Here is a 223,967-nt window from a genome sequence, read left to right as displayed (position 1 = left end):
GAGGGCCGGGGGCGGAAGCACGTGAGGGAAAAGACACCAAGGAAGCAGGGCCCTGGGCGGGGCAGGCCCACAAGGGCAGCTGTGTGCACACCTGTGATGGGACTGCCTGGCTGAGGCCCTCCCAGCGGCCCCCCAGTCCGCGGGGCCTGGGGGAGGACCAAGGGGCAGGAGCCCTCCCACCTCCAAACCCTAAGAGCCAAGGCAGGGAGAGGGCTGGGATGATAGCTCACCTTGTTGGCGGCGTCTGGGTCCTGGGAGGGCAGGGGAGTGGGGACGGAGGTCAGCAGTAGCGCCCGTTCCCCACCCCCTGGACCAGGCTTCCCCCAGCCAGCAAACAGGTGAGGTGGCAGATCACGGCCACACAGCCAAGTCCAGCAGTCTTGGCTTTCAGGGCGCCCGCCATCCAGGTTTCCCTCCATCTCACTAGGGTCCTTCTCCACCAGTATCCAGTATCAGGGCCTCTGGTGCCATCTGCACCCCCAAGGATGTCCACGTCTGTGTCCAGTGCGCCCTCTCTCCTGCCTTTCAGACCTGTAGGTCCCACTGCCCGTGTGGCACCTGGGGGATGTCCACACGGATCCCGTCGAGCACCAGGCCTGCTGCCCGGGCCCTCAGCACCTCCAGCCCAATGCTCGCTCAGACCCCAGCTGGGGACCCACTCTCTCAGCCTTGGGATCTGCCCTCTCAGCCCACATCCCATCCATGGACAAACCCTACCGGACTCACACAGGAACAGCCCCCCTCCCCCCCATCACTGCAAAGCCACCTTTGTGCACTGCCTGTTAGTTAAGATAGTTATCTGCGGTCTAGTCTCCAGGGGTTTTAACAATGTCAGATCACCTCCCAGCGGCTTCCCGTTTCCCTCGGTGTAAATCCCAAAGAGCCCGCGATGCCTATGCGCTGCCCGCCTGCCTCTCCCCTCCACCTCCTAGCTGGTCCCTGCCTTTGCCTCTGAGGCTCCCTCTGCCCACAGTTCTCTCCAGAGACATCCCCACAGCTCCTCCCACCCTGTTCCAGGATTCTGGTCGGAACCACCTGTATGAGATAGCGCCTCTATCCCTCTCGTCCTGCCGCCCCGTTCTCAGGGGGAGCGCGGCTGGCAGACTAGATGCAGAGTTGTCTGTTGAAGCGCTGAAGGACGGTGTTTGGCATGTGTAGGAGCTCACGTATCTGCTGAAAACTTGAATCAAAGACAGAGGAGGCCAGGGACAGACAGGAGAGCCTGCCAGTGAGCTAAATCGTCATCCTTGGAGTATGTTAATCACAAGAAACTGCCTGAAAGTGGTCAATAACCAGACAGGAGTACTGAACCAGGTGTCACTTTGGCAAACCTGCTGGCAGGTGTAGTCCTGGAGCCAGTGAGGCCACTGCTGGCTCTGCCTTGTGAGAGGAAGTGCGGGCATGAGTGTGCTGTGCGCAGGCCCAACGTGCATATGTGTGCTGTGCACACAAGACAGCCATCCTGTCCCTAGACGTCTCCTCTGGGGGCCTCCAGGGACACAGCCGAGGATACGCATGCTGCATGGGTTTTGGCAGCAGGGTGTTGCAAGTAACCTAGAAGCCTGTCATCGAGGGTGAGGCAACTAAGCCCCTGCCCCAAAGGGACAGGACAGACTGGAAGGTCACACACAAGAGATGTGGCAGTTAGAGAGAAATGGCAGCCGATGCCATTTATGCAACTCCACCCCCAGCATCACGCAAGGTACACCCACAACAGACACACCAGGGTGGCCCGTCTGGGGCGGGGAGCTGCCTGGATAGGCCTTGCTGAAGGTGCTGCATGAACAGATGAGAATTATGTGCCACGGACGAAAGAGCAGCTTGTGCATTTTAGGTCCAAAACTGAAAAGGAAAAAACACTTGCTTTTTCCTTTAGGTAGAGGGACTGGGAAGAGGGGGGAGATGGCAGAGGAGCTGCGACCTGGTTTATAAGCCTTTCCACACGTTGATTTTTATAAGTGACATGCATGCATTTCTTCGATTAAACAGCATTAAACAGAAAAGCAGAAACTTGTCACTTGAAACACATAAGCATTTTAATAGTTTATGCCATTTATGTAAATAGTTATTGCAAGCTTACCTCATGTTTCCAGAGAAAAAAAACAATGCTCCGGAAGATGAAAACTGAGAAGTGACCTGTTATGATGGTGTCTGTAGCTCTCCAAAGTTTACAAGTGATTGGAATTAGGTTTTTCCAGACTGCCTGCAACCAGAGCAACAGCTGGGGTCTCAATACCCTGCATGCCTGTTCCCGGCACTAAGTCTGAAGACTCCACCGAGATTTCCATTCTCTTGGCCACCTCTGCCTCTGGACTGCTTGTTCTCTGCAGAGTTTCAGCAGACCTGCACGAACAAGCCCCAGGCATCCCACAGAAGAGGTGACATCACTCACAGCTGTCCTCGGCCCCAAACGCCAGCCCCACACGCCGGCCCCACATGCACGCACGGCAGCCTGCCCTAGGAAGTCCTCCCTTTAAGACAAATTCCTGTGCCATCTGTAACCTGTTTCTCTCCCTCATTATGGGTCTTCAATTTGGGGCAGGAGAGGGTATTTCCAGGTCAGAAGAAGGAGATGGTTCTGGAAAATCACCGCAGTCTCGGCAGAGTTTCAGATTTAGCAACGTGCCAAGAGTAATTTTATTCCTCCCTAGAGGAAATCATACAAAACTATGTGCAAACTTTAAATTTGTCACCTTCAAAGGAGTAATAAGCCATAAAAGTATATGTAAATTTCTGGCAGATAAATTGTAATTATTTTTCATACTTAAGAACTTTTTTCAAAATTCTATGCCAGTAGTTGCCACAAGCTCATTACGCGTCAACAGCTGCTAACGTTCTCTTAAGAGTTCACGTCTACAGCTCAAGAAAGGCGGGCACTGACAGAGGCTCTGGAAGTGTGACGCTGGGCAGCCAGGACCAGCCCAGAGCCACGGCCCCCACTCTGCTAACCTGCCCTGTGGACCCCACACTGTTCGGCTTGGACCGCCGGCCGACCGTCAACAGAAGCTGAGTGTGATCTGAACTCCTGGCCTCAATTTCACTGTTTGTCCAAAAAGGAACACGGTTTGCCTTACGTAATGCAAAAGCTGCATTCATATGAACGTAAAAAGCTCCCTGACGTGAGGTTATTAACAATCAGTTAACACCTATGGCTTATGCTTAAGAAAGCCATCGCATTTCATGACGTGACTTGAACTGGTCACCTTGTTCAAGCAACCACACCCACTCACTTTCATCAGAACAGGGGCCCCGGAGCTGCCGGTGTGGCCGCAGGCTCGGCCCCACACTTGCCAGTCTGCGCAGGATGTCCCAAGTGAGACACGCTGGTTTGTGAGGGTCCACAAGGAGAGGAATGCAGAGTCACTTGTGAAGACGTCTTACACTCTGTGGATATGCTGGGCAAAGTAAAATAAATTTTATTCCAGCCACCTACACTTCTGAGTGGCTACTGGATAGTGCAGAAGTTCCTAGGGGTCAGCGCTGCTTTAGCGGACAGCGCTGTTCTGACCTCCTTCATCAGAAGGATGTGCGCTCAGGGTCACAGAGGCTGCGTGGCGGCAGCCCGAGGTGTCTGCCTCCCTACAGCACGCCCCACGCTGGGCCGCGCGGGCTGCACGGCGAGGAGACGGGGCTCTGTGGTCAGGCGCGCGGCTCGGTCGAGGCGTCAGTGATGAAGCCAGGATGGGGATGGTGACAACAGGGCACAGCACTGACGGGCACGTGGACGGCAGGTCTCCGCACATCTCCAGCCCCGCGGGCAGGCGCGCTCCTGACCGGCTTCAGGCGGGCTCCCAGCGCCCCTCGTGGCCGGGCCGTCGGGGGCCTTGGGCCCCTTGCTGTCTCTGCAGTGACCCTATGTCCACACACTCTCCCGTCCTTGGAAATGGGCCCGGTCCACACTGTGGGCTTCCCCGGTCAAATGGCTCCGGTTCTCTCTAACAGCAGCCAGCGGGATCCACGCCGATGGTCTCCCCGCCACCTCCCGTGGAAGCCCCGCCGTGGTGTCTCTGGACGCACCAGGAGCTCAGCCCGCAGAAGAGGCCGCGCGGGACGGGGAGGGACTGTGAGATGCCCGTCCTGGCGCCTGGTCCCGGGAAGGCCTCACCCCCGTGGGCCTCACGGCGGCAGCCCCGCTCCCTCATCTCGAGTCCCCGTGGCAGACTGGACTCGCGTCTTTTGTTGACACAGGAGGAGGGGGTCCTTTCTGAGAGGAGAGACCCACATGGACTGTTCAGAGGGGAGTGAAGAGACTGCAGCTCCCAGTTCTGAGCCGTCACGTTAACATTCTTAAAGGTCTATGAAACAACGGCAAGAATGAGCAGGAACCACCGCAAACTCCCAGGAGACACGGGTTCATTTACAATGAAACTCCCGAAGAGCGAGAGGGTTTTGGCCAGTTTCCACGTGTGTCAGTATTTTTCAATCATGCTAATCGCGATACTTCAGAACAGATAGCAGGGCAAGCAACAGACGCCCCGCCGCCCCGCGCACGCCGCTCTCCCTGCCGCGGACACGCCGTCCTCCGCTCAGCTCACACGGCCGACCCCGCGGCGGGGCCCGTCCCCGTGGAGGAGGAAACTGCTGGGAGGCCGGACGTTTTCTGGGCTGTGCAGTCGGCCTAGTGTCTTCAGGCCTCTCCTCTCTGTTGTTAGATCACTTACTGTTTTATACTGTCTTTAAAAACCCTGTAAAGTTGGAACCATTGTCGCTCATTTAGGCTTAGGCCATCTGCACCGGGATTCTCCATAAAGAATAAAACACCAGCGGCACCAGGGCAGGAAGGAGTGAGGGTTAACCCACAGAAGGCGTGAAGACACTGCCATCGACCCGGGAGGCACCAACACGGGTTCTCGCTTAAAAGGAGAACCACTGAACCCGCCTGTCTGGTTGGCGCCATCCCCGGGATCGCCGACCCCACTCTGACCTCAGCTGGGCCCCCCAGGCCCCGACATCCCACCTCCAACATCAGCCACCACCGACCTGGTCATCAAACCCAAAACCCAGGGCCGGCAACCACAGGTACGCGGTCCCCGCCAGCCCAGCCGACACGTGGGCTCTGCCTCCTCCCCCGGAGGCGGCCCGAGCTACCCTGGGGCGGGGCTGCTTCACACCCTTCTCAGACGGGCAGGAAGCCCGCGCGGTTTAACGGCCCCGACCCGCTCTCGGGCTCCCGTCTACCCGCAGGAGTCGTCGCTCCCCGAGGCAGCACGCTTCTCACGAACTCCACCATCTCCAGCATTTAAACTGGGCCCTGCCAGCAGCCTTCCGAGTGCCCTGCACATCTCTGCGTACAAATCCCGTTACTACGTTTACGAAAACGAGCTGGGTTTTTCTGTCTCCTGAGATCTGCCACGGGAGGCTCGGGCTGTTAGGGACTGGCGCAGAGCAGACACATTTGTTGAGTAAGTTTTACAAGAAATGGGCTTTTATAGCCCAACTTCAAGTCGAACATGTATCTCCTGGGGCCACAGACTTCCCTGAACACACTGGACAAACACTGGAATGGAAACAGTCACTTTTCATACAGGTTTCCTTCTGCAAGTCAGTCCGTCTGAATGTTGCTGGGGCTCAACGTGACCCCGAATGTGTAACTAAGTCTCTGAAATCAGCTTTCCGTGCACAAAGCATAGAGGAAACCACGGTCCAGTGGCCATGCTGGAAAGCTGCCCAGCGCTTGCTGCCGCTTACGGTGACCCAGGCGCCAGATCCCGGTGGGGCAGTCGTCACTGCCATTAGAAGCCCCAGAACCGAGGGCCTGGAGATGAAACTCAATCAGTATCAACACAGCCTCAAGTTTTTGTCCTCCCAAACTTTAAGTGCCTTTTTGGGCATTAAAATATCCTAGCAGTGAACACTTACAGTTCTAGTATGCTCCCCTCTGGCTCTGCAAGGTCTCCCCGCGTCTCTACAACCCTGACAGACTCTGTACCCCGTGGAAGTCCTTCTGAAACCCCCAGCCCTGGCCTGGCCCGACAGTCCTGCTGAGAGGCCCCGTGGGATGCAGTGGCCGTGAGGACGGAGGGCCAGGCCATGTTGCAGAGCCTGCACTGCCGGGCCCGCCCCCACCACGCCCGACATGCTTAGGTCATCACACTCCTGCCACCAGCCACCGCGGGGGCCTCACGCTCAAATCCACCTCGAGCGTCTGGTTTACAGGGGGAGGCAATGCAGCGACGGTGTAGCCCAGAAGCAGCCTCAACACCCCCAGGACGGCTGAGGCACAAAGTGGTCCTGAAAGCCTGGGATGTGCACGTGAGCCGCCGCCAAAGGGGCCCGAGGCCCACGGGTGAGTCTGTGCGGTTGGACAGGCGCCCCGCGGCCTGCAGACGCTGCCTGACACAGAAAGGGCACTCGGCGGGGGTGAACGAGGTGTGGGGAGGGGGCGGGCAGGGGGCTGGTTTTACAGATACCGCCTTTGTCAGCACCAGGAAAACTGTGCCAAGATGCTTAAATACATACAAAGTTTATTAAAAATAGGCTGCAAATGAAGTACAGTAGAAATGGCAAACTACAGCAGTCTGGTGTTTTCTCCATACAACACGGTGACGAGAAGCACTTTTACACATATTCACATTTGCTCTAACCGTGTGGGGCCAAGCCCACACGTTTACGGGCTCACAGCCACACACACGAGTATCCCTGCGTGGAAACATTTACACGTGTCTGCGCGCCCCGTGTGCCTGTCGTTCTCCACGCGTCAGCAGGACAGTGGCTCCCCTGCACTGCTTCCTGCAGGGGAGCGTGGGCTCGGTGCGCCGGCGCTCGGGGCCGCTGCGCCAGCGCGGGGTGGGGGGCAAGTGCGCGGGCCCTTCGTAAACGCCAGACCCGCTCCACCTCTCCCTCGCCAAGGGCAGCGGTGGAAGCACGCTCCCGAAGAAGCACCTGGCAGACGGGAAGCGTGTGTGCCCGCGTTTTAGTGCGCTGTCACACGCCTCTCATTACCGTGGCGCCCGAGGCCGGAGAGCCTCTCCCTCTTCTGCCTGAAGTGTGCACGCTCCCCTCACACGCACGCTTGAGAGAGAAGAACACGGTGCAGAAAAGTCACCTGGACCCACAGCAGGGCTTGTCACATAGAAAATCTGCTCATAATCACAAAGGAAGTTAGCATTTTAACATCACATGATACATAATAAAGTGAGGTCCGTCTCCCCGACACCAGCCACGTACTCACAGCTGAAGAAGTGACAGCGGTAACTAATCATTCAACACATGGAAATTAAATAACTCTACTAGAAAGTGAAAAACGGCCTGGACTGCAGACGAGCGCTTCTTACAGTGTTTCAGTTACAGACCCCAGTGCAGCGGGGCCCCTCCCGTCCCCGATGGCAGACGATGGAGATCCCCCTCAAATTCTACGCTGCTGAGCGACAGCTGTGCTCAAGCGTCACCCACTAACCTCTCAGGTCTTTTTGTTCCTGTTCACACCAGCGCTGTTCAGTTAACGGTATCCTCTTTTATAGATCCCCTGGAATAGCTGAAATATTTAATTAACTTTCTATCTTAACTGTCATCTTCAAAATCACCAACGGTTTATTGGCATAATAATAATATCCAGTATTTATAAAAATAAAATTTTCTAAGCTTAAATCTTGAAAATCTTCTTCTTGGAGAAAAATTTTTAAATCAAATACTTAAGAGTTGATCCGGAGGGCTGTACCTGTAAGGAACGGGATGGAACGTCTCACTTCTGGGAAGCGTCAGTCTAAGCTGCTTCCCGACTGTGCAGATGAGCCGGGAGGGCCACCACATGCCAGCTCCAGACCACTCCACAGAAGCTGCACGTCCTCACGTGGTCCCCCTGGAGATAAAGCCTCTCCTGCAGGACTGTCTGCGGTCACTACCGAGCAGTGCCAGCCACAGTCTGGGGAGCCCAGGCTGGCCTCCGTTTGACAGCTAAAATAAGGCTTTTGAAAAAGAACAGAAGGAGAACTTCTTTGTGCTCTCTGCGGGAGACCGGGAGAAGGAACACCTCATCACACCGCCCTTCTTTCTGTCTCCTTTCAAACCCAGACTCAAAAAAAGAAACTAACAAGAAAGCTATCTTCACGAGAGTCCGATAATTAAGAAAGCAGACAGTGTCTAAATTGTAGAAATGACAGTCTCCTGGTAAAATACAACAGAACATCTTGGAACTGGAAGGCGTGCAGGAGCTATTGGAGCCTGGGAGCGTGCCCCTGCCCAGGGCCCCGCGAGGGCAGGGGAGGCGCCCCTTCCCCGGGGCCCCCCACCGAGGGCAGGTGGAGGCGCCCCTCCCCTGGGGCCCCCACGAGGGCAGGCAGACGCAGGTCTCCCCTCTTCACTTTGTGCTCAGCTCGTTCTCCAGTTCTGTTAACTTGCGAGAGGCCTTGACTCGATTGGAGACGTCCTGACCTTGAGAAAACAGGCGCTGGCGCTCTCTGAAGGTCAGGTTTTCAGGGGCTCCAGGACCCCCAGGCAAGTCTGTGTCTTGGCTGCATGAAGAGGGAAACACAGACTATTACTGTTCGAGATGGAAGCAGTCAGCCTGTCAGCAATTAGGTCAGTTTGCATAATGGGCAACTAAGTACAATTCTCTAAGGGAGAGACTCCTTCTTTGTTAAGTTTTGCCATAATCCTCCCATAGTTAAAATTGTTGGGGCTGCATTTAAACTCATGGTAAAAAAGGGCAAAATGTTCCCCTTACTAAAATGTTAACTCTCTCCAGTCGTACCCAACTCTCAAAGAGCTAATAACTTCAATTTTAGTGAGCAGATAATTCTTAGTAGTTAACTAAACAGTGTTTCAATGAACCCGTGTGTGCGAGAGGCAGCCATCCATACACCAGGGCTACACGAGCCCCAGAAGGTGCCAAGGAGTCTGCTGGTTAGTTCCATGTCACTGACGTCACGCCCGTTTGGGCAACAGCAGCTCTGCCTAAAACCTAGGCAAGGACTTTCAGGGACGACCCTGGGCCAGTGTGCTGTCTGACAGCACCAGGGTTGGCCCCAGGTGGCCGAGCAGGACATCGGACATTGTCCTAGACTTCTCCGCCTCCTTCAGTGAAGCGAACAGCAGCATGTGCAGCTTGCTCTGAAGTTCTGACCAGAAAGCCTGGCGCCTACGCACTCCCTGAGACAGAACCGGATCAGCAACACAAAGAGCCTATGTGCTCAGAGGCGCGGACAACGAGGAGCACCTCCGCTGACAGAGAAGTCTCTGAGATTTCAGTCCAGCTCACAAAAGGTGGTGCGAGAAAAGGAAAAAGCCATCAACCAGGAGGCAGGTACTCGTCCAGCACGACTTCAGCACTTAAGTACCTTTTAGACAGTTTCTCCCTCGGCTCCCGACAGACGTCATGGGCCCCGATCACTGTTCCCGAAGATCCCATGTAAGAGTCTGGTCCTTTCCCATAAAAGAAAAAGTCCAGGTTAAAGTGCTGCATTATTCCCAAGATGCTACTCATGATGAGGGTGCAGTGCTCAGAGGGGAGGAAGACATCTCTAAGTTCTGGTCCATCGGCTGGACACTGGGCCCTGAGTGGCCTGAGCAATCCAATCGCTACCCTCATAGGTGCTGAGTAACCGGCCTTTATTATTAGAGAGGAAACAGCACAGGTCTTAGTAATAGCCAGAAAGTTCAAATCAGATAAAATGTGCAATTATCATGAATTCAGAACAAAATCCACAGGAGCCTGACCTAAATGGGGAGATAGCAAAATCTTTCAGACACCGCTGACACTGAAAATTTTCTTACACAATCACTGAGAGCAAATGTAATCCAAAGATTCAGAAATAATCTTCCTCTTTTCAGGGCAGCTATGGAATTTTCTTCCCCAAAAATAAATGGCCATGATTATTAAAACAAAACTTTTGAAGAAAATGAGCTACTAAAACCCTGTGGTGTTTGATACTAATGCTGCAGATATACAAGATCACTGACAGAATGAAAAGGAGACGGAAGCAGCACCGTGACCGTCGGACCCTTGGCCTTACAGCCTGGCGCCACCTGTGACCTGCCAGCACCTGCGCGTGAGCTACAGGGCCAGGCTGGCAACAGCACCATATGCCCATCTCCTGCAGGAGCTGTTGCAGATGAAAAGATGATGCAGGCAAAAAGCTTCAAATGCATCCAAATAAGGTAACAATGCTACTAATGACACACGATTTAGGCCGCAGTGCATTAAACCAGCACTGACGTGCTTCTGTTAACCGTGACATCAGTGAGAAATTTCACACTTGGAAAAACCTTTTGCTTCTGAAAACACAGGCCAGGGTAGTAAGTGCTCAAAATCCTCGGCAAACACGGACAGTGCTGTGCATTGGATTAAACAGGCCACAAAACTAACACAATATTCAACATCAAATTATCCTTTTCAGACAAGTCGCATAAAAATGAGTTTCATGTTTCTCTCCTATTTAAAAGGACCTAGGGTGCAGCAGGCGTGCTGGTGCACTTGAGACAGCTGGGTCCCTTCCAAACAGCCCCTCTGGGCACTGCCTCTGTCCTCGTGACCTAGATGTAACCACCGCACAGGAAGTCCTCCACAGCAAAGACTCAAAAGATTAAACAGAAACACACCTCTAACTTCAAGGAAATCCGTTCTGGGCCTTTGGGTAAATTATGTGCAGAGTGGAAAATGTTCAATTTTAACTCATTTTTTCCTTCATTTTATTTAAAAAAATGTTGTGTTGTATCTTTTGAGCTTTAAGAATACTTGCTTCTTCCCACTGGTAAAGACCAAGTCTTGAAAATTTTCAGAATTTTTAATCAGAACACCACATACTTTCAGCTGACTGTACATGAAGTCACACTACACACTTCCCAGGTAATTATCAAGGAACTTCAGTGAGAAGCACCTGCGGTTGCTGCCCTGGTGGGACCCCGCAGCAGCCGCCCCAGTCGCCCCAGTCATGCCTACTCTGTCTGCTCCCTGCGGCCCCAGGGGAAGGAGCAAGCCCCGTCTGCAGACGCAGCGAGACCAGAGCGCTCACACCAGAGGCAGGGGGGCACACAGCGAGGCAGTGAGATGGTGGGCGGGAAGGCAGAAGGCAGACAGCTCTGTACTTTACGAAGAGTCTTCAAGGAAGCAGGAGCAAGCAGGTGCAGGTGTAACCTGCTCCCGTGGGGTACTTTGGTGTGAAACAGAAGAAGGGTTAGTGATGTGCCTAGGAGCCCCAATGGTGAGGAGCAGCATCTCACTGGCGCGTCCCTCACCAAACCTCATGTTTACTGATGTCACAGCACTCACAGAACACCTAGAGTGCAGCCTGCAGTCTGATGCAAGGAGACATAGCGTCTTGCTTCAAAACTTACTGGTATCATATTAAAAGTCTTTAACGGTATCACATTCTAGTTATTTACAACAGGAATTTCACAAAAAGATTGACTTTTGGCTTCTGAGTGACTCACCATAAGTCGTTTCTATTAAAATTCCCAAGTGGATCAAGGCTCTGACTCAGGTGGCCATTTACGTGAGAGCCAGTCACCTGAGGCTGACTATTCAGCTGCCCTCTGACTCGGCACAAGGCCGCTGTGCTGCGCTACGCAGAATTCAGAAGACCCCTGTACTTGCTACAAATGACACTACTACGTTTGAGAATGTTTATTACCAGCATTCCAATCTTGTTTATGAGGTATGGTTATGTTTTAAATACAACTTTCAGTGCGGTCTCAGGAGCTGAGTACCGCGCGGGACAGCCCTGAGGCACACGGCCGCACCTGCAGTGACTGCAGGGGAGACCTCGAGGCAGAGGAAGCCGACTGGGTCCCACGGCCCGAGCCACACCGAGCCGAGGACACGGGGAGCAGGCAGGGACGAGGGCAAAGGGTCAGTTCACAGCGACCAGGCCCTGGCCCGGCCCGAGTGGGGTAGCCTGCGTGAAGAGCACCTCTGGCCCAGGCCAGTCCCGGCTACTCCAACCCAACCACCGTGAGAGGCAGGCGCCACCTCGGAAGGCAGTGCCCCGGCAGCAAATCCGTGACAGAAAGTTGTTAAACTCGTGTTAAATGACCGACACTTAACGCGGAACAATGACACTACTCAGAAGAAGAAATTTAACTTCAGACACCAAGATGCGTGGAAAGGGGACTTGTTCAACCACACGTGAGAATCATCTCAAGAGGCAGAGCATGAAGGCCTAGGCCAACAGTACTTCAGATAATCACGGGGAGCGCAGAAGGGCTGATTGAGGAAAGGGATTGCAGGAAAGATTCGACGTGATTGGAGCGCTGAGCTTACTGCCCACGAGCCGGAGGGGGAGGGGGACCACCGTGCCCAGAGCAGGGATCACGTGAAATCGAATTCCAAAGCAGTGCTGATCAAGGGGCCGCACTCCGAGGAGGGTGCGAGGGCCCGAGACTCCAATCAGAGGAGAGAGGGGGCTCGATCGGCAAGGCAGCTTTTTACCTCTACCTCTGGAGGGACGGTGGAAGCTCGGTTTTTTTGGAGGGGGCGGGGGCGGGCCTGCTCTGTGCGCAGTACTGTTGGCGCTGGCCGGGGGTGGCCGGAATGAGTTGGAGAGGAAGATGCCGTCGGAGGCCGGGCGCGGCTGTGGCCGCAGGGCGGCGGGGGTCAGGTCCCCGAGAGACTGCCTGGTGCTGGAGTGCTTGTCCTGACCTGCTAGGCCGTCCTCCTCCTCCTCCTCGTTGTAAGCCACGAGCTTGGCGGTGTACAGGGAGTCGGGGGAGAGGACCTGCGCCTGCAGGTAAGAGGCGGTGCGCTGGGGCGGGGGCGGAGGCGCGGGCCCCGGGGGCGCCTGCGGGAGCGGCTCGTAGCCCTGCGGGAGCGGGGGCCGGCCCAGGCCCGGCTCCTCGGGCTCCAGCAGCCGGCGCTCCGCCTCGTCGTGCTGTCTGCGCCTCTCGGCCTCCAGGCGGCTGTAATACCCTTCTTCCTGTCGCCTCTGTGGGCCGGAGAGACAAAAGCGCAAAGGTCAGAGGGCAGAGGGCGCCAGGGCCACCCCCACTGGCCTTCCCAGGTGGGAAAGGACAGCGACAGGGTCCTCGGGACGGGAGGGCGTCCGCGTAACAACTCCCGTGACAGCCGCAGCATGTCTCCCGAGGCGCCCGGGCCTCGGGAGAACGGTGGTCCCGGCGTGGGGCGAGGCGGGGGCGGACGCGTGCGCGCTGGGTCCCCACAGCACTCCACTAGCTTACCCCTCCCTCTCCCTCCGTTTCTGGCAGCCTGTTGACTTACCTGTTCCCCCCGGGGTCACAGATAAAACCAACCACAACTAGGCTACCCCTGGCTCTAGGGCCGGCCCCTCCGAAGAGCCGCTATCCCGCCAGCCGCAGAGCTGCTCCGCTTGGCCCAGGCGAGGGGGGCGTGGCCCCGCCCAGGCGAGGGGGGCGTGGCTAGGCCGACCGGCTTATTTCTAGCTACTCAGAGGGAAATTAATAGGAAACCAAAAGCTGTGAAGAACACGACTCATTTTCCCAAGGTGACAACTAACAGATATGCTTCCCCCAGTTCTTAATTTATATTTCAAATCTTAATAAACTCCCTGCCAGACAGAAAAGCGGAGAGCCAGGCATTAACAGCAATGACAAGATATTCAAGTATATTTTGACACATACCGTACAGTTTTTCTGACATACATCTGCACAAACTACAGTTGACAGTGTTCAAGTTAATTCAACATGAGAAAAGATAACAGCACAGTTTTGTTAAAGATTGACAGAGGTTTCAGAACACAAGAGAAAAGTCAGTCAGAAAGGGAACGAAAATCAAACAATAATCCGCCTTGACTAAGAATGTTTGCTGCAGAACGGAGTAAGAACGGAGTACAATGGATTTTAAATTCAGTCAACCGAAGATAACTTTTAGGGGCCCTGCTGCGTCAGGATTAAAGTCTAAAGTCCTTAGTCCCCATTTCAGCTTGCATGGTGCGCTTTCTCCCTGCCCCTCCACACGCACACACACGCAGTGAGGACAAGGGTCACAGCCCTGCCCTCTGCGGGAAGAAACCAGGAGTTAAGGCCAGCCTCAATCACGACCCTGGGCCCAATTTCTCATCTCATCTTCCTACTCTGTGTTGAGACATCCTGAAGGAAAACATTTTTATCTTATTTTCTACACAAAATAAGTGTCCTCTTACGGTGAGGAATGAAATCCGGAATGAGCTCGGTGGAGATGTCAGGAATCTCAGCACCACACGAGCAACAGCTGCTTGGGAACATTTTATAGGGAAAATAAAACAGCGTCCTTCAGTCACACTAAGAGCAGATACAGTTATGTGACTGGAGAGGACTTCATCCTACCCCACAAATGAATGATGCGTTTTCCTATGACAAAGCAAACCCATCAATTTTGGACATTCTGTATTAAAAATAGGTTATTCAGCTTCTTTTTATACTGAGCACTCAATTATAGAAGTGGTTACCAAAACACAGGCACATCTGACATTATCACGAATCGTGAGTGCGCACGTTAGAAAAAAAATCAAGTAACCCTAGTTTCCCCAAGTGGAGGGCACTGCCTGGCCTTGGCACATGCGCTCTGCTCCCTGGTGGCAGCCACTGCCCTCGCTGGGGCCCCACGGGGACATGGCAGCCCTGAGTGCCTGGCCTCGGGCGCACACCCGCGGGACGGCAGGAACACAGACACTGCAAGACCCAGCGCAGCGGCTCAAATTCTGGGAATCTGATCTCCTCAGACGGATCGTGACTTCGCAAGATGCAAGGGGAGCCTCACCCCGAAAGCCCCGGCTGCTTGAGAGCCTCAAAGCTGCTCAGATGCAACCGACAGCACGGTGGCAGGAAGGGCAAAGCTCTGTCAGCTGTGGACATCACCCATCTCAGCCCAGGCGCGTGTCCCTAAGTCCTTCACTCCACTCTCATTTACCTGCATCGTCACCTCGCTCTGCCCATGTGTGCCTGACCACCGTGGACCCCGGGAGGTCCTATCACAACCGAACGCTTACCCGAAGTTCTCATTTGCGCAGGTGGGGGTGGGGGGTGCTCTGAGTACGGCTCAATGGACTATTGAAGAAGGGGTAAAAGCTGAGTCTCCCCATCAGAAGCTGTGGCCTCCCAGAAGGGAGTGACAGAGAAGGTGGGCTTCTCCCACACGTCGTCCAGTGGCAGGCTACCCTCCCCCCACCAAGAGGCCCCACAGGGAGTGGCAGCTGCGGTCAGAGTCGGGAGGACAGCGCTTCTCAGATTAGTCAAATTTGCTGTCATTTTAAAACCAATGAAAAGGACTACTTGAGTCTTACAAACCCACAGACGGAAACTGAGCACCAAGTCAGAATATTCCTCAGGTTACATATGAAGTTCAAATGTCCTCATGTCGTGTTTTTCATTAATGTACCACTGACCCGGATGGCGTGATTTCTGGAAATGACCTACTTGAAACAACGTCAGCAGACTCCTCCTACGTTCCTGCTGCTTCCCGCAGCCCGAACTCAGCGCGAACACCTGGACAAGCGTCACCTGCACAGTGAGCGCGGGACCCCGCCCACAAGACCAGAGCGAGCACCGAGGCTGCGGCGGGGCAGGCTCCCGGTCCAGGCGTCCGGGGGCGAGACCCGCGGCCGGGCTCGGCAGGCAGTTCAGGACACAGGCAGGGGCCAGACCGGCTCACGTCGTGTCCGGGACAAGCGGGGGTGGGGGGCGGGCCCGGCCCTGCTCTGTCCGCGCGGCGCACGCGGACTCCTAGCCCTCCGCCCGCACCCGGGGGCGGCGCCCTCACAGGACCACGACCTTTTCCTCGGCGTCGCGCCTCAGCCGCTCCTCGTCCTGGCGCCGCCGCTCCTCCTCGTGCCGCGCCCGCTCCTCCGCCTCCCGCTGCCGCATCTCCTCCAGCTGCTGCTGCCGCCGCCGCTCCTCGTCCTGCAACTGACAGCGCGGCCGTCACGTGCGGCCGCGGGCACCGCGCAGCGCGCACACACACGCACACACAGCCGAGGACACCCGGGGCCCGGGGAGGGACGGGGACATGGGACGTCACAGCTCGACAGTTCCACAGGAAGTCACCTAAAGCTGCCACCGACGGCGGCTCAGAGCAGGAGGCGCTGGCCCTACATAGTCCCATGTCAGACAAACACGATTCCTTAACTTAACAGACCTGGGCAACCAGCCCCTGGAAGTGGACAGGGGGAGCCCGGTCTGTGGAACCACCAGACAGACCCACTCAACCACCCGCTCCTCCACCCTTGCTTTAGTTCCCACCACCAAGGTCCAGAAAAATGCTGCCACCCTTGTGGGGTGTGGCAGTGAACCCAGCCTCTCCGTGGGGGCGGGGAGCCTGGGGCTCTCGTGGCAGCACCAGATCCCGGGGACCAGCGGCTGCCTTTCCTCAGAGCTCAGCTTCTCGCCCTCCTTCCGCTCCGGCCCTTGGCAACTGTTCCCTCTGGATCCCACCTTGGACTGCAACAATTCCTTCCCAGCTCGGGGACATCTCCAGACTCTGAGTCACAGAATCCGAACCTGAAAGCTGGAAGGAACCTGATTCGAACTCCCTTCCACGCCAGCTCTGCCGAGGAATCTACTGCTCTGTGTGGACACCTTCGGTGTCAGGGGACCTACCGCCCCCTCCCAAGGCAGCGCGGTCAGCTTTCAGGTGACCACCAGTCAAGAGCCTTTCTGCTGCTCTGAACTCCTCACCTGATGGTTCGCTTCCTGTTTTTCATCGTTCAGGGCCTACCTTTTGGAACAATACAGAACACATAACGACACCCCAAACCCTAGGACGCGTCTTCTACCTGGAGGGGTTCTCAGCTCCCCCAGCTTCCTGCTCTCCCTTCTCCACGCACTACGGGGCCAAGCCCCCTGAGCGACCCGGAGTGAAGAGCGCCTGTGCCCAGAGCAGAGGTGGGCTCTTCCCTGTGGTGCCCGTGCGGCTCAGCTGAGAAAGGGCAACACTGGGCACCCTGCGCTACTAGTTCTCAGCACCTGCAGCACCGCACCGCCTGACAGCAACAGGCGGTGGCGCCACATTTCTACAACTAACACAGCCCTGAAGCCACCCAGGTCCGCCTCGCACCCCCGCAGGGCTCCCCGGCGTAACACCCCTCAAGGGTGCCTCAGTATCCACGGAATCGCCAGTCTACAAAGCACTCACAGCAAAAACAGAAAATGCTGAACTTCTCGACTTGAACCGTTTGAACGTATTTTTTAAAACAAAAACCTAACAACTTCACTCTTGCCTGGTTTCTGTGGAACAAAAACTGTGTCTGGTGGGAAAGTAACAAATGAACTTGGGTCATTAGGCTTTTTCACGTCAGCAAACAATAAAACATCCTAGAAAAAAATGAAAATTCCCTTCCCAAGAAGACAAATCAACTGCGCTCCCTCCTGAGAATACGGAGGTCTAGGCCCAGCAGGAGGTTAGGGTGAGTCGCTTTTGGGGCTTCTGTGGCAGGAGTAGAGGCTGACGACTAAGAATCAGGGACGCAGTCGGGGGCCCTGCTCTGTGAAAGCGCACAGAGGGCCGTCCTCCCGGAGGGACATACAGCCGACAGTGGACGGGCCTGTCAGGGATTCTGGAGTCATCAGCAAAAATTATGAGGAGTAACACCCAAATTAAAAAAATAGATAAATAAAACAGCAGCCGGCAATATTAAACATCTACAGGAAAGTAATTTATGGAGGAATGTAACACTGCATGAGTGCAGTAGGTTTTTCTGTGACCCAATAAAGCAAACTAAGTTCACAGTTACACTTTCCAAACCTAATGGAAAACAAGTTCTGAGCAGGAAGAACAGCATGCACTGAAATAGCCAATTCGTTCTTTTAAGTTAAATGGGTACGTAATTTTAAGAAATCAGAACAGTTACAATTCTCATCATTACAGCTATAGAATTCCACCTTACAAATCTATACACAAGCATTTTCTCTTAAAAACCTTCATTCTTCTAAATCTGGATGGTGGTAGGCAAGGAGCCATCTCCTCGTGCTCAGGTTACTGGTTACGATCTTTAAAGTCAGGCAGCTGAGCCAGCACTATTATAACTGAGGCAGTGTCTTCCCACTTTGATAACCTGTTTCATGTATTTTCATTTTTAAAACAGATTGTTTTGTTCTTCAAAAATATGCTGCTTTACTCAAAAAAAAAAAAAGCATTAACGAGAGAAAAGAGAATCTCTAAATTTACTCCAAGTACTAGCTCCAGATGGCACGCTGAGCTGTGTGGTCTGCCCACACCTCACAACCACTGAAGGGCACCGAGGTCAGCACTGCAGTGACTAGACGGTGACAGACTGTCTGTGCTGACCCTGAGGTTCAATGACAGGAGAGAGCTCCCTGTTTTACACCAAGGAGGGTAAGTTACTGCTCTTGAAGCCGTCTTGGGAGAGGTTCTACTCGGGGACACATCTGGATAGACACAATAATCATTCTTACAGAATAATCAAGACACCCCGGACCAAAGTTATTCACACCAAGTACTGCGCTGGGATTGCAAAAGCTGTGCGGTAACCTTGAACCAAGGTTCTGCTGCCCTGGGGCAGTCCACATTTCCAAGAAAGGTACTTTCAGATGTAACAGAAGAAAGTATGCTGAGATTTGTTCATATCTGTTTATATCTTTGTACCACAGAAATACACTAACTTGCATATTTAATTTATAACAGAAGTCCCACTAAGGGAGACAGGCAGCCTGCCTCACACCCCTGGGGCTGTCCCCGACATAAGCAGGTGAGCTCTGTGTTCCAGCCCCACGCGCAGCCATGCTGGTTTTACTGCGAGCCTTCCTGCTCCTAGAGGGACACTGCGGCTTCCTGCAGGTGGGCGCGGCCTGCCCCTCCACCGTGGTACTCCCGTCAGAGCATCTGCTGCCCAAGGCCCTGGAGGCACAGCTCTCACTCCGCTTCCCACGAATTCTCGCTTGAAGTTTTTATAAAGCTTTTAATTCAGCTGCTTCCTTGCCTGGGATGCCCAATTTCCACAGCCCCGCGTCAGGACCAGACAGGGAGGCCGTCTACGGGGTCACGGAAGACACCGCCTCACAGCTTTACCCAAAGGGGAGGGATTTTTCCCCTGAGATGTCAGGCCACCCGAGTCGGAAGACCAGCCAGCAAAATGGTCACAAGCCAAAGCTGAGCCAACGGGGAGATGACGAGGTCACATAAATTCCTACTTGAAAGACAGTTCATTCAGACAACAGTCTTGTGAGCAGCAGATGTTTCTGTGAGGGGCACTGAACCTGAACCCAGAGGATTCTGGTTGGAGTCTGGACTCTCACTGCCTGACTTGGAGGGGGTGTTTCTGAAATGCCAGGCGTGCTGTGCTCTCCTCGTCCACCCGCATCACAGGCTGTTAGGAAGAGAGGGTCACATGTGCTTACTTGGCCGGCCAGAGCAATGAAGGCATGGGCCCAGTCCCGCCCTGGGCAGAGGACCAGCCAGGTGAGCGTGAAAGGCTGGGGAGGGGGGGCGGCCCGGGGAGGCGCCCTGCAGGCTCCAGGAAGACTCAGAAGCGAGCGACTCGGCAGGAAATGATGGGGGCTCGGGCTGGGGTGGGTCTAGATGGTCAGGTTCTGAGAAAGATGGTAAATTTCTCCACAGAGAGAAAAAAGGGGTTTTGGTGACGAAGGTTTTAGACTGAGCAATGAAGAGTCAAGTGGACGGGGAAGGCTGGAGGTCGTGGGGTGGGGCTGGGGGCGCGTGGGAGTGTGAGGAGTCTCGTCCCACCCCGGGGGCCGGACCGACATGGGTGCCTGACACTGGGAGCCCAGAGGGACAGCCAGGGAGCCTCAGCGTCTCTGCAGCTCGCGGCTCTCACGTGGGAGGAGACCTGTCTCATTCATCCACTGTCACCAAAATTCGTGTGGCTGAGCCTAAGAAAACCCCTACAAAGTGCACAGGAGTGTCCTGAACACGTGGGCACTTGTGTGCACGGTCCCCCTCGTCTCAAGGACGAGCTGGCGCCCACCAGAGGAGCTTCCGGCCACAGAATCACGCATTCGGGCCTAACAAGAGCTCTGTGGTGATATTAGTGTTCACTGGAGAATTAGGCTATGAAATGCTGAAAATGTGCTGGTTAAGTCAGTGTTAACACTCAAAATAATTCTCTTTTAAAGAAAGAAAAGCTCTGAGCTATCCCTCTGAAATAATCTCAGCACCACCCCGTCCTTCCACGCCGGCGCACACCTGTCGCACAAGCCCACGTGCAAGAGCCCCTGGGGCCCCCCCCCGGGCCATGGCCCCCGGCCGGCTCCGGCGCACCCCGCACGCTGAGCAGGCACGCGGCAGAGGAAGACGTGGATGGAACTGACCGGTACTCCCAGCACCCACTGTGCGGACCACCTAGTACACACGGAAGTAGCGGGAGAAACAGATACTTCTTATCTCGGTCCCACATGGGAAAAACGTAAAGCTCGGGAAGCATGCCTTTGAGTCATCGGGGAGGGGAGATGTTTTCAAGAGAGGTTTCCCTTTGGCGTGACACTGCCAACATGCTATTTAAATTGAAAAAACAAACAAACAAACAAAAAAAGGAGGGCTGTTATTTGGTGAAAAGGCCATTAAAGTCAAACCTGGATTCAGGGATTTGTCTGAAGTATTGTCAGTCTGCAGACAGACTTGTATCATTTAAAAGCTGGCTAACAACACATGCTGATATGAAGTTGATACAAATGTACCAATGAGAACACGTGTCTGGCAGGTGACAGAGATACAGTAGTCAAGCATAAAGGGCACCAACCGACTGACCCAGTCTTCCCAATACTGACGTTAAACGTGCTACGTTTACAGCAGAATGCGACCTCAAGTACCTCAAGTATCTATCGGCAATGAACTAGGCTAAAATCAAGTGGTAGTATTAAAGGAAACAGAATAAATGTTTACTGGAAATCCCCTTTCTCTCCCAACAGAAAGTTGATCTTAGTTGTTATACCATGTCAGTACCAGGTGAACTGGGTTTCTAATAATGAATACTTAAAATGTGTTTTCAATTTAATAGGGATGAAACAGATTGCTCCTTGCAAAATTCCTCTCATCTGCTCGTGTATTTACGAGTATGTAAGAATATACAGTATGAATTTTACGACTAAAACTTGAGTAAAGGTCAAAACCATAGACAAACAGTAAGTAACAATTAAAATTAACAAAGAAAAGCAAAGAACAACTAAATCTAAACACATTCAAAGGCATGCTTCTAGAGTCAGGGAACCATGTATCCTGATCTAGGCCACCCCTAAGAACCAGATCTACTGACAACATAAAACCACCACCACCAAAAAAAAAAAAAAAAAAAAAAAAAAAAAAAAAATCAAGACAGAAAAAAAGGACCCAAGGGAAAGAAACAAGAACATACCAAATCTAGAACAGAGATTGCTGGCAGAGCAGTCTGCTGCAGGCAACAGAGGAGGAAAAAAGAAAGACTCAGTGTGAACAAAAGGGCAGTTTAGACCTGTATCCCGCCGCCAGCTTGTCTGCTGTTCTCATGCTTCACCTGTTTCGAAGGCAATCCAACGAGAAAAGTAAAGAGCCAAAGACTGATTTTCAGTCCTCAGAAACAGAAATGGCCTCGTGAGTTTCATCATTAAGACTCGCAGAAACTGAGAAAAGTGAACCCTCCCTTAGCTCTCTTATTCTAAGATACACATCTTAATACAATTAATGATAAATACACATATTTTAATTGAATTATCATAAAAAAATTTCCAAATATCATAATTCATACTAACAGGCTTTGAAATATTCAGTGTTTTAACCATTTGGAAAAACTGACAGACCTTCAGTAAAAATGTAGTCTTCAGAGAAAAGAATATTTATAGCAATAGTGCAGTGTGGTCGCTAACTTTCCCCTCTCGTTGGGATACAGTTATAACAATAAACATCAGTATGTCCACTCATTTACCACGAATGTCGGCTTCAGACTCAGAGCTAAGACTGCGGGAGGGCAGCTGTGGGCGAGACACGGCCACGGCCACGGCCTGGGGCCACCTGCGACGCGCCTGCTGGGATACTAGCAGAGTGGCGGGTCACTGCGCTCACCACGAGCGCACGGCAGCCACGTACAGCGCCGGACAGTGTGCTGGCCGCAGGGGCACAGCTCTGAGAGCTCTTACGCTGAAAGCAGTTATCTATCAAACAGCTGCTCCTTCCAACACAACAGTGCTGGTGGGAAGTGGTCGTTCTTGAGGAAGTGTGCAGCTGATGCCTTGGGCAATACTAACAAAACAATGTGACAGTGAACATTTAGCCCTTTAAGAAACTTGTGTGTGGTGACACTTCAGGAAAACAGTCACAAAGCAAAGTGAAAGGGGGTCACTGCTGGTTCTAGGCCTCACTGATAATGACCTAAGACTGAATTTCACCATGAGGTAGAAAGACTGAAGTGTCTGACGTGGCAGCTGCTGGTTTAGGTCTCTAGCACAGACCGCATCAAAGGTGGCGTCAGAAACAAACTCCAAGACAAAGAGGACATGCTCTCTGCTGTCTCTTCTCAGAATATTGTATTGTATTAAAAAAGAAAACCCACTAAATGGCCAGTAGCTCTTGCAAATTATTACTGATAAATGCTTCTCTGTCAACAGTTCTCTTGATAGGGTAACAAAAAATCTTAAATTTGGCATTTTAACAATCTACTGCATTCAACTAATATAAATTTTACTTTTCTTCTTGCATTTGAGACAAAAAGAAACTATTTTTGTAGTACGAAGAAATATGAATAAAATCCTGAGTTTTCAGTATGTCTGTACTATTGCTGTAACTAGTAATTTATAAATACTTGCTTCATCAACTGACCAACTCCTGCGGAGGCTCGATTTCCGGGAACGACAGCAGACCTTGCCCTGCCGGCCTGGACGGCCTCCTGCCCTACCACGGGCGCCGATAATCAAGACCAGGGGCCGCCCGCTGGCCGAGTGCAGCCGCCGGCCAGTCCGGGGTGGGGGGGGGTGGCGGCCGGCCCGTGTCAGCAGCAGAGCTGGGCAGCTGAGGGCCTGTACGTACGGCCCCAAGCGGGAGACAGTTACCATCTGGCCCTTTAAGGAAAGACTGCCAACCCCTGATCAGATTATGACCGGCCACGAGCTTGTTTCTCAAGTGCCAGTGAGGACAGAGACGGGTGTGAGCGGAACCACCTGAGCTGTGCGTGTGTCTCAGGAGCACCAGCCTCCCAGCTGCTTCCTCTAGAGGACGCGGCACGGGGACACGGGATGCCCCGCGCTGGGCCCGCCCCCCCGCACGCCCCCCACCCCCCGCCCCGCAGGGCGGCTGGGGCCCAGGCCGCGCCGGCTCCCCCTTTACCCTGGCTCTCCGCTCGGCCTCCAGGCGCTGCATGAGCAGCAGCGTGTCCACGTCGTCGTCCTCCTCCTCCTCGTCGTCCTCGTCCTTCTGCTTGGACTCCTGCAGCCGCTTCTGAAACTGCCACTCCAGCATGAGCTTGCGCAGCCGGTCGCTCTCCTCGGCCGAGCGCTCAGGCTTGGCCTGCAGCTCCCGGATCTCCTGGCTCAGCATGTCGACGATGTGCATCTGCTGCTGCTTCTCCAGCTTCTCCCGGGCGTCCCGCTTCCAGGGGTCAGGGGACAGGCTGTCCCCCGCCGACAGCTCCTCCTTGCTGATGGTGATGTACTGCAGGTCCCTGCGCTCGATGGTGCGCGGCTGCTGCTGCGGCTGCAGCTCGCGGATGACCGTCTCCGGGGGCCGCGGGAGGGCGGCGGGCCTCTCGGGCCGGGCGGGCGGCGCCGCCGTGGGGGACAGCGGCGCGGGGTTCAGCGCCTGGGCGCGCATCTGGCCCAGCCTCCGCTCCTGCTCGCGCCGCTTGCGCTCCCGCTCCTCCTCCAGGCGCGCCTTCTCCTTCTCGTACCAGCGCTGGTGCTCCTCCCGCTTCTTGCGCTCCGCGGCCGCCTGGACGGAAGGCGGTGCGACCTGGCCGGCAGGCGGGGGCGGCAGTGGCAGGTCCAGGGGGACCCCGTCCAACTCGGCGGGGAAGTGCGCGGGGGGCGGCGGGGGCGGCGGGGGCAGGTCTGTCCGCATGGGCGGGGGCTGCGCGGCCGCCGGGGTCTTCCAGCGCCCGGGACCACTCTTTGTGAGGGTGGAGGCGGGCGTGCCTGACTTGGAGGAGGGGTCCAGGTGCTCCTGGCTGGATGCACTGGAGCCCAGCGAGGAGCTGGGGTTCACCCACAGGTCGCTGTCGGACTTGCGGTCTGCGAGGGCCTCCATCCTGTGCGGCTCCAGGTGGTAAGTTGAGTCCTCCCGAAGCTCTTCCTGGGAGCGGGCCACACGCTGGAAGAGAACGGACAACGCTTACATGCCGCACGCAGCACAGGCACTAGCCCATAAACACTGCATCTCAGGAGAAGAACGACTCGGAAAACGGGGAAGCGAGCGTGCAGAACAGGCTGAGGCTGCCCATGCACGACGGCATGGGACGCCACCTTCCCAGAGGACGTCTCCATCTGTCAAGGGAAAGCCGAACTCTCCGCGTCACTGCAGAGACAGGCGCACAAGAACTCACGCACCCCATCTGCACTCAGCCCTGCACCAGACACGGGCCTGCCGTCCAAAGAGGACACATTTAGTCAAGGACGTGAACAGCGACAAGGATGACGTGTCTGCCGTGAAGTTCTAACCATTACTGAGGATGACTGTCGAATCCTAACCACGCGGCCCTCCCGCAACTCTGAGCTCCTCCAGTGACGACCGGTTCCTGGGGCCCTGAGACAGGACCGGCACCACGGTCTCCGCCAGGCTGAGAAAGGTAGGAACACCGGGTGTAAACCCGCTGGACATCGTCTTCTGTGTGTGACACAGGAACGAACACACGTTCCTCAAAGGGCTAGTCTGAAGTCTGAAAAACGGCACGTCTGAAAGTAGTTTAATATAATAGAAAATCACCAACTTTGGAGTCTCTGCCATTTTCCCTGCCTGGCTAATGAAGAGAAATTGACACCGCACACCTGAAAAATAATTTCCTTTTCCTTAAAATACAAACTGAGAACAAAAAAATGAAGAATCACTTGAAAAAACAGTAGCCTAACAGAAAAATGAAACATGTACTTCTAGCATTCCCTTACGGCTTTACTACGTGCACAGAAACATAGTTTTTCAACTGCTGGGCATTCAAGCTACAGCCCAAATAAAAGCATTACACATTTCCTGCTATCTGTAGAGCAGATACTTCTATAGTACAAACTTTGGAGACTCATGCCTTCAGATACACACCTGCTTACCTTCTCAGTCCAGTGACTCCTGAACCACCCCTCCGCCTTCCTTGAAGGCCTCATCTCACTGCTGGTGCCCACTCACTCCACCCCACCCTCCGTGAGCCCCGTCAAGTTCATGGTCGGTTTCACATCCACCTAAGTGACCCTTCAACATGCTGGCCCCGAGTCTCCCTGCCCCCTCTCCCAGTGACTATCCATGTGGTGAGGCAGAAGCAAACTGCACTTAGCACATCTGCGCTGCGTAACAACATCACTCCCATAAAAGAGAAACGGCGTGGGCGTCCGTGGCACGTGGGGACAGATCATCCTAAGGGCTAACAGTGCACCCGACGCCTGGACTTCCCGCAGGTCCCCCTTGCTGCCACTCACACCGTCTCCCAGGAAGGAGTCCCTTCTCCGCCTCCCACCCTCCCAGGCTCAGTCAGAACCATCTCCAGTCTAAGGTCTCTTCCCACCACTCTAATCCAAGGCGGGTTTTCTCCCAGAATTTGCTGTCTGGGACATGTACTTGTTACATACTCTAGACAGTACCCACTTGAAGCAAACATTTAATTTCTTTCCCTGATCTTCCAGTGTTAACTTTCCAAAAAGGGAACTGCATCTGATAATGTTCCCAGGTCAACTAGCCATGCTGACATTCCTTCTCTACCAACTTGGACAAAACCCTGGTTCCTTAGCTTCTCCCAGAAAGCCCTTCCACGTTGTCACCCTGCCTTTCCAGCCTGGAATCCTGCCACTTCCTCCCCCACCCAGTTCCTCCCCTAGAGCACAGGAGCCTCTGGCCCAAACATCCCTCTGCAAGCCTCACCCCAGGGTCAGAGAGCTGTTTTGTTTGGGCAGTTGCAGTGTACGTGGGAGCCCAGGCTGCACTAGCACTCGCACTGGGACTGAGAATGGGCTCCATTACCCTCCCCCAGCGAGGACACCGAGGGAGGGCTCCGCCACCCTCCCCTGGCGGGGACACCGAGGGCGGGCTCCGTTACCCTCCCCCGGCGGGGACACTGAGAGCTGGCTCTGCCACTGCCACCGATGGGGACCAGCACATCCTATGCTGTCCTTCAGTCTCGGCTCCTTTCCCACCCACACCTTCAGCTTCACATGCGGGGCCGCAGTCACCTCTGCGTCCCCAGGGCTCAGAACAGCTCCTGATAGGAACAAAGTGCAGCAGATGTGGTCCTGGTCCTCACGTCTCACTTCCGGAATCAGTGAACCCTGCCTTACTGACCATAATTGCACCTTAATGTGACCGACATCTCACTATCCAACACAAAGAGGACAAAGAACCCCTTTACACAGTATGCGTTCTGCCCCATCCCTTCTTTTCCTCAGGGAACCAGGAAAACCATGAAGGAAAGGAGGAGCTCTGTCTGTAGCGGCGCTGCTCTACAGGAAACACCAGAGTGTCTCAGAAGCCACTCAGCTCCTCCCCGCCCGTCGGGTCCCAGGGACGGCAGGGGACGCTCACCTGGATGGCGAGGCTGGAGTGATCACTGTCTGTGCGCACGTGCGGCTTCTCCTCGTAACTTGGCCACTGGTTCTGAGGAGGAGCCGCGCGGTCCTGGGACCTGGAGGCGGGGAAGGTGAAGTACTCCCTGGTGGACGTCTGCGTGGGGACGGGGTAGGCCTCCGGCCGGGGTGCAGGGGGCTCCTCCTGCAAGACGGGAAGGAGAAGCGAGCTTTCTGCAGTCTGTACAGTAGATTCACTTACTTTCCAATGATCTGTTTTAAAATATGTACGTTTAAAAACCATGTTCAAAATTAAAAGTGTGATCCTACACTGAGAATAATAAAAAACATTTTGTTTTGCCCAGTCTTACTAATTTAAAGCTAATTTACCTATTATATTAAAAAGAAAAAAACCCAAACACTCAGGAATCATAAACAATGCTAGCCACGAGAGGACATTTCACTAGACGACGTGGGCCTGACTCTGGGGGACCTGGGGGCTTGGGGCCGTGACACCCGCACTCATCTCGGACCTCAGCACAGAGGTTCCCAGTGGAGACGGATGTTATTTTGGCTGCTGTTCCAGGCGCATATGCACTTTTCCCGCCAGGACTGGGAGGCTGATCTGTTGGTAGGAGGCAGAAAAGAAAGTTTAATATTAAACACACCAACCCTAGAGTGCCTCCTCTCTCCAGCTGTGACCACGCCCGTCCCCAGGGAGCTCAAGGCGGGAGGGGAGGCCCAGACCCCTCTCACTTGCGACGTTGGGGCTGGAGCGGTGGTCAGCTCTGTTCTTCATCAGCCTGTCATCGCCAGGCAGCTTCTTTGGTTCGCTGTATTCCGCCCAAGGCAGCTGAGGGCTCTCAGGTGACCCGTTTTGAGCTGAATTATTATAGAGCTCAAAGCCTTCACTCTTTGGTCGGGGTTTACCTGATCCACGCCGATCTGAAACTGAAATCAAAATACATTCGAGATCTGTTCATTCGGTCAAGATTTCATCTTAAACACCCCGTTCAGTTTTGAAAGAAAGATGACTCTATAAACATTCAAAATTCCATAAGCAAGAATTTGTTTTTACCAGGAGAAATGAGGTGATTTCTACGTAAGAGTAAAGCCTTCCAAAAAATTTCGAAGTTTTCAAATAAAGCAACATTTAAGCGGCACCGATGAGAAAAGTCTCCTTCAGAGCTGATTTTCTCATAAGCTTACCTGTTCTAAGTAACAAGACTACTTTTGAAGTAGGATTTTTAACTGGAACATAAACACACTTCCTTCCCTTTGTAAAACGTGCATGGATTCTTTTACTCAGGGCTGTCGCCCTGCATGGCCATCATCCGATGTGACTACTCCTTTACTGTTTGGGTTTCCTTATCTTCTTCCTCGATGACCCTGATGTACCTAACAGTTTCCCTCACTGATTCCTAACTCATCATCCAGTCTGCTTCCTTTAAATGACTATAACCTGAGAAATCAGACAACCCATGTGTTAAGCACGATGTCATGAAAAAAGCACAGGAAGTGCCAGGCCAAGACCTGTCACACAGGGCCCGCTCTGCTGAGGCGCCCTTCTGCAGGTCTGCTTCCATGGGCAGCGGCCTGGCTCCCCGAGGCTTCTGCTGCCACTGCCAGCTGTGGCCTCCGGGTCCTCCCCACGCACGGGCCCACAGAGGAGAGCTGCCAGGCCGGACGCAGAGGTCACGCACACGGCCAGCTGAGTGAACACGAAGTGTGTAATGATCTAGAAGACACCTAAGTCATAACAGGTTTCCCCTGGTTTCTGAACTAATTCTTTGAAAAGCCCTACATGTGTATTGATCTTATCCTGAGATTTCTGATGTAGCTACAAAACCATAATTCCCACCAACAAACTATTCAAACAACTGAGCTTTTTACTTAAACTGTATGTAACAAGATGACCCCGTCCTAACTCTGCACATGCGAGACTGGCCCCTGCTCACACCCACATGCGAGAACAGTCCTTCAGGAGAGCGCTCTACCCGCCCTCTGAAGACCACACACCCCGTGTCTGCCTGTCGAAACTGAAACATCGCTCCTCGCCTTACTACTGACCGTGTGCAGACCGTCTGCGTTTCCCCGGGGTCTGTGCAGGTGAAGTCAGCGGCTCCTGGGGGAGCTGGCGAACCACCACACCTGGTTGTGGCTACAGCAGAGCGCGAGCTCGCTGTCCTGGGCATGCGCTCAGGTGTGCTCGCCCTCCTGCCCTTACCTGTACCACTGGGACAATGAAAACCACAGTGCCCGCTGCCCAGGATTTGTGGCACTAGAAGGGTCACGACGGGAAAGCTGCGCATATACGTGGTCAATATGTGTCTGCGCCCACGGGCAGCAGCCAACGGGGGACAGCGACCAGCTCCCCAGCCCGGCCCTTACTTCTCTGCATCATGGGCGACGGCTGGTTCAGCAGGGTGGCCAGGCCGTGATAAATGGCTCCTTGCTTTGCCACTTCCAGCGTCACCACGGAACTTGTCCTTGTCATCAGTTCTGCTGCCCTAGGAAGACAGTGTCACAACTGTAAGAGCAATGAGACGCTGGTGCCTCTCTGGGGGTACCTGGCCCAGGCCAGCGCTGCAGCCCGTGCTCAGGGCAGCAGCCGAGCACCCATGGCGGCCTCACCGCTAGTCTGGGTAAATCTCCGACCGCCAGCCAGAGTCCCTCCCTCTGAAAGTCAACTGCACACACACCTCCTTTCATCATATTGAGAACAGTAAGACTGTCCTCAGAAATTTCAGGAAGCACTAAGAGTCAAAGAAACACATTCAGACTAAAATATGTAATTTGCTAATAAATGAAATGCCATGTACAGCTTTTTAGTGTTGTTTGTAATCTTCTAATTCCAAAACTTAATGACAAATAGCCCTAAAAGTGCTAATATTAAGCTTTAAACAAACAAACAAATGATACCTTTCTTGAGAGAGTCCTACCAGACTCCGTCCATCCACACTGAGGAGCTGGTCGCCGGCAGCCAGCCGCCCGTCCTGGGCACCGCGGGGCAGGCGGGGCAGGCGGGGGAGGGGGGCGAGGGGGAGAGAAGCCAGTGAGAAAGATGCTCAGACTCGCTTTCACAACAAACTGAAAGCACCGTTCACGTCACTTGTCACATACATGACGCATTGAGTCTACGTCTTTAAAACGTATACCAACCACATCTGCAGCGCCTCCTTTCACAACGGACTTGACGTAGATCCCAAGCTTGTCTTGCCCAGCTCCCTAGACAAAAACAGGGGAGAAAAACTACACTGAAAAGAACAGTAAGAAATACAATACTCTGCAAAGTAAAACAAAAACAGAAACACAGAGGTCACTGTACTGAGTCCTCAGCCACAAGCACGAGCGAACAGGCCCACGGCAGGCACCGTCGGCCCCTCGGGGCCCAGCAGCCATCACGGCGCTCCTGCATCCCGGCCCTCGACGCCGCCCCGCACCTCTCCCTCTCCACGCGCAGAGCCCAAACTTCAAACAAGGAAAGGCTTCTTGTGGCCAACAAGAAGAGAGACTTAGCTACAGCCTATGCAGAAAATACTGCACCGAAGCAATTCAGGGATCGTGCTGTAGGCCTAAATAAACGCCGCAGCCACAGGCCCCAGCCCACACGGGTGCGCTGCGGCTTCACCGCACGCTGGCTCACGGAAGGGCGAGGGCTTCCGGGACAACCCAGGCGACACGTGCAGCTGCCTCACAGAGCCACCGGTTTCTATGAGGGCGTTACAACTCCACTATAAAAATCAAAATTTGCAGCTGTTGATAAAAACCACCAAAGGAAGCCTTCACATGTATGAAATCTCACTTGAACATTACTGCCAGTATTCTACAGCGGAGAACATATTTCTCAGCTCAGAACTTTAATACCTATGAAACTGTGTCACAAAAGCAAAAATGCAAGATGGTACTACAAAAAGTTACACAGATACAGTTCAACCAGTGACTGAACTGAAACACCTTTTCTGCAACACTCTGGGACTGCTAACCCTCCCCCAGAGACCCCTTCATCTCCCCCTGCAGTTAACAGTGCAGGTTCAAAGAGCACCGGCCGACCGCTGGCACACCGAGTCCCACCCTCTGATAGCCGCGGGAAAACCCAGCAGACGGCACGATTCCCCGAGGCTGACCCCATCTGTCACGTAGTCCCTCTGAGAACCATATACAGTGTCTCAATTCAACAAAACAAGTCCATTTCAAATTCCTGTGGTCACATTATCTGGGAGCTGATTTTATAAACGTTCTACACATGGTAAGTAAAATCAGTGTTCTTCTCTGCAGCTCCTGAGCCTCTGGCCTAGGTTTTCCGACTGTTCCCCTCAGCCCCCCTGTCTGTCTGTCTGTCTGTCCACCTGCATGTCCACAACCACCTCACCACCTCCCTGCAGCTCTGCTGCCCAGTCCCGGACCCCTGGCCAGACGCCCTCGTGACTCGCTCGGCACTTAAACACGACACAGCAGCCCAGGGCCCCACTCCCTGCCGGGGTCCCTCCACCACGTGCTGGCACAGCTGGTAAAGCTGGTACTTTTCTGTAAACTTGAAATTTCACACACACACACATACACAAAATATATATACACACACGTGTATAGACATATACACATATATACATAAAATCACTCAATAAATGGCATTTTATGTATCATTACATTTTACATAAATGAATTTTATGTATCATGTGGCAAAAAAAACAGTCAGTATACCTTCCACTTGACCTCATTTATACCAATACCAGGTTTCTTGAGCCTGGGGACCTGAGCTGCAACGCGGGAAATGATTCCCAGGACAGTCCCTACGGGCCCGTTTGTTAAATGGGGCGTTCCCTCCTACAGAACCTTTTACATGATTTCTTTGAATGATATTCCATATTTTCATGTAATCTGTGATGACCTGTTGAGTTCAGCTGTCTGAAAGACAGTTTCACTCAGCAGACAGTCACTGAATGCTCACATGCCCTAAGCCCTTTGGACCAGTGAGTGAGCAAAACAGACACCCCTTCCCCTCCACGGGGCTCATATTCTAGAGTAGTTTCCTTTTGGTCGCCCAATAATACTTCTGATCAAGGCATTGAAAATCCCTCTTTTTCTTTTTCTGCAATGCTAAACAATTATTTTGTTGTAGCTAGGCCAATTTTTTTTTTCAAAAGGGTCCTAAAAGTATCGTTACCTTTTCTTCTGTTTTCCATTTGACTGATATAAAAAGCAATGTTCACTAAACTTGGAATGCCAGTTGGTAGTGCATTACTTACTACATTTTCACAAGCATCATTTGTTGGTAATGCAATACTGTCCTTACAATTTAGATACTTTTAATAAGATAATCAATTACTACCATCTTTGACAAGAAAAATCTCTAGCAGTAATACTAATAATACAGCATTTTTTAGTAACACGGATGTAAATAAAACACCAAATACGTATTTGGATACTTTAAAACAATAAATCAAGCCCTCCTCCCCCAATTCTGGGATGCTTCATAAACTTACTAGTAATAAAGAAAAAAACCTCATTTACTTTTAAAAAATCTATTTATATAAACTGCAATAAGAAAACTTTAACCTTTTTAAAGTCACAAAACAGAGTAAGAATGAGAAAAATACTGTTTTGCTCCCAACTAATGAACCAAGAACCTACATGTGTGCACTTTGCTACGTGGCAGTCAGCTCCTGTTAGCGACAGTCTTCATTCCAGGACGCTGTCTGTGTTTCACGTTCACAATAAACTGCAGTTTCACTGCAGTATCACTTCCTGTTTTCAACCTCTTCATTTAGACCAGAAATTACACACTTGAGGGTAACCACTAGGCTCTCTTATTTCAGAACTGCTCTGAATTTTGGAAAACCAATACACAAGCTTAAATTCAGTAGATTCCATGTGAACTGCAAACAGTATTTAAATAAAACCTCAAATCCTGTAATATTTTTCAATAATTTATTATACATAACATGCAATGCAGAATTTTAAAAAATCTAGTTTAAACAGTCAAGAAACTCATCCTGAAATATAGATATTTGACAGCACCGTCACAATCACATCCTCAAACAGGCATTCGTTCACATTACACATTTCAGAAAGACTCTGGCACAATGAGGAATGTCTCTTCGTGACGGACCCGCTGGGCCCTCCCCGGCCGCTCAGACACCGCCCTTCCTGAAGCAGGCCTCCGGCAAAGCCCTCCTGACCCGCGCCCCGGCCGCCCGCCGCCTGCCTCCCGCTCGGGGTGCCCACCTCGACCCCTGCTGTGGTCCTGCCCTGTTTATGCTGCTCTCCACACAAAGCAAATTTGAGATGCAATGGGTCTGCCAAAACCCTGTTCTCACTTGACTCCGAGGCTCACCTGCCACCACCTGCCAGCCCACTCGCCTTCCCACGTCAGGCAGGGTGTAATCTCTGGCTCACTGAGGTTCCCATGGGATCCTCTTTGTTCCCTCAGGACTGGTGCAGACGGCTCCTCCCCACAACTCCCTCCCGGGGAGCATCCCCGAGTCCCTGCAGCTGGCCTCTACACCATGGTCACTCCTTTATTTATAACCTGCTGTGAGGAAATCCAGAATCTTCTGGAACCAGTACATTAGCAGGTTAGCTGCTGCCACATCCATTAAATGTAAGTTGGCAACACAGCACCGATAACATGGCAAAACCGGTGGTTTAGAAAGTTAGAAACCTCAGCATTCCTGAGTGTGACACCGAACGCACTGCTTCAGGCAGGGACACCAGCCCCCCGCTGTCGGGTCGTGGCAGAGAAAGCACAGCCATTCGGAAACCACAGATAATGTATCTCCATTTTCTCACAGGATGGGAGTCACGAAGTTACCATCACTTCTTTTCATTCTAAATAAGCTCAATTCGTAAGTACACCTCCTATCACAGCAGGCCTTCAGCCGAGAAGATGACTCAGAAGGACCACCGGCACCTACGCGGTCTACTTAAGGCTGGCCACAGACACCGACTTTAATGAAAAGTCATCGACAACGTGTCCTGAAATACGACTACTTTTAAAAAGACCCTTGGGGGTAAGGGGACACATCAGTAACCCGCCAAGAAGCAGGCGAACTCTGGCTGGCGTCTGAATCTTCCAAAAGGGGTCTAACCCTGCACTGACACTGACCTGGTGAGTATTCCCTGTTTCACAGATGGCTCTGCGTGCACGCCTGTCCCCATGTCCCCGTTCCCAGTCGCGCTCCCTTCCTGCAGACTGGCCGTCTCCGGGGAGACTCCCCTCCCTCTTTCCATGCCAGCTCCCTCCCACTTCTGCTATTTGAAATAAATCTCACCTAGACTTCACGTGTAGCTCGGGGCTGTAAACTGGCCATAAGAATTGTAAATGAAACTGCTGTACAGATCGACGACAGTTGCACCGGTAATTATTTCAGAAAAACAAAGTCACAGATGAGTGCACCTGGAGGTGAATGAGCTCTAAGGAGTTCTAACTATACACGTGTCAGATCAACACGGGTAGTTACTTTCAACCCCAAAGACCACAATCTTGGAGCGACTCTAGGGTGACCCAGTGCCTCAATCCCGCGGGGGCGGCGTGGCTGCAGCAGGTGCACAGAAGAGCCAGGACGCTCTGCTCCATCCCTGCCAAATGCCATCTGCACTGGGGACAGGCCAGCCATGTAAGGCACCAAGTCACAATCACTCCTTAACACTACGGGGCTCTCCTGCCACTGGCCCCGTTTCATTCAAATAAAAATAAGACTGTGATAGACTATGATAAAAAATGAGTGAAACAAAATTTATTCATTTCAGAAATATGAAACCACTTAACTTAAGCCTTATTTCTACACAACAATGCACAAACTAGCCTAGTAAGACTGAACTTAAAAAAACTTATTAAACGAATTCTTCTACGTTAAAAAATAAAAATGGGGTCTGGAAGTTAAAGCTTTTTGCTGCTCTGCATCAATGGGTCACATGTATCATTAAAAGAATGCAGAGATCAACTACACAGCACTGACCAATGCCAACTAGAGGGGCAGGGACAAAGTGCTCTTTGGACGCTGGTGCACTGACATGGGACACTCTAGCAGCACGCCGTGGCCCCAGAGCACTGGAGTGTGGGAGCCCGAACTGAAATGTGCAGTAAGCACGAAACATCCCTGACCTCAGAGACTCATATGGAAAAGAGAACCTAGAACATCTCATTCATGACTTGTGCTGCGACATGTTGAAATCACAACTTGGATATATTGCACACTATTAAAGTTAACTTGTTTCTTTTCGCCTTTTTAATGTAGTTAACAGAAAATTTAAAATTACCTATGTGGCCCATACATTCTATTTTCTACTGGACAGCACTGCTTTAAAACTGTAAGCTTTTCACAGTGTATCTGTTACTAGTAACCACAGAAACTAGCAATAAATCTAATTATGCAGATAACTGGGTAAAAGCAAGATCACACCATAATGTGTGTGCTAACAGCACATCCTGATTTCCAACCGTGAGAAGAGCAACCACAGTATAATAAATGAACATGTAAAGAATAAATAATTTTGAGAATTAATTGCCTAAAGGTACCTAAACTGGTATTTGAAAAGACATTATTGCATTTTTGGTCTGTTATTTATAAACATTAAAATTAAAAGAATAAGTATAAGCATTTGGAATTCATTTAACAAATCAAATTCCTTTTTAAAAACTGTCTTCTGGACAGCAGTTATATATTCCAACGGCATCAGGAACTATGAATTTCACAAGATACAATTCTGGAATTTAATTAAGTACTAGAAGTAAATGTTTCAATATCAAAGCCACATTTTCCCTCCAGGAGGCACTGAAGAGGGCAGTGCTGCTGTCTGGCACCTGTGCCCTTCAGCACGGTTTCCGAGGATGAGACAACAACAACTAGACACACGTTAGCCAGGCGGTGGGAGACACAGCAAGGAGCTCGGTGCTCAGTCCTTAAAAAAGCAACGAGAACGAAACAACAAAGGTCACTCCTGCGCTGTTAGCATTTCTTTACACACATCTTGAAGCTGCTTTCCTTTCCCTTAAAAGGCAGAGAAGAGGAGGGAAGGAGAAGGCAGAGGGAGAAGGGGGTGAAGACAAACTACGTCTGGAATTTACCTGCAGGACAGGTAGGAACAGAGGGAGTGGCGGAGCCGTCACAGAAAAGGTTCTCCTGACGAATGGCAGGCGGCAGAAACCACGCTGCAATCTCCCCAGAATTCAAAGAACACGCACTGATCAGGCAGTTGCTTTCTGTATCCGATGAGAAACGGCTACAAGTTCGGAAAGGCTGCTCCCAAGTGCCCCGTTTTCTCCGAATCTTCCAGGCACTTGGGAAAGACTGAAGTGCAGGTCTGTCACCTCTCGCTCAGAGACTCAATCAGAAGGAGCCCACACTCAAATTCCAGCAGCAAATTCTGAGTGCGTGTGGGTGTATGACATGATTAATGGCCTAAAAACATCATTAAAACACAATCCAAAAATAAAAAAAAAAACCTGGCAGCAGCCAGAGGCAGACACGCCAGCCGGAGCAGCATGAATCCGGCCATTGTCTGCTGCCGAGCTGCTCCGCCCTCCACCCCCTGCCCTGAGCTGCTTGACTGCTAGTCAGACAACTAGTTCTGATTCATTAACTACTGAAACTCAGACCAGTTTTAAAAACATAGTATGGCTCAGCTCTCAGCTCTCTCTTTTTGGTCAGAATTACCTTCACGCCGAAAGCGTCCGTTTTAAAACTGGTTCCTGATACCCTCTCCACCCCAGGCCCCGCTAGCGGGTGCCTGAGCTCAGCGCCCCCAGGCCCGGTGCTCCTACCAGCGCCCCCAGGGCCAGGGCCAGGGCCACCCCTCCGGTGCCGCAAGCCCAAGTACGGAACAAGGACACAAGCCACCTGTCCTCTCTCCATGGGGCCAACGAAGGAAACCAGACAGCTTCTTCACCGGGCCCTGCGGACGGCCGCCCTGAGACAGGTGTGCAAGGCGTGGCGTGTGGAGCGCGCTCCCCCAGCGAGGGCACCGCTCCGCGAGTCTCAGGGTGTCTGTGGCTCAAACGAGTGGGGGCAGGAAGGTGACCTCGGGGCGCCCACGCAGGGGTGCCGGGCGAGGCCGGGGTCTGGACCTCGGTGACGCCAGCCCCCTTCACTCAGGTGACTCTACAAACACCTTCGTTCCCCACACACACTACCACGTGGAAGGAGGGCCCGGCTTTAGCGCATTAACATTTACTGCTCCTGTTATTTTAATACCGTGGCTGAATTCACTCTTTCAGGCAGCCCAGGAAACCTGATTTAGGCCATTGTTATAAAATAGGTGAAACACTGTTCTTTCATGCAATTCACTATTAGAACAAAAATACAAAATACTGTTTGATGAGCACTGGCTACAGGGTACTCGGTCATTTCACACAACTTAAGGGAGAGTTATTTCTGGCATTTCCACAGGGGAAGCTCTGCAGTCACTCTGGGTACCTCGGAATTGATTTAAAAAGGAACTGAGAACTTCCTGACTTCATTCCTTTGACCAGGTCTTTCCCACGTGGCCCGTAAGGACAGTAAAGAGCACGAGAGGGGAGGTCTCAGATCTCCCAAAGGACTAAATTATACTTCATGTAAGGAACCTACTTTTCAAACAGTGAGAAGGTGGTTTATTAATAAACACTGTTTCACCCTCTCCTTTTTTAAGGCATGAGAATTTTATTTTAAGTTAACTAAATAAGATTTCAAAACAAACTCAGTATTCAATCAAAACACAAACTAAGGTTCAATTAACCAGTCACTTTAAAATAATGCAGTAAAAATCCTAAATTTTTTCAAATTGTCATTTTTATGTTCACTTTTAGAAAAAAACAGGTTTTGGAGAAAGCCTATGGTAAAAACCACGCCATGCGGCCAAAAGACAGCTGCACCGTGGACATGCTTGTATGTGCTCCCGGCAAACTACACAGCCGTGGTTACCACTGTCTCAAGCAATTTTTCACATTATACCCAGCAGGGCTAACTGAACGGGTTTCTTCCTTGTGTAAAAAGCACACAGGAGCCTCCTACTTTTATGAACCTTGAGAACCTGCAGGGCTGAGACAGAGCAGTCGACATAGGGGGAGGTAATTGCAAGCTCCATTAAGTGGTGGCTTCAGGAGCAAGTGAATTACCGGCAGGTCTCAACACGTCACAGCGCAAGAAAAGGCGTCCCTTGGAGCCCACAGCTGGAGTCTGCAGGTCACCCACCTCCACCACAGCACCCCGAGAACTCACCCCGGATCCCGCTCTTCCGACAACAGAGAACCACATTTTGAGCTCTAGGACCACATCAACTGCTCCAGCTGCAAAACGCAATGGTCTACGTCTCTCGGCTACGACAGCAAGGAGCACGGCTGGTCTGTCCAGACTCGGCCACCGCAGTCCCGAGGTGGGTGCTGCCACGCCGCAAGGCATCTGCCGTCGACTGACGGGAACCCAGGCAACATTCGGCTCTTGCGTAACCAGTCAGCTCGGGTTTTCCTCTACTTTGTACTTTATTAAACTTTAAAAAGAGCCAGAAAAATAAAAAGGAGGGAATTGTTTGTATTTTAAAACTCCAAATTAAACAGGAAGCACCGTGTTGTCCACTGGTGAGTAAGAGGCACGCTGAGCCTCCCCAGGAGCAGGGCTTTGCAAAGTGGACTGGACGCGGCTGCTCCAAGCCATCTGGATTTCATCAGACTGCACCGCAGTGTGGAAGGAAGGGGCGCTGGCGAGCTGAGCACCAGAACACTGCCCAGGCTCACAGCGGCGAGGCCACAGGCTAATCAGGAAGAAATGAGAAGGACTGAGCCAGATACAAAGGCCATAGCAGAAAAAGCAAAACCACACAGACACAAGTAAGTGTTTCGGGGGTGAAGCTCAGCCATGGAGGCCTGCGGGCCCCTCTGCAGGAAAACCCGCAGCACAGCGACGGGGAACGAGAGCCAAAGTGACTGGCAATGGGGCCCTGTGGTCACTGCAGTCCTGTGATCACTGGGGCCCGGGCCAAACCCCCCAGGCTCCTCTCCCCGTGGCCGTGTGGAGGGCAAGGAGGGGAAGCAGCCTGCTCCAGGCACCGCCACTAACACGCGGCAGGGCAGGGGTTGCCCGTGCTCAGGCCCTGGAGGACAGAGCAGCGTACGGAAGGGGAGACACCCTCATCCATGTCGGGGCAGACACCCATACACCCAGTTCCTCGAACCTCCAAGGCCAGTCTGTGCTGTCACCATGACTCACGCAGACCCCGGCTGACCTGGCAGTGGGTACAAATCAAACGACTTGTTTTCTGTTGCTGAACATTCTTTCCAAATACCAAAGATACTCCAAATGAACTGGAGAAAAACGGACTCCATCAAGCAATCAAATACACACACGAAGTAACGCTTCCATGTGCCCAGCTGCTGAAGACAGAACCAGGAAGGCACTGTCATATTTCTGCCCCCTACTTCACTGTATCCAACTCAGCAACCAGCCTGAAAGCTGTCATTCAACAGGTATGTCTTAGTACCTGAGATGCCCCAGACAGGCATCCTCAGCAGCAGACAGGATGAGCCAGGCCTGAGAGGGCGTCTGTCCCAAGAGAGTCACATTTGTCTCCATCCCCACCACTCCCTTCTTGGCTGCGCCACGAGGACCGCCCGTCTGGAAAACCGGGAGCAGCTTCCCTACTGGTCCCCCGTGTACTTCGGAGCCCTTCTGGCACCCCTCCACAAAGCAGGAAGAAGAAACTTTCAAGACTGCACTCTGATCACACGATGCCTTTATCTGAACTCCCCGATGGCTACTTGTGAAGCCCACAACTCCAGCAAGCCCTGGAGCTTTCCGTGTGTGTTTACTGGGCCCAGCCACACCCTTTCCCTGCGCACTGCCCTGCCAGCTCTCACGCCTGCGGAGCCACACACCTGCCCGGCAGACGTCTGTGCACCGTCTGGCCCCGCAGGGAAAGCCTGCACCCTGGCTCACCGGGTCTGGTCTTGCCTCCCCTCAGGCCGCCTCGACAGGCTCCCCGGCTCACTGCGCTCCGGCTGCGCCGGCAGCCTGTGCACTCGTGTGCCCCCGTCTGTGCCTATTCCCGCCGACACGGCCCGCCCTTCCCTCAGGAAGGCCGTCACTGATCTCTGCTCTGCCCTGGAGCTCAGATACTGGGTAAGTATCCCTGAATAAAGAATGACCCCTGATGTCATTCTCTCACTCTATTTTTTTGCCTTGTCCCTTGAGGGATCGAGGGTACATACTGGAGAAGCAGTTGCCTGGGATTTCAGATATTCTTGGCAGAAGAAAACGTCACTAGGTAAAGAATTACTTTCTCGGGAGCCAAACATGTGCTTGGTCTATTTTACAAGCAGATTCATTAACTCTCTTTGGACGAAGTCTGGTATCTCTTTCCAAAAATCTTTTCATATTACTTTTGTTCCAGTTCTTTTCTACGGAAGACGTCTGCAAAGACCAGAAAGAGCAGGGGGAAAATTCCTGACATGTCGAAGAGGATGCCCCCCAACCCCCGCTGAGAAAAGGGAGGTGCTGTCTGGTCCCCGGAAAGGAAGGGGCGGGCCCCAGCGTGTGAGTCTCACGGCGGGGGCTCTCTGCTTTGTGGTTCCGTGTAGATGTGCACTCAGCCATGCTCCCCATGTGGCTCTGGTGGGGAAGAAGCTCATCTTTGACTTGCAACTGTCTACACTCCCCAGTAAGCCCCAGATCCATAATGCTATATCCTAGTTAGAAATATTATTAACGCCTCTATTTTCCAGTTTTTTTTAAAACGAATCTTTTAAAATGTCTTAGTACAGGAAGCAAGGAAAAAAAAAAAACTAGAGACTGAAAGATCAAAAATGAACGTCACACCCTAACCTCACACGTGAGGCATGTCACATCCTCTCCCAGAATCATATCATCTTAACGATTAACCGCTACTTCAGTCTCCAGCACACTCAAACGCGAGGAAACCCATCTTTCGACTACCACGACCTTGAGACGGACCCCTGTGTGCCCCCAAGCGCTGTGAGGCTATACTTGCCTCTGACCACAGGTCACAAGCCCTTTTAGGACAGCAAGGATTCTGGGTCGTTTACATTCTTCTGACTTTCTTTTTTGATTTCACAGAGAGAACACTTTCCTTCTGACGCCTCAGGGTACGAAGGCAGATGCCCAGAGCACACGCTAGAGCTCAGAGGGGCTCCACGCCGCACAGCGGAGAAGCCATCAGTCGGGACGGGGTAGGCAGCCAGGCGCAGCCCCGGGAACCACAAACGAGAGGCCCGTCACAGGTGTGTGGCCGACAGCCTGGAGGTGGGCAGAGGCGGCGGGGAGCACTCGGTCAGCACTGGGTGGTGAGGACCAGGAGTCTGGCTCCCTTTGGGCCCAACTACCAACCCCAGGCAATGACAAGGCTCCGCCCGGCAGGCCTCCCAGGGGAGCAGAGCACCCTCAGCCCACCCGGGGCGCTACCGCCTGCGGCCAGCCATGCTCCTGCCCGGGCTGGGCACGGGGCTGCCCCTGCCAGCTCAGGGCTTTCTCCTCTTTGCTACCTGGCTATAAAAAGGCAGGAGACCTTGGCTCCAGGCTCCTCATGGCAGCAAGAGGACGTCCCCCTGCTCTTCACCTGATCCCCACCAGGGACCACTCCCAGGGAGGGTGGAATCTTGGGGCTGCCACACTACTGTTTTGTCTGCTGTCTGCACTCGCAGGCCAGGGGGTAAAGCTGGACTGTGACTTCCCGTCTGGCCCCTGTTCTAATTGCCCACTCACAGCTGGCCGCCTGGTGAGGCCAGGGGTCCACCTGAGGGGAGGGCAAGGGAGTGACCAAGCGCCAGGACACGGTGTCAGAGGGAAGGGGTCAGGTAGACCAGACCTACATTTACAGAAACAGGCAGCTTCATGCTGAAAGAGGTGAATAACCCTGCAGAGGAGGGTTTCACATCTCAGGTGAGAGAAGGACCTGAAATTAGATTTTACGCAACAGAAAACGTGGAGGTCGCCTCTTCCCTGTATGTTGAAGTGTGGGAGGGCACTTTTCATTCTAACACTGTTGACTCAGTAGGTGAGCAAAGAGAAGCCTGTCTGCGGGCGCTCTTTCCCATCCAGGCCCCCAGGATCTGAGCTGTGGGTCATCCAGTTACAACAGTCTGCAAACACGGCCCACGAGCAGCAGCCTTATCAGGGGGCGTCCCTGTGAATTCTGGACTGGGAGCTGGGTCAGAGGCCACACCCACCTCCAGGCCCATGGTGGGGGAGCCCACAGACGCAGTGCTTCAGAACCAGGCCACTGCGCCCCAGACAGCACCTGCCACGCAGGCGCTGGGAAGGCTTGGCTCCGCCCACTGACCCCTGACCGAAGCCCACCTCCCCAGTCCCAGAGCCCGTCATCCGACTACACACTGGCCCCACACGTGGCATCCTAACATCTCAGGTTCATCATGTTCCTCTTTTGTTCCAAACCCCCTCTCTGTGGTGTGACTCTCATAGTGCCAGTCACATCTTTAAAATCAATTAAGCACCTGTGTTCTCCCCTCTCCCCAGCAGAGGTCTGGGGTCACCCGAAACGCCAGTGGGGACTGGCTGTCACTTCCCCCACAGCCCACGGTGGCCCAGCTCCCCACTGGAGGGAGCCCCCGGAGACCAGAGCCAGCACGCTGCTCGGGAGCAGGAGCCCAGGCCCCGACGCACACGGAGCAGGGTGTCAGGGCCCATGCCTCCCACACGCAGGAGGCCGCCCAGCGGACAGCTTGGCCCTGACAGCTGCTGACTCCAGGCGTAAGGAATGCAGTGTGGCTGCTCTTACCCACCAGCTGCGTCCTACCTTTGCAGCAACAATGCTAAGGCCCATTCCATTTTGCTTTTTTAGGGTCACAGTGATTATTTCAGGTTCTTTCCTCAGAGGCTGAGCCTAAAGGACAAAGAGAAAAGTTTACTGTGCAGCTGACACAGAAGGGCTTCCACACCACTCGTATTCCCGTGGGGGTGGGGGAATGAAGGGGAGCGGGAAAGGAAACAGTAAAAAAAAAAACAAAAAAAAATGATACAGACGCTCTTCACGTGAACACTCACTCCCGACACCAGAGCCTGAAAGAGGAGTCGTCATAAACGCTGCTGAAGTGCTGTTAAGGAGCTTCACTTACAGAATAAAACTAAGCCTAATGCAACCGTCACGTGGAAAGACCTGGCCATAAAGACAGAGCTAAGTGTTCACTTTATTTCCTTTCAAAGCACGTTTCTAGGCGCCTTTAAAGAAGAAATTAAACTCATCTTGGCTGTGACAGAGTCGATCTCCACCCCCGTCTCTCACACAGCAAAATAAGGCAGAACAAGGCCCAGGCAGCGGTCCTAAGTGCTCCGCACCGTGCGCGCCCGCGGCGGGGCCACAGCCCCGAGTGCCCCAGGCACTGCCCCAGCAGACCCGTAGGCGAAGGAGGAAGTGGAATTATGCACTGACGTCTCGTGTGACAGACACGTCACACCTCGACCGAGAGTCAACAAAATCACGGAGGAGAACCACCGCCACGTACACACCGAGAGGATTACACACGCAGTGTGGAGGCGCAGTGCCCAGAAGTGGCAGGTACACACGTGGTCGGCTACTTTAGAACCAAAGTCTGTATGAGAATATTTCAAGCGAAATAAACAAGATTAGGTGACAAAACTTTTTAAAAAATCAAGACCTGAAACCTCCTGAAGGATACATGAAGAACTAGAAAGATTCCATCTAAGGTACTTGTTTTCCTATAAAATTTGGGAATTAAAAATTTTGCTATTACCTGGGAACTGACAAACAGCTAACCAGGTCAACACAAAGTACCGGCAGCAAGTTCACTGCAGCAGCAGCTAAACGTGCTCTCTACTTGGTGTGACAGCGATCATCAGCTAATTCAGTTTTCAGAGATAGATACAGTACCTGCTCAAATCTAAAGTCTGCTACTCAGCAAAAATAATGACTTTGAATTTGATATACAAAATATACATCACATTCTTTACTTATATTAAGTACTGCCACCTTACATACTCTAAGTTTTCTTAGAAATCAGGTTGAGTACAGGCACAGTTCTGGTGAATTCTACTTGGTAACCTCAATACTGCAAGAGTTTCTGAAGCTTCAGAAGAGCCATGGTTGTTTCTCACAGCCATGAATCTGCGAACCTCGGCCGAGGTGCACTGGTCCGCCTCGTGCCTTCAGGGCAGGCAGGCAGGTGACTGAACTGCCACACCCAGCCACACGCGACACCCTGACCCTCTGCACAGTAGGCGCTCAAGCGTGTGCTCACATCTGCCTGCTCCTCTGAACCCGTAAGTGGCTTGAGAGGTGGCAATGGCAATTATGTTGGAGGTAAAATTTAAGATAAATGAAACTGAACAAGAAAGTGCAAAAGTAAAAATTTCATTTGTTTGTGTTTTCTGGATGTCATGTGAAACAACTCTGATGTGGCGTCACCTTCTAAGACTCGGAAAATCATTCTTTCTTGTTAAAACTCTGTATGAAGCACGGCAGAATTTTCCTTAAAATCTATCAGGCTAGTAAATACTGAGATTGACCACTCTTTCAAAAAGATATAAAACATGTAGTAAATAATTTGATACTTATTTATGACAAGGCAGAACTAACTAGAAAAAAGAAAAAAAAATTTTTAACCTAGGAAAAATTTTCTGACAAAACCCATTAAGGCTATCATATCAGTATATTTTTAAAATAACGTATTATGGCCAGTGTAACCGTGGGTATAGTCTTTATTTTTAAAGCTATCATTGTTTATACACAAAACTGTATAGACATGAACTGAAAATAAAAAATATTTTCAGATCGTAGGACCCGCTTCTGTTTCTAGCCCAACCATCACCCCACAATACTTGCCAGCTCCGCGTTCTCGCGCACCAGGTGGCTCTCATGATCCGCTCCTTCAAAGTGCACGGTCCAAGTACCTGGGGAGCGCGGGTGAGGAATCAACCTGCAAAACCCTGGGGAGGAAATACGCAAGCTGTAAGGATGAGAAGCACGCCTCGTCGGGCCACTGATCTTCCCCAAGCGAAACCGCGTAAGGACCACCCGCTAACACCTGACGACGTTTTCCGTCCTCACTCGACCTCCACGCCCCGTGACAACCAAATTGTTCAGAAAGCTAAGGTCACATATTTGCTTTGGCCCAGTGGAATTTCAGCACCAAGGAGAAAAATGAAGGCAGTTTCCCATCTTCTTTGCTCCAAAGAGCCACTCCCCCTTCCATGAGAAATCACAGAGCTGCACCATGGCTGCTTCCCCGCTCATCGACTTCCTCTGCTCGACTCAGAGCTCCACGGTGGTAGCGAGTCTCCAATAAGAGGAGAGGAAGAGGGACCGGAGAACGACACGCACAGGGTGCCTCCCACACCTGCAGACATGGGGCTGCGTGCCTCACGGCCACGACGTTCTCTCACTCGTACAGCAATCCTGGGGTAAGACGGGCCTCGTCTCATTATCCTGTGTCCAAATCTTCTCGTAAGTCACACTCAAATTTCTTCCCAATAAAATTTAGAATCACCCTTCTATAAAATTTTAGAGTGTCTTTGACACCTTCACCGGGGACAGGTGACACCTTTACAAACTGAGCCCCGGCACTCTCATTCCATCAGACCGCACAGTGCTCCCAGACACCCTACAACAGGCCTCCTCCGGTTACACGGGTCCTCCGGGCCCTGGTCTCTACAGCGTGGCCTGACGCGCAGCACGGTGAGCAGACGGGCCTGGCCCTGGCGACCTGGGCCTGGTGCGCCCAGCAGAAAATCCCGTCTGCGCCAGGGCTGCCCCAGCAAGGGTCATTCCGGCTGTTGTTTTTGGACAATCGTGCGGTTGTTTGTGTAGAGGGCAAAGAAGACACACAGATATACTGGTTACAATTACATATAAGCTAATCTGACTCAGCTTTAGTCCTTTTTTTTTTAAAAAAAAAACCACTGCTTCAATGAACTATTACCTACAAGTTACTTCTCTCTCCCATTTTAGGGAATCTTAATTATCGTGGTTTTGAAATGTCAACAGTTGTAATTCATTTTCTTGTTTTTTCAAACGTCAAGTTCCACAATGTCTGGACCACGTGCAAGACGACGTGTGGCTCTCAGCCTAAGGAATGCGCCTCAGCTCAGGGATGAGTCTGTACTGGTTTTATGCACTTCTCTCTCAGACTTGTGTTGTACGAGAAACAGAAGGACTATGAACCGAGAGCACACAGTGGTTCTTTATTTGCCTTACAGAGAATTGAGTATGAAGAATTAAAAAGGCTGAGGTCATAAAAGAAAACACCCAGTTCTCTGTAAGTCTTCTAAAGGCACCTTTGTACAAGGCTCCATTATCATCTGAGAAGCATGAAACGACACGGGGGTGCCAAGGCCATGATGCAACAGCACACGTGTCCCACAGCCAGTCATCAAGGCACCCCGAGGGCAATCACGGAGGAAACACCAGCACCAAGCCAGGAGCCCACTGTTCCCCGCCTGGCCAGTGTCTACCCTACAGCGCCTACTGCAAACCCAGCAGCTGCACACACTCGACTTACACGTATTTGACAGAAGCTAGTAAATGAGCCTCCTGCAGACTAATTCACAAGGTCCTAAAAAGCAGCCTGGCCGAGCACGCGGCACGTGAAGGCCTGTCCCGTAGGATGCATGCTCCAGCTCGGAAGATGGACATGCACACACGTTCAAACGCGGCCACAGCACACCGTAAAAGAACATAAGAGCCACTCGTGGGGACGGTGGCTGAGGTTTTCCGGGCAAAGGGATGCCTGGCTGGAACTCAAGCGTGGAATTTTAGGCAGTAGGAAGAGGAACGAACATACAGAGTAACAACGTGGACCATAATGACACAGGTGACGGCGTGCCCGCCAGGTCGGTGTGCTCCAACCCCGCGGGTGATGGGGCGAGGTTCAGAGCCAGAGGGCAGGGACCAAGCCCAGATGTACAAGCTCCGAGGGCGGGGTGGTGGTGGGGGGCCGTGCCATGAGGACACCCGGGGGCAGACGTGAGAAGCGGTGCACGTGGCAGCCCACGGCAGCTGCTGCCTCGGGCCCATCACTCTGGTGGGCCGCAGGCTCTGCCAACAGGCACTCCTGGCTCAGGGACACCCTGCACCTGACTGCCGCCTGCCGCCCGCCCTCCTGCCCCCCTGCACCCCCGCCAGTCTCAGCATCAGAGCCCAACACAGGGCCCCTGTCCACTCCTGCCTGCCGCTCTCACCCCCCACGCGGCTGCTCTGAGAGCCGCACCCCTCCCTGCGCCCCGGAGGACAGCGCTGCGGCCGGCTCCGGGAGGGCTGCAGACGCACGTGACGGCTGCTGTACCAACGCCCATCAGCACAAGCAGCAGCCTCTGTGAAATGACTTTTTTAAAACTATCAAAACCTTTGAAGACATAAAAATCTATTGTGGTGAGTGAAATAATATTGAAGTAAAAAAATCACACTCACTAAACTTACGTACCTTTTGTTTTGCTTAAATTAACTCCCAAATTTTGGGTCTATTTTTCTGCTCATTTGTGTTCCACATTACAAACAACAGCAGGCTGGAACTGAAATTTGGTCTGATTAAAAGCTCATGCTTCAGCTGTAACTGTGGTACAGGCAGACCTCATTTTATTGCACTTTGCAAAAGTGGTGTTTGTTTGTTTGTTTTAATATAAATTAATGGAGCAAGTCTACACGTGCCATTTTTCTAACAGCACCTGCTCACTCTGTGTCTCTGTCACATTTTGGTAATTCTCGCTATATTTCAAACTTTTTCATTATCATCGCATCTATTAGGTGATCTGTGATATCTGATGACTATGACATGCTGAAGTCTCACGTGATGCATAGCGTTTTTTTTTTGATGGTTAGCATTTTTTAGCAATAAAGAATTTTTTAATGAAGGTATGTACTTTTTCCCGCAAACATAATGCTTTTGCACACATAACAGGCTACAGTATAGCGTAACCATAACTTATATGCACTGGGAAGCCAAAAAATTCATGGGACTTCGTGACTGCAACATTCACTTTACTGCAGAGGCCTGAAATCAAACCCACAATGTCTCTGAGGCATGCCTGATTGTCATCAACGTGCATCAGCAAGAGGATGCAGGTGGGTGTCACTAGGACGGGGAGATGAGCTGTACTGGTGTCAAGCACGCCGGAGCGGGGCCCGCATGTGCAGGCAAGCCCAGCATCCTCGCTCGGGCTGCAGTCCCTGGTGCTCAACCCACAGCCCGCGAGGTGGGCGCGGTCAACAGGTCCCTGCGCAAGTGAGAAGGCGGAGGTGACAGGGTGGGGTCAGAACGCAAGCCGTTTGGGGCCAAGCCTGTGCTGCCCTTAACTACTTTACTCTGGTGGCACCAATACAAAGGTAGAGTTCGGTTTGGAGGCTAAATCACGCAACGAGGATTGTAAAAAGACCGAGAATAGAGTTGCAGTAAAGGCCCCTCCTACCAGCGTAGGCACACTGTAACCGACCCTGGGAACAGGGCACATGCTCGCAGCAGGGCTGCAGGGCGGCCACCACGACCCCACGTCACCACAAAACAGCTCCTTCCGAGTCACCGCAACACCAGCTTTTCCAGAAGCACACACAGCGCTCCACAGAGTGGGCAGCCGTGTACGAACACAGAACTAGCAAGATGCTCACTTCAGTGCAGGTCACGATGCAGACTCCGGGTGTGGCAAACGCTAATTACCTCTCTGGCACAAAGGGTCCAAAAATTCTTGTAAGCCACTTGGGACGTTTCTGACGACATCGCAAGAATAGCCGTCCTCCGGCAAGAGGAAGGGCAGCTGCAGGTCAGGGTCCTCCTGCAGCCGCACCTCCCGCCCGTCGCTGCGCGCCAGCTCGTCGGCCGTGTTCTCGGCAACAGCCACCACGCTGTCCACCAGGTCCTGGGCGGGAAACGGGCGTAGAACGAAAGGGGTGCTGAGTGATGGTGCAGCTGACCGACAGGTCTTTTTAACAATGTTTGACTGCCCACGGTGTGGCCTCACACACACACACAGGGCCCCACAGGGAGAGTGACCCGATCAATGATTCAGTGACCGCCAGCGGAGTACATACTCTCCACACATGAACTAAAGATATTCATGATTCAGTTCAAAAAATGTGTAGTTTTAAACAGAAAGAAACTGTTCAATCACAAGATGAGTTTTTCCCTTTTCAAAAGTCATCAATTTTCCCTTGCACAGTTCTGCAACGTCCAGTTGCTATAACCCTATTTTCACAGTTAACGACACAGGGGAAAAGTTCACACAATGTTAAATATAAAAAAAATTAAGATAAAAATATCTATTCCCAGCTTATGCAGATGTAGTTTCTGCATTATGGGTTTATGAATGATTTTTGTTTAGAAACTCTTACGGTTCAATAATGTACACACAGTTCACAAACCCTAACGGCACAGTGGAATGGAGTGAACACACCAACTTGACCACCATCCGGTTCAGGGACGGAACGTCACACCCTCCAAGTCGCCCTCACTCCCCTCCCCTCGTCCCCGAAGTCACTGCTGCCCAGGCTTCCACCCCTAAGTCTGCCCGTGTGTCCCTGGAAGTCACAGACAGAAGCACGCTGTTCAGACCTGGTACTTGACTTCTCTTGTGCAGATCACATCGTAACACCCACCCAGCTGCTGTGTGGCCACGGCCTGCTCCTTCCATGGTGGTGTCAACATCCCTTCCTGTGACTGTGACATGGCCCGTGTGTATGCGGCATTGCTGGGGGAGCAGGTGGTGGTCTCCAGGTTTCAGCTACTTTGTACATGTCTTTGTTGGCATAAATTCAGTGGAGGAGACCAATCTATCCATCTGTTTAGGTTACCTCCCCATCTAATTCTCAGATGCCTGTATCAAGCTGATGGTAACTGTGATGGTGGGTTTACACAGCCTTTCTATAAACAGCCAGCAGACGCTGTGAACTGTGTTTCTCACCCCGTTCCTTCTGGGGGGAATGCCCAACTCTAGACTCTGCTCTGGAGGGGAATCTGGATTTACCAGTCAGACACCTCCGCACAGGCCTGGGAGGCAGCCCCTTGGGGAGACCCTGCAGCTGCTGCTGGCAGCACACTCGGCGACGTGACTCAGTACCCGGAACCTGTGGCGCAGGGCGGGCGGCCTAGGGCTGGGGCAGCAGCTTTCGGGCCTCAGGGCCTCAGGCCGGAGTGCTGCGCCCCTGAACTCAAGTGTCAGGGCAACTTCCCCACTTCCTCTCCCTGGCTTTCCGATGATTTTCCAAGCACTTGATTCCCCGAATTAGATCTCTTTCTACTTAAGATGCTGATGTCGCTTCTACTTCCTGCACTGAACCCTAGCACATACAGATACCAACAGCAAAACTGTCCTTGTACGATGATTAAATGAATTATCTTATTTAAAAAAGGAGGTAACAGAGTAGAGAAGTTTTCCTTTTTCTTTTTACCCAGCCCCCCTGTGCAAACACGGCCCATGCTGGGCGGAGACGCGGCGCCTCCCACTCACCGTGGGGACGAAGGGCTCGTCGGGCGCACAGTGGTAGTTCTGCAGCAAGGCCTGGAGCTGCAGGGAGTTCAGCTTGAAGCAGGTGCTGTTGATGCTGGGAATGTCGTCGGCTGCGTACTTGTCCATCGTGAGCAAGGTGGTGGCCTGTTTAAAGGAATAAGTGGCGTGAATGCCATGATCTAAAAGCATCTGACAAACACTCCCGCTCACTAACATCTGTAAAGCTGCAACAACTTGCTAATCTGATTCTGAAATGCAGGATGTTTTTAAGGAAATACACTCCATTAACATTAGCTATATACATTAAATTGAACTCAAAACATTGTCTAGTAAAGGCTTTCAGATGACCTCTTCATTTTACTAAGATACGTATGTGTAATGAGACTCAGTAATTTATGTTCACAAAGCATTTAAAAATGCTCAGAAACTTCAAACATTCACATAACCATTCGGATTTCCAATTACTGGGGTCTGAATAAGTTTCATTGTAATGACCTTTTTAGTAACCAGCTGACTCCATCAAGGCAAGAGGGTAGAAACCTCTTTCTACACTAAATCTCTTCAAGCGATTGAGAAAAAAATACAAAATTAAACACTACAGTAGCAAGAAAAAAACTGCCCCGGATCACGAGGCTGCAGACACTCGTTGCTCGCTGGCAGAGCGCCAGTCCCCAGGCCCGGGACACCCAGGGAGCCCCAGAGCTGGGGGAGCTGTCAGGGCAAGGCTGCTCTGCGGTCCCCGGTCCCTCTCTTCTTCCTCTGCTCCCCTTCGTGGGCTGACGGTTTTCCGGAGCCGGGGGCTCAGACTCCGCTCTCTGTCCGTGTGCCTCCACAGGCTTTGCTCTGTGCTCACCTGCCTTTGCGTGAGAGTTAATCACCACCCGCTTCTACAAGGGACTTAGCTTTCAGTATGGGGCTTTACAACGTACACCTTACTGAGCTCAAATTTAAAAACTCTTTAAAGTATTTACTGTACCGATTACCACCTGTTACAGGCTGCACTGCGTCCTCCCAACCCCACATGGTGAAGTGCTAGCCCTACAACCTCAGAATGTGACCTGACTTGGACACAGGCTCTTGACAGAAGGAATCAAGGACATTTGGACACTGACGTTCACCATGAACATGGAGGTGCAGACGGCGTGACGTGCCCACAAGCCCGGCAGCTGCCACCAGACGCTGAGGGGACCGACCCCCCCCCGCAACCCCTGGAGGAAGCAACCCGCCCGCACCCTGACTCAGACCTCTGGCCTCCAGAATGCAAGACCACAAATCTGTTGTTTTAACCATCAAATCTGTCGTGCTTTGTTCTAGCGTTCCAGGCAAACAAACCAACTGCTGCTTCATCGCTTGTGCGCACGGAGGCCCCAGAAGGAAGTGCCGACTCTGGCCCTCACCCAGGACGGAACCGGAGACAGTTACGGTGATGTCCGCGGGCAGAGGGGCAGCACGGCCGGGACCACGCACCTGCACGATCCTGCTGAGGTGGCAGTCGGCCGCCAGCTCCAGGCCCTGCTTCTCCGCCCAGGCCTCCACATGCCCCAGTTGCTGGCGGATAATGGCGCCCCAGTAGTGGGAGCACAGCCCCGACTCGGGGTCCGTCACCAGTCTGTTGAACAGCCACATGTTGATGAAGTGGAAGAGCTGCGAGAAGAGCTGGATGGTCAGCGCGGCGTTGACCCTGCAGCGCCGCAGCAGGGACATGGCTCCCGTGAGCGTGTGGAGGACGTCATCTGTGAGGGAGGACAGGGCACCCAGCATCATTGTGGGCTCGTCTCAGCTGGCAGCCAACCCGGCTACCATCTGCTCAGCCACTTTCAAAATACAACTCACTCTAGCAGGGAGCAGTGGCGCGGACTCGAGGCGCACACAGGTGGTAGCTAACCGTACCGCCCGAGGGTCACCCTCGCTGGCGTGCAGGGCAAGTGCTACAGCGTGACCCGCCAACGTGAGAACTACTCTTGAACAGAACGGGTGGTAGTTAAAATTCATTACTTTACAGAATGCCAAATCCAACAGGGACCACGTTTATTTTTAAAGTACCTCCCTCTCACAGACAGCAAACATTAAAATGAAGCCCAGCGAGGAGGAGGAGGGAAGGAGGGGTGAAGGGGCGGAAGCCAGCCCTAACCTATCTTCGGTCTCTGCAGGCCGCTCTCCTCAGGGTCATCCAGAAAGGCTGGCATGTAATTGTTCAGCTCCGACTGAAGGCAGTGAACCAGGTACCTGCAAACACGGGCACAGCTTTCACATTCTCAGCCTGACACCCCGCCGGCACCAGACACAACGGCACATTTGTACTGGCAGGGGTCACAATGTGTACTGCTCAGAAGTGTCTGCCATGTAAAAAATATACGTAAATAGTGTACTCTTAGGATTCTTGAAACACAGCTGGTTGATCAATTTTGCATACAGTTATTTACGCTTCTTGATATCCATCTCCAATTATCCTGGACAAAAACATTCAGTTTTGAAAATATAACGGGAAAACACATGACTGAAATCTTTATAGGACAGCATCATCTCCAAAACCTGTGCCTTACTTAAACGCCATCTGAACCAAGTGCGCTAGAACATCCTGGGCGTCCAACGTGACCCGACTAAGATCTCGGTCCTGCTTAATGAAGTTGAGCAGCTCAGACGCGTTGGCCATCCAGAAGGCAAGTGCCCCTGCAATATTCTTCTGTTTCTGTGGACAGAACATGTTTCAGTCAGCAACCAGAGGACAGCAAAAATCATAAAAATAAAAAGGAATGCTCTTGAAAAGCTGCTGAAGATAGACCAGTACCTTCCCATTTTCACCAAGGTATTTACCACAGATACCAGATATTTGCAAAGGAATTTGGGCACCTCCACAGCAATGGAAAGTAAGTAACCATTGCCACTTCTTAGGGTTCGTGTAGAGACACATGGTCCCCTGAACTACAATTTATGGAATCAGTGCAGAAAGGAGATGTCAAAAATACAATACCAAATTGAAGATTGTGCATTATCTGGTAATCTGTGAAGTGTACACACACGTATCCATGGTTACCCACAACCACCCTGATACCCACAGCCACTGGCTTGGACGCCAAGCAACTTGGTATCAAGCACTGATCTATCGCGCTATCTCCCGACCACATGTGCAGCCAGGCAACCTCAGATGAGATCCAGAGTAGGAACCAAGGATAAACAACAGGAGAGGAAACAGAACTTCTGTCGTTTCGTGTCCACACTGAAGTGCGTTAAGCAAAGTTATGAAATGCCGATAAAGGTTGCACAGTCAAACAAGGGTTTTAGTACTGCATGTTTCAGCTGCTGAATGGGTGTTATGAACCGCTCAGTCCATCGCTGCAGGGCTGTTTTGACATGGAAGCAGCATGAGAAACTCAGCTAAGCCAGCACAGCCAGGATGGGCTCCCGGCAGCAGGTCCTACCTGATCCACCTGGTCTACTTCCTGGGGAGAAACGGACGAGGGGAAACCAAGCAGAACAAGAGAAAGAAACTCGTAAACAATCATGACAGTTAAAAAAAACAAAACACTAACATGAAGTCACGACACGAAGGTGCGACACTGGGTTGCGCTACCCCCACATGACATGCTCACTCATGGTGCTGAAGCAGCTCCGCAAGTCTGTGACTTAAGGACCAGTTTCCTGTTCTTAACGTGACACGGTAACTAAGTGGACGCCTAGAGCTTATCCATAAAGAAGATGTTACAACAAACACGCGAATATACTGGTCTCCTTAAAGTCACTGGAGCCTGCTTTTACAAAGAAAGGACTTCTCAACACCTCTTAACGATGCTGTGTGTTTGGCGACTTAAAGGTACTTAAGGTGAGAATCTATTCCCCTGGATTAACAAGAATGAGCGCGATAGGAAAGACAAACAGCAACAATAAAAATAAGGAAATTAAAAAATGTGTTAAAAAGCGTACACCTATCCTAAGGAGGACTACATTGGTTTTTAAAGGGAGGTTTCTGCAAGCTGAAGAACTTTAACTGTGCCACGATTTTTTCTAAAAATCCAGATTCCTCCAACCACACACTGAACCCAAATCTGAAAGGCCTGTCTTGACGGTGGCGGTGGCGATCTCATGGCCCAGTGCAGTTCAGTGAGCAAAGTCCACCCAGAGCAGCTTGACGACGAGAGCTCTGTACTGAGATCAAGCTGAGGGGAGACAGACCCTGGCTCCGGGTGACAACAGAAAAGGAAACCCACATCTGCCCATAACATAATAAAAGAGGCACAAAGTGGTGCCCAAATAAAACACCTTTCCTTTCTATCTATTTCCTCACTTGGGTAAAAGAATCAGAACCCCCATCAAACTCATATGCTAACCACGCGAACAAACATTTCTTGGGAAATTTTGGTCTTTTAAAACAGTTAAAATTAAAAGATTAATTTACCTCAAGCTATGGTGACAAGAGAAAAACAACTAAACCATCTAATCATGTTACTAAACTAGAATTTCATAGTTGAGTAGTAAACAGTATTGACAGGTGATTCAGGAAAACTTTTTAAAACACCTGTAAATTTACTCTGAAGAATTTTAAAGATTAAATCTCCAAATTACCTACAAGTTCGGAAAAGTGTTATGCTAATTTTATCAAATACAGACAGTCCTAAAGAAAAGCAACCCATTCTAACGAGAGGATGTCCTTACTTTGTGAAATTTTCAGAACAGCTTTATAAAAGAATTTGACCCTGATTTTCATTGTGAGAAATGCCATGATGCCCATCATACCTCCACAAGCGCCATCAAAACCCAGACCGTTAACCACCAACATCTGAGCAGGCGCATTATAAAAGGGGTTTTATAACCACTAAAAAATTCTCAGGTGGTGGTGGTCAGGGACTGGGGGAGGGGCGACGGAGAGGAGCTGCTTACTGGGTGCAGGGCTTTACCCTGCAGTGATGGGGGCGCTGGTACAGGTGGAGCTCCGACAGGGCTGCTGCACAGCACTGCGAAGGCACTAAACGCCACGGGGTCAGTCACAGTCAAACGGCTGACTCTGAGTCACGTGAATTTCACCTCAACAAAGTATTATTTTCTAACCCTCAACAGCTTCTCACACCGACTGTGACTTCAGGGGCCTTTTTCGTGATCACTGTGACCATGCACAGTTTCTCTCCCTTATTCTAAACTTTACAGGAAAGACACAGAAGAAAGTTTACATTTCTTTTCAACTTCCAAAGCTACACAATTTTAAACACTACTTACATGACTTCTGTTTTAGAAAAAGTTCTTAAGAAAAAGTCAACATGTAGCCACATCTGAAACGTTATACTGACCTAACTGACTTAAAGGCCACAAGTACGGACACCGGGCCACGCGGCCACGGGCCAGGGCTCACCTGGATCACTCCTTCCATCATGCTCACCATCTTGTTGACGATGGCGATCACCTTGTGCGTGCGCTCTGCGGGGCTGACGTCAGGTCTGTACGGGCTGGACAGCACGTGCCGACACGCCATGTACAGCACGTACGTGGGTGACAACTTAAAGTGCACCGTTGAGCTGTTCGTGTAACTTATGATGGCGGATAAAAATGAATCCTCAGCTGTGAAAAGATTTTGGAAAAAAAAGGACAAAAAGCCCCACGAAAATCAGATGGAGAAAAACAGAGCAGGGAACAACTCACTAGAGCAAAGGCCTTTGAAACTACTCACAGCTTTCCCTGAATTCAATGCTTGCAGGCAGGGTCAGCTCAGGCCCAGCAGCATCCTGAGTTCTGAAAGAGGAAAGGTGCCACCTCCTCAGATCAGGTCTCAAAGCCAACACCACCCCGACAGCCAGTGCAGATTTCTGCAACCGTTTTGTAAATGTCCACAGAGTGTTTTCAAATAGTAAACAGCCCAATCACTCGTTTTCACGTGTAACCTATTCAAACATTTAGGTGAGTGTACGGGGAGTGATCACATCCCAGCTCCTCACAGAGGTCAGTTCCTTGAAGCACCTGCTTCTGTCATGAGAACAGATCTGACCACGTTTCTCTATTACTGATGAAGACTTTGTGTCAACTGTAGGGACAAGGCTGCCGGGCACCTGCTGCAGCGATGGCTCAAGTGACACTGAAAAGACACTGCGAGGAGACACGAGGAAAGTCTAAACCACGCTGAGCTTGAACCTGAGCTCTTACAACGAAGAAGAAAACTTCCCTAAGAGCCAGACACCGTCTTTCTCTCCCAACGAAGGTTAGACAGGCGATCCCCGAGGCCCGTCAGCTGCTCAGTGTCAGTCGTTCTCAACGCGCACAGTGAGGCGCGCCACAGGAGGGCCGCGCGGGCACTGCAGGTTCAGTCACACACTGGGGCCTATGGTAATTCCTTCCCAACAACAAGGATCCTCTTGCCCCACCCTCTACTCGGTGCACAAAAAGAGAAGCAGAAAACACAGTGGGAGGTAATTCAAACTATTGTAAACATCAAAAGTAAAAACAAAACTCTTCTTCTCATGTAATTATATGCTTCAAAGTTTATCACCCACTCTGATCTGTTAATTTGAATTTAACTCAACAACTTAGTTATAAAAATGCTCTTAGAAACAGAATATAATTTAAAAGCTCAATTGTTTTGGTATCTCTCTTATACTGCCGTGTTTATAGAATCTAACACTGCAGATAGGCAGTTACCCTCAATTTAATATCCGTAACATAAACCTGGATAAATTTAATAATTTCTATGCTTCATCACTTAAAATAACTATTAATAAAAATAAGGAATTTAAATTGTCATTGAAAATATTTAAAAATGTGTTAGTGGTAATTTAAAAATCATTCCCATCAAAGATATTTTTCCTTGATAAAAATCAGTGTTTAATCACTCATTTAAGCCACTTGGACTTTTAGGACTATTCCACTTCAGAACAGCTCATCCTAACACACTGCACGCGTGGGAGAGAGCGAAGCCTGAAAACAGGGAGAGTCACCTCCTTCCACCACTGTCTTAGAAGCAACAAAGCAAGACAGAATTATAGTCCAAATAAAACTTTAATAAGTCCTGGCAAAACAAAAGCATATGACCTTGCAAAAATCAATGAAATACATGCTCACAGGGATAAAATAACTTCTGACACACCATCAACCATCATGTGGCTATTCTGCTGACACACTACATTTACTTTCTAACTTACACTCTTACTAATTCTGTGCATCCTGAAAGCATGGTCCTCGCCATCTTCCTCTCCCCCACCTCGATCACTTGCTTACTGAGATGAGCGCAGGCTCAGCTCTGATGGACCACCACGCGCACCTCCTCATCACCTTGTAAATAAACGGAGGTGCAACTCACAGTGCTAGCCTACCATTCTGAACATCTTATTCTAGAATACATTATCAAAAACAAATATGGACAAAGTAGGCTATTTTATTATTATATCTAAAAAAGTTTCACACAGCCAACAAAATACTGAATAATAACCAAAAAGCCCAGAATAAAAACAAGGTAAAAATGTGAGATTCCCGTATGAATCTACAGACTTAATTACTGTGCTGAATGATATTAAAATCTTATGATGTGCAGTGCCCTCTGCTGCGAGACAGAGAATTTAAGACTCTGCCATGCACCTGTCACTGAGCTGGTAAGGCACCTGCCCCTGTGAATGTCTCAGTCAGTGGGCCTGCAAAAGGGAAGTCAGGGGACCTCCTCAAAAATCTGAACAGCACCCCAAGACAAGCGCTCCAGCCCCCACCGACCAGCGGGGCACACGACGCACACGACTGCCCCCGCTGCCGCCTCCCGAGCGGGGCCCCGGCGCCTGGCGGGCTGGCGCAGCGGCGCCCGGGCTTCACCGCTGGGCCTGGCGGACGGGCCGTGCTTTCCAACACTCACGTGAAGCTAGACATCTCAAGGAAGTGGAATGCTGACTTATTAAGGTGACATGTATTTAAAAATCTTAAGGAAAGGAAATAGAAAAAGGCCTACGTTCTCTGTTCAAAACAACCAGGCAAGAACAATGTCAGCAGAAGAAACGCCTCGTGGCCGCCTGTGCGCAGGGCCCGCGCCAGAGCCCAGGACACGGGAGGGGTCTTCAACACGCCACTTCCGCGTCACCTTTGGCTTTGTGTATTTTTAATCATGCGAACTGGGTAAAATGACTAGTCTAAACTAAACATAAAAATTACCAAGTATCACAAGCCCATAAAACCCCCCTTCTCCCGGTTTTGCAAAGCAGCACATTTAAAACAGAAACACGTGCCCCAGCAGGGTGACACCGTGGCAGACGAGTGAGTAACGGATACCCGTGCTGATGAAGCATTTTTCTTCAGTTCAGTAACATGAAAAGGAGACACTCTCAAAACCCCCGCTCGCGTTCCGAGCCTCCCCGGGCGCGGCCCACTGCCCCGTCACTTGGCGTGCGCTTGCGCTGCCCACCTGCTGTCCTGCCGGCGGTAGTCCTGCTGCTGCTCGACTCGGACCATCGGCTTCACCATCCCTCGCTCAGCGGTGCTGGTGGCAGACGGCACCCTGTCGCTGTCCAGCCTGGCGGTGCTCTGGGCACAGGGAAACACAAGGCGTTGAGAGACGACATGATAGACACCGGGCTGAACACTCCACGCCGCAGGGGCTGGGGAAGGTGTGCTACACGGCCGCCCGGCAGGGGCGGAGAGGGGGCCTCGGGGGAGGGGGGCGGGCAGTGCCTGGGACGTCACGGCCACAGCATATGCCCGCGAGCACGCTGTCCCTGAGAGAATGACAGGGCATACAGCCACTTTCCCTCTCAGAGAGCAAGCACCTGGCTCTGAGCCACAGACACACAGGGTCTTCAGGAAGGACACGGTAACAGGGGCTTCACTCCCCAGGTCCCCTAGGTCAGGACAGACCTGAGGGACAATGCGCACAGTCCCAAGAGTCAGGTCTCTTTTTACTTGTTAGTTTTAAGAAAGAATTCAAAATTCACTCATTTTAGCTCAAAACCTAGTGAAGAATTCAGTGGAGAAACTGGCTGATTTCTTGCCCTTAATCAACACAGGGAAAAACACCTGAATAGCAACCCTATCTAGCGCACTTAAGTCCCTCCGAATAGCGCACACTGCTAGCCAGCCTGAGGCAGACGGAGGGACGAATGGCCTGTATTAGGAAAATCAGACCAGAATCAGTAAATGCATGTAAAACTCCCACTGCAGCAGAAGAATTACTAAGGTCTCCTACTCCGCCCCTCACCGCAGACGCCGAGCGCGGAGCAGCACACAAACCCCCACCCGGCAACCGGAGCAGCGCAGCGCCCCCGCTTCCCGCAGCGCCCGCGAGCGGCCCGCACAGCTCGCCTCGGAAGCACGCTTTCCACGCGCTGTCAACGCCGTGTTTCCGTGCTGCGGGGCTGCGATGGCCGCGCTACGCCTGCCGTCCGTTCACCAGGCTCAGGAAACCAGTTTTCATTACTTTGTTTAAAATGTTCTTCAGCATGAAGTGTGAGAACTGTGCTCATTAATGTGCGTGCACAACAGTTCCTTCACTAAGACACACTTACAGACATAAAACTGCAGTGGATGGCAATGTTTAGACTGCGAAACCTGGTATAAATGAGTAACAGCAAGGCAATAGGTAAATACATTATGATGTATTTATAAACTAACAAAGTAATTTTAGCCGTTTTCAAATGACTTTTAAAACAAATTCTCACAAAACAACAGCTGAAGGAAGCAGGACAGAAAAGTGTGTGTGTATCTGTGTGTAAAAGAGGTTTATGATGTTAAATATATGAACACACACGCACAAAGAGCTCAGAAACGGATCTATCAAAACGCCACCAAAAGCCAGCCATAAATCAGAGATAGAGTATTTTCATTCTGAATAATTTTTCTCAATTTACCAAATTTCCTACATTGACTATGCATTTTTATAAGAAACGACATTCTTTATAAAGATGATTCTATTTGGTTCCCAGAGTACTTACTCGTTAAATTACTCAGTAGCCCTTCCCTGAGACGTCTGCGTGTCCGGCACTTCCCTAAGCACCACAAGCACCGCAGCGGCCACACAAGGAAGAGCCCCACCTCCGCGGAGCTCACCTTCTACAGTCAATCAACAAACCAGACACACGTCACATGGCATTTAGGGCTGCACCAAGAATTTAAAATGAGGTGTTGTACTAGTGCCGGGATGCTCAGGAAAGACTTCTTCAAGGAGCTGGAGTCAGAGGGGTTAGCCGTGTGAAAACCAGCAGAAAGGGCACCCTAGGACAGGCGAACCCACTCAGGCCTTCGGCGGGGGAGAGAGGAGGGTGGGTGTTCAGGGAACAGAAGCCAGCGTGGCTGGCATGCGGCCATGGGGCCGTGGCAGCACACACCTTGTGTAAGACCGTGAAGATGTGTGATGTCTGCGTGAGGGTGGTAATGAAGTCTAGTTTACACTTTTAAAGCTCCTGTCTGGCTGCAGGAGGAGAACAGTGGGCCGGGGAGGAGCGGGAGTGGGGATGCTACCCAGGAGGCTCGAAGGCACCCCTGCCATGTACCGACCGTGGCCTGAGCAGCCTCTCCCGGCGGAGAGACAAAGAAAGACGGCGCTGCGGGCCACGTCGGAGCAGAGCCAACAGGACGTGCCAACGGCTGGATGCAGAGGCTGTGACAGATTTCTGCAAGCGACACTGAGGATGGGGTATCTGGTCCTGAGATGGGGTTGCGTCAGGGAAAGAAGAGTGTTACACCTGACACGTGCTGGATGGTCCCAGGATGCCCAGCAAGCTCTGGAGTCTGAGAAGGCGGGGGGGGGGGGGGGGGGGGGAGACAGGAGTCACTAACATGGAGGCGCTGTGACTGAGGCACCGGCAACAGATCACCTGGGGACGTAACAGTAGAAGAGACGGCCTGAGGTCTGAGACCATGGCCCCATTTCAGACGTCAGGCAGAGGGGGAGGGGAGACACCCACCACGAAGGCTGAGGGGAATGAGCCCCGAGGTGAGAACAGCAGGAGACCCTGGGGGTGGAGGGAGGACGTGCACCCGGTGGGCCAGGGGCCCCGGGAGACAGACCATGCAGGGCCTGGCAGCCGGGCATCTGTGCCATGACAGGCCCAGTCCCTACGAACAGCAGGAGCCAACTGGGATCCGAGCGAGAAGACAGAGGGGAGGCAGTGGCCACGGCAACTGCAGATTATCTCTGCAAGAAGCCACGCCGGGACCAGCCGCTGAGGGACCAGCAGAGGCTGCAAAGGCAGGTCCCGGTGCTGCGAGACGGCCTGGCAGTCTCCGTGACCCGCTCACACGCTCTGGCCCCGAACCTGGCTGGGCCTGCGCTCCGCCTGCACCAGGGGGAGGAGGAGGAGTCAATGCCATGCCGGTTCCAGAGTCACGCCGTAACAAGGCCTGGACACTCCACACTTCCTGGGAGGCACCAAGACGTCTGGCTGCCCCCATGAAGAGAGACGAGGAAATGGAGGCCCGGCTGTCCCTACAACCCAGCACAGCCTGGCCAGCAGCTAACCCACTAGCCGAATGCAGCCCCATGAGTAACCACCAGCAAGACCAGCGAAGAGGCTGCCCAGGTGAGTCCAAACCACACTGCACAACTATAAAGAAACAAAGTGACTGTGCTTTTAGTCCACACAGTTTAGGGGTGGTCTGTCACTCAGCAACAGATAACCGAGGACAAGCCGAGGACAGAAGGAAACTGTGCGAGAGCGAAGGGCTAACCATGGAGGCGGGGCCCAGGCAGGTGAACTGAAGGGGAGTTGGCACCTAAGTCAAGGTCACAAGAGTGGGAATCCACTATCTCTGGAGGTCACCTGACCCAAAAGGCTGATCACATCAGGGACAAACCTATGACACACTGCTTGGAAGAGAAAGAAACTTCCCTGGCCTTAGAGGAAAAGACAGCCAGCTGTCTTTCATGCATCACTAAGAGAGAACACGAGAGGTCAGCACAGCCCACACGCAGGACCGCCAGAGTCTGCACCACAGTCTACGAGCCCACTGCTAGGCACTCATCGGTGACGGCCTATGATGTCAAGCAGACACAGTCCCGTCAGGTGACGGGCGGCCACCTACCTTGCTTGTCGGCAATGCCATTCCACTATGAACATCTCCTCCTACATCAAAGGTTGTCTCCTGAATAATTCTGTTGAGATAAAAAAGAGAAATACACACGACTAAGAACTCTCAAATGATAAGAGGTAGTCTCTTCTTAATAGCACAAAAGGAACAGTTAGCCAAAAATCCCAACTTTCGAAGACTGTCAAGAAATCACTGTCAGAATATGAACTCAGAATTAAAAAGTTATCGTAACTTTATGAACTCTTCTTACCAATGTATACTGAATATTCTCAAGATTGTATTTTTGAAAACTATACTTTAATAACAAAAAAATTCAAAGAAATAAAAGAAAAGAAAGCTGTTTCATCACAGAAGTCCCTCTGGGCGGCAAATGGCACATTAACAAAGTGCAGGTGGCCAAGGCGCCCGGAGGCCCGACCAACGGGGGAGAGCCCTGAACAGCCCCAGACACCAGCAGGTGAGATACTGCCTAAATCCCCTGGGCTTCTGCACAAGATAATCAAAAAGAATAAAAATCTCCCTTCTTATGATGTCTGAACAATAATACATCGTCTAATTTCAAAGCATTACAGTAACTTGAAACTTCTATTTAAGCCTAGTCTATAGAATGAAACCAAGACATGATACTGAAATTCAAAACAATTTTTCAAATTAGAAAAGCATTACTTCCTCTGCCCCATTACTACGAAAATAAAATCATCCTGTAATACAAACTAAAAGCATGCTTGACAAGAGTAACTTCTGAGAAAATAAAAGCTTGTACTAAATGCTACTATTGTCAGCACCCTGGACACGACCTCAAGCAATACATTACACAGTTTTCTGAAACTAAATACTCAATTCTCTCTGTCACCAAGATATTCAAAAACAGAAAATGCTCTGCTGGTTACCACTGGTTCGAATGGGAGACTCAGTTCAGAAACTCCGTCTCTGGTAAGGAAAACAAGAAACACGACAGGTCAGCTCCCTGTCGCCTGTCAAAGCTGTGCACACATTTGACCCGTGCCGTCCCCGGCTTCCTCGCACAGATGCTCAGGAACACAGCCGAAGCCATCCTGACTCCATCTGCAGGTACCACCCCACAGTAACAAATTCACTCAACACCACACAAGCCTCTTTATTTTTTTTAGCTAAAGCTACCAAAACTTTGAGTTTAACACGGGTCCATCATCTGCACCGCATCCTGGATGTGTGAACGATTACAGAGGGACTTTACTCAGGACTCTGGTGACACAACTGTGAGCGTAAGCAGCTCACCCCCAGAGCGTGACGGCACTTGGCGTGGGGGCACGGGGGGCAGGTGGGAGGACTGCACGGGCCATCGGCGCGTCGTCAGAAGTCCCTAACATCCCACGCTGGCTGTCTGTATCAAACGTGCCCCATGCCAGGATGCCACCACTGAGGCTCTGAAGACAGAGACCCTAAAATCTGCAGGTAGGAATACACGTCACGCATCCCCCGAGGAACCAGAATAAGAACAAATGAAGCCCAAAGTTACGAGAAGGAAGGAAATGACAAAGATGAGAGCGTAAATAAATGAAACAGAGACTACAAAGACAACAGGAAAGACCAATAAAACTGAGAACTGGTTCTTACGATAAGCAAAACAAACCTTCAGCTAGACTGACCGAGAAAGAAAAGAGAGGACTGAAATAAACAAAATTGGAAATGAAGGAGACATGACAACCAACACCAGAAATACAAAGGATCGTAACGCACTGTTACGAACAACTGTATGGAACTAACTGGACGGCCTCGAAGAAAGGGACAGACTCCTAGAAACATACGATCTTCTAAGCCTGCCATCATGAGGAAACAGGAAATTGAAAAGACCAATCACCAGCAAGGAGATTAAATCCAGTATCAAAAACCTCCCAACACATAGAAGTCCAGGACCCGATGGCTTCACCGGTGAACTCGACTGAACACTTAAAGGTTAACACCAATCCTCAACTCTCCTAAAAACAGAAGCAGGGGGACAGTTACAAGCTCATCTTACAGACCAGCACACCCTGATGCCAAAGCCGAACAAGGACACCACGAGGAAAGAAAATTACAAACCAACATTCCTGTTGAAAACAGATGCAAAAATCTCAACCAAGCGTTAGCAGACTCAATTTAACAACACCCTGGAAGATCATCACCACGACCAAGGGTGACCTGCTCCCGAGATGCACAGGGGTTCAACATGCACGTATCACTCACGCGGCACAGCACACTAACAAAAAGGAAGGTAAAATCACACCATCACCTCGACATACGCAGAGCAAGCTTCAACAAAATTCACACCCACGTATGATAAAAACTCTCAACGGCAGGTACAGAGGAACCACTCAACACAATAAAGGGCGTACTTGACAAACCCACACCTCACACATGCTCCACAGTGAAAACTGGAAGCATTTCCTTTAATATCAGGAACAAGACAAGGATCCCTGCTCTCACCACTTTTATCCAACAAAGCCAGAGCAATTAGGCAAGAAAAAGAGCTAAAGAGCATCCAAATTGAAAAGAAGTAAAATTGTCACTGTTTGCAGATGACATATTATATATAGAAAACCCTAAAGACTCCACCAAAATTAAGTTAGAAATAAACTAATTAGCTTGCAGGATTCAAGATCAATATACAAAAATGTGCTGTTTCTATACACTAGTAACAAAATGTCAGAGGTTAAGAAAACAGTCCCATTTACAACTGCATCAGCAAGAATAAAATCCTGAAAATGAGCTGAACCAAGGAGGTGAAAGAGCAGCACGCTGCGAACTCTGAGGCAGTGACCAAAAACCTTGCTGAGGACACAAGTCAAAGGAAGACAGCTGATGTTCTGTGCTCACGGACCGGAAGAATGAATATGAGCACGTCCACAAGGCACTCTGTCGAGTCAATGCAACTCCTGTCAAAACCCCAGCAGCATTTTTCACAGAAACAGAAAAGACAATCCTAGGATGTGTATGGAGCCACGAAAGACCCCAACAGTGGAAGCAACCTTGAGAAAGAACGAAGCTGGTGGCAGAACACTCCCTGATTTTAAGCTCTGTTACAAAGCTACAGCGATCAGAACAGAATGGTAATGGTATAAAAACACACACACAGGGCAATGGAACAGAACAGAGAGCACAGACAGAGACCCACGCTTACATGGCTGATAAATCTACGACAAAGGAGCCAAGAACGCACGACAAGGGGTGCGCAGCACGGTCTCTTCACTCAGCAGTGCCGGGAAAACTGGAAAGCCACACCAGGAGAATGAGACTGCAGCTTCCTACACCACACCCCAAATAAACTCAAAGTGATTCAATACTTGAACATAAGACCTGAGACCATCAACTCCTAGAAGAAGCCACAGGCAGTCAAGTTCCTTGGCACTAGTCTTGGTGATGAGCTTTTGGATCTGACAAAACAGCAAAGGCAAGAAAAGCAGAAATAAACAAATGCGACGACATCAAACTAAAAGCTCCTGTTCAGCAAAGGGAACCGGTAACAAAATGAAGCAGCACTGCATGGAGTGGGAGAAAATATTCGAAAATCATACATCTGCTAAAGGGTTAATATGCAAATTATATAAAGAACTCATACAACTCAATAGCAAAAAAAAAAAAATCTAATTAAAAAAGTGGGCAGAGGATTTGAGTAGACATTTTTCCAAAAACATACAGGTGACCAACAAGTACATGAAAAAATGCTCAACACCACTTACAAGGGAAATGCAGATCAAAGCCATAATGAGCTGTCACCTCACACCTGTTAGAATGGCTGCCATCAAAAGTCAAGAAATAACATCAGCCATATGATCCAGAAACCCCACTTCTGGGTACTTATCCAAAGAAAACAAGAACACTAACTCTGCACCCCCCACATTCACTGCACCACTGCTCGCAACTGCCAAGGTACAGAAACACCTAAGTGTCCACTGACAGAAGAATGGATAAAGAAAACATAGTGTGTGTGTTTGTGTGTACACATACCTACATACACACACAATGGAGTATTATTCAGTCATAAAAAAGAAGAGAATCTTGCCATTTGTGACAACATGGATGGACCTTGAGGGCATTATGCTCTGTGAAATAAGTCAGACAAAGACAAAGACCATATGATCTCACTTATATGTGCAATATGAAAACAACAACAAAAAAGCAAGCTCACACAGATACAGAGCGACAGTTACACCAAGGTGGGGGAAGGGGGGTAGTGTGGGGAGAGACATGAATCTAAAAGTACACATTTCCAGTAGTAAAATGATGAAGTTGGGGGAGGTGCTGTTCAGCACGGTGACTAGTCAGCAGTCCTAGACTACACACCTGAAAGCTGCTTAGAGAGTAAATCTTTAAAGTCCTCATCACAAGAAGAAAAGCTCTTGCAAGCATGTATGATAATGGATGTCAACTAGACTTACAATGACAACACATACAAGCACTGGATCATTATGCTGTACATCTAAACTAGGATCATGTTATAAACCAATCATGTCTCAACTAAGTTACACACACACACACGTGTGGGAAAAAATACCTAAATTGCCTATCTAGAAATTTGAGTAATAGTTTGACATCAGAACAACGTTAATGTTTATAAAATAAAAGAAACTCCTCTCCGACCTACGAACGCACACGTAAGTGCTGGTATATCCAACCACTGAGCAGTTTTCACCAGTTTTGCAGGAAACAGACATGAGTAAAATAAAAATTAAGTTTCACAGCACTACCCCTCAATGAGATGTTGGCCATATTCTGTACGATCTCTGCTTCTGGCCAGAGGTATGATTAGGACAGATACCCGCAGGCCTCCAAGGCAGGAACCATTCAGGGAAACAGACAAACAAACAAACAAAGCAGCCCAGTAGGAGTTGATGGTCTCACACTGAAAAACATCAGCGAACAAAACTGAAGGACTGGCTGTACTCGTGGGACAGAGATCGTCTGTGGAACCGTATTTACACACAGCAAGAGGGCTGGACAGCACCGTGCTCATCAACACCATCAAACAGACACGACACATAACTCAGATGTGAAGCACAAGTGCACGGAGGAGGCAGCGGTCACAGCACGGCTGGAGGGCGCCTGGGAGCACAGCAAACAAACAGCCGCGGGCGGTAACTCCTTGGCAAAACATCCCAGGAATCAGCACAGTGAGGATGTCAAGTAGGCAACCTGCACATCGTCAAGGCGTCTGGTGCTGCGAGGAAGACACGGGGTGAAGGAAAGCTGAGGATCAAATGGAAATCACTTGAGCGTGCCATCAGCTGAAGAAGACGGCCTGCAGAAAGGGAAGGGGGAGACGGCTGACGAATAAACACAACCTTAAGAAAGGAGTATGACAAAACTGGTCCTTCCAGACACAGAATGGAAATCTGAGTTTATCCCACATGCAGATTAAAGCTGGAAACAAGAGTCAGGAAGAAAGGGATTTTCTTAAGAGAAAGGCAGGTGCTTGTCTTCTCTGGGAAAGAAGAGGTGTGGTCGTTAGCTGAACCTCGGTGCTGCAGGTGAGGGGCCAGGGACAGGTCTCGGGCGGCCCACAACACGTCCAGAGTGCAATGAGCCCACGGGAACACGCAAGGGTGTCCACAGTGTTCACCCTGGAGAAGGACGTGCGGTCTAGCACTAGCACTAACTGCCTTTTACCCTTCGCCAGGATTCAAAATGGACAAAGAATGAAAAAAGAGGCAGAGCTCATCAGTGACCCACCAGCAACAATCAGGGAGCATCACAAGGCCGATAAATGGACAAAAGACCAACGTGAGCAAGTACAAAAACTCACACCTGACCCAAAGCACAAGCTCTGATCACTGAGCAAAGGCAGGTCACGGACACCACCACGCCGTCTGCATCTGTGCTTTAAACAGAGGAAAAGGTACAGCACCTATTTCCCAAGACCCATGGTCTATCCACCTGCAAAATGCGCAATAAAGTAACTAAGCGGTATATTCTAAAAAAAAAAAAAAAAAAAAACAACAAACTATTGCCAAAAATGAGGTCTTACTTCCTCCCCCACAAAGTTTTGCCAGATAGCAAGGATTTTTCATTTTCCAGGCCCACGCTGCAAGTCCTCAAAAAGGCACTAGGTGGAGCCAAAATATTCTGAATCCTTTAGAACTTAGTATGTTTCATAATTCGTAGTAAAAAAAATACACAACAAAAAATCTCAGTTATGTAAGGTTACAACACAGAACACCATAATTCTTCACAAAAGAACAAATTAAGTGTTATATTAAAGTATCAGCTGAAAAAACAAAATTTTAAAAAATTCAAAAATCAGACACGACTTCCAATTTTAAGACAAAGTCAATTACCTTTCTTCTCTCTGAAACCAGCCCCAGATCAGCAAGAGCCTGAACCACAAGCCACAACTTGTGAATGTTTAAAAATTAAAATAACAACCAAATAAACACATAATCTTTGCCTAATTCATGACACGCTAAGCAAGATCCAAACTCTCTAAATTCCTGCGGCTGAGGCACACTGCTCACCCAGGCTTATGTCTGGGGCCCTTCACCGCCAGGCCTCCATCCACAGACCTCTTCGCAAGCGCGTGGTCCTGGCTGGGGTCCACAAACTTGAAGACGTGTGATGTCCCAAACTGCACCTTCATCCCGCTCTGCAGCACGGTCGTCTCCGAGATGCGCTGCCCCTCCACATAGGTCTCGGCATCCATGCTTCTGGGCGTGACGGTGACAACTCCATCCATGTTCGTGAGGTCACAGTGATGGGGCTGAATTCCTGAACCAAACAACTGAAAATAAAAGAAAGTCAAAGGAATTCCCATCACCAACAACACAGTACTTAAAAACTGAATTTTAAGACCATGAGTTCCCCTTTTATGATAAATACTGCATAGTGAACTCTGGATTTTTGGTGCTTTAAGTGAATCTCCCCCTACCTGTAAAAATATAAGTAAGCACTGTCCAAATAACAGAACATGTGATTTTTAGCATCCAGTAACTTGATTTTAGGTTACTGTAACCCCGCATTAAAAAGCATATGGTCGTCTTGAACATTTATCAAATAGTTAATGGATAAAACTATGCAGGTCATTAGGGTCCCAAATTGCTATCTGCCTGCTTTGCTGCTGTGCTAAGAGGGAAGGGATGTTAGAACTGAAAATGATATTAACAGTCCGACCCCAGATTCCACAACCGAGGAATGAGCAAGCATGTGGGGAAGGTGTGGTCTGCCCGGCTGAGCCCCGTGAAGGGAGGAGCCCTGATGTCCTCGAGACCGTGTGAGCCTGTTTCCGGTGGTCCCCAGCGCCTGCACAGTGACTCACTGCCTGCCTGTGCCAGCCCCACTGACAGGCACTTTCACAAGGTCATCACCCTTCATCTCGAAGGAGAAAAGCAGTCTCAGGACTCTGGAGGTGGAGTGGGGACAGAAACTCATGCCCACTCCCCTCACACTGGACGAGGAAGAGGGACCAGAACAAATCAGGTTTGTGTGTGTGTGTGCTGGGTCTAAAGGCTGGGCCTTCACCACTCATCCCCGTGGCAACCCCCACGGCTGCCCACTGAGACGGAAGCAGCACAGGCGGAGCTCAGGCCGCGGCGGGAGCGCGCACCTGGATGCAGCTGTCATCCAGCTTCTCTGTCCCCACCTCGGTGACACTCAGCTGAAGGCGGTAGAGCTTTGGCTTATCTCTGGAGTCGGAACCGTCTGAGAGGAGAGAAGGAACAGAGCTTCACCGGGAAGGTCTAAGGCTCCCGTCGTGTTATTTGAAACAAACAAGCAAACAAAAGGTTATCTTTGAAACGACACTAGTTTTCCATTCTCAGGATTTCTTTTCAAAGAACTCCTCAAATTCATATCAGTTTAACTAAATGGATACAGAAAATTCAAGTTAAATCATAAACATATCAGCTCTGTTTAATATAATTTAGGGTACTAGCACTGTCATTCATACCAACGTTTTGTCACACACAAAAAACTTTCCTCCGCCACACAGTCCTGGATTTGTGTTAGTGACTCTACGGAGCAATTCTACTAGCAAACGAAGGTCATCAAACACATGTGGACGCTCCTTGCAGACCAGGCCGTGCCTGCCACGAACCCGGCACGCACAGGGCAGAGGCGCGTGCGGGCCGAGGGGCGCGGCGGGCTCGCCCGTGGAGGTGTCTAAACGCACAGCCTCACGGCTCACTCCAGGCGTCCTGGGCCAAGCCCCTAGGAACGAGGCCCAAGCACGTGTCCCCTGTGGGCCTGATGCCCCCCACTGGCTCTAAGCTCCTGCAGGAACCGCCGCTGCAGGGCTGAGGAGTGCACCCGGGCTGAAGGCAGAGCGCCTGGGCTGTATCCCTGTGTCACGCCCCACTCTGAGGACTGCTGAGACTCCCCAGCTCCCTGCGCAGGGACTTCTCTGCCGAGACCCCTGCCTGTTTACACCCAGACGTGCTCGTCCTCTCCGCACCTGCCGCACCTGTCTGAGCGAGAAGGACAGTAGCGGCAGGCTTACTCCGATCTCAGAGCTGTTCACCAGCGAGGAGACAGCCCCAGAACCAGCGCATCAGGACACGACCTCGGGGCCTGGCAGCCAGCCGCGCTGGGTCCAGGCCCTGCAGCTCCCGCCTCACCCACGCCTGAGGTGCCGGTTAAAACCTCAGTCCTTGGACCAGGAACGTGAGCACGGAGAGCTTCAGAGGTTAAACACCAGAGTGGACCCAGGGCCTGCGCTGCTAAAATGTTGGTGGTGTGGTCTGAACTCACAAAGGACGCCAGGAACGTGCAAGTTCCGCACAAGTGCGCTAACTGCAGAGTACACAAAATAACACGCCAATGACAAAAGTTTCCATTTCTGGAACACTTCAGACTTCTGAGAGACCTGGGTGAAGGCCAGATGAGGCTGAAGCAACATCAAGGAGACACCACGACCAACACACCCCGAGCCCGGCTCCGCGTGGGTCTGTGTGCGTCACAGGCCCGGGGACAGCCTGGCCGCACTGCGGCAGCCGAAGCGCTGCTTAAACAGCTTTCTTTCACCTCTGAGCACTGATCCAAAATGAGGCATCAGCCACCTGGGGCTCTCGCTGAACGTGGCAGGATCCCTCCCAGACCTGCTGGGCCCAGACCCCCGCGGAGCGCTCACCGTGCTGCCCGCTCTGAGCTCTGCAGGCGGCCCTAGCTGGCAGGCCTGGTCTCCACGGCCCCAAGAACTGCTTCATCTGAACTCCACTGGCCAGGTCTGACGATGGTGTCTACTACCTGCCCACCTCCCCCAGCTCTGCGCACACAGCTGGCTAGGTTTTTAAGACCATCTCCTTATACCTGGCACTCAGTACACTGTCTGGCCCACGATGTGCATTCAAGAAGATTTAATGTATTAACAGGGAACAATTACTAACTAAAAATGAAGAAGGCAAAACAACGCGACACAGTCACAGGACGACACAAGCGAATTATAAAGAAAGCAGAGGATGCGAATAAGTGGTCGGAACCAGTGTTTCAATTACAAAGTTCAAAAGACGGAACAACATGAGAAACATGCCTGTTTCGGGGTGAAAGGAAAATGCACACTAATTTTCTTCTGAATTTTGAATGCTCCTGGAGGGTACTGTGAGAGCTCACGAACGGACACTTACATACTTTTCTACATCAACATGCCCTTCCACAGATTTAGAAACACAAAAAGGGGACACAAACTCTCAGCCCCCTTCTCACCACCTCACTATGCGGAGCCTACAGCGGACGGGTGGGAAGTGAGCTTTCCCAGTCCCCCGTCCCTACTGCGTCACAGTAACCACAGACCACAGACACGGAGCCTCTGCAGGCACAGATGCTGAACACCCTGAGCGGCGGCCACGGGACGCAGCAGAGGAAAGGGCGTTCGGGGACGGTGGGGGAAACAGAGACGGAGTAATCAGCTTCTGATAACTTTCTCCTCGGAGGGTCCGTGTCCCCCTCCTTGTTAAAAGCAGCACAGGGCCCTCACAGGCAGCACCCCACAGGCAGGAACAAACACGCAAATTCTTCTCCTACTCCACAACCGGATTCCACAAATACGCCACTTCTGCCCAGAGCGCCTCCGAGAGCAGCGAGAATCCTCCGAGGCAACCCCGCCACACACGGCAGTCCCGCTGCCAGCAGTTTAGTCTTTTTAAAATTCTATCTTAGGAATATGCAGTACATTCATGTGGTTCAAAATTCCAAAGACAAGAAGGGTCCAGGGAAACGCCCCCGCCCCTTCCTGCCTGTCCGGCTCTCGGGAAGCAGGTCTCCAACACCCAATCACACGTATACAACCCAGCAACGCACACGCATGGTCCTCTTCCCCCCTTCCTTGCACAAGCGTCAGCACACTACTCAGGGCTACCTAGTGAAATACACAGCAGTCAGATCCCCAACCCCTGGGACAGACTGACACCAAAAAACTGGGGTTTCACCTGGAATCCAAGTTTACCTCGAATCCTACTTGCCAACGCGGTCGTCATCCCTGCCTTCCTGTTCACACTGCTCTGCACCTTGTTCGTCTGCTTGTTTTTGAGATGTGAAAGAAAGTGCTCTTTCACAGTCTAAATTTTAAGGAGAAATAGACCCTTCTGAACACAGCTGAGATGCTTCGAAAGGGAACTTTGTTATTTCCCTCCAACAAGGCCACACACCCAGCTCTGTCCCCTGGTGAGCCCCCGGGAGGCCAGCCGGACCCTGGGCTCCAGCGCCCTTTCGGCCACTTCACCTGGGGAGGGAGGCAGGGGCTCGCCATGTCCGGAAGCCGGCCAGGGCCTCCTCGTCCCAGGCGCCGCGCAGGACGCCAGGGCTTACCAGCGAGAAAGGGAGCGTGCACCCCCCCGCACAGGGCTCCCGGTTCAGGCCCCACACGACAGTTAGGACGCCGTCAGGACACTGAGCCTTGGGACGTGCTCTCACTGACTCTACTGAGGGGAGCCACCGCTCCTCAGATAGGACCGGTGTAGCAACCAAGAACACGGTGGTAAAGCTGATGACTCTACTATGTGTATTTTTGGTACATACCAGATAAAAAAGAAAACGCATTTTTCTATTGTTTCATGACTTCACAGTATAAAATTAACAAACACGTGGAAACATTAAAGAATCCTTTTCAAGAATAAAATAACAAGAGAAATACGTCTTAGACTCTATGCATTATATCAAAATAGGTAATAAATATCACTTGCTCCTATTTTTTAAAAAAAGAACACAAAACCAAAACTCCAAAGTTAACTGGTTAATAGCCAATGAAAACCTATATGATCAGCTTGGAGAAAATGCAACAAATTGGTATAAGATGCTAAACGGTGAGTAAATACACATGAGAAAGTGTTTGACTGTCACATTCAACAGGTAAAAAAACAGCATTTAAAATATAAAAACAGACAAAAAAGAAATATTTCTGTGTACTATTTAAGATGACAGACTGATGTACAAAATTTGAGAAACAAATTCCAGGTAGGAAAGTACAGCTTTGCTAAATAATAAGAAAAGAACTTCCATTAGGAGAACCCCAACGGACACCCCCAACCTGGTCATGGTGGAAGCTGGCTCCCTACAAAAAAAGATGACACACAGGACTGACGCCAAGCGGATGGTGGATTCTCTTCTCCTCTTCAGCCTCCAAGGACCACTGGGCCAGCCACCTGTGCCGTGGGCTGCTGCTCTCCACCGGCTGCGTGGCGGGGGACAAACCAGCACCTGTGTTCTTGGCCCGGTCTCTCCTGGTCTGACTCTCTCCCTGCCCCTGCTTCCTCCTCCCCCTTCTCGCCCCTACTTCCTAATTTTTGGGGGGCTGAAGGATAGGCAAACAGCTTTCTTCCTTATTTAGTTCAATTTCTCACTTAAGACTTGGCCTGAATAGCAGAACTGGACATTACTGCAAAATGAAATTAAACTGCTAAGAGAAATTTCTTCTATTAAATGAAATGAATTCTGGATATGGAGCAATTATCAGATACAGATAGAATGATGGTGCTTTACATTTCTGAAGGTAAGTTATTTATACCAATTCAAAACTAACACACAGAGCAAGCAGGCAGGTAACACCACTTTCCCAGGAGGCTGTTCGTGTGCTAGTCAAGAGAGTAGTATGAAGCGTAGCATTACCTTCGTGCGCGTGATAGTTGTAGTAGGCAAAGTGGCTCCTTCTCCCTGGGGCTGAAGCACATGCACAGGGCCCAGGTGAAGGCAGCACCGGCAGGACAGAGGCCGTGCAGAGCCCGTGGAAGAGGGAAGGAGCAGAGAGACAGGAGAGGGTGAGCTGCAGTGAGACCACTCTCAGAGGAGGAGCAGGACAGTTCAGCCCTCGGCCTTCAGAGCTGGGAGCTCCAGGCAGGGCGTGCTCTAGCATCCAGGGCGGACTGCTAAGGGAAAGGCTCAGACAACAGGTGAGTCACCAAGAGGCAGGAGAGCAATAGTCAGTAAGTCGTAGGGAAGACACCCACCCACTCCTTCCACTGACAGACACAGTGAAATCCAGAGCAAAGAGTAACGTGCCTTCTTACCCCCGTTCCTCCAAAACACAGGTGGAAGCACCCACCCACACCTCAAAAACCTCACAAACGACCACAGGACCTCACCCCACCTTGAGGACGCATGCATGGCTGACAGCGTGCCCACTGCAAGTACAGCTCTCATTCGTAACCAGTCAACATTTAAGAATGCTGGTTTCTTGCAAAGGGAAAGTCAGTCAGTTTCATCCAGCATGCTGACTGTGCTCAATTAACACAACAACAACTTGAGAAGACAGCATGACCTGGTGAAGAGAAGGGCTTTAGTGTGAGAAAGCCCTCGGGCCGGCAGGCGGGCTCGCCCCCTCAGAGATGGTGGCAGAGGGGAACCACAGGCCTCCGTGAAGGGCACGGCTCCCCTGGGGGCGGCCCGCGGCCCTCGGGAGGGAAGGCAGACCTAGGGTGCCACCAGCGCCTGTCACATCGCTCTCTGCATACCTCTCGGTGTGTGAACACACAGAGGCAGGAGCAAACTTTCCACCTTGTACCTACTGCGAAGTGGGAGGCAGCAGCTGGGAAAAGCTGACTAAGGCGGCCCAGCGCCACGAAGGAAGGCGCATGTCCAGGAGCATGTGGTGTCGCTGCGGCCAGTGTCTGGTGACAGCAGTACACGGCCAATGTGTGTCCAGGGTCCAGCACCCTCCTACTCCTACAAAAACGTCTGTGCACCTGGTTACCGAGGAGACCGCAAGTACGCAGAGAGCGCGTCTCACCAGGTCGGGGACTGGGCCACGCTGCTGGCGTTCTCCCCAGGGCCCAGGGCAGTGTCTGACCACAGTAAGCATCCAGTGAATGCCTGTCAAATAAACGTTCAGTGAATGCCTCTGCTACCCACTCAAATCAACTTGGTTCCACTATTCACTTGAAAATCAGTCTATGTCAGCTGCTACTGATCAGTTCTCTCTGGGCCAACACTCCTACCTTCAAAGATTTCTGTTTGGGAGAAAACAATCATTAGTCTCTAGTATGTAATGCGAAATTTTCAAGGACAGACCCAATGCCCAAAGATCCTAAAAAATTTAAAGTTCAAAAACAAATGCCATCTTGCAGGTGCCATTCACTGCCTCAGGTAACCAAGCTCCGATCCTCACATCACACACACACACACACACACACAATTCTCCAGACAGGTCTCCAAACCACAGGGAGGAACCAGAAGCTCAAATGTTCAGCCAGAGACTGAGAGACAAAGCAGCACTAACATTTCCCTCACAAAGAGCCAATCAATCAGAAAAAATCTTCAGACATATAATTAAGTGTAAAAACTACCTGCAGCACACGGCCGCTGACCGTAAGTCACAGAGCATCAGTCAGAACAGCACCGCCTTCCCTGCATGAGTGTAACACAACCCAGGGCCCCACCGAGACTGCCGGACCACAGGCACCACAGCGAACCATCACTTACCACCTTGCAAGTTACAGTAACTACTCAAGAATCAGAGGAGAGACACCTGAAACTAGCACTGTAAAATCAATTACATGTCAATTAAAAAAAAAAGAAAAGAATCGAAGAGGAGAACCACCTCTGCCCAAGGAACCGCAGGTTACCCACATAAGCAGCTCGGCTCTCAGCTAACTTTTCTACAATTATTAATTAAGCTTTATGTGAAAGCAGTGCTGGGTGGGAGGGGGCAATACCCTGTTTTCCACAGCACTTTATAACACAGGTCACATGCTACCGTTCTAACCAAGTAAGTAAGAGATGAAGCGGTTCAGCCGAATGACAAGCGAGAGCGTCACAGATCCACCAGTTACGTGCACACATAAAATGCGGACGACGTGTGTGTAAACCCTTCTCTAAGGATGTCAACCGCAGCTCTCGGCCTGACGCTAACTTTAACAACAGCTTTAGCCTAGGAGAGCTCAACAAACTAAGTACTCAGAGGACTAACGTGAAATTCTCCACTATAATTTTAAAACTAAACAAACCTCTCAGACACACAGCTGAATCTGAAGACACTCTTGACACCGTTCACACATTAGCAACAGTATGATGAGTGCACGCACGCCTGCCTCCTGTTCAATCGGCCCGCGGAGCGCGCACTGCAGTTTGCCGTTTTCAGTAGTTCACGTACTTGACAGGGCTATTTTGAGAAGAAAACTTAAAAGAGAATGAATCATTTAAATCTCTCCTTAAACTCCCTACATTCACTATTTAAAATGCTGTTTTTCAACATTCATTTCTGTCCACAGAAGTTTATTTTTATGCACGAATATACATATCCTATGACTTTAAGAGATTTTGGTTTTTAAATAAATACAATCTTATGACAGTTACTTTTCTTTTTTATAAATGGTCTGAAGACAGGTGGTCAGCCACAAAAAGACTACTTAAATAAAAGTCCCTAAGACGTGTAAACTGCAAAGCTGGCAGCGCACACGCACACGCACACGCACAGCAGTCCCTACCTGGGCTCAGCTCCACCAGGTAGGGCAGCTTCTCGGGAGGCAGTGCAGAGCCGTACCCAGAGCCGTCGGCTCGCTCCTTCCCCCGGGCCGGCTTCCCGTCCACGTGCTTCTTACTCTTCTTTGGGACGTAGTCCGGGGGCCGCCGCTTCAGCTGGAAGACTAGAAGCCCTAGAACAGCGACAGCCAGGCTCAGGCCAGGGGGGACGGCCAGCTGACCCGTAATCAACTATTCAAAGATTTATCAGGAAAGTGTAATTTAATAACATCTCCCAGGGAATAATCAAGCAGAAGCTTACGCAGGTTATCCTTTCACTCAGCAATCCTGATGTGCTCTGACAAATTGTAGCAAGCAACTTTCAAAGGCTATTTTAAATGAACGACTATCCAAGCACACTCACTACTCGCTTTAAAAACAACCCACTAGTTTAAGACTAAGTGAATGTCGCTATTGGTCAACAGCCCTACAATCAATAAACAGGTTCATACACACATAACAACACATGCACACACAGATACATGTGCACACACATTCTTAGTGAAACTGATTTTTATTTAATTCAATTGCATTAACTTAGAATTCAAAGTATTCTGACTTTTAATAAAGTTTAACTTTATACTGCTGAGAAAAAGTACTAAGCGAGTGTATGTTTAAAACTACCAATCTAGTGGAGAGGGCGTAACTGAGTGGTAGAGTGTATGCTTAGCATGCACAAGGTCCTGGGTTCAATCCCTAGTACTTCCACTTAAAAAAAAAAAACCTACCAATCTACACTTAAACATTGATAGGGTTAACAGGCAGGTAAGTCTCACGCCTTTATTAGCACAAAGGCCCTCTACCCAGCAGCTCAGGATGGGGCGCAAGAACTCGAACTGCATTTCATCAGAAACAGAGCTTTAAACCCTCGTTGCCTTGAAATCATTAGGCGAAATCATTTTAACAGCGAGAGCCTGGATTCATTACATGCAATAACTGAATTACTATTATTAGGGTGGAAGGTTATTTTCCCTGTTACAACAACTCTACAACACCGCCGGTCCATCTGGTCAGCACAGAAAGACCCCGCTGCTGACAGACTCCAGCCACCTCCCACTTCCTGACACGGCGCTCAAGTCAGCTTCCTCCGACACGGCACTCTCACTGCGACGGGACGGCCTGTCCCGGGTCTCCAACGAGACGCCCGGCGGAGTGTGGCCCTCGGGATGAGGGGACCACCCAGCAGCCCTCAAGAAAGTGCGGCGAAGAGCCATCGGAAGGCATCGCCGTTCACCCCCCACCCCTTCCCACGAGGCAGCCGACTAGCGTGCCGGATGGAAACCAACACTCCACGGAAGCGACTTCTTAACGGCTGAAACCACTTGTTACCTTTGTCACTCGGCCAGTCTCTGAAGATCTGCAAAGGACACTCGTCGTCGTCAAGGACAGTCTCTTTAGCACCCTTCTCATCAGAATGCTGGGCTCCAGGAGGCAGCGTGACCTACGAGGGAAAGACCTGTGACTGCCCTGAGAGACAAACGAGCGGGGACTTGAAAGGAAGGATTTATTGTTTTTGAGTAAATAAAAGTCACTGGAGAACTGAAGCAATTCTCACTGAAACCATCGACAAAAGTGAAGGAAAAGAGTTTCCAATAAAAAGCTTAGCCAGTTCACTGCACCATTTTTATTCACCTGCCTCTCTGGCCCCCTCAAAATACTAGCCTGAGTATGTTTTCCGACAAACTCTGTTTTGGAAGAACAGCATGCAATGGTTAACCTGTGAGTGATTTCTTAAGGAAAGGTAACCTCATTAACGCAGACCCCGATCTCTCAGTCCATAACCCACCTTTTGCAATCAAACAACTGTTTTTATAAGGTACTTTCACCTAATATAAAACCTTTTAGGATAACCATCACATAACAAACAGAGTAGCCCTCTTTTTCCTGTAGATAACCCAGTTCTGTGATTAAATTTTAATCAGATCATTTAGACGTATTACAAACAGCGCTCGCTACTCAGTCAACAAACGCTCTCAGACACGGCTCGCACAAGACTCACAAATTCCTAACATGCCTTGCGTTTTACACTATGTTTGTACAGCAGTCAAACCATTGTCTTCATCACTCGAGAAAGCCCCCAGCAGCCCAGAGACAAGAGCCAGTGAGCTGGCTTGGCATCCCAGACGCCCTGCTGACTGCCCGCCTTCACTCTCAGCACCAGCACCAGCCCAACACGGCTCCAGAGACCCTACGCCGAGCCCGTCACTGGCACCTCACCATTATTCCCAACCCAGTCGAGGTGGTAACATTACGTGAACAGACCTTACACCCAATTACAACACATGCTCACGTACCAAGACTCCTAATTAGACTCCCTGCTACTTCGACCTCTCCGTTTCCTGTTGCTCTGTCTGGTCCTCCCCTGTTGCGTCTGAAGACAATCTATGCTGATCATCAGATCTCTGATCTTCTCTCTCTCTCCTTTTCTTTCTGTCCCACACTTGGCAGGGCTCCTTAGCTTTATCTTTCATCCTTTCTACTGGCATTTTTCTCCTATCCCTTACTCACTTAGATTTTCAATGTTCAAGAGCTCTTTGAAAGTTTCTCCTTATGGCATCCTGGTCTTATTTCATGGATGTCCACCCCTCCTCTGAGTCTCTTGGTGTTTTGAACACTTCCATCTGCTTTCTGCACCGTCTCTTTTATCTCCAGGTTCTCTGATCTATTTGTGCTGGTCTGTCCTTCATTTTAAAGGCATTTCCAAACGTCTGTTGAGTCTGGGCTGTCCACTCACGTTCGACAGCAACTCACAAGAAAGCTAACAGTAAAGGCTGAACGTATGAGCAAGGATTGCTGTGCGCAGGCTCCGAGGGAGGCTCCTGGGCCAGCACCTCCAGGGCTCAGGTTCCACACAGAAGCCCCCTCTGGCAGGACTCCTTATACCCTAGCTGGCAATGCTCTGGGCGCAGCCTTCCGCTTCGTCCCGTCTGCGCGAAAGCCCTCGCTGCGCCTGTCGCCCCGCATCCAAGGCCTCCTCCCATCAGCAGCCTTCAGGTGCAGAGGGCGCGGCAGTCACGATGGGAAGGCACCTGCTGGGGCCAACCACTGCGTATGAACACTGCCGGCCCAGCCGCCGCCGAGCCCCCAGGGCTAGGGTGCAGGTGCCATCCACCGGCTGCTCTGGTCCAGCAGGTCAGAGCCCCTCCTTCACTTCTGCAAAGCTGCATTTACAACTCTTCTGCCCTCTCTTCTCTCATTCTCTGTTCTTGTGCATTTATACAGGGTTTTTTTATTCCTTTATTGCAATTTCAATGGGACAAAGACATCCATTTTCTCATTTATTTCTGAAATAATGAAAATTGGGCCATATTCATAAAATTACAGATCTACCAAGTAGTTCTCCCAACTGAATATAAATTCTTAGCTCTTCAGCAAAAAGGAAAAAGGCATAAAACTCAAGGAAGGCCTTTTACTTAATTTCATCTGTAGCAACGCTACAAAACACTGCTGAGAGCTTAGAGAAGACCACATACTCTGTTCACAGCCTGGAAGACTGAATATTGTTTGGATTCTGATTCACCTTCAGATTCGATGCAAACCTAGTCACAATTCTATCAAGTTTTATATAGAAATTGCTAAGCTGTTTCTAAAATTTATTTGTAAACACAACTAGTCTAGAATAACCAGAGCAATTCTTAAACATAAAAACAAAAAACAAAAACGGGACCTCACATGATTTTAAGGCTTACTATAAATCTGCAGTAATCAATACAGTTTGGTCATGGCAGAAAGATGTAAAGCATACAAATGAATGAAACAGAATGGATTCCAGAAACAGAACCAAACATACATACGGCCAACTGATTTCTGACAAAGGTGCCACCACACCCTGGGGGAAGAGAAAGCCTTTGTAACAAACGGTGCTACATCAGCTGGACTTTGGTGTGGAAAACAATGAACACTGATCCTAACCTCACACACATATCTTAAAACAGAACATACAGACCAATGTGTCAGACCTAATACTATAAACTATAATAAAATACAGGTGAAAGTATTTGAAACATTGGAGGAGGCAGATTCTTATATAGAATACTAACAGCATAGAATGCTAAAAAAAAAAAAGTTGGATTTCAACAAAATTAATAAATTTTTACTCTTTGAAAGATATCATTTTAAAAAATGAAAAACCAAACCAAGTCACAGACTGGAAAAAACTTTCACAACAGATGTGTCATACCTCGGGCTTGACCTACATGTGCAGGTCACGAGGGAAACTCAAACTTCTTCCACAGTCAGACAGTCCTCTACCCAGCGGTATGGCTGCCAGTTGCAGTAACTGAGCACATCGAGCGCAGGAGGCGGCAGGGCCACCAGAATACTCAGGTACCTCTGGGGGGATGACAGTGGTGACACCACTTTGGCAAATAGTTTGTTTGAAAGTTACACATACGCCTACTGTGGAATTGAGCCATTTACCCGAGCACTGAGTCAAGAAAAAGACGGGCTTTTATGGGAAGGCCCACACACGCGTGCTCAGAGCAGCTTTGCTGGAAGAGCCCCAAACTGAGAACTAGAACCAACACAAAGTCCATCAAGAGCTAAATGGACGGACCAACTGTGATTCACCAACGGAATGAACTACTGCTCGGCAACACAGAGGCGGCAGACACTGACACACAGCCGCGAAGAAGACTCCTGCAGTCACGACCTGAACAAAAGAGGCCAGGCACACGCTGAGTGCATACCACATGATGCTGTTCACACAAAAGTTCTAGGAGGTGCAGCTCATCCATAGGGACAGAACGCAGACTAGTGGTTGTCCGGGGAATGAAGATGAAGGGAGGGATGGGTTACAAGGAGGCACGAGGGACCTTCTGAGGATGAAGGAAATGTTGACATCAGCGTTGTGCTGATTCCTCAAAACTGATGGCACTGAACTCAGGCCCCATGTGGCACTCTGCCCTGAGCTCAACAATCGGTGGGGGAAGGACCAAAGCCAGTTGTCACACTTTCATCATTTAACAATCAATTGCTAAGATGAGAAAAAAGTATTTTTTTAAAAAATCTACTTTCAATGAGATTCTGACAGAGAAACACTGCTGTGAAGGAGTTGCTAACGTATTTGTGAGCTACCCCCTGATTCTACTTGGTGTTACCGAGTCAGTTCCTACCACGTGCCCAGCACGGAGGCCCAAGTCTCGCTGCGTTCCTTGAGCACTGCGGCCAAAGAGCGCCAGGGTCTCTGTCTCCAGGAAACTGGGGACGAGCACAGACCTGCCGCCCAAGTGCTGGCCGACAACAGACAGCAAAGCTAAACGCACTTCAAAGCTGAGTCGTTATGATGTGTCCTAGTAAAGACTGTAAGAAAAACAACATTAAAGCAGCTTTTACTAAAATAAAATTGTTACGCACGTACGCGAAATAAAAACTGGAAGGACACATATCAAAACGTTAATACTGCTTCCCCTTTGGGATTAGAACTCTAAGCGGTTCTCACCTTCTTCATTTCGCCTTTTTAAACTTCTCTTAGTCTGTAACAGGGACGGAGATTACTTTTGTAATAGAAGGGAGGACGTTGCTTTTTATAGACATTTAACACATGGTTGTGTGTGTGAGACTCTTAAGAGATGCAGCGCGGGGAGATCCGGCCTCGGTCTGACTGCGTGCGAGGAGCACCTCCCACTTACACGCAGACTTCCAGCGAGGGCGCCGCGGCGGGGCAGGGGGGACAGTTACCCGGGCGATGCAGTAGTCCTGGGGGCTCTCCCTCTCCAGACCATACTTCTCCAAGGCTTCCGCCACAGCGAAGTCCGCAGCGTCAGTAGTGGACAGCAGGATTGTCTTGTAGGGAATATTTGGCTTTAAACTATCTGCGTAAATCCTCAGCGTTCCACCTGGAAGAAACGTTTTGACATCTTTGAGCACAATGTTACTGTATTCTAATTACAGAGATCTGTGTAATAACTCGATTTTCACTTCCTGTTAGGTGACACACATTAGCAGTGACACGCTGATCCAGTGGCACTTTGCTACGGTGAACCCCCTGAGTGACAAGGCCGTCTCTGTCCTCTCCTCAAGCCCACAAGCCTGTGTAAGGACGGGCTGGTGTGCACCACGGGTGAGGGTGGGAACGCGAGGCACCCGAGAGCCTCCTGACAGCCCGCTCTCCCGCCGGCCGCCCTCTCCCTTCCTCACCACACGCGCTTACGTGCTCACTCACTCCCCCACTATCTCTACTTCCTGACATCAATCTGCAGCTTTAAAACTTTAAAAGCCAGAACAGCATTAAACTCACTAAATAACTCAGTTTTTAAAAACTGAGCTAGAAACCAGGACACTTCATGTGCCAGAGTCCAAGAGTGCTTCCTGCGACACCTGTCCCCAGAGCACTGGGCTGTTTCTATCTCAGGCACCGCAACCAGAACGTCACTTCCAGCTGTGAGCTCCTGCGGGAGGGAAAGTCGCCTCGAGCAGAGCAATCGGGGTGTCCTGACGTTTTCTTTCTTATTTGCATATTTCTTTTCAATTGGATCCTATATATGTGTTAAATTATTGTCATTTTTGGTGTCATATTTTGCTTTCTACTTACGATCTAAGATTTATAAGCTCTAAAATCTTAAGTCTAGATGGAGGACTACCTGGGGGAAGCCAGGCGAGGGTCCACACCCCCCACTGCTGTGACCTTGGGGAAGCTTCCTAACGTCCTTTTCTCGCCTGTAGGTAAAGAGCTAGATTAACGATCTGAGGCTCTCCTGAAGCAGATTCTGAATTTCTCTGACTCCTTGCCTCTTCTGAATTCTAATGCAGTTATTCTGGCTACTGAATATGTCTCACACCTCCTTTCAACAAGCCTGGCACATAGTGCATTATGACAACCTGATCATAATAAAATCACGCTGGTCTTTTAAGAATAATCAGCAAGTCCAGGCTGGCATCAGAATGCAGACCCCTGACACAGGCTAGGAGTCAGGCTGTCTACAAACCCTCACAGAATGAGAGCCCCCGTCCCAATGCTGAGGACACAGTGTTAACCAGTCAGTGTCTGTCAGCGTCCTAGCCTTCAAACAGCTAACATCATACTCAACGGTGGAAAGCTGAAAGGTTTTCCTCTAAAATCAAGAACAAGACTAGGGTGTCCACTCTCACCACTTCTATTTAACACAGTACCGAAAGTCCTAGCCACAGCAATCAGACAAGAAAAAGAAATAAGGTATCCAGATTGGAAGGGAAAAGGTAAAACTGTCACTATGTGCAAATGACATGATATTACACACAGAAAACCTTAAAGCCTCCACCAAAAAACTATTAGAACTAAGACATAAATTCAGTAGAGCTGCAGGATGCAATATCAATACACAGAAATCTGTTGCTTTACTATACACTAATAATGAACTATCAGAAAGAGAAAGAAAAAAAATCCCAGTTACAATTGCATCACAAAGAATAAAATACCTAGAAATAAACTTAACCAAGGAAGTGAAAGACCTATACTCTGAAAACACTGGTGGAAGAAACTGGAGATGATACAAAGAAATGGAAAGATATCCTGCGTCCTTGGACTGGAAGAGTTAATAGTTAAAATATCCATACCACTCAAAGCAATCTACAGATTTAACGCAATCCCTATCAAAAAATATCCGTAACATTTTTTACAGGACTAGAACAAATAATCTTAAATTTTATATGGAACACCAAAGACCCCAAATTGCCAAAACAATCTTGAGAAAAAAAGAAAAAAGTTGGAAGTATACTATACGCAGACTACACTACAAAGCCACAGTGATCAAAACAGCACCATACTGGCACCAAAGAAAGACACATAAATCAATGGAACAGAGTCAAAAACCTAGAAATAAACCTACACATCTGTGGTCAACCCGCGACACAGGAGGCAAGAATATAAAATGGAGAAAAGACAGTCTCTTCAGTAAGTGGTGCTGAGAAAACTGGGCAGCTACGTATCAAAGGATGAAATTAGAACATTCCCTCACGTCACATACAAAAATAAACTCAAAGTGGACTGAAGACCTAAATGTAAGACCTGAAACCATGAAACTCCTGCACAACATTCTTCGACATAAGCTGCAGCAATGTTTTTTGGATCCGTCTCTTAAGGCAACTGAAGCAAAAGCCAATGTAAATAAATGGGCCCTAATTACACTTAAAAGCTTTCACACAGCGAAGGAAATCATCAACAAACAAAAAGACAGCCTACTGAATGGGAGAAAATATTTGCAAATGATATGACTGATACGGGGTCGATACACAAAATATATAAACAGCTCATACAAGTCAATATCCGAAACAAACAAACAGACTAAAAAGGAGGCAGAAGGCGGAAGACATTCTTCCAAAGAAAATATACAGATGGCCAGTGGGCACGTGAAAAGATGCTCACCTTCGCTAACCATCAGAGGTACTCAGATCAAAACCACAATGAGATACCGCCTCACACCTGTCAAAACAGCCATCAGCAAGAAGTCTACAGACAACAAATGTTGGTAAGAGTGTGGAGAAAGGGGAACCCGTGTATGCTTTGCTTTGTCGAAATGTACACCGGTACAGCCACTATGGAAAACAGTACAGAGGCTCCTCAAAAACTAAAAACAGAACTACCATTTCATCCAGCAGTCCCACTCCTGGATATATATCCACCCCCCCAAAAAAATCTAAAACACTAATTCAAAAAGATACATGTACACCAGTGTTCACAGCAGCATTATCTACAATAGTCAAGATGTGGAAGCTACCCAAGAGTCCATCAACAGATGAATCGATAAAGAAGATGGGGTGGGGGTGTGTGTGTGTGTATGTGTGTGTGTGTGTATACAGACATGTACATACACATACTGTCTAAAACATTACTTGGTTTTAGTATAATGAGTGTTAAGGCATCCCCCCAAAAACAATAAATGGATAATACAGTCTAATTTAACAAAAGATTTTTAGTTTAAAAGCACAAAGCATAGTATTATCACACTAGAAATACACACCTCCCAATTCCCTAAGGAAGGAGAGGAAGAAGTGAAGCTAATATTTTTAAATTCCTACCATCGACTAAAAGCTGCAGCTCTAGAACTGAGGCAGGATTATGACCCTGTTCGGAAGATGAACACAGTGAGGCTCACGGGACACGAGGGTCTCAGCCCGGCTCCAGAGTCCCCGTCCCAGTGCTCTGCGGCTCCCAAGACTGTTTCCAAGAAAACTCAGGCAGAAGAAGGGCTGGCCCCTCAGGGGTTTTAGGGTCAATTACACTTGGAAGACATCACAAAGTAAATGTACTTCAATGTCAAAAATACTTCACAAAGTCCAGGGCTGAAGCTTGTTGCGAGTCACGCCATCTGATCAGCTGTGAAGTGAGTGACACGTCAGTGTGTCATCAGAACCTGGGGACCCAGCCCTCGGGCTAATGAGGCGGAAGCAACAGGCTCAGCTGCCACCCTCCGGACACTAACCCACGTACGACCACATTCTCCACCAACTTAACAGCTAAGCTAAGAGCTACAGTAAGTTACCAGGGTGTATTTTCTATGTTATTTATTAAAAACCAACAAAACACGTGAACTTGCTACATCTGACTGCCTTGGTATTAACCACAGCAACTATTTTGCCAACAACACCTCGTTTCTGAGGACTCCCTAGGAGTCTGTATAGAAAAATGTTCCTTCCAGCCCAACTATCCAGTTAACAGACAAGCTCTAGTCTTTGGGAGTCTGGTTGTTTCTCCTCTGAATTCTCTGGGTTTGGGGGTTTGTTTGTTTTTTTCCTGGTTTCCATGCCTACTCCAACAACGGCCTTTCCTAAAATTTCTCTACTACCTGTATCCTTCCCACCCCCAAATCTCCTCCAGGCCAGCGGTGCCCTCCGGAGAACAGAGCACTCCCGACAGTCTCCCCCGGCACGGCTGCCCGGCGCCTCCCAGGACACACACGGGGGCCCGTCTTCCACTGCTGGTGCCCCTTCACTCCACGTGCGCCCGTCCATGCAGCTCGGCACGGGGCAGCGCCCCAAACGCCCCCCTCCTCGGGGAACTCCGCGTGCTCCCAGCTCCCGGAAATTCTCCCTCTCGAACAGAGCCGCCCTCCTCCCTGCGGCCGCCGCCGCCCGAGCTCAGGGATGCGCGCCTCCCGGGGCACCGCGGTCCTGCTGCCCGCACGCCTGCTGCCCTGCCGTGCCCGCAAAGTTGCCCTCGACCCTGCTCCCACAGTGATCTCTCCAGATCTGGGGCTTGGGCTAAATTAAAAGCTTTCTAAATCCCTAGTTTAAAACCCTTCCGGCAGTTTATTAACAGATCATATCACCTATTTCCATCCAAGTACCCCCAATGGCAGAGGAAAATGAATATGGGTCTCTGGGGCCACAGCTTCAAGCGACATGCAAAAAGTTTCCTATTTTATCTAATGAAACATATTAATGTTGCATGCTAACCTACTTTAAAAAATATTTTATTAAGTTACTTACAGAAGCGGATATTCTAAGCTAGGTGTCTGTCTCCTGACTCACACATCCCGAGCCCACACTGAATACTCAAGGAGTCTCCGAGGAAGTCACTTCAGTGGCAAGGTCGAGCTCCTCCCCACGGTCTGGAACGTGGTCAGCACACAGCAGGCAGCGAGCACCCTTTTGGTCCCTCCTAAACTTCCACTACATTTCCTCTTCCTCAGCTTTGTATTTTCTCTCTCCTTCCTCTCGTCTTTTCTTTTTCAGTGCACATTTTTTAAGCCACTTCAAATCCTTGATTGAACAAGACAGGATATACACAAACAGATAATCCTGATTCTCAAGTCAGCTATTAAGTTGTTTACGGGACTAGTAGGTCTCTCAGTGCCTCAGTTTTTTTGAATCACTGATACCACAATTCCCATGAAACATACAATTAAGACTCAGTTACAAGGGCACCAAAGATCAAAATAAACATGTGATGCTAGGGAGGCAATTAAGCTTGGGGCCAGCGTCCACGTGGCTGGTGGCTGTCTGAACACTGCACTGAAACATGAGGCTCTGTGTGCTCCCAAGAAAGGGCATCAACAGCAACTCCTACCAGGCAGGCAGAGTGAAGGGGCCCTGCATTTTAGAGCCACGGTCCACAGACCCCCTCACGAACGGAGACAAGGTAAGACAGAGCACCAACAAAACAGGGAGTAACACTGTGCCCCAAACACGCCGAATGTGAACACGGCTTCTCCCAGACGGATCTCACCTGCCGCCACACACACACACACGATCACAGTCACAACGAGGATCCGGACAGGGAGATCCAAGAGAAAGGGCCCAGTGAAGCCTCCTTCCCAGCAAAACTGTTACAAATGTGGATTGGGAGGAAAGCTGCCTGTCCCGACATTCAAACCCAAAACTGGGAGTGAACCAGTGAGTGTACAGCACCCAGAGCTTAAGCCCCTGAGTGCGACCAAACACAGAACCGCAGGGCTGATGACGTACCAGGTCAGACACTTGCAGGAAAGGCTGGATCAACAGTACAGCCCTCTAACACAAAGATTCTGTTTGAAACTCAAATGATTATCCTATTATAAAACCACCTTATAACTAATTTGTAACTTTATAACATATTTTATTTGCTGAGTACAATTACAAGTTAGTTACAAATTAGAGTTTTATGCCAAATAGCTAAAAGTATACAAAACCAATTTATAGGTCGAACAGTAAAGTGATGTGTTTTACCTTCTCTTGAGAATCTCTGTTTCCCTCAGGCACAGAGAGCACCCTGCAGGATACGCTCGTAAGTGGGGACGTCAAGGTGGGGGTGTGCGGGGATGCTGCCTTCTAATTAAAGGGTGGGTGGGACAAAAGCCAGACTTCTCTAAATGCACCTTGTTTTATAGACTTGACTTAGAAACTATTAAACACCACTAAATTTTACAGAAGCAAACCTCAAAAATCAAAAGCAAAATAAAACAAATAAACCTCGGTATAAATCAACAAGGGTACACGATAACATAGCCAGGAATCAATTATTTCACAAAAGGCTTAAAATGCCTTCTTTCATATTGTTGTTAACAATAGAATAATTTTTATTTTGATATTATAACTGTATGTTATGAAGAAAAGCAAACAATTATGTTATTGTCCTCAGGAGGGAAGAACTGTATCATGAGAGAAAAGACACCCAGATTTACTAAAATCAAAGTAGTGAAAAAACCAAGTATTTCCTAAGCTCTGTCCACTAAACAGGCTTAGAAGCAAAGACTAATCAGTAAGTAGGAGCACTCCCAGCAACCAGACACTAAAGGAAAAGGAACAGGGGAATCCTGCTCCTAGGCGTATGTCCAGAAGGAACCCTACTTCAAAATGACACCTGCACCCCAGTGTTCATAGCAGCACTATTTACAACAGCCAAGACATGGAAGCAACCTAAGTGTCCATCAGCAGATGACTGGATAAAGAAGTGGTATATTTATACAATGGAATACTACTCAGCCACAAAAACCAACAATGTAACGCCATTTGCAGCAACATGGATGTTGCTGGAGAATGTCATTCTAAGTGAAGTAAGACAGAAAGAAAAATACCATATGAGATCGCTCATAGGTGGAATTTAAAAAAAAAACCACAAACATAAATACAAAACAGAAACAGACTTACAGACACAGAATACAGACTTGTGGTTGCCAAGGGGGCGGGGGTTGGGAAGGGACAGACTGGGAGTTCAAAATGCAGAACAGATAAACAAGATTATACTGTATAGCACAGGGAAATATATACAAGATCTTGTGGTAGCTCACAGAGAAAAAAAAATATGTGACAATGAATATATGCATGTCCATGTATAAGTGAAAAATTGTGCTCTACACTGGAATTTGACACAACATTGTAAAATGACTACAACTCAATAAAAAATGTTAATAAATAAATAAATAAATAAATAAATAAATAAAATGGGTCTCTTGTAAAAAAAAAAAAAAGGGGACAGGGTTCTTTATAGAGAAAGAGCCACTTCCTAGCCTGAGGCAGGAAAGGCGCAAGGCGAGCTGAGACACAGCGCCCCCGGAGATGCGCTCCAGGGCCCCTGGGCGCGCCAAACCTCCGGTGCCAGCTGGGAGAGACCCTGCCGGCTCAAAGCGACAATTCACGGATCAGCAGGGACTAAAACTGCAATCGATGGAAAAACACTGAGAAACTTCACATTCACGAGTTTATTAAAAAATTTTACAAACCACGCTCAACTGTGGATGATGCTAAAATAAGTATTTCTGTCCCATGGCCCCCCACCCAAGAACCTAACCCTGCGTCTGTATCTAGTCAAGGAATGGAGAAAACAGGAGGAAAAAATGGTAAACGTGAAAATCTACGAGACATTCACCCCAGGGTTTTAAAACAAACCAACGAATAAGCAAACTGAAAATAAGAGGGGAAAGGGCATTTTAGAGTGAAAGACACAGAAGACGTGTTAACCCACTGCAGTACTTAGGTTTTATCTGGATTCTGACTCAACTAAAGGAATTATCTGAGGCAATCAGGGAACCGTGAACAGTGACCAGGTTTCTGAGGACATGTAAGGAAGCACTGTCAACACTTTTGCATGTGATGAAGGTTTGGTTTATTTTGGTTTTTGCTTTTTAGGAATTGTTACCTTTTAGGAAAGTATATCAAAATTCTTACGGATGAAATCATGAGAAAGCTGGGCTTTGACTCAAAAGTAATTGTTTGGGACTGGTAGCAACGTATGTAGAAGTAGAGATGAAACATCACTTGTCAATTACGCAAGCCTGGTAACAGGCACTGTATCTTTCTCTCTTCTTCTGAAATTTTCCAGAATTAAAAAAAAAAGAGCCAAATTGGGGGAAAGTATGTAACTAAACATACTTAAGGCAAAACTGATTTTGCACCAGACACACATGGTGCACGCCTGCCATTAACCGGCTGTCACCCATTAATCTCACTTAAGCAAGGGCTCATTCACAAATAGGAAGGAGCATTGACTAACACCCTCTACGACAAACGTAACAGAGAAAAACACTTCAAAGTTTGCACCTGAATCAGGCCGCCCATCTGAGCTCCGAAATTCTTGCATTCTCTTTTCCAGCTTTTGCTGCCGCCTCCGCTTCATAACCACCTCAGGATTAGAAATTGTTCGGGTAAAGCTAGTTTCAGGCATATCTTTGTAAACTTCAGCAGCCAGTCGAGAATTCTCACTGGAAAGGAAAAAAGGCAGTAACGAGATTTTTTCAATTTTACATTAGAAATAGTTACACTGTGATCATATAAAAATAAAAACGGCAGGTGTTATCTGTCCACACCTGTTCCCGGCATAATTCTGTCATGTACTACTTACCATGTGCTAGTTACTGTGGGTAAAGGATAAAGATTCAACACAAATACACTGAATAAGGAGAAATTTATAATTAAAATGTTATACTGAATTTATAGAACTTAATTACTATGTGTTCATTAATAAAGCTAAAAGAAAGGTGTATAAATCATATATTTCAGTCATTTCTACCAGTTTTATCCTAAAATAGACTAATGAGTGACACAACATTCCAACCACAAGAAATAAAGAATTAACATACTTTAGTTAAAAAAAATCTGTCTTCAAATTACAGCAAATCTTAAAGAACTCAGCATGATTTTTTTTAAGAACTAAGATTTATCACCATTCACTTTCTTGAAGCTAAATTTTTAAAAGGAAAAAGCTCCAAAAGTTCCTGTGATGAGTCAACTGTAGACTGATGAGACGAAAACTAAATATTTAAATAAGATTGACATACTTAACTAAATTTGATAAATGTATTAAAGATGTCATTTTTTAGTCATAAAATAATTTAATTAGAAGTCAGTTAAGCTTCGGGTCAATCAAGTTGAACATAACTCATTTTAAGTAGCTCATTTTCTTAACACAAATAATTATCATCCTCTAAGCTAAATTAACAAGGTAAAGGGCAGCCTAAGTTTTCAACTTTCCTCTTCTTTGGTATTTTTCATATGTGAGCAATATATTTATACAAGTCCCTTCTCCTGTATAAATACATGAGATAGAGCCTCACCCTGCACCACTGTGCTCATAAGAGCCCACATGCATTACACAGGCGGCACTGCCTCACGGATCGACTGCTAGGCCACTCTGATGTCACCCACAGTGGGCTCAAGTGCCACTCCAAAGCCAACATCATTCAGGACAAACGGTTAATACCCTCAGGTCACCAGAGCACTGAGAATCGACCAGAAATGGAAAGACCTGCAGGTCACCAGGTCACCGCAACAGAATATAGTTATAAACGTGTAGGAAGACATCCACCTGGCTGATACAGAAAGCTGGATCTCTCGACACTACGACGCAGCGCAGAGACAGCCCACCGCCCGCTGCACTCAGCTCTCCGGGGAGGGGAAGCGAGGCGGCTGGCGGGCTGCGGGGGGCGTGGCCGGGGCCGTCTGGTGACACAAGCTCCCCACACTGTCCCTGAGCCACTCTTCCAGGAGACATTCAGATGAACCCTCAAAACTGTGAAAACAAGGAATTCACTGGAGCATTCCTTATAGTACCAAAGGGAAACAAAGCCCTGTGAACTATCGCCACGCGCACAACCAGGGCTGGCCGCATGAGCGTGAAGTTACACGGGAGAACACTGCCTAGTCAGTTAAATTACTTAAAATACGTATTTTTCTGAAAACATGCATTTGTGAGTGTGTATATATATATTTATTTGAAATATATATGTAATTTCCATGGAAAATGTCATTTGATAAGTTCCAGTTTCACAAGACTGATTGTATTTGTTTAGAAACTCTACATGAAAGTAAGAACATGTTTGTAGAGCAGAAACAAGCCACGGTTCTCTCTGGGCTCATATGACAAGTAACTCCTTTTCCCTTTTTGACCAATCTGCGCACTCTGACTTTCTAAAACGAACGCCTGTGCCTTCAGCAACGGCGGAGCAGCACACAGAATACTACGCAGTCAACCCCGAGGCTTGCAAGAGGCTGAGTCAGCACACGGCCCCTGAGTGAACTAACCGAGCTGGACACTGACAAGGCCACCCTGAGACCAGACTCCCACTTACGGAGGGAAGGCCAGTTTCTTCTAACGTCTCCTTCCTGTTACAATGAAGCACAATGGTTTCCTTATTCCCCTGGCTCGGAGGTCAGAAGCTCAGAGCCGTCTAGACAGAAAGGACACCTACGGTGGGCTCGTGCGACAGAAGGAGGAACGACAGGTGGGGCTGGAGTGGACCAGCGGGGCACTGAAACGCCAAGGGATCAGCAGCCTTTCTCACTGACCTGCCAACCTCTCATCGGGTGTCGAGGGCGAGTGAGGTGTGTAAGAAACCACTGCTGCCTTAAGGAACGAGAAGACAGAAGTGAAAGGCCAGGCAAAGGGTGCGGAGAACGCCGACATTACCTGTCTTCTCAGAAAAAACCACAGCGCCGCCAGCCGGCTTACCTAAGGTCTGCAAGCTCAGTGGACGGGTACCGTCAGCAACAAACCTCGCCCAGTAGGACCCCCTGGCGTCTCTCAACACAGCAGAGTCAGAGCACACCCAAATGGACTGCTGTTCATCCTTCTCGTAACTTCTCTGGTAATCCCATGAAGCCTGTCGCGTTAAAAGACCCTTTGGCTTACAAAACAAAGAGGAATATTTCCAGAATCAACTTACATGTCATCCCCATGGAAAGGTCTATCGTCTTTATCAGACGCCTGCCTCATTGCCTCCTTTTCTCTCTTCTTTTTTTCCTTCTTTTCTTTCTTTGAGAGAGTTCTCTTGAAGTTCTGGATAACCCCTTCTTTTTCTTGCTTCTCAGGTCCGTTACTCTGAGCCTTCTGAGGGAAGGAACATTAGCGTTATGCCAGCCACACACAGAACCACGCACCGCCATCCTGGGCGGAGCTACCTGCACCTCACGTGCTACAGGCAAAACAAAGCCCTGGCTGGGAAAGGGCCGGGGCGACGGAAATGTGCTGTCTCGATGGGCCGACCGTCACGGGAGTGTATTTACCAAAACTTAACCATACATTCCAGATCTCATTTCACTGGGTGTACATTTACCTCAGACCAAGACTAATAAGCAAGGGAGGAAACAAACCAAAAAACCCAAACCCAGTAGGAGAACCAGGGTGTGAATCACCAAATCTGATTTTTAATAAATAAAAATCCAAGTAATTTACATAAAGTATCTTAAAGGAACCAATGAAATACGGAAACAACTAAATGTTTGAATCATTATCTACTTTATAGACATTTTCTTTAACTTTGAAAGAAATGTTCAGAGTAGCCCTAATAACTTGGCTTTTATGAAGCAAAGTTCTAAGTATTGTGCTTGTACAAAAACTTCCAATTTCTTTTGCAGATCTTGCTTATTCATTAGCTTACTCTTGACTTAGAATATTGCCTGCTAGCAGATGACACAGAGACAAATCACTTTTTATATAACTAAGTAGGCTGCCTGGTAAAGAATTCAGAAAAATAAGAGATTATTTCATTGGGAACGAAAGCTGCCTTCCGCTTTACAAGCTGGCATGTCCACTTCCACTGCTGGCTACTGCAGCATCACCCAGACCCTGAGAAGAGGTCTAACGCACACCAAGGAGGAATGCCCATGAAAGGGCACGTCAGCTGAAATCATGGTGCAGAAACAAATAGAACGTGGACAGAAAAAAAAAAGCTACCCATTCTCATCTCATGTATCTGCTGCAAAGGCAACCAGGCCCCGGAGCACAGTGACAAGAGCACGGTTTGTGCGTCTGAGGCTCCTCAACACGGGGCACTGACATCACACAAACAGCGGAGAAGGGCTGCCAAGACCAAAGAACGGCAGTTTTCCTCCAATCTGTCGGGGAAAAAAATTAAATAGGAGATTTTTCTCAAGACATTCTTAACCTCTGAACCTCTGCATCTGCCATCCCTTGTCAATAGCGGATTCCAAAGCAAGATGCCACTTGATTTAACACAGAATTATAGTTAATTTTAAAATTATATCAATATTTCCTAGTACTTCACATAAAAAAACAGTAGCGTAGGATTTCCAGACATCCTGCTACCTGAGAAAGCGTTAGACTCACTCTGTCACATCACCCAAAGAAACTCAACAAAGTTCACTAATTTCTAACTTTACACATATAGTATGAAAAAGGTTTTCAATATGCCTTAAGTTGTATCTGAAAGTTTGCACAACAAGTAAGTTATTGAAGTTTTTTTTGTCCCTTTCAATTCTTATTAAAACATATTTTGACTTTATAATTTGGGGAAAAAAACTGAAGCTGATTACCTGACCATTAAGTCTCTTAGCAACAGAAGTTTACGTAACACTTTGAAAAAGGAAGGAGCAATATTTGGGATTATTTGGTGAAAGAGGGGAGGAAGCAGGGAGAAGCTGGGCTCCTTTAAATTCCTTTGTGGGTGGAGGGCAGAAGAGCAGTCTGGGAGGGAAGCACTGGGAATAAGCACCCTTGATGGCAGCCAGACCCATGACAGAGCAGTCAGACCCCCAGACCCGTGACGGGGGAGTCAGACCCCCAGACCCATGACGGGGGAGTCAGACCTCCAGACCCGGGATGGAGCAGCCAGACCCCTGGACCCAGGACGGGGCAGTCAGACCCCAGACCCATGACAGAGCAGTCAGACCCCCAGACCCGGGATGGAGCAGCCAGACCCCTGGACCCAGGACGGGGCAGTCAGACCCCAGACCCGTGACGGGGGAGTCAGACCCCCGGACCCGGGATAGGGCAGCCAGACCCCTGGACCCGGGACGGGGCAGTCAGACCCCAGACCCGGGACAGGGCAGTCAGACCCCCAGACCCGGGATGGAGCAGCCAGACCCCTGGACCCAGGACGGGGCAGTCAGACCCCAGACCCGTGACGGGGGAGTCAGACCCCCGGACCCGGGATAGGGCAGCCAGACCCCTGGACCCAGGACGGGGCAGTCAGACCCCAGACCCGTGACGGGGGAGTCAGACCTCCAGACCCGGGATGGAGCAGCCAGACCCCTGGACCCAGGACGGGGCAGTCAGACCCCAGACCCGTGACGGGGGAGTCAGACCCCCGGACCCGGGATAGGGCAGCCAGACCCCTGGACCCGGGACGGGGCAGTCAGACCCCAGACCCGGGACGGGGCAGTCAGACCCCCAGACCCGGGATGGAGCAGCCAGACCCCTGGACCCAGGACGGGGCAGTCAGACCCCAGACCCGTGACGGGGGAGTCAGACCCCCGGACCCGGGATAGGGCAGCCAGACCCCTGGACCCAGGACGGGGCAGTCAGACCCCAGACCCGTGACGGGGGAGTCAGACCTCCAGACCCGGGATGGAGCAGCCAGACCCCTGGACCCAGGACGGGGCAGTCAGACCCCAGACCCGTGACGGGGGAGTCAGACCTCCAGACCCGGGATGGAGCAGCCAGACCCCTGGACCCAGGACGGGGCAGTCAGACCCCAGACCCGTGACGGGGGAGTCAGACCCCCGGACCCGGGATAGGGCAGCCAGACCCCTGGACCCGGGACGGGGCAGTCAGACCCCAGACCCGGGACAGGGCAGTCAGACCCCCAGACCCGGGATGGAGCAGCCAGACCCCTGGACCCAGGACGGGGCAGTCAGACCCCAGACCCGTGACGGGGGAGTCAGACCCCCGGACCCGGGATAGGGCAGCCAGACCCCTGGACCCGGGACGGGGCAGTCAGACCCCAGACCCGGGACAGGGCAGTCAGACCCCCAGACCCGGGATGGAGCAGCCAGACCCCTGGACCCAGGACGGGGCAGTCAGACCCCAGACCCGTGACGGGGGAGTCAGACCCCCGGACCCGGGATAGGGCAGCCAGACCCCTGGACCCAGGACGGGGCAGTCAGACCCCAGACCCGTGACGGGGGAGTCAGACCTCCAGACCCGGGATGGAGCAGCCAGACCCCTGGACCCAGGACGGGGCAGTCAGACCCCAGACCCGTGACGGGGGAGTCAGACCCCCGGACCCGGGATAGGGCAGCCAGACCCCTGGACCCGGGACGGGGCAGTCAGACCCCAGACCCGGGACAGGGCAGTCAGACCCCCAGACCCGGGATGGAGCAGCCAGACCCCTGGACCCAGGACGGGGCAGTCAGACCCCAGACCCGTGACGGGGGAGTCAGACCCCCGGACCCGGGATAGGGCAGCCAGACCCCTGGACCCAGGACGGGGCAGTCAGACCCCAGACCCGTGACGGGGGAGTCAGACCTCCAGACCCGGGATGGAGCAGCCAGACCCCTGGACCCAGGACGGGGCAGTCAGACCCCAGACCCGTGACGGGGGAGTCAGACCCCCGGACCCGGGATAGGGCAGCCAGACCCCTGGACCCAGGACGGGGCAGTCAGACCCCAGACCCGTGACGGGGGAGTCAGACCTCCAGACCCGGGATGGAGCAGCCAGACCCCTGGACCCAGGACGGGGCAGTCAGACCCCAGACCCGTGACGGGGGAGTCAGACCCCCGGACCCGGGATAGGGCAGCCAGACCCCTGGACCCAGGACGGGGCAGTCAGACCCCAGACCCAGGACGGGGCAGTCAGACCCCCAGACCCGGGATGGAGCAGCCAGACCCCTGGACCCAGGACGGGGCAGTCAGACCCCAGACCCGTGACGGGGGAGTCAGACCCCCGGACCCGGGATAGGGCAGCCAGACCCCTGGACCCAGGACGGGGCAGTCAGACCCCAGACCCAGGACGGGGCAGTCAGACCCCCAGACCCGGGATGGAGCAGCCAGACCCCTGGACCCAGGACGGGGCAGTCAGACCCCAGACCCGTGACGGGGGAGTCAGACCCCCGGACCCGGGATAGGGCAGCCAGACCCCTGGACCCGGGATAGGGCAGCCAGACCCCGGACCCAGGACGGGGCAGTCAGACCCCCAGACCCGGGATGGAGCAGCCAGACCCCTGGACCCAGGACGGGGCAGTCAGACCCCAGACCCGTGACGGGGGAGTCAGACCCCCGGACCCGGGATAGGGCAGCCAGACCCCTGGACCCGGGATAGGGCAGCCAGACCCCGGACCCAGGACGGGGCAGTCAGACCCCCAGACCCGGGATGGAGCAGCCAGACCCCTGGACCCAGGACGGGGCAGTCAGACCCCAGACCCGTGACGGGGGAGTCAGACCCCCGGACCCGGGATAGGGCAGCCAGACCCCTGGACCCAGGACGGGGCAGTCAGACCCCAGACCCGGGATGGAGCAGCCAGACCCCTGGACCCAGGACGGGGCAGTCAGACCCCCAGACCCGGGATGGAGCAGCCAGACCCCTGGACCCAGGACGGGGCAGTCAGACCCCAGACCCGTGACGGGGGAGTCAGACCCCCGGACCCGGGATAGGGCAGCCAGACCCCTGGACCCAGGACGGGGCAGTCAGACCCCAGACCCGGGACAGGGCAGTCAGACCCCCAGACCCGGGATGGAGCAGCCAGACCCCTGGACCCAGGACGGGGCAGTCAGACCCCAGACCCGTGACGGGGGAGTCAGACCCCCAGACCCGAGACGGCAGCCAGATCCACCTTGGGGGGCGCAGCGTCATTCTCATTCTTCAGAACGAATCTGCCCTCGCGATCATCCTTATTCCAATTCAGCTGCACGACTAGGGGTTTCTCATCTATATCTAATCTTCTTTCTTCTTCAAAACATGAAAAGAGAAAAAAAATGAAGCCATGGTTATTTAATGGCACTAACCAATACAACATTCTGATATACATACATTTCATTTTATAGACAAAAAAAACCTTACTACCTCAATTACCTACCAATAGACCAAAATGTAACTTAAAATGTTAAGTGAGAGTTTCAGTAATCAATTGGGTATTTTGGTGCTACTTTATGTAAACTACTAGCCACCGACCAGGGACAACTTCCCGACAACTTTAGAATCTAGCCAGGAAAATAAGAGAAATACACATGGACTAGGAATGTTCGCAGGCCTTGCTCTATGTCTGTTTCTGTAAATCAGATTCTCACACACAGCTGGAAAATAAGGAAGCAATGCTACTCTCACACAGACACTCCACTGACTCACGAGCCTCTTCTCACACTGACGGCCATGGCGAAGGCCGCCCTCCTCAGTCTGGGAGGGGATGACGGCACACTTGCTCCTACCCCCACCCCTCCAATCCTGGTCCCCAAAACACCACAGTCCCTCCGGGCGGAGAAGCACCATCCCCTTTTCTTTGCCGAGATAACGTGCAGAGTTCAGGGTCTACTTCCTACCTTGCTAGAAACCTAACAAGCCTCCCTCCGACCAGGAGCAAGGCCCACTGAGGGCCCCGCCCCGCCTGACCACCCGCTCGGGGCTGGTGCTGGCGGAGACCACCCCGCTAAGCTACACGGGACGAGCTAAAACGAGCGCTGCGGGGCCCGAGGGAGCGTCGCTGTGCGGAGTACAGAGCAAGAGTCAACAGCACACACTTAAAAGACAGAGACTTACAGAGGCTTTTAGTAAATGCTGTATGTAATCAGTCATGTTAATTATCAGAAGCAGAAATTACAAATTCTAAATTATTATTAACAACTGAAAATATGAGACGAGAGTAATAAACTGGAGACTCAATCAGGAAGTTTGACATTCCTGCTACAAACCAAAATCACCAAGCTGTTCACGTTGCAGAATCTGCACTACATCAAAATCCCTCATGGCGCATTTTTTAGAGAACTCATATTAAGAACAATTAAGCCTAAATCATGAAAGAAACAAAAACAAGGGAGAAATAGCCTAAACTACTGAGCGAAGCGCAGTCCGGCCCTGCTTCAGCTTCACGACCCCAGGGGTCCTCTGCCCTCCCGCTCGCACGCCAGGTCTAACAGCAGAACCCCTCTCTTTTTCCAGGTGATCTCCCACGCGGACTTCTGACGCAGGGACAGGTAGAGGGTGGCATTCCGGCGGAGCCGGGCCAGGGCTGGCCCGCACCCCAGCTGAGGCGCCAGCGGCCCCTCAGGAGCATTTCCAAGGAGTACTTTCGGGATGAGCTGCACCTGCCGACGCTGCGGGAGACGCTGGTCCCCGAGCACCATCCCTTCTGCTGGCGCCACACTGGTGTCAAACTGGGTTTTCCAGGGTGCCGTGAAAACAAGCACTGCCCGCAAACCAATGTGGACAGGAAAGGGGGGCGCCGCCTCCAGGAGCTGGGCAGGGCCCACCAGGGAGGGACTGAGAGTAAGAGCGGGATGACATTTTCGGTTTCCCTCTCGTTCCATGTGCACTAGTTTTCCAAAATCCACCAAGTTGTCAGAGCACGAATACCAACTTGTCTGAATCTAACCACTCTATAAAATTAACTGTTAGGTATTTCCTTTGGCCTCAGATGCCACTAAAAAGTCACTGACACATGGAGGGCTCTGTGACCTGAGAAGACAGATGCCGACCCGCCTGCTCCGCCCGAGGCGCGGGGGCCCACCGCTCTGAGTACGAGGTGCAGGAGGGCGCCAGGCTGCCCCGCAGTCACACGGGTGGGAGAGACACGTCCTTGCACACACCTTCCTTGTGCTTTCACTCCCTTACAAGTCGCACAGTTTACTTTTTAATGAAAAACAAATCTAGCAAACAAAATTTAAAGAAAAATGTTCTCTTAAAAGTCAGTACACATATGTTCATATACAACTGAAGCATGATGCTGCACACCAGAAACTGACACAACACTGTAAACTGACTATACATCAATAAAAACATGTATGCAAAGAAATCAAACTCATTCCGTCCTTCAGCTCGCGAGTTCTAATCGTAGATGATATTCCAAAGAGTCCACATAGTGGTATTCAAATAACCCAGTAGTGCAGACAGAAAAGGGCTGAAAGCAAGAAATATTTTCTTCCTCTCTGTAACCTATTTACAAAGCCTCTAAGGTAAACAGAGAGCTCAGCCTCAGAAAAACCATCCAAAAATTGAGCCCACCCTCTGCTGTCAAACTCCCGCTGGGTATTGTTCATGTAGCTGATACCAGCATAACCTTGAGAGTAATAAACAAATACAGCCCAGCCCAGCTCATATACTACTGGGGAAACAAATCAGTGATATCTGAATTTCACATATTGCAAAAAAAATTTAGCCCAATTTCAAATGCACAAAGAAAGAAAGCTGTATTTCTGAAGTTAAGAAAAACAACGTTCGTATGAGTTTTGAGTGTGGCATTCAAACATGTGTTCAAGCTGGGTCTGTGATGTATATGATGCTTTATTTGCTGCATCAACGGAGACTTGTTATTTGTTTCTTTTACGGGTGACAATATTCCCAAAGCACTCATACAAATTTTTATAAATTTCTACATTTCTAATCAGTCCAACTTAAATTGCTACTTGACACATAGGATGTTTTCAGAAATTTCAAACCTTAAAACAAGGAGAAATTAAAAACTACATAAAAGAATTTCTTCAAGATGCCCTAATTCATCCCGAAGAAAAACATTACTGCTCCACATTACAAAAATTTTACAGCAAGATTGATGATTCACACTCATAAAATACTGGGTTACAATTAATTGTAATATTACAATCTATACATAAGAGTTATATGAAATATTTCTCCAAAATCAAGCAGCGTCCTGTACCACCAGTGTCCGGGACAGCCAGGCCTGCCGAACCACTTTAACTAGGACTGTCGTGCTACTTATCCCTGGAGAAATAAGCATACGTAAAGCTGATGTATCCATTCTCACACCGTAAGTGCCAGGAACTCAGAACATTTCGCGGACATAGAAAAGCTTTGCCAACCTGTTAAGCGCCCCCCCTCCCGGCCCCTGCAGAGGGAGCAGAGGAGGTGGGCAGAGCGGCAGGGCCCCTGCGCACGTGGCCGTGGACCCACCCCGACGAGCCCCTCGTGCGCACTGACCTCCGCTGACGTGCACTTCGTAGAGGGAGTACTTGGGAGACGACAGCATCCGCATATCGGGTCGGAACTTCTCCGCGAGCGTCTCGATCACATCTTGAGTGGTGGCGGTACTGGAGACCCGGATGCACTTTGTTGCAAAGTTCCCAGCAGCTTTATCTTGAAAATAAAACCTCATCACTCCATGGAACTCCAAATCCTAAAAGGAAAACAAACCGACACATTTTTGGAAAAACGACAGCTCAAAAAGGTGTCTTCTGAGTCAGTCACACAACTTGGGACACGATATTTACAATTCCTCTCTGCCTCACTTGTCTCAAGTACAAGGCAGTGGCGCGGGGACCCCACGCCGACACGGCAACACCCACGTGAGCCCTCAGCAAGTGCCGGGCGCCGGACACGCACCGTCTTACAATGTCTTTATAGCAACCCAGTCAGGCAGACGCCGCTATTAAATCCTATTCTCAAGATCTGGTCATTAAAACTCACAAAGTTTGAGTATCTTCCTCAAGCAGCAAATCCAGAATTAAAACCCAGATCCATGGAACTTCGAAGACCATGTCTACCTGACCCTGAGGTCCTGTCCAGTCCTGAGATTATAAAGCCTAAATGAAGAGCCTGCTCTAAAAGCAGAGGGGAAACGCGGGTCCCAACCCCACCATGGCTGTAAACAAATGGAGACTCTGAACTTCTGCAGGATTATAAACTAATTTCCAGCATGAACTACTTGCCCCAAATCAACAGACACAATATAGGTCTTTCTTAAACCCTTACTTCCAGAGAGAAATATAATGGAATGCCAACCAAAGACTACTCTGCTTCAAGGGGGCTGAAGCCCACGTGACTATGGGATGCTCCTTCCCGTGGTTTCCTTTTTTCTTTTTAATCAATGGAAACAGTTTATTTGGATGACACTCTCGTGAGTTATCAGGCCCTTTGCTATAATAATCATAAGACTCAGGGTCATAGCCCAGGAACCTGGTTCCTGCTTGGAGGGTTTCACGTTATGTGGGGATGCTGGGGGGGGAGGGCCAGAGTTCCCGTGCACCCCAAGGTGCAGTTCCCCTCAGAGTCGGAGTCCTTCTCAACTCTCCCCTTTCTCTCCCTCTGCAGCGAGTACATCCAGCCCTTCCATCTCCAAAATACACCCAGAATCCATCCCAAACCTAATTAAAACCAAGTCAGCTAAGCCACTCCTCGCGTCTTCTTTGCAACAGCTTTTCTTCTCAGATGGCAAGTCTCCTGGGGGCTCAGAGACCCCCGCATGCGCGCCCTCCCCCACTCCCCAGTCCACGTGCCCATCCCCCATTGAACGTGTGAACCAACACGCACCTACCCATGTGAAGGAAAGTAAGGAAAATGGGGTATCAGAACGAGGTTGGCTGTATAACCATATGAAAGGTGGACCAGAAAACGAGACTGCATATCAGGGACATTTCCGGCCCGGAGCCCTTCCACGGGCCCCACCCCCGACCCCGGCCCCGGGAAAAGACAGGGAGGAGCACATGTGTTAGGAGATCACAGGACAACTGGGGCCCAGTGAGTTAGCAACCGGGAGCTACATCAGCAGGAGGCCTCTGCGTCTGCCCGGGTCCACCAGCAAAGCTCGGTCGATACCCTTTTTAAGTCAGTCTCCCCATGTGCACGTAGTCAGCAGCCCTGACAGCTTTGGCAGTGCTGGTGCAGCTGTACGTGAGGCCTGGTGAGGGCAGGGGCAGCTGGGGACTCCTGCGGCTGCCACTGCGGGTTCACTCCCAGCCCCCCACCGCGCCGCCCACAGGCTCCTGAGACGGCACTTGGGAACACAAAGCTCAGTCTGGAAGTGTGGTCACATCTGTCTGTTCAGGGTTTTATCGCGGGATTCCGATCCTCGCACGCTGCCGCCCTGAAGCCACCGTCACACACTCAACGGTCTTCTCCAAATCCACCCCCATCCTACTCAACCACCCTGCTAACAGAGTGGCTTTCCGTCCTCTGTGATGGGAATAAAACCGCTGGCTGTACCTATATCCTGAAAGGCACAGCAGCGCCAGCTTCTCTGAGGATCATCAGTAAGTAATCCAAACCAGCAGATGCTAAAGACACAGACGCAGCACCTGGGAGGGCCGGCCGCTCGACAAGCACGCCAGGGAAAGAATCAGAGATGGACTGACAGGCGGGCCGGGAGAGGAGACGCCTTTGACCTTCATCGTCCGCGCGAAAATCCTGCCCTTTCTCGGTAAAAAGGAAACTGCAAGTGTCAAATCCCCATTATTAATGTGGCTCAGCTATTGATCTTACATAAAACCTGGAGCTAAACAGAAAAAAAAAAAAAAGAGTAATAAACCCAAGGGTAGAGATACCGCGCTCCCAGCGAGCAGCGCGCTCCCGCCTCCAGGGAAGCGGTCGTGCTTCTATCGCAATTCTCCAGGTTCCCCCAAGCCCAGACAGAGGCGTCTGTAAAAGCCACCTCTGGTTTCATTCCATCTGCACTAAGTGCTAGTGAGTAACTATTAGTTCAGTTCCCTTGGTTCCTGTGGCAGCACACGGAGCGGCTGGCACAGCTGTCATTAGCACAGCTCCTTAATCCGTTAGTACCTCAGCATCCTCTCCAGTGACTCAGCTCATCTTGCCTGGTGGGAGTAAGTCCACAGAATTCTATCGAACCTGCGAAGACTGATAAAATTAACTTCCTGACCCTAAAAGCCGGACATGGAGTGACCAAACTAACACAATCATAAACGTAGCTAACGTGTAGAAGGGCCAGCACGTGCAGGCTAGGAGCGCTCAGCACCTGACCCCCAGGGCAGGTACCACCATCACCCCGCTGTACGGGGCAAGAGAAAGAAGGGCCAGAGAGGTCAAGCACAGCAGCCATGGTCACAGGGCCACCAAGCAGCTCGTCACTCCATCGTCTAAGCAGAGTCTGACACTCATGCCTCCTTTTCTTTATGACAGGTACAAGGGGACTCCTGAGGAAACTATGGATGGATGAATAAGAGAGAGAAACAGAGGTTCAGAGGGGTCCCTGGACCCGAAAGCACCACATTCGGACGCCGGCGGTCCAAAGCTCGGATGAGGGGGTCCCCATGCACCCCGCCGAGCCGCCTCGCCCACCGCCATCCTCAGGGGACCGGGGCACCCGGGGCACGCAGGACACAAGGGCGCTGGCACCTCCAAGCGAGTTACTGAACATCACACAAGCTCACATTCCCTCAATTATAAAAGGAAAACAATGAGCTTGTTCTGAGGAGGAAACAGCCTGCACACAGGCGAGCACTTGCTTCAGTCTCGCCACCGACCACAGCCTTTCTGGGATGAGGACCTTCCACTCCTTAGTCCAGGGCCTCCCTCAGCCTCCAACATAATGCTTCACACACAGAAATAAAAACAAGTTTGAGTCAAAACTTCCAATAACAATATCTGATTCCTGTGCTGTCTGTTCTCACCTGATAAGAACTCCGAAAAACAAAACTTTAAATTTGTAATAAACAGCATGAGGTCTCAATGGCAGCGCTGCTGTTCTGACAATGCTGCGGCCAACACAGCTGTAATCTTACAAGGACAAGTGCTTCCGTACGAAAGATCCCTCCCTCCTCCGTGCCGGTTACGTGTATCACCCATAACCACCTCCAATCGCTTTAACCACAGCCGCTTAATCGAAAGGGACGGGAAGGACACCACTTGATTCCTCTCCTTAATGTTACTTTTCCTGACAGGCAGCAACTTTCTTCCTCTCCTAAAGGTGCGCATCTACCCTGAGAAACATGCTCACTAAGGATCATTACCTCGAAGTGGAACACTACTTGGGGTGCTCACACACTGAAACAAAATTATGTTAATGTTTATCGGAAAGAACACAACAGACAAAAACAAGACAGCTACAGGATGAAATTACACACTGAAGAGTCAACGCGAGGAACTAAGAATTAAAGACGGAGGCTTTCTTTTAAATATTTCATTAATATCTCATTAATTAATGAAACTGATCATCAATCAGCCTTCTTACCCCAACTAGTGAAGACTCACCAGGACAACCCCAAACCTCCCTTTGCTCAAGTCAGTCAGAACCATTTGCTCAAGGCTCACACGCGTCAACCACGCTCGGTTTGCTTTCCTCTCACCCAGCGCAGCACCTCCTTCAAATCCGTCTCCCAGCCTGCAGCGAGACAATGCAGACTTCAAACAGGTAACCCCACTCCAGCTCCCACGGAGGACACAGCAGCTGACAGGACCTACCACTTTATCACAAACACAATCTAGTCTTGACACTAGTGCCTCCAAAACAGGTGCAAAATGTTAAGAAAAAATACAGCTGCGCCTTCAAAACACACACATTACTTGTACGTGAAACAATGACCTGGACAACAGCCATGAGACTCTGTTTTTTAGAAACAGCGATGACGCCTGAATGTTAACAGGTTACAGAATGCAAGAAATACCTGAGTATGGGATGCTAAAATCTTACTTGTATAAACACTGTTTTTTAAACTTGTATAAACTGTTTCTTTTAACTGTTTTTAAACCAGTACTTCAAGCATCCTTTCTAAAACTATATGCGTTTCATTAGCTAAAACCTTTATAAGACAAGCACACCTGAAAGGTTGAAAGAACTAACTGTAAAACACCTTCAGCACTTCCTCCCGTGGCGCTCAGTTCTGTTCCGTCGTCTGCAGAAAGGGACCAGCGATGGTTTGGCCGGGGCACCGGGTCTATGTCATGGAGACCAGCACCCAGGCACACCTCGTTCTCCTGTGCTCACAGATGCCGTGTTTTTCACAAAGTGAATGTTTGTGGCCACCCTGAGCTGTCACATGACGGACGGTTAGTATTTTTTAGCAATGAAGTATTTTTTTAGTGAAGGTATGCACACTGTTTTCTCAGACATACTCTAATGCACACTTCGTAGACTACAGTATAGTGTGAACACGACTTGCGCCGGGAAACCTGCACACCTGCTTGCCTGGCTTTTCTGCAGCGGTCCGGAACCGAACCTCTGTACCTCGGAGGTGGCCAGTCCAGTCACTTGACAGCAGCTACTCTCTGACCCAGCAATCCGCATCCAGGAAGAGTTTACCCTATACCTACCCTATACCTGTGTTTGGTCTTTGTAATTAAACGACCCCATTAAACTATTTTTGTCTGAAAATAAAGGCCTAATCTCTGGCGTCACAGTGTGCACCTGTCGGGTGTGAGCCGACTACTATGCTTCTAACATCCTGAGGTTAATTCACTGAAGCTGAGAAAGGCCAGGTGCACTGACACTGGGACACTCATCTTTCAGGGGAAGAGCAAAAGTTTTCTGGACTAATATACTGATCTGAAACACAGACACTGCACACAGAGAACACAGGCAGATCTCCCCTCTTACGAAGTCTAACAAAAAACCACCCAGTATCCACTCATCTAACCATTTTAAATAAAACAGTTCTCTGCCAGAAAACAGGCTGCTGTGAAAACCAACGGGCCAACATGTCTCCAGTGCCTCAGCCGCGCCTGCAGACAGCGTGGCTTACCCACTGCCACTCACAGCGGCGGGACCTGTGAGCCGCGCTCTGCCCACCTCCAGGCAAGTTACGTCTGTGCTTCGCCGTGACTCCAGTGGAGTTAGAAACCTCCCCACCTGAGTCAGCACTACAGGGGGATGGAGAAGTGAACGCTTTCCCCACAGTGCTCTTAAACTGTGATCTCTACTTGTGAACAGCTACCACACATCCATACACAGGGGATGTAAAGATGATGAATTAAAGAGTACGTTACAGCCACATGACAGAAGAGCAGTCATCACATTTGTGATTAAAGATTATGTCTCTGTTTCTACTGTAGCCTTTAAATGCTGCCTTGTACAAATGCAGAGTACAAATGGAAGCACACACAGCCCTGAAAGCTGCCCACCCAGTCCAGGGCCGAGACACAGTGGGGCAGTGGCCACAGACCCTTCGGTAGTTCGGTGAAGTCTACGCAACGGTTCTCAGGATGAAAGGTTTAAATGCACAAAGTAAAACACGAAGGATCACAAAGTGAACAATTACATTAAAATACAATTATTGAAATATTTTAAAACCTGTGATACAGTAATATGAGTGTTTGTTGTTAACATATTAAATAAGACCTAGATCTTACTTTACGCATTTAAAATCTTACAACTTTAATTGTGAAGCAGATATGAATACAAACTCATAAGTAAAGAAAACGCTAAATTTCAGTTAGAGGTTAATAAAAATTTACTGAAAAGTAAGGTGTAATTATTTTCTCACCCATGTCCATAGACCCGACGGAACCCACCCCTGGGCCCCAAGCCGAGGACCCCGTAACAACTCCCATGACGACACGCGCACTCCTGAGCCGAACAGCGTGCCCTTCTGTGTGCGGCTGGGTAGCCGGACAGCACTGTCCTCTACTAAAGCAAATTCATCTCCACAGCTCTGCCAGCCAGGCTTGACTCTACCCACGGGCATCACTGAGACCTGGTTTAGCAATGCTCTTCCTTTTCCGTTCAATGACGGAATGAAACAGAGCAGCCTAGGTTTCTAACGGGCACGATGCGCCGTGGGCAGAACAGCGCAGGGACGGGCCCATGGAACTGCAGCCCCAGTCACTCCTGGGTGTGCCCTGGGCTACAGGCACCATGCGGTTCTCTTCCGAGGGGTCACAGTAAACCAGCTGAGACTGAGAAAAGGGTGTCTCAACCTCTGCTCTCTGACACTTTGGACTGGATCAATTCTTTGCTGTGGGAGCTGCGCTATGCACTGTGGGGTGCCAAGAACACCCCCGGCCTCCATGTACCAGATGCCAGCAGCACCCGCCAGATACCTGCACAGGTCCCCAGGGGGACAAAACTGTCCCAGTGGAGAACCAGCCTAGGACCTTTCAGAATGACAGAATATTCTAACTCTGCCCCCTCTCACCGCTCTCCCTCCTGTCACACACCTCCAGACGCACTTCCCTCCCGAACACATCTGTGTTCTATCCCCCTAGCCTGAAAGAGTGTCCAGAACTGATCACGGAACTCCAGGTGTGTCGGACCAGCTGCAAGGACACTGCTAATTCTAACACTACATGTGGAAATAATGCAATTTAAGAGTACAGTGGCCTGCTGGTGACCACCTAATGTTGTTGATTCACATGGGGTTCCAGTGAAATGAAAATTCTAGGGTCACCTCCATGTCAGTCCACCAAATCACAACACTTCTCCAGCTTGGCACTGACCTGTTAGACAACAGCCTTCGAGCGCAACTAGTCACCTGGCTCCTAATTCATCTAATTCTACTTAGACGCAGTCCTTAAACAGAGTATGATGACAGACATTGTTGGATTCCTTGATGAAGTCCAGACACAGGATGACTAATGCATCTCCTTGATCTACAAATCTGGGAACCCTCCTCTCTCCCTCACAGGCACACGCAGAACATGACATCATCGCCGCACCTCACGAGTCATGCTGGTTCCCAGGAACGGGATTATACAGCTTTGCAACCCCAGGACTGCATTTCCTCTTCAGTTTTAATACACTCATAGAGAGCATTTCTATGAATAGTATTAAGTTCAACTTTACAGTGTTAGTATAGTTTTCATACTGCTTTTAAAACTTGCGTTGCATAATAAATATAAATCTTTATGGAATCCCATGCTTTAAAAATTATACACTAAAATATACAAAAACATGAATATGTCGTCATAAAGCATTGTCTGTGTGAAAGGGCAGGAAACACGCACACATACTTGATTATACCTGCAGAAAGAAACCTTCCTTGAAGTGGATAAACCAAATGTCATAAAAGATAGAAGCAAAGCCTTTCTAAATGCACTTTATTACATGGTTTCAACTTTGGAGCCACGTGATGATTTTTAAAAATAAAAAATAAATTTTAACCAAAAGTAAACACTAAAAATTTAAAACAAACTGAAATTAACATCCAGCCATGTATCAATCTGGTCACATTGCCATATAGAAAAAAGTTTTTTTTAAGTGATCTTGAAAAACAGTATTTTGATTTTATATTCCTAGTGGACTCTGTTCTAAGCATAACTATCTTGCAAAGAAATATGAATCTTTGTTCAGAAGTCCAACTGTTAGTTGTAGTATCAGCATTATTATGTGTAACACAGCGAGTACATGACTGAATGAAGCAAACAAGTACTGTGTTAACACAGTTACAAAACAAGATTTTCGATGTGAGAGAAAAGACATTTTTTTAAAATCAGAAAACTACGTATAAAATCAAGGAAGGTCAAATTTGAATTGGAAACATCAGTAGAAACTCGTGGATTTTTTTTGCTTCCACAAACCTCTGAGTTCTTTCCACAGAAAAGGCCTTGAAGCAAAGGACAAGTTGTAAAAATAAGCACCTCCAGCACCCAGACTGTCACCTCTCAGTATTATTCCCACTAAAGGAACAGGTCTCCTTGGAGAAATGGTTCAACCCGGGCACGGGTCAGAAAGCAGGCACGACGAGCTTGGGACACCTTGGTGTGCCAGAAAACAAGGCAGTTCTCAAAAACTTCTGAAAAAATAACCCCTCTAGCCAACCAAGGGCGCACCCGGCCAAACGCGGACGATCTGAATCCAGCGCGAATGATGACTGCAATTGACTGAAACCAAGAATCCATGAAAATCCTCACTTATAAGGACAGAACAGAGAGGTGAGAAAGCCAGAGACAGAATCAGAGTCCCCGTCACCACTGCAGGGAATTAGGGCCCCAATTCCTTAGCCTGAAAGTAAGCAACTGAAGTCAAAGAATTCAGAATTCATCTGCTTTCTGACAGCTTAGATCAGGAAAATGTGTTTATATATTTTTTAAAGAATTCCAGCCAGTAAAAGTGAAAGAAATAACAGAATTAGGAAATCACAGTTTTTTAACCCGTCCTTCACTTGGGCAAAGACTGGCAACAACCACGCAGGAGGGGAGAGGCTGCCGGACCGGGACCTGACCCCGGCGAGGCGGTGGCTGTCACAGCCCCAGCCCCTGCGCGGGGCCCAGACACACGGCCGTGCCCAGAGCACTCCTGTCCAGTGGCTGCACCTGAAGCCTCTCCTCTGAAGCCGCAAGTCAAACACCACCACCCAGCCCCAGAAAAGAAAAAGGGCAAGTCCAAAACGGGAAATTCTACGGCAAAATTAAGACGTTTATTTTCCTCAGCAAGTCTACGAAAGGAAATAAAAATGGGGGTGAGTGGGGGGGTGAGAATGCCTTAAGTTAAAAGAGACATAAGGGAGCAAAACATAACACACGAACCTTGTTTGGATACCGATTCCAATGAAGTAACTGTAAGATACATTTCTGAGCGAGACAAGGAAACCTGAACACAAGCAGACAACAATAAGGAATTACAGCTCATCCTGACGACAGGATTACTGCACTGTGGTTCGATTTTGCTCGAGATGCACATCGAAGTAGAGGAGAAATAACTTGCTAGTTTCCAGGATTTATAGTTCATCTAGAGATAACAAAAAATAATGAATTAAGATAATGACAAAATTTTGAAAATTCTGAAGTCTGGGGGATGGATACAAGTGAGTTGTATCTGTTTGAAACTTTCCCTATTAAAAATATGAAAATAAGTTATACTTACAAACTAAACATTATTAAATATAAAATAAACCTGTTTTCATAAAAATACAGAGACTCTGGGGGAAAAAACCAAAGAATGCAATTCCGTAGCTAGACAATGAAATGACATCACGAGTGGCCAAACATCTCCTGCTCACAGGAAAGGCAGCGAGTGTGTGGTGGGAAGTGAGCACGTGACGCAGAGCCCTGGAAGCAGCCAGACACCAGGTGAAACCTCACTTAACACACATGCATCTCTGGGTGAGACACGAGGATCTGCTTTCCCGTTTATAAAATGGAGAAGCTACTGTCTACTTCAGGGGGTTCGGTGGTTGCCAAACCATTTACGGCATACAAAATGCTACAAATAAGGCACTAGATGACACCTGTCGCTCCCCACTGCACATTCTCCAGTGCTTATACTGACAGGGACCCAATCTGAGAGGTGTATGATTCTATCTCTCACGACAACAAAAAAACAAAAGCAGAAAACAACCGAGCATATGTGAAAAGCCTGCAATACACGCACATGGAAATGCAAAACATTCGGCCTGTGGAACAAAATGACACTGCACAGCATTTGTAATTCTATGCTTGAAACACGAAGGCCATTCCTGAAAATCTAAAACTATTTTAACAAAGGGGTCTGTTAATTTCTTAAAATTAAAAAAAGAAAAATAATAGATAAATAATACCAAGAATAGTAATTCCTTAATAAGACTACTTGTGCTTTTCAAGGAATATTTGTAACTTACAACGAAAAGCCTTCTCTAAGAAATACATAACTAATACTAAACATTTTTTTCTTTAAAAAAAAAAAAGAAATACAAAGTTCAAAAGTTCAGATCATTCCCAATGCTCTGGTTGTAACCAAATCAACATATATAAAATTTTGAAATGTCTTCCTGTTCAAAGAAAATAACCATGTTCCTGAACTCAGCCTCAATATTATAATATCCAAAAGCCAGAAGGAAATCCAAAAAGATAAAAATGAGGAAATTCTCTTTTAAAATCTACTTCTTACATCTGTACTGAGTCTTAAGTATGCAAAATATTAAAAAGAAGTTTCTAAATCTGAACAAGGGTAAAGCACCATATAAATAACATACACAAATTGCCAAGTATCACTGTCTTTACAGTAACTTTCATATGGAAGTAAACACTCAAACTGTGGCAACTGATTCAAAGAACTTCCTCCAATCAAAATGCTTCCACTCATGTCTGTTTAATAAGCTAAAAACTGGATTCACAGCGCTTTATTTCAATGAAAAGACTCCAAGTGACTCACTTATGTCAAAAGCAGCTTCAAATCCCCACGGCGCTGCCGCATTAGTGAACACACGCAAGCACATTTTGAAACACAGGCAGGTTTTGAGTCCACTCACATCTTAAGACCTTTCATAGCATGTAAGACACTTGAAAGGGGGTGGGGATAGACGTGGAAAAGAACAAATTAGAAACAAAACAATTCTGGGATGACGGGTACAATAGCAGTGACATGAATATCACTGCCTCATAGTTGGGATTTTAAAAAGAAACCCGAATCCTCTGTTTTGGTCCCAGTGGCTGACATCCTCTCCCCTGGTGGACCAGTGGCCGTATCTGGTGTCCACCACCACCTCCGGGCCGTACTTCCTGTCTCACTCTGCGTTATCTAATGAGCTCAGCAGACTGGAATGTCACTCGGTACCCGGCAGAGAAAAACAAAAGGTAAGCTGCATAAATCAGTACGGGGACTTTGGAAAGAAAGGAGCCACACTGCCGAGGAGGATTTTTAACAGCACTGATTCAGAAAAGGAGCACAGAAGTGCAAAGTGACACAGAGCGAGCAGCTCACTGTCCGACTGAGGCATGTTCTTCACGTGACTGCGAGAGAAGCACCATGACAAGCAGCACTGGCTGGGGGAGGTTCTCATCCTGCTCACGAGAATAACACCTTCAACTTCTCTTCCAGAATCTTCCACACTGAAAATAAACACCCCAAACACGTGAGATATTTACCTATAACACATACATGTATAGATTTAAAAGAAGTATATTCCGGAATAAACTTTTTACATAATTAATGGACTATGATGTAGGCATGAACTCAAAGACAAAGATACAGAAATATGGTAAGTATTAGGTCCTGAGACATGAAAACCTCAAAAGTTACTGATTCTGTTTTTATACATGAAGTTATATCTTTTGAAGAAGATTTACCATTTCTAGACAAAAATCAGAAACTGTAACAAATAAGAATTTTTTTTCAACTTGAAATATGGAACGCAGAATTAACTGAAAATATACAAGGCTAACCCCGAACACGGCGTGGGAGCTCCCCTCCCCCACAAACTACATCAACTGACAGAAGGCTGCGCAAATAGGTCAAATCCCTGTCCCGAGGTTAGCAAGGGAGATGGTCTGCCGCAGCAAGCCAAGCCACACAAGGGAAAGGAAGGAAAAACACAAATGATGATGATGAGACAATACAAATACCAAGAACACCCAGCACATCCAGGATCCGCCACAAGAAAGGTTCACCAGCCTTCCTGTTCAAAGGGAAGGACTGCCTTGAGCAGAAGTGCTTTCTCTGCATCATCTGCTTCAGTTCTAACAACCCTACGAGGTGGGTGCCTTCATCTTCCCGATTTACAGACCCTCAACTGAGACTCAGAAAGATTAAGTCACTTGACCACGATCACACAGCCAGTACCAGTGGGTCAGAATTCTTCCTGGGGCAATTCTGAAACAAGAGGCCGTACTTTTAGCCACAAAGCAAACTGCCTCTTACCCTGTAAGAGGTAAAAGCCTGTAACCCTTCCGGTTTCAGCAACAAGCAGACTAAACAAGTAGCAACCATTCCACTGCATGACAGAGAACACAAAACAAACATTCCCTTAGATGCCCTGCTGAGTTTATACAAGAGAAAGAGAAATCCAAGAGGCAAGGCCAGGAAACATGGGTATGGAGAGGGCCCCCACCCCAGCAGAGGTCGGGGTATGGGGGGTCCCCACCCCAGCAGAGGTGGGGGTATGGGGGCCCCCACCCCAGCAGAGGTGGGGGTATGGAACGGGGTCCCCACCCCAGCAGAGGTGGGGGTATGGAACGGGGTCCCCACCCCAGCAGAGGTGGGGGTATGGGGGGTCCCTCCCCAGCAGAGGTGGGGGTATGGAACGGGGTCCCCACCCCAGCAGAGGTGGGGGTATGGGGGGTCCCTCCCCAGCAGAGGTGGGGGTATGGGGGGTCCCTCCCCAGCAGAGGTGGGGGTATGGAACGGGGTCCTCACCCCAGCAGAGGTGGGGGCATGGGGGGTCCCTCCCTAGCAGAGGTGGGGGTATGGAACGGGGTCCCCACCCCAGCAGAGGTGGGGGTATGGGGGGTCCCCACCCCAGCAGAGGTGGGGGTATGGGGGGTCCCTCCCCAGCAGAGGTGGGGGTATGGAACGGGGTCCCCACCCCAGCAGAGGTGGGGGTATGGGGGGTCCCTCCCCAGCAGAGGTGGGGGTATGGAACGGGGTCCTCACCCCAGCAGAGGTGGGGGCATGGGGGGTCCCTCCCTAGCAGAGGTGGGGGTATGGAACGGGGTCCCCACCCCAGCAGAGGTGGGGGTATGGGGGGTCCCCACACCCAGCAGAGGTGGGGGTATGGGGGGTCCCCACCCCAGATGTTGGGGTATAGGGGGGTCCCTCCCTAGCAGAGGTGGGGGTATGGAGCGGGTCCCCACCCCAGCAGAGGTGGGGGTATGGGGGGTCCCCACCCCAGCAGATGTTGGGGTATAGGGGGGTCCCTCCCTAGCAGAGGTGGGGGTATGGAGCGGGTCCCCACCCCAGCAGAGGTGGGGGTATGGGGGGTCCCTCCCCAGCAGAGGTGGGGATATGGAGCAGGGTCCCCACACCCAGCAGAGGTGGGGGTATGGAACGGGGTCCCCACCCCAGCAGAGGTGGGGGTATGGGGGGCCCCCACCCCAGCAGAGGTCGGGGTATGGAGCGGGTCCCCACCCCAGCAGAGGTGGGGGTATAGGGGGGTCCCTCCCTAGCAGAGGTGGGGGTATGGAACGGGGTCCCCACCCCAGCAGAGGTGGGGGTATGGGGGGTCCCTCCCCAGCAGAGGTAGGGGTATGGAACGGGGTCCCCACCCCAGCAGAGGTGGGGGTATGGGGGGTCCCTCCCCAGCAGAGGTGGGGGTATGGAACGGGGTCCTCACCCCAGCAGAGGTGGGGGCATGGGGGGTCCCTCCCTAGCAGAGGTGGGGGTATGGAGCGGGTCCCCACCCCAGCAGAGGTGGGGGTATGGGGGGGTCCCCACCCCAGCAGAGGCAGTGGGCTATACTGGGCAGGGGGCTGTATCACAAAGAAATTCCCCTTGGAGCAAATACTTACATGAAGAAGTTAAACTGCAAAACCTCCAGAACAGAATATGGAAAATATTCATCAAACAAGAGGGAAAAAGCACAAACGTTTAAAAAAGACTGATAAACCCAACACATTTCAAAAGTTTTAAAATCTGTGACCAAAGACACTTTTAAAAATGAAACACTATAAACAAAAGCACTATAAACACCATTTACAAAATGCATAATGTACAAAAGGTTAGTATTCAGAATTTATAAAGATCTACAAATCAACTAGAAAAAGACAAATAGCTCACTAGAAAAAATATGGACAAAATATATAAAAAGATAATTCAAAGAGAAAATCACAATGACCAATTAGAATAGAAGAAAACACGTTCACTTATTAAAATCAGATTAATATAAATAACAACATATCATATATTCCAGCTTATAAAGATAAATCTGGATATACTGAGAATGTGGGAAATTCAGAAGTCTGGCATGTCGCTTGGTGTAAGCATCTCACAGATCAACGTGGCAGAACCTGGTAAATGAGCACCTGTGCATGGCCGATGAGCAAGAAATTACACATCCGGTCCAGGTGCCCTCTTAAACCCTTCCTTTCACTAGCACGGCAGGGAACATGGACAGGGGTGTCCTTTAAATCCTCACTTGTAACAGTGGAGAAACGTAAACAACCTGGTGAGCCCTAGACAGGAGGAGAGAGAATGGACAACGGGTGCTGCAGAACAGTTCAGGTAAATGAACTATTACGTGCCATCTTCACGTTAGTAGTTGTCCCCAGAGGCAGGAAGGGAGAAGGAAAGGCAGGGAAACCCTTCAGCCACGTCTACAAGCACTAAATCCTCAAGTGCGCCGGGTCTCATTCCCCTGGAAGAGACAGACAGGACACTAAGACATTCCTTGCTGAGGTGGGAATTCAACGAAGTAACAGACTGGCTGTGCGCCTGAACCACTGCTCGGCACGCGGTGTCAGCAATGCGACCGTGACAGCCACCCACAAGCTCAAGGAGGCGCTCAGAACACCTGCCGCCCAGGGAGGCGCTCATGCTTCCCGAAGTGCTACCCGCACAGTAGGCCTCTCCAAGGACACGGACCACAGCAGAACCACCGGTCTTCCAGGAACTAGTCAGCGTTCTTCAGGACAAAGGTTCCCTACACTATTGCAGTAATAAATCCCAAGGAATGGAGAGGGAGAAAAGGAGAGAACTGTCCACAGGTCAGACTTCCAAACCTGGGACACAAACCTGTCCAAAGATAAAGCTCACTTCACAGCAATGTTTCTGAATTCTATTAAAAATGTAAATATTCAGCAATACAAAAATAACAACTTACCAGAAAAATTAAGTAAAGCAAAGGGACCAAAAGTTAGCGGGGGTGCAAGTGGAAGGGAACGCTCGAGTAAAACCCGCGCCCCAGGGAAAGGGAGCCAAGCAGGGGGCACAAGTCCAAAGACCCTGAGGCAGACGCCCCACTGGTGCGTCAGAGAAGCAGCAAGACCACCGTGACGGGAGCAGAGTGACACGGGACACACGGCACTGGACTTTCCTGGAAAAAGGGAGAGGGCCTCGTGTTGGGCTCTGGGAGCCAAAATCCACTTTCAGTAACGTAAAGCCGCACTTGACAGTCTGAACAGATTATATTATTTATCCTAAAGTTCAGAAGTTCTCTGCATGGGAAACACTGTAAGCTGGCAAAGGGAGACCATGGGAGAGAAAAAAAGTAAGAAGCTACTAGAACAATCTAGGTGAGAGACGAGGCCAGCCTGCACTAGGCCAGGAGCAGGAAGGGGAGATGATGAGAAGTGGTCAGATGATGACAATACTGTGACAGTAGAGCCGCCAGAACTTGCTGACAGGCTGGTCAGATGTGCGGTCTGAGTGAAGAGTCCAGACGGACTGCAAGGCTGGGGCAGAAGCAACTGACGGAGCTGACCTGCAGGGGTCTGCTCGGTGTGGCAACTGCAGGAGCGGCCAGCGCAGGGGCGCTGCTGGGGGAGTCGGAGTCCTACTCGGGACAGGTCACGTCCAGGACGACGACCGAGCCTGGAGATACAACCTGGGACAGTTACAATTTTAAAGACAGATGCTCCCTTGATCTTTTAGTTATTTTTCAAGTTCCTAAAAATGAAGAAACAAATGAGCCAATAAAATATATCTACTTATGGATATAAAGTTAGAAGACCAAAATGACAAAGTAGGAAAAAAACTTTTAAACACAGGATAAAACATTAGGATGTTTCACACAAAGCATTTCACAAACAGAAAAGATTGAAACAAATATCCCAACAGAAAACAAGGGTACTTCACATAATGAGGAAGTATAACAGCCAATAAATTCATAAAAGACACTCCGCACCTCAACAAGGAACAGGGAAATGTGAATTCTGAGACCAATGACTTTTTAATTGTTGGACTGAAAAGCTGGGGGGGGGATAAATTGGAACAGCTTTTTAAAATATGAACTTGGTAAAGTCTATCAAAATTTTCAAATTCTGCTTTTAGAAATCTATTTTAGAGAAATACACAAGTACAGAAAGACATATCTGCAAAATGTTCATAGGAACATTACTGAAATACTATTCTAGAGACACAGTGTTCCTGAGTAATAGTGAAGAAAACGACCAGAACATGGAATGCCACATAGCTATTAAAAGAGAATTTTATATGCACACAACATACACACATACATATACGGAAGAATTTCTTGACTAAAGCATGCTGCAAAAGGCATACGTCATATGACCCCATTTTTGTAAAATAAAATTCAAATACATACAAGTGCTCATTTCTGAATGTACAGAATAGAACTGGGGAAGATTGCTTTCTAGAAGTTTGTAACACTGGCTGCCACCAATAGCTGGACTGGGGAAATTTACTCCACAGGCTCCACTCGAAAAATGTAAACTAGGTTTAATCCACATAAACCTTAGTGCAGCACAGGTCCTCCATATCACCTTTATAAAGGTGACTCTGGCTTCCTTTTCAGTAAAACTAAGTCAGTTAGTACTCGGCTAAACACGCTTACCTAATTCTCGCACAGCCACCATCCCAGGTAAGTCCTGCTCCTTTTCAGTCAGCTACTGAAACATTAGCACAAACGGAATCACGGAAGTTTCTACTTTGGATCATAGCTCTAGGCAAAAAGTAGCGGCATCTCCCAGGTGAACCTGTGTTCCTTACGATGTGCGGTCCAGTCAGTAACGCCTGCAGTGCGCTACGCAGACTCACGATTCCCTAACTCCTGGAGGGAGATCCACCAGGCCCTTGACGTGACTTCACGCAGGTTTCCCCAGGGCAACTCTACCTTCCCAAAGTGGAGGGAGGGAGGCGGCCAGGAGTTGCTAACACAGCACTTGGCAGTCTGGGGCCCTGGAGTTTGGGGCAAATTAATCAGACACTGGAGTAGAGAATGAACTGGAAGCAAAGAGATTAATCAGGTACATGATGAGGAGGCCTAATATCTTTACACAGAACAATCTGAGAGAAGGCTGCAGCTCTAAGACAAATCCCAACTCTAAGACAGCTGCCCCAGTGCAGTTCATTCCTGCCGATCCCCGAACTCAGTGTAGTTTCCTTTTCTCTCCTACGCCACTGCTCTTTATCTATTTTTTTCCTAAATTCCTCTCCTCCAAAACTTGCCACCAAACTCAAACATAGTTTTCGCTTTATTTTTTAGGACTTATTTCTAGATCGTGGTAGATGACTAAATCAATGCCACGTGTGTGAAAACATCCTTGGAGACAGCTGAGGAGGACCAAGGCAGAGGACTGAGAGCCTGCAAAGGCCAGCATGCCCTGAGGAATAGTCATCGAGTGACTGCCAGCTGAAGACCAGCACTGACTTGGGCAGAGTCAAACCATCACCCAGACCAGCCGGCCTAGAAAACATACAGTCCAGACCCCGGGATAACAGCAGCAACACATCAACACAGCGAGACGAAACCAAGCGCTATTTGAAGTCCCCTGGAAAGGAGGGAAGAACAGTGAGAAGCCGCTACAGGCACCAGGCCTCCACGGCGCCCCCTGCAGAGCATCCTGTGACCCAGGGACACCAGCAGCAATTTTCAGTATCTGAATGAGCACGTCTAGTTTAAAGCCAATGCGTTTTAAGTGAGTACACCACGTCAGCTACAGTCAGTATCAGTTTGCCTCCTTCACCTCAGGATAATGGTCCCATCCTTAATTACAGGGCTTTTTCTACTGAAAGAATAAGTGGAGGACAGACTCCGACATTAAAGACTCGCGGTGGTAAGTGCGGCAGGAGGGCAGGAGGGCAGGAGCATGGGAGCCAGAGGCGGTAGATCGCAGAGCAGGAAGTTCACAGGGGACACTCTCTCTCCACACCTGCCCCCTGCTCTGGACAGCAGTGCGCTCCTCCCTGCACTCGCGCTGAGGGCCCTCTCGGCATGCTTGACCAGCTCCTGCTCCATGCAGCCCAGACAGCTCCTGTCCTGAGTGCTCCTCTCTGCAGTCTCACCTGCCTGGGCCACCTGACCCCTGCCCACCACAACCTCCCTTCCTCCCCTGCTCCCCTTCCTCTTAGCCGTTTACGCACGAAACTCACAAGCACCTCAAATTCAACACATCTCAAGGACAACTTTTTATTTCCCCACCCAAATCTAATCTGTCACTTACACTTTTTAAACAATTCTGGCCAAGGGTACCACCACCTACCTAGCAGCCGAAGACAAACTCGGGATTACCCTGATGGCTTTTCCTCTTACACAATCTCCTGATCACTCTCCAAGTCCCAGTTTTACCTCCTTAAGGTGCATACTCCCCCTCCACGTGAACTTGGCCACCTCACAGAGAAGACACCACGTAACCTGCAGGCCTCCTGCCTCCAGGCTTGCTCTCACCACGCTCTGCCGACCCCACCACCACAGAGAGCTGCCAAACTCCACCACGTTCTTCACCTGCAGCGCTCTTACCCTGGTTCACAAAGCCTGGAAGAAACTGGTCCCAGTTAATGTCTCCAGTCCCGTAGCCAGCAGCCACTCCTCAGCCATAAACAGACCAAGAGGCAAACTTGCACAGACAGGTACACAGACACCAGGCCATGCTGCAAAAACAAACGGACCCAAGAGCGCAGCGGCTACAATAAAGTTCCACTTCTCTCTTACGATAACACCTCACTCTGGGAGTAGGGGGCTCTGTCCCAGCCCTCTTCATTGTGGTTCAGAAGTGGAAAGAGCCAGCCCCAGCATGGGACTTACTAATCCACAGATGAGGGAAGGCAGATAACAGAAGCACGGGACTGGGACTTAAAGCTGCTGCTCAGAGTGGCGTATGTCACCCGCCAAAGCAAGTCACACGGCCAAGCCTGGTGCCAAGAAGGCAGGGACCCAGAATCCTTGAACAGGGAGGAACAGAAAATAATTAGGAACAGTACCATCTGTACGTCACCAGCATGCCCACATGTTCACAGGCACACGTGGGATTTAACCAGATTGAATATTGTTAAGTAAATTTTCCACCTTTTCTCCAGCTATTTCCTACAAAGTCTTCAGAATTAAGAATGTTTCCTAAAACGAACTCAGTTGAACTTTGCAGGCCTGCCCTCTAGGATTGCTATGCCACCCACGTGCTCCCCCGGTCTTCCCTCTCCCCGGCACTTAACAAGTCACACCTGTTTATCTGTGCCTATCTCCACCGGACTGGCAATCCCAACAGGTGTTTCTCCTGCGCGCCGCTGCACTGCAGGCATCAGATGGATACGTATCTGCTGAACGACCAATGCTCTTGGCCGGGAATGCCCTCCCCCGTCCACACAGAAAGTTCCTCATCACCTCAAGACTCATCTCAGTCCATGAAGATGCCCCTGATGCTCAGCATCCCAAAGGAGCACTTACTGACACCTGTTTCCAATCTCTCCTCCACAGGAGGGCAGGAGCTATTTGGGAAAAGGACCATGTGTCCGTTAAGCTTTCATGCTGAGTGCTTATACAGTGACTGGCACGTAGCAGGTGCCTAGTAAATGAGTGGCCTTGGACATGGAGATGGAGAGGATGCATTCACTGAGTGAGGGGCGGGGACTCGACCTCAGGCCCTGTTAGGCCTGTCAGCTACCAGTCAGCTATCCTCGGGGCACAAAGGGTCCATTATGCTAAGTCTGGTTTCGTCTCCCTCCTTGAGACAACAGACTACTTTAGCCCCTTCACTTTAGTAGGCCCAGTCCCTGTGAACAAAGCCTAAAACACAGCAGGCACTCAATAAACATTAGTCTGAATGAACGAATACCGCACCAGCCTACGACCCAGGAGAAGTGTTCACATGTGCAGTTTTAACAGGGCTAAGCCACTAAAGGAAGAAACAAAAGCAAATATGCGACAGAAGCAATCTCTCATCGCACTCAGCTCCTGCAGCTCGCGTATAACTATTTCCAAAATTTTTGCTGAGAAGTTCACAGAAGCAAGCAATAATTACCACTGTATTTAATCTAAAATCTGTAATGTTTCTCAAGAATCAAGCTGTTGATATCAATTACATGCATCTGCCATTACACACTAAAGATAAAATGTCTAAAAGCATCATTACACTAATAAAATGTAAGCATTCCTGAAGCAGTCCACACAGTAGCTGTGCAAGCCTCAAACAAGTAGGATTTGGCGGTTTAGGTGCCACTTCATAAAAAAATTATAATAACTTTTTAAACTTAAATTTTATTTTCTGCTAGAGCATGAGCCACGAGAACCTACAGGCAAACACTGTGCTGCACTGACACGGACAAGGAGAGCACGGTGGGTGACACGGTGGGGCTCCAGGCTCTGGCCGCCCTGTGCCACCAGCGCAGGGAGGGCACCCAGTCCGCTATCACCACGGAACTGCTACACTGACATGTGCTTCTTGTAAGCACGTTCAGGCCTTGATTCATAAGAGAAAAGTGTACTTAACTTCCCATCTAGAAACTCCCCCCACGCTTTACTGTTTCTTTCAAGAAGAGAAAACACAGGCCCATGACCAGAGAAGCAAGTCTGTGCGATCTCAGACGGCCCCACCACACTGCTCTCTAAAACGGCCGTTTTGTCTGAAATTCTCCCTTCCAGTTTGGGAATGGTAAATACTCAGTGGACACTAGGACTGCTGGTAACAATCAAGAAATTATCTTTAGAAGATTCTGTTGAAACTCAAATGTTATCTGGGGGAAAATCACTAGCTAATATGCAAACACCTTATGAAATAAGTTAACAGCCCTGACAGTGATGACAACAAGTCAGTTTGGTTTGCTGTCTTGTTTTAAGTTTTAAGTGTAGACCAGGAAAAGGGCTGGGTCCACACCCAGACCCAGAGGAAAGTCAAGGAGAAGAGCAAGGAGACGAGGCGTCAGGAGGAAAAGGAGGAAGCGCCACGGTGAGGGCCGACAGGAGACGCGCTACAGAACTCAGCATCACGGCCCCGTGTCGCGACAGGGTCTGAACCAGCGGGGCCAGCACCTCGGGGAGGCCTCCCCTCCCTTTCCTTCCCTGGGGCACAGGAAAGACACCAGCTATCAAAATGCCCTCACACCCTTCATACTAAACTGTCTGGTCACTACACAAGAGAGAAGGTATCCAGCAGTCTGCATACAGTTAGAAAATAAAACATGGCGTGCACCATGTTGACTACAAAACAGAATCACCTGCTCACAGATAAACGCTGGAACAGGGCTTTAAGAAGTCAAGGTGAAATACGCACACAAGGTTTCACTGTATCACGCCTGTGGTTCTTCCTTGAAACTAAGCTCTGAATTGTTCAATTTATGAGTTATTTTCCCTATAAAGCTTCCAAACACCGCTTTCATTGCAGTAGTCTTAAATCTTCAAATTCTCATGGTGGCTGAGAGAAGCTTCTAGAGCCAGGCTTCCTGGGCTGAGAGCACTGCTCCCCGGTTTCCTGGCTGTATACCCTTGAGAAACGTATTTCATCTCCCTGTGCCTCAGTTTGTTCATCCCAAATGGGACAAGCAAGAGCACACCCCTCACAGGACTGCTCTAAGAACTAAAAGCGATTAATACATGCAAAGCTTTTACTCTAACGCGGGTGTATACACTGTACACGGTCACAAAGTGTTAAGCATTGCGATTATTATCAGAACAGCCTATGTAGCTTTTAAAAACTGGATTCCTGACAGACATACGGCTGATTAAGATGATAATCTTAACATGATCAATAACATAACATGACTCAGGACTGGTTAAAAATGCAAATACAAACCAAACACAACTAAATATACATGTACACTTGGAAGGCATTTCCAAATGTGCTAAAATAAGCATATTATTTTCATAATAGAAGAAAACAAACATTGTAATGTAGAATCTTCCTATACAGTAAAGTAAATGCATTAACTCCTTCATGTCTAAGTACATTTTCCAGAATATACTTCAAAAAACTAAACCACAAATGCTTTTTGATGCTTTTCCAGACTTACTGGTCTTAATTTCACTGTCCTTGATACTCCCAAAGTAACAATTTCATGAAGACAATAAAAAATTATTTTTAAAAACTGAAATCAGCAAGTTTAGCATAAACACACTGACTGTACCATGAATTCAACAAAACCACCTTTGCTAAACTTGAATTAAAAGCACATTTCAAAACATCTGAGGTCCTAAAGGTGAACCGTGGTGAAAACACTGCCCATGGCGCTCCGGGCAGCCCGGCCTCCGAGTGGGCAGCAGCTCAGCTGCCCACGAGGAACACCTACGAGCTCGCTTAGGCAGCAGTTCAGATTCCTTATCTGTATTTTATTACCCTTGTAAATTAAAACAATATGTCTATTAATAAACATGTCTCACTACACGGTTAAAAATAGTGTATCGTCAAGATAATTTAGTAACACTATCTATAAAAAGGAAATGGTCTCCGAAGATTCAAAACCAACTCGCCCTAGCCATGAACGGGCCACACAGCACGTCTGCTGCAAAACACGGGGCCACTGAGTAGATAAATCCATCTTAAGTGTCGCAAAACTTAAACATAAATTCAATTTCGAATATTTTGTTTTTACTACACACATTTTAAATATTGATGTATATTCACGTATTATTTAGAAGAACTAAAATTCCATATCATGCATGGTAGGTTTTAGACTATGAACACTATCTGTCTGAGCTGAATGTGTCTTTTTCTCCGGAGATGCATTATAAAACTAAGGGAAAGTACAAGCAAAAACATCAGGAAAAAAGTCCTTACAGTCAGCAGGTGCCCTAATCAGAGCGTATGCTGGGGAAGGGGAGGTCTGAGAGGAGAGACAAGAGCCAGAAGACATGAGCCCACATCAAACACACCAGCCACCACCTTACTGGGAGAGCATTAGACACCATGGTTCTGGACCAGAAACTGACTGAGGAGGAAGCGGCTCAGGTCACAGCCCGAGTGAATCACAGCAATAAAACTTCAGAACCACCACGGCAGCTAGGTTGCGGCCAGTATTCTTCAGTAACTGTATGAATGCTTGCAGCTTATTACTGATAACTAAAAATTAAATGGTATTTATAAATAAAATATATGCAAACACATAATAATATGTAAAATAAATTAATACATGTTAAAATCTACCTTTCCATCATAATGAGTCTTATGTTCACATTTAAAATGTTCACATCTAAAAGGTAATTTTATTATAAAATCTGTTAATTTTATAGCCCTAATTGGAAAATACCATGAATACAGACTTCAATATCTATTTAGAATATATTTTAAAAATGAGCCCAAACCAAAACTCTTAAAACCAATCACTAAATATCCCAGGGCAGCAGCTCACAAACTGTAATCCAGGAATCGCTGGGGTCCCCTCAGAACCGTCAGGCCAACTGTGAGGCCGGAACTCTCTTCCCACTAATACTCAGGCAGCATCAGCCTCTCCCACTGTGCTGGCATCTATACTGATGGCAACAAGCAACGAGGGTAAAACTGACAACGTATTATCACAAATCAAGGCAGGAGCATCAGATTGTCCTAACAGTCAGTGTATCTTTCACTGTTATGCATTCACACTTAAAAAAAAAAAAAGGCCAGTTTCACTTACGAATGTCTGATGAAACAGAATATGTGATTAATTTTATCAAACTTGGACTCAAGTACACCTGTTCAGTATTTCACTCGCCAAAATCAGAAATGCACACAAAGACCTTCTTCATGAGCCATGTATCAAAGGTCAGTGGGTCTCTTAGAAAAAGCGCTTGTGCAACTGTGTGAACTGTGGACTGAACGAGCCCCTTTTTCACAGAGTACCATCTTTACCTGAAAGAAGGGCTACAAACTGCAGTTATTCAGGCTTGGATATCTGGTAGGCATTTTCTCAAAAATGGATGAAGTGAGCCTGTTTCTTCAAGCGCTGCCGATGGCGGTGCAGCCAATAATAAAATGTGAGCTTTGATAGGAAACCAGGTGTTTTGAAAGCATGTCTCCACCACTGACTGTTAGGATTTTTCTAGTCAGTGGCTATAATAACAAATGTGATATTTTTATATTGTTTAAAGAAATTCACCAACATTTGGAAACTCCATATAACTCAGTGAACCAGTATTTTCCACATGGTCAGTGCATGATGGCACCAAACCGTGCAGGTACAGGACCCATTCAAAGTGCAAAACAGACAAGTGGGTCTTAAGGTAACAGAATATGAAAAACACTTAAAAGAATCTTCCAAAGGAGATCTGTACCAGAAATGAAAATAAAGTACTTAGGTTCAAACTAGAAATCTTCATATAACTGATTCTTACTTTTATTGCCAATGCCTCTTAAAAATAATCACCCAAATAATCACTGCAAGTATTTGCCAACACAAAAATTCATTAATGTGAAAAATGTCACATAATATAACCTAATAACTCATTAAGGTGTTCATGTAAAATCATGATATGTTGTAAAATTATGTAAAATCAAGGTAGATTTTATAAACATTTTTCTAGAAGTCGGGAGCACTCACAAATTTATTCAGGTAATTATATCAATATCCACCTAAAAAATAATGGGACATCCTCCCAAAGCATGGATTTCACACTAAGTACGTACATAGGAAAAGTAACGCACTTAAAGGATACAATGGTTTTTAAATATTTGATTCAGGCCAACAGTGACTGTATTGTTGCTCCCATTTCATTTTCTCTACTAAACATATGGAACGAGATTAGATTCAAAGTGGAGGGGAGGGACTAGCCACCTCAAGTCTCAGCACCAAAAGCTGATAACAGCAGCATGAAAAGAAATTATACAACAGAAATTTTGTTGGTTCTCCTGCAAAAATCAGGAAATAGAAGGCACAGTAAGTCACTATGGAAAGTACCACCATTAGCAAACAAGGGTCAAGAGAGAGTGCATTACTGAAAGGAACAGTTTAAATTTGCAAAGAGCGAAAGTCTGATTTTCCTTTAATAGAATATTATGAAATCAAGCAACAGAGAACTCTAAGCTAACCAGCAAGACATCATTGTTTGTTTGAACATTTTTTCATGAGTCGTATTTTTGAGAGTCAAAGTCTCCTCTACTATGAAAAACAATGAAACTCTCAGGTGCAGTTTTAGGAAGCCAGGCAAGACTTCTCATCTGGAAACAACCTGCCCCACTGTTCTCACTACAGACAGTAGCAGGGCTAGACTCAACAGTGATACGTCCTCTTACAGTCTGCTTCCGTACCACTGGAAGACAGTTTTAAAAACACAAAGAAAATGTCTGATATTCTGCGAGAATGATCTTGGCCAGTCTGCCTAGATCGACCCAGCACCAAAGACACACATAAAGCTAGGGAAGTTGGAAACTTCAGAAACAGAACAGACAACACCAGCAAGTTCATCCTGTTCACACCTGGAGTGAACCCCAGCTCATGCCTGCTGTTCTGTGCCATCAGCTCCCACAACAGCGTTCCACATGGTCGCCCCAACTATCATGCAGCGACAACACTCAGAAAGCAAAGCTCGCTGTGTGTCTGCAACCTAAAACCTTGACAATGCAAACAAAAGCAACAAAAGTTCACGTCTTATTTTCTATCCACAGAACTCTCCTTAACATTAAATCTCTTCTGAGTAAAAGTACAGAAATTTTGGCTACCTTCCAGTCATAGTAAACTGTTCAAATTCAAATCATCCTTATCTTTTGGAATCAACTTATACTGGGAAAATACTTTCCTGGCTAACATATGAGCTACTTCTACATGTGTTCACTTCAACCTTATAAAGTACATTCCCTCTCCAAATTAAATTGTAATATGGTTTCGGTCAATCACATACGCCAAAATGACGAGTGAGGATTTATGTTCTTACTGTTGCTAGAACAATACCTCAACCAGACGACCTGAGACAGGCAAACCAACACCCCCTCACGAGCTCGCAGTCTCTCTATTGAGACCCCATATATGGCCAGAAATGTCAAGGAGAAGCGTCTGCTCATGGATAAAGGAGGTCTATCTCCGAAAACACATCCACACCAGTCAGCTTGTACACGTGGGAAACCAACTAGAAGCCACCCCTGGATTCTCAGGCCCCGCCAGCCTGAGTTACCAGCAGACGGACATGTCCAGACCTGGTTGATGGGTCTGTGGGATCTGGCACACTGCTCAGAATCTAACTTACAAGCGTGAATGTAGGTCAAACAAACTGTCATCACTGAACTAGGCACCTTCAAAGTAAATGAGCATATCCTAAATACAATCGGCCAGGAAACTAGCAGCAATAGCAAAATTCTGAACAAAAATCAACAGACTCTACCTAAACTGAAAAATAATTTTCAATTAAGAAGTCGGTTTAGTTTTATGCTCTGTAAATACTACTCACCTATCCATTTTATTTATAATAAAGGGAAGCAAGCTTGTATCAAAATAGCTGCTGTATTACTTATTAGCATTTTCTGACATTACAACAAAGTTCAAGTCTCATAAAACTGTTTATAAACAAATTAACCTATGCCACCAGAATAACCAACCACTAGTAAAAATGCTTTACACACCACAATTGTCAGTTAAAACCTTAGTGACACAACCCGAAACCCTTTTTCTCTTCAGCACCCCACCGATTGGGTACCATTTCCCAATTTCCTGTGAATCAGATTTTTTCAAGAATATGAAAGAACCACTTCTGCGATTCTACTACTAACCACAATCAAAACTTGATAGTTCTAGAAAAGCCTATGGTTACGACATTTATCTTCCTTTAAGTCTATAAACTGCGTAAAGCAGGGTCACTTTTCACTGGCCAAGGGAGAGCAAATTGAAGCCAACCTAGATGAAGTTTCCATTTAAGATAACTCAACAGTAACTAACCTGACAAGGCTTTTTACCTCGTGCTCACAAGCACACACCTACACAAACAAAAACCTTAACCAGTTATTACAGGAAGAAAATTAAAGATTTCTTTAAAAGGTTATAAGCAACAGAGTGGACTAGAAATACTAACAACACAGCACTGGCAACTGCCTATCTCATTATATGTTAAGTCACCAGAAAACATCTTCTGAAGTACCAGTGTTTAGTAATACAGCTGTTGTTTTCAAAGCAGTTTCAAGTATAGTTAAGTTGTATGATAAAGCACAGCTACAACCTGAGCGTTAGTCTGAAACACAGATCTAGCTATTAAGTTATGCAATTACTACTTCACCCAAAGACTTCCTACTCCACCTCTGCTGACAAACCCAGAAGTTACTCTTTACACACACCTCTGGGTAACATGAATCACCACATTACTTCTCAAGGTTAATCTGAGTATTAAGATATAATATATTTACCTGCAGTAAAGGATAGATGGGTGTCCACACAAATTCTGGGTTATTTTTTTCCCATCAACCCAAAAAGAAGGCAATAAATTCAAAAAGTAATAAACAAAACAAATGACTTCAAGAAACATCTCATGAAGGGAAGTGGTCAACAACCTAGCATGGTTTTTGCATTTCGGTGTAAACTTTACGCAAAAGAATTAGACATGAAAACATAAATCTTTAATAGCCTAACAGACAATTTCACTAAGTTTTTTTTAAAAAAAGCACGTATCCTCTGCTTTGTCAGGAATGAAGGTATACACAAAGGAAGCTATATATGCAGTATTCTTTCCACAAAGTATTTATTGAGCACATACCACATGACAGACATAAAACCAACGTTTAGAACAATAAAACTCTAAGTGATCAGGTGATCAAAGAGAGAGGCAGACAAACCAATGGCTATAATGACAAAATCAGAGTAAGCTAAACAGCAGAAAACCAAAAACAACACGGAGACCTTGGGGTGACCAGAGAAGCCCTCTTCTGAAGAGGTAATGAGATAAGTCATAATAAATAGCAACCCCTCAGAGAAATACTTACCATTAAAAATAAGAAAAGGACAGGCAGGGCTAAAAAGCTCTTAGAAGCATTTACCATGAGTGACAGTTTTCCATAATAACCAAGATATTAATTCAGCTTAACATCAATCTCCTGATAAAACAGCAACTTTAAGTTTAGATCTTCAACTCTCATTTTAAATTCCAGAGGGATCCAGGATCCAAGTGAGGAAGCGGTTGAAAAATGCATAATGATAAAATATAACTTGCTTTTACTATAGAAGCCCTTTTAAACACAAAGGTGAATGCGAAGCAAATTTAACCAAGTTGATTTTAAAATATATACTAATTTTCCTTAATAGTGAATGTAATCCCAAAGGCCAAGTTTATCATCTTCCTAAACATGGAAACCACAGCTCAGTCATTATCAAGGCTGCCTAAAGCCGCCGATCACGATGATCAATAGTTATATAATTTGATAAGATACTTATCACTGCACCTTCAAAAAAAGCAACCAAAAGGAAACAAACCACAACTACACTCTTATCTACATACATAAACAAGATTATCCAAATATATATATTAGGCCTAAATCATATTGCTACAAATAAATTCTGTCATAAATTTGCTCAACATTTATTGTTTAATAATAATAAATAATAATAAAGGCCTATAAGTATAACACTTCCATTCTTGTAGAAAACTACGAAAAATGATTTGTGATAGACAAAGACAGTAAAACTATCATTTTTCAAATGGTAAAAAAAGTTTTCACCCAAAAAAGTTGTAGATAAAGCAAAGTGAAACCACTGACCTTGAAATATTCCTTTAGAGAATTATTAACTTTAGTTTACCTACATCATAATGAAAGATACACGTTACATGTGACACTTAACTTCCAAGACCACGATCAATTTAGGAGTATGCAAAGGTTCTCCAGAAAAGAAAATGGGAAGTGTGAACTAGGTACCAGGTAATGTAAGAGCTAAGAAAAATAACATATGGACATTTTTTTAAAACCAACTTATTACTTTATGAAAAGCCTTCGAGTAGAATCCTGGAGAATCATTTCTAAAAATAGAAATGTTTAGGTATAAATGGGGAGGAGAAACTACTAAAGGAAGTACATAAACATTTTCCAAAAATGTCCTTCAACTTTTGCCTTCCTCCGACACGAGTACAGAGCAAGTTTTCACTCGCAGAGTCACTAGTGGAAAAGCAGCTTTCCAAATGACAGGCCAGTCTGCCCTTGATAGCTACTCATGTATCTTAGAAAATGGAGAGTTTCAATCCAGTGCTTAAAAACAGAGTTCAATGAAATCAATTAACCCTAATCTGTTTCTGATTTAGGATTTTTTCTTAATGTCAACTCAATTTAAACTCTCAAAGAGTTAAACTGAATTACTTGTTACTAAATTTTAAAAAATTTCTTTTCTCAACCAGAAATCTCTGAGAAAACAATTATAGATTTATTCAAACAGAAAAAAAACAAAACTATGTACCAAAATAGTATTTTACAACTGAGTTTTTCTAACCAGAGATAAGAAAAATGAACTCATTATCCTGAAAAACAATACACTCTGAAGGCTAAATTACTCCATGTCACCTTTCAAAAGAAGCGCTAATAAGCCTATGAATGAACACCTAACCACATATTATTAATTTGCTTACCAGTATCCAACTCATAAAATCATTAGAGAAGATGAGTTGTGAATCAGGAGTAACTTAATATTAGTGTTCAAACTGGCAACCCGAACCTAATAATTTATATTAGCACTCAACTAAAGATTAAGATGAATGGCTCTGCCTGAGAAGGCAGAAGCAGTGGACTCGTCCCCACCATAGTTAAAACCAAGACATTGAAAAAATAAGTCGACTTGACTCAAAAATATAAACTAGGGTTTAATGATAAGAAAAGAGATTAAATTCCATGAGAATGACCAAATTTGCCAAACACGACTGGTGCCTAAAAGCTGCTATTTTAGTAAATAAGCCTAACTTTGGATTACCTATTTCAACAAATCAGAAACAGATGCTACTAAAATAATTTCCCAAGAGGACAAAGACCCCGTGTAAGGTGTATTCCGTGTAAAGGCCCTGCTACGACCCAGCTTGAGAAGGAAGCACAGCTCACCGGGCCCCAGGACGAAACGGGTCACTGGGTCTTCCCCGACTCCACCCCCACTCCTCTCCCACACCTCTCCTTCCCGACCCACTGGGAGGAAATCCTATTTTTTTTTCTTTTACTCTTTCAGTAGCTTTGCCATAAACAACCACCATTGTCCCAGGCCCAGAGTAAGTGATTTCCTCCTTTTCTCAGGAGCACGCCCTGGACTGGCCACCCCCAGGCAGGCCCGCCGGCGGGCAGGGAGCCACCCTGCACTGTCCCCCGCCCAGCCCCGGCCCTCCTCCTCCTTCGGCCTCCGGCCCCGCCCCGCCCCGCCCCGGCCCCCTCCCCAGCCTCCCCCAGCCCCCAGCCCAGCCCGACCCCCTCCCCCAGCCCGGCCCCCTCCCCCAACCCCTCCCCCTCCCCGGGACCGGGTCACCGCGGGCGCGCGCACGGCCAGCGCGGGGAGGGGCGCCCGCCAGTCCACCTGAGCGCAGGCAGCGAATGGGAGGAAACCTTCTTTCCACCGGAGTTCAATTCCGGGCTGCGTTATCAGCGAACCCGCACAATTGGAACAACTTTCCCGATATTTACTTTACGCTCGCGGTCGGCAACCCCCAAACCGCCGAGGCCGGCCGCCGAGGTCACATGCTCGCTCGTTCTGTGACAAAGGTCCGCGGCCCCCAGGCCCGAGCGCCGCGACCCGCGGCGGTCGGGGACAGACCAGCAAAGTGACGTCCCCGCCCGCCACGCCCGCCCGGCCCCCCGCCCGCCGCACAGGTGACCGCGCGCTCCCCGCGCCCGGCGCGCGTCCATCCAGGGCCTGGGGGCGCGGAGGCCGCGGGAGGGGGGTTCCCCGAGGGGGAGGGGCGGCCCGAGCTGCTCGGGGTAGGGGAGCGGGGCCGCCCGGCCCGGCCGCGCTACCTCGGTGGGCTGGCTGATCTCGAACAGGTCCAGCCGGTTGGCGTTCCAGTGCTGGATGATGTCGGCCAGCTTCCGCCGCTCCTCGTCGCGGCCGCCCGCCGACATCCTCCGGCCGCGCTCGCCCGCCCGGGCCGCCCGGGGGTCGGGGCCGGGGTCGGGCGGGGGACCGCGCGCCCAACGTCCGCGGGCCCGGCTCGGCGCTCGGCCGCCTCGGCCCCGCCGCCCCGCGACCCCCGCGCTCCGCGCGCCCGGCTCCGCGCTCCCGGCTCGGCCGCCTCAGCTCTCGGGCTCCGCGGGCTCTCGGACTCCTCAGCCGCCGCCGGCCCCGCTCCTCGGCCGCCTCAGCCGGCCCGCCCCGCGTCAGCCCGCCGGCCGGTGTGCGCCCGAGCGCCCGCCCGGCCGCACGCGCCGCCCGCCCCGCCCCGCCCGCCGTGCGCGCCCCCGCGCCCGCGCGCCCGCGCCCGCACCTCCGGCCTCCGCTAGGTGCTGCTGCGCCCGCCCGCGCGCCGGGCCGCCGGACCCGGGACAGGCGGGCTGGCGGGCGGGGCTGCTTTCAGACGGGCAGTACCGGCTCCGACCGTGGGCCGGGTTCCGACGGTGCTGGGTTCAGAGGGCGGTCCCGGATTTGGACAGGTGGTACTGGGGTGGGCGGGCAGTGCCAGGTCGGGAGGGCGGTACCGGCTCCAGCAGGCGGTAACTGGGCGGTACCAGGTTCGGACGAGCGGTACTGGGTTGGGCGGGTGGAACTAGGTTCGGATGGGCAGTACTGGGTCATGCAGGCGCTACCGGGTCGGACGGGCCGTCAAGGCCGGAGGGACAGAGGACGCGCGGACCCCTCGGGCGCGGACCCCTGCGCACTGACCGCCCGGCCAGGCCCCAGCGGCGCGGGTGAGGAGGGCGCGGGGTCCGGGAACCGTCCACGCCCCCCACCCAGGACCGCGGCCCCGGGCGTCGCGCGTCCCTCGTGGGTGTCCACTCGGAAGACGGGTCTTCTGAGAGTCTGCGCCCCCCCGACCCCCGACCACAGGGCGCGGCACCCAGTGACCGTCGGAGGAGGGGGGCCTCTGGACGCGGGGAAATGCTGCGGTTCCCCAGCCTCGGAGCCTGTGTGTCCCGGTGCCTGTGGGGACCTAAAATTCATTTCAGCAGCAGGTTTTGTCAATTTAGGAATATTTATTCATTAGGCGTTTCTCTTTAATTGCCTAACCTCCCCCCCACCACCAAAATAGTAAGCCAGGCTGCGGAGCCCCTGCCGCGCGGAGGCCGCGCCCCGCAGGCTCCCAGGTGGGCCGCCCCGGCGGATCAGTCACGCGCGGTCACCAAAGCCTCCCTCCTCGCGGCGCCGCAGCCGCGGTGGGGGCGCGGGCTGACAGAGCCCCTGTTTTGCGGTTACGTGGCCTCCTCCCGCGTGGACGCGCTTTGCTCTCCGCCCGAGCTCTGCGTCCCGCTGGGCTGTGCTCGGTGGCCTCGCGCTGCGCGCGGGCGGCCGGCGGGTTTGAACCCGCGCCGCGGGGAGCGGGGGCTTCCACGTCTCCAGTCTTCTTCCTGGGACCCTCGGCATAGTTCTGCTCCTCCGTGCCTTTGAGTTCCTGTGCTGCTGTATCCGCTCGAGTTGTCGCTTGTTTGTGGACGTCGCCGTGTCGGTGCAGCTCAGAACTGCCTGGCGAGGTCCTGCACGCACACGCGCGCACACACATGCACGCGCCATGTGGGTCGTCAGCTGCACTGTCAGCTGAATTCTAGCAGCATTATTCCCAGTGATGCTCTTACCTAGAACGACTTGGCTCTTAGAGCAAAGAATTCGTCTGCAAAGCTGGCAGTTAGATTGCTGGTGTCCAAGGAAGTACACGTAGAGAATTCAGTACTGCTGGAAAATAAATACTGCGTCCCTGCAGTGTGATATTTCTAATAAAAATATGTAGCGTACACAAAATGCCGGCTGTATCGTGCAGGACACACAGGCGGCTCTAAATCAACGGGAATTATTGCCTTTCTGCCTCTCATTAAAAATCCCCACTGATACTACGTCTGAGTGATGTCTGAGTCTGCAGTTCACACTAGGTCTCAACCAACATTAGTCTATTGACAGAGGTTTAAAAGCAAGATGAATCCATAGAATACCTGATTCTTAAATCACGAAGACTCTTAGAACCGGCATATATTTAGGCCATGAAAATTTTCAAATTCTACTAATTGTCATCGTTTAAGGCCCCAAGAAAATACGGTTTGCTGTATGTCACTCTTGATACCACATGATAAGAAGAATGAGGCATGATATCCGTCTCCTGTTCAACAGTGTTCTTGGGCACCGCTGAGCTCTGATGCATGTAAGAAATCATATTTAAGTGCTATTCAAAAAATGATGTATAAAAATACAGTCATGTGGGATTTAGTATTAAGCCCACTGTATAGACAGAGAAACTGAGTTGTGGGATGAGAGATGACTGAAGGTAAAAGAACTGCACTGGGTGAGGTTGAAAAGATTTTTTTTAATCTGAGTCCATTTTTTAGCACTTACTTTCCAATTTGTATATGTAACTGTTTTCTTTTTTAAAAGCATTATTTTATTTTTAGTTACGCTGTTGAGAAACTTAAGACTTACTTCAATCAGCACTGATCTACAGATAGTTCTAAATGTCTCTGAAACATAAATCTACTTAAAACCTTGCAGTATCATGTAATGGGGATAAATATATAAGAAAAATAATGATAGTTTTGAAAACGCTGGTTAAGCTTTGAACATTTTAAAGTATTTTTTGAATTCTGAAAACCAGGTTCTCAGACCAACCAAATGAAATAACCTTATTCCTGCCCCCATTTGCACAGGCTCTGGAAAATAGAAAATGCCACGAAAAAGATCAAGAGCTTAATCCATCTCAGAAGAAAAAATGATACAAATGTATTAACTGTATCTAACTTTATCAACTCTAATGACCTATAGGTCATTTTCTAGCCATCAATATATTTTGTATTTCAGTAAATAAACCAAATTTTAAAATATTTCATCCTGTAATTGTCCATAGCTTCTTATAAGACCTTTTACTAGAAGATGTCAACTCAGATGGTATTTAAACAAAAATTAAAGTAAAGGGATATAATAGAAGTTCACATGGGAGAATTTCTAAGGTAGACTATCTTCCTTAGTAGCCTAAGCAAATAACAGTTAATTTAGTTAATCTAGAAAATTAAGTAGCCAAACTCTTCCTTTGTCCAACCCATGGCTAGAAAGGTCAGTGTGGTTAATTTAGCTTTTTAAAAAGGAGGCATTCCAGAGAATTAAGCCTCATGAAGTAAGCAGGGTATGTGCTACTTTACTGGAGAAATGTATCTTTAAGATCTTTCTTCTTTGTATTCCCATGTTCCTGATATTTAGTTAAATTTTAAATTACCTGATGGAGTTCTCAGGAAACAAGATTTCAGAGAAAGGAGAGATATAGAAGCCCTTAAAATAGGAATTTAATCTTGTTTTAAAATATATATATATATATATTACTAACTCAGAAAGGCTTCTGTGGTTATATGTGTTCTCTAGCATTTTATAACCCAAGATGGTGCTGCAGAAAAAGGCCAGATCTCGAACATAAACAAGATACTTACACTGAATAAATGGAAGATAGCCTGTGTGTGTGTGTGTCTGTGTTAGATGCGAGTGTATTTGTGTATATGTCTCTGTTAGATGTTGTGTGTGTGCGCGCGCGCATGTGTGTTAGAGGGAGAATCATGCCCTGTGAACGGCACTCCCTCCCCTTTAATGTGTTGGAAAACTGCTTCATGATACCTGGTTCTGTCTGAGGCGCCTGATGTCCAGGCCTGTCACACTGATTTCTGGCCCTGTCCCCGCTCCCAGCACTGAGCTCAGCTCAGGGCTCTGCCTGTAGCCTGTGTGTAACCGGTCGCCCCGCCTGGGCCACAAGTGCCCGGTGCCCACCCGCTGGCCAGCTCCCCAGGGTCTGGCGGCGAGTGAGTGAGCCATCTTCACAAGGTCAGCTTCCTCAGCGTGGGGGCCTTGGAAGGTTTCCATCGGCCTTTCTCTTTTCCCTCGATGATAGTCCCCAGCGATGGGCCTAGACCCGGGAGGTGTGTACCTCGTTCCTACAATGGAGGTCTTGAGCCCCCGGGCGGCCTCCTTCTGACCCTGGCAGCTGGCCGTCACTGGCACAACGGAAGCGAAAGGAAAGTGCAGGAGACACTACGGGAGTTGGGTCCTAGCAGGAGCTGGGCGTAATAACCCCGCCCCGCCGCTCCCAGGTCCGGTAGGTGGCATCGGGAAGAAGCTCGGGGACCTAATAGACCTGAGGAGACAAATGGTGCAAATATATCAACTGTTGTCTTCTGCGTCTCATGTCCTTTTCTGCTAGAAAAATGGGCATGTATATATATATATATTTATGTATTTATAATACATTATTTATATACATATAAGTATGTGTATGTATATAAATTTTATTATATAAAATTGTATGATGTGTAATATATGTTAAGATATAGAATATATATAATTTTGCTGGAAAGCTGATATTCTCAAATGCAAACTCCCATTAAATTGTATTTAAAAAAATAAAAACACATACCAAATGAAGGGAACATGTACTCTTAAGTGCTTTATCAGCAGTGAAAATAAGAGAAACCAGAGAAGAAAGGGTTGAGAAGTGTCCTGTCTGTGGGAAACCCAGAGGTGGGCATTCCAGGACTTCCCCCAGCCTGAATCTCTTTATCCACAAGCATCTCTGGACATCAGAAGTACGAAATTACAGTTGTTTGCTTTTGGAGATGCAGGGCAACTTAAGCATTTTTGAAACTGCTGTTGACATTTGCAGTAATTCCATGAGACGTGAAAAACTTGGGTAAGGCTTCTGTTATGATGATCGTGTAAGTCTGTGCCCTAAAGCTCCTGCACCACACAGACGTGCCTGTTCTAAATATACATGAGTGACAGATGAAAAAGAAAGAAAATGTCAGTTTAGAGGGCGCCTGAAACAACGTGAACATCATGGAGGCTCGATGTCTGGGGACAGAAGTACACAGTGGTGAGGGGCTGGAGGAGCCATCCCGCTGCACCCAGGGGCCCAAAGCAGGTGGGTCGTGCCAGCAGCTGGGCTCCTGTCGGGCGTGGGCACCAAAGTGCTCACAGGGAGAAGAGAAAATACTGATGCAGCCTTCTGGCCGGGAACCAAGCTGAGCCCTGCAGTGGCTACACTGGGGTGCCTCCAGTCAACACTACACAACTTGCTCCAGGAGGCAGGCCCCATGTGAACCAAGTCCAAGCCTTCGTGAGCCAGAGCGGGGAGTGAGCAAAGAGGCCAGAGGCCCCGAGAGACCAAGAGAGAGTCCCCCACCTAGATGAGCTGAGAATCCCCAAGTGCCAAGACACGTGCAGAAACCAAATGCTAAAGGACCGTCAAAGGCAGTGATGTAATGATGAATTCATACCAGACAAAGATAATGCAACATTCTCAAAAAAGCTTTAAATAAATGTTTAGGAACATATGATGGAGTAACATCCATCAAAAGAGATCAGAAATTTCACAATAAACAACTTGCAAAAAACAAGAACATGTTTTAAAGGAACCAGTTAGAAATCCTAGAAGTGATCGATTTGGGGTTGACATAAAAACACATAGAAAGAGGGAAAGAACTGAGAAACATCTGGAAAGTAGGATGGAAAGAAAGATTTCTAAAAATAAGTCTGTAAGGGACAAGAACAATAGAGTTGAGAGAGTTCAGTCTCATGTGATCAGAATTCCAAGGGCACAGAGGAAAAGGCAGAGAGGTGTGACTACTGCAGTAGGAGCTGGGAATTTTCCAGAATGTAAGAAGCACAGGGCTCAAGTTAAAAGCGCTTTCAAATGCGGAGCAGGACGAATGAGAGCAAATCCACACCTGGATAGGAAGTAGTGAAACCTTAGAGTAAAGGTCAAAGTGGAGATGTCACACGTCCCCTGGGAGTGGACTCGAAATGGAGGAAAAGAGTAGGATTAAAAGGAGGGCTCAGAAAATAGGCCCCTGGTTTTTAGGGGTGAAAACCATGTATGAGAACACTCACCTCTAGCCACTTGCTCACTCTTCTGTATCCAGATGCCCCATTTCAGTAAAGCTGTTTCCTCATTGTGGCGCAGGCAGGTGTGTGCCCTTCAGCAATACAGCTAAGATGTAGTGAGGTTACCAGGAACCTCTGTAATCAGAGCTGTGTGTGTGTGTGTGTGTGTGTGTGTGTGTGTGTGTGTGTGGCGGGAGGGTCAGATCTGTGACTCCCAGTGTTGGTGATCATCAGGATTTCCTGGGGAGCTTTTCTCCTTCCCCACTCACTACGCAGCTCCAGCAGTCACCACCAGCCTGCTTCATGTTCCCTTAACCCTCTTCCTGCATCCCTGGGTTATTTTAAAACAAAAATCAGACATATTGTTTCATTAGTGTTTTAGCTGTATCTTCAGAAGATGGATTATTAAAAATACACATTTTCCTAATGTCATTATCCCACCTTGAAAATGAACAATAATTCCGTAAAGTCATCAACTAGCAACTCAGTGTTCACATTTCAGAGGACATTTTGAACCTGAGTGTTTCCTCAGCACAGTCCCAGACTCAGAACCAGAATGCAGGGTGAGTCCAGGGGTCGGGAGAGCTGAAGTCTCCCTAAGTGATTCTGAGAGTCGGGTCTGGTAATTACCGGCTTAGATGACTGTTTAGGTCCTTTCTGCCCTTGAGACTATGACTTTTCCAACATCACACCTCTTCTTTCTCCTGGGTGAGACTGGTTCTGTTATGTCACCGAAGGAGCATGGCAGTCAATTTTATGCATGTGATCAGAGGTGTTAGAATGAGAAAGTGGCTTTGGGGAAAGAGTCAAATTCCCAAGTGGAGCTCCATCCCTGGCCCGAATTATAGGACAATGAACAGGGCCTTTTAGCTCTGAGACTCAGTTTCCTCCAGTGAAAACTAAACCTCATGGTGACTGTTAACCTAAACTACCCACCTTATGGAGCTGTTGACAAGGTCCAAGTTCAAGTAAACACATGAATGTATTCCCCCAAGTGTCCATGGATATGGGAACGCCTTCATTTTAGATGTGAACATTGGCACTGCAGTGGTTAAAAATGTAACAGAAAGTCCAGAACAGTTTTTTTTAAATAGATTTGGATAGGAATGAAACAGTACAGAGTATTCACGTTTATGCATGTGGGGGAAAAAAGAAAAGTCATTAATTAAGTTAAAATCATTTAACTTTTTAGGCATATTTTTAATTATTAAAAGACACTATGTTAGAACTTCCATTCATTCAGAACATAAGCCTCTACAGCCTTGGGAGGATGTTAAGCCTTAGAACGTGTGACAAATATCTGACTGTTGTTGTTTTGGCCATTTTATTGTAATTGTTTTCATTACAACACTGTCTATAATGAATTTGGTACATTATAGATCGTAAATGCTTAAACTCTGCATTCTAGGTGTGGGAGGAAACAAGTGTTCACTCTCCTGAATTACTAAGCCACCTTTCCAGCTGTTGTCCATCTGCAGGATTCACCCGAGTCTTGCTGCCAGTGTCCCCCTCCTTCCCTGCCGCCACCTCCCAGCCCCATCACCTGCCTCCTCTGAAAGCCTGGCTTAAGAGCCTGTCACTCTGATCTTAGTGTTGTCCCTGACTCTTCCTCCCTTTCATCTTCCAGATTCTGCTGGTCTAACCCTAGCAGTTCTGTTAGAATCCCCTCCTCTTGGGTTCTTTACTACGTTGTGTCCCCCATTCAGACTCTCCCAGTCTTCCTAACACTCTGACCGTGTCCATGTTCACCCAGTAAAACCCTAGCATTCCACGTGGACTTAGCCCAGTTCATTCATGTAGTCTCCTACTGGTCACATGTGAGTTCCACGCAGTCCCCTACATCTTACAGACCCGCTTCTGCCTCCCTGCCTGCCAGCTTTGCGCATCCTCGTCCCTCCCCCAGGAACGCCCCTTCACACCCCCAGCTGGAATCCCACCATCTCCCTTAGATGTTAGCGCTGTTGACTGGTTTCGATTTTCCTCTGCTGAGCGCCCGGAATGTCACCTTGCAGGCGTGTGTGGTCAGGCGTGGCCCTGTGACTTGGGTCAGTCAATGAAATTGTGTAGAAACAAAGCTTGTCCCTCCTGGGTGGTGGTGTTTACAAGCCAGCGAGTCACCACGCAGCCGCTTCCAGTGCTGCGGTGGCAGGAAGCCCACGTGGGAGTGACGGTGCTGTAAAGTCAAGCAGCCGAGGCTCAGCTCCGGCTGACCCTGGGGGTCACTGGGTCCCACAGCGGGCTTTAAGCACTGAAATTTGGGATTGCTTATTACCGGGGGCAGCTGGCCTGGCTTCAGTACCATCAACTTCCAGGCCTAGATCCACACTCCCTTGAAACACTCCCTGGTGGCCACACCCGCAGGGACGCTGCTCTCACTGGACCCCAGTGCCGTTTGTCTGTCCCCTGTTGGCAGTCACACCCCAGCGTGTTGGAGACCACGGGCTCAGAGTCACCAGACCCCTGTTTGAATGTCAAACTGCCCTTGGCTACTAAGGCCCAACTGTCTTTCTGAAGCCCAGTTTTCTCGTCTAAATGATCTGACGGTTAGAATTGTGAAAGGTAAGTGAACCACATGATACGGACGCACCGTTCCCCAGGCCTCTGCATTGACGTTATTTCCTCTTCTGGGAATAGAAAACACATGGAACTTAAAATAATTTCAGAGAATAAGATTTTATTTTTATTTTTCTGTGACTTGTAGAATAATTACAAGACTTCACAGATAAATGTCTCTGCCCAGTATTTTCACCAAAGTTTGATTTCTTTTAAATAAGACAGGGATACATATTTATTTTTTAAGGTAGTTAACAAGGCAGAGTATAACTATATAAATAATTCAATTAAATTATTACATACTAATATTCTTATCTTTTAAAAATAAATTTTAGATTGAATTTTCACAATTAAAAATCAATTAAAAAAACAATAATCAGAGAAGTTGAAAAATCACAGAATGAAAAATTTTATCTGTTCATATAATGTCTCCAATTACCTTTGACCCGAGTATCTCACTATCCGGAAATGTATGACAAGTTTGGGTTTCAAGGGTTTTTTTTATTTGTTTGTTTAATGAAGACTTATTTAAATATCAAGGAAAAAATAAATAAATATAGAGTAACTAACATCTTAGACTAGATGAAAGCAGTTTGTTGTTTAAATACTAAATTCTTTAAAATGATGATGTATCAGTGCGTCCTGAGACCATGACACTTTTGCTTGGCTGGGAGAAAGGCACTGTGTGCTTAGGAGTGTGTTACCAACAAAGCAGGACTAGGTACCATGTCATTTCAGTGATTTGTGGTCGTAATTCCCATGAGAAGCTTAAGATATAATTAGAACCTGTTAAAACATTAATCTTGGCAGCTCGTTATGAGAGAATTTTCTATGATTCTACCCTTTCATATTCGGATTATTGGAAACTGACTCTTTTGGTTCAATAACAAGATTTTTTTGAGAAGCAATTTTAATTATTAATTTCCTACACAGTTATTAAAAAGGAAGATAGGATTACAGTTTGAATTTCAATTTATGGATATAGTAAACTGGCAATAGAGTGAAAAATAAAATTTTAGAAGGAGCTGTAGCCAAGAGTATGTGTAACAAAATATCCAGCAGATGTATGTATTTATATATAATATACCCCATTGCAAGTAAGAGAATTATGCTCTAGCTAAAAACTATTTGTTTAAATATAGTGAATCCATCAAGAGCTGTCCATTCAAGAACAAATGCCAAAATACGACTTTCTTTAGTTTAATGATTTGGTTTATCTGCAGCAAGGCAATTATGAGGAGTGGTGAAGCAGGGTGAATTCCTGCTTTAAAAAGTTACTTTCTAAGTACTTTAAGTCTTGTTCAATTTTCTACCCAAGTCTACACCCTCACAAGCAGGCCTTATTTCTAAGGTCACTTAGAGTACAAGCTAATGTGAACAAATGTTAATATTTTAAATCAGGGTTTGGCAAACTGCAAACCTGTGGACCAGATCCAGCCTGCCTTCCATGTCTGTATGACCCACTCACTAAAAATGCTTTTACATTTTTAATAGTTGAAAAAAACAAAATGAGAGGTGACACGTGACAAAATATTAATTTAAAAACCTAGATCTACAGTATCAGCCAATAAACAGATACTAATTTATGGAAGCAGAAGAGGAGGGAAGAGCCCAAACTCTCATCATTTAAGACTTAATTTAACTATACTTGCCTTGTTGAAACCGCAAAGACATCAGATCTCGCAGCTGTTCTTGGAGGGTGGTGACAATTAACTCAGAGAAAGGGTTCTAGTCCAAAATGAGATTCTCCGGGTTTTCTGCTGGCAAACCAGGTGTCCAATATTTGGGGACATTTATAACTATAGCACATCCTGAAAGCCCCAGCAACTGTTGACCTACAGTTATTGAAAATTCAAAACCCTTCTGCTCCCCTCCTGAGCTGCACTTTTACACCGTAAATCGTGTCCAGCGTGTGTGAGTCTGTCTCTGCACTAATTATTCTGTTTCTTTGGTCTTTGTGTCTATCGTTACACAAAAAAACTGCCTTAACTACTGAAACTTTATCATAAATTTGATATCTGGTAGACTGAGTCCTCCCGCTGTGTTCTTTTTGTAAAAAGCCATCATAGCTCTTCTTAACTTTTTGTGTTTCCAAGTAAATGTTAGAATCAGCTCTCAATTACCACACACACACACACACACACACACACACACAGAAATCCCACTGAGATTTTTATTGGGGTGGCATTGAATTTATAGATTACTTTGAGTGAAACTGACATATTTATAATAAAAGCATTTATTTTATTATACCCCCTTTTACTTAGTATACCTCCTTTTAGACCATCTTTACTTTTCCTCAATAATGTTGAATGGTTTTATCCGTGCCAAACTTGTGTGTCTTCTCTTTTAGATTTAGTCCTAAATATTTGATATTTTTATGCTATTGGAAATGATACGTTTCCAAGTGTTTTCCAAATGCTTGTTGCTAGTGTGTAGAAATATATCTGGGTTTTTTTTGAATAGTGACTTGCGTTTAACAACTTTGCTAAACTCATTTATTCATTATAATAATCTTTGTTTTCTACAAGCGCAATCATAAATCTGCAAATAATGGCAGCTTTGTTATCTCTCTTCCAACCCTTTTAGTGCACTGGCTAGTGCACTGCCAGTGTAATGATGAGTGACGGTGGTGATACCAAACATTCCCATTTACTTCCTAATCTCATATGGAGACGTTTCAACATTTCACTATCAAATATGTTTTTAAATAGTCTTTACCATAATGGTGATGCTCCGCCTTATTCCTACCTTTAAAAAAAACCTGTTACTGTTATAATGGAATACAACTCTATTCCTAGCTGCCAAGAGTTTTTCTTTTTAAATCGTAAATGGATTTAAGTGATTTCAAATGCTTTTTCTTTATCATGTCTATGATTACATAATTTTCCTTTTTTAAAATAATGTTAACATGCTGCTCCCGGGAATGTGCCCCTGATTTTGCGATGTGGAACCCTCTTTATGATTGCTGTGTTTGATTTGCTACCATGTGCTAATATTTTATTTATAGATTTTAGATCTACATGCAGGAGGAAGGCTAGCCTATCACTTCTGTTTCTTATAACGTCCTTGTTAGATTCTGATACCAAAGTTACATTGGTCTCATAAAAAATATTTGGAGGTGTCCCCCCATTTCTCTTCTCTGATCTCCCCCACTTGTATTTAAATATCTGATGGACTTTACTTAGGCCTGGAGTTTTGTTTTGGGGTCAGGGAATGGAGGTGGGGACGTTTTAAGTACAGATTTGTGCCCTGAGATTTATCTGTTTCAATAATCTTTTCAAAGAGCCAAGTCTCAGCTTTGTCAGCGTCGGTCACGTGAGGGGGCCGTGAGTTATGGGAAACACTGAGCATCTGGTTGAAAACACAAAGAGATTCACATCACTGGAGAGGAACATGGACTTTATGGATTTTTTCAGAGAGCTCAGCAAGTTTTCATTGAGATATAATTCATATACCACAAAATTCCCCTTCAACAGTGTGCCGTTTGGTTGGCTTTAGTATACTCCCAGAGCTGTGCAACCATCACCACTAATATCAGAACATTTTTTCACCCCAAACCTGTTAATGGTGACTCTGGGTTTCCCACCCCTACAGCCCCGGTAACCGCTGACCTTCTTGTTTCCACTTTTATGCCGATTTTCGATGTTTCATCTCGATATTTCATGATTCGATGACTCATGCAGTATCTGGTCCTTTGTGACTGACTTCGTTCACTTAGCATAATGTTTTCAAGGTTTATCCACGTTGTAGGACAACTTCGTTTTAAAATGAAAAAAAAATTACCATGTAATTTCTTTATATGATCAAAAATGTAACCATGACTATTACACAATATAGGACAGTGTTAGACTTAGTTACCCCTCCCCAATGTGCTTCATCAGGAGCCAATATTTATAATGAATTTTATAGATTGAAACATTCTCATCTTAGTTCATGTTGATGAAAGGAGAAAAAAACAGACTCAGGATAATGTTGTACAACTGATATTTCTAAACTGCACTCCTAGTCAATGAAAAAAGGCTCCTAAATTATTCCATATAACTGAAAATCAGATAATGTATTTTTGTATGACTTAACTATTATAGTGGAAGCTTCAGTTAAAAATAGACTATAATCAATCTTGCTTTTCTATGTAAATTAAAAATGTAACACTTCACAGCCAACCTGAGAAGCTTCCATTTGCAATCATTTATGTCTGAGTTTTTATGAGATGTTAAGAGTCTACTCAAGCCTGGAAGAAAATATTTACAACACATACGTCTGGGGAGAGGAGAGAAGGGGAACGCCGCGTCACGCGGAAGCACCCCCGCTGTGGTGAGGCTTTCATGGGAGTGCGCATATGTCACAGTTCAAAAAAGTGTGCTTTTGAAACATGTGCCATTTACTGTATGTTAATGATACCTCAATAAAGCTAGAGAAAAAGCTTCTGCCCTGTCTGAAACCCAAATATGTCACATGTATAGTAAACGTCAGATGCTTGGTCAAAGTGGTTTCCGCTGTGGTTTCCACTTCTTGAAGTGGTTAGACTAAGGCAAAAATCTGGCTACTTTTTTCTTTCTGAGTCTTTTTAAGACCATTTAATTTTGGCAATTTTGCTTTTTTTTTTTTTAAATGGGCACCTATAGCACAAACATTTGAGAAGTAAATCAGTAGCCAGCATTAGGAATAAACCATACATTTCAATTATGTAAAATCTTTATCCGTGTCTAGAAATGAATTATAATCTTTACATTTAAATACAATTTTAAAAAAGTGTTTCCTGCAGAAATGCACACATAACAATGACTTAGAAAATTTGTTCAGAGGTCAGATTAATTTTTTAAATTAAAATTTGATAATTTGGGGTTACCAAATTGTCAAAAATATTAACATAATCTTATTGGCCTTACAAAAAAAAAATTGCACGGTGTGCCCAAATTCAGGTATTAAATGATGTGACATTAAAAGTGGCCTGGTCTGAAGGATTGAAGACTCGAGGGGACAGAGGGGCCCCTGCTCTGTCTTGTGTTCCAAAGCTGGGACCGAACACAGTAAGGATATGCCCCATCCCCCAACCACAGTGAGGACGTGCCCTGTCCCCGCGATGGCTCTGATTCTCCTGATGCACTTCCTGTGTTTCCTGGTCTACGTGTGAAAACGTGCCAGACAGTGAGGCCTGTTTCAAAGGGCTGATGGAACAGGTCTGCCATTGAGAAACCTGCATGCTGATGGAGCTAATGTGGAAGTCTAGGGGGCCCGTGGAGGCAGTGCCTTTTGTATGTTGGCGAATTGCTCTCTTGCGTGGAGATGCTGTCCAGCTGCCTGACTGAGGGCAGCTGGAAACCAGACCCCCTTGCCCTGGAATCCTGATTCTTCATCTGAAGCTCTGTGACCTTGAGCAGGTTGGATGCCTTCTCCAGCGTTTCGTTCACAAATCTGTAATAACTGGAATACCGCCACTGTCCGGAGATGCTTCTCCGTGGCTCTCTTGCTTTGTGCACGTCTGTCGAGAGGACACACTGACAGCTTTTGTTACAACTGTCTTTCCCAGGATGGTGGCAGAGCAAACAGCAGGGGCAGACTGAGAGTCTTCCTCCATCAAATCTGCCAGGAGCAGGTTGTTCACTGTTGTTTGTACAAACGTCTCTCTCTGGGGCAGAGGGCAGGTCGTTTGCAGCTGAACATAAAAGACTCGGGTAGGGGAGGGGTGGTCAGCTGGTATGCAACCCCACGGTGTGTGCAGCACCTCCGGGGATGTTCTGCGTCACCCCCAAGGGACTAGGGGACCAAGAGGGGCAAAGGCAGACGTGAAACTCATGCAGCCTGCTGTGCTGGGAGTGGTGAAGTCCTCCGTCTCTGAACCAGGGGGCTCGTGTCCTCTGCCAGCATCCGTGGTGCCCGGGCTTGCGCGCACGGAGAAACTGCGCCACTTCCTGTCGCCGACACCCACCTTCAGGTTATCGTGAAGACGGCGGGAGGTACCAGCTGCCCTGGGCAAATGCTCGCTCCTCAAAAATATGCTCCCTTCCTCTCTGACACCGAAAGCTTTTTTTTTTTTTTTTACCATAAATATTTGTCAACTCATCGAACTATTTTTTTCAGGTTTCAGTTGGTACTTGTAATTAGGTCAAGCTCCACATCCTAATTACATCCACGGGACAAACAGCCAGGTGAAAAGGAAGCTCGCTCTCTGGCGCTCTTCCTCTCAGCTCAAGTCAGCGGCCCAGGTATCTCCAATGACAGACAGAAACTTTCACTTCCGGGTCATACCCGGGTGTGGGGATCTGTGACTAATTTGGGTGTTACCCCTCAAAACCACACCTTGTACAGCACAGAGTGTTTGCAAGAAAAAAAGATGCAGCCGGAGAATGTCCATGGCTCGCTGATCCTGCCTTGTGTTTCCTCGTTGCAATTCACAGGAAATAGACGAGAGGACTAGGAACTGATTACACAGAGAACACTGAGGCTTCGTTCTCACTGAGGCACGAGTGGTCCCCCTGGCTTTGCCATCACAGAGTGACCGGGACCGACGATGGTGCGTCCTTGGTGGTAAATTCTACTGACAGACAACGATCTCTTCCGTTTCCGGTTCCCATCTGAAAATCAGGCAGACCCCTGCTAACGTGTGTGATGGCAGCCTTGCCTGCTGACCTCTGCCAGTATTGGATAGTGATCATATGTGACATTACTGCCCCCAGAAGAGTTTACAGTGTTTAAAACTTCTTACCAGAGCTTCTTGTAAAAATTTCACAGGGAAATCATGAAATATTAACCCACGTGAAATAGCACGTCTTTGTCGAAACATTTTATTGTAACTTCTGTTTAAGGAGAGCATCCAAACCACTAAATTACACTTGATGTTTAGTTTCATTGAACAGGCTCTTTATTAAGTGTTTCTGGAGATCTTTCTTTCAAGCCTCAGCATAGAACATACGCCCTTGAAAGTGATGCTCAGTGTATTGCAGAAGAGAAGATTTGAGCTTCCTTTTCAGTCTGTGACACGTTTCTGCACCTTTGCTCCTATTACACCTGTTTACATTTAGGACAGATGTGGCTATGGCTGGGGAATAAGCAATTCTGACACAAAATGCGAAGAACACCATCTTTGTTATCTGAGAGCAGTGGGTTACTATGCTGTCCGGACAAGAATAGGCCAGAAGTGCCTGATAGAGGCGGCCGGGGGCCATCCAGACCCCGCCCTGGGTCCAGACTCTGTGGAAACGTCAAGGTTTTCCCATCTCTTCAGTTTTCTGGTGTGTACACTCCTCAGCACAGGAGGTCCTGCCATGGCCACTTCCTTGTGGTCTCACTTTCTCATCCTGACCCGTGCCCCCCATCCTGACCCGTGCCCCCCATCCTGACCTGTGCCCTCTGTCCTGACCCGTGCCCCCGTCCTGACCCATGCTTCCCATCCTGACTCGTGCTCCCCAGCCTGACCCGTGCCCCCCTTCCTGACCCCTGCTCCCCATCCTGACCCGTGCCCCCCGTCCTGACCCCTGCTCCCCGTCCTGACCCTTGCTCCCCGTCCTGACCCCTGCTCCCCGTCCTGACCCCTGCTCCCTGTCCTGACCCTTGCTCCCCTTCCTGACCCTTGCTCCCCTTCCTGACCCTTGCTCGCCTTCCTGACCCGTGCTTCCTGTCCTGACCTGTGCCCCTTATCCTTTGCTGAATGTGGTAGGAAACAGTAAAGCTCTATATGGGGCCCTGGCCTGGAGGACCTCAGACACATGAAACTTCTGTGTCACGGCCCCTCCCTGCCACAGGGCTGCTTCCCTGTGTGCTGTTTTCTCAGCCACCTCTGTACCTACAAGGCAGGTTCCTAAGGAAGCTGTCATGCGGACGCCTGCTGCAGCTATGGTGACCTCGGGCTCGGGGGAACAATTTTGCTCTGGAAGGCGGAAGAAGCATGCTCCATGTGCCGAACAACAGAACCCTGTGGAGGGCGTTCACCTTCCCCAGGCTTGTGTGTAACCACAATTATTCGTCCATTGATGTTTGTCACACAGAGACTCTGTGTCAGGCAGGGCACACACGGGACGGTAGCCAAGCAATGGGAGGAAACCTGATTCCTGCCCTCCAGGAACCTCTGAGATCACGTGTAACAGTGGAACGGCCTGTGTTAACAGGTGCAGTGGAGAAGACAAAAAGGAATCAGGGCAGGGAAGGCGGGAGCGTCCGCTTGACGGACAGCCGAGGACTTCGGGTGAGCAGGCGCTCTGGGGAGTCAGATACGGGCGGCTTTTAAGGTGCTGAGGAGAATGACCTAAGCTGGGGTCTCAGCACACACTCTGCGTCGGGTGCTGGAGGAAGTCGACTAGCATCGCCACGATGACCCCCGGCATCTCACCGGAACTTTTGGAATCTGAACCGAAACCTCCACCACAAGGCGTCTTTGAAATTGAAAGATGTTGAAAGAGGGGAGGACTTTGGATCTGTCCTTATCAAAAATCACTTCAAACATCGTCATAAAAGGGAAGGAAGTTACAGCCTTGGACAGGGAGACAAAACACGGACGTTCCAGTGCACACGGATGCTGTTTCCAGAGGGTTAAAGGAAAACATGTCAAATGCGCACCTGGCCAGCCGTGCCCAGCAAGCACTGCTCACTTGTGCAGGTGCAGGGCGCGGGCGGCGGTGCCAGGAAGTGGGCAGTGGTCCCGGACTGCCTGGTGCCTGAGGAAAAGAGACGAATGGAGCGACAGTGTATTTCTGCCAGTTTCACATTTTAGCGATGCAAGCTACGTTAACACACGTGTGCACGTGACTGCTGTGCCGAAGGTGGCCCTTCTGAGAACCACTGGGACCCCTGGCCTCGGCCTTGCCCAGCAGACCGAGGCTGCAGCCCCCTGTGCTGGGCAGGGCTGGGGCGGGTCACCAAGGACACGGGGGAGCAGCTGGGTCTTCTAATCTGATATCCAGGCCCTCTGTCCCACTGATTTTTTTTTTTTCAGTTTTCACTCTTTATGGCAATATGCTGTGCAGGAAAGTGAACTCAGATCCTGAGTTTGGTGGATTTTCACAAACCGAGTGCATCTTTGTCATCAGGGCAGATTAAACCTGTGCACTCGGTCCTTGAAACCTCCTAGGCTGTTTCCAGGCGCTGCCCGCCCCCCCCGGCCCCGCCCCTCCGCCAACTGCTTCTGAAAGGTTTTTTGTTTTGCTGTTTTTGTACTTTACATAAACGGCTGGCTTTTCATTCCATTTTAATTGTTTGCTTTTCTGTACTTTAATTTTACTGTGAAACACTCCAGAGATGATACTTGACTTTTGCTTTGAAGTGGAGGTAAAGACAAGATATAGTGTCAGATGAATCTGCGTTTTTACTGCAAACACAGAGGAATCTCACTGTCATGCCCCAGCCCTAAAGCCCACGGCCCCGAGGTGGACAGAAAGGACCAGGTGGAAGCGTCTCCGTCATAACCAGGCAGCAGCCCTGGAGGTTGGGGCAGTGTCCCCGCCCGTGCGAGGCCAGGCAGGGCACACTCAGCGCCGGCACAGCAGGCGCCCGCCCCGGCCCACAGGGGGCTGAGAACTGCCCCCAGCGCACGTGGGCGGGCCGGGTCGTGGGGAGGCTTCCCTCCCCTGGCTCCCTGAGGACAAAGGCCATGTCCTCCTGTCCACGTGTGTCCCCAGGGCCTGCGGGTTCCTGCAGGGCGTCCAGGTCATTCAGCTCACGGGGTGAGTGGAGACCCAGCCCCGCCCCGCTCCCTCCTGTGTGGCCCTCCTCACAGCTCGCGGACGGCCCGTGGACGTGGACGTGGACCACTGTCCCCTGTCTCAGCTCCAGTGCTCGTTCAGACTTCCTGGGGGAAGGGGTGGCCAGACAGAGCAGTGGGCCCGGGAGCCGGACATCGGAGGCTCCAGGAAGCGTTTCTGTCGGTGGGACGCAGTGTGTGACAGCACCGCACGCAGACTAGCACGGCTGAGCTGGCGAGACCCAGACCCTGTCCGTGGCTTCTCTGGCATCGAAGTGACGGAGGTGCCTGTGTTTCATCTGGTGACCTGCGCGCTGGCCTGTGCCAGGCGGGGATTGGGGGGGGCGGTCACTGAGGACACGAGGAAAGGCTGCTCTTCCTCGCTTGACTCCTTGGCCGTCTGTGGAGGGAAGTCCGGGAAACCTCCGTGCCCCACAGTGAAGGGAGCCCCACCGCAGTGGTGACAGGCTGGGGGCGGGGGGGCGTCTTCCTGAAGAGCCGCTGGGCGTGAGGGGCATCCTGGGCTGTCAGGCAGGCTGGTCGGGGGGTCCCAGTCTGCCGGGGAGTGGCGGGTGAGGCCGTGCCAGGTGTCGGGTGAGGCAGAGCCAAGAGCCCCGGCTTCAGGAGCTGCTTGGCTCAAAGGACGCTGGACAAATCCATGCAGTGACCACGGGTCAGTCTGCTCAGGCTGTTGTGACAAAGCACCAAAGACGAGGGGCTCGAACTCCAGAAATTCACTCCTCACACTTCTGGAGGCTGGAGTCCGGGATCCAGGTATGGGCAGGGTGGGTTTCCCCCTGCGGCCCAGTGTCCCCTTGACTGGCAGGGGGCCACCGCCCCTCCTCTTGGGTGACTGTGGGTGACTGAGAAGGGAGGAAGTGGGAGAGGTCTGGGTCTCTTGTGACGAGGACACGAATCCTGCCAAGTGAGGGCCCATCTGCACGACTTCACTCAACCCTGCTTACGCCCTGGCTTGGAGGCCTCATTCCCAAACGCAGGCATCCTGGGATTCGGGGCTTAAATGCATGCATTTGACGGTGCACAATTCAACCCACAGCAGCTGGAGTAGGAAGCCCTGAGTTCCTTCTGAAAATTTTCGAGAGCCTCCTCTCAAGTCCTGCAGTGCACACTCCCCAGCTTTAGAGAGGCAAGACCAAAACCCCAAAAGTAAATAGCGACACAGCAGAACAGCGCGGAGGAGCGTCGCGAGCACCTCCGGGTCCCGCCCAGACCTCTGCTTTGTGCGAAGGGGTTTCATGACTTCCGTTTAAGAGGACTCCTGTTAGGATAGGAGCCCATGCGTCCTCCCACGGAACGCCTGACTCTGTGTCATTTGCCTCTGATCCGTCACATGCGCTCTATTGACTTTACTGATGAGAAAGTTGAATTTCTCTCAACATACATCATAAATCGGATTTTTAATGAACTCGATGGGCCCTACTCCTGTGTCTGTAAATTAATGAGGTTTGACTACAATTTGCTTTAATTGTGTGTGAAAGTGGATAATTAGGGGGGAAAGTAGGGATTCTCTAGGTCAGGCCGTTTTACAGTCATGAAAAATACCTAGCGCAGCCTTCGTATCTTGTCGCTGCATGAGCTGAGGGCGCGAGGGTCTGGGGACGTGCTGGGGTCACGCTTTCCTGCGTTCGTGTTTGTTGCACGCGTCCCAGTCCAGCCTCGGGGCTGCGGGCCGGTACGGGGGAAGCCTGGCGTGTGCCTCAGCCCCTGAGCCCAGTGCTGCTCCTCTGGTCTTCCTCGGGCTGCTTTCACCTCCCCCAGTGCGAGCTGCTCCCCGAAACCGGAGGAGATGCTCTGTGTCCACCTGAGACGAGGGGGCCTCGCACTTGTGTTTGGCCATCACCAGGGTCTCAGGAAGCCTTCAGGACAATCAGCTCAGGGTCCCGGGGGCAGCCAGCACTCAGGGTCCCCAGTGCGGGGACCAGCACACACCCCGTTTATCTCCCATGGGCCTTCATCCCTGCTGGGTGTTAGATTTCCCGCAGGAAGATAAACAGCCTCAGACACAAAGGTCCTAGAACACTGGCCTCCACACTCTCATCGCAGGCCCCTCCAGCAGCAAGCATCCTTCACGTTTATAATTTATGAGAAATCAGAAAGGATATGATAGAAAATGCCAGGTAAAATTGATTTAAGGGCTGCCCTGATGCTGGATGAGGTGGGGTGAGAGCTGGGTGCAGAGCTGCCTCCAACCTGCCTCTGACCTGGCAGCCGGGGACCTTCCTCAGCCTGTTTCCTCGGTCGGACCCAATTAATTGACGTCTCATGTACTAAAGGTTAGCAGTGGGTATTTTTAGTTTATATCAATTTTCTCCTTCATAGCACGTTATTTTAGGAGATTGAAAGATGAACATTCAAATAAAATTTCCATGTAAAGAGGGAGAAAGGTAAAATTAAATTCCACACAAAGAAAGACAAATGATTGATAGAATTATGTGAACTTCTGTCTGAGTGACCCCTTTATAGAGGCTGAGCGATCCCCACCCCACCCGATGGCCACACACCAGCAGCTGCTCTGTGTGGGGTGCCGGGTGCATGAAGACAGGGTGCTATGGTCTGGAAGGGGAAGGGGTCACATAGACAAGTCACAGTAATGAGTAGGGAAGCATGGCGTTTGCAGAGAAATTCTGTTACCACAAGAGTCAATGGGCGAGGTCAACCAGGTACCAAGTTACAAGTTCCGTCTTGCTTTTGATTTGTTTTGAAGACGTGTGTTCAACACGAGGCCGACCGTGTTACCGCTGATACCCTATCAGAGAACCAGGGCGGCACTGGGCTTGGATCCAGGGAACATTTGGGGGCCCAGGTGGCCTGGGAGGCTGGGCCTTACAGGATACAGTGGATGAACCAAGAAGGGACGGGGAAAGGCCGGCCCAGCCGCGTGCAGACCACCCGGGGGAGAAGGCTCACGGGCGCAGGCAGCCCGCTGGTCAGCGCCGCCTGGAACGCCGTCAGTGAGAAAACACGGTTTTATCCAAGTTCACACTCCCAGCTGATGCCCACAGCACTGGATGCCAGTGGATGCAGCCTGAGAACAGCCCCCGAGCACGTGTCCCTCTGCACACTACCGAGAGGTGAGGGCGGTGGCCCCCTGGTGACTTTGGGGTTTGTAGGATTCCAGTCCTGAGCGCGAGTTACCATCAGGAACCTGACCTGCGTATTTTCTGAGCACCAGCTACGCCATGTGCTTGGTGAGGACCTAGGGCTTCGCACTGGAGATTTCCAGCTTAACCGGGAGCTGGATGACTCGGGACTCGATGCAGAGAGAGGTCCTGCAGCCAGAATGCGGAGGACAGACACACTGACTGGGACAGGTGCCTGTCCCACGTGTGGGGTTGAAGTTACTGCTGGAGGTGACCTGGAGCAGCACAGGCAGTGTGAGTGGTGTGGTTTTCTGAAAAATTCGCCCCAGATGATCCTGTTACTAAAGCAGACAGGGTTTTTTCGTCCTCTCCTTCTTTTGAAAGCTTAAATGATTTGGCTGCTTGCCCCTGGGTTCCGGGGTTAACTCGTGAGCTTTGCTGGGGACCTGGCGTCAGTCACCCCTGTTCGCTATGAACCGTGGTTACCTGTTGGGACCTAGGAGGTTAGCTGGTGGTGTCTGATCATATGATAATTTGCCTACTCAAAAATTAAATAAATATTTTTAAATATTCACAGACGCAACATTAAAAGCATTGGTTAGAATAGTTTCAAAAGTTCTCCAGTCAGTGGCTGGTGGAAAGTTCAGCTGGTGAGATGAAAGTTTGTGCCGGTGTCTCGGCCACGGGCTGGGCTCAGAAGGAAGGCAGACCCAGCTTACCACACAAACACCTGATTTCACGAAATTCAGCCTGAAAATTGAAGGCCAGGAAAGAGCACTGGGGAGAAAAACCCAGCCATCTTAAGATAATCACGACGTCACACAGAAATCCTGGGAGAGTAATTGGGTGGAATTCCAACTCAGGACTGATTTGAAAATATTCTCTGATTTCATGATGTTGGAGCAGTTAAGGAAGCGGATTTTCAAGATCAGATTTTATGTAAACCTCCAGGCTTCCGACTGGATTTAACTCTTATTTTCCATCAACTATTTTGAAAAGTTAAGTTTAATGTTCAAAAACAGAGCTGTCCTTTCTGACTCAACACTGACTCCAGCAAGTACGTTGAACTCTGACGTGTTCTCCTCAGCAGGCCTTCACAGGAGACGCACAACACAATTATTGTAAATGAATTATTTCTTTTAAAAGGGCAAAAAAAAAATTCCCTGGTGTGTAGAAGGAAAAAATTAACTTGAAACAGAACCACCTTGTGAATTCACAAAAAGTATCCAAAGATGAGCTTTTTGAAAAACTGGCTCTTTTTTTCCCCTTCAGGCAGAGATGGCTCCTGGCCTTGGAGACAGGGTAGCTCAGTGAGTCAATTTCTGTTTCACTTCCATCCCAGGGGTGCCGTGGCTCCTGCACAGATGAGAGCGGCGGGTTCTTGAAACCAGACCCCCCACGGCACTGACTCCTAGGGCTTATAGCGGTCTGGAAGAGCCTTCGTTCCTCTCTCCTCTCCTCCCCTGCCCTCCTCCCGTGTCCCCCTCTTCCTTCCTCCCTTCCTTCCTCCCTTCCTCCCTTCCTTCCTCCCTCCCTTCCTCCCTTCCTCCCTCCCTTCCTTCCTCCCTCCCTTCCTTCCTCCCTTCCTCCCTTCCTCCCTTCCTTCCTTCCTTCCTCCCTTCCTTCCTCCCTCCCTTCCTTCCTTCCTCCCTTCCTTCCTCCCTCCCTCCCTTCCTCCCTTCCTCCCTTCCTCCCTTCCTTTCTCCCTTCCTCCCTCCCTCCCTTCCTCCCTTCCTCCCTTCCTCCCTTCCTTTCTCCCTTCCTCCCTTCCTCCCTTCCTTCCTCCCTTCCTTCCTCCCTTCCTTCCTCCCTTCCTTCCTCCCTTCCTTCCTTCCTCCCTTCCTTCCTCCCTTCCTTCCTCCCTTCCTTCCTTCCTCCCTTCCTTCCTCCCTTCCTTCCTTCCTTCCTCCCTTCCTCCCTTCCTCCCTCCCTCCCTTCCTTCCTCCCTCCCTTCCTCCCTCCCTTCCAGCCAGGACTTAATCAGGCACCTGTTGCCTACCAGGCACTGGATGACTCTCTGAGGATCTCAGACACAGCTTCTTTCTTCGGCTTTACCATCTGGTGGAGGAGCGTCAGGTGAGTGAACAGAGCCTATAACCCACTGTGACAGTCTCGGCTACACCCTGATCCACTTCGGCAGAGAAGAACTATCTCTTCAAAACGACAGCCATCTCTCCCTTCACTTACTCACTTACACAGTCACATTCACACTCATTTAGTTGGAATTTCTAGAGGGTGTGGGAGAACTTTTCAAAAGACGCCACACCTACCTATTTAGCTCACCCCGCGTCCTCTTCTCAGAACCTGTCACGGACTGGACACGCCTCCCCTGGGAGCTGAGGGCCAGCGTGCCCTCCCTGTGACTCCCTGTGGGATTGTGCTGCTGTCCTGACCTGTGACTGTTGGTGGAGGGGAGGCTGTGTGACTTTAAAGGCTGGGTCAGCAAAAGGGGTGAGCTTCTGCCTGGTTTCTTTCTCGCTGTTGGGAGCTGGGGACCTGGCTGCCACGTTGTGAGGAAGCCCAGGCCACGCGAAGAGGCCACATGAAGAGGCCACACGTGGGCGTTCCAGCCCAGGGGACCCCAGCTGGCACCAGCATCTGCTGACAGATGGCAGTGAAAGAGCTGTCAGAAGATTCCAACCCCAGATGTCACAGACCCAGAGAAACAGGGGACAGCATAATGACATTGTTGTTTTTAAGCCACAGTGTTTTGGAGTAATCTGTTATGCAGCACTGGATCTCTAATACAAGAGAGTTACACAGATTGTTAAAATAGTTTGTCTTCTGAAAGCGTAGATTTTAGTTGTAGGTGGAAGACACATTTGTGAAATAGTTAATGAACAAGTATATGACTGACTTAAACATGAATAATTCAAAACCCTTTCATATTCAGAGAAGAGAAGTGAACGCTGGCCAAGCTTTGGAGGAGAAGGAGGTTCCCAGCGTGATTTTGGAGTCCTGGGAATTCACTGTGAGACTAATGAGTCTGATTAAAGCTTGGGTTTGGCATGGCAGAGCTTTTAGAGAGCGGCAGCCACAGAGGGGCACAGAGGAAGGGAGCCGTGCTTCCTCACGGTGAGCCTTACACACGGGAACTCACGCAGTGCTCGCCGCCGTCTGACGGGTAAGCGGTTTTTCCCCGATTTGATGAGGAAAACTGCAGTGGATGAAGATTGGCTCATTTTCACCAGGTTACACAGCTAGTGACAGAGTTTGCGTCACAATACAGGTCTGTCTGACATAAATGTTTTCGAAGACAAGGGAAGAACTGGAGCCCCAGCGCTGTCCCCGTCCGGGGGCCCGGGGCCTCGCCCAGCCTTGCTGCGGAAGCTGCCACCCGGCGGAGAAGGAGAAGGGGGACATACTTCAACGTCTGGGTGTATTTGTGTTTGTAGGATGATGCCGTAGCATTGCTGGGGAGATGAGGCTAAATCTTGGTGGCCGGTTAGGCAGCGACAAACTACAACATGGCCACCTCGCGTGTCAGTAATTACTAGGCATTCCTGAGCACTGGAGAGGCCTGTCTGCGGAGATGGTCCGGCCGTGGCTTTGGCCGGATGAGCCCGGAGCAGGCAGGAGGGGGCCAGGGGTCATATGGGGAGCCAGCCTGGACAGTTCGGCAGGGAGAGAGGAGGGCGGTGGGGGAGCAGTGAGAAGAAAGAGTCGACAGTCCCCACCCACCCGGGGCTGGGGACCCACCTGGGGCTGTGGGTTTCTGGCCAGCTCAGTGCTGGGGGTGGCAGCCACAGGTGGACGAGTGACAGCAGGCTGGTTCTGTGCAGACGAGCCCCGCTTTGGGGCCAGGGTGACCACCTCACCCCAGGCTGTATTGCTGTTCAGAGGGCCTGTCATCTGCCGCCTGTGGTGACAGGACCGTGCAGGAGCGGTGGACGTAATTCCTCCCTGCCCGGTGCCCAAGAGCTGGAGCTGAAAGGCCATCAGAACGGAACACGACCCCCAGGGTATCGGAGGCCCTGCCTCCCGTGCAGAGCAGCTGGCCTTCGGGCCGGGGAGATGAGTCGCTGCTGGTTTCCATGGAACTGGGGCAGTCACGTCACCCTACAGTGCCAGACTGCTGCACGTGCTTCTCCCGGTCAGAACGAGTGCCACTCGTCACACAGCACGTGCTTTGTGCTGCGTCTTTAAGATGACGGCTGGTTTAGACGAACACGCTGAACAGCCAGTTCTTCTTTGCTGGTTTCATAGCTGGTGACCTGGTTCACCTGCGTTAATTTAAGGTGGGTACTTTCAAATTCTTGACCTGAAGCTGAAATTTGCCTGTTTCCATTTCCCCAGAATCACCCACCCCCACCGGGCTCCCAGCACTGGGGCAACTGAGCCCCCATCCTTCCCTCCCTCCTGCTCAGCCAGGGCCCTCAGCGGCAGACCCGAGGGAGCCCCAGAGCCGGGGCCTGGCTCAGCGGAGACCAGGGACGCTTGGGCGCTTGGGCGCTTGGGCGCGGGCTGGAGGTGGTGGTCGCTGCAGGAGAGCGGTGGACATCGTCCTGGAGGTCGTGGTGAGCGCCGTCTGATGTCAACCTGGAGCTCCAGTCTCAATGTCTGAAACCTTCTCTGAGGCTGATGAACCTCCCCCCGCAACTCGCCTTCAAATAATAGTTATAGCAACTCCCCCACTTCCATGAAGGATCCCTCCCAGTTTAGAAAATCCTATTCTCTGTATTTCTCAAAAAATCTTTCTCACTCCAGTGTAAACAAAGCCATCTCAATTCTCCATTTGTGGGCTGAGCTGGGAACTAAGTAATTGGGAAAAGAAATATGCATGGCTTAGATATCATGCATCTAAATATTCAGACAGTCAAGAGGGATAGCAAGAAACTCCAAATCTGTGTGATGATTGTCGTGTTCATCAATCCTACGGCAAGATGAGTCAGCAAATTATGAAGTTAGCTGATAATGGCTTCACTAGTTACTCTTCCGTTTTGGATGCTGGGAAATCGTCCATGTGGAAGCAACTGAAGAAACAGAATGTTTATTTAAAAAATATTTAAATTGGACTATCAGACCCCCAGTTAGAAGGAAATTTACTGAAGTCAGGCCTTTAAAGGACAAATCGAAGGAATGAAGTCACCAGGTGTGCGATGGACCCTAAAGCACACAGATAGGAAGGGCAGGGAGGACTCACATCTGGACAGATGGACATCTGGACAGACGGAAACCAAATGTCAAGGGAGCACTGCTGAGAAGTGGCGTCTGGAGGAAGCTCCAAACAGTGTCCGGAAAGCCTGTCACACCAGCACTGTCACACCCAGCAGTGCCACACCCAGCACTGTTACACCCGGCACTGTCACACCCGGCACTGTCACACGCAGCACTGTCACACCCGGCACTGTCACATGCAGCACTGTCACATGCAGCACTGTCACACCAGCACTGTCACACCCAGCAGTGCCACACCCGGCACTGTCATGCCAGCTAATGTTTAGCTGGTGCTTAGGATGACCCGGGCACTCTGGGTACACGTTCTCATGTAATCCTCAAAACATGCAAAGAAGGAAACTGGCTGAAGCCGTCTCCTTGAAGTGTTGATCTAATGTGCTGGGGTGACTGAAACAGCCCGTACTCCCTGGGGAAAGATGCAGACCCTGACCTGGAGCAGTACATGCAGGCTGGCCAGGTGCTGGAGAGGCATGACCGACGTCCGTCAGGCACATTAACGCCCTGATGACACAGAGCAGGCAGGGCACGCCATGCTCCATGCGAGAATCTGGCAGTGGGGGAGGGGACCAATGATTACAGTCAGCTCCTTGCTCTTCGAGTGGGATGAAAAAGCCATCTGCGTGTTCAGGAGGGCAGCCCTGGACGATAATGTAGTAACAGCCCAGTTGCGACCCAGCTAGCGCAGCCAGGCAGCAACATGTTCTCGAGGAGCTGTCGGTGCGAGGGCTCAACTCTCTCCTCGGTGCTGGGTCAGCGGTGCAATGGTGGCCGTGATCGTGGTAATACTTCGTCAGGATGCAAATCCTGATGTGAACTCATTGGATCTCAGCACCTGTTAGAGCTGTTATGACCACTACAGGTGCTCCGGCTTCCTGGTTTACTGTGTTCTGAGAAACTGGGTTTTACTGGGATGGTGCATTGGATTTCTTACGTAAGTAGTAACTGCAGAATTTATAATGAAATGTTGTAAGCACCACTCTGGACAGGCGTGTTAGTGCCCCCTGTAAATCTCACAAGCACGCCTCTGCTGAGTCTTCAGAGGAGCAAGGAGGAAGAAGGAGAGCTAATGAGAACTGCCTGGAACATCTCCTGACGCCCGCCGCGTAAACACCAGGCCAGCCTGGAACAGGATGCGATGTTATGCAAGAATGCGTTAGAAAAGCTCTATTCCTGGAATTACAAACAGGCTGACTATTTCAACAAAACTTGAGTGGCCTGTTGATATTGATACAAACGCTGGTGCAGATTGTAGCGACATCTGTTAAAACCTGAAAAGGCTAATCACCTACACATTTTAGCACAAAGATAATTTTGTTCTGCTAAAGCCATGATTTACATAAAGAATATTTGCGATAATGAGGAAAAATTTTAAAGAATATCATAATTTAGTTTCATATAATAAACACTTAAAATAATAAAAACTGATACAAATTTTTATTAAAGGATGCTGATAAAGCAAATGAAAATACTTAGGAAGTACTATCATTTCATACCACCTATTCTGTGGCTAAAGTTAATCAGGCGTTTCAGACGTGAAACATTTACTAGAACTGCAGAAGACGAATGACACTAATGTCAGCAATCATTGCAGTCTAGCATTCTGACACTGCTAACTGAAAATCCGCGTCTACTGAAGTGTGCAAACAACTTGTAGAAAACCTGACAAACCAAGCCAGCAAAAGTTTAATTGCAGGTTACACTTTGTCTCTTTCACTTAAGAATGTTGTAATAAATTATTTGAAGTGCAAAATGCAGGACTTTGAAGGTGGTTTAATGGTTTGGTTGATTTCCTGGTTCTGGAAGGGGTGGGTGTAGCCATGCAGCATCATTATTAGTGCTTGAGGAAGATGGTCTATTTCAGTGGGAAACCTTCCTGTAGAGAACACATCAGGTACGTGTAATCAGTGTCCATGTAGCACAGCTACACTGGAGTTGCTGTTTAACCATAATTAATTAGAGAGAGAAAAATGTGTCATTTCTGCTAAATCTTTATAAAAATTTCCAGATGTTTCAATTTAGATCATCTAAAACGGCCACAGTCAATTATATCTGAATGGTAGAATAAAATCTGTAAGCTGACCTTAGATCTCTTCTCAAAAAGCTTCATATTTGTTTCAAGTATCAAAGAAACAGCAGAGAATTGAATACTCCTATGTCTGACAGTCTAGGAGTAGAAATAAAGGAAATTGGAAGACTGTCTGGGTCTCAACGGGCGCCCCACTCAGTGAGAGGCATTGCAGCATTTTCAACAGTGCGTCAGGATCGTTTCGCTTCTCTGGGGAAGACTGTGACTTGGGAGAGGACAGACATTTGAAGCTTGACTGTGATAAACACCACTCTCCAACAAAGATGTCCAGCAAAGATACTTTCTTTACCAATATAAGAAAGAATAGACTTACCGTATGATCCAGCAATCCCACCCCTGGGTGTATATCCAGGGAAAGATAAAATTCAAAAAGACACCTGCACCCCAATGTTCACAGCAGCATTATTTACAACAGCCAAGGCATGGAAACAGCCTAAATGTCCATCACGCAAGACTGGGTAAAGAAGCTGTGGTATATTTATACAATGGAATACTACTCAGCCATAAAAAAGAATAAAGTGATGCCATTTGCAACAAAATGGATGGACCTGGAGATCATCATTCTAAGTGAAGTAAGCCAGAAAGAGAAAGAAAAATGTCATACAATATCACTTATATGTGGAATCTTAAAAAAAAAAAAAGGACATAAATGAACTTACCTATAAAACAGAAACAGATTCACATACATAGAGAAAAAACTTACGATTGCCAGGGGGTAGAGGGGGTGTGAAGGGATGAATTGGGAATTCGAAAATTGCATGTCATGGGAGTGATGGAAATGTTAGCTGTCTTGATTGTGGTGTATATACATCTATCAAATATCATCAAGTTGTACATCTGAAATACGTGTAGCTGACTGTACAGAAATAAGACCACAATAAAGGTGTTTTTAAAAGACATATTTCAGTTACTAGAGCAAGGAGCAAGAAAGCTCCACGCGCATATTCTTCTAGGTGGGACCTCCCCCGAAGATTCCATTTAAAATTTCAGAGCAGCCCCACTGGCCCCAGAATTCCTCACGCCGCCGCCCGCTCTGGCTTTTCCTCCCGTAGCTCCTCTCGTCACCTTTGAACACGCTCTTTTTTGCTGTGTTGGTGATTGTTTTCGCCCCGCTGCGCTGTGAGCCCCTTCAGGGCGGAGACTTCCGCGAACGTCACTGTTGATTTTGGTCACTGGCGGGTCCCATGTGCCTAAAATACACCTCCCGCCCTCGGGGCTCTGTGAACATTCCTTGAGTGACTGGACATGTACAACGAATGAATGAACTACGGAGGAAAGCAGATTGTATTCAAGGGAAGACCCAAGGTCAGAAACCTGAAACGAAAACACACAGCAGCTCTTCCAGGAGGAAAGCTACCAGCTCGCCTGACGAACGAGGCGAAAACAGCACTTGCGGTTTAATGGAGAAAAGTGAGAAGAACAAAACGACGCGTTAGGGTTTTCAAATTCCGGAAATCTGAGCCGAGGGCAGACGACGCGTGCGGAGCGCCGCGGACGGAGACACGTCGCCAGCTGGCACCGCGGCCGCGCCGGCACCGCCCCGGCACCCCCCCCCCCACCTCCCCGCCGCCCCAGCACCGCCCCCCCCCCCCCGCCGCCGCCCCGGCACCGCCCCGGCGCCGGCTTCACCGCGGGGCCGCGAACGCGCAGGCGCGCCGGGCGGCGAAGCGGCCGCGGGAACCGCGCGAGGCGCGGGCGTCGCAGCCGCGGGGCCGGCGGGGGTCTCCGTGCCGGGAGCCTCGGCCACGCGGCGAAAGCCCCGGAGTCGCCCGGTGACTGTGGCCGGGGGGGCAGCCGGAAGGAACGGGGGTCTCCGCGCCAGTCACGCGCACTCAGGGGCGTCTTGCGGGAACAGCTACGTCAAGTAAAGCCACGCCGACGCCTTTAGATGCCTGTCGGTGATTTGGGAATCGCCTGATCGGAGAAACAATGCGCACTTCCATCCGCGTCTTGGTGAACGTACATGGAAGTGCGTGTTCGTGTGATGATCGTATAGTTCAGAGGACGAAAGCTAAGGATGTTTTATCATTTTAAAGTTTATACTGACTTACATATTAATTTGTTCTACCGCGCAGTTGACTGTTTTGACGTTTTCCCACTGCACCGTCTAAGTTAACGGGACGGCAGGAATCATGTTTTAGAACAGCTGACTGGGCAGACTTTGGTCTTTTCTAAAGACGTTCACATCCTTGTTTCTGACCTACGTGCTCGTTGCGGTGCCAGACTGATGACAGAGCCCACAGATGGTACCAGAACCACGAGGAGGCAGAAGTCACTTGGTCTGCGTTGTTCAGAGCCTTGAGGTGGGGGTGGTCTCTGAGCTTGTGCGGCTGGGATTTGAGGAACTGGAGCGGAGCACCGGCTTGTCCCACGAGTGGGGCTGGCGGCCGGGGCGGCCGGCTGCGCGCTGGCCCAGAAGCAGCGCAGGCAGACTCCCGGGACAGTGGGTGCGGTGAGCATCACAGGGCTGGAGGGCAGAAGGCTTGGAAGCGGATGCTTGAGAGCCTTTGAGAGTCACCCCGGGGGCTTGGATTGGGTCTCAAAAGCAGTTGAGCGGGGCTGGGAAAGTGGGGGGCTGGGTGCAGAGCTTGGCGGAAAGGAGGCCTCTGTGTAGGGCAGGTGACAGATGCAGGGCCCCGGGCCCTCCTGGCTGTCTAGCCTTGGAAACTCCCCTCTCACCCCGTGACTGGCGTCCCCCTCCTGTCCTGACCGCAGGACGCTCCAGGTCCTCTGGGAAGGTCTTGTGTTTTCGGGGAACAGGATGAAAGAAAGGTCACCAGCTCCAGGTGTGAGTGCCCTTGTCCACTCTGGGGACCTCCCACTGGAAGGTGCTGCCCTGGCAGGACTTTCCGGGGCTTTGTGGGAGGAGGAGGGAGGGCAAGGAAGGGGGCTGAGCATAGCGAGTGTGGGTGGGGCTGGCGGGCTGGAGAGGCCTCCCAGGGAGGGCACCGCATCCCTGTCACAACCGGGGAGGTGGCTGGAGCCCTGCCTCCCTGTCTTAGGTGCTCACCGTCTCTCTCTTGCCTCCTCCACCACGTTCATGGCTCAGCTGGGCCTCCCCCTTGGACTCCCCCTCCTCCTTGGTCACTGGGCATGTCCCCTGAGCCTGGGGACAGAACATTGACCCGTGTGTGGTCATCAGGTGAAAAAATGGAGACTGTTTCAGGGCAAAATATTCCACTGAAATGGAGGAAAACACGCCCCGTGCGCATTTAGGCATAATGCTGCGCGTGGAAGCCCCACCAGAGGTATTTCTCATGTTACAACCCATCTGTTAAAAATGAGCCGCATTCTGTACTTCCCTAGCCTACATTTGGTCGTCTGCTCTGTTTATTCAGCGAAAACTTGGTCCCCGTACAAAGCTACCTCAAACCTTGGCAGATCATCCTGTTCTTCTGCTGGTCAGAGAGGGAGATGGGGTCGTGCGAGATGTTATCACCCGCAGAATGAGACTGTTTGACAGAAAATGAGAGCAGCAGAGTCTCCCTCAGGAGCGTTTCAAGCACATCCAAGTATTAATTATAGAGTCATAACCTGCAGAAGAAGGGAGAGGAGTCTGGAAAAATAATATGTGCATTTTTAGATCATTTTAATAAACTAGAGAGGAGATGACCGGCCACGGAAGGCGAGAGTCCTGGGGGAGGCCTGGGGTGGAGCCCCCATGGTGAAGCCAGCATCCTGGGCTTATGTCACACACGGGGCTGCTCCATTTAACCTTCACCCTGCCCACGAATGGATGGTTGAGATTTGAGAGGCCTTCTGAAACAGCCATCGGTGACCACTTCGGAGAACAGTCCAGGGAGCTCTGCGAGGCGACCAGGCTCTCCGTGGTCCTGTCTGCGTGAATGATACGTCCCGCCCTTTGATTGGACTGAGGGTTCATGCCCGGCTCAGAAGCGTGGTGTGGTCAGGAAGGAGGCCACGTGCCCTGGGGGGATCGACCAGCCCCATCAGATCTGCCCCAGGGAAGTCCTCCCTTCCCTCCCACGCTGTCCCCGAGCACAGCCCAGTCTCCAGGCGGGGACCCTGGCGGCAGGAGGGGCGTCTGGAGACCTCGCAGCCTTGCAGCCTTACGGGCCAGCCGGGTAAAGTCACCAGAAGGGCCAGCGGGCCACATGCTGGTCACTTGGTCAGCAGGTGTGACGCCTGCCGGGCCCCACAGCACGACGCTGTGGGGTGTGCTGCCCCTTCCGGTCCACAGGTGAGGACCGAGGTCCTGGGCGGCGCAGCAGCTCGCGGTGTAAGCCGGTTAGTCCGCCTGCCGAGAACGAGAGCCCAGCTAACCGGCAGCGCCACCCGCCACCCCAGCACCCGCCTGTGCAGGGAAGCTCGTGGGGTGTTCGCGTGGGTCCACACACGCAGCTGGGTCCCTGGTGGGGGTGTACTTAAAATGAGCTAAAATCCACGGTTGTGGGCATCAGGTTGATGGACCCAGGTCACTGAGTTAAACCAGGGACCTGTGGATGACCTGTAGACTCAGCTCAGTGCAGCGCAGACCAGCCGCTCCTGGGCCTCACTAGTGGGGCTTGCGGGGGCCCGGGCAGGAGCAGCGAAGGAGCTGACTGAGGCCGTGTCAGACGCGGATTCCAGTCTCGTCCCCCACTGAGGGCCCCGTCCCCTTTCTCACTGGCCCCTTGCTAGCTGGCAGGACTCAGAAGTGCCTTCCTTTTCCTTATGGCCCTGGCACCCCGGGCCTCTGACTGGAGGAAACTCACAGGGACGTCGGAAGCCTAGCGTGGCGTCTCAGGATGCTCGTGGCACCGGAGGTTCCCGCCTGTGCTGAGCTGGAACCGAGCCTGGTCCAGGGCAGCCCCTCCAGGCCAAGGCGGCGGCCAGACTGAGGTCAGGGGGTCAGGAAGCCCCGCACCCCCTGAGCTCGCCTTCCTCCTGAAATCACGCTTCCCCCAGCGAGCCTTGTCCCTGATAGGACGCTCGTCCTACAGCAAAAAGGCCCAGGGAAAAGTCCCACTCAAGTTGGTTCCATCTTCACAAATTCTCTCTTCATTGAGGTCAAGGTTATTTCTAAACCTCGTTTCCAGCCCCGGGTGCTACTGTGCAGTTTGGAGCCTGGAGAGCAGAGCCTGGAGTATGAGGTTTTTCTCCAAGAGACTGATTTTATGATTAATTCAGACATCTTAGGCTAGTGAATTTCTTTGAAGATGCCTACATTTGATGTCACTGGCACAGACTTAGAAATCCACAGGACAGAGCGTAGAGCCACCCGGGAGCTCTGCCAGCACTCACAGCAGATCATATCAGGAATCCGTTTTGCCAGAAATACTCTTGTCTTTACTCCCTGCCTGGAGCTGAGTAAGAAAAATGCCGGGGCCTCAGCAGGCAAGTTCTTCCCGAGTCAACGCAGTACCAGCGTCCCCTCTCACGGTGCATCCTTTCCACAGAGTGGCGAGGCTGGCGGGCTCCTACCCATCCTTCAAATTGAGTCCAGATGCTGCCTCTTCCAAGAAGGCAGTCGTTCCCGCCCTGTCTGGCGCCTGCCCTGTGGACACCTCGGCATCCAGCCCGAGCCTCACAGACCGCATGGGGCTGGCACTGTTCCACCACCTGGCCAGGTGAGCACTGTTACCCTAATATTTTCATTTTGTACCTGAGACACTGAAGCCATCGGGAAGAGAACTTCCTCAAGGCCACACAACTTGGAGTTCAAAGGTGGCACACAGACTTGCTCCGTGGGCCCCCTGGGCGCCAGCTTAGTTACACCAGCAGGTTTCCACCTTTTCTAAAGCTGTGGAATTGTTTCTTCAGACAAGGTTGAAAATGGAGATCCAGGGTGTAAGTCCAGGAGCAGAGGCCCTCTGGTGGGCTGGGGTGGGTGAGGCCAGCCTGCATGCTCTTCCTTTGTGGCTCCTTGTAGAAACCGCTGGCTTTGAACCCTGCACCAAGCTCACGGGGGATGGGGGGGAAGGCGTCTCTGGGCTCAGCACCTCCCGCAGATACTGGTCGATGGGGTTGATGGCGCCGAGTGCCCTCCCTGACGCCCTGCTGCCAGTGTGGCTCCCTGCTCCCGACTGGCCAGGGGCGTGGTCTGCAGCCTTCTTTCCGCCTTAAGTCTGTCTCTCTCCAGAAGCAGGTGATCACCTTGCTGTTGTCGTCCACAATCGTGCACATAAAACTGAATATTTAAGGCTGTAAGCAGGGAATCTGGGTTTTATAAAATGACTTTATTTAGGAAAGCACTGGGGTGTGAGGGTGCCGTCAACCTCGGGTCCGTTTCGTGCTGCTTTCTACTCTGTGCCTCAGTTTCCACTCCTGTCACCTAGGATGAGTGGAGTCCACCCCCAGGGGCTGCTCTGAGCACAGAATGAGGGGCTGCAGCTAGAGATTTCACAGCAGAGTCTGGCGCACAGTAGGCATTTTTATTAGGAGAGACCCCATATCTCAGTTTCTGCTCTTCCGACATGCCTGCTGGGCGCCCCCTCTGGGTTTGCGGTGTCCTTGTGCTGGGTCCCGGCCGGCAAAGCCAGTGGCCAGAGGGAAGGGATTTGGGTGCCAGGGTCTCACGCAGGTGGTTCAGCGCTGGCAGGGATGTTGTGCTCGTGCCCCGGCCCACGCCCTGTCTTGTGGCCATGCCCTCCCTGAGGGGTCAGGAAGGCCAGCCGCCCGTGCGCTGGAAGAGAGGCGGAGGTGGTGGGTGTCAGTGAGCACCTAGGAGACACGAGCTGTTGCTGCTCAGGAAGCATCACTCTGACCAAGCGTTCACTCCGAGGATGATGGGGACCTTGCGATGACACATGGTACACAAGGTGGTGCTGTGAATAGCGACCTTGTGTTAAAATCAGAAGGAAAAGAAAGATTACTTTTTATTTCTTTCATTCTAATTTTTGACCTACAGCTGTGTCCTGGGAGTAGCAACTGTACAAAAGCTCAAGGTAGAGCAAGTCCAGTGCAGAGAAGTGAACGTGAGCGTGACTTGGCAGACGCAGGGTTAGGATCGCGTTCAGTGGCTCAAGTGGAAACCCCGACGACCGTGCACTTCGTCTGTTGATGGAAGCTGCTTCCCACCCTTCTGCACCAGATGGAAACACAGAGGCTCCATTATGAACTGGCACTCACGCTGTCTCCTGGCAGTGGCTTCTGTGCTGACATTTGAATTTACGCTGGTGGCAACAAGATTGAGAAATAGCTCATAGTTCATCCTTCTGTTTACAAAAGAGCCTGTCCCAGGAGTGCGAGTTTCACTCGTCAGAAAATGTGATGCCAAGATTGTGGAAGACCAGGCGTGTTTGGTTATAATCTCATCAGTCAAGGTAATCAGCCCCTCATGTCACTCTGGTCCCAGTAATTTATCACAAAAACCTAATTAGTTTTCTTCCATAAATCAAGTTCATGCCTTTGGCAAAATCACAGTGTTTTCCAGAGCTCAGGTGGAGTTTGGGGAATGAGAAGAAAGGCTTTCCTGGGGGAGTGAAAGTTGGTGAGAAGTGTGGGGACCACAGGTAGAATGAGGGTTAGGACGGGCCCCGAGGGGCCCACAGGGAAGTCACCCGTGGAGACTCCTCCGGGAGCTTTTCTCCTGGGCAGCAGGAAGATGCCAGCCAGACGCCAGCCTCTGTTTCATGTTTTCTCCATGTGGGCAGACTGCTACCTATGGTAATACAAACAGTGATGCATGTCACCCCTTCTCCTTCCCTTGGCCACCCTGTCTGGACTGCTGCCAAGCCAGTAACCCACAAGACTTGTTCGTAATAGACAGACATTGAATGGATGGAGAGAAGGATGGATGGATGAACGGATGGATGGATGGATGGATGGATGGCTGGATGGACAGGTGACCAGGTGGACAGGTGGTTGGATGGGTGGGTAGCTGGATGGTTGAGTGGATGGACGGGCAGATGGACACGAGTGGACAGCTATAACCTGGTGCTCTGGGTCAAGAGAGGCAGTAAGCACGGGATTAAGAGCAAGCCCCGCGGAGCACGCTGCCTGTGCCTTACTCCCAGCGCCCAGGACACCCACCAGGACCCTGGAGGACCCCTTGACTGTCCAGTCTCCTCTCCTGCAAGATGTGATTAATGTCAGGCCGTTGTGAGGATTGAGTGAGTTAATACGCGAGAGCGCTTGGAAACACAGCAGTCTGCTGTGCGTTCGCGATTATCGTGATTATCATATCAACTGAGTGACAGAGCCCCCCCGCCCCCCACACCGGCTCCTTGGTTTCTCCACTCCGCCGAGCTGGAGGAGGGTGGTACAGGCTGCACTCAGGGCACAAGTCCCACGGGCTCTGGCTGGAGGGTTGGGAAGCCGGAGGTGGAGCCCAGAGTCTCCATGCTTTCACGGTGTTCCCCACTTTGACCCTGGCACCGGACGGCTGACGGCAGGCCCGTGGAGACAGCACCGTGCTCTCTGGCGGTGTGTGATGGGTCTAAGAAATCCTCCAGCTGCCCTGCACACGGGGGTGACTGGCTCCTACGCTGTGTCCTAAGGGTCGGGGTCTGCACGGCGGGGGTCCTGCCTCGACCACCCGCTCACCGCTCGCAGGTGCCACTGAGCGCCCCCTGTGTGCCGGTGCAGGTCTGCTCTGTCACCTCCACCCTCACCCCAGCCCACGTTGAATCTTTTCCATAAAATCCTCTCCTCCCTGCTCTGCCCCTTCATTCGCCAAGGGCTTAGGTTGGTGTCTGGCCGGCGTGGTTCTGGGGTCCTCTCCTCCCAGGACCAGCAGGCAATCACAACCGGGTCTCAGCCCCCTCCCCACCTGAGTCTCCATCTCTTCACTTCCCTTTCCAGTCCCTTAAGTGCAATTCTGGGCGAACTTTCCTCAGGAGGGTGTAGGGCGTGAGATGGGACAGATAAGGCCCCGGGAGGGGCACGCGGACGTCCCCTGAGGCTCCAGGGGAGATGGTCAGGTCAGGGGGCGCAGTCTCCCACGGCTTCCTTTGTGTGGGGTGGGGTCGGAGTGCGCTGGGGGAGGACAGAGACCAGAACGGGGTGTTTGGACCTCTCAGGGTCTCCTCAGGGACCCCCGGTGCGAGGACGGCCCTGCCTGCACCGGGAGCGGAGGGCCGGGCAGTCTCCGACGTGAAGAGCTTCATTTCCTGAGCCGAGCCCTGCTGTGATTTCTGTTCCCAAAGCAGCTGGTCCTGGAGAGGGGCTGTGGGAGTGACAGTGAAATGTTCCTGCCGACTAAGAAACAGGGGAGATAAATTGCACATTAAAGTGAAAATAATCCATAAAATTGTGATGCATGGGTTGGCAGAGCCACGCATGCAACGAGGGGGACGTGGCTTCTCCCCCGTCTCCACGGCCCTCAGCCCCACGCCGTGCCTGTGCTGTGTGTGCCCGGAGCGGCACCAGTCACATGCTCCCCATCCCTGGGGTCCCCAGAGGCCCAGCTTCTCCTGGGCCATGTCGCTGCATCCCGTGTGTCAGGTCCCCTGGGGCAGGGCCAGGCTGGGGAGGCGGGGGTGGCCACTACACGTCCAGAGGACGTCTCAGAATGCACGTGCCTGCCTGCGCTGTGAACGTCTCTGTTCTGAACAAACCACCCAGCTGCCCTGGCGGGAGCCCCATCCCTACTTCCATTTGGAAATCACTGTGGATCAAACTTCCAGGGTCGAATGGGCCAGCCAGGCTCCGCGAGCACCAGTCCCAGCCCCTGCCACCCTGAGCCAGGAGCAGAGATCCCACCCTCCCCTGCCTGCCCCGTCCCCACCCCCCACCAAGAGTCTCCTGGTCTTTCCGACTCAAACAACAGTGTGCTGACATTTTAATCCTCTCAGGAAAAGGCCCCCCAAACTCCTCGTGGCCCCATTTCTCTGCCTCGCCTGTCAGCAAGGTCCTGAAGGGGTCGTCCCTGTCTGATGTCAGAAACCCCCTGCATGGTCCCGTGGAGTCTCCTCCACGCCGCCTGACCCAAGGCTTTGTCTCCGTCTTGAACTTGAGCCCCGCGGCAGTCGAGTGGCAGACCACCCCTCCTCTGGGGTCCTCTCTCGGCTCCCTACCCCCCAGAGGGAGCTCTCTGTCCCCGGTGTGGAAGGGTCTTTGGACTGTGATGCTAACCAAGCAGACAGCGGACGACAGGATGTGTTTAAAGTGAAGGGTAAGAAGGCTTGCATTTGTTTAAAGGAGCACGGAAAGCCAGGCACGAACCTCACCTGCTGGTGGGTACACGGGAGACCAGGGGACCGGAGAGACACAGCTCTGAGTGTCATTCCAATACCTGAGCGCCGTCGAGGACTGTCCTGTGACCCAGGCGAGGAGGAAGGCCCGGCTCAGGATCTGGGTCACAGGCCTCCGGCTCCCCTCCGCCCACGACACCCTTTGAGGCCCGCCTGAACGCCAGCTCACCCCGACGTCTCTGGTCAGGTGATCACTGCCTCCCAGCAGCGCCGTAACGCGCTGCCGGTACGTTTATTAAAGCGTTTATTTCACCCCACCTAGCGTAGTAGTTAGTAATTAACCTGCCTGTCTCCTCTAATGATGGATCTCTCCAGGGAAAGGCCGTGTGTTGCTCATCACCACACTCCACACAGAGGGGCCGATGAGTGGATAATCTAGGGAATCCCCAGGACGGCTCACACCTGCCTGAGGCGGTTCTGAGCCCGTGTCGTGTCAGGGCCTGGGAGTCTCTCTGGGATGGACTGGGCTGCCTGGGATCTGTCCATGCCTGTCTTTGGGTGACCATGGAGTGACACGGACACCCAGGTCTCCCCAGGCCGTGCTGCGTCCCACCCTGGGGCCTTGGGCCGGCCGACGCCCCCCGTCTCTGCCGAGTCCCGTCCCTGCGTGGGCAAAGGGCTCTCCTGCATTCCACTTTTCCAGTCTACACAGATGTGTCAACCCACGCCAAATAATTTGAAGATTTCATCAATTAAAATAATGTGAGTTCGGTTAATGAAAACAGTAGCGGTGGTAATAATAACAGTGAGACATTCGACTCAATCAGTACTCGATTAACTTGACTGATCCCTTGTGCTCAGAAACACAGAAGCCTTCTTACGGGAGACTTGGGGACAGCGGAGTGGCCAGGTCACCCAGGCGAGGTGTCCGTGGGCCTGGTGAGATGTGGATGGCTCAGGAGGGTTAATCCGAGGGGCTGTGCGTCTTCAGGGCTATTTCTAGAAGATGCATGACCTTCCAGTAAGGCCGCTTCTCTTTCCGAGAGCACTGTTCGTCCCGAGACTGTACTCAGCAGATGGAGGGCTGACGGCCTTCCTGGTCTGAATTTCACCTTCCTGTCTCCGTGGCGCTTAAAGAATGAGGCGTGTGGCCCTACAAAACCAAGGCCAGCTCCAGGCGAGGCTGTAGCCTGCTTTGGAAGTACCCTTTTCACCCTCAGTGATTCATGGAATTCGGACCTTTCAAGGCAGGCCTGGCTTTTCCAGCCTGTAGCATGAAGCCCCGTGTCCCTGGTGCCCCGGCAGCCCACGGGGGAGGCGGGTCCTGGGCGCTGGGTGTTCGGATCAGCGTTTTCTTTTCTTTTTTTTTTATTAAATTTAATTAATTTATTTAATTTAAGTACGGTCAGTTTACAATGCTGTGTTAACTTCTAGTGCACAGCATGGTGATTCAGCTACACATACGTATATATTCCTTTTCATCACAGGCCATTACAAGGTGTTGAACATCGCTCCCTGTGCTCTACAGTAGGACCTTGTTGTTTATCTATTTTATATGTAGTAGTTGGTATCTGGAAATCCCAAACTCCCAATTTGTCCCTTCCCACTGCCTTTCCCTCTAGCAACCATAAGTTTGTTCTCTATGTCTGTGAGTCTATCTGTTTTGTAAATAAGTTCGTTTGTGTCATTTTTTTAAGATTCCACATATAAGTGGTATCACATGGTATTTTTCTTTCTCTTTCTGGCTTACTTCACTTAGAATGATGATCTCCAGTTCCATCCATGTTGCTGCAAATGGCATTATTTTATTCTTTTTATGGCTGAGTAGTATTCCATTGTGTAAATACACCACATCTTCTTTATCCAGTCATCTGTCAATAGACATTTGGTTGCTTCCATGTCTTAGCTGTTGTAAATAGTGCTGCTATGAATATTGGGGTGCCTGTATCTTTTCAAATTAGAGTTCCCTCTGGGTATATGCCCAGGAGTGGGATTTCTGGGTCATATGGTAAGTCTATTTTTAGTCTTCTAAGGAATCTCCATACTGTTTTCCATAGTAGCTACACCAATTTACATTCCCACCAATAAAGTAGGAGGGTTCCCTTTTCTCCACACCCTCTCCATCATTTATCGTTTTCCGTATAAAACGTACCTGTCACCCAAGCTCCACTGCTTCTTGTCTATTTCAAACCTGGAATCTTCGACCATTACTGAGTTGAGCAGAGCCTGGCTCCTGTGCTCACAATTCCAGCGCGTGTGCCAGTCCCCTCTCCTGGGCGCGGGTGGAGGGGGAGTGACAGCAACTTAGCACCCGTGCTGGGTGGGGCTTCCTGCTTGTCTGTGCCCAATGCACAGTGCAGCCTGTGCTTCCTCCTGGACTCCCCTCCACGCTCTGAAGAAGCCCCCGGACTGTCTGTGCTTTACAGGTGAGACGACTGGAGCACAGAATTGCGGTCACTTAGGGCCACCCCACACAGCCCACCTTCCACGCCTGCCTTCCTAGGCTGACCGCAATGACCTGAAGCATTTTGTTAACACTTTTCCAAGGGAGAGAATCCCTTCTGAGCATGTACCTGAGTGTTGCTTTAAAGTTGTAAAAAAAAATTAATCATAAATAAAAATCTTGATGTCATTTTAAAAGAATTCAACATTTTGGACAATGAACCTGAAAGTTCGCAGAGTTCGTGCCTGGTGTCACTCCGGCTCAAGGCTGGAGATGCGTGGGGGCTTCTCTGTGACAGTGTTTTCTTAGCACAGCCGGTCCTGGTCCTCCCGGGGCACTTGTGCCTGGAAATACAGAAAGGTGAGGTCCTCCACCTTCCGCGACGGGGGGACCCCCGAGCCCACCCACAGTCTGGGCTCTGCGGCCTCAGTGCCAGCCTCGCGGGAGCTGGACAGAGTTGCAGTCTCAGGTGTCCCCACCCACCGACTCAGAATCTGCTCCAAGAGCCACAGGGCCCAGGCACACTGACACCTGCAGGGTAGCGCTCAGAGGTGCTGCCTGAGATTCTGGGGTCTTCCTAAGGCAAAGTTCTGTGGTCCAGGTTCTCTCTGGGCTTCTGGGGGCGGGGAAGCCAGGCTGGGGGCTCTTGAGCAGGGAAGTTGCTGGCAGGGTGGTTTTCCTTTGATGGCTGTCCGCGCCCACACGCGTGCCCACGTCCAGCCAGAGCCTGGCTGCTCTGTCTTCTTTTGTGCATCGGTGTTTGACATGGGTTCAAATTTTGTTTGCATTTTTTTTAGTCATTATTTAAAGGGGAGCTCAGTTGTTTATTCAGCAATAAAACTTTTGGGGCAGCAGAACTGAAGCCAGGGGCTTGGCCCAAAGTGCCCGAGGTGGGCCAAGGTTCAGGGTGGGTGAGACGGTCAAGCACAGCCACTGGGTTACCGGAGGGGCGGGTGGTGCTAACCTACAGACTGAATCTTGGGCCTGAGCCTCTGCCTTTGGCAAAGCTCCACCAGACTGGATACACGACCTGCTTCAGGGCTGTGGGGTTGACACAAGGTTTAGTGGGACTGACAGTCTGGCAGCCGATGGCTTGGGGGAGGAGGTGTGAAGTCCAGGTGGTCAGTGCCGCCAGTGGGGACCTCGGCAGGGTTGCCCCACCCTGACCGGCTGGGCGGAGGGAACCCCAGGGATCCAGCCTCGCCTGCTGGAATACTCCTCAGGGATAGCTCTGTGTCCCTGGATCTGAGAGCTTCTGCCCCAGAGAAGGCTTGGGATGTTCCTTTTGTGTAACCCACAGTCTCTTCCCTTGTAGAACCAGACTCTTTAGGACAAGGGGTGGAGGCCAGTTAGAAAGCCTCAGAGGCCCCTTGAAGGCAGCTACCAACTTCTTGGGCCTGAGCTGGCCACTGGCTCTTCTGCGGTGAAGGCTCTGGGCTTGGATCCTGGGGTCCACCATCTTCCAGACCCCCGCAACAGCTCAACATATTCTTGTCCTACAGGAAGGCCAAGAGAATCAGTTGTGCCGAACAAACCAGCAGAATCTGAAGTGTGGCTAGTCAAACTGAGAATTCAGAAGGAAGGAAATCAGATCTTCACCCCAATTCCTTTACGTCTTCAAGTGCGGTGTTGGGAGGGGCCAGATGTGGCCACAATGCAGCCATGAGAAAGAGGGTCCATGAAAATGCAGTGTTTTCTCTCCGTCCAGTTAGCTTTGGTTCCGGGAAGGGATAGGCACGAGGTGCACTGGGCAAACCACAATTCGCCGCATCCCATTTCTGACCTCGTGGTGCAGGTGGCCGGCCTGGGGAGGGGGGAGGGGGGGCAGGAACGAGAGTGCAGAGGGTGGGGCGGAAACAGGCTCCTGGCTTTGCCCCTTCGGGGTAGGACATCAGACACGACACCGTCTTGTGGCCACACTTCTTTCTGGTTGTGCCCCTCTTGACGTGGTCTTTAGACTCACACACCCTAAAGTGTCCCTGTGTAAGAGTGGACGTGGGTGCCCAGTTAAAGTCCCACTTTGTGAGCAGTCATCTTGAGATGCAGGGAACGGGGCGAAGATGGTCTTAAAAACCAAGGGAGGTGTCTTGTGTTTATCTCAAGACCTGAGCAGCGAGAGGTGCGCGGAGGTGGAGGAGAGGGTCCTCATGCTCCTCCCCCCACCCCCACCCCAACCCCCGGCTTCCCCTTTTCCTGTCCCTGCCCTCCAGCCTCTCCCAGAGCCCTGGACCCCGGGGCCCTGTTGGCATCTTTGCTCAGAGGAAGCTCAGATTGCAAGCCCTTCTGGCCCTGGTTTCTGAGAACAGCAGAGATAATCCCCAGTGTCCTGTTGGTGCGACTGTCCGGGGTCAGATCTCGCACCAGCGGCGTCTTTGCTTTCCCTTGCACCCCCGCAGCAGAGGAGGGAACGTGCACGTGTAAGCATCTCAGGAGACCACTTAGAAACCCCAAGAAATTCATCTCCAGAGTGAAAACGCTTCTGCCTCATGTGGATCTGGCCACCTGGAGAAGCTGTCCCCTCTCCTGGTCAACTGCCCTTGGAGGGACTGTGGCGTCTGGAAATGTCTAAGACGAGGGTGAGGGGAAGGTGGGGGCAGGGGCCAGGGGGATGCAGTGTGTCGTCAGTTCTCAGGGGTCTGAGAGTTAACTACAGCCCAGGGAGAAAGGCCTCCCTCTCGGACTTGGCGCCACCGTATCTGCTGGGAGCAGATAAGATGCACTGATTGGTCTCGGTGAGAGCACCGGACAGGCTGCTGGGAGGCAGGCGAGGAACCAGCGTCCATGGCACCACTGGCTCCCTGCTCCTCCTCTTTCTGGAAGTGGAGGATGGGAAGCAGTCTCTGCCTTTGAGGTTTCCCCAGGCTTTTCGCTAAACAGCCCAGAGACCGGAAGGCTCTCCACACTGCCTGCGGAGGGCGGGTCCTCCAGGGGCCCAGAGCCGTCTTGGTGCCCTGTACGTGTGTCAGGCTCTCCACGGAGCTCCTGGATTCCCGGGAGGGGTCGTCAGTGTTGGAATCCGTGTTGGGTTTTTAGCTTTTACGTCAGAAATACCTGATGCCTTCCCACCTGCTTTGTGATGTCTGCATTCCCTGAGCTTCTCCACTACTGTTGGAATTTCACCTGAAAAGCTGCAAGCTTTTATAGCAACCCTCTGGAGCACAGGAATCTTTGTCCTGTGTGCAGAGGGAGTCTGGTGAGGTCGGTGGAGGCTGAGGAGCACCTGCAGTTGCGGCGGGGTGAGGGGGGGAAGCCTCTGCCCCGGGTGGGTGTGGGCGGGCGTCCCGTGGGCCCACAAGCCCAGGCTGCCTCCGTTTGTGGGCGTGAGCCTGATCCTGGTCCTTCTCAGCAGCCTGGAGCTGGTGAGGACACGTCCTTTGTCAACAGATGAAAGCACAGGTCTGCGAGAGAAGGGACAGGCCTGCGGTCACTCTGCAGGCCGGAGGCGAGGGGGCTCATCCCTGCACAACTTCGGGGCCGCGCTGCTGTTCCAGCCTCTGCTGGCCCCGCCAGCGCCCCAGGGTCCCCGGGGAGCAGGTCAGCATCTGGAGGCCGGGGTGTCTGTGACTGCGTGGGGAGGATGAGCCCCACACGGGGGCCTGGGCTTCTGCAGGTCTGCTCCCACTGAGCAAACATCCATCTCCGTCAGTTCTGCAGAGGACTCAGAGTCAGCCGATTAGGAAACATTGAAAGAGATGACTTCAAACACCCCTTCCTTCCGGCTTCCAGATTCTGAATGTAATTTCTAAGCTTCCTTCCCGGAAAAGGAGCTGTTCTCACCACAGTGGGGGTTCAGGAGCAGAGCAGTGAGTTCAGATCTAAAAGTCGGGGCGGGGGTGGTTTGTAAGAGAAACCAGATCTTTTCACATCTCCTTAAAGGGTTCATCCACCAGGATCACTGGGGCTCCAGCCTGGTCCTGAGGTTCTTCACGGAGAAGAGCAGGGAGGGCAGGAGGGGCTCTGAGGGTCAGGACATTGGAGAAGGAGGCCAGGCTGGGGGAGGTGGGGGGGAGGGGGAGGAGAGCCGGCACCGCGCCCTCTGCTTGGGCATCTCCGCTGAGGCCTCCAGTGGGACATCACAGTTCTGCTTGAACACAGGGCCCGGAAGAGTCACAAATCCTTCCTGAAACACGGGTAAGATCCCTGAATGGATCCAGCTGGAGCGGTTTGAGACCAGCCTTGGTCCTTACGTAATTTACTCCTGAAATAACAAACGTCCCGCCTCCCCAGTACCCCAGCCAGGCAGACACACAGGTGACTGCCTCTCCCCTGGGACTCAGAGTCAGCCTGCCCAGTGGAGGCGTGGGCTATGTGTCAAAGCACTTCCAGAAAAGCCGGTCGGGGAGCAGGCAGGCCCTGCCCCTCCCTGCTGGCCCGGCAGGACCCGCCCCGGGCCACAGCCTGGATCCCCGCCCCAGAGTCTCAGCTGAAACTGGGGCCCGGACCTTAATACGAGGCCTCTTAAACATAGGGAGTTTGCAATCCAAGACTCATCTAAGGTGGAAAAGCAGGTGCTTGTGGCAGTTTGGACCCTCTGGAGCCTGGAGAAAAGCTGGACCCTTTTCAGATCACGAAGGAAACCAAGCAAACTGCAGTTCTGATTGCCCGTTCTGCCCAGTCTCAGGCACGGGTACTGCACTGATGTGGTCCAGCCTCCAACCATGCCCACCAGTGAGGCTGGTTCTCCACATTCTCAGCGGCAGGTCAGGAAACGCCCTGAGGGGTTAAGGCATCACCCCAAGGGAGTGTGACCTGGGCACAGTGGGTTCACGTGCATTTCTAGTGAAACAGGTGCTAAGACAGACAGCGCAGGTCGTCAAAACGCAGCTCCTTAAATGCCGTGAGACGCACAAACCGTTTACTCACTTGTATGGAGACGTGCACGTGATTGAGAACTTGGGGTGAGGGGACTTCTAAGCAGAAGCTTAATAAACTTGGAATCCCAAGGTGAGCATAAAATTAAGCCACTTGGCCACTTATACCATTAATTCTTTTCAAAAAGATTAAATTACGCCTTTTTTTGGCTTCAGGGCCTTGGAAGGTGAGACTGCTTTTCAGAAATGACCCTCCGCTCATGTGGAGCCTGTCCGCGGACCTGCCCTTGCTCCTCACAGTGGCTCCAGAAGCGAGTTCTCTGGAAGTGGTGTCAGAATTAAAAAGGTAGATCTTCTGCACCTTTAAAATGTTCCTGTACATAGAAGGTGAGCACGGCCCACGGCTGTGGGTCTAACCTCCTTTGGACGTCTGAGAGACTTCGGACCTTCCACCCGGAAAACACACACACACAAACCTGTAATTCCACATAAAATTCCAGGAGGTTCACAGATGCCGCTGACACCGTCTGGGACACCACCTTCCCCTCACTCAGTGTGGGGACACTGTGTTTTGTCTGTACCAGCCGTGCGTATGCCTTCCAGCACGGCGGAGGCCAGCGTCCACGCGGTTCCCTGGTCCCTGAACTCTGCGACCAGCCCAGCCTCGCCCAGTGTTTTCAAGTCGTCAGAGACTCGGGGAGGGAGCTTTTCCACTAAACCTGACTCGTGTCTCCAAGCAGGAAGGGCGCACTGTGGGGCGGTGAGAGGTGTGGGTGCCAAGCTCACGGCTTGTCCCATGGGGCCCTGGGGCCCCCCTGCTCCCCACACACCCACGGTCCCCATCGGCCTGGATGCGTTGCTCCACACCTGTTCTGTGTGGGTGGCCAGCACTCCGAAATGGGGACAGATCAATGGCCTTTGCTCCAGGACCAAGGGCACCACCTGCAGAGGGATGAAGACAGCCAGAGAGGCAGCCGCTCAGGGCCTGCCTCGCAGCAAGACCATGTCTGTATCTCGCACACTGGACGTACCCTCACTCCAGAGGGAACCTGGCAGGTCCAAGGGCTCTGGGCCTTCAGTGGGGCTGTGAGTCAGAAATCCCTGAGCACCCCGCATCCCAGGGAAATCCCAGTTTTAGACCCAGGCTGGGGACTGCCAGACCCGGGCCCCCAGAGCTGCTGTGGTCTGGGGAAGAAGTTCCCGGAAAGTCACAGGAGCCGGGCTGTGTGCTCGCCGACGCAAAGCTGCCTGTTCTGCGTTGGGCCGTGTGCCCAGAGCCCAGCACACGGCCTGCTCCAGACTCGCCAGTCAGCGAATTGAATTAAACCACATCAGCACGTGCGGCAAATAATTACTGAGTACTTGCCTCCCGTGGGCTGTGAGTTCCGGGCGGGCTCCGGGCACAGAGGAGCAGGCCGGGCAGGACGGTCTTTGCTCCCGGGTCGGGGGCGGCGCAGCCGGCACAGGTGCGGGCCGTCCTACACCCCCCGCGCGGAGCTTCTCCTGGGGCAGAGCCACGCCCTCTCTTGCACACCCCACGCCCCTTTCCTCCCAGTGCACACGCTCCTGCACACGCGCACGCACCACCGCCTGAGTGTAGGGACTGGGCAAGTGTGACTGCGTCTCCCGCCCTCTCCCTGTTCTTTGTTTCTTCCTTCCTTCCTCTTCTATTTCCCTCCGTCCTCCCTTCCTTCCTGCCTTTCCTTTTTCCTTTCTTCTCTGCTCCCCCTTATTTTCCCCACAACGCGGACACCAGTCAACACAATAACACTCAACACAAAAAGAAGTGCTTAAAAGTGAGAATTCGTTGCCTCTTTCCTGAAACACTGTTAATTCCAAAAGAGTCTTTTTACATTGTTTTGGTACATTTAGACCACCCAATTAGTAAACAGACATAAACTGACACTGCTCTAAATACATTATTTATTTCGTTTAAAAATTTACAAGAAGTCCATCAATAATGCATCCGAGTGGAGAAACATAAATTCGCTTTCGGCCGAGCCCCCAAAACCAGATTGGACTCACCTTTCTCACTCCTCTGTCCTCTGCAATCAGTACGCTCCAGAATCTGTCCGGAGAAATGAGGGCAGGTCAACCACAGGATGGGACAGACACACACCCACCCGGGGGCCCCCAGGGTTTCCCAAGGTTTCCATGTGCATCACAGCACAGGGTATCAAACCGTAAACATCAAAATTTTAGGTGTTGAGATGAAGTTCGCAAAGCAATCTCAGAAAGATTAAGGTCTTTTGTGGGGGTGGATATGTGATCACAGGCTTTCCGGAGCTGGACTCGAGGAGGACGTCCAGGAAAAGACACGTACGCAGTTTTTTTCTTTTCTTTCCATATAGTAATTTGCAAGGCTCATCTTAGAATTATTCTTCACTAAAAAAAAAAGGCCCCAGAGCACGGGGCTTGTAAAATCCAATCATTAAAATATTCAAGGAGTCCCTTGATAAAATACCAGGTTAAAACAGCTCAGTCATTTTTTCAACCCCACTAGACTGGGCCGATGGTAAAAGTGGCCCCGGGCGCACAAGGCCAAACCCAGCCAGCGGGATGACCTGAAAGCCAGCCTGTCCAGGAGGACGTGGGAGCGGGACGGCAGACGAGGTGCGGCCAGGCGGAGACAGATGTGGGGGTCGCAGCTGCCTCTTGCAGCGGGGCTCGCATCTCCGGGCACCACTCTGACACCCCGCCTCCGTCCGCTCCCCAGGTGGAGCTGTGAGTGTTGGGATGTGCCGGCCAAGGGCCCAGAGGAGCACGGGGGCTGTAAGTCCTGGCCCTCCTGGTTTGTGTCGCTCAGGGGATTCCTGGCTTGGGTTCCATGGCACAGCAGCAGACTTTCTAGCAAATCCAGACTTTTAATGGTTGAATTCCTTGTGGAAAAGACAGGGCACATATTTTCTCTCAAAGTGGAGTTTTTCCTCTTAGCTGGGACTGAACAACTCCGCTTCCCCAAAGCTGAGGGGCTGTGTCCTCCTGCAGGGACTGACCTCGTGCGACCTGGGCTGCGAGCGGCCGGGTGACCTGTCCTAGGTCCCGCGGGCATGTGTGGGCGAGGCTGGGGTTAGGACGTGCTCTCTCGGTGATTAAGGCCGAATTCTTTCGATGCCAGTTGATGATTATCCTTTGAAATAGTCACTTCTTGAAGGAGGAGGGAGTGCTAACGTGCATGTTCAGTGGCGAAGCTAGAGCGTTGGCCTGGACTCTCACTATCTTCAAGATTTAAACATAAAAACGATTTTTAGAAATACACATTACAGGGAGGAGGGTGTAGCTCAGTGGTAGAACGCATGCTTAGCATGCACAAGGCCCCGGGTTCAATCCCCAGCACCTCCACTAAAACACTAAATAAATACACTTAATCACCTCCCCCCAACAAACTAAATAATTCTAAAAATTGTATATTCATTTGTATACTATGTAAGATTTTACTGTACATTACTATGTAAGATTTGAATATGTACACTTACGTTACAGCTGGCCATGTTTGAAGGGAAATAAGAACCCCAAAGATTCCAGCCCCCACCCCTCTTATCTGAGATGTCACCGCGCGGCCCTGGGTTTCTTTGCAGATGGTGGACAGGCGGGGAGGGCGGAAGACTTCTGTCACTGATACGTGAGAAGGAGATAACAGGAGCCTCAGCAAACCCTCTGATAAGGCGCGGAGGCGCCGTGGAATGCCCGGAATGCGCTCAGGCAGCGGCTCCGTGGTGGGAGCAGCCTGGGCGGGGGGCGGCCGTTCGTGCGGCCTTCTGTGGCCAAGTCATGTCTGGCCCTCGGCCTCTTTCACCTCTGAAATGAGAAGCCTGGGCAGCCATCGCTGCGTCCCAAAGCCTCTGACCTCCGGGATCTGAGAGAGCAGGTTTCCAGTCCCGGGCCCCGGCTGCCACGTGCGCTCAGGCGGAGCTGGAACCCTTGCGGCTGCAGCTTTGTCCGTGAGACACGTCTGTGTGGGTCGTGGAGAGCACAGCCGCCACACCCACACTGCAGCTCTCGCGCCTGTCTGTGCAGTTTCTGTCCACAGCTCATCTCAGGAGTGTCTGCTGTGGCTGCACTTATCTCAAAGCCTCTTTCAGGCAGAGGCACCACTTTCCTCCAGTTCTTCCTCCTCACAGAGCTGGCCCGTGCTGCGCAGGGGGTGCCTGCCAGGGCGTCCGGGAGGCCCGGGGCCGGCTGACTCCCGGAAACTCACCCAGGTGCGGTGGGCAGTGGGGCCTTGGGAGGAGGCAGGGCCGGGTGTGGTAGCCACACTCAGCACCGCAGCCCGGCCTGCGCGGCACGTGGGCCCGGTTGTCCAGCCACCCACCCCAAACCAGTGATGCTCCCGTGGAGCCCTTTGCTTTGGAAAACCTCTTCGGTACTGTACTTTCTATATAACAGTAAGGACAACGCTCGTGTTAATGATATAAACTGTGCGTGTAAATCCCACCAAAACCGTCCACGCTGGTAAATATGGCAGAAGAGGAGGGTTCCTATCTAAAACTGGGGCTTCCTCGTGCCCTGACGACCCCCAGCGACCGGAGGGCGTGTCCCGTGGGGAGGGAGGGGCGGGGCTGACGGATGGGCGGCCTCCCTCAGGGATTATTCACTGTGAAAGGCGGAGACAGACGCCCCGGGGCTTGTGCCTCTGTCAGGAGGTGACATCTCGGCTGTTTACTCAACAAGCACTTATTAAAGGCACATCGTATTCTAGGCGCAGGTCTAGTTCTGGATGCACAAACATAGACACTACCTGGCCCTTGTTCTGGGGAGACCAGCACACAGACCCTCGCTGATGAAGGGTGTGGTGGGTTCTGCCAGAGGTGGGGGGCCTGGAACGTCCCAGAGCCCAGGAGAGGGGCTCTTCAGGCAGCCTCCCGGAAGCGAGGCAGGAGTTTCGTTTGTTTGTTTTCTGTTTTTTCATCTCCAAAACAGTTTATTAGTATGGTCAAAGACATTTTCTTGACCAGTGATAGAAAGGATTTCTAAACATGACGCAGTATCAGTGGCTACACCTCACAACCAGTGTTTGCAGCTGGACGGAGTTGCATTGCCAGCCTTCATTTTATTAAACAACCCACATTTACTGGTTCCCTGTGACGTCGCGACCGTCGCTTTGACTGGGGGTGAGTTCCCACTGCAATCAAGCGTGAGAAGTACATTCTCCATGTTTGGAGCGTGACCCGCGTTACTGAGCAGAGTTGATAAAAATCCTCAGAGAGCTGGGTTTTGTTCTTTAACAACATTCCTCGTACACACTACAGAGATGATTAGTGTTCTGGCTTTTTGAAGCCCCAGCTGACGTTTAGAACCAAAGTCCCAAAGGCCCCTCCTTCACGCGACTGAGTACCAGACCCTCTTCCAGTGCGCGCATGCTCGGGGCAGGGGGAGGTGGCTGAAGGGGTCTCCGACCTGTGCGGACAGGAGAGAGCGAAGGAGCCAGCCGGGAGGAGACGGGGAGGGATGAGGGCACGGAGCGTGCGTGGCCCAGCGTGCGTGGCCCAGCGTGAGCCTCTGAGGGCTCCCTGCCTCAGGGAGGAGGAGGAGGGACGGTTTCCAGCCCTTGAATTGTGGTGGGCTTTGTTTCGGGGCCGGAAAGGATCGCAGAGGTGGAGGGAGGACAGGTTAGAGGGGGTGGACTGGAGGGGGACCACGCGGACCCGGGAGGCGAGATACTCAGGGGGGAGCAGGCTTGGGGGAGAAACACATCGGGGCTGCCACCAGGGGACGGGTGACAGTGCAGACATGAGGACGCGGGCTGACCTGTGCCAGGGGTGGCCTCTGCCTGAGTGGGCAGTGAAGAGGTCAGCGTGCCTTTGGGTCTTCCTGCTCTGCGGCCAGGCCTGGCCCCCGGGCTGCCTCCTGCCGGTGCTGCGCAGATGCAGAGGTGGCACAAAGCGGCAGGCGGCCCGGCGACAGCCCTGGGGGCTGACAGGAGGTTCCTGCAGACCCCCCGCGGCTGGCAGAGAGGAAGGGTGCACTGCTGGGCGCTCACTGACCTCGGTTTCTGCAGCGCGGCGCTACCACCCAGTGCCCCCCCGGCCTGGCGGAGCCTGCACCCCGTCCCGTTGAGTGTGGATGGCGGCACCCCAGGCAGGAAGCAGGCTGCCCGCTCCCTTCCTGCTCCCTGGGCAGAATTCATGAAACAGCACTTCACACAAAAGGCCCGATGACACGAGCGCTGGCCTGGTGGCAGCAGGGCCAAGTGCTGAGGACCAGGGGGCTGGCAGGGTCAGGGCGGGGGCCACAGGCTGGGGTCAAGGGCCGAGCAGCAGGAGGACCCATGGGAGCTGGGCATCCGCTGGTGGTATCAGGGGCACAGATGGCTCCACGAGCAGGTTTGGGGGACAGAGGACATGAGGAAGCATCTCCCTTCCACCAGGAACCAGCTGACTGGGGCTGTCCCTCCTCAGGGTCCCCAGAAGCTCCTAGTCTGTCTGCCACCCAGGCAGTGAGGTGGTACCAACTCCTGACTCACAGGGCCGGGTTACGAGCCCCAGCCTGCCCTTCTCTTGCCACGTAGCCCAGGCCTTGTTACCTGGCTCTCCAAAGCCTCAGTTTACCCATTTGCATGGTGGCCTTTTGTAGCAATAGGGCCACTGTGAGGAGCCCATGGTTGCTCCAGGCAGAGGGCCCTGGGCTGCTGCGGATGCAGAGACCTGCAGGGCACTGATTCGTGGGGTCAGGGGCTCCCGCAGGCCCCATTGAGGTCTCTCCTGACATCCTGAACCTCCCTCTCTCCCGAAATTTCCTGGTCCACCCTGGGAGTGTGCTCGTGGGGTCGGGGAGGACCCCAGCCTGGCCCTGCCCACTGTGCGGGGCAACAAGGGGCCGAGTCCTTACTTCTCCTGGAGTCGGCCACGCCCAGGCCCCCTGCACCCCACTCGAGCTTCTCAGCTCAGGTCCACCACTGAGAATCCAGAGGCAGTCCTGAGGGAGAGGAGGCGCCAGCCTGAGCCAAAGGCTGGGACGCAGCTCAGGGCAGGAAGGCCCTCTCACCGGTGGGTGTGAGCCAGCGGGCTCCGGGCACTGGGTACACAGCGGGCTCCGGTTCGAGCAGGCGCGGGGCCTGGATGAAGCTGCACGTCCTTGGCTGCTGACCAGGGAGCGCGGCAGCAGGACTGTCAGGGCCATCAGTGCCGCGGGTGGGCCCTGGTCCCGCCCCCTCCTCTCCTGGGGGTGCAGGCGGGCGCTGGTTCTGGGGAGCCTGCACCATCAGGCCCGCAGCATCCCTCCAAGGGCAGCTGGCCGGTGCCGGGCCTCTCTGGGCTGGGTTCTGCACACTGCCTCCTCCGTCCTCTGCGCGGGAGCCGGGACATCGGGAGGGCACATCCCCGAAGGGCCAGTAAGCCCTTCTCCAGGCTGCAGGCTGAGCACAAGGCCCACCCCGGCTGTAGCGGGCGACCCGGCAGGCCCTGGGAACCCGCTGGTTTACGCTCAGGTCCCGGGACCCAAAGCTGCGGCTGTGCCCGGGAGATGGGGCTGCCTCTCAGTCTGAGGCTGACGGGGAAGCTGTCTTTGAAAATGCTGCAATTAAACCCAAATCGCCGAGGGGCACTGGGAGTTCAGGGGCCGGGGCACTGGGAAGCTGGGTTTGTTGTGGCTGCCGGGGCTGTGGTGAGAAGGGTTAAACAGCCCTGCCCCCCGGGGGATGGCGCGGTCCTGCAGGAAGTTGCTCAATGACCGACCGGGTCCAAGGACATCGAGTTCAAAGACGGAAAACAGTAGGTGAGTGCCAGCCCCTTAGGGATGAATCTAGGCCATTGTTTGAAATGAAGTGTTTGGTCAGAGAGCCCACACTTGTGCAAACAGCGAGAGAAGGGCAGGGAGGCCGCGAAGCAGTACGGGCAGAGCCGGACCCGGGCCGGGCGGGGCCGGGCCCACACGCCTTTTGAAGAGGTCCTGCGCACAGTCAGCAGGTCAGACGCCGGCTGGATTGGGTCAAAGGCCTGGGAGGGCTGCTCTCAGCACGCGCGTTCCTTTCCAGCTCAGTCATTGAGCAGCTGAGGCCCCTCCCAGGAAAGCGTCCCTGAACCATCAGCCGCCTGTGGGTGAATGGCTTCCGCATCAGGTGACCTCCGGGGGCTGTGATGATGGAGGGCGCGGGCAGCCCAGAGGAGAGGTGGTGGTGACTGTTCCTGAGAAAAGTGGGTGTGGAGAAAGGGGAAGTGAAGTTGGTTTTCCGTTAGGATGGAGAACTGTCAGAACGTGGTCCCCACCTGGGTTAGAGGGAGGGAGACCTGGGCCCACGGGTCTTCTGTTCCGACCCCGGTGTGTCTGAGGCCCCAGCACTAACACGGGGGGCAGGCTGGGTCTGGGAGGGTGACCCTCAGGTCTGGCCACGCAGGACTCGAGGCAACCGGGCGGGGACGGGAGGGGTGGGTAGGGACTGTGAACGTGGCGTGAAGCTGGGTGAGGAGATCTGGAGCTGCAGTCCCTGACCATCAGCATTTAGGTGAACATTCCTGAAGGAGAGGGCAGGAGGGCACGGGGTGACCAGGGATGGGGTGTGGCGAGGTCAGCGGTAGACGGGCGCAGCTGAGGGGCTGTGAAGGAACAGCCCAGGGACCGCAGAGCAGGCGGGACCGGCGAGGACGCCCGTCCACACGGTGGCGGCCCTGCGCTCACCGTGGGACAAGCTGCCCCTGCAGGACCCTCCCCGGGGCTCCTCTGGCTGGAACAAGCCGCTTGGTGTCGAAATGTCCTCTCCTATGCCCGTGAGAGCACAGGGTGTGACTGTGGGAAGTCTGATGGAGAGAAGCCGGGACGCAAACTGACCGTTGATTTGATGCAGTTGGTGGGTTGTGGAGTCCGGGGAGGGGGTAACCGGGGTTCCCTGGCGCAGCTAGGGCTCTGGATCGCGGGGCTGGATAATACAGAGTTCAGATCCCGGGCCTGCTCCTCGCCAGTGGGAAACACTGGTCAGGAGGCTTCAAGTCCAGCTGGCTCGAGAGGGAAGGGCTGTGTGAGCTCAGATGAGGGCAGGGGTTGGCCGCCCCTCCACTGGCCTCTGTGTTGGCTTTGCTCTCAGGCAGCCTCGCTCCTCGTGGGGACAAGGCCACCATGAGCACACTCCCCAGTGGGTCTGGCTGGGTCTTGCCTGCCGACCTCCAGTGGGGGACTGGAGGCACAGAGGCAGGAGGACCACAGGTCAATTAGCAGAGGGAGGGACTTCCAGAAAGGGTGAGTCTGGACAGACAAAAAGTCCCTGGTGATCACACACACCCGCACATCCTTCAGTGAGATACCCTGTTTCAGGTCCTGACCCGCTTTCCCATCTGCAGGGGCATCCGCTGTGGAACTCCGCGGTGGAACTCCGCAGTGCCACGTTACAGCTGGATGAAAGGCCCGGGGAGCTTGCGGCCCCAGGGCTGCACGGGCACATGCGTCTGTGCAGTGGCCACCCTGCTGCACCGTCCAGGACGCTGGCTGTGTGAGCTCCTGCCCCCGATGGAGACGTGGAAGAGCAGAGACCGGCCTCTCAGCTGATTCAGGGTCTGGGTGGCTGGACCGAGAGGCCCGGGGTCCCAAACCTCCTTTGAAGAGCTGCATCTTCAGTCACAGGGCCCAGAGGAAGGAGTCCCCAGGTGGGGAGGAGGTGGGGCAGGGGCTACGGGGTCCACGGCCAGCGTGCCTGCACGGCCGGTCTTCCCGACCACCACTGTCCCAGGGAAGCTGCGTCTGCAGAGCCCACGGCTGCACCTGCAGAGTGGGGGCTGCTGGGTAATTCTTCACCAAAAGGATGAACCTGATGACCTAATGTAAGAGACATTTTGAATGTTTCCTGTTTCATTTCTTCTTTGAAAGAGGACCAAGCAGCTGAGACAGGGAAGGAAAGAAAGGACCCGTTTCTGTGTGGAATCCACCCCCCGCCCCAGCCTCCCCCACATCCCGCAGGGATGTAGGCACTTCTGAATGTCTCATCACAATGTTGGTTGATTTGTAGTCAATTACCGTTTGAGAAATATGTTCTGGGAGTTTTTATTTTTTTTAATTATCTAAACACTGACACTTACAAAAGGACAGAGAGCATTTTTCTGTCTCAGCCACAGTAATGAGGCGCTGCCCTCGGCCAAACGCTTTGTGTCAGCCTTAAATGACATCAGAGCTTTTGATATTATCAGCTCAATCATAGCCTGTCCCGTCCCAATTGGGAAGGTATTGTCCTGTAAAATCTCCCTCCTGAGCCAGGATTTCCTTTCTTCTTTTGAATTCAGGGTAAATTCTAGCTCAACAAACAGCTGTGAAATCTGGAATCTCCCATTTCTGTTTTAAAATGAGGGTCTCTCTTTGTGAGGCTGGATTCACAAAACTGGCCTCAACCGCTTTGGGCCTCTCACTAGTATATTTGCAAATGAGAAGAGAATTGGCACACGGGGCTCCAATTTGCCCTGCCAGTCACCCAGAGTCTCCTCCCTGCATTCCTAACCAGACGGATTTTAGATCCACTAGCAGCTTTCAGCCTCAGCTCAGTGAACCCCAGCCACGCGGGTGGGGTGGGGAAGGGATGCCTGCCTGCCTCACAGGCCTCTGGGGGAGACCTGAGGGGGCTGGATCCACATTCTGTGCTCAGAACTGGAACCAGGGAGGAATGCGGAGGGCAGACAACGTGGGCGAAAGGCCTTCATCCTGTGCCAGGGTGCTCCTGCCTAGAGCCCAGCTCGACCCAGGGTGAAGCACAATCTACCAGAACAGAGGAGGTGAGATGGTGGTGAGCATCTCGTTCGAGGGTTTGTGGAAGCAGAGCTCAGCCGTGCTGCCCAGCACGTGGGCACGGGTAGGGTGGGGCTGCCCTGGGCCCGGCAGACCAGATGCCTGAAGGCCTGAGTTCTGTTTGGTAGTCTGGTTGCTGTGACCAAAGGTGACCCAGGCAGACTCTCTGCGTGTCTACCCATTTGTAAAACGGAGACTGGTGATAACTTGCTACTTGTGAAAAATCAGAGAAGCTCATGGATTTGAGAACACTTAACAGAAATTTCTCTGTGTACAGTATATGCAAGTTACAGGTAAATTACTAGGAAGACTCTTGTGTTACTGCTGAAAAAACGTTTAAGATCAGTAAAACCAACGAGTGTGACAAGGCGCACTCATGTGCGCCTTGAAAAGGGACTAAGAGGGGAAATGTGCCCTCCCAGACACAGGGACATGGAGCACAGCTGTCTGGACCAGGGTGGTGCGGGGGGAGCGTCTGAACGGCACAGAAAGGGGAGTCCAGATTCATTTCAAGTGAGTAAGGGGAACTGTGGATTATTTAATAAACGGTGTTGAGATAATCACTCATCTATTTGGGGGAAAAATTAGATTCCAATTCACAATCTTTACAAAAATAATTTTCAGATAAAAAACGAATGCTGCGAAAGATTCTAAAACTTCATTCTGATGAATGAAAACACATGAGAGTGTATTTCAGTTTTCAGGGACAGGCAAGGCCTTCCTAAGCAAGACCCCCAAAAAAGGCAAAGAAATGAAGGACGGATAAATCGGCCACGAAGGGTTGGTGGCGTTTAATTTTTTTCCAATAGACTTTTATGGAAGCACCACATACACAGAGAAAAGCTCTCGGATCTGTGCCTTGCTCTGACCAGCGGGCACCGCGTAACTTGGAGAACATGCCTGGAGTTGTCACAGCCTTGGAGCGCTCCCTCTCAGAGGCCAGCTTGAGAAACCCAGTCAGAGGCGGGGGGAGTGGGGGGCTCTGCGCCGCCGGCAGCCGGGCTCAGCCACGGGTCTGTGAGCGCACCGCCTGGAACCTTCCAGCTGTTCCAGTACTGCAGCCTCCGCCCAGTGGAGTGCACCCGCAGAGACTGAGACTAACGCTTTGCTGCTGTAAGTCATGACGTTTTGGGGTGCTCTGTTACCGCGGTGAGAGCCCCGCCTGGGAGGCATTTCGGGACCCTCCATTCTATCCATTGGTGCAAAGCTCCACTTCTGCCAACACCCCGGCTTGGGGAGAGCCAGTGCTCCTCCATGTACAGGAGAAGACAGAGCAGACCAGGAGCGCACCTCTGCCTTTAGGGCTGATGCGCGCGGGCCCTGGGATGACTTTCCCCTCTCCTGCGTGTTCACGGAAGAGCTCTGTCTCCACAGAAGGACAGATGAGCGAATCCTCCTTCACTGGTGAGACAGAGAGACCCAGCTGCTCCCTGTGAAGGCAAGGGCGTGCTGGCTTCAGGCACAGACGGATCCAGGGTAAGACTGCAGATTTAGCAAAAAACAGAAACCAAACCAAACCAAACCAAAATAAGACACCCAGTTGCATTTGAATTTCAGATGAAGGATGAATAGCTTTCGTATAAGGATGGCCTGTATTAGTTCTTCAGCTGAAATTCCACTCTGCTCTTTACCCGGTCACCCTGACCTCTGCCCTCTCTCCTTGTCTGTTGTTTCATCAGTAAACACCTGCAGGTATAACCCCGCCCGGAGAGAGAGGCCTTTGTCTTCCCAGGGTTAAAGGGAAGCCTCAGGCGGAAAACCCCACGGCCAGTTCCTGAACTCACGAGGCGGCTGGAGCGGTGGAGCCTGTGGCCCCAGTGTGTGGTTTCTGGGGGACGTGGGTTCTGCCCTGAGTCGGTTCTCCACGGGAGAGAGGGGTTCTGTTGCCAGAAAATGGTGCCGGGGACGTGGTGATGGCCGGACCCCAATTCACTACAGGGTCACGGCTTGCCAAAAGCAGGGCAAAAGTCACCCCACTGAAATCATTACAGCAAGTGTTGCTTCTGTTTTTAAAGGATTTTCTCTCGTTTTAGTTCCTTTCCCTTGTGTTTTAGAAGAATCCGTCCGAGTCGGCAATAATGCTCTTCTCTTCCACCTTGTAAAAATCTGCCTGGGCTGCATCCTGGGGCAGACACTGTCAGTCGATGTCAGTGATCACGGAAGACGATGTAGAAAAAGAATTTGAACTCCTGCTGCAAGAGCTATTATTACAGTTAAACTTGGCAGCAAACCCCCACCCTGGAGCTCCATGCAGCCAATAATAATCATGAGGATGCTGATGGTAAAAGCCTGTTCTAGGGTCAGAGCCAGACCAGGTGGAAGCCCTGAGCTGCCCGTAGCTGGCGTGCACTCCCAGGGCGTGGCGGAGTTTAGTTCAAAAGGACACACGGTTTACTGACTTTTGCCCTGTGGGGAAACACAGGGTTGACACCCTCGGGTCTTGTCCCCCAGGGTCTGCAGCACCGTAGGGGTGCAGGCGGGCGACCATGACAGGAGCCGAGGTGGAGACGGTCAAGTGTGGGTCTGGGGGCTTGCAAAGAGGCTGATGTGAGACGGAGAGTGGGGAAGGGGAGAAGCGGGGCTCGGTTCTCTTGTCTTTCCCATTTCCCTTCAGGAGATGCAGGGCAGACGCGGAGGGAGGAAGCCCAGAACCTTCTAGCTGAGTGTGCTCCCAGGTGGACGGCGAGTTGCAGCTGGGTGTTGTGGGGAGGGGGCGGCGAGGCTAGATAAACGCACTGCTGTCTGCGGGGGGAGCTGGCTTGGGGGGATACCACGTACAAACACCCCTGTTGCTCTTGCTGGGGTGTTTTCTGAGAAATGAGGGACATGCGCCACCGGAAGCAGGCTGGTGTCCGTTTCAGATCAAGGGTGAAAGAGTGAAATAGAGACGATTTGAACTCTTCCCCCCTCTAGCAGCGCGTCAGGGCGGAGGGGCCGGCGGCCAGAGTCCTGGGTTCCATCTGCCCAGCAGGTGGACCAGCGCCTGAAGCTGGCTTCATCCGTCACACACGGGAGTAACACCGTTGTCCTGAGGTGAAGAGGAGATGGCGCAACTCGCTTTCCCTGCTCCCCACACACTGGTCACGAATAGGAAGACAGAGAGGAGAGGCCGCCGGGTTGTCAGAGGGAAGAGCGAGTCTGCCTCCACGTGGGTCTGTTTCTCTCACGTTAACCTTTGTCTTCTGTTGCTTCGCTACAAGTTAATCACTGAAGGGAGGTGCCTATGCACTTAAATGGGACGTGATGGCCCATCTCTGGGAACCCTGCCTCCCAGGCAGTGAGTGCTCAGCTAGAACTCCTTTGTTCAGCTCACAGGAAGCCTCCTGACCAGGCCACCTGTGAAGGACGGCAGGAAGGAAGAAATGAGCAGTTCCCCTGCGGAGGCTGACCAGGAAATGTTTGACATTAGCCCCTCCCTTTTTGTCCAGAAGAAGCATGAATTCTAACTCAGGCAAGATGCTTCCTTGGGACACCAGCACCATCTTCTCAGTCTGCGGGCTTTCCTTGTGAAGTCACTCTTCCTTGCCCCAGCAACTCATCCCTCTACTTACTGGCCTGCCGTGCGGTAAGAAATTCCAGCTTGGACTCAGCAACAGTGTGAGCCCATCCAGCCAGGCCACGTACGTGGCTCACTTCCACACACAGAGCGAGTGGTCCTGTGGCAAGGCAGGGATAATCTAGCATGCAGTTAGTTAATAAATAATACACAGACATGTAACTCAGGGCTAAATTATTTAGTGCAAAGTATAAATCCTGTAGGAGTTCAGGGAAATGAATAGCTGATGTTTCAATAAAAATTTTCAGCTGGATCATTTAGGTTTGGGTTCAGATGCGCGTCACAGAAAACATGCATAAGAGAGATTTTTAACCAGATAATGGTTTATTTTTCTTTCCCATAAAATAAATCTGGAGGTAGGCTGTCTAGAGCTGGTTTGTTACACTTCCCTTCTCCCAGTATCAGGGATCCAGGCCTTTCCTTTCTGCTCCAAATTTCCTCACAGTTGCAAAATGTCTGCTGTGGCTGTGGCTATCACGTCTGCATTCCATCTAGCTGAATCAGCCGCGCGTTTAGACAGCTTTCCTGGAAGCCCCACCCAACAGCTTCTTACAGGGCCATCCCTGCAGCAGGAGCTGGGAAGGCTAGTTTCACAGAAGACACGTTTCTGCTTCTAACTTGTAGGGATTTTGTGACCCAAAGGAAGAGACTGGCTCTGGGACTCAGAGTGGTGGCTGCTGGGAGCGGGCTCCTGACTGAGTGAGATACTCGGGCTCCTTGTTTCTTCCGCAGGGTCTCCTTTCTCTCCACCCACCCCTTCCCCTGTCCTTCCAGGCTCAGCTGGGCTGCCCAGGAGAGAAGCGGCCGCCCAGGCTGCGGTAAACACCACGCTGCGGCCCGTTCCCGGGCGGCCCGGCTGTCGGCCCAGCTGGGGTCTCGTTCCCCCCGGGGCCCCAGCGCCTGCACGAGCCAGGGGCCCGCCGGCCCCGGGGGAGCGTGTCCTGTGCTGCCGGCGGCTTCGCCCGCCCCGAGCGCCTCAGTGAAGGCAGAGGAGAGAGGCGGCTCGGGGGGCTCCCAGGCCGGGCTGCTGTGGGTGCCTCGTAATTACTTGACCAAAGGCCTTTTTTGGTTCTGCTTTGTTTGGTTCTAAACACAGCAATTCAGCCAGGCCACCCCCTCACTGACCCCTGACCTCACTGCGGCAACGACCCCCTTTTGCTTAACAGAAGGACATTTCTGACGCTGAGGTGCCTTCTCAGATTATTTTAATTGGATGGTGATGACAAGGTTCTGCGTTTAAAACGAGGTGGAGCAGGGAGAGCTCTCCCCTCACAGGTCAGCCCCGCGACGAGCGCACGGACGTGTGGGGAGGGGAGGCCCTGGGCGAGCACGAGGACAGCCAGGCCGCGGCCACGGCACCGAGAGGCCCGCTCTCCTTGTCTTTCAAAAGTAACTATGGTGTTTATGAGAATGCTGTCCCCACGAAAGGCAGAACTTCATTCCACATCTCGTCCCCCAGAAATCATTACTGTCCATCTTTGGTCAGCCAGCACGACCGCCCTGCCCCTGCCCTCCCCGGGCTCCGCGGCTCAGGGCTGGGGGCGGGCAGAGTGCTGCCCCCAGAGGCCCTTTTTATTTATGTTCCCCAGACTGCCCTTTGGTCGTTTCTTTTCCAGTTCAGGTTTGTTGGTGGAAATTGTCAGAGTTTTGTCCACTTACCTTTTCCCCAAGGTGTTGTTCTACGGGGCAGACGTTCGGTGGTTCCTGTGCTGCTCCACCAGACGTCACTCCTAGAAGACAATGGTGTGAAATTATCGTCTCTCCTCCTTTGGATGTGACTCCTGTGCTACTAAACCGGCGTTTACAGGTTGACTATTGACTAGGGTTTGCAGAATGATGGCTCTGTGGGCTGGCTGTATTTGGAGGAGGCCCCTTTAGTGTATTTTAAATAATTTAAAATTTAAAGGTAATTTCTGTAAAGGTCAGTTTCTGGCTTCCTCTGATGAAACTTACTGCTGGGGTCTGGCCCCAGGCCCGCGCCTGAGTGGTGCCACCTCCCAGACACTCAGCCTCCTTGGCTGCCCACCCTCCCTCAACCTTGACCTCTCACCCCTGGCCCCTGACCTCTCACCAGTCCTCAGACCTGCCTCTCAGGACCGTGGTGGCGCACCTGCCATCACACTGGGGCTCTGCTTGTTCATGGAAATGAACACACCTTCCAGCTGGATTGACCACATACAGTAAGGAGTTACTTGGGCTGGGAATGTCACCGAAGGAGGAAGGTTTACAAGGAGGGGGTTAGAGAAGAAATAAAGGGAAAGTGTGTTCAGATGTCCCAGGGAGGGACATCTCCCACCCACGGTTAATCAGCACAGCCCCACAACAGCCAGCGGCAAACAGGTGCCGAGTAGTCACGCCCATTTCAGAGGGTGGTGTGGACCCGAGGCCTCCGCCCACCCCTGCCCGGCTGCCCGCGATGCCACAGCACCTAATCTTCCCCTGCTGTCACTCATCACCACTTCACTTCTTTCTGGGCTTCTATTAATAGACGGCTTTGAGGGGACCTGGCGGAACACACCACTTGCAATCAGCTTGAATTTAGAAAGTTCAGTTTTGAAAATCACCGATTCGATTCGGCAGTCCACGTTCCACTGAGAAATTTCAATTATCTAGACTCAGCGCCTGTTATTCAATTTGCGCATAGAAACCCGACACTTCTGCTTGATTTTGCTTGTGTCCTGCTGGGCTTTATCTCATGTCTAAGGAAGTCATTGTAGCGACAGTTAGGGAGGCTCCCAGCAGTACCCAAATCCCCGAATCCTCACGTTACACTTAAACTTACCACCAACCTTCCAGAATTCCACTTTTCCTCCTTGGTTTTAGGCAAATTCCAGATGTGCGGATTTACATAAGTGAGTGTTTCTTTAATAGCTTTTCCTTGAAATGCAGAGAAAGGGGCTCTTAAGTCTTCCTGAAGTGGCTCTGGTGCCACTAAAACCCAGCTGGCACCTGCCTGACATGCGGGCCACACGGCGACCGTGACCGGGGCCCGTGGGGACCCGAGTGCGAGGGGCCTGGGGTAGCCGTGTCGCCCCCCTCCACCCGGAGGTGGCGGGGGGTGTGTCTCGTGCGTCCCGTGGGCACAGCTCACACGCCTTTCCTGCGGTGCCAGCTCGGCACTCACGAAGCGCTCGCGGGGGAAAGTGGCTCCGTGCACGTTCGAGTTACTAGTGCGGCTGGACGGAGCGCGCGGAAGCCGGACTGAGCCTGGAGTGAGGTCACCCTGCGCTCCCTCTGTCTCTGATGAGTTTCCTGGCGAGGAGACGGGCGAGGACTTGGAGAGCCTAAGTCACCGCATGGCGACACCGGGCCACCAGGCAGAGCGGGTCTGCTGCGGGCCCAGAGAATTCCTCTGAACCCTGTGTCCTCAGTGTTCCGGTCCCGTCCTCGTGACGAGAACTCCTCCTGTCTTGGCCAGGCCTTCCCCGAGAGGGGACGGGAGGCAGGAGCGATTTGGAAGGGGAAGTGGACAGAAAGCACTGACTCAGCCCCGGGACCAGCCCCACCGGCAGCCTGTCAGCCCCTCAGGGCGCCGCCCGCCCCCCCAAGACGCTGGGACACAGCCCCGGCGGCCCGTCCTGATGGCCTCCCAGCCAAGCTGTAGGGCCACCTGAGGTGTCCAGAGTGCCTTTCCCCTTCATCCAAAGAACATGCTCTTTTTGAAAATAAAGCTCCTTGTGCATAAAAAACTGTCGCTAACCATTCCTGAGCCGGCATGTTGGGGTGCTTCGGGCACTTGTCCCCAGAGAGTGCCTCACTGCCTTATTGAGAACAAATACGTTAGACAGTGGTTCACACTCGGCTGGTTTTCCAGGTACCGTGGACGTCACTGCTTGCCATCGTCCCAGGAATGTGCCGCCCTCAGTCCCACCGCATGTGTAATGCATTTACCTAAAAAAGAAAGCGGTTTTTCAGGGGCCCCAGGCCATGCTGGCTGCTGGGACTCCGGAGAGGGAGGCACATGGGCCTGTGTTTGGGTCCCCTCCCTCTCGAAACCTGCCAGAGCTGCCGCCTGCCCCGGCTCGCAGCTCTGCTCCTGGGGTCCCCCCCACCCGCCATGGCGGCAGGGCAGCCGGCCTCACTCCTTGTAGTGTCTCTGAAGGAGCCTCGGGCGCATGGAGCAGGTGGGCCATTCGTGTGTGTTTGAGAGACTCTTCCTATGAGTAAACTTACGTCAGAAAGCCCACTGTTGGTGGGGCCCTGGCTTTTTAATGACAATATTGTCACCGCGCCTCCACCACCTGGCTGGCGCCCGCCGTCCTGCCTCTCAGTGAAGTTACTGGACTTTTATAGACACCCATCTTGTGTTCTCCATTAGCTCCTCAGCTTTTGAAACCAGGCCTGCTCCTCGCTGTGTCCCTTCTGCGCTGGGGGCTCGGTGTCAGCTTCACACGCACAGCACGCCCACCCGGGTCGCACGCCAGCTGGGCTCAGGCCCACACCAGGGACACGCTGTGGCGGGGGGTCCCCGTGACCACGTTCCCGCTGTGATGGGTTGGGGGTCCCCTGCCCGCAGGTACGCGTGGGCTCTAGCAGCCTACAGAGAGCATCTCACTGAGACTCTAGCCCTTGGCCTTTCACTGCGAGTTTGTGTGCATTTTCAGCATGTAATCCCTAACAAGGGTCGTGAGTTCTGCTTCTAAAACCTCACATTTCAAAAATCACATGCAGCTAAAACCATCTATGTTCTTTTGCATCGATGGCAAGTAAAAGCAGAATAAGTTAAACTCATCAAACATTATTTATCAGTGTTTTCCAAGATAAATGCCTCCCGAGTGTGGAACACAGGCTTGGCACTCCAGGGAACGGCTTCAGAGGCACGTGCAGCAAGGCCTGTATTTGACCAGTTATTTGTTGTGATTTGTGTCGGGAAAAGAAAATACTGCAGGCCTAAGGCTACACTAGGCTTTTAAGTTAAAAAGAATCAGTTTAAGGAAAACTCCAAGGCAATGATGCTGTATGTGGTAAGAAAAAATGGCTGAAATTTTGGGAAAAAATAGTTAAGTTTGAGAATTGTAAAGCGTGAATAAAACATGTCCTCTAACAGAAGAGTTTATTTCTCACAGCACACAGCTTGTTTTCTTAAAGGTGCACGCTGGTGTGCGTGTGCGTGAGTGCATGTACGTGTATGTGTGCATGTGCACGGGTGTGTGTCCTATACATGTGTGTGCACGTGTGAGTGTGCACGTGTGCAGGAGAAGGGCCGTGCATGGCTCTGTTCTCCTCCCTGCCCCACGCTCAGCCCTCCGCCTTGGCTCCCCGGCTTTTGTGCGTTTAATCTGGGGTTTCTGTTTCTGATGGTTTTGTTGTCACTTTCATTGTGTAGATTTTTTTTGTTTTTGGAACTTGGTAGGTGCAGAAGGTTGTTAGTTAGTTAGTAGTCTGTTTTAATAAACTGGCTTCCGTGGCCTCGCCAGCGTTTCCGCGGGCGAATCTCGCCTTCTCGAGCCAATTCCCACTTCTCATCTCAGTTGGCTGAAGCGTATTTTCAAGCGGATTTTTCCAGGAAGATGTCTTTGTCAGTTCTTGCGGACTCGACATGATTCCTGTTGCTTTTAACTAGATTATATTTTTTGATCAAAGGACAGGACATGGTTTAAATGCGCAGGCCTGTCTTTACACAGGAATCCAAGCCCGACTGGCTTCAGGGTGTGGGGGTCACGTCTTCCTCCTCCTTGAAGTCTTGTACGGGCCTCGTCACGGGCCGCTGTGGAGCGTGGTGTGCTGGAAACTGAAGATAATCTTAATTTGCTATTTCTTTGTATGTAATTTTTTTTTCTCCTTCTGGGCATTTACAGTGTTTCGACTATTACTTCCCCTAATGGGGGTGGTATTTATAAGGTTAGGCAAGATGTCCTTGTTTTGCGATCCATAAACCCTTATTTCCAGACCCAAAGCTCAATAACCATGGAGACAAAACCATACACTTAGTACTTGAACGCGCTAAGTAATAGCACTTCAGTGTGCAGATAGTTCCTGAGAGAGACATCTTAATTTGGGGGGGAGTAATTATGTTTACTTGTGTATATGGGGGGACTGGGGTTTGCACCCAGGACCTTGTGCATGGCAAGCACGCACTCCAGCACTGAGCTACCCTCTCCAAGACACCTTAAATTAAGAGCACTGGGACTGAAGCAGCCATGCATGGGTTTTCTGTCCACGGGGGCGCAGAGCTCAGAGTCAGGGCCCCACGGTTTGGGGTTCATCTCACCAGGGAGGCCGGGAACAGTTGGCAGGCGATCCCTGGGACCCCCTCAGGTTGGACCACATGTGCTTTCACGGCTCCAGGAAAGCGGGGCAGTGGGTTTTAGCCACGAATGGAAATGGGTGTTGCTTTCAGCCACGAGAAGCAGAAACTCTGACCCAAACTGGATTTAAAAGAAAAAAGGAAATGCATGACCTCACACATCAGGAAACCAGGGCAGGCGTGGCTGCAGAGGCTGGGAATCAGCACGCCATCGGTCATCCACCTCTTCATCCCGAGGCCGGTGTTCCCTGTCGTCCAAGGCTGAGCGCAGCCTGGGGGTGGGGAGGCAGCCTTCACGCCGGCCCCAGCCTGGGGGTGGGCCTCCTCCTCTTCAGTCTGACCAGCGTCCTGCCCGCATGACCCAGACTCCTCCCAGAGGGGCACCTGCCGGGGACCCACAGCTCACTGGTGGTTCTGGACCCCAGACACTGGGGGGAAGCCCAGAGCCTCCTGGGGTTTCTGATGCCACCAGGCTCAGCCCCCTGCCTCAGGAGGGTGAGATGATGTGGGGAGGAGACAGAAGTGAGAACAAAATCGGGGTTCTGTCAGGAGGGAGAAAATGCGCTCACGGAGGGAGCGGGGGGAAGTGCGGGAGGTACAGCCTCTCCTGTGTTCTGACTGATGGAGGAGAGAAAGGAGAACCTGAGACTGAAGAATCTGCTCCATGAACAGGCAGGTGCCGGGGTCCCTGGAGTTTGGGGCCCTCTTGCGAAGCCAGAGCAGAGACCCCGCCTAGCACCTGGTCTGGGGTCCTCTCCAGTCTCCCTCACCCCTAGCCTGGGGGCTGCTGGGAAAAGCGTGGGTTCTGCAGGACTAGGTCCAAGGGGCCCCAGCTGGCCCCCTGCCCTGTGCCTGGACCACGCTGTGAGAGGGCAGGGCCCAGACTCGGGGCGGGAGCAGAGGACCCCCTGTGCAGGATCCTGCCTCAAGGGCAGGGACGCGTGTCCTGATGACTCGGGTGCTCAGTCCTTCCCGCTCTGCTCCTGTCCCTGACGCAGGGTGGAGATCACCCCGGTTAAGGAGGGTCTCTGCAAGAGAAGACGGGACAGCCCCTGGGCTGCCATCCCCTGCTGGACCAGGCCATGTGGCCTTTCCCCCGGACGGTCCCTGGGCCAGGGCATGGCTCCTCCCTCTGGCCAGCGGTCGTCTCTGGAGGAGGCCCCGATGTCCTTCCTCCCCGACCCCGCTTCCCGCTCTCCTGGGCCTGCTCTGCGGTCTGCACACTCTCCTTTCACTACACACGGCTCTGGCCCCCTCACCACCTTTCCATGTCTTTCATGTCCCCGCACATCCACCACACAAACTCCAGAACATCTACGATGGGGCAGGTGGCAACTGCCCCACACACATGTCCCTGTCCGACAGGCTAAACCAGTGCTTAGCCAGTCCTCCTCTGGACTGCTCACCTCCTAGGACCCCTCCTGGATGCACTGGAGCCCCGGTCAAGCACCCAGTCTCCAGAAATGGATGCCTGGGTTCCAGTCTCAGCCCTCCCTCCATGTGGATGAGCTGGCCACACGACCTTAGGAAGCTTTGTCATTGCTCAAGTCTCAATTTCATCAGCTGGAAAAGGGGAAGTGGTCATTACCTTGTGCAGTACAGTAGCATCAAATAAAGAGAGACTCCAGCGTGCTCAGATGCTGTGAAGGCTTCACACGCGTCTAACCACGGCCCCACCTTCAGTCTCCTGTGGCGGGGGCGGAGTTAGGGGGGGCATGTCAGGAGTCCCGTAGCAGCGGCTAGTGAGCATCATGGCCCCTGACCTGCTGGGAATTAGTGTTGCCCTTCAAAGCCTCATTAAAAAAAGAGAAGAAAGAAAGGAAGGAAGGAAGGGAGAGAGAGGAAGGAAAGAGAGAGAGAAAGAAAGGAGGGGGGAGGGAGGGAAGGAAGAGGGAGCTCCCAGCAGCAGGAGCGGGACCACTCACACCTGGGGCCGCAGCCCGGAAGAGCCCGTGGGCAGCCGGATGGTGTTTCCGAAAGGACTGGGGCCGGCAGTTTTGGGATGACTGCCTGATGGCCTTGCCTCAGTGTTGATTTGACAAGTGCATATCCTCCTGTTGGTCATCCAGCACCCACACCTCTCCAGAGGACAGGCTGCTCGTGGTGCCAGGATGGTAAAGGTATAAAGATGCTATTTAAATTATCTCATTAGTTTTATTTATCACTTTGTTTATAAAAACGATGATAAATGGAATGAGCTTTGAATTTCCGAGTGCTTTATACACCCTGCGGTGTATATTCAAAACGAATTCTTTCCCGACACAAAAGGAATCCTTTGCCAAGTGGGTTTTTCACAGGCCACATCCCTTTTCCCCCAAAAAACGGCCAGAAAAAAAAAAAAAAAACAAGACAGAAGGACTTGGCAATGCTCAGTTGTGTAATATAATAATCCTGAAAATTCTGGGTAGACAAACAGATCAGATAAAGCCCGAGGTGTCAGGGTAAACCCCTTCTTATCACAAAGGCCAAGAGCAATTTAAAAACTCATGTAAAGACAGCTTTCAGTTAAAAAAGAACCATCTCTTCATTGCTTCTCCCTTATCTGTACAATAATACAACCTGGGGGAGAAGCCACGGAGAAGCAGGGAAAGACTGGAAAATAAAAATGTCCGTTTCCACTGCGCGGCGCGGCTTCTACTCAAAGAACCACATTCACAGCCGGCAAATATCCTTCCTGTTCCGTCTGTTTTTTGCTTTGTGCCCAAAGCGCAGAAGGCTAGAGCGCAGCCTAACTCCCACGGCCCTGGGTGCTGTTATGCACACGATCCTCGCACCTTCTCCTGCTCGGGGAGGTGTCCTGGGCGCCTTTCCACGCCAGCAACTGCGCGTCTGCTCTCGTCCTTTGCCCAGCGGCGTTGCAGGGCTCGACCAGCACCTGCCCACCAAGCCCTTGCTGACTGGCATGTGGGTTTTCCCCAGCTTTTGCTATTATAAGAAAACGCTGCAGTGAACATCCGTGTGCATAAATCTTTGTGAATTTAGGTGAGTCTTTTTTGGCTGCATCCCTAGGAGTCACTGCGTCCTCTCCAAGCCCGTGGGGGAACGGGAGGGGTGGGCAGACTTCCGTGGGGCTTCCTTGGCAGCAAAGAGCTTAGCCCCTCTGGTCAGCAGCCCGTAGGGCTGTGCCCCCAGGCCCACGAGGCCGCAGCAGGCTCAGTGCCAAAAGGAGGAGGGGGGAGTCACCTCTGTCCGAGTCGGCACACGAAACACAAATCCCCGGTGCACGGTGACCCTGCAAATTCGCAGACCCGGCTCGTCGGTCTCGTCCCGTGATTACAGCTGTTTCTCAAAGCCTGGTCCTCAGACGTCTGAATTAGAAAGTCCAGGCAGGGCACCGACTGCCCAGGCCCAGGTTGCAAGACGGCTCTGCTGCCCCGGATCCAGGTGGCTCTGTGTGACGATCTGAGAACGTGGGGCTCGCCCGTCTCTCCTGACAGGGAGGTCACTTTGTGTATTTCCTGCGCCCCTCACGTACTGGGACTTACCCATGAGCAGTTCCTGTCGGCATTTCTTTTTCATTTATTTTTTTTATTTATTATTATTTTTTATTTTGGAGGGACGTAATTAGGTTTACTGACTTATTTTTTTTAACGGAGGTACTGGGGACTGAACCCAGGACCCCAGGACCACGTGCACGCTAAACACGCGCTCTACCACCGAGCTCGACCCTCCTGGCCTCGTGTCGGTGTTTCTGTTGACCGTGATCTCCCTCACCTTTCTTCAGATTTAGTTTTTTGCACTCTACTGAAATGATCACTCTTACCTTGTCCCCCTTTTTCCTCCGGAGGCTAGAAGTCACACATTGTCCGTCTAGCCCCTTGGTGCTGCCTCTAAACATCGGAGCAAGCCCGCCCCACGCAGCAAGACCTGAAGTAAACGGTCCGTCCCCGGGACCCCCGGGACGCGGGGTCACCCGAGCTTGCACCCCTGACCCGTCTTCCCGGTGCCGTCTCGTTTCAGCTTGTTATTAACCGCCTTGCAGTCACCGCAGTTCGTGTTATTACCGTGAGGAACGTTTGCTGTCCATGTTTATTCACGTTCACCGTCATTTTTATGCATCTCATTGCTCACCATTCCCATCAAACCCCATCCCTCCTCTGGTTCTAACTCTCTTCTCACTGAATGAAGATCCGCAGTCATTCCGTGGAGGGGGGAGCGCTCCAGATCTTTGTCTAGAAGTGTCCTCTCTCTCACCGTTGCACAGTGGTTTATCTGAGTGTGGTTCTTGGCGTAATCTGCCGTCAGTCCAACTGCAGTGACATCGCGTTTTGGTGGCGGTATGTGTTTTCTTTCTGGTTGCTTTAAAAATTTTCTCTTTGTCTTTGGTGTTACTCAGCTTTGCCTTGATATGCCGTGAAATAACAAAAAACACTGTATAGGCAGGCTTCGGAGATACAGTGGGTTCCACGATTCTCATCTCTGGTTAAGGGAAGGTCTCAGAATCAGAGCCCGAGTGAAGGGGGAGGAAACTTTTGGAGAAACTCAAGCAAATGTGGGGACGACTTAATGGGGATAAACCCTGGCCCAGCAGCCTGGTGCCCACGAGCCGACGAGGCGCGCAGCCAGAAAGCTATGCGGCTCAGGGCAGCGAGGGCCGCCAAGCATTTCTGTTACAAACCCACCTGTCTGTACTGTGTCCCCAGAGATCTCTGGGCAAAGGCTGCAGGAGCGTCAGCTTGAGGGTGCAGGTGGGGCAGAGCCCCGTCTCCTGGCCACCTGCCAGGACACCGCTGCTCACCTGGGCCCACTGCATCTTAATTACAGCAGCCAAGTCCCAGAGTCCCCGTTTGTCAGGTCCGTCACAGCAGCTGCGGCGTGCTCAGAGCATCCAAGACCGAACTGTGAAGTTCCCAGGCTAAGCCACCGCCGTACGCAGTGCCAGGGAGGGGGAGCGGTGGCGCCGAGCATCATTCACAGGTTATCCCAGCCTCCAGACGGGCAGCACGGTGGCCTGGCCAGGGCGAGACCCTCCCTTCTCTGTAGAAGAGGACTCTCTCGTGGCTGCCGAACTCCCGGCGTGGGACCCTTCCTTCCAACCAGGGGGCTGTGGAAGCCAGGGGAGGAGACCGCCCTTCTTCAACAGCAGACCTGGTCTGCAGGCACCACAGGGAGGCCCAGCCCCAGCACCACATGCTCTGCGTGTGCTCACAGCCCAGGCGTGCCGTGCACCCTCAGACGTGAACGCACGTGTCCTCACCTGGACACCAGGAGAGCGGGCACACACCGCACTCCAGAGGGGAAAGCGAGTGAGGGGTGGGGCTCACCCGTGGGAGAACGGGGGAGGGGCGGGGACCCTGACAGAGCAGAGCTCGTGGCTCTGTCTTCTGGGAACCCCCGAGTCCCGCGCGGAGGGCGCCCTGGGGGCCTTCCCCCTGCCCTTCTCCCCGGAGCGTGCACGCGAGATCAGCGTGGGGCGGCCGGCCGCCAGCAGCACCGGCGGGGGCGGTGTTCCAGGTGGGGGCCCGGGAGGTGCTGTCCCAGGACTGCACGCACACGCGGGACACCGCCTCATTCTGGGCGCTCCTTCCAGGTCGCCGACTCGATTTTCTGAAAACCATCCGGATTCTTCGAGAGCGGATCCTGCCTGCATCTGTTCTTTGTCTTGGTTCCTCTCTTCACAGGAAGTACACTCCCTTCTGGGGGTTCGGGGAGCCCGGCTCTCAGGCTCCCAGTAAATCACACGGCGGTGGTGGCAGGGTCGCAGGCGTCACACCGGCCCCAAGAGGCGAGACCTCCCTGCTGTGGGCTCCACGCGAGCACTTAGCCCCCAGCGCACCCCGACCCATCACCTCTGTGGTGTCCTGGCATCTCTCCTGCTCTCTGCTCGCTTGTGAAACCACAGCTCCCCTTGCTGAGAAAGGAGGCAGTTTCAGTGGAGGCCCAGGGTCCTGGAGCCACGCGGCACAGGGCTAGACGTCTGCCTATTTCTCTTCCTCGAGGGGCAGGAGGAGGAAGGCTCAGCCTGGGGCTCTCGGGCGCTCCCTGCTCTAGTCCTGGGGAGAAAGGGCAGCTGCTCCTCCAGGTCCCACGTGCACGCTCACACACGCGCATGCCCACACGTGTACACATGCATATACACACCCACTCACATACCCACACAAATACACGTGCCTGAGTACACATACACACATGCACACACAGACCTACACACACACATTCACATTCATACTTACACCTTGAATGCGCACACTCACACATACATACACTCTCACACACGTAAATACACGTGTATGTACACACACATCAATACACATACACACGCATAATCACGTTAGGGCTTTCCCAGATCAGCACGTGAAGTCCGTCTTGCTCCTGAACATAAAGAGAGGGGAGCCATGTGCGGGGCCTTCCTCCTCTGAGACAGGGGCACACCACTGCGGGGACAGGGTGATGGGCAGACACCTGTGGTCCTTCCTGGCCCCGCGAGGGCAGAGGCGGGCAGGGCCTGCCACCTCCTGCGTCCCGGCTTCCAGCCCGGCCTCCAGCTGACCCAGACCGCCGGGACCCATGCCTCACCCTGTGGCCAGGGGCGGGCGTCAGGGACTGGTCGCTCACATATTTTTAAACGCGGCACTGGCCGCTGCCTGTAAGACCAGGTATCGGCCAGCAAGAAGGCCAGACTTCCCAGGGGACAAGATGTTGGTAACTTGCGGCCACTGATTGTGGCCCCCACCTTCCTGGCCTGCAGGACGGCTCCCACTCTGACGTTACCGCTCTCCAGAGGAGGGGAGGAGGCCTTGTTCCCAGGGGCGCCCGGGCACCCACGAAGCCCACCGCCACTCCTCTCCCATCGTGTTCCCCGTGAGGAGGAAGAGAGGAAGGAGCCGTGTCAGGGAAGGGAGACCTTTGGGACTACGTGATGGTGACTGAAAAAGCCGGGAAACTGACGCATCAAGTTTCCAGGCACAGCCTGGGATTAGGGAAGGCAGAAGCGTGAAGCATGATTTTAAGCCTCTGAGGAGGAGACAAGATACCAAGCACTGAAAAGTCAAAGTGCACAGACAACCTCTGGGGACGCGATGGAGCGCTGTCCCGGCAGGATGGCGGGGGCTGGGGGCAGCTGCAGGCATCTGACAGGTGAGCCCACGGGGTCGCCCTTCCCATCCTCCCAGGGACAGCACTGGTGCCCGAGCTGCCAGAACAGACCTGGGGAGCCAGCCCGGACTCATCCAGACCAGTGGGACAAAATCGTGGTGGTTTCCGTGTGCTCCCCTGAGGTCAGACCAAGAACTCTGCTGTCAGGGACGCTCACCAGCCCACCTTCACTTCTATTTGGCGAGTGCTCTGGAGGAGCAGACACCCCGCTCAGGGCAAACCAAGGCTGCGTGGGTCCACTGCTCGCCCCCTCCAGGGCAGGGGACAGTGGTCGTTCCTCCTTTGTAAGAGTTTCAAGTGACTGTTTCTCAGGTGTCTCTACTTTTCCTGGGGGTGGGGTTAATGTGCATCAGAAACCCTGAGCTTGACAGACGCTCTTGAGAACCCAAAACAAGACGTTCAGTTCCCAGACACGAGCGTGCCTCTTGCTGATGGCTCTGCGCAGAGCAGCATGGCTGGTCCAAGCAGGGAGCAGCTCCCTGGGTCTGGGTCTGCAGCCGGCGTCTACGTCAACACGCACGTCTTGAGTGTAGGACTGTTCTCTATCTGCTGTGAAAATCCATCTTTTCTCAGAAAGGTAGGTGCAAACAGGACAGGACGCTAGGCCGGCCGGCTCATCGGAGCCCTGGTCTCTCGGCCTCGGCCCCGGCGTCCCTGTCCCTGGTTTCCTTGTATGTTCAGCACGAGGGTCACCACCCTCTTCTCCCTTCATAGGTGCCACTGCGAACTCTGTTGTCAACCGTGAACTCCTCAAACTGCATCAAAGACTGGGGACCAAATCATATTTCCCACCAAGTCAGCGTGGGCGGACACTGTCTCACACGGAATGATGAGTGCATAGTCGTGTGTGTTTCATTTTGGGCCAAACGGCTTGGCGGTGTCACTTGGCATCGTCAGGGGGATGCGCGTAGTAAGTGCAGGGACAGGCGCCCTGCCCGCGAGGATGACAGGCCTCTGTGGGGGGTGGGGGGGTGGGGACGCAGCACTGGGCACTGAAGAAACATTCAGGGGACGTTGTCTGAGATGGGAAAACCCACACGCCCACCGTGGTGAACCCTGACCTCCTGGCCAAACAAGGAACAAGGCTCTCTTGTCCTCAAGCCCAGAAGCGGCTGGAAGAACACATTCCAGCTGTGAGTTCCCTGCGGATGCAAACGGGCCCCTGCTGGTTTGATTGCGGTGGGGGAGGTAGGGCAGGGTTTGGTCCTCGTTGGTGGAACCGGTGCCCAGCCAGTGAGTCACACCCCCAAATCCATCTTGACCTGGGGCAGCTCCCCCGACAAATGAATGCTCCTGGGGACACTGAACTTGTCATCAGTCGGAGGACCTTTAGGATGATCACCAAGTATTTTGTTAATTAAACCTATGCTACTACATATCTAATAAAATGGAAATACTGAGAACTGTGTCCCAAGCAACTTTTGAGGGAGTTGGCGGATTTTGACTAAATTTGTTTTGAATTGAGAAGGCTCCTCATGCATCTGACATCTGCGTTATCACCCGATCATCTCGGAACCCACGAGGCTGGAACCAACGTGGAGGATTTTATATCTAATCCAGGCGCTGACTGCAGAGCCCCCAGGGAAGGCCGACTTATCTCCCCTCCACTGAGCTGTTCACCAGCTTCTGCAGCCACTCTGAGTCCCTGAGAGTCCCCGCCGGGCTGAATGGGCTGGCCTGAGCAGCCTCGCCTGAAGCCCTGGGGAGAGCCCACCTGGACCATGGAAGCCTCGGGGAAAGGGCGGGGCTGCTGCTGGGCAGCCCGGCTAAAGCAGAACCTGGCCTGGTGACTGGCCCTGCGGCTTGCTTGGTCTCTTGCCGACTGGATTCCACACCAACACTGCCTCTGTCTTCTGTTCGATGCTTTCCCTTGGAAACCAGGCATTGCACCTGAGCCCCATCTTTTGTATTGAGGGAAATCTAGTCCCTCCCCAGGTGTTTCTGAGGATTTCTGTGTTTTGGGGGTGGGGGGGTCAGTGGGGGCTGGAGTTCTTCCAGATCTTCTAGATCCGAATTGCAGTGTCTACGGGTCTCAGCTCTGGCCCCTCCTGGGCCGGCCAGCAGGTCGCCACGGTCCTCTGTCACGTGTGAGTGGTACTCTGTGGCCACTCCCCAAAGAGCACTCTAATGCAGAGCTGGACCCTCAGAGCCACCCGAGGGGGTGTGAGGACGCGGACACAGGCAGGGACAACCTCAAACTGCTGACCGAGTGTCGCTTCACTTGCCCCCTCTCCCTTCCCGGGGGGGTCTCTGCCGGTCTCCCTGCAGTATGGCTGCTGTCTCCAGGCTGTGCCCACCTCCCAGTCGGTCCGCATTCTGGGCTCCCCCGAAGTCGCTGGGGCCCATCCTACCGTTCGTCTCCCAAGAGCAGGTTAGCCTGCGTCCCAGCACTTGACTCGGACTGGCCTTCATCTACTCACATGACCCAGAACTGCTTCCCAGCACAGGTGCCACCTCCCCCGAGCTGCACCCCCAGGTGCCCAAGACCAGCGGAACGTCCCACCCTGTCACATTTCCTTTCAGAACCTCCCCCTTCGGGCTCCCTCCCAGCCCCCTACCCCGGAACCAGCCCTGGAATGGTGATTCCCTGTTCCTGCCGCTTCTGTGAAGTGAGCTCAGTCACTGTGATGTCAAGCTGGTGGTCAGTGTCCAGGCTGGTGGTCAGTGTCCAGCCTCAAGCTCTCTCCCCGCCGTGGGTGCTGCCCATTGCCCTCCAACTTGGCCCCACCTGGGACCAAGCCTGGCAGAGATGAAGTGTACCCCTCAGCGGTCACGTCCTAACCTGGTTAACCACACTAGGACGTCACCGCTGGGCCCGGGAGAGCCACGTCATTATGGAATCACCAGTGGTGCCCAGGTGCTGGGGGCCGGGGCCACACGTGAGCTCGGGGGCTCTTGGGAAGCAGCGTTGACAGGCTTCTACCTTGGGGTGAGAAACACGGACCCCCTCAGCTCCCAGCCACGTCTCAAATTATCATCAGCCATTCAGATTGGGTCCCAGCCACGAGTTCTGACACCTGGAGACTGCCCTTCCTGCTCCCTCCTGAGGACCACTGCCTCTGGAACAGGCACCATCTCCGGACAGACGCCCAGTCTCGCTGACCTCCCCGGGATCCTGCCAGCACCTCTGGAAACTGGCTCTGGGGTCTAAACGTGCTGTCACCCAGGGTGGGACAGGGCAGGGGGGCTGGACTGCTCGCGGGCCCCTGATGAGGGTTGAGCCTCCCCATTGGAGGATGTGTCCACTGGAGAGAGGAGAGGAGGCCCCCCACCCCCCCGGGCCAGCAACCTTGGCAGACCCAGCCCTCCTCCCGCAGAGCGTGCCAGACACGCCAGCAGCAGCCCTAATGTGCTCCCTGCTCTCCCCAAACAGACAGGAGGCATTTAGGTCACCAGGAATGATTTCTGGGTTATGTGTTTGGCATCCCTGGTGCCAACAGAGTCCAGGGGCCGCTTACAACAAAGCTTTAATGCCTGGTTACAGGCTGAGCAAACAGCGTGCGGAAAAATGCAGTGCATGAGCTGGTAGAACGGTCCCTGCAGACTCTGGGTGCCTCAGTTCCTCACACGGGCTCCCTAACCCTGGCTTAGCGGAAAAATAAAGGGTTGCTTCACCGGATCCTGCAGGAGGGGACTGTTCACGTCTGGGGTATGTGTATAGCGCCACGGGGCGATAATTCATTGCTGAACACCCTCCGCTAGCCTACGGACCCCAGACCACAAAAGCCCTCAGTCCTTTTGAATAATCTCTTCTCTGCCTCTTAAACGGGAGATAATTGAAGACCGTTGGTTAGTTTATAGAACGACAGCCCTGCAGGACACTCAGCTGCCTCTCCTTTCCCAATCGCTGGTTTTAATACGGACCCTTCTAAGGCCCAGGCTTCCTGCCCAGGAGAGTGATGGCACTGTTGGCCTCGCGCACCTCCCTGCTTCACTTCAAAACATTTTCTGTCATTTTATTCAACATGACCCGTAGCCTGTGAATTCACAGCAGCATCAGAACACGAGTTTTCCTTAATCTCCCCAAAAGAGTGATATGAAAACCACCGGCCACGGAGGAGCAGGAACCAGGGACCCCAGGGGTGCCTCCTTCCAGAGAAGACTCACGTCTCCTGACCCACCTGAGTCTCCAGCATCCTATTTAGTTTTCCAGCCCAGGAACCAGGGAGGGGCCGGAGCCCTGTACCTTCTGTTCTTTCTGACATTCACTCCAAAGTATCTGTCTCCCCATGGCTGTGGGTTCCAAGCCACTTTGGGTCCTGTGGGATTTGCTGTCCTCTGCGGGCCTGACCTGGGAAAGCTGAAGCTTCTTGGGACTCCTGGGGCCAGGCCCCTGCAGCCACCCTCTGCCTGGACCTCAGCACTCTGCTGCCTGAGCTGAGAGGGGCCCAGAGGATTTGTGCAAGCAACAAACGCCCCAGGGCGCTTCGGTTGGTAGTCAGGAAGCTTCTGTAATTGGTGTGAGACGAAGTGGTGCGGCTGCCTCAGGCGCCCCCCAGGCTGAATGGCTTTTTAAAAAATAATCCACCAGCCCCGCCCGCAGGGACAATGCAGCGGGCAGCGGGCAGCGGGCAGCGGGCAGCGGGGTGGGGGGGCGGGACCTGGAGCTGGGGAGAGGGCGGCGGAGGGAGGGCAGGCGGGCTGGGGCGGGGTGGGGGGGTACCCTGGGCCAGGGGGCTGCGGGCGGGGCAGCGGGCCACCCCGGAAAGCGCAGACACTGGGCTGGCCCTGGCGGGGACCTGATCCCCGGACGCGCCAGCACGTGCGCCTCCGCGTTCTCCGCGCTTCGGGAAGACGAGCCCTGCCGTGGAACGAGCGGGAGTGCGCGCGCGTGCAGAGGCCCGCGGGCTCTGGTGTGGCGGTCCGCGGTCCCCGTTACTACTGCGCCGAGGGCTCCCCCCGGGAGGAGGAGGCAGAGCGCCCCCCACAGTCCGCGGCTGTGGGCGGAGCCGCCCAGGTGTGTGGGTCCGACTGCCCCTTCGCCAGGGTCTCCCAGGCCGACTCCTTCCGCCGCCCCTCTTGAGGACGGTACCCGCCGGCGGAGCTCGGGGGCCGCGCATGTGGAACGCCCCACCTCCGGCCGGTGGGCCTGGGCTTGCCGTGGGGCCTTGCCGCGCCTGGATCGTGCGGCGCTGAGCAGCGTGAAGACTCGGGAGACCCCCCTAGTCTATGGAGCCGCTCCTCCTATCCACGCGACCGGCGGCATCCAACGCTAGGTGGCAACGGCCACTCGCATCAGAGGAGGGTGCCCTGGGTGCGGGGCTTCGTTTTCCATCTCACTCGGTCGGGCGGACTCCACCGTGGCCAGGTCTGGTTTTCTCTCCTTCACTCCTGGTCACAACATCCTGGGTACAGGATGTCTGTTTATCCGGGAGGATCGGGGCTGAATTTAAACAGGCCCGGTACGCAGAGTCAGAAGGGAACCAGAGTGAAACGTGCATGGGCGTGCGTGCTGCACACAGGCGTGGGGGTCCGGGCTTGTCTCCCAGTGCGTGATGGGAGGGGGATGCGCCCTCGGGGCTCCAGCTGCAGGCTCCCCCGAGGTTCCTTTGCATCCTGTTCTGGACCTTCTGGACCGAGCTGCAGCAGCGCCTGCCGTGGACGTGGGGGAAGCCTTTGTTTCCCTTGGTGAGCAGGTGCCTCCTTGTTGCCATCCCCACCACCCCGGCTCTGAAGGAGGTCAGTGGTGAGTGACTGCCTGGGAGAAGGGGAACACGAACACATTGTGGGGACAGAGGGCATCACTCAGCAGCGAGGCCTCCCGGCTCGGGAGAGCCTGGCTTTTCTTCCGAACCGGCTTCTCTTCTCCTGAAGGGATAACCTGACCGGGGCTGTCCGGGCCTTGCCTGGGTTTGGGGAGCTGGGACTGGTCTTTGTCTAGGGCCGTGGTACCGCATTTCCAGTAACCTCCTTTATGTGAACGTTGCCACGTGGCAGTCAGAAGTCGAGCTCAGCACACAGGGTAACAGCGTGACAGCTCCTGCGCAGTCTGTGTAGTGGGAGGAGCCAGAACAAGAGGTCCTTAAACGCGTCTTGTTCTTGTGACTCCGCCCATTTGCATGCAAGGTCCCCAAGCCCGGTGTCGTTCTCAGGCCCCATGTGGCAGCAGCACCCAGATCAGACCCGGCCTCCTGGTTCCCTCCCAGGGCCCACGGCTGCTCTGTCTGCTTGTCTCTAGGGAAATAAAGCGAGATGAGGGCAAAGCTTAGGGTCATCGCTGATGCAGAATCATCAGGGACATGGGCTTAGTGGACAAATGACCGCCTGAGGCCGCCGAGCGGTGCGCTGAAATCAGCACAGTCCTGCAGGCAGCGCACCTGCCGCTTTTGACGGACAGACAGGAAACGCATTCCTTCCATCAAAGCCGGCGTCCCAGGCCACTGTGAGTCCGGCAGCAATGATCTGCAACAGTTATAGATGCTCCGAGGAAGTGAATGGGGTGACGCGAGGGGGCACTAGCCCCGTCTGCAGCCGAGGCACTCAGCTCCCACCGCACATCAGATCAACAGAGGGGCTCTGGGAACGCCCCAGTCCCGGTTCATCGCGGTCTCCTGGGACTGGCCATGGGCACCAGTACTTTTCACTGATGATCACCAGCTGGTTCTAATGTTTGGGAGCCACTGCTCTAGAGAAACGTCACTGGACAGAACCCTCAACAGTCCCGGTCATGCACAGCTCTCTGCAGTTCTCATCTGTGAGACATCACGAGATGTAAAACAAAGCCCTGACTTAACACACATTTTTCAGGAGAAAACATTACTCACATTGCATGTGAGATGCACCCTTTCCCCAGAAATATTACAAGATGAAAAAGTACACATAAGAATCAAGGATGTATGGTATTTGAATAAAAATGAATAATCTAAGCTTCCCAAATTTACGTATATCTTCCAGGCAGAATTAATAGTCACATGTCAAACCAAGATTCAACATAATCTGAAAGATGGGAACCACAAGCTGATACCACCCAGAGGGCATGTAACAGGGATGTGAGCAGAGAAGTTCAGAAGATGAAATGTACAGAACACAGCAGAGCGAAGCATTAGATCTGGGAGCCTCAGCAGACTGAAATTCAGAATGACTTTGTGCTAAAACATAACAGCTAATATTGTGACAACCAAGCACTTTATATATGCTGGGAGTATCACACAGAAGCCTTGTCGTCGCCTTTCTGAGTCGTGAGCCTCAAAGGCCATGGGCCCCGTTAAGTAAGACTCCCAGGAAAATGTCCCAAAGCAAATGCTCAAGATGTGTTCACTGCCTCCCCGAAGTCAGCCCTGAACCAAGTTCATACCTCCTTTTACGGTAATATCACTGACCTCAGTCCATCCTCAGAGACTGGCCAGGCTGATAAATGTTCTGACACTACTTCTTAGAAGAAAGGATAAGGGCATTTTTTATGTTTATCTTGGAGACGAAAGAGAAAGAGTATGTGAGAAATCTCAGAAATGGCTCCAAAAATTTCCCAAGTTGTCATACGAAAGAATTTGCAGATACAGTCTGCAGTGGACCAGAGGGCAGAGCTAGCAAGGACTGAGAAGTGGAAATTAGAGGGAAATTTCACCTTCACAGAAAGGATGACTTTTCCCCATACAGTTGCCTCCAAATGGATAACTCTGATTGTGAGTGACAGGAGTCTCTCCTAAACCCTAAATCTCCTAAATCTGAACAAAGTCAAGCAGAGGACTGGAGAGAGACCAGGGAAGATAAGGGAGTGGGGCTGGGTCTTCTTCTGGGATGTCCTCCTCTCTCAGAGCTTTTTTAAGATCATAATTACATGCAAAACAAGGACAGGGACCATGGAGTAATGATGTGATGATGGTGGTGATAATGGTGATGCTGATGCTGGGGATGGTGATGGTAGTGATGATGCTGATGGTGATGATGGAGATGGTGGTGATGGTGATGGTGGTGATGCTGCTGATGATGGTGGTGATGCTGCTGCTGATGACAGTGGTGAGGATGGTGAGGATGGTGGTGGTGATATTGGTGACGATGACTGTAAGGAGACTGCAGTGCCTTAAATTCAAATAGGCTTCTGTGTACATTTCCATACTAAATAGAGAACAAGATAAACTCTATATTAGACTACATAGTGGAACTAAGATGAAAAGCTTTATGAAAAACTGGTCAGCTTGCCCTGTGTATATGAGGTTATTTTGACTTGACCCTGGACTTCTGAGGAGGCCCACAGTTGCCATAAGCCTCAGCATCTGGATTTTTTTTTAAACCACTTTGAACAGCAATTTGGATTTTGTCATTTGCTTACTTCCAAAGAACAGCAGTCAACTTGGGCTGGCCAAATTGTTGTCTTAAATTCTGATCAGCCTATGTTAGCGAAACTGTCCAACTCCCTCAACGTGGCCCTGGGCTTTGTCACTGTTGGTGGACGTTCAGTGTGTCGATGTCACTGGGACACGGATCACAGCTGTTCACGTTGCACCCAGTTTCTGCGAAGGATGTCTGCATTCTTGCAGCTCCTTAGATGCTTAGTAAGAACTCTGCCTAATGCTTACGTTGTATTAATCTTGTGTTTTCAGCCCTTCCCTCTGTGGGAAACTTGGAAGGTTTGTGTGCTTTTAGGAAACATCTTGATGAAAAGGAGGTCTTTCCGATTTCACTGCTGTGGGCAATTAGAACGGTTCAGAGCAGCCACCTTGCCTGAAGTCATGAGCACGCATGCTTCTGGGACGAGGAGGAGGGGTCTTCCACGATGAGGCTTTCTCAGGACAAGGCCTGTCTCTGCTCCCTGGGGTGAGCACCTGGACTCTTCCCCCGCAGACTTCTGGCTCAGCTCCTTTCAGCCAGGAGGAGAAAACACAAGGACGCTGAGGTTCCGTGGGCTCGGGCGCTCAGCCCCGCCCCGCGCCTGACGCCTCTCGTGCCTGCAGTGTCGTTCCACCTCCTTTTGGTTGAAGATGGTTCCCCTCGAATGCTTCCCGGGATCATTCGTGGCCTCTGCGTCCGTGCGTGTCACCTCCCGCCTGCAGCAAGGCCAGGGTGGAGAGGAAAGGTCACCGCTCCAGGCCACCCGTGCTGATGGGAGCCCCGTTTCCGCCACCGGGATGTGGAGCTGGGCGACGTAACAGCCCTCAGGGTGGAGGCTCAGAGCAGGCGGTCCGGGCCTTGGGGGGAAGCCGGATGTTCAGGGGGTGATGTCTCTGGCCTGCTACCAGCCCTGCCCTGTCGAGGTCAGGGGAAAGCATGACACAGGAATTCCTGAGAAAAAGCCAAAGGGAGTTGCCAGATTTCCCGTGAGGCCCGGGCAGGGACCAGGGGTCTGAGATCCTTCTGGCTCACGGTGGGGTGTAGGGGGCCCTGCGAGGAGCACAGGGAGAGGGGAGGCCAGAAACAGACACGTTGGGTTCTCCCAGGATCCCGCTGGCCACTCCAGCGAGGCTCCCCATTTATCCTTTAATTGTGTGACTAAGAAGAGCCCATTCGTGCCAAGTGGGGGGGGCTCACTGCTCCTCCTGGACCACAGGATGAGAGGTGTGTGGTCGTGGCCCGCGGAGCCTGCGTGTGTGTCCGGCATCCGGGACCCTCAGGACCCACGGGAGGGGTCGAGGTCAGCCTCCTCCAACTTGGGCCATGGTCCCTGCATGCCCTGTGTGTCCCTGTCCACGAGAGGGGCCACGTTGGCTGGCGGGTTGGTGTGGGACGAGGCCTGCAGTACCCACGTGGGCAGCCCTGGTAGGTCAGTCCCGAGTTGAGGGGACCCATATGCTTACTGCACTCCGTGAGCAGAAAGGTGTTGGATTCCTTGGCTGGTGTCTGCAAGTCGCTTGTGTGTCTTCACAGCAATCAGCGCAGCCTGGCCCTGGCTCCTCCAGAGGGTGGGGGCCTCTGTGGGGCTGGTGCTTCGTGGCACTGAGCCCCCTAGTCTCATGGCCAGCAGTTCTGCAGGCCCGCCCCTTCCTTCCTGTGAACGTGGGAGCCCAAGTGCAGCCCACCCCGGGTGTAGGGGAGAGGGCAAGACCTTCTACTGGGCTTCCCCAGAGTCCCTGCAGCTCATCCACGCGGCCAGGCTGCAGGGGGTGGGCTGTGGGCAGTCCCTGTCCCCGGGCCCAGCCAGTGGGGATGCTTCGCAGCATCCACGCCTGCGCCCACCCTTGCTGGCCAGCCTCACTCGCACTCTGCCGCCTCTAGCATCTTGTCATCCTACCTTCCCAGTTGCCATGACAACGCATTACCTCTGAAGATGGTTTCTGGAAAACGTGCTGTTTTTGGAAAATGTGCTCAAGGGATCAACTACTTCCTGTCTGACCAAGCTTCTGGCCTTTCCACTTCCACCCGCCCCCCCCCCGGGGACACGGGAGGGGGAGCTGGGACCCAGGAGACAGCAGGGGACAATATTTGTCTGTGCCGGCCGGTCAGGGCTCCAGGTCAGCCAGACAGCCGTCCACTTGTGTTCTGAAATTCACTGTGATGCGAGGTCAGCTTCTGTGTGAAGGGCTGAGTGTCTGCTCTGCTCCCGAGGCCGCTGTGCCGGGGTCTGCAGGGGCTGGTGCTTTGGACCTGCAGCTGCTCACGAGCCCCCTAACCCCCTCCCCCCCCCCCCCGCTGGCCCCATGCCCGGGAGCTCTCCGAGGTCAGGACCCAGTCTCCAGGCCCACATCCCCCGCAGAGCCTTACAGGCTGCAAAGGCGGAGCAGATGCAGAAGGCGTCAGACAAAAGCAACGAGCCGGAAAAGCACGGGAGTCAGACGTTGGGCGTCTTCCTCCCTGGTCCAGCTTTTTAGAGTTAGGCAGGGGAGGGGGAGGGGGGAAGAGACCACAGAAGCAGCAATAAACAGAAATACAATATTCTGGGGAGAGTTGTGTCTCTGAACGGCAAGAAGAGCCAAGTACAGACAAGGATGACAAATGAGGCTTATTCAGAGACAGCCACTGTCCCCAGAAAGCTGTGTCATGCTGCTGTCTCATTCATGTACATGGCTTGGCCCGAAATTCAGTGAAAGAAAATGTCCTGTGTTGCTACTTAGTGCTGTGATTAGGAAGTAAGGGCAGAAGTGCACTGGTGTTTGACGAAATCACAGTTTCCCCCTCAATGGATGAGATAATTTTCAAAATCAACATGCAGAGACCAGTGACAGCTCCTTCTGCTAAGACACCAGCACAGGTGGCCTCTGCGTCACTGAGCAGATGTTTGCCTGTTCATCCGGTCTTCGAGCATAAACTCCAGCATCCAGGGGCCTCCCCACGAGACCAAGGAGGTTTGTGGAAGGCACCCTTGGCACCTGGGTCTCCCATCTCTGAGCCTGGTCCACACCAGGACATCACAGACACGGTGCCATTGGAGAAGCAGCAGTAACACACGTGCTCCCTGGTCAGGGACGTGAGGGCACTTGAGAGCTCATTTCAGGACAGATGGAGGAGGGAAGCCCTGCTTCATGAGGGAGGGGAGCTTTGTTATCTAACGGAGCTCCTGCCGAAACGCAAGGCTCAGCTCGGCTGCCCACGCCTGGGAGAGCAGAGGGGGTCCTGCTGTGGGACCCCAGGTGGCTGATGGCAGGGAGGGGACGGGACTAGGCGGGGCTCACCCTGCCAGCAGCTGCTCACCCCGCGCGGCTGCCCGTCTCTGAGACGGACACAGCCCTGGTACGTGACATGCGTGAGCATGTTCAGGAATAGTAGAATGTTCTAGAATGTGAAGTGCTCACGGACTTCTGCTTTGTCCTGTGCGCACCCTCACTCCACTTTGCTCTGATTCTGCCCGAGATCACTGGCCACACAGTCACAGGAGCAGAGACGACTCCGTCAGTCTTGGTGTCCATTTCCTCTGACCGCAGAGCCCACCGGCCTCCTCACACACACCCCGGGAGACCTCGGGGCCTCGCGTCCCTTCCCTGGCTGGAGGGAAGAGTAACAGATGCTGCAGGAGGCAAGCCCATCTTGAGCAGGGGTAACGGGCCAGCACGGTGCGTGGGCAGTGGCTCTCCCCCAGCAGTAACCTCGTATTTATGTGCTGACTTACCATCGCCAAAGCTCTTCTGTGTGCTCTTCTGTACCTTGGCCTTCATCGTAGCCCGGGGCGGGGAAGGCCCCCAGTATGCAGACAGGGAGCTGGAGCCTGGACATACAAGTCCTGCCCGAGCAAGGGGGCCCGCTGACAGGAGCCGGATCTTCTGGCCTCAAGGCTCAGACCACCTGTCACTGACGGCCTTGAATGGGCAGGCGTCACATCTGCCCACGAGGACGGTCACCACCGGTTCCCTCCCCGGCGCCCCTCTGACCGCTCGCAGCGGCGCCCGGATGATGTTCAGCAGCACGCGGAGTCGCAGCTTCAGCCCCGAGGAGCACCGCTCTGCTGATTCCAGGAGCAGCCAAGGCCCCGGAAATTAGCCGACGTGTCCACTGCCAGTCAGAAGGCCCCGGAAGAATCCAGAATCACACCTGAGCCTCCTCACCCCTGGCCCACTCTCACGACACCCCCCAAACCCTGCACCCCCCTGCACTTTTGTCTGCAAAGGCGTCATGGAGCACGGTGATTCCGCCCTCCAGCTGTGCGCGCTCCACGTGCCACACCCACAGGAGACAAGCCATGCTCGGAACCAGGTCTTCCGTGGCGCCGGCCAGCGAGGGAGGCTGGGGTGTGGAAGGCAGGGCTGTGTGCAGCCAGCAGGCCTTGTCTGAGAGCGCCCTTTGCTGGGCATCCAGGGTTGGAGAATCCGTCGCGAGCCGTCTGCTGCAGGGAAACACAAGAAGACAGGGGACCCCAGGAAAGGATTCCTGCCATCGAGAAATTCGCAGTCTCTGGGAATTCCTACCCCTCATTCACTTGTGTGGTTCCTGCAGGGACCACAGCCTCACCAGATGCCTGTTCCCATAGGACCTGAATCCTGGCGGGAGGGCGGGCGAGGAACGAGGTGACTGATGTCAGCGCAGCCTGGAATCAGGGCTACGCAGGTAACCCAGCCGAGAAACAGGTCAGAGCATGATGGGGAGGGGTGCTGTGGGTGGGGGGGGATGCTCTTTGAGCAAATGCAGGCAGATAAGGACCAGGATGTGGGCGTCGGGGGAAGAGACTCTCAGGAGGTAGGAACCATGGCACGAGGCTGGACCGGCTCGTTGTGCCCAGTGGAGAACACCTGGCCGCCCCGGGGAGGTGCGTGGGGCGGGGGCGCAGGGTGTGGGGTGTGGAGGGAGATGAGCAGCTGTCCTGTCTATTCCAAGTGAGGTGGGAACCCCTGAACAGTTCACGCCCCGGGGATGATGACATCTGATTTGTATCTCAAATCTCTGGCTCCCATAGGGTGAGCACGCTGTCCGGGGGAGAGCCGGAGGGGGAAGCGTCGCTTGCTGGTCAGGCGGGAACTGTCTGGACCACAGCCAGCGCGTGGGTGCTGAATGTGGCCGGGCAGGAAAACAGGGTGGCTGTCGGAGTGCAGGTCGGGGTGCAGGGTTGGGTGTGGGATGGAGGTGGAGTGTGACCACGGCTCTCTGCCTGAGCAGGTGGGTTGTGGAGGTGCCGAGAGGGGGCAGGTGGTGGGGGGCCATTGGGGGTGAGGTTAGAAATCCAGAGGTGAGCCTGAGGGGTTCTGCTGAGGGCGGCCGTGTGGGGGGCGTGAGAAAAGTATAGCCAGAGGCTTCGATGGGATGAAATCAGACTGGAGGCGGGTGGTGTGGACGAGTCACCCAGGAGACGGTTGGGGAGTGAGAGACTGGAAGGCGCTCCTAGTGACCCTACTCGGGAGACAGAGGGGGACTGAGCAGCCGTGGGGCCACCAAGCAGGCAGGACGGCCTGGGCCAGGTGGGCACCTGCAGCGGCGGCTGACAGTACGCGCAGAGGCCACCGTGGGCCGGGATGGGCCTCAAAGCCCTGGGCCCAGAAGTGGCCAAAGAAACCCTGTTGTCGGCCACTCTGTCCTGTCATCGGAGCCCTGCTGTCTCAGCCTCTGGGGATATGGTCGGAAGGTGGAGTCTGCAAGCAGCCGTTTGTGAAAGGGCCTCTTGTTCATCATGAAACCACGAGCCAGTCCCTGGGAACGCAGGCCACCCAGGGGCACCTGGCTGGGGGGGCCGGCCGCCGTCCCGCCTGCTGCGGGCTCTCTGTTCACTTCCTATTCAGACCAGAGCCGCGCAAACGTCTCCCGAAGAACCAGGCCCTTCGTTTCCCGAGACTGGATACAGATTTGGAGCGTTCTCCTCTGAGTGAGCGCAGTCACCTCTTCACGAGGAATCTCAGCGTCTCTGGACACGCCTGATGAATGTGGTGGCCGCTCAGGGCAGGACAGCGTGGGGTTTAGAGCCCTGGACTCGAGTCCCAGCCCCAGTGCTGAGGAGTGGGAGACACACTTGCAGTCTCAGTTTCCCCCTGAGAAAACGGAGAAACAAAGTCCATCGGATTCCTTTACGCTTTAAACTAGTCAAGACACACGAACGTACCCCTTGTAGAGCTGTGAAGCCGTGGACAGCTGCAACTCCTACTGTAATTTATAACACACCCAGAGAGAAAGGTGTTGTTGAGACAACTTTGTGAGAAGAGGACACACTGTGGGCCTCTCAGTTAACCGCCAGGAGGGTCCCCTGGCCTGGCATCTTAGGACGCATTCTTTAACTCAGGATTTTAAACGAATGACTCATTCTGCAAAAGGAAATATGCCATTTACTCCATCTACTTATTTTGCACCGGTGTGATGGACCGGAGGTTGGTGGGCCGCCCAGATTCATGCGCGTATGTCGAAGCCCCAGCACCCACAGTGGCTGCACTGCTGACGGGGTTTCTGAGGCAGTGACGGAGGTTAAATGAGGTCATCTGGGTGGGGCCCTGGTCCAACAGGATGAGTGTCCTCACAGGAAGAAACACCAGAGAGTCTCTCTCTCTCTCTCTCTCTCTCTCTCTCTCTCTCGGCATACAGGGAGAGGTCGTGGAGGACACAGGGAGATGGCAGCCCTCTAAAGCCGGGGGGGAGAGCCCTGACCAGGCACCAAACTGTTGGTGCCCTGGTCGCGGACACCCAGCCTTCTGACTGAGAGAAAGTGCCTGTTGTCGCAGCTGCCCCGTCTGCGGCTCTCTGTTAAGGCAGCCAGAGCGACTAACATAACAGGTATATTTTAAATGATAAGTCACAGAAGGAGAAGGAAATCCCAGTTTAAAAATACAGGCTTAGACGAGGCAGGTCCCCGGGATTCAGGCCGGCACATGAGCTGCTTGTAGCCTGAGTGACAGCAGCCCTGGACATTCCGCATGACCACCCGGCCCGTCTCCCACTCCCAGGTCCAGGGCTGGGAGCCGAAGTAGGGGAGCGGCACAGAGCTAAGTCCGGCCCGGTGTCACGCTGACAGCGCCCCCATCAGGTGGTTTAGGTGGCTCCCGTGACGTTAGCATCCAGGTCCAGCCAGACTGCGTCTCCCTTGTTTCTCAAAATCTCTACGATTTAGAAATTTCTCAACACACACTCGGTGCCATGTAGATACTGTGACTTTCAATTTTATTAACTGCTCCTAACATGATTTTTTTTTCATCCTAACCTCAAAGGTTGTCATTCAGTCCCAGCAGACCATCCACGAAGCAGGCAGTGATTTGAAAATGTCACCCTCACCGCGTGAGTTCTCAGCGCACACAGACGGCCTGTTTCTGTACAGCTGTACCCTAACTCTGCGTTTCGTTTGGGTGTACTTTCAGTGCGGCACCTCGAAGGCTCTTTTTCGCTCTGGGCACGGTTGTTCAGAGTCTGCATGAACTCCCCACTGAGGTGGAACGATCCCTCAGCTTTCATGGACTTGAAGGTACTCGACAGCCTGCAAGCCTCTCTCCCTGCCCTGCATGTCCGAGTGGCCCGTGTCGGTGCCCCGTCCGTGGTCCCAGGAGTCACGCCCCATCCAGGGAGCACAGGCGAGCGCTGGGACAGCCTGAAGGGAGCCTGGCGCCACGTGTGCGGGGCAAGTGCCCTCCTCCCGGTGTATGGGGTCAAGAGCTCAAGGGCAAGCGGGGAGGTGTCTGGCTTCACCTTGGCTCTGGGCTTGGTCGGGCCTGGCGGGTGTAGGACAGGCAGGCGGAGGACACGCCAGGCCAGGGCTGCCCTGACCTCCCTGACTCACAAGGACTCTCTTGTTGGGGTCACTGAGGGCTCCACCCCGTCCACACTCTGACCGAGGACGCCAAGCGTGTCTGCTCGCGGCTCGGCGCTCCGTCTCTGGGGAGGGAGGGTTACCGAATGAAGTCGCTCAGGCCCGCAGCCTGGCGGGATCTCTCTGCCCGGCTGGCGAGGGCTCTTTTTCCGAGGATGGAGCAGTGAGAACCTTTCTCTGAAACCCGGGCTGGCGTCTGGAGTCACACAGGAGATACAGTAGCAACCCTCAGAGAGCTGAATGACGGGGGCTGCGAAGGCGCCCACCCTCGCCTGCTCCCGGGGGTCCTGGAGCAGGCCGGGCACCCGCAGGAGATCCAGCCCCAGGGCTCCCCGCCTGCTCCAGCTGAGAACAACTCAGAGACCATGATGCCAGTCTGACGTCCCCAGCAGCGCCTCCCAGACCACCCAGGCGCCCTGGGAGGTGACACACTTATTCGAATGAATGAGATGTAGCTCAGAAAGTCCTGGGAATTCTGGGGGACTTTCCTCCGGGATTTGCTTTGTTTTGGCTCTGTGGCCCAGACAACATGTCTTAGGTATAAAATATTTTTCTTATTTTATGCCACCCTGCTCCACAGTGTCAAGTTTTTTAACTCTGAAATTGGATTTTCCTTGTACAACCAGGCAGATACTTCTGTTTGGAACTTTTGGGGTAAATAGAGTGAGTGATAAGGCCGGATAACATGCTTTTTGGTGAAAAATGCAGAAATAAGATTGGGTTACTTAGGTGTGTCACACGCTGTCCTGAAGTCAGGTCCAAAGGGGGATTCCAAAAGTGCTTCAAGCTCTGGAAACAAGACTGGTGTCAGTGAGGGGCTTCCTGAGGGAACCATTTCAAAAGACAGCATTGCACGGATGTAAAAGGTACAGAATCTGATTGAAGAAGCAAAACTGGTTATCGCTTTAAAGTCACTTTCTATAAACTCATACATCAACGAATCGCAGAAATAATGCTGTTTTCTGAAATGTTAATAAAGCGTTGCAGCCGGCAGCCAGCGCCCCTCTCAGCCCCAGGTGCAAGTTGAACAAAGTGAAATAGGTATGTTTCTGGCTCTGGAAGATTTCCAAGGCAAGACAATGGCTCCTTCACTCAAGATCCTCGAAACTTGGATGGGATTAGTCCCTGCTCTGATGCCAGGAAATTTATTTTTAAGATCAGGGAAGAGTATGTAGGAGGGAGGGCTGGGGGTGGGGCCGGGAGTGCTGGCAAGTGTCTTAACAACTGGTTCTCCCCAGAAGTGTGTGTGTGTGTGTGTGTGTGTGTGTGTGTGTGTGTGTGTGAAGCCTTTCTGATAGAAAGGATGTGAAACACACAGCTTAAAACTGATGCTGAATGCACAGCACTCTTCATTGTAAGTCAGCTGATTCTCTCCGATGCTTCAGGTGATTCTTCCCAAACCTTTGTGTCTGCAGCGGGCCTGTGGTGCTGCTTCTCTGCTGTTTCCTCAATGGATTAATCACCATTCAATCTGATATGCGATCTGCTCTTAAGTTGTTTCTCCTTCCCGCTTTGTACAAGGTATGCTGATTAAAGTGAAACCTCTCTCGGCCCGCACCCTCCTGACCGTGGCAGTGCTGCCTGTTTTCAGCTTTGTGCACTGTGGTCAGGGCTGGAGCAATGTTCTTTCATTGCAGCTGTGGTTAACGAGTAGTTTGAAAAGTCCCCGCAGGGCAGCAGTTGCTGTGTGAGCTGGTGCGGGCGTCGCTGTGGTGTGTCCAGGAGT

The 223,967-nt window shown here is 51.4% G+C and overlaps 1 protein-coding gene and 5 long non-coding RNA genes across 21 annotated transcripts in view; 5 read left to right on the top strand and 1 right to left on the bottom strand.

Moving 5' to 3' along the window:
• Positions 1-6,447: 6,447 nt before the first annotated feature.
• AFDN (afadin, adherens junction formation factor) lies at positions 6,448-133,025 on the bottom strand. 11 transcript variants are annotated; one of them, XM_072966220.1, is made up of 33 exons: positions 132,610-133,025; positions 101,488-101,683; positions 98,174-98,289; positions 93,329-93,492; positions 90,708-90,868; positions 82,455-82,612; positions 78,105-78,216; positions 76,742-76,909; positions 69,439-69,533; positions 68,354-68,616; positions 61,878-61,947; positions 58,267-58,385; positions 55,564-55,625; positions 55,249-55,454; positions 53,327-53,347; positions 52,451-52,596; positions 52,039-52,133; positions 51,375-51,640; positions 49,908-50,051; positions 48,122-48,320; positions 44,299-44,402; positions 42,256-42,342; positions 29,677-29,742; positions 29,437-29,510; positions 28,906-29,024; positions 27,271-27,465; positions 27,048-27,139; positions 26,534-26,719; positions 23,150-24,127; positions 15,658-15,792; positions 12,575-12,857; positions 9,276-9,360; positions 6,448-8,450 (listed from the first exon to the last, which is right to left on the bottom strand). In XM_072966220.1, the coding sequence occupies exons 1-33, from the start codon at positions 132,712-132,714 to the stop codon at positions 8,297-8,299; spliced, it is 5,424 nt and encodes a 1,807-aa protein (XP_072822321.1). In that variant the 5' UTR covers positions 132,715-133,025; the 3' UTR covers positions 6,448-8,296. The 11 variants fall into 11 exon arrangements, with proteins under 11 accessions (XP_072822321.1, XP_072822322.1, XP_072822317.1 ...); XM_072966221.1 differs by having other exon boundaries at positions 98,174-98,286; XM_072966216.1 differs by lacking the exon at positions 132,610-133,025 and adding an exon at positions 132,280-132,298 and having other exon boundaries at positions 15,658-15,786.
• LOC140697798 (uncharacterized) lies at positions 39,426-47,269 on the top strand. 2 transcript variants are annotated; one of them, XR_012075141.1, is made up of 4 exons: positions 39,426-39,605; positions 39,877-40,019; positions 40,560-40,723; positions 45,495-47,269. It is a non-coding gene; the product is annotated as an uncharacterized lncRNA (long non-coding RNA). The 2 variants fall into 2 exon arrangements; XR_012075140.1 differs by lacking the exon at positions 45,495-47,269 and adding an exon at positions 42,663-44,292.
• Positions 133,026-133,091: 66 nt separating the features above from the next.
• Positions 133,092-135,609, top strand: LOC140697797 (uncharacterized). The gene is made up of 3 exons (XR_012075139.1): positions 133,092-133,242; positions 134,818-134,936; positions 135,436-135,609. It is a non-coding gene; the product is annotated as an uncharacterized lncRNA (long non-coding RNA).
• A 29,317-nt stretch (positions 135,610-164,926) lies between these two features.
• Positions 164,927-168,873, top strand: LOC116281430 (uncharacterized). The gene is made up of 2 exons (XR_004190847.2): positions 164,927-166,810; positions 168,091-168,873. It is a non-coding gene; the product is annotated as an uncharacterized lncRNA (long non-coding RNA).
• Positions 168,874-186,311: 17,438 nt separating this feature from the next.
• LOC140697796 (uncharacterized) lies at positions 186,312-188,337 on the top strand. Its single transcript, XR_012075137.1, has 2 exons — positions 186,312-186,626; positions 187,840-188,337. It is a non-coding gene; the product is annotated as an uncharacterized lncRNA (long non-coding RNA).
• A 22,546-nt stretch (positions 188,338-210,883) lies between these two features.
• LOC116281432 (uncharacterized) overlaps positions 210,884-223,967 on the top strand; it is a 13,513-nt gene continuing 429 nt past the window's right edge. The window contains exons 1-3 of one of the 5 annotated variants that reach the window (XR_012075134.1): positions 210,884-211,123; positions 221,029-221,217; positions 221,649-223,967. The exon at positions 221,649-223,967 is cut by the window's right edge and continues 429 nt beyond it. This is a non-coding gene — a long non-coding RNA (uncharacterized lncRNA). Of the gene's footprint in view, positions 211,124-211,162; positions 211,475-219,140; positions 219,275-219,313; positions 219,622-219,687; positions 220,818-221,028; positions 221,218-221,648 lie in introns of those variants that run through there. The other 4 variants (XR_012075133.1, XR_012075136.1, XR_012075132.1 and 1 more) reach the window with 4 other exon arrangements.

Source organism: Vicugna pacos, chromosome 8 (assembly GCF_048564905.1).
Source record: "Vicugna pacos chromosome 8, VicPac4, whole genome shotgun sequence".
Classification (NCBI taxonomy): domain Eukaryota; kingdom Metazoa; phylum Chordata; class Mammalia; order Artiodactyla; family Camelidae; genus Vicugna; species Vicugna pacos.
This window is presented reverse-complemented; position numbering and strand designations above follow the sequence as displayed.

Coding starts and splice junctions, on each gene's coding strand:
- AFDN (XM_072966220.1), bottom strand. CDS start 132,714: ATGTCGGCGGGCGGCCGCGACGAGGAGCGGCGGAAGCTGGCCGACATC. Junction 98,290..101,487: donor CGAAGTGCACGTCAGCGGAG/GTCAGTGCGCAC, acceptor CATGTTTTGAAG/AAGAAAGAAGATTAGATATA. Junction 58,386..61,877: donor TGGCATTGCCGACAAGCAAG/GTAGGTGGCCGC, acceptor CCCTGTGCCCAG/AGCACCGCCAGGCTGGACAG.